Source organism: Schistocerca piceifrons, chromosome 4 (genome assembly GCF_021461385.2).
Source record: "Schistocerca piceifrons isolate TAMUIC-IGC-003096 chromosome 4, iqSchPice1.1, whole genome shotgun sequence".
Lineage (NCBI taxonomy): Eukaryota > Metazoa > Arthropoda > Insecta > Orthoptera > Acrididae > Schistocerca > Schistocerca piceifrons.
The window spans coordinates 690,863,333-691,151,690 of record NC_060141.1 but is presented as its reverse complement, the minus strand read 5'-3'; the positions used below and the strand labels follow the sequence as shown (position 1 = coordinate 691,151,690).

The window sequence follows — 288,358 nt, the reverse complement described above, 5'->3', positions numbered from 1 at the left end:
GCACGGCCAACAGATTTCTGCGGAATCGTTGTGAAACTACGGCGGATGCGTTCGACGTCTTGTGTCAGACACAACCTGTTTCTCGGTATTGTTCATGCCATCGTCTCTCTGTGCTGTAGGAGGATCCCCACCAAACCTAGTACGAAAGTCACGCTCAGCAGTAATTATGACCCTCACTGCACAAAACGTAGAACACAAAACGGTTCTGTTGTCCCGACACCATTTTTACTAGAACTGAAGAGGGCGCACACTGCTGCTATCTAGCGGGAACCATGTAAAACTCTTGAGTTTGCTCTTTCCAACAGTACATTGTTCTTGCACATATCTCAATAAACATAAAAGTCGCGATTTTCTTTTAAATCGGATGATTCTTTTTGATACAACCTGTATATTGTAACTTACTCATCATAAAATTCTGTACCTGAAGAATTAACAATATATTTCAAATCTCTGGAATGTATCAAACACCATTTAAATGTGTGGCACTCTAATTATTTACAAACGCTGCACAAAACACAACCACATTTTTAGCAACATCAAAAACTGTGCAAAATGATAGAAACTGCTTAAGACGGTCTCTAGTGCGCATTCCTTCATGTGATTCTAAAATCAATTACTCGACTGAAGTGCACACCAAAAAAATAAAAAAATAAGAAAAGCGTTGCTTTCCGAGGTACCCCGTCCTCTAGGTACAACACTCTCGCCTATAAAGTAGCCAATGAGAATCGCTCAATCTTTTTCAGGTTTTTTCCGAATATGTCACTATTTCCGTATTGGTGCTTAGGCTGGGACGTAACAGGCTTTTATAATCTCGATTATCACAAATATTTGGGTGTTTTCCGTAGTATATTGCGATTTCCGAGGTTGCGATTAGGTTGGGATTTAATAACACAGGTTAAATTGCTGTGAGTAAAACAAAATACCAGCTTACTTGGCTTAACTTTAGTGTGGGACGTCCACGAGCTGGTCTTGTCGGCGGTATAGCGTAAATGCTAATACTTGTATCATGGTGGCAGCCAGTTGGAGACAAACGTTTGTAGAGCTAATGATGAATTAGCCAGAAAACGAGAAAAGACAAATGACTCGCGTTATTTTTACACAAATATGTTTACGAAGTAAATAAAGATCAGAATATTGTTATTTCTTAGGTGACTCTTTCCGAGATTTTTTTTGTTGAGTGCATTGACGTTTCTGTTATTGATTTATCTAACAATTTGTGTGGCTAAATATTACTAACGATTTTTTCTTAAATGTGGAATGTTGAGTTGGTGACAGCTATGGATTATTTGCGTTTTATGGACGGCCCTTTATTAATTTTCTACTTATGCTGCATTTTGGCGTTTCTATAATCGACATATGTAGGCAGTTTGGCCTTTTTTATGTTGAAGCAGTTATTACAGGATCTGTCTAAATTATGAAAACTTGTTTTATGACTGTCCGATTGCAAGTAATTTGTATACAGTGGCGAATTTCTGTTCCGATAAGAGACGAATTACATACGTTGTGCAGACAGCCCATTCTTCAGTTTCTGCAATTACATTATATTGTAATTTCTATTATTCATGCATATCGCACTTTCCATGGTGAAATGTTATTAATAATTCGTTGTGGAACGTGGAATGTTGTGTTGGTGAGGGACTGCTATAAATAATTCACGTTTTAAGGATGGCCCTTTATTAATTTTCTAGTTCAGCTGCATTTTAGTGTATCTGTTGTCGATGTATTAGGCAGGTTGGCGTTTTTATGCTAAAGTTACAACTAGATATGTATAAATTATGAATATTTTTGTTTTGTGATATTCTGATCGGAAGTAAATACAGGGAGTCCCACTCAAACCTCCCTGATTTCAAAGACCCAGGAAAAAAAAACACAGTAGATACGACAATGAAAAATGCACCACATTGTAGAGCATCTCAAAGAATTTATTTATTTATCATCAATACACCTCTACATGTGAACCATTTGTAGCACAAAGAATATCTACATCTACATCTACATCTATACTCCGCGAGCCACCTTACGGTGTGTGGCGGAGGGTACTTATTGTACCACTATCTGATCCCCCCTTCCCTGTTCCATTCACGAATTGTGCGTGGGAAGAACGACTGCTTGTAAGTCTCCGTATTTGCTCTAATTTCTCGGATCTTTTCGTTGTGATCATTACGCGAGATATATGTGGGCGGTAGTAATATGTTGCCCATCTCTTCCCGGAATGTGCTCTCTCGTAATTTCGATAATAAACCTCTCCGTATTGCGTAACGCCTTTCTTGAAGTGTCCGCCACTGGAGCTTGTTCAGCATCTCCGTAACGCTCTCGCGCTGACTAAATGTCCCCATGACGAATCGCGCTGCTTTTCGCTGGATCATGTCTATCTCTTCTATTAATCCAACCTGGTAAGGGTCCCATACTGATGAGCAATACTCAAGAATCGGACGAACAAGCGTTTTGTAAGCTACTTCTTTCGTCGATGAGTCACATTTTCTTAGAATTCTTCCTATGAATCTCAACCTGGCGCCTGCTTTTCCCACTATTTGTTTTATGTGATCATTCCACTTCAGATCGCTCCGGATAGTAACTCCTAAGTATTTTACGGTCGTTACCGCTTCCAATGATTTACCACCTATGGCATAATCGTACTGGAATGGATTTCTGCCCCTATGTATGCGCATTATATTACATTTATCTACGTTTAGGGAAAGCTGCCAGCTGTCGCACCATGCATTAATCCTCTTCAGGTCCTCCTGGAGTACGTACGAGTCTTCTGATGTTGCTACTTTCTTGTAGACAACCGTGTCATCTGCAAATAGCCTCACGGAGCTACTGATGTTGTCAACTAAGTCATTTATGTATATTGTAAACAATAAAGGTCCTATCACGCTTCCCTGCGGTACTCCCGAAATTACCTCTACATCTGCAGATTTTGAACCGTTAAGAATGACATGTTGTGTTCTTTCTTCTAGGAAATCCTGAATCCAATCACAAACCTGGTCCGATATTCCGTAAGCTCGTATTTTTTTCACTAAACGTAAGTGCGGAACCGTATCAAATGCCTTCCTGAAGTCCAGGAATACGGCATCAATCTGCTCGCCAGTGTCTACGGCACTGTGAATTTCTTGGGCAAATAGGGCGAGCTGAGTTTCACATGATCTCTGTTTGCGGAATCCATGTTGGTTATGATGAAGGAGATTTGTATTATCTAAGAACGTCATAATACGAGAACACAAAACATGTTCCATTATTCTACAACAGATTGACGTAAGCGAAATAGGCCTATAATTATTCGCATCTGATTTATGACCCTTCTTGAAAATGGGAACGACCTGCGCTTTCTTCCAGTCGCTAGGTACTTTACGTTCTTCCAGCGATCTACGATAAATTGCTGATAGAAAGGGGGCAAGTTCTTTAGCATAATCACTGTAGAATCTTAAGGGTATCTCGTCTGGTCCGGATGCTTTTCCGCTACTAAGTGATAGCAGTTGTTTTTCAATTCCGATATCGTTTATTTCAATATTTTCCATATTGGCGTCCGTGCGACGGCTGAAGTCAGGGACCGTGTTACGATTTTCCGCAGTGAAACAGTTTCGGAACACTGAATTCAGTATTTCTGCCTTTCTTCGGTCGTCCTCTGTTTCGGTGCCATCGTGGTCAACGAGTGACTGAATAGGGGATTTAGATCCGCTTACCGATTTTACATATGACCAAAACTTTTTAGGGTTCTTGTATAGATTGCTTGCCAATATCGAGTCTATATTCAATTTCTTGCCAAGTTCTTTGCAACATTTCATCCGTTATTGTTGCAATCTCATTAGTGATACGATGTCGCAATGTATGAATATCGTCCGCTTTGGTCGCATACACGTGGTCCTTCACGAATCCGCACATGAAGAAATCAAGCGGTGTAATGTCGGGTGTACGTGGTGGCCAGGCAATGGGTCATACGCGTCCGATCCAACGATTGGGCAATTTCCTATCCAGGAACTTGCGAACAGCCGTTGACCAATGCGGCGGAGCTTTATCTTGTTGAAAAATGATGTTGAGTTGCAAGTCTTGTATCTGCTCCAGATACACTGACCCAGCCACTGTTTGATCCACAAAGAAGAATGGTCCATCAATCCTGTCGTGGATTAGCCAGCACCAGACGTTTAGTTTAGGGCTATCATGAACATGTTCAATTACAACGTGCGGATTTTGAGAACCCCAACTCCGAACATTATGCCTATTATCCCTTCCTGACAGATGAAAATAAACATCTTTCCGGGAAGCTGGCATCTATATCAATACGCTGCAGCATATCTGCAGCAAATTGTTGACGGCGTGGTTTGTCATTCGATGTCAGATGTTGCAGAATTTGCACTTTTTAAGCGCACATACGAAGACGCTGGTGAACTACACGATGCAAAGTTGATAGAGGTACATCAAGTTGTCCTCCGCTATGTCTTCTGAATGTTTCAAAACACTTCCTGTTGCCAGAAACTTCCTATACCATTCCTTAATTGTTTTCACATCAGGTGGATCGCATTCATACACACGACGATAATTTCTTCGCACAATAATCGGCGTTTTTGTTTCTGCAAACCACACACCTGTTTGCGCGCGCTGCTGTGCGAGTCGCCATTTTCACTTCATGCGACCATCCTGCTCTCTGTCGACGATACTTGGCACTTCTGATGCGGGAATATAAATTCATTGATATGCTCTACAATGTGGTCATTTTTCACTGTCGTATCTACTGTGGTTTTTCTCTCCTGGGTCGAAATCAGGGAGGTTTCAGTGGTACACTTTACACTTTACAATAGTGAATTTTGGTTGCCATGAGAGATGACTTACATGCGCTGTGTAGATGACCCTTTCTTCAGTTTTTGCTGTTACAGCATATTGGTGTTTTTGTTATGATCTGTAGTTTAGCGATGTCTAGATTAGGTGTGAATGCCCCAGTCTGACTGCGAGTTGCCGAAGCCAACAAATGCACAACCAAAAAACCTGGCTATGGTGACAGACTGGCCTGTAGTGTAGCCTGAGGCATAGGTTTGGTTGAAGGGCAACGGTTTGGTTGTGAGTTGGCGAAGCCAACTAATGTGAAGCCAGAAAAGCTGGTTGTGTTTACAGACTGACCTGTAAAGTAGCCCGAGGCCATGTTTAGATTGGAAGGCAACAGTCTGGTTGTGAGTTGGCGAAGTCAATGAATGTGAAAGCAGGAAAACCGGTTGTGATGACAGACTGACCTGTATCGTAACCTGAGACCTAGGTTAGCTCGAAAGGCCACAGACTGGTTGTCATTTGGCAAAGTCAACGAATGTGAAACCAGAAAAACTGGATGTGGTGAGAGACTGGCCTGCAGCGTAGCCCGATACCTAGGCAAAGCCAACGAATGTGAAAACTGGAACACTGGTTATGTTGTCAAACTGACATTTAGCGTAGCCCAAGGTCTATGTAAGACTGTTGTCTCTCAACTTGTAACAGTACTGGCAGCGATAAACAGATACTAAAGTAAGTTCCATTAATATTGGTTTGTGTTTTGTGCAGAAATTTCGCATCGGACAACATCGAATGGGGGTGGGTTTACTTTAGGGGGGTTATTTCGGCCTAACCCAAAGAAAAATTTTTTGAAGCATATTTGTTTTCTGAGATATTACCTTTCAGTTTTCTGACCTGAGTTTGTTTGTCTCTAATCACCTTATAAGACAACCATACATATTAATGCTGCATTTAGTGTTGTAAGTAGCCAATGAGAAATACCAAAACAGATGATCTGGGCTTGTTTTGAGCGGAAAATTCGATTAGACTCCATTGTGTTTTCAGCTATGGCCTGCGGAATAAGTTCGCTACAGTTCCCTTGTCCTTATGTAACACGAAGGTGTAATTAACTGTTGTATGCTCACGGTTTTATAGCCAGTTGTAGAAAGTGTCCGAAGTGTGGTGGGGATATTAGCTTTATTTCTCGTACAAAAGGTAAAGATGAGGTGCAGTGGAGCTGCAGAAAGATTGATCGCAGAGTTACAGCATTTAAAAAAATTAAGTTGTCTCTGGGTCAAAAGGTGTGGAATTTTTTTTATTACCGATGGCCTGCAGTTATCCGAGAAGACAGTAGTAGACTGAAAAAGCTTCTGCAGAAAAGTATGTATTGAAATGTGCTTCACGAAAGTGAGAAACTTGGTGACGACGGAATCATTGTCGAGAACGACGAAGCTGTGTCCGGAAGAAGAAAATATGGTAGAGGAAACAAAAAAACAGGAAGGTGGGTTTTCGCAGGAATACAATGTGGACACCACAAGTGTTTTTTCAGAGTTGTTCCCAGACGTACAAAGAAGGTGCTGCTCAGTATCACCAAGGAGTACATCATTCCAAGAACAACTGACATTTCCTATTGTTTTAGGTCTTGCAAATGCTTGGACGACGAAGGGAAAGTGACATTTAAGGACCCCGAAACTGCAGTATGCACAACTAGTACGAAGGCACCTGGTCGGCCATAAGGAGATCTCTTTAAGATACCAGACAGTGCAAAAAACTATTTAACAGTTACTTTTGGGAATACGTGTGACGCAGAGGGACTCTTAAAGCAGGATTTATTTACGCATTTCATGAAGAGTGTAACAACAGTGTAAAAGCCCTAGTGTGATGTGCTGGTTCGAATAAAATCCTGGCGTTATTATTTTATGTTCTTTAGAATTCCTTCGTTGTTTCTATATTTTTATTTTCTTGGACATATGGTCCGTCTGCGCAACTAGATAAAAGTCCGTTTGTTTTTGTCGTATATGTTTCCCTTCCGTTTATTTACGAAGTGTCACTAGTGGCTTGTGCTTTCTTAAATACAGAGACGCGAGAGCTGTGTACCATAAAATAAAATCTTATTTCGTTGCATAGACAGATCACATCTCCAAGAATGTAACGATAGCAGTTGTGTTAAATCATTTATTATGTGTTTTTGTGTATCCGTGTTTCTCCACGAATCTTTGGTTCGATCGCACTAACTGCACGCACTATGATAAAGGATGTTCTGAAAAATGCAATATTTGTGTCGCCCGCGTTTCAAACCAAAACGTCGTTCATATTGGCTACGCAAATTAACGGCAGCCGTTAACAATACATGCTTTAAGATAAGAGCGCTGAGGCCCTTTGTAAAGTTTTACCGCTGACTTCATCTACAAAGCACAGAAAAATACAAACCAGCAATGTGATTGGCTACCCACATCTGATTAATTATTTGTTGTGCTTACTTCCCATGATTCATCACGGGAAACGTTACCAACAGCTGCACGAAACCGAAAGTCCGTGGAGACCGTAAGTGCATTTTTCAAATTTCCTGTTCTTTATCAGTTTGTACTCTTTATGTAGATGTCGAGCGGATAACGAACGTTTCGTTAGCCAGTCGAAAGATCGAGAATATCTTAATCCATTTTATGTTTCACAGCATATACATTTCTTGACGCGAGACACCAAACAAAACGTCACATCAGCGTGTCGTAACTTAAGGAACAGCGGTGAAAATTAGTTTACAAATGGAGTACCCCGGTAAAATGGTTCTTCATTCACTTTTTATATCACATTTCCGTGACTGTCCCTCAGTTTTATGAAAAGACTGCTAGTTTCATTGTCGTATTCCATCCACGAATCATACGTTTACTGCTTTCGGAAATTAGAACCTGGAATTTCAAGCGATTTTAACGACAAGGAATAAGCAAAATCGAAACACGAATTCATTGTATCTCATTAGCATAGAGCATTGTCGTTCCTGCGGATTCCATTTACACGGAAAACTGTGGAAGTATCGAGGCTTTTAAGCTGAGCGTGGCTTCGACGCATCCGTTTCTCGCGCGAATATTGCGTCGCGGAGTAATTACCGTCCGTGCCGCTAGGAGGCAGCAGCGTCGTTTGGCGAGAGCATAGGACGCGGCGGCAATATGAGGAAGCGCGTCTAGTTGCTTAGTTCTGCTTGATTCGCACGCAGCTCCTCGTGTTGGCCTTCGTTTCTTCAACCGTCAGAAATGAGCGACGTGCACGAAATTTTACCCGAGGTAAGGCGACGCCATTATACGAGTAGCTGATATCACCGGCAACATAACTATGTTTTTTGGTCGCGTGTTTGGAGATATTTCATTTATTGCTGGTCTATTTGGGCAGCAGATGTGTTATGAACCGTGTGTCAGAGGTTTTTATTAAATTATGTATTCATATAAGCATATACCTAATTCATAATGCACATAAAACTAAATGTCGGAAATCTACGCTTACTTCGTCGTCTGCTGCAACAATTGTTGTAGTAAGTTAGAATTCGTAGCGACTTTCATTTGGTTGAAAGGAAGTAAATATGCCTCGACATTTTCCTCAGTAATAGTAAATTGATTAAGCAATAGGTCAATATTTTGAAATGTTAATGTATTTTTCCTTCCTGTTTCATATAGAAGTTTCATGTGGTTTCAATATTTTACCAGAACAAGGTTTTTGATACTGTTTCTTAGGAACAGTTTCTCATTAACATAACAACGTGACTCTTGACAGGTATTTGAAAACTATAATTCAGTAGTACATTCTGCTGTGTAGAAAACATTGCGAACTGTAGTTCACGACATGCGAGAAATTTTGTTTACTGACGAAAGATTCAAAAAATCTTGGGAAATTTCTAGGCACGCATTTCTCTTGGGCAAAATCCATAGAAGTAAGTCAGCTGTCTAGCAATAACTTACTAAATTCAGATTATCAAAGTGGAAAGAGCAGTTGCATGGAATAAGCTTCCTCGATTGAATTTTTGTTCAAAAGCAAGACAGATGTCCGTAAGTAAACAATGCATGTGTGAAACTTCTTGGAGTTGTTTGCAAATTTAGAGAGATTGTTGGTACTGTGAATCGAAATATTAAAAAGTTTCTTTTAGAATTGTGTAGCTAAGTTGATGTACCGTCTGTCGTTGTGCTGTAGGTATGTTCAAATTTTTCCATTCATTGTTTTCATAAACTTACAGGTACTGGCAATACGATATTCCCTCCACTGGACCATACATTTATATAAATTTGTTTGAGATAAACTGAAATTTCATAGAGAATAATCTACATAATTTGGAGTGAAGGACTCTTACCCACTGTATTGACCACACGAAGGCCATACCTGCCATCGTTGTAACTGACGATGAAATACTGGTCGGCACATCCATTGTCTTAGTTGAATGATGGCATTGCAGCCGCAAATGGTCATTCCTTTTTTAATTGAAAATAAAAATTGTTTCAAAGTCTTCAGTGAGCATAGCTGTTTAACGAAATGAACTTCGGATACGTTCTTTATGTGCGCAATTGTCTTCTCTTGTCATCTGACACAGCAATAGCTTGATATTAGACACACAGTCCTAACCAGAATTGTTTGCGTTGGTTGAGGTTTGACTACAATGGCCCAAGAACACGACTGGCACAATGTTTTGAAACGGTTGGTCTGTCTTGGTCTGTCATTGTCTGTTTCAGTATCTACTAAGCACTGGAACCTGTGTTCTTCTATCCAACAGGCGCTGGTTGTTTAAAGGTACTAGTTACGTGAGAGTTGTAACAGGCGTACAAACCCGGCGCGTGCTCAATGGTTAGCTGGCAGTCGGCCAATCAGCTGACGCGTCGTTCACTTGTCGCATCCCCACCACACGGACAAGCATTTTCGGAATTCGGGCAGTGGCACATTTGGCGCTACGCTGCTTTCAGCAACATTTCTCAGACTTAATTCTGAGCACAATTTCTTTCCTTGTGGACCATATCGATGCCAGCGATGGTCATACTGTTTAGTTTATCATCTTTCACGTACCATTCACATGATTCTAATTCACAACGCCGTTTTTTGTAACTCAATATGTTTATAACGGAGCTATTGAACACAAAGCTCATGCTATAAAGTGACACTGAACCCCTCGTAGTCTTAATCAAAAATTGTTAAATGTAAGCGAAAACGCACGCGTGCACAAGGGTTACTTATTTAACATGTTTGTGTATTTTTGTTAGTTTAATATACCATTTATTATTTTAAGAACTTTTCGCATTGATCTTGGACAACATTTAGAACGTTTAAAAATTCATTGTAGTATGTGAACAATGATGCCGTCCCATGTATAAGTAAAGGCGATAACAAGAACTTTGTGGAGGAATAGTTGATTCTTGAAACTTACAAACTACGAATTTATAGTGCAGAACGAAACACTGCGCTAGATCATGGAATTTCAGGAATGACCATCTATGTATGGCTGATTGAATAAATTACGCACATACACTGAATTTATGATCCGCTTTACTTTTTTACGGTATTCTTATAATCCCATTCCATCAAATTTCTGTGAAAATTCTCTCATAAATAAAAAGCTGCTGCGCAAAAATTTCGGATTGTTGGGAATTGGAAGAAAAGAGGTATATAGTTAAGGGCATTTCATTGAGCAGTAGAATTAATCCCCTCACGATCTACACTCAACATTAGTACTTTTTGTCTAGTATCGTAATTTCACACAATGATCAGCCAACGTAATAGCATTTTGGGCCAGTTTTGGTTATATATGAACGAAGGAAGAGTTTCAGAAACTAGGAATACAGGCAAAGTATATTAAACCTTTACGGAACTTTTTCTTTCGTTCCAAAAAGTGTTAGGGAAATGGGGAAGTCTCTACTCGTAGAAGTTATCTGCGAGTTTGCTAGTTCTACTTTATATTCGGATCCAGGCTTTTTTCTTGTCCTTCCTGAGCGAGTGATTTGAATCTGAGAGCCTACTTTGTGTGGTTCCGTAAGTCTTCCTGAGGCCAAAAATGTAAATAACCTAGTAAATATTCCGTGACATGTAAATTTTTCCAGGCCCGTACTAGAATCTGCTTATTGCAACTCCTCAACCTTCGGCCCATATGGACGTATCCATACCTGACTCAAATTTGTCACTCAAGTTTCCACCTGTTACTTCAAAACACTAAACCCAGAGGGGCTCCTATAGCATATGTGGGAATAAGTTAGCTTTTAATTTCAGGGAATTTGATGAAATTCGTATTTAGAGAAGTGCTGTGATGTACTTCTGCTGCGCCAGTGTTACACCTAAACTATATGGAAAAAGAGACTGTGTGGGATGTGAGAACGAACCACAGATTCTGTAGCAGAGATGTAGAGGGAATGATGCAATGTGGTGACGCAAAGTGTTTACCCGCAATCTCGTGTCGCGTGGTGAAAATACACTGCGCTCTGTATACGAGATCTTCCCACCCCTGACCGCTGCGGTATGCTTATTCGTATGACACCTTCCCCCCCACCCACCCCCCCCTCCATAATGAAATTTATAGACGCGTTCATATCTTTACACGTATCTATTTCAAAAGCTCACAGCTAGCTTTTAGAGGACAAAGTACCACGAGAAATTGTCTAGAAAATGGTAAGGAATCGTAGAACAAAGGTAACACAGGAGACTTCTTCCTTGCTTGCGTGATAACCTGCTCACGTGGATTGTCTACCGGCCTGACAGCCTAAGACAGTGGTTCCCATCCTGTGGCAATTGCCCCCTGAGGGGTATAAACAAAATAAATCAGTTATGTTTCAGTGATGAAACTAAATTATTTTTGAAAGATCATTACTATTACCACCATTTTGTAAGACTGTAACACTGCTTACGTAAGTTATCAAAAATACTTTGTACACAATCTAGCATTAATGCGTGACGCCAGTGTAATGAACATTTTCCTCATTACACATAAACGTATTCTATGACAGCAAAATTGACATTTATATCAAACATTCTTAAGGGCCTATGTAAATGCCTTCTCATAATTGTTGGTAGTTTCCGCAGTAGACCAGAAATTGCTTATTCACTACGCAACAAAGGAACAAATTGACAGCACAACGCAATAGTAGCTACACTGCTGTATGGCATACACATTAGCAGCAGCAGCAGCTTTCGCCCGCGTGTGCGGTATGGTCTGCAAAGATTTCTTTTGTTTTTCTTTAAGAGTTTTTACGTTCACAAATTGGAGTACCTTCTAAACTTTCCACGCTAATTAAGGCCATAGAAATATTCCGAATGGTCCCTGACCATAAACCAATGCTGGTAGTTGCAGTCAAAGGTTTTTGCTAATTATGCCTTTCGCGTTCTTGTGGTATTTCCATAAAAACTTTCATCTCTAACACATGTTGCTTTATATCTAACCGAGAAGTAATATACCGGTTGTCATAGATTTAGCTTCAAAAGCTTTTTGATATATCGAAACATTTTCTTATATTTTCATCCTCTGTTTCATCTCCTTAGAGTCCGCTGCCGGTAGCTGAGTGGTCAGCGCGACAGAATGTCAATTCTAAGGGCCCGGGTTCGATTCCCGGCTGGGTCGGAGATTTTCTCCGCTCAGGGACTGGGTGTTGTGTCGTCCTCATCATTTCATCCCCATCGACGCTCAAGTTGCCGAAGTGGCGTCAAATCGAAAGACTTGCACCCGGCGAACGGTCTATCCGACGGGAGGCCCTAGTCACACGACATTTATCATCTCCTTAGAGATTGTTTCCAAAATCGCTGAAATATGTATTCTTTCATTTCCAAGCGAGAAAGCAAATACCAATTTTTATAGCTGTAGCTTCAAAAATATTTTGCTAGTTCTTTGATTATTTATTTTCAAAAAAATTTGACCTATTTTACCCCTTTGTGGGTAAATTTCCAAAAATGCTGAAACACGTATTTTTTATTTCTGGTTGAGAAACCAAATACCAATTCTCGTAGTTCTATCTTCAAAATTGTCTTAATAGCGTCATGTTTTTAAAAAGCATTTCATTCCCTAATTAACCCCCTTGGGAGTAGAAGTTCGAACAATCCCTTGTTAAAGGATGCCTACAGAAAAAGATCAATACCCTCTGCAAATTTCAAGCTCTATCCTTGTAGGGCTTGGCTGGACTATGTCAGCAGAGGTAATGCAGAGGAAGCAAGTTTCGTACCAAGTGTCTGCCCACTAATGTACCTAGCTGTTCCAGATGTTCATTAGAAAATACAAGGCTTTGTATGGGACAGGTAATGCCTGTGCAGTTTGATAAACTGGAGTGCAACCTATCTTCCCTATTGAAATTAGGAAAATAATACATTCACTGAAAAGTAAAAGCCTGTATAAAATTGATGGCATTTCCAACAGAGTATTAAAAGCCTTTTCCCAACAGATAAGTAGGATTGTCAACCACATACGTTGTACTTCACAGAAATAGTGCATTTTGCCAGATGGAGTGAAATACCCTATTGTTAAACTATTGCATAAAAAAGGGATAGGTCTGGTGCTAACAACTACTGCTCAATCTCACTTCCCATTGAATTGGAAAAAACACATCGGTGATCTGTTGAAAGTTTAGGTTCAGCTACTTATGCTATTAGGGTTATAGCAAATTTTGGTGATGAACATATCAGTAAATTAGCCTACTATGCCTATTTTCATTCACTGCTTTGATATGGCATCATATTTTGTGCTCGTTAATCATTAAGAGAAAGTGTGTGATCAGGATAAGCCCACCCAAGATCTTGCAGATGTTTACGAGGGCTGTTCAATAGAGAGATTTTTTGACAACATACCTTTACTCATCCTCATAATTTTGATGATCCTTCCCAAAGTAGTCTCCCATGAATGCAATGTATTTGTCCCAGCGTTTCTTCCAGTCTTCAAATACATGCTGGAAACCATTCTTCGAGAGACCCTTCAAAATCGTCTCCGCAGCCTTCACCACTGCTTCTGATGATTGATAATGCCCCCCACGAAGGTGATTCTTAATGTTAAGGAATAGACAAGTCACATAGGGCTAAATCAGGTCTATATGGAGGGTAAGGGATGCACTTCACGTTGGTTTTTGCAAGATATTCAGCAACAACATTGGCAATATGCGGCTGCGCATTATCGTGGTGCAACGTCCAGCATGCTTTACGGAAATTTTGTCTTTTGCGCCTGATATGGACTTGCAATGTTTTCAGGACATCCCTGCAGTATTGTCCAGTTACTGATGTTTGTGCAGGTAAAACATGCTGGGGAACCATTCCATGAATATGAAAGAATGTGATGACCATAACTTTCCCAGCAGATGCAACCACTTTTGCTTTTTGGGGGTTGGTGATAGAGATTTCCACACTGCGCTTTGCTGTTTGCTCTCAGGAACAAAATGATGTATCCAGGTTTCATCAGCAGTGATTACATTTGAAACAAACTCCGGATCTCCCTGTGACATTAATTTTAACTGCATGCACACCTGCACACGAATGTCCTTTTGTTCGGGAATCAACGGTCTTCGAATTCACGTGTCATGTGTAATTTTTGTCACTAACGCGTGGGTGGCACCCAATGAAATGATCAGTATTTCAGGAAGTGATTTAAGGTGACTCGTCGATTCTCTCTCACTATGACGGCACCAGTGTTTTCTTCTGCAAGAGCAGTAACTGGAGCACCGGGTCCACCTTCCTTTGAAATTGTCTCCCCTCTTTAAACATTTTAAACGATCTTCGAGCTGTAGGGAAGAACTCTCTCCATAGGCCTCCTGTAACACTGTATGGGCCCCAGCTGAAGATTTGTTGAGACGAAAGCAGACTTTCAAAGCCGCATATTGTTCCTCGCGTGTTATCTCCATTGCAGCGGTAGGCGATACCGAACATGACGACCTTGCCTGCATCTCACAGGCGGGAACAGAGACTCCCAACAAGGAAACTACCACGGCGTGTTTGTTGCACATTAAGCTGTCCGCCTGCTTAGCTGGGTGGTACCGTGCTCGCCTCCCATGCAAGCAGGCCCGGCCGGATTGGAGATTTTCTCCGCTGGTGAACAGTGTTGTTGTCCTCGTCATTTCATCCTCATCACCGGCGCGCAAGTCGAATGACATAAGACTTGCACTTGGCGGCCAAACTTCCCCGAATAGGGGCCTTCCGGCCAGCGATGCCATACGCTCATTTCCATTTTTTGGCACATTAAAGTTAAATTCGCCTCGATAGCTGAATGGTCAGCACGACAGAATGCCATGCGTAGGGGCCTGGGTTCGAGTCCCGACTGGGTCGGAGATTTTCTACACTCAGGGAATGGTTGTTGTCTTATCTTCATCTCATCCCCATCGACGCTACTGTCGTCGAAGTGGTGTCAAGTAAAAAGACTTGCACCAGGTTACCGTTCTACCCGACGGGAGGCCCTAGTTACACGACATTTCATTAAGCTAACAGAATATCATACGATAGAATATTAGCGCGAAAATTATGATCATAAAAAATTAACATTCTTTATTGAACAGTCCTCGTATTTAGTTTCCACCCGAGGTCCTTTCCTCGAAACGACAGTTTCTCGCACAATAAAGTTTCCTCAGAATTCAAACGAAACTGTAGGGCGAAACTCGCTAGACATACGGATGAAATGTGTACAAACAGGTGTGAATTGTGTTCGGTGTACATAAATAATACATTATTTATTTTGTGAATGAAATATGTGATATGGGTACTCGGACGAAGCCGCAACTGTGTGGGTTAACTTTGAAAAATCCATACTTGCGACACGATAAATTAAATGTTGCATGCTCAAGAGTGCGAGAGCCGAAAAATTCGTGTTTGCAGAATACTGAAACACCAAAGATAATGTATACAGTATATACTAAAGCTCTTGAATAAACTTTCCAAATTAGTTTAATGCAAAAACCAATGTCTTTTATTCTGTATATGGGTCATTGTCTGCTTTCTGTATGTGTACCTACTTAGAAACAGAGGCTTTCGAATGCATGCCGGGCAGAGATTATAGTAATTTTTAGACATATTAAAATTGGGGAAAGACCTTAAATTACATTAAAGGTACGGGAGGGTAGGGGACAGACAGAAACAGTGACCCTCCAGAACCGAACATTGGGTCTACACCGGAGTAGTTTTAACCCGCAACTGTTTTCACGAATACGTTTGTATTGATGGTAATTAAAATAACTTAATCACTGCTGCTTCAGAACACTGATCTGCAGGATGCCCCGAAATATTTGGGTGAAACTTTTTCGGAAGGTAATTGATTCTGAACAGGGTACAGTATTTAGCGATAAGAAAAAAGGGTCAGAAACGAGCATTTCAGGCGCTGCAGTCTCTCGAATGAGCTAAACGAGTTAGGTACGTTTTTGTTTTCTGCCTACGTTTCGTAACAATGAAAAGCCTGCGTATTGTTATTGGCTTTATGCGCTTTCGCAGCGGCGTTTACGACCGTTTTGTAGGTGCCGCAGGTACATTGGCAGTTCCAACCAAACAGTTATGCACGTGGTATTTCCGACCATAGTCGCCACCACTGTCGCGACTTCCCTTGATGCGCAACAGAGGTGTACCGTCATTGCTGCCCGTTTCACCCGCACCAGTGTTAGTCGTGGTTTTAGGTTCCATCCTAAGCATAACCTCGGATATCTCAACATAATTAGAAATAAACAGCAAATATTTTGTGACCAGCAAGAATGTCATCAGTTCTCATTTCAGAGCAACAATTTAACCTCCCGTTTTTAACCAGACTAAAAATAACAAAAACAAAATTAAACAAGCCTCTGTACTGTGTGCATAGCCAATACTAAGCGTGGATAAAATGTAAAGGGATATTCTTATTACAAAACAGTCAGGAAAGCCACGGCCAATACCATCCAGTTTTGCAACGTAGGTTTCTCCGCCCAGGGCCTCCCCACTACTGCGACCTCCTTTGACAGTCGGAAAAACAATGGATAGAACATCTAGAAAGCAGGTGTTGACAGATGTGAAAATTACCGAACTATCAGTTTAATAAGTCACAGCTGCAAAATACTAACGCGAATTTTTTACAGACGAATGGAAAAACTGGTAGAAGCGGACCTCGGGGAAGATCAGTTTGGATTCCGTAGAAATGTTGGAACACGTGAGGCAATACTGACCTTACGACTTATCTTAGAAGAAAGATTAAGAAAAGGCAAACCTACGTTTCTAGCATTTGTAGACTTAGAGAAAGCTTTTGACAATGTTAACTGGAATACTCTTTCAAATTATGAAGGTGGCAGGGGTAAAATACAGGGAGCGAAAGGCTATTTACAATTTGTACAGAAACCAGATGGCAGTTATGAGTCGAGGGGCATGAAAGGGAAGCAGTGGTAGGGAAAGGAGTGAGACAGGGTTGTAACCTCTCCCCGATGTTATTCAATCTGTATATTGAGCAAGCAGTAAAGGAAACAAAAGAAAAAATTCGGAGTAGGTATTAAAATTCATGGAGAAGAAGTAAAAACTTTGAGGTTCGCCGATGACATAGTAATTCTGTCAGAGACAGCAAAGGACTTGCAAGAGCAGTTAAACGGAATGGACAGTGTCTTGAAAGGAGGATATAAGATGAACATCAACAAAAGCAAAACGAGGATAATGGAATGTAGTCAAATGAAGTCGGGTGATGCTGAGGGAATTAGATTAGGAAATGACACTTAAAGTAGTAAAGGAGTTTTGCTATTTAGGGAGTAAAATAACTGATGATGGTCGAAGTAGAGAGGATATAAAATGTAGACTGGCAATGGCAAGGAAAGTGTTTCTGAAGAAGAGAAATTTGTTAACATCGAGTATAGATTTAAGTGTCAGGAAGTCGTTTCTGAAAGTATTTGTATGGAGTGTAGCCATGTATGGAAGTGAAACATGGACGATAACTAGTTTGGACAAGACGAGAATAGAAGCTTTCGAAATGTGGTGCTACAGAAGAATGCTGAAGATAAGGTGGGTAGATCACGTAACTAATGAGGTATTGAGTAGGATTGGGGAGAAGAGCAGTTTGTGGCACAACTTGACTAGAAGAAGGGATCGGTTGGTAGGACATGTTTTGAGGCATCAAGGGATCACAAATTTAGCATTGGAGGGCAGCGTGGAGGGTAAAAATCGTAGAGGGAGACCAAGAGATGAATACACTAAGCAGATTCAGAAGGATGTAGGTTGCAGTAGGTACTGGGAGATGAAGAAACTTGCACAGGATAGAGTAGCATGGAGAGCTGCATCAAACCAGTCTCAGGACTGAAGACCACAACAACAACAGAACATCTGTTGTCGGAAACATCTCGTTGACGTCACACAGGTTGGAAATTCCACTCCGCCTTGATTTTGGTGGCGCTGCCTTGATAAACAATAAAAAATAGTCTGCATCGATAGTAAGGGCCCTAAAACACTCCCTTTGGTACCCCCTGAAGTTAATTTTAATCTTACTTCATATCAATTGTGTTGATGGATGGGGGCTCTTAATGGCGTCTTTGACTTCTGAAATACGTATTGCTGATGTGATGAAAATCCATACAACACGTAAGAATAAGACAATAACGTAATGAATGCACTGAGACTGGTTGTCGTCACTTTGAACAGTTGGCGCCAAGTTTCGTAAATTAGAAAAAAAATTATTTACAAATCACTAATTGCGTATCTCAGGTTAGGATATACACATGTATAACTCCGACCGTAAAGGTTCTGCATACTTTGTATCGCTCAAATATGCAGCCTTGATCGTTGGAAATGAAGAACCTGGCGTAACTGACTAGCCTGACAGCAGCGCTTCGACCAACGTACTTTCTCCTCTTCCTTCTTCTCCTCCTCCTCCTCCTCCTCCTCCTCCTCCTCCTCTTCCACGAATGGCTCGCTTAGGACCACACGAGATTAACTCGTGTTGGTCTTCCTTATAGTTCGTTCATGCGCAAAGAGCGTGTTTCTGTTGCTCCGTGCGTGCGTGCGTGCGTATTCGCTGACAGAAACACCTACAAAATCAGGACCTGACGCCAGGTACCACTTCAGCGGATACAATGCCACAACACATCACGCATGGAATAAAAGAACTCATTGTTGTTGTTGTTGTTGTGGTCTTCAGTCCTGAGACTGGTTTGATGCAGCTCTCCATGCTACTCTATCCTGTGCAAGCTTCATCTCCCAGTACCTACTGCAACCTACATCCTTCTGAATCTGCTTAGTGTATTCATCTCTTGGTCTCCCCCTATGATTTTTACCCTCCACGCTGCCCTCCAATACTAAATTGGTGATCCCTTGATGCCTCAGAACATGTCCTACCAACCGATCCCTTCTTCTGGTCAAGTTGTGCCACAAACTTCTCTTCTCCCCAATCCTATTCAATACTTCCTCATTAGTTATGTGATCTACCCATCTAATCTTCAGCATTCTTCTGTAGCACCACATTTCAAAAGCTTCTATCCTCTTCTTGTCCAAACTATTTACCGTCCATGTTTCACTTCCATACATGGCTACTCATTATAAAGCACTAAACATCTGATTCAAAGCTGGACTAGTGAGGGAGGAAAAGGAAGAACGAGCTGGTGAAAAAACACAATGTAACGAGAGCAAGCAGACGTAACACGGCGAACATGTCTATGGCTCACAGGCTTTTCATAACGTTGACGTTCTTGCATCCACTGCTACGAACAGTGCAACGAAAACAGTTTGCCTTGGCGCCTATTGAATATTCATTTTCAAGTATTAGAGAAATTAATGTATTCGTTGCTATTGCACAGCTTTTTCCATAAAAAGCATTCGCCGAAATATCGATCATTAACAGAAAACCAGCATTGGAGTATCTTCCAACTCGCCTGCAAAGAAACGTTCGAGTGAATAAGACGCAGTGTTAAACAGAAAACACCACCAACAGCAGCATCACTGGGAAGTGTCATGAGCGTAAAACAAACCTATTTTTAATGTACAGCTGCCCCTTATGAATTATGAAATTCTGTTTGCGTAAAAATCAGCGAGAAATGAAATTCCGTACACGCAAGAGACGATGGTGTGTGTGTGTGTGTGTGTGTGTGTGTGTGTGTGTGTGTGTGTGTGTGTGTGTGTGTGTGTGTGTGCGAGAGAGAGAGAGAGAGAGAGAGAGAGAGAGAGAGCGCTAAGGCAGCTGTGTCGGGTGCCAGCTATGCCCTAGATCCAACAATAAGCACCGGCCTCTTTGGCTGCAGGCGAACCTACGGTAAGTGGCGCTGTGACTGTTTTGCTTGTTTTTTTATTGTAGTTTCGTTTCGTGTGGGCACCATATTACATAAGTGGCAAATACGATGGTTGGATAATTTGGCGTAACGGCATAGAGCCCAACGGTGGCCTTCAAAAACACAGAATTGGGTCATTTCTGAAAGAAGGCTAGGAAGGCCGAAGACAACATTGTGATAGCGAGAGCAGACTGCCACTGAGCAAAGACAACGTGTAGAGGACCTTTGGCCAAATGGATGCTTGCTGTTAAACGCTGCAAGAAAAGGAAAACCTCATATATTTCGATTTAATATGATTTCGGCAGACTAAATGGCGTGCTCCTGGGTAATGTGGAACACACAAAAGTGGAACAAAATTTCATTTGCAAACTAACAAATTCTTAAAACGCTTAGTGCTGAATTGCATAAAGTAATTCCTAGGCTGCTGGAGCCAGTGACAGTTTTTACGTGTATCCATCCCATCGCTGCCCTTAAATTATTCAAAAATTAAACATCGCCTGCAGCTCGTATTAATAACTATATATTAGTCACCTCTGCTAAGAAATTCATCAAGCTAATTGTAAGTTGTCCCCCTGCCTTTTGAACTTGCACTTTACATATACCCACAAATTTAGAGTAATTATTTATGCCCTGGAGTACATCCTCAAATGTAAGAATCAATTTTAAAGGATAACGTGATCCATTCGAATAGTGATACGGGGAGCATCCTTGCGGAATAGTGCAACAGACGAAGTGAAAAATCATAAAACAGTGATGACTGACTTAACGTTAAACATGTTTTGTGAATTGTGATTTGTTTCATTATTTCAGATCGCAAATACCCAAAATGATTCTGTGACTTCAGAGGAGATTTTAATAGTTGTTCATTACGATTTGATAACCTACAGATCAGCGTTAGTGAATGCAAGTTGTTCGTCTCCTCCACTGGAAGACCTCGGAGAAAACCGCATCCGCGTCAGGCTCACCTTACGACCTGAAAATCCACTTAGGAAAGATAACTTGAAAGGGAGCACACTAGTGTGCAGTGCATCCCTGAAGAAAAAAATTACTGGTCATATGATCTCATAGAGCTGTTTCATTCAAAATTCTAACGTGTATGTCATACCACATGGCAAGTGTGTTGCTCCAGACAAAGAAGTCAAATTGCCTGAAGCTATAACTGAAAAAATAACAAGTATACACCTCATGTCCGGCGGCTGTACTCTCACGTAGGAATTAACTAACTTTACAACATGTAATCCGAGCAATATCGTAAAAAATCAAAGAAGAAAAAAAATGCAACATGAGATAAATACATCGTTTAAAAGTGAGAAGTTTCATGAAAGTCTCTTGCGGTATAGGGTGCCTTGCACTGAAGTAGATTGATTTAAGAAAATGAAACACCTACAGTCTTCCTTATGATCTTATTTGTGTAGCTACTAGTTTCAGCGCTTCAATGCGCCATCTTCAGGCCTTAGTTGCTGCCGAAGGGGTTGCAGATAGTCTGCCTAAACCAGTTATGTTGGCCACTGACGCATCATATATATGGATCGTGATCCCTTCAACATCAACTAAGACCTGAAGATGGCCCATTGAAGCGGTGGAATTGGTAGTTACACAATAAATAAAATCATAAGGACGGCTGTAGGCGTTTCATTTTTTAAAATGGTGAACGGCCATAGTCCACAACACTTCCAGTGAAAAGGATGGACATGTAAAAACTTGAAATAGACTGAGGATCACACGTACTAGAGATGTGCGGAGTCGAACAGACCCACACTTAGCACATGAAATTACGACCTGATAATCGGATAAAGCAAGAGCTAATTTGAAATGAAACTATGAATGCGCGTGCCCATATGCATGCCCACCTTATTATATCAGAGTAGGCTACTTAAAAACTTTCCTCTTGCACACTAGACGAAAAATCTGAATAACTGCTTAAATATGGCGTGGCTGCCCCACCAAATGAACGTTCGCCAGCAACAGAACAGCAGCGTCGAATCATTGTGTTGGGAATCGCGGGACGGGAAAACAACCCAAAACTTCCGCCTCGCGTTCACATTAGCTGATTAAGGTAGAACAGAAATAATTTTGCGTCTCGGACGACATGATCGCATATTCACACTAACAAAGATCCATAGCATCTGCACTTTGCAGTCGACATACTGATACAGCCTGGCCAAACAAGTCACACACAATGCTAATTACACTCAGGAGAAATGAAAAGGTGCGCGTCTTAAGTAACGACGTTTGTGTGAGAATCATTCAGTCTGCTCTTGGAGTGTACTTAAATAGTATCTGGTTTTGCTTGTTGACAAGTAATTCAAATGGTTCTGAGCACTATGGGACTTAACTGCTGAGTTCATCAGTCCCCTAGAACTTAGAACTACTTAAACCTAACTAACCTAAGGACAGCACACACATCCATGCCCGAGGCAGGATTCGAACCTGCGACCGTATCGGTCGCGCGGTTCCAGACTGTAGCGCCTAGAACCGCTCGGCCACTACGGCCGGCTGACAAGTAATTGCTACTGTGTATCTGAATTATGGAATCTTCCTTGGGACGTCAGAAGTGGCTCTGGTAAATCTGTTGATTTTTCGTATTGCCAGTATTGATTCCATGAACTGAACGGTTGGGTTTAGAGTAAGACAAGGGATAAGTTTCCGGAACATCGCGAATCCTATGATAATACAATGAGGAAGCCTTATGTTCAGGCACTAAGAATAGGATTTTCATGCACTTTACGTGTTAATTAGTTTGGTTTTATACTTAGCAAAATTTTCTCTATCAAAGCACACCGGAGCTCAATAGAGCCGAGCATGGGAGCATTCCCCCAAATTTGTGATCCCAACTGAAGCTGTCAGCATGATGGAGCAGCACTAACGAGTGAGTCAAAGTTTGACAGACTTTCTTTCGCAAGTGTCGGGCATTGTACCTCAAGAGAACAGTTGTAAATTATCCATTACTCCTGTGGCAAAGAAGCGTATCAAAGTTAAGTAAACGTTTTACTCATTTGTTATTAAGTGAACTAATATTTTAAGGGTTTGATGAGCCTCCTCCCATAGCAGTCAACGAACCTCCTTTTTGCCGGACGAAAGTAGTTTCGTTTGGTCGCAAGAGGCTCTAAGTGTCTGTCAGCAACAGTGCAGATAGTTCCTTCATTATGGAAAAGTTTTGCGTGAATACTACGTCAGGAGTTCGTGAATCCGTTTTTGTGCTCTTCATTCTGAAGACTGGTTTGATGGCGTTCTCCGCTAGTCTGGTCTGTGCGGACCACTTTATCTCAGCATAACGTTTGAAACGGCTCACAGTACGCAAGCTTTGGTAACGAGAAACAGTTCTTGACAACGTGCTGAAGATGTTTCCGTTCGATATGTACTATATGGGATGAATCAAAGGCAGAGACCGTGCGCTAATCCTTCCCAGTAAGCTTCCGTCATTCTCTTTATTCCACATCACCTTACTAACGCCCTGACTTCACCTCCAGCGCGTTCGTAAAACTGTTTCAGTATTTCCCCAAACGCAGCATAAAGCTCCTGTTCCCAGAAAAGCTTTTACACTCTCCTCACTTCATTGCAAACGACCCTTACTTTCTTGTTTCGAAGTGTTTATCAGTACGTTTGCCGCTCCTGTTTGTTGCGTAATGTATTGTCAAAGTTTATAACGGTCATTGTGGCTGTGAATAATCTGTATAAACTTAGTTTAGTGCCACGTTAAGCGCAAGTCTTACGTACTTTACCCGCAGAGCACCCAGCCTTGCTACTAGAGCTGCTGTTTAAACATTTCAAGCAGACTCTTATCAGTGTCAGAGGCCGTAGAACGATTTCCCGGGAACAGAGGTACTGTCATATCTCGCTGTTAATGTACACGTACGACGATGGCGTGACCTTACTACTTTGTCTTAGTACTAACGTAACATAGATTTTCTTGGGGTAGTAATAATGACCTAGTCCCTATAAAAGCACTAATATCAATCCTCTGGACTAAGAAACCCCCGATCGAGTCACAAATTTCTTTTTGATAGCACTAATGTTTTCGTGAATAAGCAATGGTGTAGTACTGATTCTAATGCTTCTCAGAAATGACGTCCTATCTTCACCTAATTATTCTGATCCACGACACTGAGAATGTCACGCAAGAAAAGCTCAAGTTGGGTTTGGCATGAGCGATGTTTTCGGAATACATGGTCTGCATCGGGGTGGTCATTTTTTACCAAGTAAACTTAAGTTCTGCATATGTTTTAAGGTAAATGTGAGATTGCAATTACCGAACGTCCTCCAAGTGGCCCATATTTTAATCATGGGCGACCACTTCTTAAATGAAGCGTCCATTTTTTAATTTTTGAAAGTGGATAAACACCCCTATTTAACTTCAAGAAACTTCAGCTGCACTTTCATGGACAATAACTCATAAAAAATACCCTTGTATTTGGTTATCTGAACGAGATACACACAAGCAATACCAATAAATCACATTCTGAAGATGTGACTACGTAACTTTCGCATCCTATTACTTCGTTATATTCTTCTTGGGTCTACAGCTGGACACACAGTACATGAAAGGATTCAGTTCTGGCGAGAACTAGCAGGCAGCATAGTTTCCTGAAGATGGCGGCCAAATGGGCTGCTGAAATGTCGAGATGGCTGTGATTTGGCTGCAGAACCGACAAGAAGAAATTAATTCCGAAGACAGTTAGCACTTAACTAACACAGTGGTGCAGTACATTTCTGGACATAATGGAATCAGAATTTAATGACCAGTACCTTCTCCGTACCAGAACGAGGACTTTCACTCTCACCTTGAAATTTACGGCAGATCCCTCGAGCGCAGAACTTGCTTGGAAAGGAATCTTAGTTGCGTTCATAACCTTTAGTGTCAAAATTACAGATTGAAGAGAATCCTTAAACGAATGTTTGGATGCTTTGTAGACAGGAACCAACAGTCGAACATAATTTTTTTTCACGTGTTTGGTCTGACTGACAGTCTCAGTGCATGCTTTAAGTGCTAAACAACTACATATAACTGCACAGGGGAAAATTCGCTATGTTCACATCAGATGAGTCAGTTACTGCTGTGCAGTGCCTCCAATGTATACACAGAAATAGTTTACTAACACCTCCCTCACACTTATTCATTCAAGGCCTCTCATCACATGAAGTATTAATTTATGGTCGTTTCTTTGCCTTAAAGTATTGTTTGATCTTCCAGCAGTTGAGTGATTTTTGACTTGAAGGATTTAGTACAGGGACAGCCAAGAACTCTGCATGTGAGAAGAGCTCTGGCTTACATGTCATAGCTCTCTCGCCTGGCTGCACACTTACCTCTTCACGCTGTCTGAATGTGAAGATGGGAAAGGAGGGAAACTGCGAGCACGACGCATTTAAATGGCAATGCAGTCGAACTACTTATGACTTCGTTTCATATTTCATACGTCTCAACACAGATCACAAATTAAACTTTTCAGTATTATTTAATTTCGATGCACTGAAGACAATTTTTATCTAGTACAAACTCAGTATATGGACACATACAGTTTCAGGTTTTCGATCTCATGTTGCCATGTAATCGTGGCTTTAGTTTCGTAACCTCAATAAACCATTCAAGTTCATATGGTGACTGAAATAGTTTACCACGTTCGCAGCCTCATTAGGGAAACGTGGAACTTTTCCCAGGGAAAACAACGTAGACCTCTTGGCCAGCTTTAACGCAAAATAATTTCTTTTAAACAAGAATTACATTGTGGACCAGTTAATTGCATCTGCACATGCAAAGGGACACATTCAAGTGAAGTGGTAAACTGTCGTCAAAACAGGTGTTAAGATTAGCAGTGTCCTCAAAACTTTTGGAAAACTGTTCTTGAAATTCTTTAAAGACCACAATTATTTCTTCAAACCTTGCATTTCCTTTAACACCTATGAGTTTAGGGACATGTTAGGTGTTTTTATCAGAATTTGTCCCTTCCACAATGCGATTTGATTTTTAACAGCATCCCCATCAAATCAGAAAGTTGTTGCTCACCTTGCAATGTCTTGCTGCAGGCAGTGTGCAGACAAGTCCACTTAAAATGCTGGGTCTGCAGTCCCTTCCAGATGTCATAACTTTCGTTCTGCTTTTTTCCTTCATAGATTCAACAGTATGAGACTTTAAATCAAAAAATCTTTCCAGGCATGCCGCTGAACTTGAACAACATACTTAGCAGACATATATAAAAATCTCCATACTTTCCGTTCAGTTCCGTCGCAAACGGTTGTACCTGGCAATGGAATAATTTACTATTCGTACAATCAATTTCATCACAAGCTCGACATCTCCAAATTTTGGACAAATTGCTTCTTAACGCGCAGAACAGTGAAATCCATCTGTTAAATGTTGCAACATTTTGCTCTTTTGTCAACTAAATTTTCTGGATGATGTAATTTCATTGCACGGATAATAGACATCGAGAATTCTTACCCTTCTGTCATTAAAAAAAAATGGTTCAAATGGCTCTGGGCACTATGGGACTTAACGTCTGAGGTCATCAGCCCCCTAGAACTTAGAACTACTTAAACCTAACTAACCTAAGGACATCACACACATCCATGCCCGACGCAGGATTCGAACCTGCGACCGTAGCGGTCGCGCGGTTTCAGACTGTAGCGGCTAGAACCGCTCGGCCACCCCGGCCGGCCCATTTTTAAAAGCTTGGTGCGATAGATCGCTAGACTGCCTCTTGCAAAACAGCTACTGGACCTGTGAACTTCCTTTACCGCGCATAAATAGTGAAGGGTAAACAGTGCTGACGCCTTGTTTCTGCCGAACGGAAGAAAGTCGTTCTGACTGATAAATGTTGCACCGCAATGCTAAATGAAATGTTGCGCCGCACCGAATGCTTCCGAGAATTACCGAGCAAAGCATAGACAGGCCAAGCCTCGGCCCATACACGTCCTGCCCATGGTGCTCGCGTACAGTTTGGCACACCGTGGCCGACCCTGATTTAGGACGCATTGTAAGAAGGAAGGCAGCAGAGATGATGAGCTAGAAATACGGGCGTATCTACGTACAGTATTGCGTGTCCGCTATAGAAGCCTTAACCGAACGTCAGGTACAGTCTATGTCCTTCCTGGAATAAAATCACCTTGTCAGTGGAATTCAACATTGATTCCTGAAACGTCTGTCAGACGAAATTACACGCATCCTGAAAATTACGGTTCGACCTACAGTTTACTTTAGAAGTTTCTTGATTTTTACAAGTTTCTGTGACCGAGCTGCATTTTCGTCTGGTAATAACACTTCCATGTGGCGCAGATAACCTGATCGGCGACTAGGTTGATTCCTTAGGAATTGGCGCGCATATATATATATATATATATATATATATATATATATATATATATATAAAATTGTGTGTGTGTGTCTGCCAACAACTTTGTTGAATTTAAATCATGGTATGACGCAACGTTTTTCAGATAATGCAAGGAACAGAGTTCCAAACATTCGTAAATAGTTGCTGTCCCGCATTATAGCACGTGAGTGACTTTGGGGCAAAAAATCGTTCAAGAAAAGTAATTCACTGTGGATGAGAGCAGCAACAGGCTTTGGATATTAGTTCCTAATGAAACGGTATAAACACTGAGTCGGTTTCTATTTTACGTGTTTTAACATTCCTGCTAGAGATCGAGAGCTGCAACATAGTTGTAGCAACCAAAGAAGTCATCTCAGCCATAGATGGTTCTAGTACGATAACTATTCTCTGGCGCAAAGTTGCAGAGAATGCCAAGAAAAGAGAAAAAATTTTATAAATTAAAGAATGTGGGAGAAATGTTACACACGGCAGTAGTTGGCCCTTTGAGCTGAAAAGATGTGGATGTCTCAGATTGGGGCGAAGAAACTAGGAGTGATACTTCAGTAAAGCAAGTGGAGAGTGCCGGCCAGAGTGGCCGAGCGGTTCTAGGCGCTACAGTCTGGGACCGAGCGACCGCTACGGTCGCAGGTTCGAATCCTGCCTTGGGCATGGATGTGTGTGATGTCCTTAGGTTAGTTAGGTTTAATCAGTTCCAAGTTCTAGGCGACTGATGTCCTTAGAAGTTAAGTCGCCTAGTGCTCAGAGCCATTTGAACCAAGTGGAGAGTAATTTTAAGAGAATCACTCTATAGTAGTAGCTATGGTAAGACTGGGAGCGCATTAAGTACTTCCTTCTGTTGGCCTCGGGGTAAACCAATACAGCCAGTCCAGACATAAAGGACTGTGTATTCTTTAAAGACATCTGTTTTCTGTACAGTTTCTTAGAAACTGAAAACATAAAATTTCACTGGCACGTTTGATAACACAACTAAGACGTAGGCCTCTGCGGTTGACAGATTTCTAAGTGAAATGTACACAAACCTCAAACTCAGTGTTTACAGTTTCATTACAGATCTTCACGAATTCAGCAAGCAACTTTTAAATGTCTGTTGTTGGCAAGAGCGTTAGCAAAATTCGAGGGAACTTCTTGATTCGTGTGCTCCAGCTCCGTAAGTTAACCAGTCTTCTGCATGTAGGGCAGCCAAAGTTTGTGGTTGACGTTCTCGATACCCGATATGTGCCTGAAGGAGCAAGGAAGTCACGATGATTGGTTGCTGGCAGCGAAAAGCTACACGATTTAATATCTAAAGAAATTGCTGCTGATTAGCTTCGTAATCGGGTATTTTTTGTGTCAAAGAGCAATGTTTGTCATGAGATCACACTGGTGGAATTAGTGCCCCCTTATTTTCATGTAAGTTGGAGGGTGGCTGTGATAGGTTCTGACTTCTACTTTACTTTGTAACCCTTTTACTACTCAATTCAGAGCCACAAAAAGTTACTCAGATTTTGCTCATGCGCGCCATGCCAATCGGATAGATTACTTTCCAAGGACGTAATTGGCTCAAGAAGTCAATGATGGTTAATGTTTGAGTCGCGGATAATAAGGATCAATACTTTGTGACAACTCGATCGGCACACGAAGAGGAAAGCTGACGTCATGACCAATGCAACATTGTCTGACGCTTCATTTACCCACATAGGGGCACCTTTCCTTTAACTTTTGGTACATTAAAAACTTAGTGTTTCTGGGGTTTCAGGGTGAACATATTTGACAGGAGAAGTCACGAATTTCTGGGTTATGATCAGTTATCACGGAATGTACTGTACCGAAATTAGTTACATGACTTTTAAACTTCACATAAACATGGAGATAATCACGGGGCACAATCCCACATAAGAATTTATTGAAGCATTGTAAAACACACTATTCTTTAATGATCCCTTTAGGAACAGTCACTCTTGAAATATTAAGAACGCAACAGGCAAAATAATCGCACAGCCTGACGTTAAAGGATCTGGGAACCACAACAGGAGGGGGGGGGGGTGGGGGGGGAGGTTTGTCAGTGTAGATTAATTTATTCACTGACGCATGCGAGGTACCATTCACATCAGTCGTAGTGGGTATCAGTTTGACTGATGGCGAACTGAAGTGCCAAGTGGGCGCACTTAGATGGGAGAGCAGTCTTCACGACAATCGCGTAAAATGGAACAATAATGTAAAAATCAGTGACTAATGTAAAAACAAAAGAAATTTCCTACATCTACGTATAACCTCACGTTCACTCTTGAGCAAATCCAAACGCTACTAGTCTCGTGCGTTGGTAGTGGCAGGTTCGACATGTGGTCAGGTGATGGCTAGAGTTTAGACTATCTGACGGAAAAACTAGTAAAATCCAACAGCCAGATCACAGCAAAAACATAGAATTGCATTGCAAGTAGAATAGCCCAGATTAAATTACCATTACAGTAAAAGCACAAGATCTCATGTTTAACGGTTATCCCAACGGCACAGACCAATGTCTCCAAAATAACACTTAACACGTAAATTTTTTCCATGAAAAATTTAGAATAAGCGAAGATAACGAGACGTTTGAAGAGAATTGCAAACTCAAACTATTCTAAGTGAATGCTTCGACCGTGATGCTATAATAGCGCTCGCCGGAAAACTTCCACATCTCATCGGGGTCCACGGAACAATTTCTTTTGTTCGGAGGCCCGTTCACCCCGCGGCTGGTGAAGAGGGAGTGTTCAGTTACCAGCTTGCCACCTGTATCTCGCAATAGCAGACGTACGCCCACTGACAGACGTCTCTGGTTTCAGCACCAGCTATCAAGAAGTTAAGCTGATACTACGACACCAGTGATCTACGAAAGGCTCTGGAAAAACTGGGTCGTATTTCAAACTAATCGCATTCTCACATATACTCCCCAATACAGGTAAAGGTGGGAAACCAATCGGACAGCGCGAGGGAAAATGTAAACGCTCTCACCTCCAAAGACTACGTGTTGCTGTGACAGTGAAAGATGGAAGGAAAACTAGACGGTCCAAGGTGCTAAGACATGAGTTGCATTTAAACTTTATGAAATTGGTCCTATTTGCCCCTTTCAATTCGAAGCAGCGTCACGTTGTGTATGTTCAATTAATTCGGTGGAATTTATGAAAATTAACATTAGACAGCGTTAAGAAGGGAATCGAGCGAAGATCCTCTGAGGAAAAAAAGTTTGACGTCCGCCCCAAAACAAATTTCCTGGCGAAAAGACGTTTACTAGTATGAACCGTAGGTTAATTGGTGGAATATATTACTAATAATATACTTTTGTGTCATAGATCGTATGGTAGTGCAAAAAGGACCGTGGTAAAACCGGAACAGAAGAGATTCGAAGCATTTGAGATGGGGTGTTAGAGAGGAACGTTGAAAATTAGGTGGACTGATGAGAAATGAGCTGGTTCTCCGCAGAATCGTCGAGGAAAGAAACATGGAAAACAGTCAAGAAGGGACAGGATGATGCGTCATTTGTTAAGACGTCATGGAATTACTTCCTTGGTACTAGAGGGAGTTGTAGACTCTAAAAACTGTAGAGAAAGACTGAGATCGGAATACATCCAGCAAATAATTGAGGTTGTAGGTTGCAAGTGTTAAGAGATGTAGAGGTTGGCACAAGAGAGGAATTCGTGGCGGGCCCCACCGTTTGTCAGAAAACTGAGGACGCAAACAAAAAACCTCAGCAACTGAGGTGGGTAAACAAAAAATCGTAAACGCGGAAAATGTGGGGTGGCACTCATCACACACCTTTCAGAACTGTTGGGAATATTTTATCTCCAGACGAGGAACTTGGTAGCTGATACAATCACCATCGTGTTGTGGTCGGTTAGTTACAGCGGCGAGGTAGACGCAGAGTTCTGTCGGTGCAGGTGGTGTCTGGCTGGGCGGTTATCGCGTTGCTAGATTTGTTTACGAGCCGTCGAAGGCATGCGTGTCAGGTGGCGGAATGCCTTCCGGCCGTGGCTCTACAGAGGAATACCACGGCACGCGTGCCTTACTGTTGCTTTGACGGCATTTCCGGGAAATCACTCCGCGGTGGTATCGTAAACACACAGTTTAGTTATACGTACCGTGACCGACGTTTCAGCGAATCAAATGGTAGGGGTCAACCGAATGGTTCTATAGGGCTCCATGTGACCTGGATTGCTAGCAACGACGCTGCCTTCCACTGCCCCTCTTCGCCCCCCCCCCGCCCCCGCGGCCAAAATTTCCTTTTTTATTCTATAGGGGTATTTTCCTAGTGCCGCAAAACTTGTCGAAACCAGTGTAGTTCATTCTTTTTCTCTATATTAGCCTATATCTGCATTCATACTCCACAAGCCATCTTTTTCATGTGTGACAGAAGGTAGTAATACATAACTGTCAGTCCGCAGCTCGTGGTCGTGCGGTAGCGTTCTCGCTTCCCGCGCCCGGGTTCCCGGGTTCGATTCCCGGCGGGGTCAGGGATTTTCTCTGCCTCGTGATGACTGGGTGTCCTTATCATTTCATCATCATTCATGAATGTGGCTAGTTTGGACTGAGCAAAGGTTGGGAATTTGTACGGGCGCTGATAACCGCGTAGTTGAGATCCCCTCGAACCAATCATCATCATGCACTCCAGAAATTTAAATGTTTCACCTTTACGTACAATGCATCTCTTGTAGCGTCTGGCACTGGAATTGGAGCAGCAGCATCTCTGTGATGCTTTTTGGGTTACTAAACGAACCTACGACGAAACTATCTACTCTTCTTAGGGTCTTCCCGATTTCATTTGTTAGTTCTATTTTGTTGAGGATCCCAGGCTGACGAACGAACTCAAGAATCCGTCAAACGAGGGTTTTATGAACAACCTTCTACGAGGGTGAACTAAACTTGCTAAGCATTCTGCTAACGAATCTTAATTTGTCGTCAGTCTTTCCTTACTTTTTGTGATCGTTCCACTTTAACACGCTCCGTATGTGTACTCCCTGGTATTTAATGTACGTGATTGCTTCCAGCGATTATTCGGCGATCATGCAGCCACACACACGTATTTCCCCTAATACGCACAATTCGCAGTAAACCTCGAATTTGTTGGAAGTGTGGCGATGTCAATCCGCTCGTCTAGTGTTCAGGTTATACTGAGACATTGTGAAGAATAATATATTTTTACTTATAACGCCGTGTAGATCGCCCAGTGAGTCCTTTTTATATTACTTTATTTAACATGTTCACGCTTACTATCAAAATCAATAAAAATGGTAATTGTTAAGTATACGTTACCAGCTGACAATATTTAAACCTCTAAGCAGACCCAGGAGGTACCAATGTATGGTACAAGAGGTTCTGCGCCTGTCGATTGGTAAGGTAGACATAATACCGGGTGATCAAAAAGTCGGTATAAATTTGAAAACTTAATAAACCACGGAAGATCTGTTGAATGCCGTCAAGCGGGTAACTAACAGCGATGGAGAGCCTAAGGCAGCAGACGATTATAATAGTGGGGAAATTGATGATCTAACTTGGAATGAAGTGGAAGAAGCCATAAAGAGGATGAAAGGGGGCAAGGCACCAGGTTGGGACGAAGTAACAGTGGATATGATACGAGCAGCAGGAGAAGTAGGAACGCAGTGGCTATACAGAGTGCTGAGGGTGGTGTGGAAGGAGAACAGAATTCCTGAGGATTGGAAGAAAGGAATTATAGTCCAGATTTTCAAGAAAGGGATAAAAGGAAATGTGAGAACTACAGAGGAATCACCCTGCTTTGCCACTGTGGAAAAATTTATCAAAAGATCCTGGAGAAGAGAATAAGAAGCAGTATTGAAAGTAGACTGCAAGAGGAGCAGTATGGTTTCAGACCGGGAAGATCAACAACGGACCTCATATTTGCGGTAAGGCAACTGCAGGAAAGGCACTATGAGTACGGGAAGGACTTAATCATGGCCTTTTTAGATATTGAGAAGGCGTATGACAGTATCTATAGGGACAAGATTTGGGATGTGCTGAACGCAAAAGGGATAGATGAAGAGATAACACGAAAAGTCAGAAAAATGTATGAGGGAAGTGAGAGTTGTGTGAAAGTGGGGAGGGAACGTACTGCATGGTTCAAGCTGGAAAATGGGCTGCGACAGGGAAGTGCACTTTCGCCTTTGTTTATTATTGTTATGGATGAAATCCTACAGCAAGTATCAGATGCAATTGAAGATCATAAAATGAAAGCAGTGCTTTTTGCCGATGACCTGATGTTATGGGGAAATTGCGAGAAGGAGGTGCAAGAGCAGTTAGATGTATGGGAGGCAACGGCAGCACAATATGGAATGCATTTCTCTGCAAAGCAAAGTGAAATAATTGTCACAACAAGGAAGAAGAATAGGCCAAATGTGGATATAACTTGTGGAGGGGAAAAACTAAAAGTGGTAGAGAACTTCAAGTACCTGGGAAGCATGATTGAAAGTAAGGGGGGAAACGCAATGGAAATAAATGAAAGGTGCAGAAAAGCAGGGCAGTTCTTCAAATGCATTAGGGGCTTATTTGGAGCAAGGTGGTGCCACAGAAATCCAAGGGAATTATATACCGAACCTACTTTGTCCCCATATTGGCATACGGGAGTGAGACATGGGTAATGCACAAAAGCAACAAAAGTAGAATACAGGCTAGTGAAATGAAGTTCCAGAGGAGCAGGTTGAGTGTAACAAGACGAGACAGATTGCGAAACGTGTATGTGAGGGAAAGACTAAAGGAGGAACCAGTACAGGACAGGATAGAAAAATGAAGACTGCAGTGGTATGGACACATGAAGAGAATGGATGAGGGAAGAATTCCAAAGAGGATGTTTGATCTGCAACTGGAGGGGAAGAGGCCCAGGGGAAGACCAAGAGATAGATGGGTGAAGGGAGTGAAGGAATGTGTGACAAGAAGAGGAGAGAACTGGACGAAGGTGGAAGAGGGGGAATGGTGGAAAGACAGAACTCGATGGAGAGGCTTGTGTTCCCGACAGATCCAGCCAGTGGCTGGAAACTGTCAAAGATGATGATGATGATGATGATGATGATGATGAATAAACCACGGGATAATGTAGAGAGGTAAAAATTGACACACATGCTTGGAATGACATGGGGTTTTATTAGAACCAAAAAAGTTCACAAAATGTCCGACAGATGGCGCTGGACAGCAAAACGCCAGTGACTCCGCATGACAATCGTGTATAAAAGGAGCTGTAATGAGAGAGAATCAGATGCGCCAGTAGTCGCAGCACGTTGGCGTTACCCGAAAAGGCGCTTTTAGTGAAGCTGTAGAATGGGGAATGTGCTAGTTCAGCGTTACGATCTTATCGCCAAAGGGGATTCGAACGGGTAAAGGTCCGTTGACAAATGCAGCTGTGGCGAGAATGATTTCGAAGTTCGAAGCCACGGGTTGTTTAGACGATAGACCCCGTAGTGACCGACCGAGCACAAGGCGTAATGCTGCTGAGACAGTTCAGGAATATATGGAGACTAGCGGGTTCGTCTATGCACGAGGAAGTCAGCGCTCGTACAGTCGCACGTCGCACCGGCATTCCATACGCTACTGTTTGGTTGGCACTGAGGCGTACCCTTGGATGCTATCCGTACAAAATCCATCGGCATCATGAACTGTTGATTTAGTGAAGCGGAGGGCATTTACGGTGTGGACGATTCAAAAGATGGCGGAAGACGACGATTGGTTGAGTAACGTGTTGTGGACCGACGAAGCTCATTTCACGCTCAGAGGGTCTGTCAACGCCCACAATTGCAGAATTTGGGTTACCGAAAATTCTAGAACTGTCGTGGAAACTCCATTGCACGACGAGAAAATACATTATTCCTCGACTACAGCTTTTGATGAGGAATGATGGTGGATATATTGAGCATTTCCTATAAAGAACATCATCTTTGCTTTGTCTTGCTTTATGCTAATTATTGCTATTCTGATCAGATGAAGCGCCATGTGTCGGACATTTTTTGAACTTATATGTTTTTTGGTTCTAATAACACCCCATGTCATTCCAAGCATGTGTCAATTTGTATCTCTATCTACATTATTCCGTGATTTATTCAGTTTTCAAATTTATACTGACTTTCTGATCACCCGGTACTTCTGATTTCTGTAATGAATTTGTTCTTAATTGAACGGCCTGTGAAGAATGGTGCCGAAACATGTTGCATGAAACAAAACAATAAACGAAAACCGCATGATCCTTCTAATGACCTTTTCGTGAAGTTCATTATGATCGTGGACTGACGTTTGCCAAGACTTTCTTTAAACTGGAAAGTGAATTATTGTGCATGGCGTAGGTATCCATTACTTAAAGCTGTAGTGTTCTTTGGAACCCACAATGGACCATGCAATTCCGATTAGATTTTACAGAAGGTATTTTGGTGCATTGGAAGCTTCGCGCACCGCGTTCAAAACCAAGCAGGTTTATCCCTTATATAGGGTGGGGAAAATAAGTATCCAGGGGAACAGAGTTCCAGGGTACAAGGAAACACAGCAGAGGAAAGAAAATAAACTACTAATCTGACTTCAGTAGATGCTGAAAGTGACAACCAATCATCCTTAGATACTTTCGGGCCCTGGTCAGCAAGTTGCTGAAGGTGGAGCGAAGTTGGACTGCTGGAATTGGTGCAGTCTTATCCGAAATGTTTTGTCACAGTTCTTGAAGACTGAGGGTTGTTGCGATATACCTTATACTTGAAGGCTCTCCATACTAAATAGTCGCACACTGACAGATAGCCAGCTGTGACAGTGACCAAACTGACCTCTAACAACTGTCTGGCGTGAAGACTGTGTACATGTGGTCGTAGGTTCGGCTGGCTGTATGGGCAGCTCCTCCATTCTGTTGGTAGTAACTGTAGGTGATGTGATGAGATGTGGTGTGGTTACATGCAAACATTTACGTCTATTCTCATCCACTATTCCGGGCCACTTTCATTTGCCACACCCTGCAAAATAAAGTTGGAAAAAGTTATAGGGAAAATTATAGCCCAGTATCCTGAACATCGGTCTTGCGGAGGGTACTTGAAGATACCCTATCTGCGATCATAACGGAATAGGTTCTCAAATGACAGTCGACTGTTTGTCATGCAACCCCTTACTCTGCCCTGCTCTTCGAAGAAATGGTTAACGTTAGAAGTAGCTCATAGAAATGAAGAGGGCTGCGCTGGTTACGCAAAAGAAATATCGCTTAGGGTGAGCATAAATTAGGCTAATTACTTATGATACTATTTGTACGAGAAAGTGTTGTCTTGGAGTAATTTTGTGTGTTTCAAAATTACCTTGTGAAGATTTCTGACTGGTAAGGTGAATGTCAGGTCGTTTAAATGTCGGTATACCTTAGGTAAAGCAAATGGGTGAGAGAAACATTTATGCAATGTTCGAATACAGTATCAGTGACTAGATGACTCAGTTAAGTCTGTTAAAAAATTGGCGTAACATTTCAAAATAAGAAATTGAAATAACGCACTAAGTCAGCTAAGGGAAAGACAAATGGTAGACATATTTCCTTGTAGAGTAGCACACTTCAGAACAACACCGCCAACAGAACGCTTGTGCGACGCATGTTGGAGTACTTTGCAGTGTTGGGATCTCCACCAGTCAGATGAAAGGAAGGCATCGAAGAAAATCAGAGGCGTGCCGCTAGAGTTATTACTGGTCCGTTCAATCAGTAAGTGTGTGTTCTGGAAAATCTCGATGAACCCTAACGGGATTCCTTGGAGGGAAGAACAAATGCCATTGAGAAAGTTTGGAGAGCCAGCATTTCTGACAAGACTGCAAAGCGTCCATACTGTGCCTCCATTGTTAATATCGCGTGAGATCGATAAGGACAAAAAAAAGGAGTAAGGTTAAGAGATACATACAGGCCCCCTCTATTCCCTCGGTCCGTCTGCGAATTTTCTTCCGAAAATGACTAACAGTGGTATATAGTGCCGTCAGCCATTCGCTGTATAACAGCGCAAGGAATATACAGGGTGTTTCAAAAAGAACTTTACAATTTTGTGAAAACTCGTATAAATTAATTCATAGTACCTACAGAAGTGATTGTAGTGTCAATTTGTAGGGAAATAAATCAAATTTTGTCTACAGTAGTTCGCTAGTGCCGAATCGCACCGTAAGGAGTGCTAGCGGCAGTTGCGTCATACTGCCGTTATGTTCTCATATACATGCCATTTATATGCCACGCCTGGCCACCTCCTTTTTAGATGACTCTCTTGACCACCACTACGGGGCACCTCCCTCTTCTGTTACCTCCCAGAGTTCGCTTTCAGAAGTTGCCCCGGAAAACCTTTTCAGCGTAGTTCGAGCAAATAATCCAGTTTTAAGACAACTCTTAAATTATTGCTGTGTCGCAGTACTTCCGTCCCAGATGCCATGCACTGCAGTTTCCACGTTCGTTATTTCCGGAGCATAAAACTGTGGGTCGTTTGTGAAGAACGAAGAGCCCTAAACGCAAACTTTCGGGTGGTTTCCACCGCCAGCCTTCAGAATTCCTTCCATTGTTGTAAATGCGTTTTCCGTCACTAAATAACTATATGCAGACAGAGTACGGAAAACCACTGGAAAGTTCGGCGCACATTCCTGTAAAACGTTTAGCTTCGTCGTTCTCCTAGTCCGTGACGTCACCAGAGCTTCAGCCAATAACATAGCGTTTTCGATCAGTTGACAGTCTTGAAATTTAATGATTTTTAAAACTTTAATTGCATACAAATTAGACATTTTATGAGAATATTGACCGAAAATCTTATTTGAATATTATAATCTTTCATAATAACAATCCGAACCATATTTTTGACGTCGGAAAATAGGCTATTACACAAAACAGGTACTATTCCCCAGTAAATGATACAAGCTTTGTTATAATCTAGTGAATCCTAGTGTCCTTTTTTATGCAATAGGTCACTAGGTACAATTGCAGAGCATTGATCCGTGATATTGCTGCTAATATTTCAATATTTGATCCACTAATTTTATTATCAAATATGTTTACTCTCGAGAATTCTCCTTGGTAACACATCAACGTTTCGAAGTTGCGTCGTCTTAGTACTACGCAGTCTTCCAGACGCGGAAGGATGATGTCGCTGATAGCATTAAGAAAACACTCCCAATTATATTCCCACCGCGTCCTGATCCGCAACTGATAAACTACTATATTACCTATTATCAGTAAGCATCCGGCATACTTCTATCAAAGTATTTTACTTCCTAGCCTGCGTTGGTCGTATGCGACGTTATTTATCAACTGAGTCCAACAAAGATTCTACACGACTAGTGTCTGATACGATCGCTCATAACATCGTTGACTTACCACATTAAACTATTTTATGCTTATGATTTTTTTTCTTTCTGTTAAAAACTTTTCAATGTCTTTTATTTATCAAACATGTGACTTAAACATCAGCTAAATAGTCACAGCTATCTTGCCTTGAAGCTCTCAATATCAAATTCGTTATGTACTGTTACCACTCTTAATAAGCCACTAATCTGTGAATACTAACTTCTCTGCGTAGTAGTTAAGTGTAAACTGATCGCGAATAAAACTTTACTGTTTCTTAAATACAGATAATTTTTATTTTTAATTTTTCTTGAAAGTAAATCTTTTTTTCTGTCTCTTTGCTTAAATTAAGTGGGTGAAAAATCAGAAGTCGAGTCTTTTGTTTAAAACAATTTGAACGTTTATTCATGAACGCACACTACTACATGCGTCGAGGTGTGCGGGAGTCAGTGTTCCCTACTAAGTACTCTTAACAAACTGCTTATTCGAAAATATATTACCACCGCCACTTTTTCATCTGAAAATGTTTGAACAAAACTTCACAGTTGAATTCCACTCAGATTGCAGGCAAGTCTGGCCTTTCAGAGCAGATTCTTCTAGAAGAAAATAATGACGCTATCATTTTTCAGTTACTGTTTCCAATCTCGAGCTCAGTATTATGTCCCTTTCCTACAGGGTGTGGTATCTTGTTCACTATATGGTGTCCAATTCTCTGACCACTATCAGATCCCGTAACCGTAGGCCGGTAACTAACAAACGAGTCTGTTACGTCGACTCTGCATCGTAAGTTTCCTAAGGGAAAGCGGATATTATACTGTCCAGTCTCATTAATGTGACCACCTGTAAAAAGCCTGAATAACGATCTTTCGCAGCGCGAGACACGTTGGAAGTCAGTGAGATTCTGCGAAGTAGTGACCGGCGCATGGAGCCACGCCAACTCCAGTGCTGTGTCCAACTGCACTAGATGTCTCGGTTGAAGATCCATGGCACGAACTCCCCGATAGAGGTGGCCCTACAGATTCTCGATTGGGCTTAAATCCAGTACGTTTGGTGACCAGGGAATGCGGCAAATCCATCCTGGTGCTCTTCGAAGCAAGCACGCACACTGCGAGCTGTGTGAGACGTTGGATTGTCCCATTGGTAGATGCCATTGTGCTGGGTGTACAAGGTCCCCAAGAATGCGTAGTTATATTGACTCTTCGTGACTCGCGGAATGACGAGACCACCCAGGGAATGCAAAGAAAGTATTTCCCTGGCCATAACCCTCCTCGGGCATAGACGGTTCAGCCTATTGTTGCAGGGTGTTTTCTTTCAGACGTTTCACGCTGTATACGCCGATAGCCATCCGTCCGATGGAGAATAAAACGTGACTGATCTGAAAACGCCACGTATCGTCGGTGTGTGTCCAGTTGCGGTACTGGAGTGCAAATTCCAGCTTTCGTCGCCGACGAATAGCAGCCATCATGAGTTGATGAACCATGCGCTTTCTGCGAAGAGCCATACGTACAACGTTCGCTGAACAGTCTTTGAGGGGACAATGTTGGTAACTCCTTTGTTCTTCTGGGCAGTAAGCTTGCGAGGTGCTGGGGCTAGCAGTGTATTTAACACTAAACTCTTCTAGAATCTTCATATCTAAACGATGCTCTAAGCCCCCCCCCCCCCCTATTCTAACTCCGACTTTTGCTGTTGCACATGGATTAAAAAGAAACTCGAACTGACTGTAGTCGACCCTGCAAGTGGAGTAGAAAAGAGTTTGGCACCTGCAATAATTTCATTTGATAAATAAGTTAAATAAAGGAAAGTTTCACTAACGTAGTGAGAGATGAAAGGGTTGCTCTACCGATTAACAGAATAAAAGGTCTATCCAAAAAACATCATTTATTATGACTAAAATCAAAATAATAAACAAAACACATGAAACATTTACAATACATCAAATTGGTTCAAATTGGATACTCAAATAAATGCTGTGAAGGTGAAGTTGTCCCTAAACTAGATTGTGACATTTATGACGAAATGCTATGTGAACCCAATTCCTTGCAACTCAAATCTTAAGAGAAACACACAGCCAACCCAACATTAGTGAGAACTCAGATAATGAACACCCAAGACAGAACAAAGTTAGAAAAAGACGAACAGGCGCGCTCTGCTGAGCTCTGATTATCACCTACGAAAATCCCTATCTGCCGGTACTGTGGACATACATTACCAAACTGTCTTCTTAACTGCAAGAACACGAACTGGCGTACCGGAGGCGATGGCTGGTTGCTTCGACGTCCAGTCGTGCTGATGATGATGTCGCGAGTATAGCCCGAAACAAATTATCCTGGTCTGGTTGTTCCAGACTAAAGATGTCCTAGCAATACAAATGCGCCTCTGAGGGAGACGAAGGAGGCTCGCCACACAATCACTGACTGTACAGTAATTGATTTTAACAAGCGAAATCACACAGAACTCCGATACAGTCAACTGTAGCCAAAACTGCTCAAGACAGACAACATAGGCCGCTTGTACGCAGAACGCTCAATTCCCAACTGTACTCGGAAAGTTACGTTGAAGTCGAAACTTCAGCAACTTCGTCAAACAGTTACAATTAAATGAAAGTATATTAGACAGCCAACGGAAGGCAGGCTGTCCAGAGTAGCGAGAGCTCAGTCTTGTAACCTACTCCTACCGAAAGGCGAGAGCCGACTCTCTCAAGAGCACCCGTACAAGCCGAACACAGAACATTCCCGCCCCCACGACAGTGGCCGTGGTTAAACGTTGCAATCAGCAACTCGAAAACCGGCGAAAAGTCCACTCTATTGCCGAAGCACTACCATTCCACCAATGGAGATTCTTGGCGCCAATTTCTGCGCCGATTTTGCTACGTCATTGAGCTCTGCCCTGAGCAAGCCAATCACAGTTACGATTTTGCAGAAAACACGGGAATTTGCCCGCCAAGACTACTTAGGAACACAAATCATTCCCACGCCTCGCTGGTAGCCCGCCAGAAACGGTTTTCACTAAGTTTCTGCGAAGTAACGGAATCTCTAGCCCAGTCGCCCCTTCCGGCGCATCTGGGCGTGTCGCTCCCGCTCTTATGACAATGTCGGCTTCTGGAAAGCATCCACTCGACTCCCTCACACCTGTCTGCTTAACCCTTTCAAGATCAGCGGAACTCGCCTGTCACCGGACCACCCGGGTGACGAGAGACGCTGCGTGGGAAGTCCGCGTGTGAAGGAATAGCAACTTCTCACCTGGTGCAATTAGAGAGGAAAATCGAATTAATCAAAGTAAGATAGAAATATGAGAGGGGGCTTCTGCCACCTCTCAAGCTGGTGAACAGTTGTACATATACTCGCCCGTAAACATCTCTGCAGCCGTCGTTCACACTTGTAATCTATGGCCGTGGAGCACTAAGATTGCCTCGATGGATGTTGGATAGCTCTATTTTGCTAAGCAAAGAAGACTTTAACCACGGCGGTACGCTAACAGTTAGCAAACTTGGCCGTTTTGGAAGTACTTCCATCCTTGGCCCGAAGCCAATGATCTCGTCCTTTTGGAAGTCAGATAAATATCTCCATTTCCGCATTACGTAGACAACTGCACTGTTTTCCATGTCCCCCCCTCCTCCCCCCCTGGCTGGAACTTGTATATCAGAATGTAAAGCACCTCAGAGTTCCATGTTGGGGGCGGATATGGAGGGAGAACCTCTCGCTGTGGTGCGTATCCGTAATAGCCCGCCGCTGCTTTCTCTGTGCACTGTCTTGCATTTTTTAGTTCTTATACATGAATATTTCTCTAATTGTTTAAGCTAATAAGTTATTTAGTCCGTGTGGTGTGCGTACTGTAAGACCTTCGGTACCCCCACCATCAGATTATTTGACTTGTCGCTCTAACGAAGTAGGCGAGTGTCAGCAATACGTCTCGTGGTCTTATCGTGGCGTGTTTATCTTCTGCCGCTAGGTCAGACGATAGAAATGCCACTTTCACGCTTAGAGTAGCAGAGGACCAACGTTAAACAGAACTTGATTAATTTTCACACACATTTATTAAAATAATAAGCATAAAAATTACTTAACTTGGTACTGGATGCTATTTACAATTGACAATCTGACGATCCTTTGGTATTGGTATGTTAATCTTATTCTCACATATATCTCTGATACTTGACAAAAGTGTCTATACATTTATCTTCATGGCTATGTACAGGAATATGATAATCTTATTAGGCGCAGACTGAAACTTGACTATAGACTTGTACGGACAAATGTAGAACTCGTACAGACTGGTGCAGACAAATGCAGACTGACTAATCGGAGGTCTGTACACTCGTTATAGTACCTCGCGCGTTCATGTATCACTGCGCGAGTGTGATCCGCGAGGAGAAAAGGTTGTACGTAAGCAGCAATCTCATTGGCTGCGTTACATATTAATACGCGGATCGACGGAAGCAGAATTTGGTTCGTCTCTATGGCAGCACCATCTCGTAGTGCGGAGACGGACGAGCGCTGCGCCTGCGCTGTTGTGCTTAGCGGGGCGCGCTCTAGTGGGAAAGTTGTGTACGCGCTGACTACACGGAACTATGTACACAACAGTCCGCAACAAGTCTTCACTCCTTTCAGCCCATTTTATTCAAACTGATGTGATCTGATGATCCTTCTTGGTGTTCAGTGCTGTTGGTAAGGTGGGGGGGTGCGGGGGGGGGGGGGGGGGGGGATGGTGTTCGCTTTCGACCACAGATGTCTGCCAGTGGGGAGACTCCAGCTACTTTCTCTTCTGCTTCCGCACCGGCTTTCGTTTGTCTTGACCAGCTAAAGTTTCCAGTTGCGTGGGATTTCTCATTTTTTAACCGTTTAAGTTACTATCACCCAAATGTACAACCACGACGACGAGATCAGACTCTGGAGCTGACCATTCTCATCTTTGTCATCTTAAATTTAGTCTGATCGCCTTCTGGCTGCAAAGGGATAGCAATATCGGGCATAAAAATCCGACAACAACCAGTTGCTCTTGAATTTCGAAAACGTGTCGCTGTGCTGGAGCAATTTTATTTTCAGTCAGTAGTGAGCCAGGCTGTGAATCGGATACCGGAGCCTCAAAGAAACTAAAACCTTGCTTGGAGATGAAACTTCCTGGCAGATTAAAACTGTGTACCGGACCGAGACTCGAACTCGGGACCTTTGCCTTTCGCGGGAAAGTCCTCTAGGTAGGAGACGAGGTACTGGCAGAAGTAAGGCTGTGAGGACGGGGCGTGAGTCGTGCTTGGGTAGCTCAGCTCAGATGATAGAGCACTTGCCCGCGAAAGGCAAAGGTCCCGAGTTCGAGTCTCGGTCCGGCACACAGTTTTAATCTGACAGGAAGTTTCATATCAGCGCACACTCCGCTGCAGAGTGAAAATCTCATTCTTGCTCGGAGATGTTCTCCGCAAATGGGGACGAAATGTTGGTTTTCTCCAAGAAATTAATTTATCCACGGGTTAACAGTGGAGAGTATTTCAATACGTGGGACTAGCTTATGCAGACGTTGCCGTAGGCGGGCGGAGCGGTTTCTGCTCGAGTAAGTATATTAGCTCGCTGACCCGCGCGCAGGGGCCGTGCCTGCTTGGAAGTCGGCCAGGACTATTGATAGCGGCGCGTGCGACGGGCCGGCCTCACGTGCCGACAAAAGACGACTTACGCGCTGCGCTGCCAACTGACCGTTCACCTTTCTGCTGGCGGCTCAACTCCGACCACTTGTTACCCGTCAACCCGTGTCCACAAGCTTTGCGCCTTACAGCGGTTTAAGGGGGGTAGGACGTCAAACGGGCCGACTTATAGCAGGAGAGGCACCACAGGACATATTAATTTCCACTGTCTATACTTTTACAAATACATTCATAGAAATTTGTCAGGATTCACACTGATAGCAGTGGATGTTGAAAAACATAACAAAAGCAGTTTGTTTTATATGTGAAATTCGACCATTTTTTCCGTTACCATTGGCTGCATTAATTGCTTTAGGTACACTTTCCTACGTAAGAGAGATTCTTCAATGAATTTTTCACAGCATACAAATCATACTTCAAGGAGTATTAAACTCTAGAATTTTATTTAATTTGTGAAAAAATGACTGAGTTATTACATTTTAAACTTCATGTTTAGAAAAAACTCAAATTTTATAGTTAATTATCCGAATTTTTACCACAATTTGTAATAGATTTGGAAAATTCTAGAGTTTTGCATTAAGGAGTTTGTGTTTAATAAGCATACCGAGTTTGATAGTAATATGATATTTATTTTGGATGCTACATGTACCTAAGTACAGAAAATTGGGTTTTGCGGAAAATGACCGTTAAAGTTTCTGCTTGTATTTGGCTTAGTTTTAGAACTGTCCAGCACCATAAGCAAGTTCTTTCTCGTTTTCAATATCAGTTTCCTTCCTCTTCACATTCCTACGATGCGCTCTTCTTGATTTTATGACCTCCAAAAATGATTTATCTGCTTTCACTACACGCTCTCTGTCTTTTGCGTACAAAGCTCTGATACAGTTCACTCCGGGCTTAATTCCCATTTTCTCTAATACATATTTCCTGCTTTGCACACAGTCATTAAAACATGAAACTGCATCATAAACACCCATAGCAAGTTCATTTCTTCCCACAACTGTTTTTGGTAATCTTTCCCATACACATTGGTCAAAACTTTCATTTGGGTTTTGGGTACCACCATGAAGGCATTTCTTCAGTAAGTTTTAATTTGCAAGGTCCCTGAATATAGGTTTGATGGCTTCCATTACAGCAGTTGGTAGAAAACTCCTATAATGATATTCTTCACCACCAGCAATTGACCTTTGGTAGCCACACCATGATTCACTTCCTTTTGGGCATAAGTTGTGGATAGGGTTATTGTCTGTGGACATTTTGTGGAAGTATAAGGCCCAAACTGCTTGTTTCATGTTTTTCAAGTCCCCTGTGTTCCTTCTTGTTGCCAAACCGTAATATGTCTGTAGTTTGTAAATTTCTGCATCCGTCAGCCGCCCTTTCCCTTTTACTCCCTTCCCATCAGATAATTTTTGTCCTGACAAATCTTGTCTCAGCCTTCTAAGTCTAGTGCCAAGTCTTTTCTCTACATGTCCCACACATTCTAACTTCTGCACAATAGTATGACTATCTTTGGCACAAATATTACATTCGAATTCTACAGAGCGAAATACACTTACGTATGACAGGAGAATGCTGTGCAGAGGGGCGTGGCGCTGCACCTTCATACACTTAAGACCAAATTACGTACCTTATAACTCCTCAAATATATATGTGTTATACATCAAATTATTCAGGAAGATGTGCGCTACAAAATAAGCATTTTTGAAAAATAGATTTGTTTTTAATTTTTGACGTCCTACCCCCTTAAGACAAATGAAAGTCAAACGTAGTTCCTGACTTAGCATTTCACTACTTCGTACCTAAACTCTGCGAGTTTAACAAAGCTTGAGATTCCCTTGGGTCTTCAATTATTTAACAATACAGGCCAACGAAAGAAGTTATCTTTTTTAAACAGTTTATTAATTGCTTTTGGATATCAGCTACACAACCAGCCTCTGAATGATCTTCAAGATTTAAATCAGTAACAGCCTGAAACCGTCAAAAAGAATCTTCAGTTCAATTTTTAAGCCGGCCACGGTGGCCGTGCGGTTCTAGGCGCTTCAGTCCGGAACCGCGCGACTGCTACGGTCGCAGGTTCGAATCCTCCCTCGGGCATGGATGTGTGTAACGTCCTTAAGTTAGTTAGGTTTAAGTAGTTCTTAGTTCTAGGGGACGGATGACCTCAGATGTTAAGTTCCATAGTGCTCAGAGCCATTTGAAACATACATTTTTAACTTGCAATAAAGGAGTCACTGAAGAGAGAAAATTAAAATACGTTCATTGATATATTTTACTATACCATAATACAAAATTTTAAATAATCGCTATTCCAGTGTTCTTATTCTTCTGCTGTAAAATCGTAAGAGTTCGTACATTTCAGTAAAATAGAAGATACTGAAATGTACGAACTCTTACGATTTTACAGCAGAAGTTAGTGGGTAAAGCGTTACCAGAAATCAGACGTATCGTAGTTTCTTGGTACCTTCTGCCTTGGCTGAAGAAAATTGGATTACTTATTTCTTTCTAAATGCAGCATTCTCTAGAAGATGAGGCAATGTTGAGGCGGTAGAATCTCCTGGGATTGAATCGAAGTTGTATCAGGTAATAGTTCAATCCCACAGGTTTTGGAGCACTGAATCAGTCTTCGTTCTCTCACGTACAGTGTTTCCCACTTCGTTGTAAACTACAAAATAGCAATACCAATGTAATTCTAATGAAAGATATAATTTTTGCAATGTGAAGTTTTATTGGAGTATATACAGGCAACACGTCTTTAATACATTGTAATTAGGTAGCCATTGAATGATACTGTATTTCTCTCTCGTCGTTGAAGCGTCGAATTGTTTCGAATTGCTCCCACCTGCCATAAACTGGCAATCGTTAGTCCGAAACTAGAGCAGCTGTCAGAATATGTTGTACGTTCGATACCACACAGAAAATCAGCACTTAATTTTCCTCTGGAATTTGAGTACCTTAGTTAGGCATTGGTTATGGAGGTCTTGGCCTTGCCGCCACATCGGCCAGGGCCTCCACGCCGTTTCCCTACATTTTGCCTGGTCTGTTCTGATGCTGTTTTGCCCCTTTTCTTCTGTCTTCTTCCCCTTTCGTTGTCCCTTCTGGCTTCTTCCCCTTTCGTTGTCCCCGTTGTATATTAATAATGGCGTGGCGTGGTGTGAGGACGACGGTTTGGTGGAGGTGCTGGTGTCCACCGCGCGTAGCTTTTCTGTGGCACCGCGGCTCTCCCCGTTTCACCCACCCACTCCCTGTTTTTCCTCTTCCAGATGTCCTTTTCCCCTCTTTGTTTGCACGTTATTCCTTCCCCTTGACTGGACTGTGCTCTTTGTTGTTCCTCCCTCGATTTCTGCCATCCTAGATCGTGGGACCGATGACCTCGCTGTTTGGTCTCCTCCCTCCAACCAACCAACATCACTACTCGAGCTGCGTATTTGTCGGGTCGTCTCGCACTTACGACCGGTAAGTTTGGTTTATCTCCTTCAGTGACGAAAATAGTCTTTCAGTCTTTACCCTCCGTTAGAACCACTGGTAACGTAATTCGCAAACCAATTCCTCTTGATGTCACGGACACTTCTAATACTAATGCCCTCCCCCCCCCTTCCCTAAACCCCAACAGAGGAGTATTCAGAGTTAAAAACTTCCCTGGGAGTTTCACTAGGCTCGCATTTGCCGTAACTTCAATCCATTAGTCCGAGGCTGCAGGCGAAAGTAGTATAAATCCTTGAAGTCAGTACCACCATTAGACTTGTTTATTTACAGTGTTACATTTACACTTACACATTCATGATTGCGGCTTCAAAGTGCCATTATCAAGTGTTTTCTGAAAGAATATTAGACAATAACAGTGAAATACATAATAAGTAATATAAGCATATAAGACTCCATATATATAATGCTTACTTAAAAGTGTTATACAGTGCCTAAGATGCCATACTGTTGTATTTAAAATACTACACATTGTCAGACCCGATCTGAGATGTACCCAACATCTCAGATCGGGTCTGACACACCTCAGATGACGACCACAACCGTTGAGGACGGCCAACGCGGGCGCGGATGGCAGTCGGAACATCCGCGACTGGAGGGGTCCATTGAAGCCGAGTCTGTTGGGCGCGGACCACAGGCATAAATATTGGACTCGACTGACCGAAGGACCAATCTCAGGTAGCACCTGGAGAAGACGGCGAGGCACGCTGTTAAAATGTCGTGCGAGAACGACGCGAACATCCGGCTGGATTCCCGAATATCCAAGATGTCAACAGATCGACATGGTAGCATGAAGAATTGCAATATTTACCATCGACTAGATGCCAGTCCGTGTCTACATTGCCGTTCGTGGAGGCTACACCCGTACTAACAGAAGTGTTTCGGCATGCAGCATTGAGATCCCAGACGCAGTGACTGTTGTTGTTGTTGTGGTCTTCAGTCCTGAGACTGGTTTGATGCAGCTCTCCATGCTACTCTATCCTGTGCAAGCTTCTTCATCTCCCAGTACCTACTGCAACCTACATCCTTCTGAATCTGCTTAGTGTATTCATCTCTTGGTCTCCCCCTATGATTTTTACCCTCCACGCTGCCCTCCAATACTAAATTGGTGATCCCTTGATGCCTCAGAACATGTCCTACCAACCGATCCCTTCTTCTGGTCAAGTTGTGCCACAAACTTCTCTTCTCCCCAATCCTATTCAATACTTCATTAGTTATGTGATCTACCCATCTAATCTTCAGCATTCTTCTGTAGCACCACATTTCGAAAGCTTCTATTCTCTTCTTGTCCAAACTATTTACCGTCCAGGTTTCACTTCCATACATGGCTACACTCCATACAAATACTTTCAGAAATGACTTCCTGACACGCAAATCTATACTCGATGTTAACAAATTTCTCTTCTTCAGAAACGCTTTCCTTGCCATTGCCAGTCTACATTTTATATCCTCTCTACTTCGACCATCATCAGTTATTTTGCTTCCCAAATAGCAAAACTCCTTTACTACTTTAAGTGTCTCATTTCCTAATCTAATACCCTCAACATCACCCGACTTAATTCGACTACATTCCATTATCCTCGTTTTGCTTTTGTTGATGTTCATACTTCCTAAGTATATTACGTTTTTTTATACTTCTTCAGCAGTGACTGAAGTATAAAAAAACCTAATATACTTAGGAAGTATGTAGCTTCCAAAACCTTCGTTCGTCTGATGATTAATGCTTTCCTTGACATCAGCTGTTTTAGTTATAGATCTGTTAAGCAGTAGTGACATGAATATTTGTGACGGGCCGTACGGGTAGCCAAAGTGCTTTAGGCGACCGCAAGTGATAAGTTGGAAATACAGGTTCGAGTCCCGGTCCGGCACAAGTTTTCATGTGTCGATGTTGGATGGTACTTCTATATCTAATACAGCCGATGTGCAGGAATTGCCATCAGCGGATTAATTGCGAATACAGCTGCGGAATGTCAAGTGTCTTTTCTCACATGTCTTTCCTCGTCTGTTTGGAGGCCTTGTCAAGAATGATCGAGAGGTAGAGAAAATTTAGAGAACAGCAACAAGTCTCGTCAAGAATTTGTTTGGTAAACGCGGAAGCGTCACAGGGATGATAATGGAACTCTAGTGGCAGACGCGACAAAAGAGGAGTTGGGCATTACGGAGAAGTTTATTGCCAAATCCCCGAGGGACCGTTCATTGCGTATTCCTGTGCACACCTTGTAGAATGCCTGTTTGGAACTCACTGGGAGCTTTCGGCGGTCTATTCCAGAATGATACAGAAGGAGAAAGGGGAGGGAGGGTCTGTGAGGTGTCATGAGGTATAGATTTAGCTGTGACTATTCACTTAATTCTGCTCCGCTGCTGTCTGCTGTCTGCTGCCGTGTGACGCTAGTGACTTCCAAAAGTACGAGGGCGGTTTGATAAGTCTGGTAAATTTCCACGAAAAGATGTAACATTTTTATTGCGTCTTCATGTATGGTAAGCTTGGTTTTCGAAGGATCGTTTAAAGAAGTCCAATGATGTACAGGTTAATTAATAGTCGACAGCCGTCTGAACTGATCAATGTGTCGACTGTGACTGAAAATGGAGAAGACAATGTATCGTGCTGTTAAACATTTTCATTTGAAGATTTGGACCGCCGCTCAAATAAGTGTTAAAGTTCACGCTGACTCTACACCATCATGGAAGAACATTTACTTCTGGATTAATGAATTGCTTGCTGGGACGTAATTTTCATTTGATGAAGTGGTAGTTGCAGAGTCTGACAGAACCTATTTTTCGGGCGGGATGCAAAAGCTGGAGGATCGCTGGACGAAGTGTGTATCCCTCAAAGGAGACTGTCGAGAAGTAAGGTGAATTGTTGACGAAACACACTTTTTTCTTTTTATCAGACACATCAAACGACATTCGTAGTCGTCTTATTGTGCATGATCGTAAGGAGTGTCAGGTACGGACTAAATGTGTTGACTTGAACTGCCATCGGGAAGAGGCATTAGAGGGCCGGAGCGCAGATAAGGATTTGCTGCGGCGACCATTACCAGCACAACGGCGGACGTGTCCCGCGGCTGCTATCTGGATGACGTTACCGCTTTATGCCCTCTGGCTTCACAGAAGGAAGTTACGAGCTGAACAGTGTAGTCGTGACTCAAGAGAGCCGTTTCCTCATGGCTGTACGTTATGCCGCGAATTGTTGTTGCCGTCTCGTGGTCGGCATTACCTATTGTTATCACCGATAATGATGCAGCTTTCAGTGAAAAGTGAAATGACGACTCAGATACCGTTTCAGATTTCGCTTTATTTAAATACGTTCAACAAGGCCAAGGCCGGTTTCCTGTTGTCCTGTCTCTAAGGTGAACGTGTTCTGTCACTAGTTAACCGTCGTCGACCAGACCCTTACTACCCTAACTGCTAGCAGTTTGCGATAGCTGTAACTAGCAAACATGTCTAGCAAGACGCAACACTTAAGAAACAAGAGTACTCGCATACTTCTTACATTACCATGTCGAATACGGTGGTTGGAAAGCCGTTGGTATTCAAAACAGCTCCTAGTCGTCTCGGAATGGATAAATAAAGGTTCTGTATAGTTTTCAAGAGTGTTGATACCTTCCCGTCTCTTCTATATCTCTTTTGTTACGCAACCTTCCCTTCTACAATAACCTATGAAACCTTCCCTCAGGATTTCTAACTATTGCTTAATAATAACAAATGAAATCTTCCCTTTGAAATTAATTCTCTTTCTCAATCTTAGCATACAAATTTAAATGCTGCTGATTAAAAGTGATTTTCTGATTATTTCGGCGAAACATGGAGTGTGTCGTCGTCGTGGCCCTCAATCGTTACCTGCAATAATCCAAAACTGTTCCCTTTTTTTTACTGTTTCTGGATCGCCATCTCACTGCTACATCGAACTACGACATGAATATACTTACTCTGTTTTACTATACTCTTTGCTGGTGGGCTGTCATAAGTGGCTGTATTTATTACCAAAGCTGACGTTATTCTTTAATAGCAAAGCTGACATTCTTTAATTAATTTGACTGAAGTTACGTAATTTATTGTTAAACTTTTTCTTGACATCAATAAAATTTTGCAAAGTTTTACGTTGGTTTTTGGGATGGATTATAATCAGTAATGCAATATTTCTGGAAAAAAATAATTATATTCTGAATGAAATGAATTTTACAAACGTTCAAATGGGACTTACTTTTTACAATAATCTTACAACTAGCAATGCGCAAACATACCTTCAGTAGTCTTGAGTTTCTAAAAACAAAAAAATTTAATAATATTAGTTCCTCTTATGATAATAGTTAGCTGATGTCTCTGTACATCCGTTTATAATCCCATGTAAATCATAGCTGGCAGGCACACCGCTCCTCTCAACCTCTCGCTTCAGACCTGCTACCGACTCACTTCACTTCTCGCTTACTACTGACTTCCTACGAACGCTGAAGTGCGGTCTCTCGCGCCAACAATGCTTTCTCGTGCAGACAATCCCTCCTACCATTACAAAATGTATCAATGCCCGGTCTTTCTCGCTCTTTTCTTAAAATGTATCCATACGCGGTCTCTCCCGCTCGTTTTAAAATTATATCAATGTGCGGTCTCTCCTGCCAACAATACTTTGGTGCAGACATTCCCTGCTACAATTATTTCCAACATGACAAATATTAATTATTCCTATTTAATCCTATTAATACAATATAAACATCTTTCATAAATTGTGGTTTAACAGACAAGAGAAGTATACGTCTTACAGTATCTTATACCATTCTTCTTGCAAAATAGTGGCAAATCTGGGCAGCGGTGACGGAACTGATAGCCGTCAAGCACTCTTCTCTCCAAAGTAGATCACAAAGGCTAGGTTTTGAGATGTGGTGACTGTGGTTGTCAGAGGAGTTGAGTTATTCTTGCTCACAAAACCGTGTGAACGGGAACAATGTCATCTTGGAACATAGTATCACCATAGGGAACAAACATTCTGCCATCCAGTTTGTCAACAAGTGGCCACGAAAGTCTTAACAATTTTGTATTCTGCCATCCGATGGGTCCGATGAACCAAAATTGTCGCTGTCCTTGGCAGTAATGCGGCCTTGAAGAGTAGCCATGGGGACCCATGGAATGCCATGATATGCTGCCCAAATCCTCTCTGAACTCCTACAATGTTTTAAGACGTAAATTGGACCAAAAGTTTGAAACTGTTTGAAACGAGACTCAACCAACCAAATAACTTCTGTTCTGCACTGACTTTGGCAGCTGTCGTGCCCTTATTTTGCGTCACTCACATTCAATGATCGTCCATGATCCATTGACTTTTTTTAGGCGGCATAACTCTGACACGGTGCCTCTTGAAACACTCCCTTGGTTGCGGAAGCTCTAACCATACGAGCGCCAACAAACTGCCCACATTCCAATTCACTTTGCTCCGAGGTAATGCACTCAACCACACAGAACACTGTTCCGGGCACGATTGACAGTTTCAACATATTTATGAAATCGCACTGGTTGCGTTCGTGGTCGAATGCATCAGCGCAACCTGCATCTACATTTATGCTCAAGAATGCATTTCTCGCGGGGTTTCCATATTTTTCTCCTACCCTTGTATGTTCAGTATCCTTTCTTAGTCCTGTGTTATATGGGGTCTCTGACACTTCAGCAAGATTTCAACGTGGAATGCACAAGTGATATGTAAGCAGTCTCCTTCATAGACTGGCTGCATCTTCCCAGCATACTGCCGATGAATCGAGGTCTGCTACTTGCCTTGCCTTACCTACGATTGAGCCAGAGTGACAACTTAGTTCAATATCGCCACAAGTTGTTATACCCATGTATTAGTAAATCAGCTGATTCCAGTTGTCTCATTCTAGTCACAGGATACTTTTTCGTTTTGTAAAATGAACAGTTTTACATCCATACATTTAAAGCAAGTTGTTGCTTTTTGCTCTACTTCGAAATCTTCTCAAGATCAGAATGAATATTTGTGCAGCTTTTTCCAGATAGTAGGCTACTTTATTATAAAACAGTGTTTTTTGGTTATGTTCCACAGCTATGATTAATCGTAAAAATGACATTGTAACACGTATCGTTGCAATATAATTTATTTTAGCTAACATTTTTCTTAATCCTGTACAGAACGAGCTGTTCAAGGAGCAACTATTGTTAGTTGACAAGATAATGCATTATTGACGTTATGTAGATCACACGGCTCTTTTGTTAGTGGAACAAGAGGCAGCCACACTTCATCAGAAATACAGTGAGCTTCACAAAAACATTAGATTCACTTTTGAATATGAAAGAGATAAGGCCGCAGACTTATTGGTGTCACTATTCGTACGAATACAGGGATTAGCGACCACAAGGCAGTTCCTGCTAGGCTGAGTACCATAACACCTACAACCATCAAAAAGAAATGCAAAGTATAACTATTTAAAAAAGCTGATAAAAATGCTCTTAACGCCTTTTTAAGCGACAGTCTTAACTCCTTCCGATCTGATCATGTAAGCGTAAAAAAGTTGTGGAATGATTTCAAAGAAGTATCGACAGCAATTGGTACATATGATGTATACCACATAAATTAATAAGTGATGGTACGGATACCCCATGGTACACAAAACGGGTCAGATCGCTGTTGCAGAAGCAGCGAAAAAATCATGCCAAATTTAAAAGACCGCAAAATCCCCAAGACTGGAAAAGTTTCGCAGAAGTTCGAAATATAGCGCATACTTCAGTGCAAGATGGTTTTAATAATTACCACAACGAAATTGTCTCGAAATCTGGCAGAAAAGTTAAAGAAATGCTGGTCATACATAAAGCACACCAGTGGCAATACGCAGTCAATATCTTTACTGTGCGATAACAACGGTGAAGTCGCTGATGACAGTGCCACTAAAGCAGTCATTAAACACGGTTTTCCGAAATTCCTTCGCCAAAGAAGACGAGGTAAATATTCCTGAATTCCAATCAAAAACAAATGACAAGATGAGAAACATAATAGATATCCTCGGTGTAACAAAGCAGCTTGAATCACTTAATAAAGGCAAGGCCTCCGGTTCAGATTGTATACCAGGCCAACCAGGTTCCTCTGAGTATGTTGATAGAACAGTTCCATATTGAGCAGTTATATACAACCGCTCGCTCACAGAAAGATTCGTACCTAAAGACTGGAAAATTGCTCAAGTCACACCAATACCCAAAAAGGGAAGTAGGAGTAATCCGGTGAATTACAGACCCATTTCACTAACGTCGATTTGCAGTAGGGTTTTGGAACATATACTGTATTCAGACGTTGTGAAGTACCTTGAAGAAAGATTTGACACAGTCAGCACAGATTCAGAACATACCGTTCTTGCGAAACACAACTAGCTCTTCATACTCATGAAGTAATGAGTGCTGTCAAATTCATTCCATATTTTTAGATTTCCAGAAAGCTTTAGATACCGTTCCTCGCAAGCGTCTTCTAACCAAACTGCGTCCCTGTGGAATATCGCTTCAGTCGTGCGACTGGATTCGTGATTTCCTGTCAGAAAGGTCACAGTTCGCAGTAATAGACGGAAAGTCATAGAGAAAAACACAAGTAATATCCAGCGTTCCCCAAGGAAGTGATATAGGCCTTCTGTTGTTCCTGATCTATATTAACGACACAGAAGACAATCAGTAGCCCTAGTAGATTATTTGCAGATGATGCTGTCGTTTACCGTCTTGTAGTCATCATACGACCAAAATGAATTGCAAAATGACTTAGACATCTGTATGGCGCGAAAAGTGGCAATTGACCCCGAATAAAGAAAAGTGTGAATTTATTCACGTGAATACTAAAAGAAATCAGCTAAATTTCGATTACGCAGTAAGTCACACAAATCTAAAGAATGTAAATGCAACTAAATACTTGGGGAATACAATTACAGATAACCTAAATTGGAACGATCACGTAGATAATGTTGTGGATAGAGAAAACCAAAATCTGCGATTCATTGGCAGAACACTTCAAAGGTACAACAGTTCTACTAAAGACTGCTTACACCCACGCTTGTCCGCCCTATTCTGGAGTATTGATGTGCGGTGTGGAACCCTCATCAGGCAGGCCTGACGGATGACATGGAAAAGTACAAAGAAGAGCCTCTCGTTTTGTATTATCGCGAAATAGGGCAGATAGTGCCACAGACGTGATATGTGAATTGGAGTGGCAATCATTAATACAAAGGCGTTTTTCGTTGCGACGGGATCTTCTCATGAAATTTGTCACCAGTTTTCTCCTTCGCTTGCGAAAACATTCTATTGGCACCCACCTAAAAAGATAGAAATCATCATCACAATAAAATAAGAGAAATCAGGGCTCGATAGAAAAATTTAAGTGCTCGTTTTTCCCGCGCTCCATTAGAGAGTGGAACGGTAGAGAGACAGCTTGAAGGTGGTTCATTGAATCCTCTGCCAGGCACTTTATTGTGAATAGCAGAGTAAAATCACGTAGATGTAGATCAATTTATGATCTCACATTGCGTCCCCCACGACACATACGTGTTTTTACATGCCGTGGTAGACAGAGTAATTCGCTTATCACTAAGCGATAACACTGAGATAGAGATGAATAAACTGAAATACATAGCTGTAGAAAACGGATACTACCCTTATTTATCTAATTTATAGAGATAAGAAAAATAACATCCGGTAAGTAAGAGAAAGGAACTTCAATAGAAGAAAGCAAACAAAAATATGTAGTTTTACTATATACATGACAAGTATCTGACTAAATTATGTTCATGAAAAAGAACGGGTTTTAGGATTAGTAATACAGTGGAAACCAATATAGGACAAATCTGATATGCTCCACTACCACCAATCAAGGACATATAAGAAAAGTGAAATGACTGCAGTAAACTTACACAGGACAAACACGTAAAACAATATGTACGCGCTATAAAGGATCATTCTGGTAGATACCTCATTATTTTTGAGCTCGGCAAGCTCTCTAGGATTCTGTGGACTCATTGTGGACACTGCTTCAAAGGTGACCAACCGAAATGAACAAAATTTCGTAAGATCATAAATTTTCTCTAATAAACAAGTCGGTCATTGCCATCCTGTCGTAAATATATAAACAATACTGATACTATAATTAGCTTGCTTTCATTGACTTAGTGGCGCCAGTGTGAATAAGATTCTTAGTTGTCAGCTGTTTTCTGACTTCATTCTTCTCACTACTTTCATACTGTCTTCCACGAATTTCTCTATCATCATCATCTTTGTAAATTTTTGTGTTTATGGTACCGATGTTCAGAACTCAAATATTAGCCTCAGCATATCGATGCAACTCTAAAAAATTGTGGAGAAAATCGACTAAGTTTTCTTAGCATTTTTGTCAGTAAAGCAAGGACGAATTTACGACAGGCCACATGGCTCTTAAATGGAATGCTCACCCCTTAAGCAAATTTTTAAGCGGAGGTGCATATTCTGTATGTCCATGAAGCGTAAAACACCTGAAGATTGAAAAAAAAACCACCGTAGCGTTCTACTCCGGTAACCGTTAGTTAATGATTTTGGTCTTTATTTTGTTTCGTTCTTTCCAGTTTCGTTCGAATATGTACATAATTTAAAGATAAAATTTTTGCTGATGAACACGTAACCATCATTCTTTCACGAATAGTGCACGTCTTACTATTCCTAATAACCGATCAGTTATACAACACTAGCTAAGTGCTCTCGTAGACAGTACGGTCTGCAGTGTCTTTTGTAGCGGAATTCTTATGTCGTTCACAAATTTCAACACCATCTAAACTGCCCACGCTAATAAAGATCATAGAAGCATGGTCTTTCCCGAATATACTACTAACCACAAAGCGATTCTGCTAGTTGGAGTAAGAGGTTTTTGTTAATTCTGCCTTTTGATTTCTTGTGGTGACATTTCCGTAACAGCTTCCATCCCCTAAGAAATGTCTTTATTTCCAACCAAGAAATGAAATACCAATTTTCATAGATGAAGCTTTAAAAATGTTTTAGTATTTCTTTGATAAGGATTTATTAGGGAAAAACTTTCTCTCCCTATTATAACCCCTATTGGTTGAATTTCGAAAAATATTGAAACACGTGACGTTTTTCTCATTCCTAATCATGTTTTCGTAGCTCTAGCTTTAAAATTGTCTTAATAGCGACATATTTTCAAAAAACTTTTTATCCCCTTCTTCACTCCCTCAAGCATTGAATTTGAACAGTCCCTTACTAAACAATGTCTACAATATAAGATCAGCACCCTCTCCAAATTCAAAGTTTCTATCCTTAGCGGTTTGGGCTGGACAAAGAGGAGTCACAGGACATCGGCACAGTTACTTTTATATTTGGATTATTAATAAATATTGTTTAAATTAAAAACGTTACTAATTTTCATATTTGTGTTTCACGCTTCATGAAAATGCTCATAGAACACCCACATTCGTTTAAAAGTTTGTCGGCCAGGAATCAAACCCGTGTCTTCCACGTAACAGGTGATCATTCTACCACAGAGCTACACGGAAAAATCATAAGGGTTAGCTCTTTATTCGCACGAAGTAATGGCCGCTATCGACAGTGGATCTCAAGTTGATTCCGTATTTCTGGATTTCCGGAAAGCTTTTGACACCGTTCCTTACAAGCGACTTCTAATCAAGCTGCGGGCCAGTGGGGTATCGTCTCAGTTGTGCGACTGGATTCGTGATTTCCTGTCAGGAAGGTCGCAGTTCGTAGTAATAGACGGCAAATCATCGAGTAAAACTGAAGTGATATCAGGTGTTCCCCAGGGAAGCGTCCTGGGACCTCTGTTCTTCCTGATCTATATAAATAACCTGGGTGACAATCTGAGCAGTTGTCTTAGGTTGTTAGCAGATTATGCTGTAATTTACCGTCTAGTAAGGTCATCCGAAGACCAGTATCCCCCTGCGGGTCCGGGGATTAGAATAGGCCCGAGTTATTCCTGCCTGTCGTCAGAGGCGACTACAAGGAGTCCCACCCCCTCAAGGGGGTCGTTAGCGCCTGCGTCCGGAGACGGACGGTTCCACGACCTCTATTTGTGGTCATTTCGCTTTTTCACTTCTCGTTTCTTCCTTCCTTTGGTTGGTTCCTTTCTTTGCTCTTCTCCACCTCACTCTCTTCCTTACTCTTTTCCTTATCTTCTTCTCCTTGCCTTCTTCTCCTTGCCTTCTTCTCCTCCTTGCCTTCTTCTCCTCCTTGCCTTCTTCTCCTCCTTGCCTTCTTCTCCTCCTTGCCTTCTTCTCCTCCTTGCCTTCTTCTCCTCCTTGCCTTCTTCTCCTCCTTGCCTTCTTCTCCTCCTTGCCTTCTTCTCCTCCTTGCCTTCTTCTCCTCCTTGCCTTCTTCTCCTCCTTGCCTTCTTCTCCTCCTTGCCTTCTTCTCCTCCTTGCCTTCTTCTCCTCCTTGCCTTCTTCTCCTCCTTGCCTTCTTCTCCTCCTTGCCTTCTTCTCCTCCTTGCCTTCTTCTCCTCCTTGCCTTCTTCTCCTCCTTGCCTTCTTCTCCTCCTCCTTGCCTTCTTCTCCTCCTCCTTGCCTTCTTCTCCTCCTCCTTGCCTTCTTCTCCTCCTCCTTGCCTTCTTCTCCTCCTCCTTGCCTTCTTCTCCTCCTCCTTGCCTTCTTCTCCTCCTCCTTGCCTACTTCTCCTCCTCCTTGCCTACTTCTCCTCCTCCTTGCCTTCTTCTCCTCCTCCTTGCCTTCTTCTCCTCCTCCTTGCCTACTTCTCCTCCTCCTTGCCTACTTCTCCTCCTCCTTGCCTACTTCTCCTCCTCCTTGCCTACTTCTCCTCCTCCTTGCCTACTTCTCCTCCTCCTTGCCTACGTCTCCTCCTCCTTGCCTACGTCTCCTCCTCCTTGCCTACGTCTCCTCCTCCTTGCCTACGTCTCCTCCTCCTTGCCTACGTCTCCTCCTCCTTGCCTACGTCTCCTCCTCCTTGCCTACGTCTCCTCCTCCTTGCCTACGTCTCCTCCTCCTTGCCTACGTCTCCTCCTCCTTGCCTACGTCTCCTCCTCCTTGCCTACGTCTCCTCCTCCTTGCCTACGTCTCCTCCTCCTTGCCTACGTCTCCTCCTCCTTGCCTACGTCTCCTCCTCCTTGCCTACGTCTCCTCCTCCTTGCCTACGTCTCCTCCTCCTTGCCTACGTCTCCTCCTCCTTGCCTACGTCTCCTCCTCCTTGCCTACGTCTCCTCCTCCTTGCCTACGTCTCCTCCTCCTTGCCTACGTCTCCTCCTCCTTGCCTACGTCTCCTCCTCCTTGCCTACGTCTCCTCCTCCTTGCCTACGTCTCCTCCTCCTTGCCTACGTCTCCTCCTCCTTGCCTACGTCTCCTCCTCCTTGCCTACGTCTCCTCCTCCTTGCCTACGTCTCCTCCTCCTTGCCTACGTCTCCTCCTCCTTGCCTACGTCTCCTCCTCCTTGCCTACGTCTCCTCCTCCTTGCCTACGTCTCCTCCTCCTTGCCTACGTCTCCTCCTCCTTGCCTACGTCTCCTCCTCCTTGCCTACGTCTCCTCCTCCTTGCCTACGTCTCCTCCTCCTTGCCTACGTCTCCTCCTCCTTGCCTACGTCTCCTCCTCCTTGCCTACGTCTCCTCCTCCTTGCCTACGTCTCCTCCTCCTTGCCTACGTCTCCTCCTCCTTGCCTACGTCTCCTCCTCCTTGCCTACGTCTCCTCCTCCTTGCCTACGTCTCCTCCTCCTTGCCTACGTCTCCTCCTCCTTGCCTACGTCTCCTCCTCCTTGCCTACGTCTCCTCCTCCTTGCCTACGTCTCCTCCTCCTTGCCTACGTCTCCTCCTCCTTGCCTACGTCTCCTCCTCCTTGCCTACGTCTCCTCCTCCTTGCCTACTTCTCCTCCTCCTTGCCTACTTCTCCTCCTCCTTGCCTACTTCTCCTCCTCCTTGCCTACTTCTCCTCCTCCTTGCCTACTTCTCCTCCTCCTTGCCTACTTCTCCTCCTCCTTGCCTACTTCTCCTCCTCCTTGCCTACTTCTCCTCCTCCTTGCCTACTTCTCCTCCTCCTTGCCTACTTCTCCTCCTCCTTGCCTACTTCTCCTCCTCCTTGCCTACTTCTCCTCCTCCTTGCCTACTTCTCCTCCTCCTTGCCTACTTCTCCTCCTCCTTGCCTACTTCTCCTCCTCCTTGCCTACTTCTCCTCCTCCTTGCCTACTTCTCCTCCTCCTTGCCTACTTCTCCTCCTCCTTGCCTACTTCTCCTCCTCCTTGCCTACTTCTCCTCCTCCTTGCCTACTTCTCCTCCTCCTTGCCTACTTCTCCTCCTCCTTGCCTACTTCTCCTCCTCCTTGCCTACTTCTCCTCCTCCTTGCCTACTTCTCCTCCTCCTTGCCTACTTCTCCTCCTCCTTGCCTACTTCTCCTCCTCCTTGCCTACTTCTCCTCCTCCTTGCCTACTTCTCCTCCTCCTTGCCTACTTCTCCTCCTCCTTGCCTACTTCTCCTCCTCCTTGCCTACTTCTCCTCCTCCTTGCCTACTTCTCCTCCTCCTTGCCTACTTCTCCTCCTCCTTGCCTACTTCTCCTCCTCCTTGCCTACTTCTCCTCCTCCTTGCCTACTTCTCCTCCTCCTTGCCTACTTCTCCTCCTCCTTGCCTACTTCTCCTCCTCCTTGCCTACTTCTCCTCCTCCTTGCCTACTTCTCCTCCTCCTTGCCTACTTCTCCTCCTCCTTGCCTACTTCTCCTCCTCCTTGCCTACTTCTCCTCCTCCTTGCCTACTTCTCCTCCTCCTTGCCTACTTCTCCTCCTCCTTGCCTACTTCTCCTCCTCCTTGCCTACTTCTCCTCCTCCTTGCCTACTTCTCCTCCTCCTTGCCTACTTCTCCTCCTCCTTGCCTACTTCTCCTCCTCCTTGCCTACTTCTCCTCCTCCTTGCCTACTTCTCCTCCTCCTTGCCTACTTCTCCTCCTCCTTGCCTACTTCTCCTCCTCCTTGCCTACTTCTCCTCCTCCTTGCCTACTTCTCCTCCTCCTTGCCTACTTCTCCTCCTCCTTGCCTACTTCTCCTCCTCCTTGCCTACTTCTCCTCCTCCTTGCCTACTTCTCCTCCTCCTTGCCTACTTCTCCTCCTCCTTGCCTACTTCTCCTCCTCCTTGCCTACTTCTCCTCCTCCTTGCCTACTTCTCCTCCTCCTTGCCTACTTCTCCTCCTCCTTGCCTACTTCTCCTCCTCCTTGCCTACTTCTCCTCCTCCTTGCCTACTTCTCCTCCTCCTTGCCTACTTCTCCTCCTCCTTGCCTACTTCTCCTCCTCCTTGCCTACTTCTCCTCCTCCTTGCCTACTTCTCCTCCTCCTTGCCTACTTCTCCTCCTCCTTGCCTACTTCTCCTCCTCCTCCTTGCCTACTTCTCCTCCTCCTCCTTGCCTACTTCTCCTCCTCCTCCTTGCCTACTTCTCCTCCTCCTCCTTGCCTACTTCTCCTCCTCCTCCTTGCCTACTTCTCCTCCTCCTCCTTGCCTACTTCTCCTCCTCCTCCTTGCCTACTTCTCCTCCTCCTTGCCTACTTCTCCTCCTCCTCCTCCTCCTCCTTGCCTACTTCTCCTCCTCCTCCTCCTCCTCCTTGCCTACTTCTCCTCCTCCTCCTCCTCCTCCTTGCCTACTTCTCCTCCTCCTCCTCCACCTCCTTGCCTACTTCTCCTCCTCCTCCTCCACCTCCTTGCCTACTTCTCCTCCTCCTCCTCCACCTCCTTGCCTACTTCTCCTCCTCCTCCTCCTCCTTGCCTACTTCTCCTCCTCCTCCTCCTCCTTGCCTACTTCTCCTCCTCCTCCTCCTCCTTGCCTACTTCTCCTCCTCCTCCTCCTCCTTGCCTACTTCTCCTCCTCCTCCTCCTCCTTGCCTACTTCTCCTCCTCCTCCACCTCCTTGCCTACTTCTCCTCCTCCTCCACCTCCTTGCCTACTTCTCCTCCTCCTCCTCCTCCTCCTCCTCCTTGCCTACTTCTCCTCCTCCTCCTCCTCCTCCTCCTCCTTGCCTACTTCTCCTCCTCCTCCTCCTCCTCGACTGAGCTGATACCTTCTGACCATGCCGATTGGTCCCTCCATCTGTTTCTCGGGAGGTGTGACCTGAGGTGTAAACATTCACCTAAGGCGGGAGTGCCCTCTGAGAGGGTCCCCACAAGGAAGGAGCGCGCCATCGGAGACGCTGGCAATCATGGGGGATTGCTCCGCAATGGATTTCACTCCATCTCTCTCGACTTCTGCCCAAAAACGGAAACATGACCAGCCACCAGTGACAGAAGTACTACCGCCTGCCCCACAGTTCCTCGTCGTTTCTCGATCTGAGGACGGAAAGGATTTTTCCTCTGTCAACCCTTTCATTATCCAGAAGGGCGTAGATGCCATAGCCGGATCTGTCAATTCTTGTACCAGGTTGCGTAACGGTACCTTATTACTAGAAATTGAGAGCGCCTTTCAGGCACAAAAACTGCTTCGGGCCACACTCCTGTACACGTTCCCTGTCCGGGTGGAGGCTCACCGAACTTTGAATTCGTCTCGTGGTGTAGTCTATACTAGCTCCCTCGATGGATTGACTGACGAGGAGATTCAATCTTTCCTCGCTGAGCAGGGCGTGACAGCTGTCCATAGGGTCATGAAAAAGGTCAACAATGACCTTGTACCGACCCGGACACTTTTCTTGACCTTCGATAGTGTTAAGCTGCCATCGCGCATCAAGGCGGGCTACGAGGTTATTTCTGTTCGCCCCTATGTCTCGACACCTACGAGCTGCTACCAGTGTCAGCGTTTCAATCACACTCGACAGTCTTGTTCCAATGCGGCTAAATGTGTCACTTGTGGCAGGGATGCCCATGAGGGTGACTGTCCACCTCCGTCTCCTCATTGTGTGAACTGTCAGGGTGACCATGCCGCATCCTCCCGCGACTGTCCTGTCTATAAGGAAGAACGCTGTATCCTAGAAATTTGGGTCAAAGAGAAAGTGTCCACCTCGGCTGCTCGCAAGCTATTGGCTAGTAGGAAGCCCACGCTGCTCCCAGCGGGGAAATACAGCACTGTCCTCGCCTCTCCTCGGACTACCAGGGAGGTGGCAACCCAGACATGCGATCTGACCTTCAGCACCAAGGTCGTCCGTTCGGCCAGTGCTAAGATCGCGCGGTCGACTTCTCCTCTTCGTCCCATCACCCCACAGACACCAGCTCCTTCATCAGCTTCTGCTAAGACGAAGACCCAGAAGTCTGATGCACGGGCCTTCAAGAAGGAACCGTCCCGTGCAGACTTCCTACGTACCTCGACCTCCCAGCCTTCGACCGGTACTTCCACCAAACGCCTTCCAAGAAGGCTCATAGGAAGCACAGTTCTCCGCCACGGCGCATTTCTTCTCCTGCGCCACCCAGCGGTTGCCGCCCCAGGCCGTCATCCGTTTCGCCTGGCCGCACCGCTGGTAGCCGAACATCTGGCCGTTCACCGGCGGAGGAAGCTCCCCCTCCCGGCCATCTTCCCAAGATGCATCCTGCCCGAGGGGCTCCCTGTTAGCAGACCTTTTCAACCAGCTCAACCTTGTCTGCCTCAATACTGGCGCCCCTACTTTCCTTTCGGACACATCTCACACCTATTCCCATTTAGACCTCTCTATATGTACTCCCCAACTTGCACGCCGGTTTGAGTGGTATGCACTTTCTGATACATATTCGAGCGACCACTTCCCGTGTGTTACCCATCTCCTGCAGCATACCCCCTCTCCGTGCTCATCGAGTTGGACCATCTCCAAAGCAGACTGGGGGCTCTTCTCCTCCAGGGCGACCTTTCAGGATCAAACCTTCACAAGCTGCGATCGTCAGGTCGCACACCTCACGGAAGTCATTCTCGCTGCTGCTGAATATTCCATCCCTCACCCTACTTCTTCTCCACGTCGCGTACCGGTCCCCTGGTGGGCCGCAGCATGTAGAGACGCTTTACGTGCTCGTCGACGTGCTTTACGCACCCTTAAACGCCACCCTACAGTGGCGAATTGTATCAATTATAAACGATTACGTGCACAGTGCCGTCGTATTATTAAAGAAAGCAAGAAAGCCAGCTGGGCTGCTTTCACAAGCACCTTCAACAGTTTTACTCCTTCTGTTGTCTGGGGTAGCCTGCGCCGGCTATCTAGCACTAAGGTCCACTCACCAGTTTCTGGCTTGACGGTCGCGAATGACGTCCTTGTGGCCCCTGAGGATGTCTCCAATGCCTTCGGCCGGTTTTTCGCCGAGGTTTCGAGCTCCGCTCATTACCACCCTGCCTTCCTCCCCCGCAAACAGACAGAGGAGGCTAGGCCACCTAACTTCCGCTCCTCGAATCGTGAAAGTTATAATGCCCCATTCACCATGCGGGAACTCGAAAACGCACTTGGCCGATCACGGTCCTCCGCTCCAGGGCCTGATTCTATTCATATTCAGATGCTGAAGAACCTTTCTCCTGCGGGTAAAGGTTTTCTTCTTCGTACTTACAATCGCATCTGGATTGAGGGACATGTTCCCGCATGCTGGCGCGAGTCTATTGTTGTCCCGATTCCTAAGCCGGGGAAGGACGAGCACTTGCCTTCCAGTTACCGACCCATCTCGCTTACCAGCTGTGTCTGTAAAGTGATGGAGCGAATGGTTAACTTTCGATTGGTTTGGCTGCTCGAGTCTCGACGCCTACTTACCAATGTACAATGTGGATTTCGTAGGCGCCGCTCTGCTGTTGACCATCTGGTTACCTTGTCGACCTTCATTATGAATAACTTCTTGCGGAAGCGCCCGTCCGCGGCTGTGTTCTTTGATTTGGAGAAGGCTTACGACACCTGTTGGAGGGCGGGCATTCTCCGCACCATGCATACATGGGGTCTTCGCGGTCGCCTCCCTCTTTTTATCCGTTCCTTTTTAATGGATCGACAGTTCAGGGTACGTGTGGGTTCTGTCCTGTCAGACACCTTTCACCAGGAGAATGGGGTGCCACAGGGCTCAGTTTTGAGCGTCGCTCTCTTCGCCATCGCGATCAATCCAATAATGGATTGCCTCCCAGCTGATGTATCAGGCTCCCTTTTCGTGGACGATTTTACCATCTATTGCAGCGCGCAGTGTGCACGTGTCCTGGAGCGCTGTCTTCAGCGTTCTCTTGACCGTCTTTACTCCTGGAGTGTCGCCAATGGCTTCCGTTTTTCTGCCGAGAAGACGGTCTGTATTAACTTCTGGCGCTACAAAGAGTTTCTCCCACCGTCCTTACGACTCGGTCCCGTTGCTCTCCCATTCGTGGAGACAACAAAATTTTTAGGTCTTACATTTGACAGGAAACTTAGTTGGTCTCCACATGTGTCATATTTGGCTGCCCATTGTACCCGTTCTCTAAATGTCCTCCGTGTTCTCAGTGGTATGTCGTGGGGAGCGGATCGAACCGTCCTACTTCGTCTATATCGGTCGATCGTCCGCTCCAAGCTGGATTATGGGAGCTTCGTATACTCCTCTGCACGGCCATCCATCTTACGCCGCCTCAACTCCATACAACATCGGGGTTTACGACTTGCGATCGGAGCGTTTTATACTAGTCCCGTAGAGAGTCTTCATGCTGACGCTGGCGAATTGCCACTCACCTACCGGCGCGATATACTGCTTTGTCGGTATGCCTGTCGGCTACTGTCAATGCCCGACCACCCGTCTTATCGTTCCTTTTTTGACGACTCTCTCGACCGTCAATACGGGTTGTATGTCTCTGCCCTGCTACCCCCTGGAGTTCGCTTTCGTCGCCTCCTTCAACACCTTAATTTTTCACTCCCTGCAACCTTTCGAGTGGGCAAGAGCCACACGCCACCTTGGCTCCAGGCTCAGGTCCGCGTTCACCTTGACCTCAGCTCGGTTCGGTCTACCACTCCCGTTTTGTTGAACTTCGTTCGAAGTTCATCAATATGACCTTCATTTATACAGATGGCTCAAAGACCAATGACGGGGTCGGGTGTTCTTTTATTGTTGGGGCACAAAGTTTCAAATACCGGCTCCATGGCCATTGTTCGGTCTTCACAGCTGAGCTCTTTGCCCTCTACCAGGCTGTTCATTACATCTGCCGCCACCGACATTCTGCTTATGTCATCTGCTCCGATTCCTCTGAGCGCCATCCAGAGCCTCAGTGATCCGTATCCGGTTCACCCTTTCGTGCACCGGATCCAACGCTCTCTTCAGCAGCTGGTGGACGTCGGTTCTCCGGTTAGCTTTATGTGGGTCCCTGGCCATGTCGGTATCCCTGGGAACGAAGCTGCAGATGCCGCGGCCAAGGCTGCGGTCCTCCAGCCTCGGACAGCTTCTTGTTGTGTCCCTTCGTCGGATTGTAGCAGGGTAATTTGTCGGCGCATTTTATCGGTGTGGCATGCCGATTGGGCTGCACTTACAGACAACAAGCTTCGGGCCTTGAAACCTCTTCCCGCGGCTTGGACGTCCTCCTCCCGCCCTTCTCGGCGGGAGGAGGTCGTTTTGGCCCGGTTACGCATTGGACACTGCCGGTTCAGCCATCGCCATCTGCTGACGGCTGCGCCGGCGCCGTTCTGCCCATGTGGGCAATTGCTGACGGTCCGCCACATTTTAATGTCCTGTCCGGATTTTAACACACTGCGTCTAGATCTTAACCTGCCATGTACTCTAGATGCCATTTTAGCGGATGACCCACGAGCAGCTGCTCGCGTTCTTCGTTTTATCAATTTGACAAACCTCTCTAAGGACATTTGATAATGCTGTTTTTTTATCCTATGCCTGTCAGTCTGTCTTTTATCGTGTTTTCCCTTTTAGTTGTTGTTTTAAACTTGTGCCTCGCGGTGCATTCTTAACGTAGTCAGGGCGCTAATGACCATTGAAGTTGTGCGCCCTAAAACCACAAAAAAAGACCAGTATCAGTTGCAAAGCGATTTAGAAAAGGTTGCTGTATGGTGTGGCAGGTGGCAGTTGACGCTAAATAACGGAAAGTGTGAGGTGATCCACATGAGTTCCAAAAGAAATCCGTTGGAATTCGATTACTCGATAAATAGTACAATTCTCAACGCTGTCAATTCAACTAAGTACCTGGGTGTAAAAATTACGAACAACTTCAGCTGGAAAGACCACATAGATAATATTGTCGGGAAGGAGAGCTAAAGGTTGCGTTTCATTGGCAGGACACTTAGAAGATGCAACAAGTCCACTAAAGAGACAGCTTACACTACACTCGTTCGTCCTCTGTTAGAATATTGCCGCGCGGTGTGGGATCCTTAACAGGTGGGGTTGACAGAGGACATCGAAAGGGTGCAAAAAAGGGCAGCTCGTTTCGTATTATCACGTAATAGGGGAGAGTGTGTGGCAGATATGATACGCGAGTTGGGATGGAAGTCATTAAAGCAAAGACGTTTTTCGTCGCGGCGAGATCTATTTACGAAATTTCAGTCACCAATTTTCTCTTCCGAATGCGAAAATATTTTGTTGAGCCCAACCTACATAGGTAGGAATGATCATCAAAATAAAATAAGAGAAATCAGAGCTCCAACAGAAAGGTTTAGGTGTTCGTTTTTCCCGCGCGCCGTTCGGGAGTGGAATGGTAGAGAGATAGTATGATTGTGGTTCGATGAACCCTTTGCCAAGCACTTAAATGTGAATTGCAGAGTAATCATGTAGATGTAGGGAATGATGCTCAGAAAAAATCATAGTCGATTTTCTGCTTTGCTGGATTGATAGTTCTAAACATAAAATACCATAAATATAACAACTTGCAAAACTCGGATTGTTGTGTTGGCACCTTGTTAGAACAGCACTTGCAGCCGACATCCTCAGTTATTTCTTGTATTCCAATACCTGTCTTTCCCTATAGTTTGTATTTCCTACAGCTCCCTCAAGTAGCATGAAGGTTATTCCCTTTCGTCCTCACCCATCCTATCGCCCTGTTGCTTCTTATTGTCAGTGTTTTCGGTATGTTTCGCTCCTCGCAGATTCTGCGGAGAATCGCATTATTTCTTATCCGTACACCTAATTTTCAGCTTCCTTTTATAGCAAGACATCTCAAACCCTGAGAAGTCTGTTGGTAGTTTTCACTACTATACAACGCTTGTTTCCCAAACGTGCACTCTCAGAAATCGAATCTTCAAATTAAGTCCTATGTTTGATAGTAGTAGACTTCTTTTGGCCAGGAATGCCCTGTTTACCTGCGCTAGTCTTTTTCAAATCCTCCTTGTCATTACTTTCCTCTTTGTTCGATTTACTCTGTCAATATTCTGTACTCATTATACTGTTCGTTCCATTCAGCAGATCATGTAATTCTTCTTCACTTTCACTCAGGATTGCAATTTCATCACCGAATCGCATCACGTTGAATTTTAATTCCACTCCTGAATCTTTTATTTCAATTATTGCTTCTTCGATGTACGGTTTAAACAGTAGGAGCGAAAGACTACATCCCTGTATTATGCCCTTTTTAATCCGAGCACTTCGCTCTTGGTCTTAATTCTTACTGTTACCTCTTTGTTACTGTACATATTGTGTATTATCTGTCTTTCCCTATAGCTACACCTATTTTTCTGAGAATTTCGAACATCTTGCAGCATTTTACACGTCAGAGATATGATCGATAGCCTGGTCAAGAATTTTGTCTAAATGATTTCTGGTGAGGATCGGTAGGTTTTGGGTGTGCTGCTAATTACGGTTCTGTTTTTTGTATGATATTTGCATACACATACTGCACTTTAGAGTTACATGATTTTGTTACTTTCCAACTAGATAAGAAGAATTAAATCAGACAATACCAAATTACGGGAAAATCATATTGTGTGAAACATGACATCCGTTTATATGTCCAAATCCGCTTGCAGTTAGGTATAGCTTCTTTAGACCTGCACGCAGCATTCGCCAAAATGTAACTCACGTCTTCACCCACTCACAACGCTCGCATTTCAAGAACCGTGTGGAATGCACTGTGAAAGAAACGATGACAGATATTTTAGGAGCTTACAGAGATGATTGAGCTGTTAATGAAAAGAACCATAAGCTGCTACTAAGGCATTTCAGTGACATTCACAATATGGCACACCTATTTCATACTCCAAAACCATCCAGTTTCTAGCTAGCGATCGATAAAAAGCATACGTCTTCCATATTTATGAATAGGTATTCAGGAAGTAAAGATAATTTTTGTGTATCTTCGAATGTGATTATGATGCCCGAGAAACATGACGCAAAACGTGCGGTGTGCAATGAAGTGTTGCAGCAATATATCTCCGTCATTTTGTTTTCGTATTTGAATTCAACCGCAGAAGCTCTGACTTGACGGCAGTAAATGCCAACACTGGTGATGAACGTTACTTTGGAAGCTGTCCTCAGTGCGGTACGTTAGCGTTGCACTACCAGACACTAAACATTGTCCTTCGTGAGAGGACGCACTCTTGTGGATCGTAGAGTTATCGGTATGGCTATGTTCCTTTGTGATCCATTGCATATGGACAATCGGAGGGCCCAAAATGACCTCGGGTTAAATGAATTACTCGCTACGTTCTGTACGTAGCACATACGCTTCGAGCTATTTTCGTTACAAATGTTAGTCGAATAACAAACGGATCTCTTTAGCACGTATATTCTCCAGTTTATTCTGTAGGTAGTATAGTTAACGGTAATGTTCATCTTCAGGAAAATTTCAGAACGAATTAAATCACAAAGTCTGAAAACAGCATATCGGCAGCCTCAATATTTTCAACGCTACTATTGTTGTAGGCGCTTCAGTCTGGAACCACGCGACCGCTACGGGCGCAGGTTCGAATCCTGCCGCAGGCGTGGATATGTGTGATGTACTTAGGTTGGTTAGGATTAAGTAGTTCTAAGTTCTAGGGTACTGATGGTCTCAGATGTTAAGTCCCATAGTGCTCAGAGCCATTTGAACCATTTGAGCTACTGTTATTACTAAAATTGAATATGGTCTTCATTGATTAGCATATGGCTCGTCGTATTTTTCTCAATGATGCCACCTCTAGCAAAATATAGATACACGTATTGAGAATTTGACATGGAACTGATTAATTGATAAGACATTAAACCTATTTAAAGTATATCGGAATTAGTGACGGTATGAACTTGCAGTGCAGACGGTTTCAGATCCATTCCCCCCATTGAAATAAAAGAACTGCAATAAAGGGAGGGTGATATGGACGTAAGAATCTGATACGTTAGAGGGGTCCGACTTTAATGTACATTGGCGAGTTGCAACACGGGCTAGAAACAGTGTGATGTCACATCTTCCGCGAAGGTTTGCTGTAGACTTTCCTTGTTCCTGTACCCCATTACTGTGGTGGCAGACTGCAGTGTCACACCTGCTGTTGCTCAAGAGCAGGCCGCAGCAGAGCCGTGTAGTTATGCAACTAGCCGACAGTTACAAATAGCAGTTCTGCGAAGCGAGCGGTGGCTAGTACAGGAAAACTGGGGATTCCTGTGTTTGTGAAGATCCGTGACACACATTGTGATAAAGCAAGCAACACACTACTTTCAGACGAGCTCCAAAATACAGTTTCCCGTGAACTGATATTCTAATGCGGCTTTTGGTCGGTCAACTACGTAATCACTTGTGTACGTTCCCATATCGCTTCTGGGAATTGCGGTTTGCCTGCCACATTTATGCTTCCAGTCCTGTAGGATTGTCAGGTTGCTACGTGATTTTTAAAATGTTGGTTAATGTGAACGAAACTGAAGCTTACTGGCAGATTCAAACTGTGTGCAGGACTGGAATTCGAACCCGAAACCTCTGCCTTTCGCGGGAAAGTGCTACACTGATTGGGCATCCAAGCACGTCTAAAAGACCCACCCACTCAATATCCTTGCACCAGTACCTCGTCTCCTATAAGCGCCGCTTTCCTCCAGCTGCTAGCGTCTTCCGTGTACGCGTATTGCCCGATCTTGGCCTGATAAACATCGACGTCTCCACGCGATTATAAGCAGTCGCATACTGCAGTAGTAACAGCTGCAACTACCGCCAGCTGAAGACGTCCAACCAACAGTTGTGTCGACGAAGTGTTGTGGGATCTGCAAAGTGTGATCGGACGGCAAACACGAGGAGTGTATTTGCAACAGATCCGTCGGGAAAGCCAGAAAAGTCGCTTCAGGTCTTCTCCTACATACCTTGGGGGACTAGCACTACTGCAAGAGAGGGAGTCATGGTTCGTCGTAAATTTTTAATCTGCCAGCAATTTTCGAATCGGTGCACGATCCACCGTACAGTGGATTCATTCTGTGAAGGAAACTGATGTGGAATGAAGTTTTCAGCAGAGCAGGAAGTTATTGGTTTCCTTTGTTTAATTGAACAGAAGCTCATTTGATCTGTATTAGATGCAAACAGCTACAGTTTATATTTTTGAATGAAGTTGATCACACCTCCAAAACTACGCTTGATTCCCCGTTGTGCACTATAGTGGTTCTACAATGACAGCTTTTGTAGTTGTGGGAGACAGTAGTTTTATAAGATCGCCATCACATCGTGGTGGTCACCGTGATATCGTCAGTCGCCTCCACATCGTGTTTTTCGAGGAGGGGAGGGGGAGTAGTAGCTTTATAATTTTAACTTTTACAACTCTCCTACAGTGTTAACGATCTAGAATATTATCGAATGTTCTAAAATAAAACCTGGAAACGGCACACATCGCACTGAGCCGCACTCCGGTAAAATCGACTTAAAGGCGATGTTCTGTGCAACGTAACACGTACAAAGGAACGACTCGTGAACAATGTGCATTCGCTTATAGAGAGAAACTACGCAAACAGAAAATCACTTGCCTGACCGAACAGTTTTAGCGACAAAATGACAGCCACGCGAATAAAGAAGCGAGTACAGTATAAGAAACGAGCGGAAGGAAAAAACACTTCAAATCCATTGATACAGTGTTGAGCAGTCGATAGCGTATAGTGATAGACCTCCCAACAAGTTCCTAAATTCGCTCAATGTTCCAGGTATGCCTTGTATAAAAGCTTTTAATCTCCATAGTCATCGATGCGAAAATATTAATCTAAAAATAAAGAGAAGTCAGGATTGAATCTACGAATTTCACTCATTTCAACTAATTTTGCATTCAGCTTTGAAAATCTCCAGTTTCCGGTAAGATTAGCGTAGAGTATGTTTATCAATAAAGCTCGAGGACAATACGCATCCACCGTTACATTTGCTCTGCAACTAGTACATGCGATTATCACTATTTTGATATAAGTTGTCCACACGTTTAATGCTTGTTTGTAGTCGTAAGAAACACTTGTTCACAAAATGGCGACATTTTAGCAACGGGAAACCGTCGCAGATTTATAATTTTCACCAACATGAGCTATGGTAACAGCACATACACATTTACGAACAAAATTTAGCCAGCCGCTGTGGCCGAGCGGTTCTAGGTACTTCAGTCTGGAACCGCGCTGCTGCTACGGGCGCAGATTCGAATCCTGACACGGACAAGGATGTGTGTGATGTCCTTAGGTTAGTTAGGTTTATGTAGTTCTAAGTCTATGGGACTGATGACCTCAGATGTTAAGTCCCATAGTGCTTAGAGTCATTTGAACCATTGTCTCCAAACGTCCACCAGTTCAGGTCCTTCAGCATTTACATACTCTCCTCCGTACTTCATTCAAACCTATGACCATTTGTTGTGTCCTTTGTGAATGTCAGATACCTCCTGTTAGTACTACTTGGCATGGGTTCCACAAATTTGAGCAGTATTGTAGGAGGGATCATACCAATATTTTACAAGCAATCTCTTCGTAAACCGGTTGTGTTTTCGCAGTATCCTACCAATGAATCGATTTGCCATCTGCTTCACCTCAGACTGACCTTACATGTTTGTTTTATTTCGTAACCCCTCAAACTGTTGCACCTAAGCATTTGTGGGAATTCACTGATGAGATAGTGACAGAAATACTTGCATCGCTTGGGAAGTCCTGTTAAGATCTGACAGGATATTTGTAAAAGTGATTATAAGTAGTATTTATTATAGACAACTGCATCAACTGCAAAAAGTCGGGGGCTACTATTAATTTTGTCTGCCAGGTTATCAGTGCACCAGATGGATAGCAAGGATCCCAGTACACATCCGTAGGGCACACCTGAAGTTGCTTCCTATGCCAGTGACTCTTCAACACTGTGTGTCCTCCGTGCCCGAAATTCTCAGTCCAGTCATAGATTTAGCATGACTGCATTTTCGTTAATTAGAGCTGGTGTCTTACTGACTCAAATGCTCATATTTCATTTTTCTTGCAGCTCCAATCTACTGCATGTTCATGCCCCAGGGGAAGTCGGCCACTTACAGGGGGCTAGAAAGAAAGTGGATAACATCCAGGCAGCGTGAATAATAGTGCCGAAAGAAATGGGCAGTCACAGGAATGTTCACCTGTCATACTCTGCATAAGGTGCAGAAGTTCTGTTTAACGTCTTGTGTACCACCGTAAACATAAGCGTAGCATTCCATGATGCAGTGACACTGTTACGTTCGTAACATAAATTCAGGGTAAATATACTCACCCTGAGTTATCCACCGCAGCCGGTATGCTTCGGACAAACTTTTGCAGTTAACCTCGCTGAGGAGTTATGAAAATTACCAAAAGTTCTCCACGTGAGACTGGATTTTAAATATTTCTACAAAAAAAACACGGCTCGAGTTTTTTACACTTCTTCATAAAGCTTGCAACACTTTGTTTAGCAGAGTTTGAATGACAAGCTTTTCCGTAGTACTCTCTACACTGTAACGCAAGGCATATTCAGTTCAGAGCTGGCACGTCTCGTTGATTTACCTGGACTACGAATGTAAAGATTGCCGAACTTGTTCAGTCGCTGCGTCAGAGACTGCTTCCGACCCTGACACGGCGTCCTGCGTGATACACACAGTTTCGTTGAAACGATTGTACCAACTAAGGTGAGTTGGAACGCCCTATCACGACAACGTTCAATTTAGTGATTTGGCTTCCCCGTATTTCACGAACCACTGTAGCCATTGACATGAAACTTTTACACGACTTTAAACTGTATGTTCGAAATCTACGGAACTACAATAATTGCATTTCAGCCACTGCTTTAGAAAATACAAGTTTTTAATTACACGGTTAAAATTTTGTATACCTTTGTACGTTATCGTAAATAATTTTAATTATACATAACGTTATGTTCTTCTTTTAGCTCAGTAGACTCCGGATATGTGTGTAATTACTATCTGAAAATTTGAATACTCTACTCGAAGTGGTTTCGGAGAATTTGGAAAAATGCAACAGAAAATGTAAATTTTCAGGAACGGTTTTTAAAGTTTCAAGATTGGAACTCAATATATGCTAAATTTCTAACTTTTAATCACTCAGAAGCACCCTGCACCATACAGTATATCGGCCTCTTGATATTTTTCCAAGTTTTTTCTTCTTTCTGGACTCCTTAGTGGCCAACTGTGCTGCATACTCTGCTTTATTAATGCGAACCTTGTCCATCCGTTAAAGTTCTGTGATGCAGTTTGCTCCACGATAAATTCCCATATGCTGTAGCACTTTCACCCTACCAATGTTGCCATCATTAAAAGCAATAACAGAATCACTGACCCCCCACTTTGTCTTCATTACAACAAAAACACATTTTGGTAAGCGAGCCGATATAAGATTATTGAATGACTCATTGGGATTTTTGGTCTGACCATACAGACACTTCAGTAATTCAGGATTTGCCAGGTCTCTATAAACAGGTTTTATGATATCCATGACTGTTACTGGGGTGTAATGTTTATGGCTGTACGAACTGTTTGAGTACTGGGCATTGCGGTAATTGCACCATGAATCAGGTCCAGGACGGCAAAGGTGGTGTACTGGTTTTTCATCAGTTGACAGTCTGTGGAAGAAGGTAGCCCAGACTGCCTGCTTCAGTTTCAACAAATCCTCGGTATTATTTCTAATGGCCATCCTATAATACTGCTGTTGTTCATCAGTCATTTCGTATGTCAACCTGCCTCTTACGGTTTTACCATCTGAAAGTTTCTTGCCTCTCAAACTTTGTTTCAACTTTCTCAACCTGGTGCAATCCTCTTATGGACATGACCAAAATATTCCAGTTTTGTGATCGGCTTCTCACCATAAGGCTGAGCGGCTACTACACTGTTATATGCTTTTGAGTCTCCATCACCTAAGAACTTAGTGTAACACACTCCCCTTTCGTTCACATATCGACTAAAAGTTTAAATAGCTGCAGGGGCCTCCATACCACCACTTGATCCTTCATAAGTTCTGTCACAGATATGCTCTTCCTCATTCCCTGATTTATACTCATAACAATGTTTGGCTAAAATCTGGAGATCTGGAATCTTTCCAGTATCCGCACTAGTTACCATAGCAACAGAATTCTTAGAACTGTAGCCATGTTTCTGCTAAGTGCCATCAAAAGCTACTGGTATGTCAGTCATACCATCTTTTTATTTCAACAGCTTCGTTTGCACCACCCTTAATTGACTCACATGCAACAGATTCCACAGAAGCTCCAATAAATCCTCCATATTTGTCGATTTTACAAGGTGGTCGTGGCACGTTCATCACGGCACATATTGTTTCTGGTGCAGTGTGTCCTTCGCCAATAGCTCTCAATTCATAAAACCACCTAACATTTACTTCAAAATAATTATCTTTACACTTATCAGAATTCCAAAATGAAAGAGTATATTTACAACTGGCCCAATTAATAAGTTTCCAGGCTAGTCCATTTGATACCTCACTGTCTTCATGTAAACTAACTGGCCCCCCACATATTTTACAATACACGCATTCACCTAACACCCTTGTGAAGATGTGTAAATCTATTCAGAATATAACCTAATCTACCATTCTAATTACTTTCGTTTTTAGAAAACTTTGTATCACAACGTTTTATTTTAATCTTCGAAGCACTAATGGGTGTTTGTCTTAGGTACTGACGAGTTTGCCTGTATTTCATTGTTTGTAACTTTACACGCCACATGTTGAACACAATGTTTCCCTTTATTTGAAAATCATTACCATGAAACCCACGTTTCTTAAAAACACTTTGTTTTGGCGTCACACATTACTTTTTGAGAGGTTTACCAACTTATTCGTCACTTTTCCTCGGAAAAACGTTAGTACTAACACACAAAATGCGTGTTTGTACTATGAAACGATATGATACTGTTTTTGACAGTGCTACCAACACACACGTAATTTAACCTTAACACAGTAATCCACAGCCTTCTACATAAAAAAGACCGATTTTACTAGTTCTTGAAGTGATGCACGTAAAAATTTTAACGTTTTCTACCGGTGTGTATTACATTTAAAAAAATAAAATACTTCGCATGTGAGTTTATAAGTGATATATACATCATTTTATTCGGAAAATTGCAAATTTTGTAATGAGATCAAAATTCAAAAATGTGACCTTTTTTTCTGTTCTAACTCCCCTTAAGTTTGTATTTGAAGTGGTGGTAAGTCAGTCTTGAATTGTCTCTGAACTGAAGTAGCGGATTTGAATTCATAAAACCATAAACAATGCGCATGCACTGCTTTGTCATACAACTCCATGATTGTTGGAGTAACTCATTTGCGCATGCCACCTAGAGGGAACGTCGGGAACTAAGTGTTAGGCGGGAGTAAAACTTGAGGATATACTGGATTCAGTGCTGTATCAAACATTACTGTGAGTTAACAAGTCTGTTTGTGCGGCCATCCTCCGCAGCAAGCGTATAAATACTTGTTTTGCAAATCAAACTGCCTTTTCCCGCTGCTAGTTATTTTATTTATACCATATGCGTTTCGCCTTCTGCTGTTCTAAGATCATAGTGGGATCTATAATGATACAGTTTTTGTTAGTTATAGATTATCAAACAGTTCGCTTCGCGATTTTTTGTAAAAATGTAATTACTTACTATTTGCTGATCTGCGTTTCCTCACATCTGGTGTGGAGGTCGCACCACCACTTTTATCATTGTTCTATATCCACATCTTTGTGTTTTCGCCATCCACACACTGTTCACCATGTTTGTCACTCTTTTTTGTGGTGGACTACCGTTCTTCTGTCACTCGATACAACTATTTCGTCGTGCACTTCTTTTCACAGCGTAAATATTGCGACTCCATTACGTGTTTCATCGTTTTTGGTATGTTTACCTGGTTGCTACCCACCTAACGAAGTATGTTTCCAGAATGAGATTTTCACTCTGCAGCGGAGTGTGCGCTGATATGAAACTTCCTGGCAGATTAAAACTGTGTGCCTTTCGCGGGCAAGTGCTCTATCATCTGAGGTACACAAGCACGACTCACGCCCCGTCCTCACAGCCTTACTTCTGCCAGTACCTCGTCTCCTACCTAGAGGACTTTCCCGCGAAAGGCAAAGGTCCCGAGTTCGAGTCTCGGTCCGGCACACAGTTTTAATCTGCCAGGAAGTTTCGAAGTATATGTTCGTTACTAACTTCTATTTATGATGTTTATACGGTGTGTGTGTGTGTGTGTGTGTGTGTGTGTGTGTGTGTGTGTGTGTGTGTGTGTGTGTGTGTGTGCGCGCGCGCGTATGAGTGAGAGGGAGGGGAGATAAAGCCGAACTTTTCTTTTTCCTCGCCCCCCCCCCCCAAAAAATAGAAAGAAAAAAAGTTCGGCTCTACCCCCTCACACACACACACACACACACACACACACACACACACACACACACACACACACGGTATAAACATCATAAACAGAAGTTAGTAACGAACATATGCTTCGTTAGATGGGTAACGACCAGGTAAACATACCAAAAACCATGAAACACGTAATGGAGTCGCAATATTTACGCTGTGAAAAGAAGTGTACGACGAAATAGTTGTATTGAGTGACAGAAGAACGATAGTCCACCACAAAAAAGAGTGAGAAACATGGTGAACAGAGTGTGGATGGCGAAAACACAAAGATATGAATATAGAACAGTGATAAAAGTGGTTGTGCGGCCTCCAGACCAGATGTGAGGAAACGTAGATCAGAAAATCGTAAGTAACTGCATTTTTACAAAAAATCGCGAAGTGAACTGTTTGATAATCTATAACTAACAAAACTGTATCATTATAGATCCCACTATGATCTTAGAACAGGAGAAGGCGAAACGCGTATGGGATTAATAAAATAAATAGCAGCAGGAAAAGGCAGCTCGATTTGCAAAACAAGTATTTATTACTGTGAGTTGTTTACGCTTTCCATAATCAAAGTTAACTTTTGTATAATTTATAAAAATTAGTATGTTTTAAAAATCTTATTGCATTGCCGCACAACGTAATCTAGTAACTTAAGTCATCATCAGAACAATAAGCAATTTTTGTAACTATTTGAAAGAAACTGGCCAGACTTCGGAGCCGCTCTCGTCTCTCGCGAGTAGTTGACTGCCGGATGTACACCTGTTGCTCTGCGCCGGCGAGTCGCTTCGGCCGTGTATTTGTAGGGATTAGCGGCCAGCGGGTCTAGAGCGTATGACGCGCACGTGCTGTGGTGGTGTGGGCACGGTCGCGGAACGTGCCGATAAGCTGTGTCCCTCGAGTCTGCTGCTCCAAGGGCGCTGAGGGAGTTAACGCCCAGCGTGTAATTGTCCGGCTCCGCCAGCATCACACAGCGCGCTCGTGCTGTCAACAGACGCCTCGTAAAACTCTGCGCGTGTCGCCATAAAACTGCATTTGACGCTGCAAGTGGAGATACTAGAGTGCCACCTGAATTACTGGCGATAAGAAACGCTCTACTCAAAGCGGGAAAAGCTCTTTGTTTACGGTGTCAGTGTTGCGTTGTTAGTACCGCCATTCTCTGCTACCGGAAAACGACGTAACAGCCTGCGAGAGAGGATAATACGACAGAGATTTACTTCTTGGTTCTTCTCAGAAACTAGTCGTTATTCAGCAGACTCAAGCTATGTTGGTAAGAATATTCTACTGCTTGGGACCATGCTACCGACAATGCTTAAGGATCGTCTCTCTCTCTCTCTCTCTCTCTCTCTCTCTCTCTCTCTCTCGAGGAAAGCAGGTCCTCATCCCTGCCTAACCATCTCCAAAGTCTTCCGTAGATTCCCTAAATTGGAACAGCTTATGTCGGAAGGTTCCATTCCACTTGGTAACTGGAAATTGCCCCACTTTCAATAAAACTACGTTTAAGAAGAAGAAGAAGAGGAGGAGGAGCAGGAGGAGGAGGAGGAGGAGGAGGAGGAGGAGGCGAAAAATGCTCTCTGGAGAATTGATTTGAAGAAAATACTTAAAGGCAAATCCACTGCGCCCCATTGCTATCAGCGCATAACACTAACGCAGTCCTGTACCGGTACCTAGATCGAAGCTTCGTCTTACTAGACTAGAGATAGTGACGAGCTGAGGAGAGAGAACCTCGTTGAAAATTGTAGATCCATCTGACTCCGAATGGCAGTGCCTAATATGGGCCCCTGCGTAGGGTGACAGGAAAAAATGGCCAGCGGTCTCGAATGTGGAAGAGGATTATCCCAACAGCGAACAGAGTGGAAGAGCCTAGAAGAGTAAACCCAGAATGGAAATCGTACAACCTCGGAGGAACAAGGTTTCAACCTCTCCTCTGAGCTGTCCCTGCGCTGCGGTCGTAACACAGAATATACAGGGTGCGTCAAAAAAAATGTATACACACTTTGAAGCGGCATAGAAAATTTATTTCCCGTTCTACGATGTTAAATTTCTGTAAATGGAAAGCTTAAAGTCCAATTGGAAAAATAAATGTACTTTGAAAATGTGATTAATGTTCAAACTGGTGGCCTTCAGCATCAATACATTTCCGAGTACGAGTCACCACTGATTCCGTGCATCGTACCAAAGTGTCCAATGAGATTTCTGCGCACACCTCCTGAATCTCATTCCAAAGTGGGTCCAGGTTACGTGGTTTACGTTTGTACACTTCATCTTTTACTGTGCCCCCATAAGAAGAAATCCAGCGGCGTGAGGTCTAGAGAGCGTGCAGGAAACTCGATTGGTCCCCTGCGTCCTATCCACTGGCCTGGCACATTGTGATCCAGGTATGCTATGATAGTGCGGCGGGGCGCCATCTTGTTGGAAATAAAACTCATCATTACCGTATAATGCACGAATGGCAGGGAATATGGAGTCAGCAAGCATTGTTAGGTACGTTTCTCCAGTAACAGTGCCTTCAAAGCCGAAAGACCCAATGAGACCCCTTGCAGACAAACCACACCACACATTTACACCAGGCAAATTCACAGCCTTTTCAACTGTAATGTGAGGATTTTCAGACCAGTACATACAATTGTGCCTATTGACAGTTCCATTGAGTTTGAATTGGGCTTCATCCGACCTAATTATGCTACCCATAAATCCCGGTTCACGTCTCACCGTCTCCTGAACCCATTCACAAAATTCTAACCTTCGATCTGGATTGTCGTCACTTAGTTGTTGCACCAGCCTTGGAATGTACACACGAAACTATCCTTGCTTCAGAATGCGTAGCACACTACTAGACTTACATTACTCTCACGTGCCGCTTGCCTTGAAGATTTTTGAGGCGAACGCTGAAACAGTTCAAAGACTGCAGTTGTGGAATAATCACTTGTAGCTGTACGAGGTCGCCCTGATTGACCTTTATGCACATCACACACTGTTCCATGAGTTTCGAATTTGTGTCGTAGACGTGTAATTAACCTTGAAGGTGGTTCTGTACCATACTCAGTTCTCCAGTGTCTTCGAACCGCAGCTACATTCTCAAACTTCCAGTACCACTTAATTATCTGCTTCCGCGCTTCAAAGCTCAAACGCACGTCCGCCATGTTGCAGTTACTTCCTTGCCACTGCTGCCACTGCTGCCACCTGTTGAAGAAACATAACATTTCTTTCTCACAGATATTTAATCTTGTAGAACGGGAAATAAATTGTATACGATAGTTCAAAGTGTGTGTACATTTTTTTGACGCACCCCGTATATAATCCCTCGGAAAGCAGGTTCTCATCCCTGCCTAACCATCTCCATAGTCTTCCGTAGATTCCCCAAACTCACCATCTGCGTATTGGCTTAAAAACCGATCAGGACAAGTATAAAATGGTTGTGTTAAGATAACTAAAAACCAAATCTCCGCCACTAGAGCTACACCTTCATGTGTACTCCGCAATCCTCCTTACGGCGCGTGGCGGAGGGTATCCACTGGTCACGTCCTTTACTGTGCCACTCGCAAATACGAGGTAAAACCGGCAGTCTATATGCCTCCGTACGAGCCCTAATTTCTCGTATCTTATCTTCGTGGCCCTAGGCGCAATATATGTTGGCGGCAGTAGAATCGTTTGGCAGTCAGCCTCAAATGCCGGTTCTCTAAATTTTCACAATAGTGTTTCGTGGAAAAAACGTCGCCTTCCCTCCAGGGATTCCCATTTGAGTTCCCAAAGCATCTCAGTAACACTTACATGTTGTTCGAACCCACCGGTAAAGAATCTCGCAGCGCTTCTCTGAATTGCTCCGATGTCTTCGTTTCATCAAACCGTGTCTGGATCCCAAACGCTAGAGCAGTACTCCAGAATAGGTCGCACCAACGTCCTATATGCGGTCTCCTTTACAGGTGAACCACTCTTTCCTAGAATTCTCCCAATACAGCGAAGTCAGCCATTTGCCTTTCCTTCTAAAGCCCTCACGTGCCCCACAGGGGGTCCACAACTCCTTTGTGAATACGTGTGTAGCGAGCACGGGACCCTGAGCTAATGTGGCCCTCCTTCCTTTCCGGGCTGCATACCTTCCTTTTCCGCATCCTTCTCTACCCCCATCTTCGCCCCCCCTCCCCTCCCCTCACCTCTGGCTCTTTCCTTCCCTTTCTCCCCCTCTGGGAGTATGGTTTGTGCCTACGTCCGGAGACGGACGCTCATAAATTTAACGCATTCTTCGCCTTCTCTGCTTGTATGTCTTCATTCTTCCTTTGTCCTTCTCTTTTCCTTACCTCTTCTCTTTACCCTTTTCTCCACTGCGGTGTTTGAGACCTCTCTTTTTTCCTTTCCCTTTCTTTGTTTTTCCCTTTCTCTTCCTTTCCCTTTCTTCCTCCCTGTGCGTGTCTGAAGGCCGACCGACGCATTTTCGTGCGTAGCCGGTGACGGGGTAACGCGTAATTCCCCACCCCGGGTAGACAGGTACGACACATACGTACCCCCTGGTAACGGCCAGGCCCAGGTAGGGGTGATTACCCGAGCTGATACCTTCCGAAAGTGCCGATTGGTCCCTCCGTCTGTTTGTCGGGAGGTGTGACCTGAGGTGTGAACAATTACCTAAGGCGGAAGTGCCCTCAGAGAGGGCCCCCACAAGGGAGGAGCGCGCCATCGGAGACGCCGGTAATCGTGGGGGATTCTTCCACAATGGTTTCCTCACCTTCCACTATGTCTGCTCACAAGTGTAAGTTCACTGAGTCTCAGCCACAGACAGTTCTTCCATCGTTGCCACAGTTCCTTGTTTCTCGGTCTGATGAAGGTCACGGCTTCTCCACGGTCAACCCTTTCATTATTTAGAAAGGTGTCGACGCAATTGCAGGTCCTGTAAAGTCTTGTTCCAGATTACGGAATGGCACCTTATTGTTAGAAACAGTCAGTGCCCTCCAGGCGCAAAAATTGCAGCGTACTTCACTTCTCCACACCTTCCCTGTCTGGGTGGAACTGCACCGTACTTTAAATTCCTCGCGTGGAGTCGTTTATACACGCTCCCTCGATGGATTGTCTGACGACGAAATTCAGCACTACCTGTCTGACCAGGACGTAACGGCTGTTCATAGTTATGAAAAGGGTTGACACGAACATCATTCCAACCAGCACTGTCTTCTTGACATTTGACAAAGTTCAACTCCCATCGAAAATCAAAGCAGGCTATGAGATAACTTCCGTTCGCCCTTATGTCCCAAACCCTACGCGTTGCTATCGGTGTCAGCGGTTCAATCACACCAGCCAGTCCTGTTCCAATCCGGCCAAATGTGTTGTGTGGCAAGGATGCCCATGAGGGTGCTTGTCCACCTCCATCCCCTCACTGCATCAACTGTATGGGCGACCACGCTGCTTCTTCTCGAGATTGCTCCATTTTTAAAGACAAAAAGCTCATCCAGGAAATCAGAGTGAAGAAAAAGGTGTCGACCTTCGCTGCTCGAAAATTATTCGCCAGTCAACAGCCCACCATGCCTCAGACAGGAAAATACAGCACTGTCCTTGCTTCTCCTCGGCCAACAAAGGAGGCGGCCACACAGACTTGCGACCTCACCTTTAGTGCCACGGTCGTCAGATCGTCCAGCGCAAAGATCGTCCGTTCAACCTCACCACTTTCGCATGCCCACTCTACGGCTCACCCTTCATCGGGTTCTGCTAAATCTCGAGCCCAAAAGCCAGACACCAAGACCTCGAAAAAAGAGCATACTCATGAAGATTTTTACGTATCCCAATTTCACAACCATCGGTTTCTCCTTCATCTAAACTTCATATTTCCAAGAAGGCTAATAAGAAACCCAGTTCATCTCCTTCTCCGCTAAGGCGTGTCTCATCTACAGCACCACCTGGCGGAAATCGCCCTCGGCCGTCTTCTTTGTCGCCGAGGCGCACTGCTGGCGGCCGACCAACCGGCCGATCGCTGGTGGCAGGAGCTGCTCCTGAACAACCTATGGATCAGGAGCTTCTGCTTTCGGCTGAATACCATTCCATGCTGTCGGTCGCAAGCTCTGAGCAGTCGTTGAGTTGACGGCAACGTTGGTCACATTCCTCCATTTTCTGTTCACCCTATGTCCATTATCCACTGGAATATTAGAGCCAATCTGGATGAATTGTCGATCCTCTTACGATCCTACTCGCCGGTCATCTTCTGTCTTCAGGAAACAAAGCTGCGTCCCCATGACCGCTTTGTTCTCCCCCATTTTCAGTCCATCCGATTTGATCTCCCCTCTGTTGAAGGCACTCCAGCCCATGGAGGACTCATGATTCTTCTCCATGATACTCTCCATTATCACCCAATCCACTTAAACACTTCCTTCCAAGCTGTTGCTGTTCGTCTTTCCCTTTCTGGATATACCTTTTCTCTTTGTACTGTATACATCCATCGTCCACACCAATAGCACGAGCTGATCTCCTTCATCTTCTTGGTCAGCTTCCACCCCCCTATTTGCTGGTTGGGAACTTCAATGCCCACCACCCGCTTTGGGGATCTCCACATCCTTGTCCACGTGGCTCACTATTGCTTGACGTCTTCCACCAAGCGGATCTAGTTTGCCTCAACACTGGGGTCCCTACATTTTTGTCTGCCTCCGCGACAAATTTCTCTCATTTGGACCTTTCGGTCGGTACTGTTCCGCTAGCTCGGCGCTTCGAAAGGTTCGCCCTTGATGATACACACTCGAGTGATCACTTTCCATTTGTCCTTAGACTGCAGCCTCAACTGCCCTATATGCGCCCGCGACGCTGGAAGTTTGCCCAAGCCGATTGGACACTTCTTTCGTTTCTAGCGACATTCGGTGACCGTCACTTTCCTAGCGTCGACGATGAGGTCACACGTATTACCGACGTTATTCTTACAGCTGCGAAACGTTCAATACCACGCACCTCCGAATTGCCCCGGCGCCCCCCCCCCCCCCCCCCAAGTTCCTTGGTGGAACGAGGCATGCCGTGACGCAATACGTGAGCGGCGACGTGCTCTTCGCGTTTTCCGCCACCATCCTACTTTGGCCAACTGTATCCGCTATAGGCAGTCCTGTGCGCGATGCCGTCGCGTCATCCGCGATAGCAAGAAGGCAAGCTGGAAATTTTTTATTAGCTCATTTAACACCTTCACTCCCTCCTCGGAAGTTTGGAGTCAGATTCGACGGTTATCAGGCGCGCCTAGTTTCTCCCCGGTCTCTGGGCTCACTGTCGCGCGTGATACGTTAGTGGACCCCGTCGCAATTTCTAACTCCTTGGGTAAACACTTTGCTGAGATTTCGAGCTCTTCAAATTACCCGCCAGCGTTTCTCCCGAAGAAACGTGCAGCGGAAGTGCAACCTCTTGCATTCTTCTCTCAAAATCGCGAAAGCTATAATACTGTTTTCTACATGCGGGAACTCCAACATGCACTCTATTCTTCTCGCTCCTCCGCCCCAGGACCGGATGGTATCCACATCCAAATGTTGCTGTATTTATCAACCCATAGTCTGCGTTACCTCCTTCGCATTTATAATCGAATTTGGACCGATAGTGCTTTTCCCAGACGATGGCGGGAAGCTATCGTCGTTCCTGTTCCGAAACCTGGAAAGGACAAACATCTCCCCTCTACCTATCGCTCCATTTCTCTCACGAGTAGTGTATGTAAGGTTTTGGAGCGTATGGTGAATTACCGTTTAGCTTGGTGGCTGGAGTCCCGCAGTCTTTTAACACCAGCCCAATGCGGTTTCCGAAAGCATCGTTCTGCAGTTGACCATCTTGTTTCTCTCTCCACTTATATGATGAACAATTTTCTCCGGAAACGCCAAACAGTAGCAATATTTTTTGATCTGGAGAGAGCATACGATACCTGTTGGAGGGCAGGCATCCTCCGCACACTGTTCTCTTGGGGCTTTCGAGGTCGGCTGCCCCTTTTTCTTAGCGAATTTATGGCAGAGCGCACATTTAGAGTGTGGATGAACACTACTCTCTCCCGTACTTTCTCCCAAGAAAACGGGATACCCCAGGGCTCCGTGCTAAGTGTTGTACTGTTTGCTATTGCAATAAATCCAATTATGGATTGTCTCCTTCCTGATGTCTCGGGCTCCCTCTTTGTGGATGATTTTGCGATCTACTACAGCTCTCAACGAACCAGCCTTCTTGAACGACGTCTTCAAGGATGTCTCGATCGCCTCTACTCTTGGAGCACCGAAACCGGCTTCCGCTTTTCACCCAGTAAGACCGTTTGTGTTAATTTTTGGCGACGTAAGGAGTTTCTTCCACCCTCCTTACATCTAGGACCTGTCAACCTTCCGTTTTCGGACGTCGCTAAATTCTTGGGTATTATGTTTGACAGAAAACTGTGCTGGTCCTCCCACGTTTCCTATCTTTCGGCTCGCTGTCTGCGATCGCTCAACACTCTCCGTGTCCTGAATGGTACCTCCTAGGGAGCGGACCGAGTGGTCCTTCTCCGCCTCTGTCGCGCCTTAGTGCGCTCGAAATTGGACTATGGCAGCATAGTTTACTCCTCTGCTCGGCCGTCTATTCTTCGGCGTCTCGACTTTATCCACCACCGTGGATTACGTTTAGTGTTTGGAGCTTTTTACACAAGCCCTGTGGAAAGCCTTTATGCTGAGACTGCTGAACCTCCGCTGTCCAATCGGCGAGCAGTCCTTCTGAGTCGTTATGCTAGCCATCTGTCTTCCATGCCTGCTAATCCGGCCCATGACATTTCTTTCGACGCCTCCTTTGATGTAGGGTATGCAGGCCGCCCCTCCTCCCTACTACCACCGGGAGTCCGCTTCCGTCAACTGCTCCATTCTCTTTCCTTCCGCTTTCCTAAAACCTTCTTGACAACTTGGGGTACAGCACCGCCTTGGCTCCGTCCCCGGATCTGCCTGCTCCGTGACCTTTGTCAATTTCCCAAGGATGGTACCCCTTCACTTGTTTATCGTCGGGCAATTGCTGCTCTATGTGCACAAATGAAGAAAGCCACATTTATTTACACTGATGGCTCGAAAACATCGTTAGATGTAGGGAGTGCCTATATTGTTGGCGATACCCCAAATAGATTTCGGCTTCCCGACCAGTGTTCGGTTTGTACTGCGGAGCTTTACGCTGTTCTCCAGGCTGTCCACTACATACGCCGCCATCAGCAGATACAGTATGTTATCTGCTCAGATTCTCTCAGCTCTCTCCTCAGTCTCCAAGCTCTTTACCCTGTGCACCCTCTGGTCCCCCGGATTCAGGACTGTCTGCGCTTGCTCCGCCTGGGGGGCGTCTCGGTGGCGTTCCTCTGGCTCCCGGGACACGTTGGTATCTGTGGAAATGAGGCGACCGATATTGCGGCCAAGGCTGCAGTCTCTCTTCTTCGGCCAGCTATTCAGTCGATTCCCTTCGCCGATCTACAGAGCGTTTTATGTCGTCGTGTTGTTCTTTTATGGCACGCACATTAGTCGACACTTCCCCATAATAAATTGCGGGACGTGAAAGCTCTTCCTTGTGCTTGGACCTCTTCCTCCCGAACGCGTCGTCGGGAGGAGGTAATTTTAACTAGACTCCGGATAGGGTACTGTCTTTTTAGCCATCGACATCTTTTAAGCGGCGATTATCCCCCACTCTGTCCCCACTGCTCTCAGCTGTGGACGGTTCGACACCTTTTGAGTGCCCCTATTTTGCTCCGTTACGCGCCCGTCTACAGCTGTCGCCTGATATATCGTCAATTTTAGCAGATGACACGCGCTCGGCCGATCGCGTTCTCGAGTTTTAATGCCAGTGAAATGACGTCAGTCATTTGAAGCTTTTTTTTTGGGGGGGGGGGGGGAGGACAACCAACCCCTTTCTGTAGTGGATTTTTAAGCCTTCGTTCTGCCTTCAGTTTCTCCAATTTTTTGAGTTTCGTTGCCATTGCTGCTGGTTTCCATTTTCGGTTTTTACTGTTTTCTAAGTCACGGACCGGGCGCTAATGACCATAGCAGTTTTGCGCCCTAAAACCAAAACAGTCCTCACGTGCTCGTTCCATTTCATGTCGCTTTGCAGCGTTACGCCCAAATATTTCAACGACTGTGTAAAGCAAGACACTACTCACGCTGTTTGTTTTTCCTACTCGTCGGCATTAACTTCAATTTTCCCGCATTTACAGCCAGCTGCCATTCATCACACCAACTAGAAATTTTGTGGAAGTCATCTTGTCTTCCTACAGCCATTTAAAGATGACTCCTTACAGTACACCACAGCATCATCAGCAAACAGCAGCAAATTGCTTCCCAATCTGTCTGCCAAATCATTTATGTATACAAAGAACAATAGCGGCCCTATCACACTTCCCTGGGGCACTCCTGAGGACATCATTGTCTCTTATGAACATTCGCCGTCGAGGACAGTATACTAGTTTCTATTAGTGAAGTCTTAGCCACTCACATATCTGTGAACCTACTCATATGCTCATACCATCTTTAATGGGGCACCGTGTCAAACGCTTTTCGGAAATCTAGAAACATGGAATCCTGCTAGACCGACCGATCACTATGTGCAATATAGTGAGCAGTCGTTTAGACCGTCCTTGAACTGACTTAGTGAACCGCCACGTATAATTTTTTCTTACATATTACGTGGAGATGGTCTCGTAGTTTTCTCCCCGTTACAGAGCCGTAGCAGCGCTGTCGGATTCTGAAAGTGCAATACCACTGTGTGTTTTACGTAATAAAGCGGGAAGAAGTCTTTGTGCAAATAATTTTTACATGGGTGCCATTATGGTTTAAGAGACATTCTAAAATTGACGTGTTTACACTGATTATAAGTTAACTGTTAATGGTATGAGGGGATGGTCTACCGCATGACTACATCAAAAGGCATCCTATCGACAACTGCCGACTATGGTGTAAAGTCTGTAACGTGAGCATAGGGTCAGTATAGTTCCTATAAGATTGTACATCTTCGGTTATGCCAAAGTTACTCATTTATTTTGTAATATCAACTTTTCCTGGAGTTGTAAAATTACCAAAAGATAGTATTTATGCCCCTAATGTCGAAACAAGGCCCCGGGAGTAGACAACATTCCATTAGAACTACTGATGGCCTTGGGAGAGCCAGTCATGACAAAACTCTACCATCTGGTGAGCAAGATGTATGAGACAGGCGAAATACCCACAGACTTCAAGAAGAATATAATAATTCCAATCCCAAAGAAAGCAGGTGTTGACAGATGTGAAAATTACCGAACTATCAGCTTAATAAGTCACAGCTGCAAAATACTATCGCGAATTCTTTACAGACGAATGGAAAAACTGGTAGAAGCGGACCTCGGGGAAGATCAGTTTGGATTCCGTAGAAATGTTGGAAGACGTGAGGCAATACTAACCTTACGACTTATCTTACAAGAAAGATTAAGAAAAGGCAAACCTACGTTTCTAGCATTTGTAGACTTAGAGAAAGCTTTTGACAACGTTAACTGGAATACTCTCTTTCAAATTCTGAAGGTGGCAGGGGTAAAATACAGGGAGCGAAAGGCTATTTACAATTTGTACAGAAACCAGATGGCAGTTATAAGTGTCGAGGGGTATGAAAGGGAAGCAGTGGTTGGAAAGGGAGTGAGACAGGGTTGTAGCCTCTCCCCGATGTTATTCAATCTGTATATTGAGCAAGCAGTAAAGGAAACAAAAGAAAAATTCGGAGTAGGTATTAAAATTCATGGGGAAGAAGTAAAAACTTTGAGGTTCGCCGATGACATTGTAATTCTGTCAGAGACAGCAAAGGACTTGGAAGAGCAGTTGAACGGAATGGACAGTGTCTTGAAAGGAGGATATAAGATGAACATCAACAAAAGCAAAACGAGGATAATGGAATGTAGTCAAATTAAATCGGGTGATGCTGAGGGGATTAGATTAGGAAATGAGACACTTAAAGTAGTAAAGGAGTTTTGCTATTTAGGGAGTAAAATAACTGATAATGGTCGAAGTAGAGAGGATATAAAATGTAGACTGGCAATGGCAAGGAAAGCGTTTCTGAAGAAGAGAAATTTGTTAACATCGAGTATAGATTTAAGTGTCAGGAAGACGTTTCTGAAAGTATTTGTATGGAGTGTAGCCATGTATGGAAGTGAAACATGGACGATAACCAGTTTGGACAAGAAGAGAATAGAAGCTTTCGAAATGTGGTGCTACAGAAGAATGCTGAAGATAAGGTGGGTAGATCACGTAACTAATGAGGAGGTATTGAATAGGATTGGGGAGAAGAGAAGTTTGTGGCACAACTTGACTAGAAGAAGGGATCGGTTGGTAGGACATGTTTTGAGGCATCAAGGGATCACAAATTTAGCATTGGAGGGCAGCGTGGAGGGTAAAAATCGTAGAGGGAGACCAAGAGATGAATACACTAAACAGATTCAGAAGGATGTAGGTTGCAGTAGGTACTGGGAGATGAAGAAGCTTGCACAGGATAGAGTAGCATGGAGAGCTGCATCAAACCAGTCTCAGGACTGAAGACAACAACAACAACAACAACAACAATGTCTGGGGGGCAAAAAGTAACTTTTGTTAGCAAATATTTATTAATAAAAATGACTTGATTCGCGTCAGAATAAATGTACTACCCCTACGTATCTTTGCTGACGTCACGAGCGATATCCGCATCGGCACCTAATCCCACTGGTTATGAAAGCGCCACACGGCCAACCGCCTCTGATAGCCAGTATGGGAATCTACCACTCCCTCATTACTCCGTACGTACCGAAAAATTGATACATTCACTTCACGTATGTGAAGTAGCAGAACTGGAAATATGTAATATGCGCTCTTATCTGCAAATCAGGGGTACCTTACAAGCTACGTAAGTAGCTCCTCCATTGCCAGCGTAAGAGCGTCACAACAATGCGATGCTACCACAAGCTCCGGAGAGGCTTGAGTGGTGTGGAGAGGCGAGGGGACACGCCATTTGAAAAATGTAAATCCTGGACATCGGCTAGTCTTTAAAAACTACGAGAATCTACTCTTAAATACGAATCAAATAACGTTTCAAATATGTCTCTCAGATAATGACCCCTGTCGCGAATGGAACAAATAGGGTAACTGCGGAGTACAAAATGTAGTTAATATTTTTTAAGCGTCAGCTTTTTTATTCGTTAGTTTTTCGTTTGATATTTTTCCCCTAAACTGCGGTTAATACTACTTTTCTTTAATCTTGTGATACAGGCGATATTCATAGTCACAAGGATTTCTGACACGCGCTGCCCATAACTGACGTTAGTTGCGGTATATTCCATGAGGCAGTCGCTGTTTTTTGCGGTCTCAGTAACCGCGACAAGCGACGTGCGGTTTTACGGGGTCATTTGTTGTCAGAAGTCCCCTAGTAAGAATGGCTAGTGTGGTTTTCCTTGGTGTCAGAATTCATAGAATTGATGATACTCTCGACTATAGGTTGCGGTAAAATTTATTTCCGTGTGATATCGTAAGATCATTTTGAAATCACACGTTTTTAGCTTTCTTCTAGTCAGCATAAATAAGGTTGGTCTAATACTAAACAGATTAGATGTCGTTCAACCAGTAGGCATGCGAAAGTGAACGTAGTTTCTCATGATCTCCCATGTTATTTAGTGAAGAGTTGACCTGATTCTTATTCGTTTTTCAGAATAACATCGGGAGAAAAATCTAATTCTTCTGTTGCCCACAGCAGGAATTGTTTTCGGGGAAAGCAAGGACGGTAAAATTTTTCTACACTAATTTTCAAAGCAGATAAGCAACTTCTCAAGCTCTCGAGGCTAACCTCCAACGGCTCCTCATTGAACGCTCTGACCAATTATTTAGGGAAACCCTTCGAATGCTCGACCTTATCATCCCGGTTACGCTCACGGGTAATGAAATGCACCTGAAAGATGGAGTGCCTTGAGGATGGGAATTACTATTTCAGACAACCATTGTTTTATGATAAATAATGTAAGGAAATAGTAACGCGAATAATTTCAGAACTTAGCGACATAACTGAATGCCAGCATGCCTACGGTATGGAATAATCTGGATATTAAAGTTACTGTCTTTTGTTGCGCTGCGTTTAATAGCCGACTTTGGACTCTGCAGTAACACAGCTTTCACGTACAAAAGGACTGAAGTGATTAAAGGCTTTCCAAATACTGATAGTGTTCATACCGATTCGACTAACGTGTAAATCTGCAATTTGTGCTCTATGAAAGGAACCACATCCGGTAGTAACAAACAGCTAACTACTGAAAATTTAACACGTTTTTGTGAATATTTTCGCGCGAAGTAGACATTACAATCCACTCCTGAAACATTTACCATTGCACATGTCATACATAGGGGCTTCTGAAAGTAAGTTACACGTGTAGTCCTATGCAAAGTCCATTGTGCACAAGAGTGGCTCATTGTTAATGTATGTGTTCCAGTTTTCCTGCAAACGCGGCTCTGCTGCGGTAGAAATAACAGGTGCATCATAGTGTGCATTTTATATGGCGCGGCAACTGTAACTGTATTCCACTGCTGAAGTACACGGGACATAAAGATTCTTGAGGGCGAAATGACTAAATTGGATACAGATTCACCGTGAAATTCTTGGCGGTATGTGTACCAAACACGATGTCGCGTCCAGTCATAGCGAAATGATGCCAGCACTTTGGCCAAGTCTGGACAGACTAGTGATGCTGATCGGGAAGACTGACCTTCGACGTAGACGTGGACGACAGACGACAAAGTCCAGGCAATCGAGGAACCATTTCGCAGCGATCTCAGATTTTCCGTTGATGAAGACATTAAGTGGTTCTGGATTTCTATCGTCCAGTGACTGAACCACTGATAAAGCGTTCCAACCATTGTTTACAGAGACTTCATGATTATGTCGAAAAATAGTGACATGTAGCTGTAACTTTCAAGTATAGTGCAGCAGTGAATATAAGTTACTTGGCCTGCCTCAAGAATGTGTTGTTTTTTATAGCAAAATTTGAGTTGCGACAGTCCTGTATGATGTACCGGGTGATCAAAAAGTCAGTATAAATTTGAAAATTTAATAAACCACGGAATAATGTAGGTAGAGGGGTAAAAATACACACATTCTTGGAATGACATGGAGTTTCATTAGAACAAAGAAAAGTATTACTAGACGCGTGAAACATCTCTTGCGCGCCGTTTGGTGGTGATCGTGTGCTCAGCCGCCACTTTCGTCATGCTTGGCCTCCCAGGTGCCCAGACCTCAGTCCGTGCGACTATGGGCTTTGGGGTTACCTCAAGTCGCAAGTGTATCGTGATCGACCGACATCTCTAGGGATGCTGAAAGACAATATCCGACGCCAATGCCTCACCATAACTCCGGACGACATGCTTTACAGTGCTGTTCACAGCATTATTCCTCGACTACGGCTATTGTTGAGGAATGATTGACATATTTAGCATTTCCTGTAAAGAACATCTTTCCTTTGTCGTACTTTGTTACGCTAATTATTGCTATTCTGATCAGATGAAGCGCCATCTGTCGGACATTTTTTGAACGTTTGTAATTTTTTGGTTCTAATAAAACACTATGTCATTCCAAGCATGTGTGTCAATTTGTACCTCTCTATCTACATTATTCCGTGATTTATTCAGTTTTCAGATATATACTGACTTTTTGATCATCCGGTACATAGCAAATTCAAGTCTTACAATCAGATCTAAAATTCAAATGAGGACTACGGAAGCAATAAGTGACCAGTAAGCTCTGTTGACTTGTTAATCTTTGCAATTGGCGGTTGCTTCACTATGACAAGTGTCTGACTTGCATGTTAAGTGGTAACACTTCGTAAATAAATTATTTGCCTAGGTTTGACGTCATGTAGAAACTTCACTGACGATACACGACAAAAATATTGATGTGGACAAGTGATTAGACGTTCGCAAAGTGGTGTAGTGCAGTCCTTTCCTAAAATAAAATTGAAACGGTTACGACAGCACGTGGCTATAAACAAGTTATGCAAGCGGTTTACTGGTGCAACCCAGTTCTTGAAGTTGGTGCTATGAAAAGCTTCATTAGCGTACCACAGATTGTTGTTCGCGTTCAGTACATGTTGGAGACGGGCACTGTTTCGCACCTTCTGGGATTCAGGTCAGCTAATAAATGTGTATCATCAACTAAACTGGAACTCAATGTCATGAATAAGTCAGCGAGAGCTACAGATTGCGGGAGCTTCATATAACGAACGAGGAATGACCATACTGACTGTAGCATCGCATCTGGCTTAATTTTCTAACGGGTTTAAGTAAATATCCAAAAATTAGAATCTTATGTTAACCCTGCAGTAATGTACCCATGCACACTAAATGGGAACACTGTACGGGCGATCCGTAGACCCAATTATTAAAATAATTAAAATAACTATTCCAATCGTGGAAATTGTTTTATTCCCATTAAATTATTGTTAACAGTCCAGTAAACAGTGAAATTAGGCTTCACCTGATAATTTACAACCAGGGCATGAAGACACTGCGTGTGTTGCAAATAAACCTGTTATGTTTTCCGTGCTTAACCGTTAACTTCGTCTTTCTTTCTCGGACACGCGTAACAGCGTCCTGCTCTAGTAGTATTAATTTTTTAGGATGGTTCGTAAGAGTTAAACGTGAAGTCCCTTTCCAAGTATATCACATCTATCATCACATGCACTTAAACATGATCACATTGCTCTTTTTTGCGTTTATATTTGTCTCCTCCTACAGCATCACTTTCATTTTCACGGTTAAATATCCTCAGGATCTCGTACGAAAATTTTTAATCGCAATTTTCGGCAAATCGGGTCGATAAAATAAACTAAAAATCTGTTGCTCACGTCCCCAAATTGAACAGTTTAAAATTGTTAATCCTATTATCGCGAGTCGAGGATAATGGACTGTAATAGAACTAAATCAGGCGATGCTGAGGGAATTACATTAGGGAACGAGACAAAGTAGTAGAAGACTAATGCTACTTGTAAAATAACTGATGATGGTCGCAGTAGGGAGAATACAAAATGTAGACTGGCAATGTGATGAAAAGCGTTTCGGAAGAAGAGAAATTTGTTAACTTCGAGTATAGATTTTAGTGTCAGGAAGTCTTCTCCGAAAGTATTTGCATAGAATGTAGCCATATACAAAAGTGAAAAGTGAACGATAAACAGTTCACACACGAAAATAGAAGCCTTTGAAATGTGGTGCTGCAGAAGAATGCTTGAAGATTAGATGCTAGATCACGTGACTGATGAAATACGGAATAGAATTGAGGACAAAAGAAGCGCTGTTCAGAGGAAGGGATCAGTTGGTAGGACACATTCTGAGACATCAAGGAATCATCAGTTTAGGGAAGCGTGGACTCCAAAAATCCTAGAGGGAGGTAGAGATGAATGCAGTAAGCAGATTCAGGATGTATGTTGCAGTAGATAATCGGAGACGAAGCGGCTTGCACAGGATATAGTAGCACGGAGAGCTAGTCTTCGAACTGAAGACGACGACAGTAACAATCATGGTATCGATACTGTTATTATTATTATTATTATTATTATTGGAGCGCTCGCAGTGTCATACCTTACAAAATACTTCATAAAAATGGAAACTTGAAAAGAAATTCTTACAGCAACTCTAAGCTGGAGTATGTGGTGTCCCAACAACTACTTTACTACTGGTACCGAAAAACACAACCACGTGAAACAATGGATCGACTGGAATCTCAAATAACAAAATGCTGGCGTCTCTTAGAAATAAGATTCATTCACAAATAGCCAAAACAGATTCAGAAAACACCATTCTTGTGAAACACATCTAGCTCTTTACTATCACGAGGTAATGAATGCTATCGACATGGGACGTCAAATTGATTCCATATTTTTAGATTTTCAGAAGGCTTTGACACTTTCCTCACAAGCGTCTTCTAATCAAATTGTTTGTCTGCACAGTATCGTACCAGTTGTGCTACTGGATTCGTGATTCCCTGTTATAAAGGTCACAATGCGTAGTAACTGACGGAAAAAAATCTTGTACTTCACGCCTATGGTCACAAATTCGTCAGCAGACTACCGGTTTCGGTCTGTAATGACCATCATCACATCCACAGCAAAATATGGGAAAAACACACATACATTAGCAGATAGTCTACAGGTTAAAACAATAAAATAGGTCACAATGAAAAGCGTTTCTGACATACATGTGCATTTGTGCGCTTTAGATATGAAGAGGCATACCTGTTGTTGCTCAACATAGTTCGATCGAAAATTCTCAAGATTTCGTTTCACACATCTCCGCCCTCTTTCCGTTTTACGGCCTCCAGCCCTTTCCATATTTTTCTCATGTTGTTCATTCCATTCCTAGTTGGCCTTCCTCTTCCTTGTTTATAGCTACGGCACATTAGTTAGACCGCTTACCTTACTTGTATTATTCTAACAACGTGCAGTTTGTTTGAATTTACGTTACTTTTACATGTCATTTCATTGTTTGGAGTTAAATTGTCAGAATTAGTGGTTATTTACATAACTTCCGAACAAGGTTGGCTGCGAGATTCCTTAAAGAGAAATGGCATGCAAAAAGTATGCTAAATGGCCAGCATTCTTTTGAAACTCGCTGTTTCATTTACCCCTAGGAACATTTTTTAATCTGTTTCCTTCCGTAAAAGGCAACTAGTAGGGAATAAAAATACAGAAGCGCAAAGCATCAGAGGTAAAAGGCGCATTGGAGTTTTCAACTTTTCCCTTTCTGAGTTAAAATTAGAATGAGAAAAATCACGGGGTTAGTTTCGTTGTCCGTTTTTGTTCTGGAGTGGCTAATAAATATGAAGACTATTTATAAGTTCACCAGCGCCTTAAGGGGCATAAAAAACTTGCTAATGAACTGAAGAACGAAAAAGCATTAGAAATTAATCAAATGAAACGAATTTAGTGGACCGATGAGGATGAAATGAATGAAGATACATATCTGAATTATTTGCACTGACATGTTGTTAGATACGAATTAAAGTGGGTATCATACATCCCATGTGGCACGCTGAGTCACGGTCTTCCCCCGGCTCACTTCCCCAGTTGTGCCCCTTCCATATACCGCTTGGAACATCATCTGGTAGTAATGGTGTTCGGAAATCAGTTGCATACGCCAGTGATAATGATGTTCGAGTTATGGTTAACCTATTGCTCGAAAAAGCGGGAAGGCCTGCTTTGTCAGGTCCGGCACACGTTTTAAACTGTCATATATATTCGATAATCTTCAGTCCGGTACTAAACTATCATATTTTCTTTGACCAAGTACTGTCATCAGATGGTCCAACTTTCTTTGGCAAAGATATTTGACGTGGTGCGAATTGGGGTATTACACTGTCATCAAATATTAGACAAAAATCCTTCGCTAAAAGCTTCCAACAATCTGTTACGGAAGCTGAAAGCCGAGGACGTAATGTCGTATGAAAATTACTTACGAATGGACGAAAGTACATTTAAATATGTGCTTAAGATTATGGCTCCTTCGTTTTATGAAACGGAACTCCGGTATCAGAAATGCTATATCCTCAGGATAGACTTCCGTAACACTGCGATTTCGTGCAATAGGAAAAAGCTACTCTAGTTTACGGTATAGCAGTCGAATGCCGCAGTGTACATAGATAAAAATCATACCAGAAACACGTGAAGCTATTTATAAAGCACTGAAGGAGGCATATCTTAAGGCTAGTAACTGTTTTTTTTCTACAAAAGTTGTAGTTTTTTTCCCTTTATATCCTCGAGGGGCATATTCTGGCGTTACTTCTTGGATAATGGTCTCTGCAATTTTTTTGTATGTCTCGCTTCTGTTCTGTTTTTGTATTCGGGATGCCGCAAGTTATACAGTGCTTCATCTTTCTCGTGCATTTCTATGAATTTCGTTGTCACACACAGCTACAGCGATGCTAGCGCTCCAAGCGGTTATATTTCTCCATGCAGTTAAAAAAGAACGAATACTTTCTTTGAACACATCTAAAGTAAGGCGAGGCGCTAGATTTGATCAAAAAAAATTTGCCTATGGCCTAGCATTGACGAAATTCTTTATTACACTATCAAATTCTGACATAGTACCTGCTTATATATAGTGACGAATGTCAGCCGCCGTGATGTGGATAAGAACGTCCTATTGCTCCTAAGAGCCAGAGAGCCCTTCCTTCCAGCCGATCTTCAGCCCTAAGAGACAAAGTCCACATGTGGTAACTTCATTGCCGCCTGTCGCCGTCTTGTACAAAAACCCAGTTTAAAAAAAGTTTTCCGTAGAGTAAATAGTTGCGGTGGTTGGAAGTGTTGTCATTGTGATGAAACGCAAAATACGGATGAACGTTAAGATTTCTCTCTTCATGAACTCGTCCTCTGGGGAGAGAAAAATGTAAAAGATCTTGCTGTACGTAGCACAAAAAAACTATATAAACTATCTGTGTTGGCTGCAGATGAAACATTCGCTTCGTTTACGAATGCATCCTTTTGCTTGGAGTGTTTAAATCCAGACAGTCTAGAACACAACGTCTTATTGATCGTATGCTTGCTATATTTGAATTTAAGGGGGTGGGGCAAGAGGCTTTTTTACAGACCTTTCAATATCTCCCTCGAGTTTATGGTAAGCGTTATGTTTTGTTTCAGAACTTCGAACACAAGACCGATTAGAAATAGGGATGCATTATAGAACGATTGCCTTGGAGATACAGATTCTGACTCGGTTACAAGCTGCAGATAGAGTGCAGACTACTTCGTCAATAGTACATCTAGATACACTCCGCAAGTCACCGTATGGTGCGTGGCGGAGGGTACCTTGCGACCATTCCTGTTCCGCTTGTAAATAGAGCGAAGAAGACTGGGAAATTGCCATCAATTCCGCAGTAAACACCCCCAATTTCTATCTTCGTGGTCCTTACCCGGAATGTATTCTGAAGGCAGAAGAATCGTTCTGCAGTCAGCTTCAAACGCCGGTTCTCAGAATTTTCTTAATAGTGTTCCTCGAAGAAGAAAGGAAAAAAAAGTTACCGACGTCCAGGGAGTACCATTTGAGTTCCCGATACATCTCAGTAATACTTGCGTAATGAACCTACCGGTAAGAAATCTAGCATCCCTCCTCTGAATTGCTTAGATAGCTTCCTTTAATCCGACCTGGGGAGGGATCCGAAACACTGGAGCAGTGCTCAAGAATGGGCCACACAATTGCTCTGCATCTCCTTTACAGATGAGCCACACTCTCCTAATTGTACTGTAGAAAGCAAGTATCAGTATTCTCTACTTTAAGCCTGGCAAAATATTTCTTTTCGACAACAAGCTCACTTGGCTGCCCCATATCAGACTCCTGAAGGTAGGATGTTTCCGTAAACTCAATGTCCATCGCTTCCTTGCCCACTCCTCTTGGGGTGCGGATCGTTCCCTCCTCCTCCATCTTTATCGTGCTCTAGTTCTGTCTCGCTTGGACTATGGTTGTCAAGTTTATGGTTCAGCTGCTCCTTCCACACTGCACGTGCTGGATCCAGTCCACCATCGTGGTATTCGTTTGGCCACCGGTACCTTCCCTACTAGCCCTGTTGATAGTCTCCTGATTGAAGCTGGGATCCCGCCCCCCTTTCTGTTCGGCAGTCCCAGCTTCTGGTGTCTTATGCCCTCACTATCCGTTCTTCTCCCACTCATCCTTCCTATTCTATCCTGTTCCCAGACCATGGACGTCGCCCACCCGACTCCCGCCCTCGGGCGGGTTTACCGGTTGGGCTGCGCCTTGCGTCTCTTTGCCGTGATTTTCAGCTTCCTTCTTTGTCCTGTCTTCCGCGCTCCCTCCCCTCCCTCCCCTCCACCCCTCCTTGGTTAGTTCCTCGGCCTCGAATTCGGATGGATCTCCGCCGAGGTCCGAAAGATTCCATCCCCCCCGGTGGTGTTCCGTTTCTTTTTCCGCCAAATTTTATGGGAGATTCGGGATGCTGTTGTTTTTTTACACTGATGGCTCTAAATCTGCTGATCATGTTGGGTATGCCTTCACGTCCTCTGTTGGAATGGAAAGTCATCTGCTGCCACCTACATGTGGGGTGTTTACTGCGGAATTGATGGCAATTTCCCAGGCCCTTACCTTTATTAAACAATCCCAACACAACCGCGTTTTGTTATGTACGGACTCGATGAGTGGCCTTCTTGCTATTGACCGGTGTTTTTCGCGCCATCCCTTGATTTCTGCCATCCATTACCATCTCGCTGATATTCACCGTGGTGCTTGTTCCATTGACTTCCTTTGGGTCCCTGGCCATGTGGGTATCCCGAGTAATGAGCTCGCTGATCGTTTGGCTGGGGGAGCAGTTACTTACCCCCCGTCTTCTGTAACCCCTCCTGCAGCGGATTTACGGCTTCACATCAAATCCCACTTCGCACAGTCATGGGCCAGTTCTTGGGAGGCTACTCCCCGGTCTAATAAACTTCGTGCAATTAAGGTGACACCGGGCCCGTGGCGTTCTTCTTTTCGCCTCTCCCGAAAGGACTCGACCACACTGTGTCGTCTCCGCATTGGCCATACCAGGCTGACTCATGGTTTTCTTTTGCATGATGAGCCATCCCAACTATGTGGTTGTGGAGCCTTCCAGTCAGTAGCCCACATTTTGGTTGAATGCCCCCTTCTTTTGGCTCTGCGTGCTAAGTACAGACTCCACCCCACTTTACCTTTGATGTTGGCTGACAATTCCCGGATGGTCTCTCTGGTTCTCGGTTTCCCCCGGGAGAGTGGTTTTTATTCTCAGTTTTAAGGTTTTTAATCTCTCTCTGGTGTTGGGCCAGGGCGGTGAGTGTTTCGGTGTCTCCCACTGTAGGCAGTGTTCGGAGATTCCCGAGTCACCTCCCTGACCGGAATCCTCTTTTCTTCCCCTTTGACTCTGTTTTTATCCTTTTTTTTAAGGCTTGGTTAGTCTTTCTATTCCCATACGTACTTTCTACATTATAGCAGTTGTACCTTTTAAGTCACAGGTGGTCTTGCCTATGCTGCTTCAGCATAGTGTTGGGTTCGTTCTCTTCCCGACTTCCCTCATTTTTTTTATTTTTTTTTACCAATGACAACGTGACTGCCCTCTTACGTTTTTCCCTTTTTCCGTTTTATTGTTCTGACTTTACTGAGATGTCCCATTAGCGGAATGGAGCCTATTTGAAACAAGGGACTGATGACCTTGCTGTTTGGTCCCTTAAACCTCAACCAACCAACCAACCAACCAACCTGGCAAAATTTCTTTTTTCCGTCACTAACCACGGAAGGAAATGGTGAATAACTTGCTAAAGGTTCATAAACGTTATTACCAGAACAATTTTCGTCTCCTGTCATGGTGATGTGCCATCCCTTTTGTGTAGTATACATCTTTCATTCCGAGCTCTAACATGGCCCGTTGGTCTAGTGGTGAAGTGCGTCCTAGAAATCGACAGGTGGCGCGGTCGCATCCTGTTCGGACTACGAAAATTTTCAATGTACCTTTAATGTACCTTTCATCTCTCTAAGACTTGAGAAGTCGCCAGGAACGACTCGTGGTTCAGATTCGACGTTAAACTGGGTAACTAGGGTAGATTACACACCCAAGTCATCGAAGAAGCGTCCAATAGAAAACTTGCACATGGCCAATAGGCCACACGAAACTCAAAGCTTGAGCCTTTTTTCATTTGTTTTCGCACTATTGGCCAACTTAGCATTTCCGCAGTGACTCTCCACTTCGAATTTAGTCAGTTTTCTCTATTGGCAGACAACAGGAAGTAAGAGCGTTTACTATTCTCGATACGAATCGTAAAGACTGAACAGTGGACAAAAAACTCCCGAGATGTTGGCCTGAAAATGGCTGCTGTACCGAAACTGCGAGGGAATGACTCACTGCCTACCGTGTAAAGGCTCCCATTTTTATTCGTGTAAAGCGAGCAGCTGCAATTTCAAGCCGCACATTTACGGTGAGCCGAAGACTAAGTTCTGCGACTCTCGGGTGAAAGGAGGCATAAATTTCAATGTAAAGCCAATAGTTTCAGCTCCTCTGCATCTACATACACTGTGCACAAAGTGCCGTGCGAAAGGTTCGGAAGCCGGTCGACTGTGTCATAACACGTCTTGCAAATCAACAGTTGTATGTGTACTGGTTGCTGTTAAGTTTTAGCGATGTAATAGCAGCCGAAGGTCGAGGGTGAAACCCCGTGGCGGAACACAGATAAAAAAACTGTTACAGAATAGAAGCCCGGCTTAGTGCTGCTCGACTACGGGGGCTACCTGAAGTGGTGCATATCGGGCTGCTAACACAAAAAGATAAACTGAGATACTAAACGATATGCAGTTCCCCTTTCAAAAATTACGAGGCTCATTCGGTAATTAACTTCTAAAAGAACCACTTATCTACATCGAAGTTTGTACTCCGCAAGCCACCCAACGGTGTGTGGTGGAGGGCACTTTACGTGCCACTGTCATTACGTCCCTTTCCTGTTCCAGTCGCGTATGCTTCGCAGGAAGAACGACTGCCGGAAAGCCTCCGTGCGCGCTCGAATCTCTGTGATTTTACTTTCGTGATCTCCTCGGGAGGTATAAGTAGGGGGAAGCAATATATTCGATACCTCATCCAGAAACGCACCCTCTCGAAACCCGGACAGCAAGCTACATCGCGATGCAAAGCGCCTGTCTTGCAGAGTCTGCCACTTGAGTTTGTTAAACATCTCCGTAACGCTATCACGGTTACCAAATAACCCTGTGACGAAACGCGCCGCTCTTCTTTGGATCTTGTCTACCTCCTCCGTCAACCCGATCTGGTACGGATCCCACACTGATAAGCAGTTCTCAAGTAAAGGTCGACCGAGTGTTTTGTAAGCCACCTCCTTTGTTGATGGACTACATTTTCTAAGGACTCTCTCAATGAATCTCAACCTGACACCCACCTTGCCAACAATTAATTTTATATGATCATTCCACTTTAAACCGTTCCATACGCATACTCCCAGATATTTTACAGAAGTAACTGCTACCAGTGTTTGTTCCGCTATCATATAATCATACAATAAAGGGTCCTTCTTTCTATGTATTCGCAATACATTAGACCTACATTTGTCTATGTTAAGGGTCAGTTGCCACTCCCTGCACCAAGTATCTCTGGAAACGTCCCCCAGGCTGTGGCTAAGCCGTGTCTCCGCTATATCCTTTCTTTCAGGAGTGCTAGTTCTGCTAGGTCCACAGGAGAGTTTCTGTAAAGTTTGGAAGGTAGGAGACGAGATACTGGCAGAAGTAAAGCTGTGAGTACCGGGCGTGAGTCGTGCTTCGGTAGCTCAGTTGGTAGAGCACTTGCCCGCGAAAGGCAAAGGTCCCGAGTTCGAGTCTCGGTCGGGCACACAGTTTTAATCTGCCAGGAAGTTTCATTTATCATAGTGTTCTGCAAGCTTTCGTATCATTAAGTCTTAGACTTCGTTAACCTCACGGATGGCGGACGTCTAAGTGCTTCTTTCACCTCATCTGTTTCAACGCGCTTGCCGCCGTGAAACTCATTTAGGTAGCGGAACTAGTGAAAATCATTCGACGACAAGCTTCGGCTGTACTGTGGGTCTGAATGGCAAAATGGGGTCTGGCATTGTCATGCAGCAACAAAATTCCAGTCGTCAGTAGGCCACGTCGCTTATTCTGTATTGCACGTCGAAGTTTAGCCAGGGTTTGTTGTCCCTTGAGGCATAAACTCTACTAACAAGACTCCAGGTCTGTCCCAAAACACTGTTTCCATAACTTGGCGTGTTGACTGTCTGCTTGGCCTTCGTTTCGTTGTTGATGTCGTGCGGTGCCATTCCATTGACTGACATTTAGACTTGGGATTGTGTGACAAACCCACGTCTCGTCAACTGTGACAGTGTTCTCAACAAACTGGTCACCTTTGATACCGGTTCAAAAAACTAGAGCACACCCCTTTTTCCCATTTTTGGTTTCTCAGTAAGCAACCTGGGAAACTAACGTGGGCGGAATGTGCGAAATTGCAACTTTCCAGAGATAATTTTGCACGAAGTTGTTGTACGTACATTCGGAAATTGCAATGCTAAAATTGAAAATGTGAATCGTCGGTCATCAAGAGTCTTTCCGTTCACGGCTTTGACCAAATGTTCTGAGATCAGTGATCGGCCTGATCGCGGTTCGTCATGGAAATTGTCCCGTCCGTTCTTGAAAGCTCTCACATGACTTCACTGTCGCTCATCACAGTGGAGCCATAAACTTAACGTATTCGTCTTTATCAATACTCCACTGCAACTTTCCTTGCTGTCAAAAACCGAATCTCTCGGCGTATTTCAGTCGGTATGCTGATTAGTTGTTTCAAACATTCTGAAGTGACTTTGTAAACAGCACACTGCTACAATGAAGTCGTTTTGACGAGTAAGCCAAGCCGGCAGTAGATGCGTATGCGCGTTTCCATGTTCGTGCAACCTTATTAGCTGCAGCGATTCGGACGTTAGTTTCCGAATAACCCTCGTATAAAGGCACCAGAAATGACATTTTGATAAGCTTTAACAATAGAATGAAAAACTAAGAAAGAACTGATACTTTCCTTTGGATCCTCGGCTTTACCTCGTTCTCATCAGCCGTAAGTATACTAGTTGCTCTTGGGCAATCTACAGCATACAGTTGTTAGCTTTCATTTCTGGTCATTCATTGGCAACTAGCTTGGAACATTCAGTTTCCCGCTCAATTGGTCCACTGGTAGTTTATTAAAGCACTTGTTCCCAAGCGCTGGCTGTTGGCTGTATTCCTTTTGAGGTTCTATTAGAGCTCCATCATAAGAACGGCACTTCTACTGGTATGTGCTGTGGCCCGGGAGTAAAAAAGAAACTGCCTTCATAACATATTGGCAAGTTTGCGAGTTTAAAATTCTGTAAATGATGGCAGTTTGCTGGCTGTACCATACCGATTCACTGCATTTTCAAAGAAGCTGATATGAAAAATTTTGAGTGTATCTCGACGTAAAGAAAATGCTTAAAAGTCTAATCCGAAATTTAAATGAATTTTTCTTCATAAACTGTGTTACTAGCACTTTCTCACAGTCCGCTTTCGATCACAGATAAAATTATTACACAATGCTGTCTTTTGGTTCTTAATATCTACGATCCGTTAGTGATAAAGTATGTAAACCTCAAAAGGAAAGGTTTAGAACGCTTGCTTTGAGTTAATTTCGGCAGAAGGTAAACTATTTCGCTTCTAGAGCAATTTGGAGCGAACATAGTATTTGCTACTCTGGACTAGACTGTAGAAATCTTTCTCTGTAGGCGCAGCTCCCCCTTCCCCATCTTGCTAACAAACCCTCCTCCCCATATTAAGGGTTTTTAGTATATTTTTGTTCTTGTAGTTAGCGGTTCGTTGTAAGAATAGTCCTGCGTCACTGCCAGCGGCTGTGGAATATGAACTTCATTGATCCGTTTAGGGGGAGAACTGTAATTTGCATCCTGAAAACGAAGCAGAACATATTGAGCAGTGTCGTCTATGGCTATCGCATGTTGTCAAAGGTCCGAGACGGAAGCCGTGACCCTGTAATCAGTAATGGACGGTCGAGAATATGCAGGGTCTCGGACACCAGTGCCGCAGTGATAAGATACCGAACGAGACGGCGAGGTCGGTAGTGGTTACGCGAATTAGAGCCCTCTGCTGCGCACACATTGTTTCAGATTTTATGCACGAAAAATCTATAGCTGGTCTTACGAAAGAGTAAACGGTACAGATAAGTAAGCCGCCATATCCACAGAATGGAGCTGTGTAAAACGCAACGTACAGCTTTCATGAAAATTGGAAATATTTACATGTGATCCAAGCTCCAAAGTTGCCATCCTTTCGGAAAATTTTTAGCTCATTGGCTCTGTGGGAATATTTTGTCACTAACAGCTTCTTTTGACACCAGTAATGATACACACACACATGTAAAATTAGGATCCTCATTAACCTATAAGCTGCTTATTGTTGGCTGGGCCAATCATTTTCACAAAGACAGTGGAATCGGACTATACCTAGTAAAGAGGTACGTTCAGACAGACATCCCGCTGAGCATAGCTATACTTTAGGGGAAATAAAACAAATGAAATAGCTTATGAAAATAGTTTTTAGACAATTTTTATTTCTCTTGTACGATGCGTTTCGGGAGATGATTCCCATTTTCATGTGAATTTTCCGTGTATTATGCACTTTATTCCTGATGTTTTCGATATGTGAAGTGGTGCATTATTTTATTGCCTCTACTGTAACACACAAACAGGTACAACTTTGTAATTAATAATCGAGCGTCTGTAGAGTTAATAATGAAATTTGTAAAATAAACTTTTACTCACGATTTTCTTATAGCCCACTTAAGCGGAAACTCACTTGTTAAACATCACTCACGCAATAATTTATAACGAACAGTAAACATTGAAAACAGCAAATGTTCAAAAACAGTGACAAAGATATTTTCACATAGTCAAGAGATAAGGCTATACACATCGTCCAGAGTATGACAAACTGTTCTTTCGTGCAGAGGCTATTTTTATGTAATAGTAATCCTTACTTGCTTATGTATATTAGCAAACGTATGTGCCGCAGTGTCGTTAGCGTAACAATATTAGCGATACACCTGAAAAAATTCACATAGTCACTTTCCAGTTTTTCATTTAATGTTTCGTCTTCGTATCATCAGTGATGTAAATATATCTCCAATAGCGGCTGCTTCAGACCGGTGAATCTCTCCTGCCTCACTGCAATTCCTTACTTTCTTCCTCCTCTGTGCTTACCTGATTGTCTCAGGAGATCAGGAGATGTCGCAAAGACCAAATTGCCAGTCCACTCTCCTCTTGGTAACCTTTAGGCTTCGAACGTTAAGGGAAAAAGACTGGTGACGTTGGTATTTAGTCCGTTTCAGCATCAAGAAAAATTCACTTATTCACTCAGATTGTGGCTGTCCGGCAGTAGATACGTGAGTATGCACGCATGTACGCGCACCCGATTGTTCGGCAGTTGACAAATGAATAGTTAGATTCCGCAGCACGATAGACACGACGTACGTATTTAAGTACACCCACAGTTGCAAATTAAGGTTAGAGTTGTCGAGTAGGGCTGGGGTTACGACCTTTTATACTGCATTTAAGTTTTAAATCCTTATAGATAAAACGTTTGGAATTAAAAAGAAGCCCGAGAACAGGGAAATTGGTCAGTACAACCGCATGTCTTTGTCCGTAACGAAGGTCGAATGATGTTTTCAGCTATTGCGACACATTTAGAACATCTTAGTCGAAAATCCTAGCGCCGATCACTATTCCGCAATAGAGACGACGTAGCATTCCTGCTGATGGCCTCGTCACGTGTCACCAGTCTTTGCAAATTTAGTGGCCCTGTGATAATCTGCGGCATAACGGTGACCCCGCGCTGATATCAACAGTCTGGTCCATTGCCACCAGAAGACAGGAAAACAACTTCCATGCAGAGACGTACGATATTGGTTTCTGATCGTCATGTAGACAGCATTTATAGGCAGTGGCTCTTTATCTATTCTGCATATGGAATCAAGTTTTCTGCTTTATAGGAGGAGAGCTTTATCTTTGTTCATGCTTTTAATCAGAACATAATTTATTTACATATGACGCTTTTTTTAATATTTTCCATCACTGCGTGTGTTCACTGAGAGATCAGTAACTGTGTGTTCAAGTAAATGAAAGTTTTACTGATTCAGTCACTGTCGTATATTTACTTCTTCGATTGACTAAAAACTTTTCGGGGCACGCCCATGATCAAGAATCTCAACAGTAAATTATGCTCAGATGGTCGCTTCTCGTACAGCTAAATGGAACTAAGGATCGCACTGTGTGCTGACGACGAAATTGCTCGGAGATAGGAACTGAGTGGGAACCGCGCCACTGTACTAGTGACTTATTCACCATCTAGAAGGCTGTAAATACCAGTATCTAGATTGATGTCATGTTTCTTAGCTTCTGGAAAGCCTCCAAAACAGTCCCGCACAGTTGCCTAGTGGTTCAGAATGAATTTTCACTATTCAGGGGAATTTGCGCTGACTTGAAACTTTCTGGTAGATTAAATAGATTACGGAAAATACCGGGGTGCTTCCTTTGGAAAGAACACGACCGATTTCCTTCTCCATCCTTTCTCAATCTAAATTTGTGATTCGTCTCTAATGACGTCGTCGGCTTGACGTTAAACCCTCATTTCAGTCGTTCCTTCCTACCCTTCTATAAACTGTTTTAAGTGAGTGTTGATTATGTTTTAGAGAACATACACTCCTGGAAATTGAAATAAGAACACCGTGAATTCATTGTCCCAGGAAGGGGAAACTTTGACACATTCCTGGGTTCAGATACATCACATGATCACACTGACAGAACCACAGGCACATAGACACAGGCAACAGAGCATGCACAATGTCTGCACTAGTACAGTGTATATCCACCTTTCGCAGCAATGCAGGCTGCTATTCTCCCATGGAGACGATCGTAGAGATGCTGGATGTAGTCCTGTGGAACGGCTTGCCATGCCATTTCCACCTGGCGCCTCAGTTGGACCAGCGATCGTGCTGGACGTGCAGACCGCGTGAGACGACGCTTCATCCAGTTTAAAAGGTCGTTCCCTTGCCGGTCTAGGAATGGTAGAACGATGGGTTCGATGACGGTTTGGATGTACCGTGCACTATTCAGTGTCCCCTCGACGATCACCAGTGGTGTACGGCCAGTGTAAGAGATCGCTCCCCACACCATGATGCCGGGTGTTGGCCCTGTGTGCCTCGGTCGTATGCAGTCCTGATTGTGGCGCTCACTTGCACGGCGCCAAACACGCATACGACCATCATTGGCACCAAGGCAGAAGCGACTCTCATCGCTGAAGACGACACGTCTCGATTCGTCCCTCCATTCACGCCTGTCGCGATACCACTGGAGGCGGGCTGCACGATGTTGGGGCGTGAGCGGAAAACGGCCTAACGGTGTGCGGGACCGTACCCCAGCTTCATGGAGACGGTTGCGAATGGTCCTCGCCGATACCCCAGGAGCAACAGTGTCCCTAATTTGCTGGGAAGTGGCGGTGCGGTCCCATACGGCACTGCGTAGGATCCTACGGTCTTGGCGTGCATCCGTGCGTCGCTGCGGTCCGGTCCCAGGTCGACGGGCACGTGCACCTTCCGCCGACCACTGGCGACAACATCGATGTACTGTGGAGACCTCACGCCCCACGTGTTGAGCAATTCGGCGGTACGTCCACCCGGCCTCCCGCATGCCCACTATACGCCCTCGCTCAAAGTCCGTCAGCTGCACATACGGTTCACGTCCACGCTGTCGCGGCATGCTACCAGTGTTAAAGACTGCGATGGAGCTCCGTATGCCACGGCAAACTGGCTGACACTGACGGCGGCGGTGCACAAATGCTGCGCAGCTAGCGCCATTCGACGGCCAACACCGCGGTTCCTGGTGTGTCCGCTGTGCCGTGCGTGTGATCATTGCTTGTACAGCCCTCTCGCAGTGTCGGGAGCAAGTATGGTGGGTCTGACACACCGGTGTCAATGTGTTCTTTTTTCCATTTCCAGGAGTGTAGTTGTGTGGAGATAACAGCGTTTAATTTACTTATCAATTATTTTGCCGCCTGTGTTACCAACCGTGCACAGGCAGGGTGACGACTCCAGCGAGTGACCAAATGGTGTAAATTGCCCTGAAGATGACCCCATGGCGGGCTGAAACCGGTTGGCGGCAAAGTAAATAGTGCGATTTTGACTGTCATTTTGAATAATTGAGTGTTGACTATGTTTGGGGCTCTGTTGACTCTTTTTAGGACGCAGCAACTTCACCTCTTCGTCACGGAAATCGTCGACACTGTACCATTCTTTGTTCTGAGGACATCTGTGTACACCCTCTGGCACTTGGGTCTCGCGTGATTACCGAACAGATCGCTGTGGACGTCCACGAGATGGCGATGTGACCAGTGTTTATCAACTCAGCTTGGCGCGCCAGGTGTTTATGCGCTTATGTCTTCTCACGTTTCATTTGCTAACTAGTGATTAACGCGCATCATCTAAATTCCGTTGTATAACTCAGCTACGTCAGCAAGGCAGTGGCTATATGAAGCTTACCTGGCCGCAGGGGGACAATCTGTTTCGGTTGTCCCTGGAGCGAGGCGGATACCGAATACATTAGTTGCGCCGTTCCATCCAGTGGAAACACCTTCAGAGACAAGTCAGCTCCGTTTTCAAGCTTCAGATTTGTCCGCTTTTCCCTCACCGACGCTACAAAAATGCATGAGGTAGGTGACTTGCGTTAAAACTGATCTGTAGCATACATTTTGTTTCTGCTTCGAAGAATAGCACTTCTTGACGTAGTTGGAAATTTCTTTGGTAGCGAACAAAACTGTTTTCCATGTAAAGCAGAAATAGAATTGTTTGAGAAAAAAATAAAATGATGATTGTTGCAGCGTTTAGGATGTAGTTGTTCAGAGCGATTAAAGGTACAGATGAAGTGAAATTTGAGATTATGCGACGGCTGTACCTGAAGTCTAAATTGTTCCTTGTACTCTCCATATATGCTGTACTCCTAAAGTAATGTAATTGATGGATCCTGTTGCTTTCTAGTGCTCAGTTTTACTTGTTGTCGTCTTCAGTCCGAAGACTGTTTCGATGCAGCTCTCCATGGTGCTCTCTACGCTGCTCTATCCTGTACGAGCACTTAATCTCCGCATAACTACTGCTCTCTACATCCTTTTGAATCTGCTTAGTGTATTCATCTCTTGGTTTCCCTCTACGATTTCTACCTCCAACCCCTTCCCTCCAATTTTTTTTGTCAAGCTGTACCACAAATTTCTTGCCTCCCTAATTCTGTTCATTACTTCCTCATAAATGACGGATCGAGCCATCTAATCTTCTGCATTTTCTTAGCACAACATTTCGAAAGCTTCTACTCTCCTTTCGTCTAACCTGTTTGTCGTCAAAGTTTCACTCCTATACATGGCTACACTCCAAATACCTTCAGAAAAAGGCCTTCCTGAGTCTTAGATCTTTATTAGATGCTAGCAAATTTCTCTTCTTCAGAAATGTTTTTCTTGCCATTCCCAGTCTACATTTTATGTCCCCGCATCAGTTATTTTGCTGACCAAATAGCAAAACTCATCCACTACTGTGTTTAATTTCCTAATCCGCTTCCCGCCGCATCACCTCATTTGACTACATTCCATTATCCATGCTTGCTTTTGTTAATCATTTTATGTGCTCCTATCAAGACACTGTCCTTTCGCTTCAATTGCTCTACGGAGTCATTTGCTGTCTCTGGCAGAATTACAATGTCATTGGCAAACCTCAAAGTTTTTATTTCTTCTCCTTGGACTTTAATTCCTATTCCAATTCTTCCTTGTTTTCCTTTACTGCTTGTTTAGTCTACAGATTGAATAACATCGGGTATAGTTGACAACGTTGTCGCACTCCCTTTTCAACCACTGCCACCCTTCCTATCCCTCTACTCTTGACACTGCCATCTGGCTTCTGACAAATTGTAAATAGCTTTCCGCTCTCTGTATTTTACCTCTACTGCCTTCAAAACAGGTTTATAAGTATGCATAGAATGACACTGAATAGTCATATTTCATAATCGTTCATGAACCATAGTTTTTTAATGCTGCGTACTAACTTCAACATGTATAGGGGTGAAAAAAGTTAAGGTGGGTCTCCCAGGTTGAGAATCAACAAAAGCAAATATTAATTTGCCTGAGTATGGTTGCTATTTAGTCTGACTACAGTAAACCTTCAGCAGCCGCCATGCCATTATTCCGATAAATTACAGAAACAACCAACCTAAGGTCTCAAACAATGAACCTGTATAGCAAGCCGTAAACACCGAAACGGTGAGCATTATCGGCTTTGGAGCAGCACACAAGGAAACTAACATCGCATAGTGCACACTTTTCGTAGGTATGATTTTATAAATAGTCTGAATTAACACCTGGAAGTTGTGACACATCGTCAGAGCTCTGAAATGACTCTTCAGCCTTCACACAACTCAAACTACACCCCGCACATACTTCAGACGCTATCTAATCTTAACAGCGGTTCACTCACGCATGATGTCATCCAAAATGTTCGCTGTGCCGTCCTGCTTCCCTATGACTCGGTTTGTGTGTGGTAAAAGCCCACAACTCGCACGCACTCGTAACTACTGTACGTAATGGTGAATCATTCATCCTGGAAACCTCTACAGTGTGGCCCTTGTTAGAGGCCCACACGATGTGTGGAGGGGGAGACTCAATTCACTATTATACATTGCTATACGTAATATGATTTAAGACACACTATAGTCCTTGTCGTCAAGTGGAGCCTCAGAACAACCTAAAGTTTTTTGGATGACAGTTCTCAAAGTAAAAGAAGTGCTGAAGGTTCCGTAAATTTTGCAGAACATGCATGAGAGATAAAGGAAAACGCAATGGACTTGATTCTGGCTCTAGAACAAGTTGGCCTAAAGATAGAAACTTCCACTTACTGTTAGTTCACTCATTTCAGAACTTACAAAGTTCAAAATGCATCAAGCTGTTTCATAGTCAAAATCTCCAGCTGGGGCCTTTCACATTGTGATTATTACTATTAACTTCCCATCAGTTTCTGCTTTCGCGCCAAAAACTTCAAAGGGGTGGTGCAGAAGAGCCTCGATTTTTCGAGTCTCGAAATTACGATTTTCCCATAAATCTGAGCCTCTCGAAAAATAAAAAAAAATGTACTGTACAGTGTGCTTCTATCTTAGATCCGTTTCCCTCACCCGCTCATAGCACAATCCATGTCGAAACATTCACTCCTCTTAATGGTGTACGTGCCAGTGGCCCCACGCAAACGCTTCTCCCGATTTTTTATATGTTAACACAGCATTTTCATCAAAATGATTTACTTGTGTAAAGTTCCTCATTGTCTTTACAGCGCAGTGTTGTTTAGTTTTCTTCGTTGACTATTCTTGTTCGTACATCCAAAAGTGAGTGCTGTTACAAAGGAAAGGAAATTTGTGATAAATGTTACGTTAAAAGCACTGAAACGGCTAGATAAAGGACAAGCAATAATCTGCTCTCGAATACGGTTTCGGTGAGCGAAGTTACTATTGGTGACTGGCGAAAAAATTGACTTAAATTGAACAATTTTCTTGAAAGGTATCTCCTTGGAGGATCTCTTTACCGAAAAGCTACGAAGTCACGAGTTTGCAAAAACAAGTTAGTTGTTGTTGATGTCGTTTATTCCTTTCAGTATAGTTTTCTTTTTCCCCACATGAATTCAGATAGTTTCAAATAGTTCGAGGTGGTCCCGGTCCCTTTCACCTTGAACTATACTAACTCTGCTATAGTTCAGAATTTGAGTATGCCTTTCTGATTTGCATTTCTTCTTAATTGCTCCTTCGGTTTCTCTTTTAAGGGTGGTTAGTGATCACAGAATAGCTACTCTAATGCAGAATCCGTACTCCTTGTTGCCATACCGAATCGAAACAAAACTAAACGACCATATTCAATACCACACAAAAGGGTTCCAGTCAGCCAATCATACTGTCATAAAAAAGGCAGTTTCGTGTCAGATACTCAACGGTCTGCTTAGGAATTACGATCAACGGTCAATCGCTGGGACCTACAATTTCTCGGTAATTGAGCACCAGAAGTCGCAAGAGAGAAGCGGGGAGTATTGCGTGTTCAGAATGGATCGGTCAGGACAGTTCAGTGGCTTAGAACGTGGACTAGTCATTAGATATTACCTGAGCAACAATCCCATCAGCGAGGTTTCAACCGTTCTAAAATTTCCCAAGAGGACTGTTAGTGTTGTGATTGTGAAGTGGAAACGCGAAGGAACAACCACACCTGAGCCGACACCCGGAAGATATATACTGACGGACAGGGACGGTCGAGCATTCGGAGGTGGTCGTAAAAAGCGCATGAAATAAACAGAAGGAATTACTTGTGAATTCCAATGTGCTACCAGCAGTCGGGCTACCACAGTTTCTGTTCTTAGGGAGTTAAAAAAGAATGGGGCACACTGACCGATCAGCTCCTCATAAGCGAGGTATATTCGTAGTCAGTCCCAAGCAACGCTCGAGGTTATGTCAAAAGCGACACCAGTGAACGGTGGATGGCTGGAAACTAGTGAGAGTTTCGGAGTGACGAATCACGCCATGCCCTGTAGCAGTTTGATTGAAGGGTTTGGCTAGCGCCTAGACGGCGTCACCTACCTTTGTGTGTAGTACTAAGACTGAAGTACGGAGGATATGATGTTACGGTATCAGTGTATTTTTCGTGTTTGGGATTTGGTTCCCCTACTGCGCTTAAGAAAACGCTAAATGCGGCAGAATATGAACACATGTGCAGTGTGCAGTAGAGCAGCAGTTAATTTGTCAGCACGACAACGCACCCTGTCATACAGTAGCATCCGTGAGACAACATTCCTGAAATGGTGACCTGCCCAGTGTCCCGACATACGAACCCAGTTTAAATCTTTGGGATGAGTTAGAACTTCGACCTTGTCTTGATTTGGCTCTTGAGGAAAAGTAGACTGCCATTCCCGTGCTCGCATTCGGGCACCTCATCGAGAGTGTCCACAGCGAAGTTCAAGCAATCATAATGGCGAAGAGTGGACACACCCATATTAATGTGGGCTAACAGGTGTCTGGACATTTTTGATCAGGCAGAGTATGAAAATAGTCACTGGCGGTTCACTCGCATCTGCGGAAGAACTCAACATATCGGGATCAGGTGGCAGTGAAAAGTTTTATATGTAGTATATCGACCACTGCCTCTCCTCATCCCGGAATTCTCAACTGAATTGAGCATCAGTCCTGCCCTTATATGAATACATATAATAATTCATGTTAAGCTTCATTTCAGCAATATTCCAAGATCAGTCACAGAAGTGTCTTCTCTAGAACCTTTTTTTGTAAAGTGACTATTTTGCCAGTATCCTACCTGCCGAAGTATCCCACCTGCTTTTCGGCAAATAAACATCAGTCGCCTGATACGTAAGGGACATAATTTTTGTAGCTACTATGGAACGTAATGAAGCAACCTTACATGTAGGACAGTACACCCAATTCTTTAGAGCAGGAATCTGCAAGTAATTTTAGACTCAGTCCGGATACATTTGAAAAGTTTTATCGAGGTCTAGAAGAAAAATCATTCTTCTCTATTTTTCACTAAAAAAATATGAAATGCAATAGACATATTTGTATTGAAAAATTTAGAAAAAATATTAAATACTATTTTTTATCTTAATTTTCACTCATAAGATACGAAATACAGTACGTAGGCATATTTGTATAAAACAACCAATGGGAAGCATTACATTTGCGGCTTTGAGCCAGTTTCTTAAAGTTGGGTTCACTCAAACAGTAGCTTATGCGAATAATGTCTTAAAGGTGGGCGGCTGATAACATTGAGTCATACTTGTTCTTCAAAAAAATTCATTTCTATTTTCGCATTCTTCTCGCACTTGTTTACTCCAAAAATGTTCAGTGATGCAGTATCACATTTTTGCAAGGAAATGTGTCCCTGCAAGTATATTATCTCCATTTGGAGTAAAGCCTTTGAAAGTCATGACAATTTCACAGCCACTTCTGTCCGTTATGCCGCTGGAGAAACGACAAAAGACGATTTTAAGAATCACGACAGCTTCTCCGCCTCTGAAAAGTCTTGGAATCTTGTTGAAAATTTCTTAAGATCGGACATAAAATTTGAGAATACTGAAATGTCTGAGAATTATTTTTTATTCCAGAATTGTTGTAAAGTGAACAAATTCTTGACTTGCAATCTCTTTCAAAATTCTCTAGCTTGCGTCGGAAAGAAGACACACTTTGTATCAGGTCAAATATTAATTTCCCATTCCCTTATAGCTCTGTATTGGGCACAATTAAAAGTTTCAGAATGTGTTTCAAGAAATCTACAGCCAGCGTGCTGCATTCGTTTGATGGGAACACCACATGGTTTCTGTTTGCTTGTGAATCCAAGTTTTCTAAGAAGGATGTTACTTTTATTTGCCAAAACGTTCAATCACCTTACGTTCACGTAGCCAACGAACATTGTTCTACTGCAGTAAGTCGAATAGCGCCGAATCCCACTCAGAAACAAACTGTTTGAATTGTTTGTGCTGAAAAGCAGAACGAGGCCTCTTAAAGTTAATAAACTTGGTCAACCTGCCCGTTACTTCTTTGAGTCACACTGTTTTCCACAACGGCTGCCTGGTGAATTGTTCACTGATAAGATAGTTGCCCGGTATTCTTATCTTTGATTCTCTTTAGTAGTGCTCTTTCTTTGCCGATCATCGCAGGGGCCCCGTCAGTTCAAAGAGACACCATAATATCGTAGCTAACGTTTGATTTTATCATGAAGTCATCAAAAGTGTAGTCTAGAGTTCTCGTTATGTTGCATCTCCAAGCCTATCAGGCAGCCTAAAGCTCAGTCAAATAATTCCACTTCCACTAACAACTTTACTCTCTTTAGGATCCATATCCATGCAAAAGAAATTTTATAAGCTGTGATAATAAGGAAACTCTCCGTACGAGATCGCAACAGCTATTGACGGAAGTGGCGACGAAATTGTGTACTTTAGAACCCTTCTTTGTAAAAAAAAAAAAAAAAAAATTGTGCCGTTACCTGACATGCATCACGTGCCAACGCACCGCGAAGGAGCTACATCCGTGACAGTGTACGCTGTCGCACACCAAAGCAGCCGCACTCGGAGGTGCTTCGTTGTCTAAGGTCGCCGCCAACGAGTGAACTCGCCCGAAGTTTAATAAAGTAGCTTTAAGCTATCGTTAGAGTTACGAGTACAAAAAAGGTGTTTGAATGAATTAGCCTTCTCCGATTTAATAGACGTTTCAGAGGTTGCAAGGGCGTGAAATAGATTTACAAAATCTCCTTGTTCATTAAATAAAATTCTTGTTGCATTTGTGTATACAAAGCTTTTACGTGAGCGACATTACATCCTGCACAGGTCGGCCAGCTAGCTTCCCTTCCGCCACATATTTAATCTAGCTATACCTAACCTTCAAGAATTCTGAATATTCAGCAGTTAATTGTACACTAATAGAAAAAATAAGGGTGATGCTCAAACGAATTTTCGTCTACAGAAAAAGATTTTTTAAATAATTTTACATAATTAATACTTTCTAAATAATTTTGGCGGGTCAATTTTTTTTCTTACTGTCCGCGGCTCGGACCTGGACGCGGTCCGCCAGTTGCCGACCGCTGCTCTATTGTGTGATGCTGCTCCACCTCTGATTGCACAGATCTGCTGACCGCGCGCCTAGCACACTACACACGGCACACCGGTGCGTCATGTGGGTTGCGTCAGCCGAACGTAAGGCGTTAGCTGCAACGCGCAGCGTACTATTCGCAAGGTTTTGTTCGCCGTTTGAAGCATGCAGGGCACGATCACCAAGAGTGACGCACATCGCCTGCTGTTTCTGTAAAATCTGCGGAGCTCTCGTAAGCTGTTGACGTTTCTCGGACCACCTACACTCGTTTCTCGTCGCAGACCCGAGCATAGCTACTGCGCATGTTCTCAACATCAAACGTGACGAGTCATGTGATATTGGGAAGTCACTGCTTGTTTACAATTTGCAGTAATACAGTAACATTAAAATTACACGTATTCGCCTTGTTCTACATACGTGTCTGCACGTCAGAGTTTTAGTAACAGCTATGGTGCAGTATTGTTGGTACTGGTGTAAAGAGAAGTATGTGAACGGAGCACCACTTTTTCTTTCGGTGTGTACAACAAATGTGTAATTTTAAATGTCGTATTGAGGTGAGACACTTTATAACACCGTGCCTCTATATTTTTCACCATATAAAGTCTTCCATTCGAGAGATAGTTTTTGCGATTTTGTGGTATGTGTTTGAGACAAGTGCTAGATAAATTTACAAATGTGTTTGAGTAAACTGCCAGTCGGTGTGTATATACTGGTACTATGTTCATATGCAGATAAAATTTATTTACGACAGTCTAATTTACTCCGATTTATGCAGATTCTCAAACCCTTGAGTTCATCTAAGCATTTCTGCATGAGACGGTTTCCTGCGCAGTGTCATTGTAACGCAGTTACTTAGAACAGATTCGAAATTATAATCAGTGCAATAGAAAACGTAAAAAAGTAGTGTTGGCGGTCAGTTCTTAACGTCAATGCTGACAACTAATACGCAAATAAAGTGGAATCTGAGGTCAGACATTATTAGAATACTATTACCCTACACATCTTTAAGCTAACTTCATTTCCTGATATCAAATTAAGAGGTATGTGAAACGCGTATAAAGTTTCACGGTGATTCTGAAGGTGGTCAATCTGTAGCAGCGAATTAACAACACTCATAAACTAAGCGCTATACGGGCTAAAATGCCCCGTCCCAAAATGAGCGTGATTTGAGCTCCATCAGATGTTTCCGACAGAACTCCCGTTCTGCGCATCCGAATGCTCTCCATAGGTATTTATGCTCTACGGTCAAGAGAAGATAGAACGTATTACTTGTCAGTATTGACTCGTGCCTGTGAATATTAATAATAAAAAGGAGCGGAAAACGTCACAGAGGATAAAATATGCTTTTTAGGAATAAGTAATTTCTCGTTACACGAGAATGCAAGACGTTTATGCAGTAACAATTGGGAAAAGGGTGTAAACAGCGTTCCAATCGAGAACTTGTAAGCTATTACAGTTAGGTACAAATACTGGGTTTTCCACTGCAGTACATCTAATTTGTCATTTTTCAGAAGTGTTTAAACAACATATTAGACAACTTTGTATAATTTACACACACACACACACACACACACACACACACACACACACGCCATGACTTCACTTTCCGTGAGGAGGGCAGGGAAAATTTAAAATATATACAGGGTTATTACAAATGATTGAAGCGATTTCACAGCTCTACAATAACTTTAATATTTCAGATATTTTCACAATGCTTTGCACACACATACAAAAACTCAATTTTTTTAGGCATTCACAAATGTTCGATATGTGCCCCTTTAGTGATCCGGCAGACATCAAGCCGATAATAAAGTTCCTCCCACACTCGGCGCAGCATGTCCCCATCAATGAGTTCGAAAGCATCGTTGATGCGAGCTCGCAGTTCTGGCACGTTTCTTGGTAGAGGAGGTTTAAACACTGGATCTTTCACATAACCCGACAGAAAGAAATCGCATGGGGTTAAGTCGGGAGAGCGTGGAGGTCATGACATGAATTGCTGATCATGATCTCCACCACGACCGATCCATCGGTTTTCCAATCGCCTGTTTAAGAAATGCCGAACATCATGATGGAAGTGCGGTGGATCACCATCCTGTTGAAAGATGAAGTCGGCGCTGTCGGTCTCCAGTTCTGGCATGAGCCAATTTTCCAGCATGTCTAGGTACACGTGTCCTGTAACGTTTTTTTCGCAAAAGAAAAAGGGCTGTAAACTTTAAACGGTGAGATTGCACAAAACACGTTAACTATTGGTGAATTGCGAATTTGCTGCACGAATGCGTGAGGATTCTCTACCGCCCAGATTCCCACATTGTGTCTGTTCACTTCACCATTAAGAAAAAATGTTGCTTCTTCACTGAAAACAAGTTTCGCACTGAACGCATCCTCTTCCATGAGCTGTTGCAACCGCGCCGAAAATTCAAAGCATTTGACTTTGTCATCGGGTGTCAGGGCTTGTAGCAATTGTAAACGGTAAGGCTTCTGCTTTAGCCTTTTCCGTAAGATTTTCCAAACCGTCGGCTGTGGTACGTTTATCTCCCTGCTTGCTTTATTCGTCGACTTCCACGGGCTACGCGTGAAACTTGCCCGCACGCGTTCAACCGTTTCTTCGCTCACTGCAGGCCGACCCGTTGATTTCCCCTTACAGAGGCATCTAGAAGCTTTAAACTGCGCATACCATCGCCGAATGGAGTTAGCAGTTGGTGGATCTTTGTTGAACTTCGTCCTGAAGTGTCGTTGCACTGTTACGACTGACTGATGTGAGTGCATTTCAAGCACGACATACACTTTCTCGGCTCCTGTCGCCATTTTGTCTCACTGCGCTCTCGAGCGCTCTGGCAGCAGAAACCTGAAGTGCGGCTTCAGCCGAACAAAACTTTGAGTTTTTCTACGTATCTGTAGTGTGTCGTGACCATATGTCAATGAATGGAGCTACAGTGAATTTATGAAATCGCTTCAATCATTTGTAATAGCCCTGTATATATCTGGGAAGTAAAGTCATGGCTTTTTATAGATCTTAATTTTTACACAAATTTTAGGTAAGCAACGTCTAGCTTTTCTAGATGGTAGTACTAGTTGCTTTTTACATTGTCTGCTGGTCAAAGGCGATCCATGGAGCACTCACTATTTTTCGAATACTCTCCAAAGCATTGACACAAGTTTTATTCTCTGGAAAAAAATTTAACGAGCCTTAGGAGGTGGCCACACACCACGAAGCACCGTGGCGCTACTGTGCTGCTAAGCAGGACAGAGATAATAGTTCTCAATACATGCAACAGATGGCAGGAGCAGCTAGCACCACTAACTGCTTGCCTGAATTTAGAAAAGGGCTTTTGACATTCTAGTTCGACGTGCACCAGAAACAGTCAGGTCAAGAACGTCGTTAGTTTGAGAATATAACCACACTTAAAATCTTTTAAGTCAGCTTTTGCATGTACAGCGGTCTCAAAGTTCTTTGTTTCAACTTGAATGTGACTGCTTCATATAGAACAGCTGCTGATACATGTTATTCGAATAGGTAGCAGTAGTTTCAAATATTGAAACAAATATCTGAGTTAATCAAATTGTTATAAATTGTAAGAATGAAAATATAACAGATGGCAGACCGTCATAAACTGTTAGATATATGTAAGGAAATAATGGACGTAAACGAATATTTACTTCATTTACATAAACAATTCACGCCTTAAAGCAGAAATGTAAGCTTATAACCAATGTCGATGTTCACGATCGCCAGTTTCAAAAAATGCATTGCAATAGGATAAAATGAAAACTGAACTCTGGATTCAAAATCACTTCGTCCCGTTACTTACACACACAGTTTGATCGGGCTGAGTTACCATACATTCTTCGAAGTGTGCATCTCACGAGTGAGTTAGTTCTTACTCCTTCCCGAAAACCATCAGACACGGTATCATGAAGCTATAGAGTGCGAGCATTTCTTGCTCAGAAATTTGGCTAGCTGTCAGTGGCTTGGGTTTGACACAACCTTGTGAATTTTTGACTATGGTGATTATAATGTCGTTCAAGAAGGGTGACACTAGTTGAGAAACTTTCTCTGTAGATTAGCACGGCTTTACGGACACTATCCTTCGCCACATATCAAACGGAAGCCTCTAAGTTCCTTTATCGGGTAGTGATCCATCTTAGAGAACCAGTCATGAACTGTAACTGAGCTCTTAACAGAAAATTATGTACTATCAACACTGATGCCACAGGCAGTTTTTTATGAAACACAAGCTGCTCGTGAAAATGTACCTCACATTGGAAGCACATACATCGGTGTTCGTATTGGCTGAAATAGTTATTTCATTATCTCAAAAAGCCGACAGGGATTCGCTAATGTGTGTAAAGTTTTAACCCCGTGAAGATGACTACTACCTGATCAAAATTATCCGGAAATCCTATGTAATGCAAAATTCGCCACTAGATATCAAGAAATACGGACCCACCGGTTTAAAAGGAAGTGCTCAGTGTCGTATTGTCACAAGAGAAGCCGTAGCAGCAGAGTGGGCCAGTCAGAAGAGCTCAGATTTCAAACGTGGACTGGTCTGTGGTTGTTACCGGAGTAACAGGTCCATGGTGACATTTCAACCCTTCTAAAGCTGCCCAAGTCGGCGGCTGCTGATGTACTCCTGAAGTGGAAACGCGAGGGAACAACAGCTGCTAAACAGCGACCAGGCCATAGCGTACCGGTGGAAAAGAGCTTGAGGGTGATTGTGAGAATCGCGTGAATCAGTGGAAGGAATCATTCGTGAGCACCAAAGAGGTACCAGCGATCCAGCTAACACAAAGACTATGTATAGGGAGTTCAGAAGAATGTACAACGGTCTATCAATGCATAGTAAGCGACTCATTTCTGTATACAATGCAAAGCGACATTTGAGGAGCTATAAACTCCACTGGACAGAGGATAATGGGAAATGAGTGCTTTAGAGTGAGGAATCACACTGTGACGATCCGATGGAAGGGTTTGCGTTTGGCGAATTTCAGGAGAATATCTACCATAATGTGTACTACCAAAAGAAGTACGGAGGAGGTGGTGGTACAGTGTGGCATTGTTTCTCTTGGTTAAGGTATAGTTTTCTTATTGCGCTTAAGAAAATGCAAAATGCGTGCAGCATACAGCAGGGAGACGACGACTGATTATGAGCATGATAATGCACATGGCTATAAAGCAGCATCTGTGAGGCAATGATTTGTCGACAGTAGCATTCCTGAAATGGACTGGCCTGCCCAGAGTATCGATCTGAACGCGATGGAACACCTTTGGAATAGTTTAGAACGTATTTAGAACGTAGATTTCGCTGCAGACCATGAAGTTAAACATCAGCCTGTTTTTGGCTCTTGAGGAACAATAGGATGCCATTCCTCCAGACATTGGAGAGCTCATTGAAAGTGTCACCAGCAGGGTTCAGGCCATCTTGAAGGTGCAGTGTGAACACACCACCTATTGATATCCATTAATAAGTGTCTGGATATTTCTGATTAGATAGTGCCTCTCCCGTGGCGGAGGCTAAAGAGGACAGAATGACTCAGTAAAGGCAGCCTATTCGATACCAGCATGTACACCGCGTAGCAGTCCAATATGTGCCTATGAGAAGAAAAGTCGTTGGAAGTGTGAGACAAGTAACAGGCAGGTAAGCCAAACACCCAGCTGCGTAGGGTTTTGCTGTCGCAGTGGGTAAACAAAGTCCTGGCGCATCAACATTTGGGCAATGTCTAACATGGTTTCCTTCTCCAGTGCGTCGACTTCAGGGTGTGTGTGATGCTTCTGGCGTACTGATTTCTGAATGCCATATTTCAACAGATTATCAGGAAAATATAAAAAATATAATATAAAAATATAAAAAAGCTGATTTGCTCGCTCTGATAACACCAAGTAAGGTAGCTCTCTGTGCAAGAAGTGGACTCACATTTTGAAGAAGTTGAAATACGCATTTTGCCATCTAGAGAAAAAGTTTCCTGTGGTTTCCCCCATATTGTTTCAGGCAAATGCCAGAGTGATTCCTTCAAAGTCGTCGTCCTGTTCATGTCCTGACATCAGTACAATGTTTTCAATACGTTGCAAGAGTCAGTCATGCTCAGGACAGTGCTTTGTGTAGATCTGAGTGCATTATGTCGGACTTGAGTTAATTCGAATGGCGGAAAATTGTTGGTGCTCTTACTGTGGGTGATCCTGTAACCAAAGTAGCCGAAGTGTTTGTTTTAAGAGGCACCATACCAAATAGTTACGCAGAACACAGGGAAATGAAGAAACGTCATCCTCTAAGCAACAACATGAATGAAAGTGTTCGTTGAGAGATCGTGACAGACGGTCATTGAAGAGGATTGTGTCGAAGACGTGATGAAAGCTGGAAAAGTCGTTGCAGAACTGAATGTCGCACTCACGAACCCTGTCAGCACAAAAAAAAGCAGAGAACTCTATAAGCAGGGAATCGCATTGCGAGCTAAATTCCATAAGTTCAGTGGTGTAAACGCTCGTGACAGGAAGACGTGGTACAGAAACCATAAAACCAAGACTAAGGAGCAATGGAAGCAAGTCATGTGATCGGGTGACTGGTTTACACTTTCAAGACTTGGGGCAGAGTTTATATTACAAGACTGAAACATGACGGAGGTTCGATCTTGATTTGGACACCCGTAACATTCTATTTCATTGGCCCCATAGTTACTCTGCGAGATCACATTATGGCCAAGGATTGTGTGACAATTTCAGCAGTACCGAATAATTTAAAACTGTCATGAACCAGTAAAGCACCACTTGATGCACTAAGTAACAAACTGTTCTCTTGAGGTACAGTGTTAACATTGACGATGTCCTTTGGAAACTATGTCGCCTTCCTGCTCGACGATGTTGACTGCTGTAGCTGAGGTCTAGATCTGGAGCAGAGCTGTTGCTAGTTCGATCTATATTGACCTCAGCGTGAGTGCGCTGCTGTACTGAGAGGGCAGGCGCGGTCTTCAGGAGTGCCTCCTATATGACGTTGCGGATTGCAGCGATGCGTCGCTAATGTCTGTGGTACCGATTAGTGTTGCCAACTTTGTGTGGCAGTGCGATCTTTCTATGATACAGCGACCACATGGCAACCAATACTGGTCGATATTTTAATCGATTATCTGTCGTCGCCAGCCACCTCGGCCACAGACTGCTAGGAGTGTATGTATCATACCTCCCCGATAATTCCAGCACGGGCGCCTTTGTGAGCACAAAAATTAAAAAATGCAGTCATAGACGGAGACTCAGCCGCTGAACTGCGCAGCAAAAGCTATGCTGCGGTGATGGGGTTGTGGACGAAAGGCACTAGTGTACGGTCTGATGCTAGGCGATGAGCAAACTGCATCGGGGAAGTCCACAGTAATTTTAGGCGGAACCCCCACGAGGAAGCTGCAGCGGATTGCGTGTAGACTGCAGGAAGTCCTCAGGTTTCTCCGGACCTACTATCATGTGATACGTCGTGACACAGGCAGGCGATGGAACATAATTGTTCCTCTTAGCAGCTCTGTCATCGCTCTATACGGCTGCCCCATCAGGAAAAGGGACGCTCTACAGAAAGGACTGGGCTGACGTAACGTACTGTCCCTCTTCCTGGTGGCGCAGTTGGCTGGAACAACGATACAGCTACCAAGAGGAACAGCATACAGTGAAAAGTGAACTTCCGTGAAGCACGTAAGAAGTTCTATTCACAGGTTACGTAGCGCTAGCAAGTTCCTCGGCATAACTCGGTTACTTATCTAGCCAAATCTTCGATAGGAAGAGACGTGGTATCTCCATCACTATTGTAGAAATGTATTTGTCAACAGACCACCTAGCTTCCTCAAAAACTTTAGGTTCGACAAGAACATTAATCAGTAAGGGCTATTTTTACATTTCTCTTTCCACCCCTACCCTGCTAATAGGGATGAAACGACAGTATCACAAATACCCACCACCCTGAAGGCTACATTAAGAAGTCAATTTCGATGGCACCACCTTCTTACATGCACGACCAGGATGTGAGGCATGGCTTATCTCGATTATTTTTAGAGATCATAAATGGAATCCTTTCGACATTTGGTTGAATGTGATCCAGGTATTTAAGTTCTCCTTGCCCTCTCCTCCTCACCCGAAACCCACCTCCACACCCACTCCTACATATTGCAGATGCATTAGAACTGTAATAGACCACGCTACCAACCTCTGATACTGTGGATTCGGCAATACACATTCATAGTTTCGGATTATTTTTACACGTAGCTCCATTAAATTTCTGGCACGCTCACTAAGTGTGTCAGGTGTATCTTACTCCAAGAATATTCTTTCAGGTAGTAAGTTGGTACATACGTTAAGTCGCGTCAGTATTGCTCCAGGCGACTCGGAGCTGTAATTTATCATACGAGTAGATACATGTGTCGAATCATCACATGTGGAGCAGTGTTATGTTCACTTACGTATGCCACTTCCGCAGTAATATTGTTTCTAAATCGTTGCCGAGAGTGGACTGTAGTTAGTCTATTAAGATAGCGGTTGAACATTTAAATGACAGACGCACATTTGTGTACATCCACAAATGGTGACGGCGTAAAATTATGATGAAAAAAGCCGTTCTTGAAAACTTTACAGCGAAAATCATGTGATATAATATTGAATCACCGTCACTTACAACAACCAATATTAAAATTGGAATTGTATTTCTCAAATTAGATGTTCTGTTAGGTTGCGTGCATGATGTGTGTAATAAAAAACCTTATTTTCGAATGTTTTAACTAGTCTGCCTGGTCATGGACGGATCCTGTCTCCCAACCTTTGATTCCCGCCGCCGCCCCCTCCCCCCCCCAGATGTAAGCATGTAAGCACTGTGACATACGCAGTTGTCAACGGGACGTTTAACAGCCAACCTTGCATTATTTCTTTCGTTTTGAATGCAGAAAAACTTAAATGGTCTGAACGTAAGTTTTCTGAAATTACACCGTTTATCAACTCAGAAGTTGAACAACAGTGGACGTAAGCCCTGTTACCGTTTCAGTCTGTTCTTAACTCGAAATGTTTTCAATACTTTCTGTAAAAGATGTTGGCGGCTGGTGGGTGCAGAAAGTTAAAAGCAAAAATTTTATAGTGAAAGTTAATGACGTAAGACTTTTTGCGTTAAAATGAGCTAATGGCACAAATTGAATTGTTTTGTAAAAGTCTTCAAATATCCCGTATTAGGTTTTCTTAGACGTCCACGTTTCCAAATTAAGGAAGTTTGACTATGTGGATACCATTTTCTCATGCGATATTGTCTTACAGTTTTCCGTAAATTGTAAGCCCAGATTTTGAAGGCCCTGATGTGTAGTCTTTCTTCAATTTATTGGCTTTCGGGACAAGTTATACTGCCGTTTGTTTTGACAATGCAGGGTACACATTAAAGTCGTATCCTGGTGCGAGGTTAAATAGGTTTAACGAAAAAGGCAGATTCTGACATAAAACAAATATTACATCCACAGTACAATGAAGCGTGTAAAAGGGACGAAATATCACAGAATACACAGAGGAAATAGGCTATAAAAATCCTACTGCTAACACAATAAGAAATGATAGATCACTAATGGTAAACTTTTGTCGTATTCCCATTTCAATCCATATTAGTCACTACGTATCTAAATAAGTAATAAAACGTTCTTCTGTGTATCCTGCAAGAAATGTTTCAAAATCTGCTGATAAGGAATTGAATGTTTGTACAGGTCTAAGAGCACCATCTAGACGGACACAGATCAGTTCGTATACTGCTCTCATGTTCTATCATCAAAGTTTGTCCTTAATAGGTGCCGGTATAAAGCCGTCGCTGCCCGCCGATCAGTCCCCCGTCATACTCCATTCGAGCTCTCATAAGACAGCGCGCTTTTTCACATCTAGTAAAGATACGTCGGATGTGACGAGTCGATTTTGGTTTATAATCGATAATCGTCCCAGGATACTGTTGTTCGCGCAACTGGAAAATTATGTTGTCAGAGTTGTATTGTTGGGAGAAGTGCAATCGTGTGGCGAGTAAAGATAATAAGGACAGACTTGATATCAGAAATTTCGAAGCCACTTCCTGTACACCGTTTGAGAAGCGGACGTATGACCGCTGTGTGCATTTTCAGATGACAGGACTGAGGACTACTGTCTTCGGAATATGTGCATATGTCGTCTGCGTATTGTAATATCTGCATATCACTATTAAAGAGGTCATGAAGGCAAGCAGCGTAGAAATTGAAGAATAAGGGAGCCAAGACTGATTCCTGCTGGGGTCCTCTGCTAGTTTCTATGGGGGCCCATTGTTGTTCCGTGTTGCAGAATGATTATTCCTTTTGCTCAGAAAGCTTAGTGTTAGTTTTGGAATCTGGAGTTCAGTTTATTCCTTAAGACGGACAAGACGACTTTGTCCTATGCTTTGGTAAAGTCCACGAACGCAGCTACCATATAATTATTCAGAGCTAGTTTTGCTGTGTGTCAATAACTAACCCTTTTCCTTTTCGAAACCCAATTTTTTTTCCAGTAATATTGTCTTGTTTTTTTTTCCAGTAATATTGTCTTGTTTTTTTTCCAGTAATATTGTCTTGTTTTTTTTCCAGTAATGTTGTCTTGTTTTTTTTTCCAGTAATGTTGTCTTGTTTTTTTTTTCCAGTAATGTTGTCTTGTGTTTTTTTTCCAGTAATGTTGTCTTGTTTTTTTTCCCAGTAATGTTGTCTTGTTTTCACAAACGCTTTCTAAGCGCCGCTTAATAATCCTTTCTATTACCTTCACCAACACGATATTGCGCCGATACAACTCGGGTTTCACATTTTTTTTCTCCCGATTTGTGGATGGGGACTACACGACATGTTTACAGTGAGTCGCTTTTGATGTTTTGTGTCCATGCGATACTCTAAATTTTGAGCAGCATCAGTTTCCCTTTGTGTGGGACGTGTCATGGCATTGGGAAGTCAGTATAATCAGGACAAGGTGCACTACCCTTCCACTGAGAGAGCGCACCGAGCGAGGTGGCGCAGTGGTTAGCACACTGGACTCGCATTCGGGAGGACGACGGTTCTATCCCGTCTCCGGCCATCCTGATTTAGGTTTTCCGTGATTTCCCTAAATCGTTTCAGGCAAATGCCGGGATGGTTCCTTTGAAAGGGCACGGCCGATTTCCTTCCCAATCCTTCCTTAACCCGAGCTTGCGCTCCGTCTCTAATGACCTCGTTGTCGACGGGACGTTAAACACTAACCACCACCACCACCACCACCACTGAGAGCGCAGTGCGTTCGTCCTTCGAAAACGATTATGTAATTACACTGCTGTCTTCTTGATATTCCTCCTCGTCTTCCTGTCCATTAAGTCACGAAGGGCAACCGTACACAAGAACGATTCTGGAAGTTCGTCGGATGCTAGAGGTGTGTGCACCTCCATTGTCAGACATTTCTATTATGTTCCTTATTAAATCGAAATCATTGTTAGTTGTTTCTGTGCAGACTCCAAAGCAGAAATTTTGCCATGACTTTCTTTTTCTGTACTTCAAATATTTTCTTGGCTATAGCTTGTGCTTTAAGAGCAATGAAGTTAGTATCATTAGAGATAATGCTTCCTTTTTTCCTCGAGGACTGCGCCACATTCTCAATCCCAACAGGGTGATGGTCAGTGACTAGTCCGCTTATGTCGTTTGTTTTTTAAACTATTGGCTTCCGCTGCTTCATTGATAAACGATCCAAGGTTCTCATCGTTCCTTTCGGGATCCTCAGTTTCGATGATAGATTGCAGTTTTCCTTCCAGTAGTGTTTTGTTGGGTTCCAATTGGCCTTGTTTGTTCCATTTCCGGCTGATGGTGTATTTGTCTCCCTAGGTTGTGCGTTTATAATAATTTGAACTGGCAAGTGATCCGAGCCTAAAGTATCCAGTATCAACTCTCATGTTCCGACAGACAGTGCAGCCATGATAAAGCTAAGGTAAAGTTTGCTGCCATCAGAACTTCATTTGGCCGGAGTATTCTTGTTGTTGAGCCATCATTTCGTACTATATTTTCCGAGTCTGCTACATCCACTAGTATTTTTCCCATTAAGTTAGCATTTCTGGAGCCCCACAGTATACGGTGACCGTTAGTCACCTAGCAGCAGAAGTGGTTTCCCATCGGAGTCAGTTGTTGTTAATTGTTTGAAAACTCACTCTTCACGTGCTATGTACACTGAGATCAAATTCAGATGGAGGTCCCTGAACCGCAGGTGGATACCCACCATTCACAATGTATCACACTGAGGGCAAGTATTGAGAAAGGAAAAGTATCTTGTTTCACTGACAACGTGTCACTGCCGTTGCCATCATCTAGATATTGTCTAACGACAGAAAATGTCGAAGGCTGTCTTCGTTGGTCTTGAGCGATCTAGCTTTCCATTGGATGATTTTATAGGCTACCTTGGGGCGCAAGGAGTGGTATCAACATGTTTTGTATTGACACCCGGATCGAATGTGTTTGTAGTACTGGAAGAGGTCCATTAGTGCCTGCTGGTACAATGTATTATTCACCACTGCCATAATTATACTTTACCCTTTCGGTCACGAATCATTTTTTCCTGAAAAAAAAATCATGGCTTTGCTATCCAGTTCTTCGAATTAAATTGATTTTTCAGATGTATAAAATATTCAGAGGTGGCCCGCAAGGGGGGATACAACGCGTCCCCAAAAGAGGGCATTGTGTTGAAGTGGGTGCAGTATAAGTCGAAAAGTCAAAGTATTTTGTTTTATTTCACCAAAATACATAAATTACACAAAGCTTACTTAATGATTATATACGTAAACTATGGTTTTAAATTTGTGAAGAATAATAATCAAAGAAACAATTTTTTATCTATCCAGACATAAGTCAATGTTTCATTTTACACAATGAAATGTGGTTTTGGCTTTGCAATCCGGTTACTTGCACCTGTCAAATGATCTTTTGTCACTGACCACTGGATGATGTCCAACGTTGTCCAAACGAACATCAGCTTATGGACGAACTTCCGCATTGGCTCGTTTTGAAGTTCTTGGAGATGGTATTCGACTCACAACTGGGATGCTCCCTTTTCCTGGCAGCTGGCTTACCTACTTTTGTCGGTACTTTGGCCACACATGCCCTAAAGTGAAGCAAATCTAGGGTCTTATTTTTAGGAACATGTAATTCCATTTTTCTTGTACTCAATCCATGCATTTTAGACATGCAATAACAATTGCATGAGCAAACGTGCGAAGCGTCCACTTTAGAGTTCTGATGAATGTGCGATAAATTGGGATCAGAAAATCCACCTTGTCGACCCCTCCCATATGTTGATTGTAAACTTGAATAACTTATGGCCAGTCTATTTTAACATTTCTCCAGACCCTATAGTAAAAAAAATGCTATTACGAAAAGAAAAACTCATAAAAAACGTACATCCTAGTAATCCAGATGAAAAAGCCGCTAATTTCATTTTATGTCGATTTTGAGGTGGGCACACGGCCGTATAGATTTTTTCAGCGCCTAAGTGATGGAATATGTTTCAGGTTGCAAAACCGGCCATAAACCGTCGAAAATGGCTGTCGAAAATCGTGTTCGCTTTCAAAAGCAGCTAACTGCTGTCTTCGGGTGCAAAGCCCGCTAAATGCCCAATAGGCGTGGCTGTCGCCCTGCCAGGTCCGGATGCAAAGCACGCGGACAGACGTCAGACTTACCAATCTGGACATTCGAAGCTACCTTCCAGTCTGTTACGATTAGAATGGATATTTTTCTTATTCAGCTTTAGGTTACCTGCGCTGTAACAAATTCATACGCAACAACATTCTCGCTGCCAATGCATTGTCGTTTGGATGGGACGAGTGTTTCGTGATTATCTCAGTGTCCATTATCATGGAGTTAGCAGGCTTTGCGTGTAAGCTACTCAACTTACAATATACCGTATGATATAAAACATCTAATATTACCTCCATCATTGTCTTCTTGTTCAAAATTACCGACAGGATCATCGTATAGATCAATTTCAGACGAATTTATAGGCTCTATAACTTCTGCTGTAAGTGGCCTTAGTCTATCTTTGAATCGGGGCATTGTTAAATCACCATAAGATGACTAAAAAGACAGCGAAATAATGTCATAAATTTCTACGCTATTACAACCTTTCAATGACAATGTCTCTCATTTGGAGACAGGTATAAAGTTATAAATATATCAATTACCTTTAGTTCTGAAAGACACCTTTGCTTTTCACGTTCAAGAATGCACATTTCTACACACAAATAATTTTTTTGTCTAAATAAGAAAATATTAACCGTCTTCTAATAATTTCCGGGTATGCAGCCGGATCCCGTCGACATTCTGCCACGATATTTCGGCCCAGAGACGTCCGGCCATCATCAGGTGGGATTCGGCATAAATACCGCGACTGCACCTCGGCTCTTCAGTAGTTGTGTACTCACCTGATGATGGCCGGACGTCTCTGGGCCGAAATATCGTGGCAGAATGTCGACGGGATCCGGCTGCATACCCGGAAATTATTAGAAGAAGAAATACGCCGGGAAAATTTCAGAAGTCGCATCAAATATTAACCGGTTGATGGGAGGTACAAAGGTTACAGGGAAGCGCCCATGTGACTGCCATTTAGTTTTGTGGTACCACAGATTGACAAGAGATGTCGACACTGTTCTCAAGAAAACACTCTGCGTGTGACATTAGGACAACAGTCACAAATGATAAAATTTAAAGAATTTTAATATACTAAGCATTTATTTAGTATGTCCTTATATGAAGACGCCATGACCGAAAGGGTTAAAACGGTATTAACAACGTAGTTTCCAACATCACCATGTTGGTGAGCCTGTGAAATTATGTAGGTGGGCGTTGGGACCTATTGGAGGAAGAAGAAGGCAGAGTTCCCGTTGGTACAACAGGTCCCACATTGGTGGCGTTCACTGTGTTCCATAAAATTTAAGCGTTGCTTGTGGTGTAGTTGGCTATTCTGTGTTAGAGGTGGTGGCTGTGGTATCGGCGGTAAATGCACTGGAGCCACCATTCCTGACGTCTGTGGCATTGTCTTCATGGCAAGGGCTAGTTGCTGCTGATCGTAGGTGGTGGTGCTTATATTTGCAGTGAGCCGCTGTTAAGTTGGAAGGGGGCGGGAAATCTGTACCGTGTCTCGGAATGTTTGGGGACAAAGTAACTGCATTCGCATAAGGCCTGTTGCTGCTTTTAGAAAGGTAGAATTAGTGATAGACGTAATTTTGTTAATTTCCTTTCGTTTGAGAAAACATTGAGAATGTTAGAGATACGGTACGTAACCATCGGACAAGGAATACACTTTAGTGGATTGGCCCTCCCACAGGTACCACTTGTGTGTAGGCCTCTGCAGCATGCACTTCTTGTTACTTCTGCACTGTTTGTTGTCATTTGCAAATAGCAAACAGTCGTACTGTAGGACGGCGGGTACATGCACGTCCACTGGACATCGAACTCCATGAATACAAACAAAGTGTGGGATCCACGGTGATCTAAATGTTACAACACAATAGCAGTCTGGCCGATAAGAGACGAAAGTGAAAGAAAACAATGGTGACTGGGTGGAGAAAGGTGGTTACTTATCTTAAGCTTTGCTCTGTGTATGTACATTTGTAGTATTTTAGTATCTGTTGTATTTTATTTTCAGGTAAACAAACCACTATATCAATGCAACGGCCATCGTCATGTTTCCTGGATTAGTATCGCTAAGGACCTGGATTTACTCCGCCAGTTCCATAAATCAGGTTATTGCGGCAAAAGCGTATTGCCACACCCATGTTTTCCAGTGACATAAATAAAGCTGACAAGTTTTTTATCCCTGGAAAAACTGACGCAAACCATACCGTAACAACAGCACCGCAACTCTTGGCTTATCAGATTTGACAGGGTGCAAACTCTTACATTCAATCTCATGTCGAAACACACACGCAACAGCTTTAGGAGTAGAATGTAATCAGATAGGTTCGTAGGAGTGTGAGTGTCTCTTGCAGTTTTCATCGGTGTACACATTCCCGCAGAATGAAACATATCGTTGGCTGCTCTGACGTCAAGACGTCAAAGCGCTCCGTGTACGCAGTAGTAACTACTTGCCATTAAAATTGCTACACCAAGAAGAAATGCAATTGATAAACGAGTATTCATTGGACAAATATATTATACTAGAACTGACATGTGATTACATTTTCACGCAATTTGGGTGCATAGATCCTGAGAAATCTGTACCCAGAACAACCACCTCTGGCCGTAATAACGGCCTTTGATACGTCTGGGCATTGAGTCAAATAGAGCTTGGATGGCGTGTACAAGTACAGCTGCCCATGCAGCTTCAACACGATACCACAGTTCATCAAGAGTAGTGACTGGGGTATTGTGACGAGCCAGTTGCTCGGCCTCCATTGACCAGACGTTTTCAATTGGTGAGAGATCTGGAGAATGTGGTGGCCAGGGCAGGAGTCGAACATTTTCTGTATCCAGAAAGGCCCGTACAGGACCTGCAACATGAGGTCGTGCAGTATCCTGCTGAAATGTAGGGTTTCGCAGGGATCGAATGAAGGGTAGAGCCACGGGTCGTAACACATCTGAAATGAAATGTAACGTCCACTGTTCAAAATGCCGTCAATGCGAACAAGAGGTGACTGAGACGTGTAACCAGTGGCACCCCATATCATCGCACCGGGTGATACGCCAGTATGGCGATGACGAATACACGCTTCCAATGTGCGTTCACCGCGATGTCGCCAAACACGGATCGACCATCGTGATGCTGTAAACAGAACCTCGATTCATCCGAAAAAATGACGTTTTGCCATTCGTGCACCCAGGTTCGTCGTTGAGTACACCATCGCAGGCGCTCCTGTCTGTGATGCAGCGTCAAGGGTAACCGCAGCCATGGTCTCCGAGCTGATAGTCCATGCTGCTGCAAACGTCGTCGAACTGTTCGTGCAGATGGTTGTTGTCTTGCAAACGTCCCCATCTGTTGACTCAGGGATCGAGACGTGGCTGCACGATTCGTTACAGCCATACGGATGAGATGCCTGTCATCTCGACTGCTAGTGATACGAGGCCGTTGGGATCCAGCACGGTGTTCCGTATTACCCTCCTGAACACACCGATTCCATATTTTGCTAACAGTCATTGGATATCGCCCAACGCGAGCAGCAATGGTGCGATACGATAAACCGCAATCGCGTTAGGCTACAATCCGATCTTTATCAAAGTCGGAAACGTGATGGTACGCATTTCTCCTCCTTACACAAGGCATCACAACAACGTTTCACTAGGCAACGCCGGTCAACTGCTGTTTGTGTATGAAAAATCGGTTGGAAACTTTCTTCATGTCAGCAAGTTGTAGGTGTAGACACCGGCGCCAACCTTGTGTGAATGCTCTGAAAAGCTAATCATTTGCATATCACAGCATCTTCTTCCTGTCGGTTAAATTTCGCGTCTGTAGCACGTCATCTTCGTGGTGTAGAAATTTTAATGGCCGGTAGTGTATCAATGGCAACGATAGCCTCGAGAATAAAACAATTTCTGTTTGGCTCCGTATTAATTTTCTGCCTCAACCCCGTTCCCTTGTATCGCCCATATTCTCTTTCGCATTTATGTAGTTAACTTTACCATGGCGTCATCCGTGGTCACGGAGTTCGCTTTGCAGATAAACTTTCGGCACTTGTTCGGATCCAAGCCGTCTTCTGCACATGTCTGTAATGCAAATATCTTGATCAAATGAATGCACCTATCCACCATTTACTGGTCTTTCGCATGGTGTCCATCCTTCTAAAACGAGCTGGTATGCAGATATTACCACTGTGCCGTTACTGCTCTCCGTGTATGCCTGTATCTTCGAATGTGGCCTCCTCCACTTTTTTACACCTATATCCGTACTCTGCGAACGCCTGTAAAGGGTACTTCTCATTTTACCAGTTATTAGGGTTTCTTCCCTTTCCATTCACGTATGGAGCGCGGGAATAACAATTGCTTAAACGCCTCTGTGTTCGTTGTAATTAATCTTGTCTTCATTACTCGTGGGGGAACGATAGGTAGGGATTTTAGTATATCCCCATGTTTATCACTTAAAGCTCCTCTTGAATCTTCGTAAGTAGGCATTCTCGTGATAGTCTGCGTCTTTCAGGCGTCTAGTCAGTTCATTTTCTTCTTTATCAGACTCGTTGTGACCCTGTCCAGTGTCAAAGAAACATGAACCATGCCGTAATATTAAATATCCCGCGTTAGTCCCATTTGGTACGGGTCCCATATACTCGAGTAGCATTCTACGATTGGTCACACGGGTGTCATAAAAGCAGTCACCTCAGTAAACTGATGGTAGCATTATCCTAGCACCGGAGTCTACCACTTCCACTTCCTTTATCTGCGACTGGGGCGGTGTGATACTTCAATTTCATCTCTGCAAATTGTTGTATACAGATATTTGTTTGAGTTGACATTCCAGTTGTCATTCGCTGATGCTGCAGTCACAGGATAATACACGTTTCAGCTTTCTGAAGTGAAGAGTATTGCGTTTATGGACACTTAGAGCAAGCTGTCAATCTTTGTACCTCTTTGAAACTCTATCAAGATTTGATTAAATATTTGTGCTAGATTTTTTCAGACAGTACTAAGTTGTTATAAATAACCGCGTCTGTTAAAGGTTGAATTTTGCTATTAATATTGTCTAAAAGGTCGACAGTACACAAGAGCATGAAGGAACTCTCCCAACACTTTTCTCTAGGGGTCACCTGAAGCCGGCCGTGTTGGCCGAGCGGTTCTAGGCGCTTCAGTCTGGTACCGCGCGATCGCTACGGTCACAGGTTCGAATCCTGCCTCGGGAATGGATGTGTGTGACGTCCTTAGGTTAGTTCGGTTTAAGTAGTTCTAAGTTCTAGAGGACTAATGACCACATATGTAAAGTCCCATAGTGCTCAGAGCCATTTGAACCATTTTTTACACCTCAGGTTACTTCTCGTCTGTCGAAGATTCTCCATCCAAAAAAACAGGCTGCCTCCTCCTTATCAAGGAAACCTCAATCCTGTAAAGTCTCGCTTGATACTCCTTACGATGGTACTTCTATAATAAGTGTGGTGTGGTACTGAGTCACAAACGTTTCAGAAGTTCAAAAATACTGTATCTACCTGAGCACCTTTATCTATGGATTTCAAGATGTCATGTAGGAAAAGCGAGAGTTGGATGTCACATTATTTTCGCAACCGATTCCAGTTAACGTGGATGTTGTCTTCTTGTCAAAGATACCTCATTACGTTTCAGCTCAAAATGTGTTCTAAGAACTTACGACGGAATTTCGTGAATCACATCTCCTACCCTTCTTGTAGTTTCGTATTTTTTATTTTTTAGAGATATCCGAGATATGCTACAGTTAAGAGGGTGCTACCTCAGGTCAAAATTTGATACAGAATTTGACAAGGATTTCATCAGACACTGGAACTACTTCGGTTTCAGTGGTTTCTCAGTATGAATGGTAATACACTTGTCTTGATAACAAGGATGTGGCCCAGATCAAAAAAGCTCAGTGTACGTTAATTTCAGCCAAAAACATTAAAAGCAGTGTTATGTGGAACACCAAAATTACAAATAATTAAATACAAACCTTAAAAACTTGAAAGGAAGGAAGATGTGAGAGATTCCAATTATAAGAAATACTGGCAATCACGGCCTAGTAGCAGGTAATGCTTCTAACACGGTCATTACAAATACACTACAAAAACAATCAGTTGTTGCTACAAATTCCTACCAACAAGGCCGTAGCTGCAGCATTTCACGCTACTGGGGTTAGACCTAGAGGTACAGCGCACGTGGAACTGTTGAAAATGCCAAATTCAATCAATAATTTAAACAGCATGTAAGTCAAATTATCAAGAAACATATTGAAAACAATTCATGATAATCAAAATAATAACTTTTTTAAAAGTATGGAAAGGGGGCAAGGGAATACATTGCTATTAAAACGAACCATGAAACTTCATTGCTTTGTAGCAAGTTACACTTGTAACATCGTGGGCATTAGTCATTGCATTACACACTGAAGTGACTGTCACTGAAGTGACTGTCACTGCACTGAAGTGACTGTCACTGCACTGAAGTGACTGTCACTGCACTGAAGTGACTGTCACTGCACTGAAGTGACTGTCACTGCACTGCACTGAAGTGACTGTCACTGCACTGCACTGAAGTGACTGTCACTGCACTGCACTGAAGTGACTGTCACTGCACTGCACTGAAGTGACTGTCACTGCACTGCACTGAAGTGACTGTCACTGCACTGCACTGAAGTGACTGTCACTGCACTGCACTGAAGTGACTGTCACTGCACTGCACTGAAGTGACTGTCACTGCACTGCACTGAAGTGACTGTCACTGCACTGCACTGAAGTGACTGTCACTGCACTGCACTGAAGTGACTGTCACTGCACTGCACTGAAGTGACTGTCACTGCACTGCACTGAAGTGACTGTCACTGCACTGCACTGAAGTGACTGTCACTGCACTGCACTGAAGTGACTGTCACTGCACTGCACTGAAGTGACTGTCACTGCACTGCACTGAAGTGACTGTCACTGCACTGCACTGAAGTGACTGTCACTGCACTGCACTGAAGTGACTGTCACTGCACTGCACTGAAGTGACTGTCACTGCACTGCACTGAAGTGACTGTCACTGCACTGCACTGAAGTGACTGTCACTGCACTGCACTGAAGTGACTGTCACTGCACTGCACTGAAGTGACTGTCACTGCACTGCACTGAAGTGACTGTCACTGCACTGCACTGAAGTGACTGTCACTGCACTGCACTGAAGTGACTGTCACTGCACTGCACTGAAGTGACTGTCACTGCACTGCACTGAAGTGACTGTCACTGCACTGCACTGAAGTGACTGTCACTGCACTGCACTGAAGTGACTGTCACTGCACTGCACTGAAGTGACTGTCACTGCACTGCACTGAAGTGACTGTCACTGCACTGCACTGAAGTGACTGTCACTGCACTGCACTGAAGTGACTGTCACTGCACTGCACTGAAGTGACTGTCACTGCACTGCACTGAAGTGACTGTCACTGCACTGCACTGAAGTGACTGTCACTGCACTGCACTGAAGTGACTGTCACTGCACTGCACTGAAGTGACTGTCACTGCACTGCACTGAAGTGACTGTCACTGCACTGCACTGAAGTGACTGTCACTGCACTGCACTGAAGTGACTGTCACTGCACTGCACTGAAGTGACTGTCACTGGATAGCGATGTGCACATATACAGATGGCGATGGTATCACGTACGCAAGGTATAAAGTGTAGTGCATTGGAGGAGCTGTCATTTGTGCTCAGGTGATTCATGTGAAAAGGTTTCCGGCGTGATCCGCAGGATCAAGAGTGTTGAATACCAAATTTCAGGCATTACCTCTCACCACGGCCAACGCAGTGGCTGACGGCTGCCACTTAACGAAAGTGAGCAATGGCGTTTGCGTAGAGCTGTCAGTGCTAACACGCAAACAGCACTGCATGAAATAACCGCAGATAACAATGTGGGACGTACGACGAATGTATCCATTAGGATAGTGCGGCGAAATTTGGCGTTAATGGCCCATGGTAGCAGACTACCGACGCGAGTTCCTTTGTGGTAAAAGCACACCTGTAGTACCTCTCCTGTGCTCGTAAGTATATCTGTTGGGCCCTAGACGACTGGAAAACCCCCCTGCTCCAGTCAGATGAGTCCCGATTTCAGCTGGTAAGAGCTGATGGCAACGTTAGTGTTGCGCAGACACGTACGGAGCCGTGGACTCTGGTGATTAACAAGGCACTGTGCGAGCTGGTGGTGGCTTCGGAGTTATGTGGGCTGTGATTAATGGAATGGACTGGGTCTTGTGGTCCAACTAAACCGACCATTGACTGGAAATGTTTGTTCGGCTACTTGGAGACCATTTGTAACCGCTCATGGGCTTCATGTTCTCAGTGATGTCATGTCACCCTGCCACAATTGCTACCGAATGGTTTGAAGAACATTTTGGACAATTCGAGCGAATGATTTCGCCACTCAGATCGCCCGACGTGTATCCCATCGAACATTAATGGGACATTATCCAGATGTCAGTTCGTGCACAAAATACTGCATCGGCAACACGTCTGCAGGTACGGAAGGCTATAGAGGCAGGCAGCATGGCTTCCAATGGCTCGGGGTCCATGCCAGGTGAAGTTGCGGTACGACACCGGGCAAAAGGTCCGATACGATATTAGGAGGTATCCCGTACTTATTTTACCTCGGTACTACGAAAACGTTAACCATTAGTCATTGCAATTTCGTCAAGAATGTTAGGAATAAACAAATATCAATGAATCCACACTTTTGGACTAAGCTCGTGTCGGTGAAGTTGGTCTAAACTTAAATTTTTTTTAGTGATGATGTAACTATTCTACCTGTGACCATTTTTGCCAAATATCCATTGTTTCTGTATTTTTCATTATTCGGATTAAATACTTCTAATTTTTCTTAGATATTTTCGTCTGTGTGCCTGTGCCGTATTAACCGTCACAAACAAGGAAAAAAAATACCTCGAGTCGCACTGGTGTTTTTGTTAGTCGCCAATATGAATGTGTCATCCGTAAATTGTATCACCGAAATTGGCTGGATAATCGCCTCAGAGCGTTCTGCGAAGTGGTTATTGTATAACATACGATCTGTATGTTTAACGAACATTTTGTAAGTTCCTCATGGTACATTAGGATCGTATCGTAGGAACTGATCTTACTTACGAGGGTAATCCCAAAAGTAAATTGAGGCCTCCTATTTTTTTATAAGTACAGAGCTCTGTTTATGTGGCAGTTGGTCACACTGTTATGAAGAGTGCTTCACGCATTGTGTGTAAACATGCGCACGCCGCGTTGAAGCGCTCAGTCTTGGCTTGGCAGCCGTTGAGAATGGAGCTCCCGTTGGATGTTACCACCACCAAGTGCGAACTGCGCGCAGTTATTCGGTTTTTGAACGCAAAGGGCACTGCGCCGATTGAAATCCATCACCAGTTGACGGAAGGGTATGGTGAGTCGCGCATGGAGGTGAAAAATGTTCGTAAGTGGTGTAGAGTGTTCGCAGCTGGTCAGACCGAAATTCGCGACGAACAAAGGAGCGGGAGACCGTCAATTTCTGAGACAGTGTTGAAGGTTGAGCAAAGCATCGGCCGATCACCGTGGATGATATCTGCACGTTGGTTTCGGAGGTTTCCAAGCATCGCTCACAGAATTTTAACGGAAACATTGAACTACCGGAGGGTGTGCGCAAGATGGGTGCCAAGCATGCTGACTGAGGACCACATAATTTTCACTGATGACGAAACCTGGGCATTCCACTTTACACCTGAGACCAAGCAACAATCACGCCAGTGGCGGCATCCTTGTTCGCAAATCCGCGGAAATTCAAACACACACAGTCGTTTTTTGGGATCGGAAAGGGGTTTATTGGTCGACTTCATGCCCACTGGGACCACAGTTAACGCTGACAGGTACTGTGAGACTCCGAAAAAACTCAAACGGGCAATTCAGAACCGGAGAAGAGGAATGTGGAGCAAGGGTGTACACATTCTCCATGACAACGCTCGCCCACACATCGCACGGCAAACCGTTGCTCTCCTGCGACAGTTTCAGTGGAACATAAATCACCCACCCTATAGTCCTGACTTGGCGCCCAGTGAGTATCACCTGTTGCCTAGGTTAAAAGAGCATTTGGCCGGAAAGCGATTCAGCTCCGACGACGAGGTGAAAGAAAACGTTCATAACTTTCTGAACAACATGGCGGCGAGCTGGTATGACATGGTCATACAAAAACTGCCTCAGCGACTACAAAAATGCATCGACAGAAATGGTGATTATGTCGAAAAATAGCTAATCGTTCAAGCTGTAAACTGATGAAAACCACTGTGGAAATAAACGGGTCTATGTACTTATAAAAAAATAGGCCTTACTTTTGGGATTACCCTCGAAGTTGCGTGCTCATGGAGTTCCAGTCACTTTAGCACGATCTGATTCAATCGTCATCCACCCATCTCCAGTCAGAGAAATGAAAATTGCACCTACTCACAAAAATTCGACACTAGCCGGTCAGGTACTAATGAGAAAAGCTGGACACCGTTATTTGCTCCATACACCAATCAAGAGACAATTCAGATGTCAGTGATCTTAAAGAACTGTTAAACAAACCGTACAATTAGTGCAACTAAGATACGTGCGCAGTAGTAAAAAGATGATGGCGGTCACGGCGTACTGCTTCTGAACAGAGCTGTTAAAAGAAAGAAAGAAAGATAGGGGTTAACCACCCGCCCCCTCCCCCCACTCCCCTGCCGTCGTAAGTGTACAGTACGAACCCGGGGTGCTCCAGCAGAAAATATCCGTAAACAACTTCAGAATTTTAGTATTTGGGTACATAGGATACACGGTCTCTGACGGCTCGTTAGATTAATAATGTAATTATTAGTTACTCGGTTCGTTACCTCAGTTACCTTTGTTTTTGATAAATACCTTCACAACAGTTAAGAAGCCTCCGTAATACGCACGGCCAGTGTCTTTCTTACTTCCACGGAAGTGTCCAGTTTTTCTCACGCGCCTGTGTACAGATGTAAATGTTCTGTGATACCAGAAACAGTTTCTCTTGCTGCGAAACAGCTCAGCGAATAGTCGTCGTACCCTACGTCTTTTTCATTCATTGAATCCATACATGAGGTGCATATCGGCTAACGCCTCACCGGTAAACCTATCCCTACAGTGAGCTGTTAACGAATCAAATACTCGCCAAATATCCGACGCACTACATATTCTTTCCCCCCTTGGTGGCGTTACGCTTCGTACTTCACAAACGTGTGCAGATTGGCTGATTACGTTACAAACTGAAATACTACGGAGAACCTGAAAAGAAGAGTTACGAAATGTAAACACCATCAGTAAAAAGAAACTCAAATATTTCTGTCTTATGTTGTGCTACTCAAAATAACTGCAATCTTCCACAGCTATCTCAGAAAGGTCCGCCCGGGGACTGAGTGTTAGTGGACTGGGTATTTGTGTTGTCCTCGTCATTTCATCATCATTCATAAAAGTGGCGAGACTGGACTGGGTGAAGATTGGGGTTTTGTACGGGCGCTGATAACCGCGTAGTTGAGCGCCCCACAAACCAATCGTCTTATCTGAAAGGTAAATGTTCAGTGGGAATAAAGCAATGTTTTTTCAGCTACTGGCCGTTGTCCAGCAAGAAAACAGATGAAACTATCTTGGATGTCGCCAACATCTGGTAACGACAACAACTTCAAAGGAAATAAATTTTCTGTAATGAAACTCCTCCTTTCGGAAAAATATACATTGTCTGTTCAAGCAGCTACTCCAGCGAGGTAGAAAAAACATTCCTTCCATCTTACAAGTTGAGTGTTAAATTTTATATTATAGATTTTACCAGCTTGGAATAACAATTACTGAATCACTTCAAATTTACAGAAGACTCTCACATGCACTGGTAGTACTCCCAACTTGTAGAGTGCTGAGGTCGTTCTAGCGATCATTACTATCCGCTGCCACCTCAAATGGTTTGAAATAGCGTGAAACAAATACTATAAAACGATAGTCTTGATGGAAAAGGAACAGTTTTTTCTGCAGTAACAAAATGGTACATTTATATCAATTTACAAGAACAATTCGCCGAAACACGTGAAATAGTCACATTCCCTGTTCGTAGTACAAGGTGGTGATAGATTAATTACAGTTTTTTCTACAGTGATAATCTGCAGCCATTAGACATAAATTGGTGGACAGTGTTTCCCCCTTTCCCCTCCTGGAATCTTTAAATAGGCACATCAGTGTCATGCCACACGTTTTCTACTGCGGTCTGCCCACCATTGCGTTGTCGTTTTGGTCTTCTATTATTTCTTGGAATCCAGCAAAGAACTACCTTAATCCACCTACGATCCACTCCCCAGGATACACGTCCCACCAACGTAAATTTCAATTTCCTTACACTCATGTTTACGTCTTCCCGGAACTATTTTCTATGCCAAAGTACTCTCTGGGGTTTACCTCTCCATCATTCGTTGAGAAACCCTCAATTTTTCAGTTGTTTTTGCGTTTAAAGTGCATGTGAAGGTTGTAATATATACTGGTAGTAAAAAAGCCTTTTAAAGCTCTCTGGAACCGTAGTTTCCAAAACCCTATTTAGTTTACCAGATGCACTCAGAGGCAATTTTGTCGCATGCTTCATTTTTCTCATCTTTCAGACAATGTTATCAACTGCTTTAAATACAAAAATTCTTAAACTCACTCTTAGGCTTCAATTATACATAAATTTGGTCTTAATTTAGTTTGAGGCCCGCTTTAAAACTTGATTTAATAAATTCCTCCATTCGTTGTTTGTTTGCATCATAGGCAAACAGTAAAGTGCCATCAACACAACGAATAAGTATAAAATGCATGCATCAGATGCTTTTATTTTAAACCTAAATATGGACCGGCTTGTCATGGACCATCTTCACGGATAAAGTCTAAAATGTTTTAAGCCACAACATTACATTTGTCATTACTTAAATAACGTGTAGAGCATGCCATATCAATATACGACACAGGACTTTTAGAAACAAACATACTAATACCAGTTGGTATTAGTATGTTTGCTTCTAAAAGTCCTGTGTCGTATATTGATATTCATGACACGCTCTATAGGTTATGTAAATAATGACAAATGTAATGTTGTGGCTTAAACGATTTAAACCCTTAACCGTGATTGAAATCGGTCGATATTTGGGTTATAATAAAAGCAGCTGATAGTCAAACATGCATTTCATTCGTTACTTGACGGTTGGTGATAGTTACCTCCCAAAGACGTTTAAAACAAGGTTGTTTTTTTCTGTTAATCCGTATTCCTACCACTGTTTTCACAATTAGACGATCAGAAAACATCCTCTGGGTCTAATGAGAATAGTTGGTATTACGGAATATTTTTGTCTGACTGATTGTCCACTAATTGCCGGCCGGTGTGGCCGTGCGGCTCTAGGCGCTTCAGTCTGGAACCGCGTGACCGCTACGGTCGCAGATTCGAATCCTGCCTCGGGCATGGATGTGTGTGATGTCCTTAGATTAGTTAGGTTTAAGTAGTCCTAAGTTCTAGGGGACTGATGACCACAGATGTTAAGTCCCATAGTGCTCAGAGCCATTTGAACCATTTTTTTGTCCACTAATTAACCTTGTGGAAGTTGAAGTATTCTTCTGCATTCTAACAGACTGAATCAGTGCTACCAAGGGATTTCAGACTGTTGAAACTGATTCAAAAGTTTTCTCGAAGTCAGTGAATCACAAAGCGGTAATTCATACTTATTACTGCGTCTGTAGTTACTGAATTTTCTACAATAGGACATGACTTTTCTTGTACATAGATAACTTCGCATACTTTATCTTTCGAAATAAAAGCGTTGCACGTGATATAACACACCAGATTATTTTCTGGATCCAAGGATTGGAACATCAACCTACCACAGAATCGTAAAGACCGACCGAGAGAGGTGGCGCAGTGGTTAGCACACTGGACTCGCATTCGGGAGGACGACGGTTCAATCCCGCGTCCGGCCATCCTGATTTAGGTTTTCCGTGATTTCCCTAAATCGCTCCAGGCAAATGCAGAGATGGCTCCTTTGAAAGGGTACGGCCGACTTCCTTCCCCGTCCTTCCCTAAACCGATGAGACCGATGACCTCGCAGTTTGGTCTCTTCCCTCAAAACAGCCCAGCCCTCGTAAAGACCGAACAGTGTCTTTGAGGCATTATAGATGAAGTAGCAAAATGATTTTGAAGCGAATCATACGTGGATTCAAAGAAGAGTCTTTCTTTATATTAACAGAGAACGTAAAACTCACATTTTTGCCGCCACAGGCATTTGAAGAGGACGAAACGACTCAGAATAGAGCTGTTTATCTTTCTAGGAAAAGCATGTCAATATTGTGACAGTTTTATTGCGTCGAGAAAGAGACCAGTGCGTGACACGTGTCTACGTGGAGATGCTAAGATCATTATCAACGTGTCGGTCTACAGGTAAGACTTAAACCGAGGAAACGGCCTCGGGCAACGAAATAATCTAACCAGGAAAATCTCGGCTTCTTTGCTGTAATACTTTCCTGAGTTCCTGGAAGCACATTCCTTTGTGACGCCGAAAAAAAATTATAATCCACTGTTATTCTTCAGTGGCAGTTGTGCAGGAAAAAAGAAAGCTGCGAAATTTGAGCCTGGCTTAGCAATGTTGTTTACAGCTTACTGTATGACGTATGTATTTATTTTGACCGTAAAATATATCTCCTTCACGAGAAGGACAAGATAAATGACAGTCCGTAGTCCAGGAAGTTATCGTGACCGTAGTAGGTTGTATTACGCAGTTAAGCTCACCATTAATAAATTTTCCTGGATAGTCTAGCTGATACTCAGTCTAAAAAACGCCCAATATGTCCCTCATTGTTTCACACGCTCAACGTTGTACGGATAGAACCTCTCACACTCAAGAGTAGCGTAGGCAGAATTGAATACCCATGGCATTTCGTAGCCATTTTATATTTTTTGGAGTCAAACTCAGACGGTCTTTCCATGGGCGCTGCCATTCCTATTGAACGTATATGGTGTGTGCCCTTAAATTACTTGGGCTCAGGTGGTCAGTAGAAGTGGCAACACCCATAGGCCAATTTCGTTTCGACTCCTGAAATATAACATGGCTGTAAAAGGCCAGGGTAACAATATCTGCCAGTGCTACGTTTAAGTGTGAGACATTTTACTGTGTGATGTACTATTTGACTGCACGCGGTTGCTGCTGCTGTATACAAGAAATTAATAGCTCCAGAAATATGCGCAGAAATTGTGAAAGATGTGAAAAGTATCGTCGCTTGCTGAGGGAAGTGCTGCTTGTACATAAATTATAATACAGGGTGATTAAAAAAGAATACCACAACTTTAAAAATGTGTATTTAATGAAAGAAACATAATATAACCTTCTATTATACATCATTACAAAGAGTATTTAAAAAGGTTTTTTTTCACTCAAAAACAAGTTCAGAGATGTTCAATATGGCCCCCTCCAGACACTCGAGCAATATCGACCCGATACTCCAACTCGTTCCACACTCTCTGTAGCATATCAGGTGTAACAGTTTGGATAGCTGCTGTTATTTCTCGTTTCAAATCATCAATGGTGGCTGGGAGAGGTGGCTGAAACACCATATCCTTAACATACCCCCATAAGAAAAAATCGCAGGGGGTAAGATCAGGGCTTCTTGGAGGCCAGTGATGAAGTGCTCTGTCACGGGCTGCCTGGCGGCCGATCCATCGCCTCGGGTAGTTGACGTTCAGGTAGTTACAGGCAGATAAGTGCCAATGTGGTGGCGCTCCATCCTGCTGAAATATGAATTGTTGTGCTTCTTGTTCGAGCTGAGGGAACAGCCAATTCTCTAACGTCTCCAGATACCGTCCAGAACTTTTCCCTTTGCACAAACACCCATCCTCTGTAAACTGTTTATACCAACGTTTAATACACCACCTGTCAGGAGGTTTAACACCATACTTCGTTCGAAAGGCACGCTGAACAACTGTCGTCGATTCACTTCTGCCGTACTCAATAACACAAAAGGCTTTCTGTTGAGCGGTCGCCATCTTAGCATCAACTGACGCTGACGCCTAGTCAACAGCGCCTCAAGCGAACAAATGTACAACTAAATGAAACGTTATAGCTCCCTTAATTCGCCGACAGATAGTGCTTAGCTCTGCCTTTTGTCGTTGCAGAGTTTTAAATTCCTAAAGTTGTAGTATTCTTTTTGAATCACCCTGTATATAGCATGTAAATACTGAAAAGACCCATTTCTGTTTATTGCACTGTTGGCGATGAACCACTGGTAACGGTTACTACCGTAAAATGTCTAGGAGTGACTGTCGGGAGTGACCGAATGTGGAACGGCCACACAGGACCAGTTGTAGGAAAAGTAGGTACTAGACTGAGTCATCGGAAGGACCCTTGTTTGTTCCTGTGGTATTTAACCCACAGACTGATTCGAGTAGATCTTCACTCTAGTCTATCCTGTCCAAGCCTTTCCATCTCTGCATGACCACTGCGAGCTTCATACACTTCATCTTGCATACTATATTCATGTATATTCCGCCTTTGCAACTTGTACCCTCCACACTTCCCTCCATTACTAACGTGATGATTCCTTAGCGCCTCAGGACGTGTCGTATCAACCGATCCTTCTTTCAATCAAATTGTCCCATTACTTTTTTTCTCTCTCCAGTTGTGTTCAGTTCCGCCTCACTTGTTACTCGATCTACTTACGCATTCTTCTATAGCATCACACTTCAAAAATTTCTGGTCTCTTCTTGTCTAAACTGTTTACCGTCCACGTTTCACTTCCATACAAGGCTACACTCCAGTCAAATAACTTCAGGAAACAGTACCTAACAACCTAGCGTATGTTCGATGGTAACGAATCCCTCTTTTGTTACAAAAAAATCTTGCTGCTGCCAGCAATCATTTAAATCCTTCTTAATTAGGTTACAATCAGTTACTTTGCTGCTCAAATAACAAAATTCTTCTACTGTTAGTTTCCTATATACTAACTGCTTCAGAATTTCCTGACTTACACTACATTCCACTATCACTGTTTTACTTCCGTTGAGGCTGATCTTCTATTTAATGCCACCAATTTATCTGTTTAATTCAATTAGTCTTCAAAGTTCTTTGCCGTCTCTGAAAATCAGTGTCATGGACGAACCATAAAATAATTTTCTTCCCCATGAATTTTAATTCCCTGTCAAGACTTTAGCTTGTACAGTTTGAATAATATTGAGTATAAACTACAACCATGTCTCACTCCCTTCTCAACTACTGCTTTCTTTTCACGTCCTTCGACTTATGTAACTGCAGTCTGGTTTCTGTATAAGTTGTAAATAACTTCTTGTTCCCTGTATTTTACCAACGCTAATTTCAAAGTTTCAAAGTGTGTATTCGTGTCAACATTGCTAAAATCTTTCTCTGAATCCACAAATGCTGTTGATTAAGTTTCTTCAACCTATCTCCTAACAATAAGATAAGTAGGCCTCATTTTTGCCTCTTGTTTTCCTACCTTTCTCGTCCACAACTGGTGGTCTAGAGGAGCCGGCACGGTAGCTCAGCGTGTTCGGTCAGAGGGCTGCTCGCCCTCTGTAATAAAAAAAAACCGAGTAAAGGAATCAACGATCAGCTTGAACGGATGTCTTGTGACGTCTGCCCAGTCCTCCATATCAACACACATTTTAAACAGCAACACGCTGGCAATCTAATAGTGGCACAAAAGCGGTACACCTGCTCATTCGCATGTACTAAGGAAGAAAACAGTAACAATCGAGCAGATTTAAAGCGTGTTATTGGTTGGTCTCTTTTCTTAAGCAATAATTTTTTCCTCTCCTTCTTTCTGTTTTTTCTCTCCTTCTTTCTGTCTTTTCTCCCCCCCCCCCCCCGCTTTTTCTCTCTTTTCTCCCGCCCTGCTTCTTTCTCTCTTTTCTCCCGCCCTGCTGCTTTCTCTCTTTTCTCCCCCCCCCCACTTCTTTCTCTCTTTTCTCCCCCCCACTTCTTTCTCTCTTTTCTCCCCCCTGCCCTTCTTCTTTCTGTCTGTCCCCTTCTTTCTGTCTGTCCCCTTCTTCTTTCTGTCTGTCCCCTTCTTCTTTCTGTCTGTCCCCTTCTTCTTTCTGTCTGTCCCCTTCTTCTTTCTGTCTGTCCCCTTCTTCTTTCTGTCTGTCCCCTTCTTCTTTCTGTCTGTCCCCTTCTTCTTTCTGTCTGTCCCCTTCTTCTTTCTGTCTGTCCCCTTCTTCTTTCTGTCTGTCCCCTTCTTCTTTCTGTCTGTCCCCTTCTTCTTTCTGTCTGTCCCCTTCTTCTTTCTGTCTGTCCCCTTCTTCTTTCTGTCTGTCCCCTTCTTCTTTCTGTCTGTCCCCTTCTTCTTTCTGTCTGTCCCCTTCTTCTTTCTGTCTGTCCCCTTCTTCTTTCTGTCTGTCCCCTTCTTCTTTCTGTCTGTCCCCTTCTTCTTTCTGTCTGTCCCCTTCTTCTTTCTGTCTGTCCCCTTCTTCTTTCTGTCTGTCCCCTTCTTCTTTCTGTCTGTCCCCTTCTTCTTTCTGTCTGTCCCCTTCTTCTTTCTGTCTGTCCCCTTCTTCTTTCTGTCTGTCCCCTTCTTCTTTCTGTCTGTCCCCTTCTTCTTTCTGTCTGTCCCCTTCTTCTTTCTGTCTGTCCCCTTCTTCTTTCTGTCTGTCCCCTTCTTCTTTCTGTCTGTCCCCTTCTTCTTTCTGTCTGTCCCCTTCTTCTTTCTGTCTGTCCCCTTCTTCTTTCTGTCTGTCCCCTTCTTCTTTCTGTCTGTCCCCTTCTTCTTTCTGTCTGTCCCCTTCTTCTTTCTGTCTGTCCCCTTCTTCTTTCTGTCTGTCCCCTTCTTCTTTCTGTCTGTCCCCTTCTTCTTTCTGTCTGTCCCCTTCTTCTTTCTGTCTGTCCCCTTCTTCTTTCTGTCTGTCCCCTTCTTCTTTCTGTCTGTCCCCTTCTTCTTTCTGTCTGTCCCCTTCTTCTTTCTGTCTGTCCCCTTCTTCTTTCTGTCTGTCCCCTTCTTCTTTCTGTCTGTCCCCTTCTTCTTTCTGTCTGTCCCCTTCTTCTTTCTGTCTGTCCCCTTCTTCTTTCTGTCTGTCCCCTTCTTCTTTCTGTCTGTCCCCTTCTTCTTTCTGTCTGTCCCCTTCTTCTTTCTGTCTGTCCCCTTCTTCTTTCTGTCTGTCCCCTTCTTCTTTCTGTCTGTCCCCTTCTTCTTTCTGTCTGTCCCCTTCTTCTTTCTGTCTGTCCCCTTCTTCTTTCTGTCTGTCCCCTTCTTCTTTCTGTCTGTCCCCTTCTTCTTTCTGTCTGTCCCCTTCTTCTTTCTGTCTGTCCCCTTCTTCTTTCTGTCTGTCCCCTTCTTCTTTCTGTCTGTCCCCTTCTTCTTTCTGTCTGTCCCCTTCTTCTTTCTGTCTGTCCCCTTCTTCTTTCTGTCTGTCCCCTTCTTCTTTCTGTCTGTCCCCTTCTTCTTTCTGTCTGTCCCCTTCTTCTTTCTGTCTGTCCCCTTCTTCTTTCTGTCTGTCCCCTTCTTCTTTCTGTCTGTCCCCTTCTTCTTTCTGTCTGTCCCCTTCTTCTTTCTGTCTGTCCCCTTCTTCTTTCTGTCTGTCCCCTTCTTCTTTCTGTCTGTCCCCTTCTTCTTTCTGTCTGTCCCCTTATTCTTTCTGTCTGTCCCCTTATTCTTTCTTTCTTTCTTTCTTTCTTTCTTTCTTTCTTTCTTTCTTTCTGTCTGTCTGTCTGTCTGTCTGTCTGTCTGTCTGTCTGTCTGTCTGTCTGTCTGTCTGTCTGTCTGTCTGTCTGTCTGTCTGTCTGTCTGTCTGTCTGTCTGTCTGTCTGTCTGTCTGTCTGTCTGTCTGTCTGTCTGTCTGTCTGTCTGTCTGTCTGTCTGTCCTCTTCTTTCTTTCTTATATTCTAAGGAATTACACTGTCTGCAGAGACCTGTATTCAGAGAGAAAGGCCACGCCCTATTTCTGATATTCAGTTTCCGAGCAGTGTGGAGGCCGTTAGTCGATGCTACCCTCACTACCTAAGTGTCAACTGTCAATGTTCTTTTATGTTATATCAGCCACAATGGTCGCTCAGTCTTCTTCCTCTGGACCCTGAGCCATATGGGGATCCTCAGGAATAAGATAGTTGATCACTATCCAGAGAAGCGACCTTACGAATGTCTGTGGTAATGAGATACCGATCCCTTACCTAGGAAGACAACTGAGACAGGCGGTCTGTTGTGGACACAAGAGGGAATTGCAGACTACTGCTGCCTTTAACGAACTACACCTCACCGAGGAGACCACTGCTGTGTGGCCTTCCTCCCGTTCATTTCAGTGTATCCACGATTTTTTATGTCGGCTCCGTGTTATACACACATGAGTCATCCTCCCCATGTAGTTGTTGTGACATACTGATCGTGGCTCAAAATAAAGTGGAGTGCTCTCTTGTAACACTCTGGCGAATGAAGGGCGTTAGGGGTTTCTTAGTCGCGAGAGTGACTGAAGATGAGTCAGCAGGCTTCATGCTTTCTTGAAGAGTGTGTATTTTATTCCAGACTTAGATGTGTTGACCATACTGTACAGTGCGTGTGGGCTGCCTTTCACCGCTTTCTGAGTTCTATTGGACCCTGAGCTATGCCTTCCTGTCCACATTGTCAGTTTATTCTTTTATCTTGCTTCATCATCATCATCATCATCATCTGCGTCTGCCTTTAGTTCCTTCTCCTTTCACTCTATTCCTAATGGTTTACCCTCCACCAGTCTAGAGGAGTGTTCCTATATTATGTGTGTTTCATCCCTGCATGAGGTTTGGTGGGCGTTGAGCGAGGGGGAGGGGGGTGGTGAGTTGAGGGTGTTCAATCTCGACCGAGGTTCCCCCATATGCTTTCTGGCGTAAAAGGCGAACCGGCCCTAAATTCGACGAACTATCCTAACGCCGAGCATCGTTGTCACTCAGATACCTTGATTATACTGTTACAACACGCCACACCAGTAAAACCAGATCACCTTCACCAATGTCTGGCGACATATAGTGTTTGTTCTGAGCTAGGGGCTGATGACCTAGGTGTTCGGTGCCTTTGCCTCCGAAGACCAACGCGCTCTCTCTCTCTCTCTCTCTCTCTCTCTCTCTCTCTGCCACACCTGCTCCGGTGTGCGCGTGTCTGCTCTGTAGTCTGGAGGCCGCAGACCGCTCTTCTGGATCTGTGCCGAGGTCATCCTCGAGAGGCGGAACAATACCCAGTCCAGCCGCGCTGAAGGACAATCTCGCACAATGCGGGAAATGCAGTTCGTTTTCCAAGGTCGCAAGGCCGGCGCTCTGCTTGGCAGTTGCCTATTAGCGTGGCTCCAGGTTTCGGCATTAGCAGCCAGTGGAGTTATCAAACTTAAGCAGTAACTTCGCTCCTAGTGAGCAAGGTACGAATGAAGTGTTATTTTTAGTTCTGCGTAGTATAATGCTACAAGGACGTGCTGAAAAGTAATACCTCCGAACTTTTTGTATGTAAACTGTAGGACTTTTTAATAAAACAACCGTTATTGACATTCTACATCTGTTTTCATGCATACATATTTGTACTCCTCTGCAGTTAGAGAACCACACATTACCAGTGAAGGTATCAACAAATTGGTCTCTCTTCGGGAGAATGTGTTCGACGTAAGAGTGACTATGTTGAGAAATAAGTAAGTAGACATGGATAAAGATGAATAATGTTAACAAAGTTTGTTTTATTTTAAAAGCTTTAAGAGTTTTCATTTAAAAAATTCCGAGGCATTACTTTATAGTACGCCCTCGCAGACTACTAGCAGAAGCCACGAGCATAACCAGGATTCAAACCCAGGGTCCTTCTTTCACTGTCAACATCTTACGAATCACTCCACTACAGCACAGATCTAAGATAGTTTACATCTTAAACATGCCAGTGGCACTATCGTTAAAGTGTAGTCCAAAAAATGAATTTCGAAGTTTTGCGTACAAGAAACCCGTCCAAAAAGTTACTGTGAGAACAAAAACAGACGAATTGTAGTATCTACCAAAAATTATTATGACATTTATGGCTATTATTTTGAGGTTTCGATAATTTTGGTGTGAAACCAGAGCATTGCTGTAACTCCGATACTTCCACTTCGTAGACGATTGCTAGTCTCTCCTTGCTGTTTTTTCTTTATTTCTTTATTTGCAGATAAATTATCAGCGTCAAGAAAACTCAATTCTAAAACTAACTGGCCACACGTGTGCGGTTCGATGAAGGGCAAATAATTTAAGCCTTAAATCCAGTACCTCTATCGGAATTCCTGATAAAGCTAGGATATATGATCTGTCGTTATCTGTGAGATTAAATGTTGCAGCGGAAAAAAATCTGTGCGTAGCTGCTTTCAAGCACATTTAACGCCCCCTTTTCTGTCTTGTAACTTCAGTGCGTAGAGTTACTGAAGCTAGCCCAGTAGGATCTCAAGGAAACCATGGTATGTACATACATTCCCCCATTTTTCTTTTTTTATTCAGTGTGTTGCTTGTAAGCTTGGCCAGTGGTCATAATTAGCAAAGGGGAAAAGTTCGGAGAAATAGTGTCTACTGAATGACTTAATACCTACAGGACATGAACATAAAGATATTCACAAGAAGTGGAATCTCCCTTCTACTCATCAGTTACCGCCAATCGTATTCCGAACAAAAATACCGTTAATATTGAAGGGTAATCATTCCTGTTTTAGCCTCCCAACTGAGGCTAGTTGCATAGATTACTACAGTGATATAGCAAGGGAAGAGACTACCGCATTCTTCTGTAACGTAGATATCTATGCAGTGCAGGATGTCACTAACATGGCTGCGATGTAGGATGGGCGATTTGTTACCTATTAGATCGCACAAAAAGTATGTCATTCGATATAAATTTTGACTTACATACCCAGATATGTACTAATATAATTTATAAGAGCCATGGATGCCTTTTCTTTCCAGGATTTGTTAAATACTTCCAAAGCTAATGACGTTAGCATACCTTCCCGACTACCAAAGCACAAAAAAAATGGTTCAAATGGCTCTGAGCACTATGGGACTTAACTTCTGAGGTCATCAGCCCCTAGAAGTTAGAACTACTTAAACCTAACTAATTTAAGGACATCACACACATCCATGCCTGAGGCAGCATTCGAACCTGCGACTGTAGCGGTCGCGCGGTTCCACACTGTAGCGCCTAGAACAGCTCTGCTACCCCGACCGGCTACCAAGGCTCAGAATGAAGTACATTGTAGATGAGAAACATGAAATAAGTATTAATTGTTACTATGAACTATACATGCAGACTGAAGTGACGAATGAAAAATTGTACCACGGCCGGAATTAGAACCAAAGTCTCGTCCTCAGTAGGCAGATGCGCCAACAACTAACCACCATGGCACAGCAGCTTTGTTCGACTGCACGAACTACCCTAGGACACCTCCCTTTTCAATCCAAATTCTCATTCACCCCTCCGCCCACTCGGTATCCTCCTAAACTCGAACGGCGTAGGTGCTTTAATCAAATGAAACACATTGGTACAAATTTTCACTCGTCACTTCAGTCCGCGTATATGAGAGTACATCATATATGTTGAGACTCGAAAAGGTCTCTGGAACTATACACAGGGTTATTACAAATGATTGAAGCGATTTCACAGCTCTACAATAACTTTATTATTTGAGATATTTTCACAATGCTTTGCACACACATACAAAATCTCAGTTTTTTTAGGCATTCACAAATGTTCGATATGTGCCCCTTTAGTGATTCGGGAGACATCAAGCCGATAATCAAGTTCCTCCCACACTCGGCGCAGCATGTCCCCATCAATGAGTTCGAAAGCATCGTTGATGCGAGCTCGCAGTTCTGGCACGTTTCTTGGTAGAGGAGGTTTAAACACTGGATCTTTCACATAACCCCACAGAAAGAAATCGCATGGGGTTAAGTCGGGAGAGTGTGGAGGCCATGACATGAATTGCTGATTATGATCTCCACCACGACCGATCCATCGGTTTTCCAATCTCCTGTTTAAGAAATGCCGAACATCATGATGGAAGTGCGGTGGAGCACCATCCTGTTGAAAGATGAAGTCGGCGCTGTCGGTCTCCAGTTGTGGCATGAGCCAATTTTCCAGCATGTCCAGATACACGTGTCTTGCAATGTTTTTTTTTTTTCGCAGAAGAAAAAGGGGCTGTAAACTTTAAACCGTGAGGTTGCACAAAACACATTAACTTTTGGTGAATTGCGAATTTGCTGCACGAATGCGTGAGGATTCTCTACCGCCCAGATTCGCACATTGCCTGTTCACATCACCATTAAGAAAAATGTTGCTTCATCACTGAAAACAAGTTTCGCATTGAACGCATCCCCTTCCATGAGCTGTTGCAACCGCGCCGAAAATTCAAAGCGTTTGACTTTGTCATCGGGTGTCAGGGCTTGTAGCAATTGTAAACGGTAAGGCTTCTGCTTTAGCCTTTTCCGTAAGATTTTCCAAACCGTTGGCTGTGGTACGTTTAGCTCCCTGCTTCCTTTATTCGTCGACTTCCGCGGGCTATTCGTGAAACTTGCCCGCACGCGTTCAACCGTTTCTTCTCTCACTTCAGGCCGACCCGTTGATTTCGCCTTACAGAGGCATCCAGAAGCTTTAAACTGCGCATACCGTCGCCGAATGGAGTTAGCAGTTGGTGGATCTTTGTTGAACTTCGTCCTGAAGTGTCGTTGCACTGTTATGACTGACTGATGTGAGTGCATTTCAATCACGACATACGCTTTCTCGGCTCCTGTCGCCATTTTGTCTCACTGCGCTCTCGAGCGCTCTGTCGGCAGAAACCTGAAGTGCGGCTTCAGCCGAACAAAACTTTGAGTTTTTCTACGTATCTGTAGTGTGTCGTGACCATATATCAATGAATGGAGCTACAGTGAATTTATGAAATCGCTTCAATCATTTGTAATAGACCTGTAGTTCCATGTCAGAAAACTGTTCATTTAAAAAGTAATCAGCATAACTGTTAATACATTTATCCCGCTGAGACAACACTGATACTAAAATGTAGACTTTCACGGCCTGAAATAGCATGTCCATTATAATTATCCGGGCTGTTATGCTGTGGTCGGTTGATGAATTCTGCGTCGATTCCCAACGTTTCGTCTCCGACTGCGGGAGACATCTTCAAGGGAGTCCGTAGCTCGATGGAAGGTCACACACCCACTGGCTCGCTACTGAGCGAGCCAGTGGGTGTGTTGGACCTTCCATCGACCTACGGACTCCCTTGAAGATGTCTCCCGCAGTCGGAGACGAAACGTTGGGAATCGACGCAGAATTCATCAACCGACCACAGCATAACAGCCCGGATAATTATAATGGACATGAGGCAACACTGTCAATATCTTCATGGAAAAACGTTAGTGTTTGTGTACGGAACCATGGTTGTATCCAGGCGCGTACCGGATCTCTTTGTCCTAAACCGAAGGCAACGGATGCCTTCTTCAGGTCTAAAAAGATAGGAAGGCGTATGTGGAGGGGTCGGGATGATGCTTGAAGGTTTCCCAGCGAAACATCTGCAGCGTTATCGAAACAAGGGTGACAACGTGTTTGCCCGCCGGCGATGAATAATGTTAAGCTTGAAACGGCCCTTCAGCGCACTCGAGCCGCATTGTCTCGTTTACGTTTGGGAGCACACTGCGCTCTACTGAATTTCACCGAGAAAGCACGTTTTTTACCTCCATTGCACAGTGGGCTAAATGAAGCGAAGTCGAAAATATTAAGAACGAGGTTTTCGTAGGACTGTGCAAGTATCGAGGGTGGTGAACAACGTTATTGGCGCTGTGCATTACACACCGTAATATGGTTGTAGACTTAATTTTGTGCAGTATAAAAAGGAGCGACCCGCATTAGCATCGCGCGGGTTTCTACGACCGGACGACTTCTTTGTTATTAGTAGCAGCTTGAATAAACAAATATTCCTCGTGAATCAGTCAATTATTGAAAACCGTATCAAATTTCCGCCAATAAAATAAATACGGGTTTCGGAAACAAAGGTCTTGCGAAACTCAGCTCGCTCATTTCGTCCATGAGATACATAGCGCTCTAGGCAACGCCGCTCAGTTTGAGGCCGTGGTCCTCGACTTCAGGAAGGCATTTGACATCGTCCCACACTGTCTAAACATTCTGCGTGGTGTCTGTCTGTTCTATATCGTGTCTCCCTACCACTTTCGCGCAACGACGCTCTGAGCGTGTTTTTTAGGGAATTGACTAGTTTGAACCTGGGACCTGTTGCTGGTAAGGAGACGACAGACCACACATGACATGTAGAATTCAGAAGAGTTCAGTGAGACTAGCGATGATATAACCAAATATTTAATGATTTCAGCGTCAGCTCCACTGCACTCCCTGTAAAAGAACCTCAATACTAACTAAATTTGGTGGAAGGGGTTCAAGGCTTTCCTATTTTTAGTTAGCTGGTAAAATAACGTCGAAAAAGCAGTTAAGTTTACCATTGGAAATTTTATTCTACTCACAAAACATCGTTTATAAATTGCACTAATGATAAAAGGAAATGTTTTAATACAGGATGGTGAAAACCGACTGCGTTCAACAAAAAATGTGAACGAATATTCCCTAAATGGGTTTCAAAGTTCTACAATGGATCGAAGGATGACCTATCCCATATCACATCTATAATCTAGGTTTAAATTAAGTTTCACAAAAGAGAAAACTATCAAAATGGTCTACAGTGACCCTCAATTATCCTTAATTACTTATCTAACTTGTAAAGTACAGTGGCTGATGTGGCTTCTCAATAACTATATAACAGAAAAATCATCGCGTTTCAGATTTTTACTTCAAGTGGCAAATGTGAACACCATGAGCATTAATTGACGATCGACACTAGTATTACGCAAAAAGGGGATTTAACAGATGAGACTTCTGCAGTTCTGAGTGAAGCCTTATGCGCTCAAAAATGCGGCATCACGTGCGTTCATTACCTTGTCGGTGTTCGTCAGGGGGCGGCGGGCAGCACAGTTCCGCTCACCTCGTCGTCTCCGAAGCAACTCTCTCGTAACTTCTCCTTACTACAATTTACCGAAGTTGGTTAAAAAACAAAAAAAAAAAAAAAAAATCTGGCTGTGTTTTCATCTGACCAATCAGGGTCTCAATGTTAACCTTAAGCTCTGCCTACAAAAATTCTGTCTATACAATGAGAAACGTTATACTTTTCGTGGTGGGGCAATGTTTTTAAAGTTTGCAACGTAACAGAGACGCGAAAAAGTCTCACGCTAAAACTTGCGGGTGGTGTGGTCCTAGCGGTTAGCTGGCGACGTGGGTGTCCGTCCGCCCCTTATCGTAGGGCCTTCCAGCTTAACACGGTTCTGCTCTCGGCTTCTGTTCTGGTTTCTCCCCTCGGAACTGCGTCTGTCTCATGGTGGGAAGGTATGACATGCATTTAGGCATTATTGTGTTAGTCTGTGGTATTCCATTTGCTCACTCGTTACTCGTATTACTTTGGTTAATTTAATGTCACGATTTATTTGGAGCTATGTGACATACTACTGGATTTGTGTGTGGCAGTGTGTGTAGGAACAGGTTTGCGATTGGATTGAAGACTTTCTTGCAGAGAGAAGTCAACATGCCGCTCTTACTGGAACAAAATCGATAGATGTAATATCCGGAGTGCTGCAAGGAATGCGATAGGACTGTTATTAGAATGAGATTGTCACCCTGCAGCGGAGTGTGCGCTGATATGAAACTTCCTGGCAGATTAAAACCGTTCTAATCTGCCATGAAGTTTCATGTCAGCGCACACTCCGCTGCAGAGTGAAAATCTCATTCTGGGAACATCCCCCAGGCTGTGGCTAAGCCGTGTCTCTGCAATATTCTTTCTGTCAGGAGTGCTAGTTCTGCAAGGTTCGCAGGAAAGCTTCTGTAAAGTTTGGAAGGTAGGAGACAAGGTACTGGCAGAAGTAAGGCTATGAGGACGGGGCGTGAGTCGTGCTTGGATAGCTCAGATGGTACAGCACATGCCCGCGAAAGGCAAAGGTCCCGAGTTTGAGTCTCGGTCCGGCACACAGTTTTAATCAGCCAGGAAGTCTCAGGACTGTTACTGTTTAGCGTATATAAATGATCTAGTAGAAAGCGTCATAGCTCCTTAAGACTGTTCGCAGTTGATACGGTTGTCTGAGTGTAGCAATGCCAGAAGACAATATAGATTTGCTGAATCACCTGCAGAGGTTTGCTAAATGGTGCAGGTTCTGGCAGTTGAACCTAAACGTAAATAAATGTAACTTAGTGTGCATACATAAGAAAAGAAATCCACTACTGTACAACTACACTAGTGATGATAAATTGCGGGAAACAGTACCTACTGTAAAATTTCCAGGAGTAACTATCCTGATAGACCTAAAGTGGAATAATCACTTAAAACAAACAGTGGTAAAAACAGATGCATGAGATTCATAGGAAGAATATTAAGGAAATGTAACTCATCCACGAAGTAAGTGGCTTAAAAGACGCTTGTTTGACAGATTCTAGAGTATTTTTTATGTATCTGGGACGTTTACGAGGTAGTGCTGACGGAAGGTATAGATATCTAACGAAGAGCGGAATGTTTCGCCACGACGTCGTTTAGTCAGCGCTATAGCGTTACCAAGGTGATCAACGAATTCAAGTGACAGATGTTACAAGAGAATCATTGTGCATTGTGCATTGCGGAGAGGTTTACCACTGAAATTTCGAGAGCACTTTACGGAGTCATATTACGTACCACTTGCTCCCACATACTTCTCGTGAAATGACAAAAAACTGTGAGACTATCGTTCATGTGCAGAAAGAAAAATGCGGCGGGGAACTTCAATTTAGTAAAATCTATAAATATAGAAAGGTACATTAGTTCTGGTATGCTTTCCCAACATCATTATCTATGTGATCCATTTTAAGTTATTCGTAATTGTATTTAGCTGAATCGACAACCTTTACATTTGTGATTTACCGGATTCCTTTCAGTGCTCATTTGCATGACCTCACACTTTTCATTATTTAGAGCCAACTGACAAATGCCGCACCATGCAGACATCTTGCCTAAATCATTTTGCAATTGGTTTTGATTATTTGATGACATTAAAAGGCGGTAAATGACAGCATCGTTTAGAAACAATCCAAGAAGGCTGCTCAGATTGCCTCCTAAGTATTTTATGTAAGTCAGAAACAGCAGAAGGCTTACAACACTTTCTTGGAACACCAGATATGACTTCTTCTGTTTTACGCCTAGTCTTTCTGACAGTACTACGGACTGTGATCTTTGACAGGAAGTCACAGACCTAGTCGCACAACTGAGACGATACTTCATAGACACGTAATTGATTAGAAGTCGCTTCTGAGGAACGGTGTCAAAAGCCTTCTGGAAATCTGAAAGTATAGAATCAGTTTTACATTCCCTGCCGATAGCACTCATTGCTTCGTGAGAATAAACAGCTAGTTATGTTTCTCAAGAACGGTATTTTCTGAATCCGTGTTGGCTATTTGTCAATAAATCGTTTTCTTCGAGGTAATTCATGACGTTTGAACATACATCTTTCAAAATCCTATTACAAATCGACGACAGTCAAATGGGTCTACGATTCATCGGATTACTCCCACGTCTTTTCTTGAGTATTAGTGTGACCTGTGCAACTTTCCAATCTGTAGATACGGATCTTACGTCCAAAGAACGGTTGTATATAAGGGTTAATTACGGAGCTATTATACCAGCATACTCTCAAAGGCATTCAACTGGTACACAATCTGAACAGGACGGCTTGACTTCATTAAATGATTTAGGCTGGTTCACTACACTGAGGGTATCTACTCCTAAGTTACTCATTTTGACAGTTGCTCTAGATTCGAATTATGGAATACGTGCGTTGTCTGCTTTGGTGAAGATATTTAGGAGAACCACATTTAATAACTCGCTTTAGCCGCACTTCCACCAGTAACATCGCCATTGTTCTCGTGCGCAGTGAATGTAATGACTGCGTCTTGCCGATGGTGTAATATCCATACGACCAGAATCTCTTTGGGTTTTCTGCCAAGAGACTGAATTTTGTTGTGAAAACTATTAATAGCGTCTCGCATCGAATTTCGTGCTAGAGCTTCTGTAAGACTTCGCTAATATTGAGGGGTTTTTGCGTCCTTTTAAATTTGACATACTCTTGTAGTTGCTTCTGCAACATGTAGATTGTGATAATAGAGTATGTATGAAGGTAGGTAAGTTATTGTTATGGAACTCTGACAGTCATCGAGAAGAAAAGTTTGCGAACAACTCTACTGAAGTTTTGTAAAGTAATGACGTTACCAATTTACTACATGAGAAATGAGTTTCAAGGAAAAATTTGAAAAATAATGATAGCCAGTAAAACGATATTTTTGAGATTTAGCTACAAATTGTTTAAGATATTCTTACACAACCATCTTTCGGCTTATTACTCAACGAGAATATATTTGAAGGAATAAAAAAATTCACATGCGATGCAAAGGAGGTGTAGAATGGCACATTCGAGAAGTGAAATTTTTAAATCAGCATGTACTAAATGAAAAACGCGCTTTAGGGCAGCATAAAGAGAGATGACGAGATCAACTTCGAAGAGATGAAAAGCGTAAAACGGTTCAATCTGTGATGTTGGAAAATATAGGTGAACTGGTTCCCAACGTAACTATGTTGTTAAAGCCGAAATCACGATGGCTATATGTGATGCCTCTTGAATCTTATTCTTCTTCTGCAGGACAGCTCGCATGAATACTAGGTTTGTGGGTCCATTGTTATTCAACACACACACACACACACACACACACACACACACACACATATATATATATATATATATATATATATATATATATATATATATATATATATATATGCCCGAGGCAGGCTTCGAACCTGCGACCAAAGCAGCAGCAGCGCGTTTCCGGACTAAAGCGCCTAAAACCACTCGGCCACAGCGGCCGGCATTGGGATTAGTTATCAAAGCGAAAAGCAAATTACAAAAAGTGCTCTCAAAACTATACAATTCGTTACATCTATATAGAGATAACATACAAGGCATGTTGAGTAACTTGGATACCGACGTTTGTGAAACGATACTGCCATAGCTCACAGCATTTCTACCTACCTTGGCTCACAGCGTCTAAATCCGACCACGACATCTCTCATGACAGAACTGATAAGTGGAAAACGAAAACAAATACAAGGCGAGAAGGCGGGCTCAGAACTAGCCACTTGACGGATGGTCCTGTTAGCAGCGCGGGCTTTGATAGCTTGTGCACACACCACTTTTCGCATAACAGCTGCTAAACGTGGCGGGGCGTTGGTGACATAAGTTCTACGCAGAACGCACACCCACTGCAAATCGACGTTAACTGCTTTCATTGGACCTCTGCTAATGACGGATACATGCTGTGGTTTCTCCCCGTGCTGCCCATCAAAGCTAAGGTGCACACAATTAAAACAGTCGTCAACCCTATGGTTGCCCTGAATGCAACCGTATTTTACTGAGTACTGTCCACTCTTCATCACGTGGCCCTGTTGGACCTTCAGCTTGGTTACAGGATTTTCTCCCCTTGGGACTGGCTGTGTGTATTGTCGTCGTCAACAGCAACATCAAAATCGATCAAACTGCGATAAATAATAAGACTTGGACCAAGCGGTCGAATGCCCTGAAAGAGGTCTCTTGGCTAAGTATCACACCCACTCTTTTCGACAAAAACAACTTACACCTCCAATAAGTTAATCTCACAGCAACTGGTCAGTCAGCAGGTAGTGGGCCAGTGGCTAGCGTTGCTGTCTCTGGATCACGGGGTCCCAGGTTCGATTCCCGGCCAGGTCGGGTATTTTCTCCGACCGGGGACTGGGTGTTTGTGTTGTCCTCATCATCATTTTGGAAGTGGAGGGATTGGAAATGGAAAGATTTGGAACTTGTACGGGCGCTGACGACCACGATGTTCAGCGACACACCATCATCTTCAACTGATCGCACGTGGCAGACCCAGATTTAGTTGTGGAGGCTCCTAGGCACTCTAAATCATGGGGTCCCCATCCACAATTATCTCCTGGTAACTCTCTCAATTATCACAACAAATAATTTCAATAAACAGTCTCATGAAAACAGACACCTGAAATTAATAATTTCCTCACAAAAATAAATTAATAGCTCTCTTAAAATGTCGTGTGATATTATTAAATAAATGAATTTTTCTTAATGAAATACTGAAACTAAACATCTCCTTAACTTCTTTCCTCAAAAAAATATTCCAGCATAACTTGGAAGGCTCAGGCAATACACGGCCTTCAGTGAACTTAGTAATCGCTGAAGAGAGCTGACAAATATTTTAGAGGATTTAGCTTCGAAATAGCTTCGCTCGTCACTAGCTTTCGTGATCATCTAATATTTCTTAATACTGTTTATTCTATTATTTCAAAAGTGAGATAGTAAGATTACTAAACTGGACATTTTTTCGTGACCTTTAACATCCTTCTGCAAAGTGAACCATTTAGAACGAGCCATTTCACTCGAATGCACTCAGTATAATTTTATATGAAATATCGGGTGTTCCTTACACACACACACACACACACACACACACACACACACACACACACACATTTAGTCAAATACGGAGTTTTGATCGGTTAAGTTTCGATCTTGAACTACTATTTCCGACGGCTGCGTTACTGTCGTAGTAATCTTTCTGTTCTCATGCGCAAAAGCCTACCGAGCGAGGTGGCGCAGTGGTTAGCACACTGGACTCGCATTCGGGAGGACGACGGTTCAATCCCGCGTCCGGCCATCCTGATTTAGGTTTTCCGTGATTTCCCTTAATCGCTTCAGGCAAATGCCGGGATGGTTCCTTAGAAAGGGCACGGTCGATTTCCTTCTCCATCCTTCCCTAATACGAGCTTGTGCTCCGTCTCTAATGACCTCGTTGTCGACGAGACGTTAAACAGTAATCTCCACCTCCACCTCCACCTCCTCCTCCTCCTCCCCAAAAGCCTGATTTCATCGCTTTACTGTGACTCGATTTTTCATTTGCCGCCTTTCCATAAACATAAATCCTTCTCTTGCGAAGTCCATAAGTGATTTCAAAAGCTCCACGGCCCTATGAAATTATCCTGTTCCGTTACCTAAGGATTTGTTGATATAACTTGATGCGTAACTAAATAATTGTGTTGCTGAACAAGTGGGCGGGATGATGACCCGTTTACTTACTGTAGTATTACAGGGAGAAGGAAGATAAGCCTTAAATGTCCCGCAACGACAAGATAACCACAGGAACAGCACAAGTTCGAACAGAACAATTACAGGTATTCTTTTGAAAGAAACTATTCACTTTAAGCGACGAAGAGAAAACACTGAAAACGTACATAAGTTTGTCCGGAAGGTGATTTAAAGTTGCATCTCCTCGGATTACAATCCAGAAGCTTACCGTAAATGATTTTTACCCCAATGCAATTTTCTTCAACTCACATTCCTACCACCAATATACGAGGGTTGACTGAAAAGTAATGCCTCCACCATCGTAACTAAACAATTGGCAGCATTGGTATGCGGCAGGTACTGGCTTGTTCCGTAGCCTCTTCTCTACATCTCCACTCGGCATTAGCATTGAACGCATATGATGTTACAGTGTAAAGTATGGGACCCTACGCAGACGGTCGGTCAATGAGATTTAAGCAACGTGCAGTCATTGAATCCGTGACTGCAGAAGGTGCCACCCCAAACGAGATTAATCAGATATGAAAGCAGTTTATGGTGACTGTTAATGTGAGTACTGTGCGTCTTCATTCTCGTAACACGAGAGGAGTTCCTGACAAATTTCAAGTCTGCGCGCTTTCATTTCAGGAGTCAGCATCCGGGGAACCCATCGTGAACAGATCTTCCGATAGCCAAGCAAAGCAATAATGTGACCCACACGTTCTTGTGAATTTCTGAGTGATACGACGATCGTCCTGAATCAATCTCTCAACATTTTGCTTGTGAAACTCGGTGGTTGCTGTCACAGGACGTCCAACTGTTTGTCACGCAGGTCACACGTTCCCGCCTCAACATCTTTAAACGTACTCGCCCAACGACGCACAGTACCCACATAAACACAATCACCATAAAGTGCTTTCATTCTCTGATGAACCTCCTTTGGGGTACATCTTCCGCAGTCAAGCATTCAATGACTGCACGTTGCTTAAATCGCATTTACCGACCGTCTGCGCAGGGTTCCATGCTTTACCCTGTAACAACACAACCTCTCAATGCCAAGGCTTCTCGCCAACTGGAGCTGTAGAGAAGACGCTACGGAACAAGCCAGTACCTGCCGCATACCAATGCTGCCAACTGTTGAAGAGTTACGAAGGTGGAGTCATTACTGGGTACAGTATGTCAAACTTGCTTAAGTTGGTCTAAAAGTTCTTCTACAGTTACTAGTTGGTAGCACGAATGCGAGTAGTGGTATTCACCATCTGACATTCCAAAATATTTAATGAATAAATTCACTAGGCCAGTTCAACATACATGTGGTATATGTCAACGAACAGACGAAATTACTGAACTTCCCGTATTCCTTTGACAGTTATTTGTAGAGCTGTATCCAATTTTTTTTATCACTTACTCGCAAATTTTGTAATACATCGGACATTGAAAAACTAGAAATTAATTATATGAACATTTCCCAGTATATTTCCCCATATATGCATGACAGCGAATTTTTCGTATCTCAGCAGCAGATCACACTCATAAAGTGTCACATTACAGTGTACATAATGCAGCAACAAAAAACACTCGAATATTGAAATGAACTCGCAAACGCACTGTGAAACAAACAAAAATAGTGGCTGGCAGAATTGTGTGTTTGGCTGTTAAAAAATAAGAAAATAAAGTGTGAAAGGGTGCTGTTGATATTTCGTACAACAGCGACAAAACTTAGGTAAAGAAATATCAGCAACACAAATCATTTTTTCTACAAACTTGCAAATGGATGCAAGTTAACTCTTTGTAATTACGAAGTCACCGCGCAGGTGTTTGTGTACCTGACGAGCTAGTGTTAATGTGTGTAAATCGAAAGTGAAGGTCTGCCTTAGCTCGTACATCGAAGTAACCCTGGTTAAATGACAGCTGTTTTTCTTACCAATGTTTTGGGGCGCTTACGCGGGTAAAAAATCGCTCGCAATTTACCGATATTCATACTACGTGTTAGATGTCATTGTTAGTTACGAGAAAAAACTGTGAACGCTGTCGATCTGACAACATCACCTGTTTTTTTCTTTTTTTTTCTTTTGGGCTGTTGCTGTTATAACCTCTTTCAGGAGATGGACTAGAGAGTAATAGTTAAAATTTTGATTAACGTCTTTACTGCCTGGAAGCCGTCTTAAACCACAGAGAGATTTCTTTGTGTCGTAATAGTGATCGTTTGCTACAATGGTGGTTATAATCGGGTATGGGTCATCAGTCAAAAGGCTCGTAAAAAAGCTACCATTATTGTGATACAAGAAGCCAGAGTTGCCACTAAAATGTATGTTATGTGACTGTTTTCGGGCTACGCCCATTCTCAAACCAGCCAATGTTTGCGAAGTAAAGCGTCCGTCCATATTAGCAGGAAATAACCAACATAGTTGGGACTATACACACATGTACCCATTTTATTTACTGCAATTTTGGACAGACATTTTACTTAGTAACCATTGGTTGGTTTGAGAATACCCGAAACCAGTCACAAACTAAATAAACATACATTTTAGTTGAAATTCAAGCTCTCTCTCTCTCTGTCTCTCTCTCTCTCTGTCTCTCTCTCTCTCTGTCTCTCTCTCTCTCTGTCTCTCTCTCTCTCTCTTTTCGCATCACAATTTAAAACGAGTTACCCCACTGTACCCAGAGCGCTGAAGTTGCACAAAAATCATTATTACTCAATGACGATCAGATCATAAGCAAGGAACTTACAATGCGTAAAGTTGCTAATACTTAAGAATTAGAAACTGTGCGTGATGTGCCTTGAGAACAGAAATGACTGTTTATGTAAACAAGTCATTAGCGGAATATAGATAACAGTAATGAAGTAACTTGATATGCTCCCATCTGAACTGAACAGTGACTGAACAGTAGTTACTTCAAAGTAATATTTCCACATTAGACATAAGAAGTGAACTCAAAACAATTGAGATTGTTCCTTTGATCCCAACAGCTATGGGAATATAGAAAGTTTCTTACCAGCAGATGGATCTTCTCATTTGAGCGTACAAATGCACATGAACGTCTTATTTTTCACATTCACTTCAGCCTAATCTAAAAGGTTCGCTTTCGTTGTTATTCAGCTGTATGTAAATATCTGGTTCGGTTTTGTGGCGCACCTTTATCATATTTACCTGTAATGTAAAGCAAAATAACCCTGAAAAATAAAAGTAATAATAATAATGCATTAGGTACAAATTCTACAGCTGGCCCACCTCGCCTTGCACATTCAATTAAAACTGCTGTACATAACAGTACATGTTTTAAGCTAAGTACTGTTTTTAATGAAAGTCGACCTCTATTTAGTTCCCCATTATGTCGTTGGCTTGATTTAACAAATCGTGCATTGTACAGAGCCGCCAAAACCTGAAGCAGTAATCAGGTGAAATGTAGACATCATCTTGAAATTTTTATTGTGCATTTGAATGAAATCAATCGGCGGACAGGAACGTGCCAAGCTATCAGACCATATCTCCATTAGGACGTGGAAAGTCACATGAAAATTGTCCTAACCCAGGATTTTCCTGCCATTTACGTAAGTTTTTAATTTTTAAAAAAACATTGGTAGTTGATGAATTAGTTACGCTGAGCAGATAATTCCAATTCTTTACCTGCATCACAAAAATCTCTCAAAGCGAAACAAGAGATCATATTGACAGTTTATAACATATAGCCGAGGACGAGATTACTAGAAATACAAAAGTATAGTGCTGTTGGCGGGAAGAATTCGACCTTGGCTTTGATGAACGAACCATCGATGTATATCAGAAACTTCCTGGCAGATTAAAACTGTGTGCCCGACCGAGACTCGAGACCCGAGTTAGTCTCGGTCGGGCACACAGTTTTAATCTGCCAGGAAGTTTCATATCAGCGCACACTCCGCTGCAGGGTGAAAATCTCATTCCGGATGTATATCAGCTTGACCAGACGTTCATTTGAGGTAGAGTGAGGCGCATGAATCATTTTGTCAGCATGCTTGTAACGCACGGACTTAGTTCAAAATACATTTAAACGGAGCTATGAGCCCTTGATTGCAAATGTTGTCATTACGTTTCTGTAGCGTAAAGATAATTGTTATACACTAAAGAGCCAAAGAAACTGGTACGCCTACTTGATATCGTATAGGGGCCCCTGCCAGTACGCAGACGTGCCGCAACATGTGGCATGGACTCGACTAATATCTGAAGTGGTGCTGGAGGCAATTGGCACGATGAATTCTGCAGGGCTGTCCATAAATCCGTAAGAGTACGCGGGGGTGGAGATCTCTTCTGAACAGCAAGTTGCAAGGCATTCCAGATATGCTGAATAATTTTCGGGGAGTTTGGTGGCCAGCGGAAGTGTTTAAACTCAGAAGTGTGTTCCTGGAGTCACTCTGTAGCAATTCTGAATATGTGGGGTGGCGCACTGTCCTGATGGAATTGCCCACGTCCGTCGGAACGCACAATGGACATGAAGGGATGCAGATGATCAGACACGATGCTTACGTACGTGTCACTTGTCAGAGTCGTATCTAGACGTATCAGGGTTCGGGTCCCATATCACTCTAACTGCACACACCCCACACAATTACAATAGACTCCACCAGCTTGAACAGTCCCCTGCTGAGACACAGGATCCATGGATTCATGAGGTTGTTCCCTCCATATCCGTACACGTCCATCTTCTCAACAGAATTTGAAATGAGACTCGTCCGAACAGCCAACATGTTTCTAGTCATCGATAGTCCAGTGTCGGTGTTGACGGGTCCAGGCGAGGCGTAACGCTCGGTGTTGTGCAGTCATCAAGCGTACACGAATAGGCTTTCGGCTCCGAAAGCCCATATCGATGTTTCGTCGAATGGTTCGCGCACTGACACTCGATGACCCAGCCCTGACGTCTGCAACAATTTTCGGAAGGGTTGCACTTCAATCACATTGAACGATTCTCTGCAATCATCAATGGTCCCCTTTTTGTTCATTCTCCGGCCGCAGCGATGTCGGAGATTTTGTGTTTTACCGGACTCTTGTATTCACGGTACACTCGTGAAATGGTCGTACGGGAAATTCCCCACTTCATCGCTACCTCGGAGGTGCTGTGTCCGATCGCTCGTGCGCCGACTATAACACCGCGTTCAAACTTACTTCAATCTTGATAACCTGCCATTGTAGCAGCAGTAACCGATCTGACAACTGTGCCAGTCACTTGTTGTCTTGAATAGGCGTTGCCGACCGCAGTGCCGTATTCTGCCTGTTTAAATCTCTCTGTATTTGAATACGCATGCTTATACCAGTTTCTTTGGTGCCTCCGTGTATGTGTGTATGTGTAAATGTTAACGCTGTACAGGTGTAGTGTCTATCTCTCTTAGAAACTTCGAGTGGGCATTCAACCTTAAGTTCACATCTACAGATTATCAGTCAGTACTGTTTGCCAATCATAAAATTCGAACCAGGAACTTTGCGTTCCGCAGACGAAGTTTTTACGTACTGAGCTATCCAGGCAGGAGTCACCCGTCGCCCTCACAGCTTCTGTTATGCTAGTAAGCATCTCAAGTTTCCGGCCATCACATAAACTTCGCTGCGTGCTCTTTGGAAGTAGCACTACCGGAAAAAAACGACAAAATGAATTTCTCCTGGTTCAAATGGCTCTGAGCACTATGGGACTTAACATCTGTGGTCATCAGTCCCCTAGAACTTAGAACTACTTAAACCTAACCAACCTAAGGACATCACACACATCCATGCCCAAGGCAGGATTCGAACCTGCGACCGTAGCAGTCGTGCGGTTCCGGATTGAGCACCTAGAACCGCTAGACCACCGCGGCCGGCGAATTTCTCCTGCCCCATTTCAGAGTCTGGAAGTTACTTCTACAGTGGAACCTCGTCTATCAAGCCCTCATTAATAAGAATCCTGGTCGCTTTTTTTCTGAGATTCTGTACCTTAATCGGTAAAAACTGAACTCTTATACGACTAGTTTGTCCCTCGGTCCGTCTGTGAAAACCCCTTTTCTCACGAACGGCTAGAGGCAACAGGATCCTGGAACAGTACAGCTATCAAGTTAATATTTAATTTTACAATACTGTTTTACCGCCGTTGGTTGCCAGTGTAAAGTGGCAAAAGAGAGAGAGAAAGTGGTAGTGTCCCTGGACAAAAGTTAGATGCACTGCATAGGAGAGATAAAAAATAATCCCTGAAAAGCTGTTTGGCTGAAGCATTTGTAAAACATTCTAAAATGATCAGACAGTGATGTTACAGACGTAATTAACTGAATGTGAAACTACAGACGTTATGATTTCTGGTGGGAAATTACCGCCATTTATTAGTCTGCGTTCAATCAAGATAGTGACGATCGATTAGCTGACGAATATTGACGCATACAAAGGCAAAAACGCAGCTGGACAAAATAATGATGCCAGGAACAAAAAAAAAAAATTGGCCGAACTAATGCCGATGAAATGGATGCGTGATCTTGTTACACGTAACACATACGAAGTTACAGATTATTTCACTGTATAAAACACATCCATTTTTCAATGTTTTCTCATAATTTATGTTAAAATAATGTAGAATTTGTATCTTTACAGGAAAATTATAATATGAAGTGTGGTTTCTATGGCATTTAACCCATGTAATTTCACTTTTTTCTCAATTTTGGGAATATTCAGATTTCTGATAATATTTGGAATCTATCGTTTCATCTAGTCAAGATAAGAGGTTCTCAATTGTTACATATTAGTGAAACAAAGAGATGATTTTGTAAGCCTATTTGCCTTTTGTTTAAATTTCAGTTATTGTAAAATCTTGTCAGTTGCGCAACGTAGATCTGAAAATTGTCATAGCTCACAGCCACTAGATAAGTCCACAACGCATGACAAGTACATGACACGCGAACTGAAATCTGGAAATCCAAAATGGAGTGAAGAAACAATGAGCAGTGAGTGACACACTGCATAAGATTTGCTGTTGCCAGGACTGTTGTCTGTAATATGGCAATCAGGAACTTAATGTCACTAATTTTGACTCTTGCCCGACAAATATTCGTGATGAGTCTTTCATCGCCAGCTTAGGTTACCTCTGCGTCGATCGTCACCTACGAGGTTGCGTTAACTTTTTGTTCTAGCACCCAAGTTTCCAGACTGAATATATCTACGCATTTGCTACAATGAACACATTGTAATTGTTTGTCTTGGCGGTGATTATAGGCTTTCTCACTTCATTCGAAGTTGGTCGGGTGTAACACTACTCTTTACGAGAATAACGTGAAATAGAAACGATCAACCAGCTTTTTTTATACGTAATAGACTATAGCTACCTAAAGCAGAAGTTTTGTTGCTGTTGCTTACGTTATTATAACTTAAGTCTTGAGAAAATGGTCCTTCAGGAGCGTTGAAGTCTTACTTAAAAACTCACAGCTGTCACTACCATTTGTCAAAATACCTGGAAGAGACTTGCGTAATAAAGGGTGAGCGATTGTAACTATAGAAATCTTTTAAGTTCCTGGAAGTGTGTGTGTGTGTGTGTGTGTGTGTGTGTGTGTGTGTGTGTGTGTGTGTGTGTGCACAAATTAGTGCCTCTTATATCGCATCACAGACTACGCGCAAACTCGAATATTCACCTCAGTAGATTTAGGAAAGCAATAGAAAGCTCAAATCGTCATGTATTCTGGAGTACAGCGGTTAGAATATCAATGCGTAAGAATCTGCTGCATTGACCACGGTATTGTAAGTAGTGTTGTTAGTAGTACTTAGATACACCAATGTATGTTGCAAATAATGCGTTTTTGATTTTGTAGTTTTTAGCTCTTGCAAAACGACACTGCCGTTAAATAGCAATCCCTCGAAATGCTGTCAGAAAGCCACGTAATCGAAGGTTAGCCTCCGTCGTTGGAATTCAGAGGCGAAGTAAGTCCGTCGGAACTCAGGAATTTCTGATACCTGTCAATTACGACTGTATCGCAGTGCACCGTTGAGCTCAGTAGTTAGATGGGGCGATAAGGTAGATCAGTACAATCTGACCGTTGGTGGGGGGGTTGAATGCAGTGACGAGCCGTGACGCGGTGGGCGTGGCGGGGGCGCGCCAGCCTGTTAAGTAGTGAAGAGAGGGGGTAGGGTGGGGTGGGGGAGGGGTAATAGATGTGGCGCTAGGCAGGTGTCCAGCGAGTCAGTCTGCAGCACAGCCTCAGGCGAAGCAAGGCGAACACTTTCTCTCGCGTCGTCAACATGCGCCCCAAAGCCTCCGTCCTCAGCCGGCTGTGCCCCTGCTACGCCGACGAGGCCGCCGAACACGTCGAAGCCATCACCGTCGTAGACGGCAACAGCGAGAAGGTTAGTCGTCTTACCAGCTGGCTCGCAGACGACGCCCATTTAGATAAGTGTTATGGGATTCGTGTAGCGCGACGTTACCAGTTAACATTAATCGCAGTGATACAGTCTAATTATATATTGCGGACTCCCTTGCAGCTGTTAACATGATGGGTTTTAGTCGCATCTACTTACAAGGGGAGGCCACGACGTTTGGAACGCGGATTTACTGCAAACTTCGTACAATCGTAGTACTCCATGACGTCAGAGCGTTAGCTACCCTTTATAATAAAAAAACTGAGCGAACGGATCATCGACAAACTGGATGGGTGTAATTGGACGTCCGCCCTGAACAAATTCAACGAACAATATAGAACAAAATGGTTTTTTTTAAAGTGTTTGGCGTTCAAGCCGCTGGATCGCTGGATCTAATTGCGTTAGTCAGTTTTTTATTTATTTTCAGCACAATCATTTTCTTGATTATTTATATTACAACTGATATAATGAGGAAAGTACGTGTAATCTGATAAAATTTTATTAAATCTACAATGTTATTTGGCAGTCTACTAATTTTTATTATCATAAATAATGTAATATTCATAACCATCGACTAGTAAACGACCCAATGCATAAAGTCATACTGAAAATGTATGTTTGTCCGTGATTTGAGAAATCCCTTGTACCTGGAAGGAGCCCGAAACGACTTGTTACCTCCAAGTTTTGACCGGCACAGATGGCTTTTGAAAGATGTACAATTTATCGTCGCTTTCGACATTACAAGTTGCAGGATGGTATTTTTCGTAAAAACATGGAAAACATAAAGTTAAACGGCACCAGCTCCATTGAATAAATGCTATGTTTCCGCATACGCAAGGTCTTTTGACGTTTTCTGTGGAAAAACAAACCTTGTTAACATTTTCAAAAACCTCTTTCAGACGGTAGTTTGGAAGAAAACCATGCATAAAGCAGTATTTCCTTAAAAATCGGCGCTGATAATTGGTTATGCAGTATCGAGTGTATTTTAATAGCGTCTTTAAAAAAAACATTTTGTTCTATATTGTTTGCTGAAAATGTTCAGGGCGGACGTCAAATGACACCCGTTCAATCTGTTCGCTCAGTTGTTTTATTAGAAATGGAAGCTAACGCTCTGACCGAACACGCTGAGCTACCGTGCCGTCACCACTCGGCTGCAGTCGCTTCATGGTTAAAATGGCCACGCACAGATATAAATATTCGACGACCGAAATTCTCTTACGATTTTCTCGGTAACGCTTGAGAAGTAGGTGCTACTGCTTAAACATTTTGTCATCATGGAGTACCAAGATTGTACGAAGTTTACAGTAAATCCGCGTTCCAAACGTCGTGGCCCTTGTTAGTCACCGCACATACTGCTAGCTGTAATAGCAGATGCCTCGAGTCAGCCGTTAAGTGCTGATATGACTTCTCAGCTAAGCAGGCAGTCTAAACAGCGTTTCTTTTCCGCTCGTGTATTGTAGGCTCAGCGATTCAGAAAGTGAATTTTAAATGTAAACGAAACAGATTCCTTCGTTAGCTATTTTAGCGGTCGTTCAGTAATTACGGGAGGTATTTTTTTTTAATCTCGCCCTCCTCCCGTCCCTTGGTGAGAGCTGGTGAGATGTGGGAGGCCATGCCCCCCCCTCCCACCCTCTCTCTCACACGGGAGACTTAACCCGTTGTCGAGTAAAAGTACGTAAAAATGCGATTTTTGTTTCAAACATCGATTAAAACATTTGAATAAAAACGTTTTAGTGACAAAGTGTGTTATTAAAACTGTTTCCAACACTTGATTAAAAGCACTATTTTAAACGTACCAAACCCGAGAGATATTTAAGCGGAGAGACGGACTGACTTGGACGGACAAAAAGGCTTCACAATAATAATATTAACCATTTCGACAGATCGCTAAAAGACTGATCTTTGATAAAATATACACCTTAAATTTCTTTGAACCTATAATTACTTTGCAGATGAAAGACGTTGTTTGTACTTTCCTTTGAATCGTATGATTACTTAGATTTTTCACTCTCTTGATTACACGACCTCTGAAAGAATTGTCGGCAAGCTTTAGCTTAGCTTCCTTCCTCAAACGATTAGCTTCTTACTTATACGTGTGTCTCCACTTCTCACTTAACATATGCACTGTAATAGCTCAGATACAAGGTCATGTTGAACACACTAAATCGACTTTACATGCGTTGCAGAATATCACGACTGACTCACTAATGATTTCCATCTACGGGCAGGGAGCTCCCCGAATGAAATTGGCGATTGTGCGGCACTTGTTTCAAATCGGGGATTCCCAGGCATGCACACGTATAAAGCGCTCAGTTCAGTGTGTCCATAAGGATTGGTAGGCACTTCAATGCTGTGTATGCTTGGGATTAATTTTATGAAACAAAACGTTACCCTTTATAATAACTTACATTTCCTGACTTAAAAAGATGATGTGAGATTATTGGCCCCCGGCCTTCAAAAGAGATTTCGTGAGATTTTCCAGACCCTCTTTTTGAGCTCCAAGGCATACTAATTCTTTCACCTTTCATAGGAATAAGTACCAAATTATCTTGCACAGATATGGCTGAGCGCTGTGACGTCACTCATCGTGAGCCAATATAAAGGGTCTGTATGATGACATGACTACAGTGTCAGTAATAGCTGCCTAGAGCTTTCTATTGTGTTATGTCATGTAATATTGTAGTGTTTTGCTGTTGCGTTTGTTTACGGTGAACTCTTACTATGAATTCGGATATGTCCCATAAATTTCGTGTAGGGATGTTTAGTGACAGATGTTCTTGTCAAAACAAAAATTACTGTATTTTATTTATTTTATGTGTGATTACATCACAATATGGGTTTCAGATAGTGTTTCTTCCCTGTACGTCGTCATATGCACATGTCTCTATAGGTCTTCCGGTATTGTAGGAAAGAAACTTCGAAAATTTCAAACTGTAATGCTCTCACAGGAATTTGATTGCTTTTGACACAGTAAGAACAGTTCACTCCCCGAATTCTGATTTTTTTTTTTTTTTTTTCCTTTGGTCACTTGAAGTGAAATATCAGTTACAAAGTCAAAAAGCTTCAGAATCAATTAAGCTAAACTTCTCACTGTGCATCATACATCATCACTGGTTGGCCTGCATGCTGCATATGTAATGATACCAGTGTGAAAACACTAAATGATTAGAAGGGGGTAAAGTATGATCGTATTTTGCCCCTCTGAGGAGCTTTACCAAACAGTCAAACAAGCAAAGATAAATGACTTGGTATCCCTCTTTCCACAGTCGTTTAGGGATTGAACCAAATCTCTTTCAATGAATGGTTGTTGTAGGATAATGATGTACGAATTGTTAATGAGCACGAAGACAACAACATAGGTCATTACGATGACCTATGTTTTGAACCAAATATCGGCAATACCAGGAAATATTAGTTTCTCTATGTATAATCATTGTTAATGTACAGTAGTATCTCTTTAACAATTCAACCAAAATAACCATGCATGAACTGAACTAAATCCCATTATAGACGGTCCAGTAGAGAATTAATACGCAAGTTATACTCTAAGTAGACAGAGATAGCTCGAACGTGGTCCCTTAACTCCAGTCTAGAGTCATAGATTAATTTCGCAACTCGAAGAGTTATTTCCCTAGTCGGTAATTTCTTGTGAAGACTGTGGAGCAACAAACGAAGTGATGCAGCAACCGCTACTTCCCTTACATAAATTACGATTATTCTTCATGGTAAATCAGAGGATACAAATGCAATAGATACGTTTGTATAGTCCTCTTTCATATTTTTTTTAGCTACATTTACTAACAGTTCTTAGGACTACATAATATGAAAATACTATCTCCATTGTCACGAATAACAAATTACTATAAGAGCATAATAGACAAACATTTTGGCTCTCGAGATTTTTATTACTATCAGTTGCATTTTAGTGCTACTGTCCTGAAGTCTGCTGTGTTTACATAGAATGAACTGGGTCCTGTAGTCCAGGTGAACTGGTCACAGAAATGGTTATGCTCGGCAAAATGTAAATCGTTTGCAGCAATTCATGTACGTTGTTCCCAAACAATGATGGAATCCTTATGGATGAAAATGCACCATGTCACTGGGCAACAACTGTTTTAAGAGCATCGTTGACATCTCTAGCGAATTATTTGGCCACTCAGATTGCCCGACATGAACCTCATCGACCATTTATGGGACATAATCGAGGGATCAGTTCGTGCACAAAATCCAGTACAGATAACTTTTCGTAATTACAGTCGGCTGTAGCTGCCGCATGGCTCAGTATTTCTCCAGGGGCTTCCAGCGACTTGTTGAGTCCATGCAATGTCGAGTTGCTGCACGAGCGGGGCAAAAGAAGGCCCGAACGATATGTGGAGGTATCACATGACTTCTGTCACCTTACAAGGGAACCTCCCCATCGCTCCCCCCTCAGATTTAGTTATAAGTTGGCACAGTGGATAGGCCTTGACAAACTGAACACAGATCAATTGAGAAAACAGGAAGAAGTTGTGTGGAACTGTGAAAAAATAAGCAAAATATACAAACCGAGTAGTCCATGGGCCACATAGGCAACATCAAGGAGACCGGCTGCCCAGGAGCGCCGTGGTAGCGTGAGCAGCTGCAATAGGAGAGGTCCTTGGTTCAAGTCTTCCCTAGAGTGTAAATTTTACTTTATTTATTTTTGCATAGTTATTATTTGTCCGTTCGTTCATTGACGTCTCTGTTCACTGTAATAAGTTTAGTGTCTGTGTTTTGCGATTGCATCGCAAAACCGTGCGATTAGTAGACGAAAGGACGTGCCTCTCCAATGGGAACCGAAAACATTTGATCGCAAGGTCATAGGTCAACCGATTCCTCCACAGGAAAACACATCTGATATATTCTATACGACACTGGTGACGGCATGTGCGTCACATGACAGGAATATGTTGTCGACCCACCTAACTTGTACACTTGGTGAATGGGTAAAATGCCCGATTTACGTTTTCTTGTGAATGTGATAATCACTCCCAAAAAAAGTGATGGAAACATAAGAGTTTGTCACATATACTGAAAATAAAAAATTAAACTTTTCACTCGATGGAAGATTTGAACCAAGGTTCTTTCGTTCCGCAGCTACTCATGTTACCACGAGACCACGACGCTCCTGCACTTCCAGTCTCCTTGATGTTGCCTATGTTCCATGAACTACTCAGTTTGTATATTTTGCTTATTTTTTCACAGTTCCACACAACTTCTTCCTGTTTTCTCAATTGATCTGTGTTCAGTTTTTCAAGACCTATCCACTGTGCCAACTTATAACTAAATCTGAGGGGGGTGCGATGGGGAGGTTCCCTTGTTAGTGTGTATCCAACACGATGTCAAGATTTCCGCAAATTTACTCCGCCTGTTTAGTGACAGGAAGTGCAGAATTGCTAAGCAGTAATAGCTAGGGGATAAATGTAAGGATTTAGAAACGTATTTCACTAAGGGAAAGATACCCCCTACTAGAAAATTAGAGGCCTTTCGATAGAAGAGAATCAGATGTATGACTGTCAAGAGCTGAGATGGAAAACTAAACAAGCAAATAAGGGAAAGATGGAAGGAATATTAAGAGGGTCTGTACAAGGGAGATGAACTTGGAGGCAATGTTACAGAAATGGAAGAGGACATAGATGATATGGGATTTATCGTACTGCGAGAGTAATTCGACAGAGCAATTAGACCTAAGTGTAAACAAGGCGCCAGGAGTAGGCAGACTTTACGTCTGACCTACTGACAGCGTTGTGAGAGCAAGGCATGACAAAACTCATCCACCTAGTGTGCAAGACGTATGAGACAGGCGAAGTGCACTCAGACTTCAAGAAGAATGTAATAATTCCTATTCCGAAGAAAGCAGGTGGTTGGATGTGTGAATATTATTGAACTATCACTTCAATAAATCATGGTGGCAAAATACTAACACGAGTTGTTTATAGAGTAATAGAAAAACTGGTGGAAATTGACCTCGGGGGAGATTAGTTTGGATTCCGGAGGAATTTTGGAACATGCGAGGCAATACTGACAATACGACGTACCTAAGATTTCTTTCCTTAACCCATCTTCTAAGTCTGTAGCATTTTTACACTTAGAGAAAGCTTTCGACAATGTTGACTAGAATACTCTGATGGTAGCAGGGATAAAATTCGGGTAGCGAAAGGCTATTTACAACATTTGCAGATCCTAGACAACAGTAGTAAGAGTCGTTGATTATGAATGGTCGATAAAGGAGTGAGACGAGGATGTAGCCTGTCGCCAGTGTTGTTCGAGCTGCGCATTGAGCAGGCAGTAACGGAAACAAAGAAAAATTTTGAGTGGGAATTATAGTTCAGGAAAAAGAAATAGAAACTTTGAGGTTTACCGGTGACATTGTTATTGTCATACATCAGAGTACTTGGAAGAGCAGTTGAACAGAATGGAGAGTCTCTTCAAACTTGGGTAGAAAATGAACATCAACAAAAGCAAAACAGGTGATGCTGAGGGAATTAGATGAGCGAAAGACACACTTTAAGTCGTAGATGAGTTCCGTTATTAGGGCAGCAAAGTAACTGATGATGGCCGAAGTAGAGAGGGTATAAAACGTCGACTGGCGACGGTTAGAAAAGCGTGTTTGAAGTCAAGAAATTTGTTAACATCGAATATAAATTTGTGTTAGGAAGTCTCTTCTGGAAATAGCTATTTTGTATAGCTATGTACGGAAGTTAAACATGGACGATAAACAGTTTATATAAGAAGAGAATATAAGTTTCGAAATGGGATGCTACAGAAGAAAGCGGAAGATTAGGTGAGTGGATCACGTACCTAATGAGGTGGTACTTAATAGAACTGAGAGAACATGTGTGGTACAGCCTTATAAGAAACATTCTGAGACATAAAGGATCACCATTTCAGTACTAGAGGGAAGTAAGGGGGTAAAAATTGTGGAGGGAAATAGATGAATACAGTAAGCAGATTCAGAAGTTACTTGTAGGTGAAGATACTCGTACACAGGGCAGGGCAGCATGGAGAGCTGCGTCAAACCACCCTTCGATCTGAAGACATCATTTACTGAAAAAGAAGTTTTTGCAAAAACGACGTAAATTCTTTGTTGACATTCTCTTTATATCTTTTAACAAACTAATTCATCATACTATGTTTAAAGAAAACTTTTCTCACGTTTGTACGCCTAGATTTAAAACTTTTTGTGTAGGTTGCGTAGGGCCCAACGTAAGTGGAGTATTCCTACCAAGCCTCCGATATCGACAAGAATACCATTTGAACTAGTGGTCCATGCAAGCAGCATTAACTTACAGTACAGCTTCTTTGTTTACTAATTTTCGAATTGTGATGTAGAGCTGTGTGTTTCAAGGTTTTGTACTGTACACGCATCAGAAGTAACAGCAGCTTGTAAGCATTCCAGCCAGCCTGAACCGTCTACATCGGCTCAGTTCACGACGCAATGAGACAGATGATGTTCGTCGCTACGACTAAGGTACTCGTACTGCGCATGCGCGCAGGGATCTATCGCTCTCGTTCTCCTCTTACCCCACAGCGGACAGCGCATGACGTCGCCGTAGTATTCTTCCCATATGACATCCCAGCGACCGTTACAAAATTTCCCAGCACTCGGCAAGCCAGTAGGGTAACTTACTAATGACTGTTGGGACTATCCCGTCGGAAGGATGCTGACCCAAGCGACCTCATGCCTTTTTAACGACCTCGCTGATGACAGGAGGTGATTGCACTGTAAAGGTTGCTTTCGTAACACACGCCGTTACTCACATACCTATTGATGGAAAGCTGATGGCTTCGTCAGGTAATTATTTCTATACAAACAGAGAGAAGAGAGAATTGCAGTAGGGGACAAAATTAGCTGTTTATGCAAATGATAGAAATTTATCACGTTTAGTTTACTATATCCAACTGACGACGATGAATTCGTTGTTTCATGAAAAACACGTAGGATGTAATTTTCAACAAATTTTAAGAGGAAAATCGGATATATCTCCATTTCTCTGTCAAATAATGGAACATAAACTTCGTCTCCTAGTCAGGCTTCTTTTTCTTGTATCCTTCATTTTCTTCCCCGTCCCTTCTGCCTCGTTCGTCATTTTTCTTGCCTCTCACATCAATTTCTGCTTCGGCACGCGATTTAAATCTGCCTGCCTGTCCTGTGTTCGTGTTCTTTCACTCGGTTATCACTCAGTGTGTTACGAGCCCCATATGGAGTAGCCATATTAAAGGTGCGATAAGATGGCCGTGGGCAGAAATCGGAACACTTCGTGTCGACAATTCTCTGATTGCCGCTACCCCCACCGACCTCTAATTTCTGACGCTGTAATTGCCTGACGAAGCGTTGGTGTGAGCGGACAGTTAATTACAAACAATAACTGTAGTTATCTTAAAATGCACTATGCAATATAAGGGAGTTCCATAAACGTTTTTCAGATGTTCTGAATGTCTTTCCTTCTACCCACTGCAATGTATAATAACAGCCTAGATTTAATTTCATATTCCTTGGTACAGATACGTACTCACCAGAAAATGATCGTCTCTATAATGTACATTCACGAATCCGTTACTCCCATGTCAAAATGTGTACATTGCAGCTGATCGGCAGCATTTGCGCGCCTGAGAGTTGTCCATATTGGAAGACAAACAATAAAACTCTCTGACATTCTGTAACTCCCAGTGGCTGCGGTACTTCCCTCTGTCCCGGAGGTAAGTGGCCAATTAAGCTCACGGCCGGATCCACCAACGTCATAAAATAGTACTGTTTCCATAAATATTTGTTAGTCACTGAATAGGCAAACTACAGCAGCAAGAGGCTCTTAACCTTAGGCGACGTTTCTGGATTCGCTGTTGGTTGCCCAGCTGCGTATTATTATTATTATCATCATACAAATACGGCTGGGCCGCACAAACTCTTATCCGCGCCCGAAATACGCGACCACTTTTCTGCAGTATCTGGAGCTTTTTAAGCAGAAAAGAACACGTTAATCTAGCCTCTAGAATCGTAAGAATGTAAATCAAAAGGTCGCTTACAAAACACTCGTTCGCCCTACTCCTTAGTATTTTTCGCAAGTCTACGAGCAAAGGAAAAAAAAGTACTTATTTAAACGAGAGTCGCACAATTCGTCAAGTGTTTGTTTAATCAGTGTAGGAATATCACGGAAGATCTTAACAGAGCGCATTGGCAGACCTTCTACAGATTTCTTCCGTGACTCTCAGAAGCGTAGAGTTGATGTCAAAACTGACGGTGTCAGTGACTAAGTAAACCTCGCCTATCAAGGGTACCTGCTTGCTTTGGGACATGAGTGATACATGGTGCTGAATTCTATCGTCCCACTCCTTCTTCTGGAAACGGCGGTAACAGTAAGTTAGCACTGGTGGACTTCAAACTTTAGCCAAGTTTGCTGCAGCTTTACACGCTATATCATATGCGAGGCTTTTCATCTCCATATACACTGAAGCGCCAAAGAAACTGGTATAGGCATGCGTATTCAAATGTGGAGATACGTAAACAGGCAGAATACGGCGCTGCGCTCGGCAACGTCTATGTATAAGACAAATGTTTGGCACAGTTGTTTCATCGGTTTGAACGTGGCGTTACAGTCGGCGCACGAGCGATGGAACACAGCATCTCCCAGGTAGCAGTGAAGTGGGGATTTTCTGGTACGGCGATTTCACGAGTGTACCGTGAATATCAGGAATCCGGTAAAACATCAAATCTCAGACATAGCTGCGACTGGAAAAGATCCTGGAAGAATGGGACCAACGATGACTGAAGGGAATCGTTCGACGTGACAGAAGTGCGACACTTCGGCAGATTGTTGCAGATGTCAATGCTAGTCATCGATAAGTGTCAGCGTGCGAACCATTCGACGAAACATAATCCATATGGGCTTCAGGAGTCGAATGTCCAGTCGTGTACCATTCATGACTGCACGGCACAAAGCTTTATGCGTCGCTTGGACCCGTCAACACAGACCGTGGACTGTTGTTGACTGGAAACATGTTGCCTGGTTGGGCGAGTCTCATTTGAAATTGTATTTAGAGGATGGACGTATACGGATATGGAGGAGATAACCTCATCAATCCATGGACCCTGTGTGTCAGCAGGGGATTGTTCAAGCTGGTAGAGGCTCTTGTAATGGTGTGGGGCATGTGCAGTTAGTGATATGGGACCCCTCACACTTGTAGATACGACCGACAAGTGACAGGTACGTAAGCATCCTGTCGGATCACCTTCATCCCTTCGTGTCCATTTTGCATTCCGACGGACGTGGGCAATTCCAGCAGGACAATGCGACACCCCACATATCCAGAATTGCTACAGAGTGGCTCCAGGAACACTCTTCCAAGTTTACACACTTCCGTTGGCCACCAAACTCCCCAGACATCAACGTTATTGAGCATATCTGGGATGCCTTGCAACATGCTGTTCAGAAGAGGTCTCCATTCCCTCGTACTCTTACGGATTTATGGACAGCCCTGCAGGATTCATGGTGTCAGTTCCCTCCAGAACTACTTCAGACATTAGTCGAGTCCATGCCACGTCGTGTTGCGGCACTTCTGCGTGGTCGCGGGGGCACTAAATGATGTTAGTTTACCAGTTTCTTTGGCTCTTCAGTGTAAATGCTGCGACATGCAACCATCTGAACCAGATTACTGTAAAGTCTTCATCTCCCTCGCCAATTTTTACCTCCCAAGCTTACCTCCATTACCAAATTAACGAAATACCCTAGTGTCTCTTCTGTTAACAAAGTTGTGCCACAAATCATTTTTTTCTCTTTACAGTTACTCAATGTGGAGGTTCTGAATTGAGTACGTGATTTACCCTCTCACCTTCAGCATTCTTCCGTAGCACCAAGTATCAGGAGTTGCTTCTGTCTTCTCGGAGCTGCTCATCGTCCATGTCACTCCTGAGCAAGGCTACATTCCAGACAAATACTTCAGTAAAGACTCCCTACACTTCAAATTTAAATTCGATATTAACTAATCCGTGTTCCTCAGAATTGTTTTGCGTAGTATATCATCTCAGCTTTGGCCATAATCCGTTGTTACGCTGCCCAAATAGCAAAACTCCTCTCTTACTTTGTGTCTCGCTGCCTGATATAATTCCTTCAGCATCAGCGAATTTAATTAGACTTGTTTTACTTTATAAAATGAGAAACACCTTTGAAGACAGTACTCATTCCATTAAACTACTCTTCAAAGTCCTTCGCACACTAACAGAATTACAATGTCATCAGAAAATCTCATTTTTCCGTTTCTTCCCCATGAATTTTAATTTCTTTCCAAAATTTCCCCCTGGTTTCGTTTACTGCTTGCTCAATATAGATTGAATAAATCGGGGGTACGCTACAGCCCTGTCCCACTCCTTCCTCAACCACTGCTTCCCTTTCATGCCTCTCGACTCCTATAACTGCCGTCTGGTTTCTGTAAAAGCTGTGAATAGCCTTCCCTGCCAGTATTTTACCCCTGCTACCTTCAGAATTTCAAAGAAAATAATCATTCAACATTGTCAAAAGCTTTCTCTAAGTCTACAATTGCTATAAATGTCGTACGCCTTTCTTCAACGTGTCTTTTAAGCTTCGTTGTTGGGTCAGTATTGCCACGCTTGTTCCTACATTCCTCCATAATCCGAACTGTACTTCCCCAAGCTCGACCGCGACCATTTTTTTCCACTCTTTTGTAATGAATGCGTGTCAATCTTTCGCAACCACGACTTAATAAACTAATGCTTCGATAGTATCCACACCTGTCCGTTTATGCTTTCCGTGGAATTGGAGCCACTACATGCTGCCTGAAATCAGTGGGTATTTCGCCAGTCTAATGTATCTTGCACACCAGATGGGGATAGGATCAGTCATGCCTCGCTCCTTTTTCAACTACTGCCTCGGTTTCACGGCCTTAAACTCCTCCACAGAAATCAGATAAGAAGTCTATAGTAGGTCAGTGCCTGATTAACGCTTGTAGAAGGGCGTGCTGAAAGTAATCCCCCCTAATTTTGTGTGAAAACTCTGAATGTTTATTAAATGAAACAAACTTCGCTAACATTCTACATCTCTCTTCATATGTACATATTTGCAGACCTCTGCTGCTAAAGGACTCCGAAATGGAGCGTGTAACTTGGTGTGTAACGCAGCTATGTCAGTGCGTGAGAAATAGCGCACTGTAGTGGAGTTTCGAATTTGAAAAGTTGGTCCAAACATGGAGCACCCTCTCCTTCAGCATGCGGCGACATCTGCAAACATCCGACGCTTGGGTTCACTGTCATGGACTATCCTCCATACAGTCCCGACGTGATCCGATCCGATTTTTAAGTTCACAAAACAAAAAGAACACATTCGAGGACTTCACTCTGATAGTGATTAAACGGTGCGAGCAGAGGTGAGGTGGCTTCGTCAACAAACTCACAGTTACGGTATCAACTGATCTCTCGTAGAAAGAAATGTTTGTAGCCAGGGGATAATGTTGAGAAATAAATGCACACATCAAAAAAAGTTTTGCATCACCTCGGTTCCAAGAGTTCCGGAACCTGTACAGAAAATTGGAATTGAGATCAGCATAAACATCGTTTCCGCCCTTCTTATTGCTCATGAAAACCACACATTGCGTGTTGTAACAGCATACAGTGACCCCTTCAGAGGTGCTGGTCCAGATTGCTGTACACACCAGTACCTCTAATACCCATTAGCAAGTCCTCTTGCATTGATGCATGCCTGTATTCGTCGTGGCATACTATCCACAAGTTCATCAAGGCACTGTTGGTCCAGATTGTCCCACTCGTCAATGGTGATTCGGCGTAGATCCCTCAGAGTGGTTGGTGGATCACGTCGACCACAAACAGCCCTTTTCAATCTATCCCAGGCATGTTCGATAGCCGGCCGGAGTGGCCGAGCGGTTATAGGCGCTACAGTCCGGAACCGCGCGACTGCTACGGGCATGGATGTGTGTGATGTCCTTCGGTTAGTTAGGTTTAAGTAGTTCTAAGTTCTAGGGGACTTACCCCTAATACCCATTAGCAAGTCCTCTTGCATTGACGCATGCCTGTATTCGTCGTGGCATACTATCCACAAGTTCATCAAGGCACTGTTGGTCCAGATTGTCCCACTCGTCAATGGTGATTCGGCGTAGATCCCTCAGAGTGGTTGGTGGATCACGTCGACCACAAACAGCCCTTTTCAATCTATCCCAGGCATGTTCGATAGCCGGCCGGAGTGGCCGAGCGGTTATAGGCGCTACAGTCCGGAACCGCGCGACCGCTACGGGCATGGATGTGTGTGATGTCCTTCGGTTAGTTAGGTTTAAGTAGTTCTAAGTTCTAGGGGACTGATGACCTCAGCAGTTAAGTCCCATAGTGCTCAGAGCTATTTGAACCATGTTCGATAAAGTTCATGTCTGCAGAACATGCTGGCCACTCTAGTCGAGCGATGTTATCCTGAAGGAAGTCATTCACGAGATGTGCAAGATGGGGGCGCGAATTGGTATCCATGAAGATGAATGCCTAGCCAATATGCTGCCGATATGGTTGTACTATCGGTCGGAGGATGGCATTCACGTATCGTACAGTCGTTATGGCGCCTTCCATGACCACTAGTGGCGTACGTCGGCCCCACATACTGCCACAGTGAACCTCCACCTTGCTGCACTCGCTGGACAGTGTGTCTAAGGCATTCAGCCTGACAGGGTTGCCTCCAAACACGTCTCCGACGATTGTCTGGCAGAAGGCATATGTGACACTCATCGGTGAAGAGAACGTGATGCCAATCCTGAGTGGGCCATTCGGAATGTTGTTGGGCCCATCTGCAACACGCTGCATGGTGTCATGGTTTCAAAGATGGACCTCGCCATGGACGTCAGGGGTGAATGTGCGCATCATGCAGCTTATAGCGCACAATATGAGTCATAACACGACATCATGTGGCTCCACGAAAAGCATTATTCAACACAGTGGCGTTGCTGTCAGGTTTCCTCCGAGCCATAAGCCGTAGGTAGCGATCATCCACTGCATTAGTAGCCCTTGGGCAGCATGAACGAGGCATGTTATCGACAGTTCCCGTCTCTCTGTATCTCCTCCATTTTGAACAACAACGCTTTGGTTCACTCAGAGACGCCTGGACATTTCCCTTGTTGAGAGCCCTTCCTGGCACAAAGTAACATTGCGGGCGCTACCGAACCGCGGTATTGACAGTCTGGGCATGGTTGAACTACAGACAACACGAGCCGTGTCCCTCCTTCCTGGTAGAATGACTGGAACTGATCGGCTGTCGGACCCCCTCCGTCTAACAGGCGCTGCTCATGCATGGTTGTTTACATCTTGGGGCGAGATTTGTGACATATCTGAACAGTCAAAGGGACTGCGTCTGTGATACAATATCCACAGTCAACGTCTGTCTTCCCGAGTTCTGGGAACCGGGATGATAGAAAACTTCTTTCGATGATACATGAAGAGTAAAGATGTAAAATGTTAATAACGTTTGTTTCGTTCGAAAAGATTTGAGTTTCCTCATAAATATTCCGAGACACTACTTTCTTTCGTTCACGCCCTCGTAAATAGCCTGTCGGCTATGATGTTCCTAAGCAGCATATTCAGCTTCCAGTTTCCTAGAAATTGGCGGCGGCATATGGATGGCACCCGTTCTGGATCTATAACTGAAGTTTCTCGTCATTTCGTATTCTCTCTCTCTCTCTCTCTCTCTCTCTCTCTCTCTCTCTCTCTCTCTCTCTCGTGTGGAAAAAACAGTGGTGTTCTTAATACAAATCGAGATTGCAAAGTCATAGTGTATATTGTAGTACATATTTCATCTCTTGTTGTTCTAGAGTTTGATGACGTCACGATGTAGTTACAAACTACAAAAAGGGTGTAATACGTTCTGTAAAACAGCCTTCAGTCTAGATGAAGTCATTTCAAAACATGTGTAATAAAATTAAATTGCTTTTTCCAAGTACTAACCGACATTTGGAGATCAACGTACACAATTAGAGTAACATTTGACCAATAAGGGTATGGTCGTACCGTTCACCAGTTTTGATCCACCTACTTGCATTATTTTGTGTTAAAAGTAAGTGTTTTATTACCGCTGTGATTACTAGTTAGTATTTCAGTTGCGTTTTCGCCTTCCTACAAATTCTTAGACTTGTGATTATCCTTTGAGTTGGCTGTGAAGAGGGCTTCTAGCGACAATGATTGAATTTGAACAAGTACAAGTATCTTGATATGTCAAAGTAAAGCTGCAGTACTGAATTAGCACTTTTTTTACTTCTTAAAACCTGATTTTATTCTGACACGACCCAAATTTACCCAGAGCGTTAAATACAAGAAAAGTCTTTTAAAAGACTGGTCCGAAGTTATCCTGAATAACAGTGTAACTTTACACCAACATTAAAACTGAAATTTTACTCTAATAAGGCATAGTTAGTATACATTCTCACTCTACCATGTACTCAGTAACAATAGAAGTAAAACTTTACAGTGTCTGTTACAATGTGTACTTAATTATGTGTCTAGTATTTTCAAAAAGCGGCACAAACGTACCCCGATCGACTGTAAATCATTTTCCATAACAGAATTTCCCTCTTACACTAGCATCCGAAGTATTGTATTGGTTGATACTTTCCTGTGTTTCTGAATCGAGGACAGCGATAGATTGCGGGCTATATTGCTACCGAAATGACCAGCGTTATGTCGCGTTTTTGTTGGGCTCTTTGGGATTCCTTCCACGGACGCGGAAATATTGGAACAGTTCCAGATGTTGCCTTCCACTTCTGTTCCTCTCACTCAATTCCGTGAGCGTCCTTGGACGAAATAGTTGAGGCGCGCCGCGATACTGTTTACGTCGGCGAGCTGCAAGGACGCGGCGCGGGCCCCCAGGCGCTGTCCAATGGGAGGCCGCCACGTCACGCCGCAACGGGAGAGAGTAGACAGTCGCGGTCAAGGGGCGTGACCGGCTGCCTGCCTCGCCTTACTGGTGTAGCCTTACTCATTCTGAGCCAGCGGGCTGTGAAAGGAGGGTATCGTCTCAAGCTGCATTCCAGGGCTGCATCCAGACACGTGTCCTTACAGCTCGGGGTTCTGAGTCACTTCTCCTGGTTAGTGTCGTAGAAGCAACTTCAGGTGTGTTCTGTGGAAAGGTGGTTAGAACAATTGCCGCTCATACATGACGTGACGAATAATATTAATCATCTCAAGGGACCTTTACAAGCTCAGATATTTGAACTGACGTGTCTGCGACAGTGTTTTCGAAGACGATTCGTTGCGTGTGAATGAATTGCCGACTGAAAAAAATTTATCTATGTTATTGCTGGTGTTCGGCCTATGCGAAGTTCGGCGGCGCTCGGACTGACGCAAACTAGATAAGGTGCTTCAGTACTTCGTAATATATGGCGCGACGTGTTTTCGGAATGGCGTTGCTCAACAATGAAGCAGATATCACAGCAGAAAATTTCATATAAAGATAACTTACGCCAGTTGTCAAGTACCTCAATGTTCGTCTTTCATAGGAACTTTACTGATCTTTTCTTTACAGCGTCATTACGCTTTATATACGGACTAAAATACTGTAACAACACAAAGGATCTCTCTTCACACGAGGTAGTTAAACCAGTCCACTTTCTCAATCCTTAGCTCCTTCAAAAGATAAACATGCGAAAATTTTACACTTTTAAAAGCCAGCCTTTTGTCCATCTTCTCCGTACTGACCTTTTTCTTCCACAGTAGTAGCACTAAACAGAGTAGATTATATTGTAGACCAATTAACTTAATTTGGTCGTGGCCGGAAAATAGATCAGGGTTGAACGAACCGTCGATGTTGAGGTCGTTAGAGACCGAGCAGATGCTCGAATTGAGGCCAGACTGGGGAAGCAAATCGGCCGTGCGCTTTCAAAGGAACAATCGCTTGGAGCGATTTAGAAAAATCTAGGAAAACCTAAATCAGGATGGCCGGAGGCGTGTTTGAACCGTCGGCATCCTGAGTGCGACTCTATTGTGCTAACCACTGCGCCACCTCGCTCGGTTCCAGAAAATACACTGCACTGTTGGGCTACTGATTCAGGACTGTGGGAAAACTGCATTGTGGTTGGAAAGTGTAAATGCGAAATGAATACTGCGGACCAGACATGGAGATCGTCACCGAAAACATGGTCTGCTCATAAAAACGCGAGCGAGCGTTTAAAGGGCCCTTCACACCTTCAGCCAGTGATAGCCATTGGCAATGAAGTAGTAGTGTCTGAAAATGCTACACGAATCTACAGTTTACTCCACTTTGCAATCTTGTCACGACCTAAGATTGACAATTTGGTTTAAATACTCAGTAACGTAAAGTTTGTATTTCACAAAAACGAAAAACGTGATATCATGTAATTAAAACCTGAATGAGCCACAATAATATGCAAAAAACTGGTAATTTCTCAAAGTGGGAAACAATCAAGAATGAGGTGCCGCAAGGTTCGGTCTTGGGTCATCTGCTGTTATATGACTTGCCATTCTATATTTACGAAGATGCAAAGCTGGTACTTTTTGCCGATGATACAAGCATAGCTATTATACCCAACAGACAAGAATCAACTGGTGAAATTGTAAACGATGTTTTTCAGAAAATCATTAAGTGGTTCTCTGCAAATGGGCTCTCATTAAACTTTGACAAAACACAGTATATACAGTTTCACACAGTAAATGACATGACACCATTAACAAATGTTGACTTCGATCAGAAATCGGTAGCTAAGGTAGAATATTCAAAATTTCTGGGTGTATGCATTGATGAGGGGTGGAACTGGAAAAACATACTGGAGATCTGCTGAAACGTTGGAGTTCAGCTACTTAATGCTATTAGGGTCATTGCAAATTTTGGCGATATACATCTCAGTAAATTAGCTTACCATGCCTATTTTCATTCTCTGCTTTTCGTATGGCATCATATTCTGGGGTAACTCATCATTGAGTAAAAGAATGTTCATTGCACAAAAGCGTGTAATCAGAATAATTTCTGGAGCTCATCCAAGATCATCCTGCAGACACTTATTTAAAGAGCTAGAGATCTTCACTGTATCCTCACAATATATATATATATATATTCACTTATGAAATTTGTTATTAACAATCCGAACGAATTCAAAAGTAATAGCAGTGTACATAACTACAACACAAGGCGAAAGGATGATCTTCACTACTCAAGGTTAAATCTAACTTTGGCTCAGCATGGGTTAAATTATGCTGCCACGAAAGTCTTTGGTCACTTACCTAGTAGCATCAAAAGTCTGACAGATAGCCATATAACATTTAAAAGGAAATTAAAAGAATTTCTTAATGGCAAATCCTTCTACTCATTAGGTGAATTTTTGGATATAGTAAGTGGGTAATTTCCCCAACCCCCACAAAAAATTAAAAATATTCAGTGTCATGTAATATTTTGTGTAATGTACTATCTTGTATAGACACCTTTTATTAACCTGACACGTTCCACATCATTAGGAACCATCGTATTCATGATCTATGAAACAAGTACTAATCTAATCTCTAGTTGGAACCAGTTTATACCAATACTTCGGCGTAATAATTTGTGGAGGTAAGAAATAGAATGATGGCGTAGGCTTATCTGTAGGTAAATTAGGTGACAAACTCCAGTTCGTTGATACAATGTTACGAAAACGTAGTCAACCAAACAAATAAGGTTACTTGCAAAACATTCGAATGACTTAACCTAGTATACCCCTGAATTGTGCGGAACCCATTCCAGGTAGGACCCGCAGGGAATATTGAAGTACACAGCGATGAACAGCACAAATTGTACCGAGAATGTTTGAGGCATTGAAGATCGTCGCGGAAATCCTGAAAAACTGAACTGGATGACGCTTGAAGACGCACAAATTATCCCGCGGAAGCGTACTTAACAAAGTTTCGATGTTAAGGGAGGAGACTAGGACTACAGTACTGCTCCCTGCGTATTGCTTCCGTAAAGACGGCGTGAAAAAATTACAGCGCTCACAGAGGCGTTTATGCAACGTACAGCTACATGATTACTATGAAATACACAGTTAAGTGCCTGGCAGAGGGTTCATCGAACCACATTAAAGCTATTTCTCTACCGTTCCACTCATGAACAGCGCGCGGGGAAAAGTAAACACTTCTGATTTCGTATTTTATTATAATGATCATTTCTCCCTTTATAGGCGGGCCGCAACAAAATATTTTCACAGTCTGAGAGGAGCGTTGGTGAAATTATTCTTTCGCCGCTCAGATCGCGAGTGGGATAGGAAGATGTCCTAACAAGTGACACAGTGGGAAGTACTCCCCGCCATACACTTTAGTGGTTCGCAGAACATACAGGGGATGTAGTGAAGCGTTACCTGTAACCGCAATGAAAGGGACGGAAAACTGAAAAAAAGACAAAAGTTTTTGGCGGACTAGGAATCGAAATCGTAAAGTTTCTTTTCGCTGGCAACATCCTTGCTGGCTGTGCTATGCAGACACAACTAGCGACCCCCCGCCCACCCCTACCAGCACCCACCTCCTCGAAGCTGCATATCTCTCAGCACTTCGCCTCTTCATTCCAAAATTTACAGCAGCTCTCCCGTATATCTTGCATGTGGAGAAATGGCTTAGTAACAGTCGAGAGCCGCGCGGAGTGGCCGCGTGGTTTCAGACGTCATGTCACGGACTGCGCGGCCCCTCCCGCCGGAGGTTAGATTCTTCCCTTGGGCATGGGTATGTGTGTTGTTCTTAGCATAAGTTAGTTCAAGTAGTGTGTAAGTCTAGGGACCGATGACCTCTGCAGTTTCGTCCCTCAGGATTTCACACACATTTTAAACAGTCTAGAGAGGATTGTTTCCGGACTGAATCTCTCTGTCCACCGGAGTGTGCGCTCTTTGAACTTGAAAACGCTGGGTTCCGTAGTTCCCGTACAACACAACACATTCCGCAGCAAAGCTCTTCATTTTAGCCACAGTAAACAATCGTCCTTCCCACTCACAGCAGTTGTTGCTGAGAACAGTTCCCGAGACGTGTTAAAACTGTGTGATGGAGCAGGTGACCATCCGATGTTTTTTTGAACGGTTCGAGATATCGAAACACAATTTTTGAGTAGTGACAGTGTGCAAAGGGCCAAATAGTTTTTAGCTACAGAAATACCGGTACCGAACGAAGTGGAGGAAATGAACTAGTACTCCTCAAATGCTTAGCAGATACTTACTAAAAGAATAACAAATTCTGATAGCCATTATATCCTCGTAGCTGAGCTGTGTGTTTAGACCCGAGGTAGCAGTTTCGGATCTTGGCAGTAGGAAATAATTCTCATAGACACTGTGGTCGGCAAGGCTAGGAGACTAGAGGAATTTTCATGCTCACATGCTAGCGTACATTCTCTGAATTCAGTCCCAGAGGTCTCTGCAGTCTCTCTCCATTAAGCGCATGGGAAACTAAAAGGCGAAGCGATCGTCGGTTGGAGATGTTAACCCTTTATTTCGCAATGCTTTAAAATTTGGAGAGAAATTTTAGTGTTCTCTTTCGAGTAAATTGGACTTACTGAATGCAGTGTGAAGTATTTTTTTGTGGTTTTAAAGATGTTGAACGTTGCTCGGTCGTTTATGTATTGAGAAACAACGTAAATGTGAGAGTACATGTTTTATGAATGTGAGCTCTCGAAGTACGTGTGAAAAAGTCGCATTACTCGTAATCCAACAAAGTGCCCCCTGACTACAAAATACCACCCTTAAGACGTAGGCGCTACTAGCTGTTTGGCAGCCTATGGCTGCCGGAGTCCATCAGGTAGAGCAAATGACACATCTTGAATTTAGTTCGAACAGTGTGTGTTGGAAATCACTTTTGCTTGAAAATAAAATAGTATTTGTTCGCTGGCTCCTTTGGCATTACTGGAGAGGATTACGTTGTGTATTTCAGGATTTCAGCCTCTCCCTTCCATTTAACGGCACTAACTGTCCACTGTGAAAGACAAGCAGAATCTACACGATACAAGTACATCCGTTGCACTTAATAATAGAATTACAGCAGGAGCTTCACCGGTGCAGTTGTGCTGGACTCCTGTATTGTTTTTAACACTCATTACCGGTATATGAGGCTGTCTTGGAATAGAGTAGTTCATTAGTGCGCCACATTTTATTGGACTGCGTTTTACTTTTCCGACCATCGGACCGCGGCGGATTTGCTGACAGATCTGCAATCTATTTTAGGTAACGTTCAAACGAATGTGGTTAGAACTTTAAGGTTTTGTGAATTTGCCAACGTTTTTTCCAAGACTTTAGGCACATGTTTTTAACGTGTTAACAGGGTGACTGGATCTTCCATATTTTACCTAAGTGGTCAGGCAGTGATATTTCCCTGTGCCTTCTTTTTAGCTGCTTCGTCGTTTTACTTGTGTTCTAGTCTCCTGTATAGCATCTTTTATTCTTTCCCGTTGTGTAGACTCACGTTCTCACGTTTTAACACTCCATTAGTGCTCCGTGTAATGTGTGGAAAGTATATATGTTCAATTATTGCAACAGAGCAGCTATTTTTGAACTAATATAACTACTACTCTCGGGTGTCAATAGTCTCTATATGTAACTCGTGATTGCAGTTTCGACGCTTTGTCATTTCCAAACCTTCATAAACATATTGATATCCATAGGCACTATTTATCATATTAAAAATGTTATAAAAGCTGGACTCTTGTTTCATCAAACTGTTGAAAGTACCTACTTTTGATCAGTCGTCTCAGATCCGAACATACAACCTGTACGTTTCATCGGTAACATTACATTATCAATTGATTCTGCATTATATGCAATTTTTCCTTAAGTCCGTTAAAGTAAAGACCGTTATGTGATTGTTGCTTTAGTCACATAACAAAATATGTACAAGCGTGCTTTCGCATTTGTGATTTTGTTCGAGTCTTATTTTCTCCAATTTCCTGAAATTAGTTCACTATTGTTGTCTTCCCCTTCTTACCTTGGAATTATTCTAGTTGTCATATTCCAGTCCGAAAATATTCGTTCCCTATTTTCTTTTTAGATTATGTTGTGATTTAACTTTTTTAAATCAAGCTCTGATGGTTTATATTCCAAGCATTACTTAGACTTTTCTGTTGCTTATAAATGTTCATAAAATATGAAACGTGTTCTTTTTCTATTTCTGAAAGCCTCCTTAATATTCAGTTTTTCCTTGATATGTTAAATTTGTAATTCAGTTTGGGCATTTACTTGGACAGACGTGCTGACCATGGAGGGGAAGTTTTTTTTTTTTTCATCAAGTGTTTTGAACGTGCTGACACGAATGTGTTGTTGGATGTGATGTGCCCTTGCTTATTACGATCTCTGTACTGATTGCCTAGTTAGTAACTTAGACCTACAGTATAACGTGGACGCCTAGTAAAGGTGAAAATGATTTTTCAACCGTTGTCACAGCTGGAAGAAGCGAGAAATGATGGGGAAAAATACTGTGGGTGATCGAAGATCGGAGCCTCCAACATTTTGTCTCGTATTTCGCCTTTTCCGTCCTCACAGACGGGGCGGCGGCAAATGCATCTTACTCCCGCGGTGGAAACAGTAAACAAGACTTCAGTTGTTCCTTGCATCTCTCCAGTGAGAACAGAGCGCTACCAGTCTGTTGTGTTCTGTAACACGTTAATTGGTTCCAGGAAGTCGGCGCTGCCCTTTCTTGTAGTTACGAGCTGCGTATTGCACCGGTAAAAGGAATGTGAAAATTACGTGAACGTGTCTGTTAGTATGAAATAGCTTTCCCTGCTGCGAATAGTTTGCACCCTGTAACGGTGTTTTGATTAGCTATGACGCCCACTACACGGAACCAGGTTACTTTTGCTAGAAGAGCGCGTATCGACTAAGTGGTCTAACTGAACCTAAACTGTGTCATTAGCGTAGTGCACTTTTGAGCACAGTACGTGGGTTAGCGATGGACGAATTTCGATCGTCCTCAACTTTTTTTGCTTTCTAAGAATCCGCAGTGCTTAAACAACTGTGACCACTGAAGAATTACAGAAATTTCATGCTACATGAGTAGCTGAATTTCTTTCACAGCATGGAAAACAGGTGAGCAAAGTAACTGCAGTGGTTTTGGCCGTATACGGAAAGAAGTTGAAGCCCATTGTAGAAAAAGTGACTGTAAATATAATTGCCGCCGCGGCCGTCATCTTATATTTCAAGGATGAGGCATCTGCCGGTTTCTTTCTCTCTGTTTCCAACCACTGTTTTTGTCTACCTATGTCTTTCCTTCAGGTTTATGACTGAGTTTCTTTGGGCAGTGTTCGTTCTCATTGTATGCACGCACTGTCTCGTCTCTGTACTATGTTGATTCCCCATTAACTTACACATTCAACTCGTTACGTAAATATCCATTTCTAATTTGATTGCCCCCTAACGCAGGGGATTATCGTCTCCGCCGCCTATATTGTCATTCCTTCTCTCCCTTACTCAGCTCTCGTTTCCATACATCTCTAGTGGTCCCGCCGTAGTCTTAATGAAATTTGTAATTTTATGTTGTCGACACATCAGGCTTCAAGAATTGCTAACAGGCAGAGCGCGTAAGTCATGTTCATTGGTGGAAAGTCGAAAGCTATACTACTGCTGCCTTCAGGGAATGTGCTAAATCATCATCATTATTAATGATTCTTCGTAACATGATCATCTTTGGTGATCCAAAGCGTTCCATTTTTTATTATGAGAAAGTATGTCTATTTGTGCAGCCGAGAACTCTTTAAATGCGAAATATATCGCTCGGATAAAGTTTGTAGTGAAAAGTTTTGAAAAAATAATGCGGAAGTGTTCTAGGTGCCATTTTTGTCACCATCATACAATGTTTTCCGGGCAGTGGAGTTCAAAGGGTAATTCAGGACAGCACCAAACAATTTTTGCGTGCAATGTCATTGCAACGGCAGCAGATACGGTTCGGTGGCACACTGACTTTCTCAGAACTATCGACTGCAATAAAAGCACAAGAAATGATTTCTTCAGTATCTCAGTTGATAAACTGAAGTGCAAAATGTGTTGCAAAGTAGCCTTTCTCCTTCAGATTACTCAAGGAGATAATATTGTTTGGGTTATCTTCATATAAGAGTGACTACGTTAACGTACGTGTAAACGATTTACGCTCTGAAGCAGATAACTTCGAGGGTGTTCGCAGGGAACCCTGTAACACAGAGATCCTGGAATAAAAAAGTAGTGAGATCGCATAGAGCATACCGATGACCAGCGATAAGAGAGAAGACTATCAGACGAACCGCAGCACAGGCAAATGTAATGTATTGCCCATAAACAAGAGAAGGTGTAGACCTTTGCACAACCATTTATAGCGAGAAAGTAGTTAGCAAGTGTGTTCCAGCGAAGTGTGTTCTGCTGTGGGGATTTTCTATCAGGCTGAAACAATTCCCTAAGTCTTTAGTTCTCTGCAGCGAATATAGGGGTTGACGTTCCGCGCAATCCGTAAATGCATTAGTGTGTAGTGCAGAACGTACGTTGGCTTCGAATTTAACACGCTGTCTACAAAGTACATCATAATGTGCCCTACTGGACGCATTGATCTTTAACTACAGCTTATGATCCCTGGCGAAGTTCATATCCAAATGCAAAAATGAAGAGAGATTTCCATCCGCTCTGGTACTTCAAGCAACTTTATTTAAAAAGTTGTTGTAATATCACACAATGTTTGGTTTCATTGAGGGAATTCTCGACGAGATAAAAGAAATTGCCAAAATGTCTCGATACAAAAGATTCGAAAAAATTTAGATAGTGGATAGGTACCTCCCCCCCCCCTCCCCCTTTCTCCCATGAGCGAGAATATCAGAAATGCTCAACACATCAGTGGATATGCTGAAACACGTTGTATACCATGCGAAGAATTTAAAGCAATCCGCGATTCGCGTCCCTAGACATGGCCAAGTTTTGTTTCGTAGTGCGACACTATGCTCAAGTCAAATGTGAACAGATTAATGGCTCTGAGCACTATGGGACTTAACTTCTGAGGTCATCAGTCCCCTAGAACTTAGAACTACTTAAACCTAACTAACCTAAGGACATCACACACATCCATGCCCGAGGCAGGTTTCGAACCTGCGACCGTAGCAGTCGCGCGGTTCCAGGCTGTAGCGCCTAGAACCGCTCGGCCACTCCGGCCGGCTGTGAACAGATTAGTTACTTTTAATAGTCTACAGCACACAGTACGTTGACTCTCCAACTACAAAAGCAGATAATAGCATTTTGTGACTTACATACCTGAGGTACAAATTACCATACTCTAGATACACGTCTTTAATGTAACATCTTATAAAATACAGTATAAGAGCACTGTATCTAGAGAAAAGAGACTTACTGGCCACGTAGAAAAGTGGTTGACGGGTGTTGAACACAGTCCATGGAAGAAGCGCTTTTAGCAGGAGCCTACCCTAGGTCGGACATTGTAATTTTGTAAGAGACAACAAAAGCCGGCCGCGGTGGCTGTGCGGTTCTAGGCACTCCAGTCCGGAGCCGCGCTGCTGCTACGGTCGCAGGTTCGAATCCTGCCTCGGGCATGGGTGTGTGTGATGTCCTTAGGTTAGTCAGGTTTAAGTACTTCTAAGTTCTAGGGGACTGATGACCACAGCAGTGGAGTCCCATAGTGCTCAGAGCCATTTGAACCATTTTAGCCAGCAAAGGACCTGGAAGAGCAGCTGAACGGAATGGAACCGTGTCTTGAAAGGAGGGTATAAGATGAACATCAACAAAAGAAAAACGAGGATAATGGAATGTAGTCGAATTAAGTCGGGTGATGCTGAGGGAATTAGATAAGGAAATGAGACACTTAAAGTAGTAAAGGAGTTTTGCTATTTGGGGAGCAAAATAACTGATAATGGTCGAAGTAGAGAGGATATAAAATATAGACTGGCAATGGCAGGGAAGGCGTTTCTGAAGAAGAGAAATTTGTTAACATCGAGTATAGATTTACGTGTCAGGAAGTCTTTTCTGAAGGTATTTGTATGAAGTGTAGCCATGTATGGAAGTGAAACGTGGACGATAAATAGTTTAGACAAAAAGAGAATAGAAGCTTTCGAAATGTGGTGCTACAGTAGGATGCTGAAGATCAGATGGGTAGATCACATAACTAAAGAGGAGGTATTGAATAGAATTGGGGAGAAGAGAAATTTGTGGCGCAACTTGACTAGAAGAAGGGATCGGTTGGTAGGACATGTTCTGAGGCATCAAGGGATCACCAATTTAGTACTGGAGGACAGTGTGGAGGGTAAAAATCGTAGAGGGAGACCAAGAGATGAATACACTAAGCAGATTCAGAAGGACGTAGGCTGCAGTACGTACTGGGAGATGAAGCAGCTTGCACAGGTAGCATGGAGAGCTGCATCAAACAAGTCTCTGGACTGAAGACCACAACCACCACCACCCTAGGTCGCTGGAGGGGTGTAGCGTTGCTAGTGATTGCCAGAATCCGCAGGTTGTTGACTTTGTAAGAAAAGTCTTAGAGCAGACGATCACTTATAAACCCATGTCAGTGAAGTAACTCTGATGTAGAACGTCAGAACACGTTTCATATTTGTATATTGTGATCTTCATGGAGAAGCTTCTTCATGGAGTCTCCTCCATAGGACTCAACATGCTCAGCCCCCTCTTTTAGACCATGAGACCCTAAAATAAGGAATACCGTCTCCCAGTTCGATGTAGTGTTCTTTGGCTTTCGGAACGCGTTCTAGATGATTCTGCACTGTTACCTAATGACTACAATGCGAGCATTAGGAATATCGGACTAACTTTGCAATTAGATTGAGAAGTTCCTCGTAAATAGAACTCATCGTTTCATCATTAACGGAGAGCAGTACTCAGATGCCGAAGAAACTTCGGGCGTACCTCAAGGGCGTTTTACAGGACAGTTGTTCACAACAGGGACGTTATAATGCTAGACTAGCATAGCAAAGTGAAGCACGACCTGCGCGGAATCTGCGTTTGGTGCAGTGATTGGCAGTTGACCCTCTAAATAAAAAATAAACGTGAGCTATTGCGCATTAGTAGGCGCAGTGACTCGTTATTGTATGACTACACGATTGTCTGGCTGTTGCTGGAAGCAATCACATACATTAAATATCTGTGGGTACGCATACGGAGCGATTTGAAGTGAAACGACCACATAAAATTAATCGCAAGTGAGGGTGATGAAAAACGGAGATCCATTGGAAGAATCGTCAAGAAATGTGGTCCATCCACGGAGGAGGTAGGTTGCAAAACCCTCGTTCGGTCAACACTTGAATGAGGCTAGTCGGTCTAGAAACTGTACTAGATGCAATTGATACCTAAAATAAGATCCAGAAAAAAATAAGGCGCTTCGTCGCAGGTACCTTCCGTAAGCGCGAAAATGTCACGGAAATGCTATCTAAATCCAGTGACAATAGGCAGTTTGCATCACAGTGTGGTTTTATGTTAAAATTCGAAGAGCGTGCGTTCCTAAAAGCATACCCAATACATTGCTTCCTCTTACGTACATATACGTTTCCAGAAGACTAAGTACACCTCGCGAATAGACGGTAAGGGTAAAATTAGAGAGGTTAAACAGTGTACAGGAAGGCTTGGCAACAAATCTTTGAGTACCATAGACTGTAACAACAATTTCTGGGAGGGAGGGGAGGGGGCGCACCAAATACCCTCTCGCACACACAATAAAGTGACTCGCGTAGTATAGATCTAGACGTATAAATATGTTGAATACACGAAATGTACCAAAAATTGAATAAGTGATCTGCATTCATTTCCTATTTCATTGTGTAAATGGAATGGCAGCGTCGTCGTCACCACCGTATCTCGTCTGACAAATTCGTCGCGGAACAACCAACCAACGAAGTTTAGGTTGTGACTGTCTTCCGTGTTAAGAAATCTCTCTACACTCTGTTGCGACACTTCATCAAATGTTGGTGAATCTAAGATGCGATATCAGAACAGAATTACATGAAATTGCCCTTGTCAATATCACAACGTGAGAGACACTCGTAAAAAGCGGAAAACCTCTAAAAAATATGTCTACATTCTTCTTGTCAAAAATTGTTGTCGATTATCAGTGCTGGCCAGCTGTACATGGAAGCTTCGTACTCAGTACTTTAATTTTCATTTTTTCTGGAGGACGAGGTGAAAGACGGCAATTATCTGGAAATCTACCTACCATTTCATTTTCATGGAAACACATCACCCATCACCATAGACGCTCTTCTTACATCTGACAATTTTCTCCGGAAATATTTATCTAGTATCGGACAGAAAATGGCTTTAACTATTAAATCACTTAAAATGCTATATAATGTGTAATAAATATACGACCCGCTTGGGATCACTGTCGTGGTTTGTAAGATTTTGACGGTTTCGTTAACTTCCCGAGATGACGGAGTCACTGCACAAGCCGCCAGGTGGCAGCGCCGTTACTCTTTTCTTCCCTTAGGTTGCAAACGGCGTCGCTAGATGGCTGGCGGTAGACGCTTTCCTCTCGGGCCGCATTCACCAATATTTTCAAAGGTTGTTGCAACAGCGTTTGCGTTACGTAAACATTTTTCATACGTCACCTTCACTCCAGGCTGTCGTTTCGACTTTATTCCTCAACGGAAAGTTCTCCGGTCATGTACATACCTACGTCCCAAACGTGAGCTTAGCCATCTGCCGTCAGACATCCTTATTTATGAGTACGAGATAATCGCAATACATAGACACCCCTGATCACCTGTGCTGGTGGTTGTGGCCTGTTCATTTAAATTTAGGGCACTTTTTGATTGCTCCATTTGTTCGATCTTCTAAACTTGCTAGTCTCCATTTGTCCTCGACGTCATAACGCACTGAACTCAAGAATATGAGGTGCTTCATATCTGAATCCTACATGAAAGTATTATCGTTCGGTATTTTTCCACGCGATATTACGATAAGCTTGGTGACTGAAGCAAAGAGGACGGACGCCCATACGATAATATGTATGTGTGTGTGTGTGTGTGTGTGGGGGGGGGGGGGGGGGGGACAGCTACACATGAGGTATATGCGGTAATTTTTAATATTATGGAAGACGAATGGCTACTCTAAGCAGCCACAAAAAAAAGCGTTTTCGACTCTGTTAAAACCATACGTAATACAGACTTCTAAAGCACTTTCTTGAAAGAAACACACTTGATTACAATATTTTTTCCTGATTCTAAGAGCTGGATGGGAGGACACGGCACTCGTTGTCCGTGGGTATGGACGCCGTTGTACGGAAGGTGTCTGTGAGCGCACTTCCTTCCACAGCATAATTCAGCCGAGTCTGACCGTTTAACGCCTGGGAAAAATTTCCAATCTGATCGCAAAGTAGGTCGAAATTAATCATTTATGGCTGTTCTCAGGATAATTTCTTTTCTCGTCCAGTTCCAAATGCTAATCTTCTCTTGCATACACGTGTGTTCGATGATTGCGCCAACACTACACAATTCGCATAAGACTGAGAGGGTAAGTTTGATGTTAAATTTCTTGGCGAATGCTGGGTTCGGTGACATCCAGTTAAATAGCTCTAATACAAGGGTTCCCAAACTTTTCTTTGTCGCGTCCCTCTACTGCAAACATTGAAATTTCGCCCTCTCTCCTTCTCGATAGTAATACTGTATTACTTAAAAGCACCTGAAGATGCAACCGATCAGCTCATTGTCGTGGGCAAGGGGGGGGGGGGGCGTAAAGAGGAAAGTAGTAAGGACTTAGTGAGGAGAAAAGGGTCGTGAAAGGTGAAATGCGTATGTATAAATTTCTCTGTTGGCGCTGTCAACATAAAGGTAGCGCGTGAGCCTTTTACCAGTCAGCCACCGCAAGGAAGTAACATAGATTCGTGAACGTGAATATTCATGATAAGAGCCCAAATTTCCATGCACTATCATACCTTAAACATGCGTGCATTCGTGAACTGCCAAAGACCAAATTTGCACAATGAAGCAAAAATCAATAAAAATAGTATCAAAATTCAGTTTCAGTTTTGTATTTATATGCACTTCTCTTTGGCGCATGCATTTATCCAAAACGTTGGCCGATATTATACAAATATTTTATTGTAGACACATACGATTTGCTCACTCATTTGATAATAAAAACTAATCAATGTGATGGATGCGCTTGAATATTTTTGCGAGGATTTTCAATTTTTCGTTGAATAGAAAAAATGCACAACGTAAATCACCAGCAACATTGAATTCGCTCCTGTATTTCGTTCTTATTGCTACACCCGCTGCAAACGCACTTTCGCACAAGTTAGTGCTTGAAAATTGCAAGTATAGTTGCAGTGCTTGCTTTGCTATGCACTGATGAACTTTCATTACTGTACGCAAAATAATGACTTGTTCATCTTCTCAAAATCATATTTGGATGCAGAATCTCTTTCCAAAGTTTGTTCTTGCAGTGTTTCCGACAGTACATATATGACAACGCGAAGTGGATCTTTTGCCGAGCTGCATATCTTATGACATAAGGTAGGGAAGTAACGTTTGAATTCGTCAGAGGCTGCAAACGATTTAATGTTTTATTCGTAGTATCTCCTTAAAGAGTGCATCTTCTAAGATTCCAAATAATTTGGGAAAACAGAAATCACTGCAGGCTACAATTTTACGTTTCCAGATGTCAAATTACCGGTATACATCGTGATTGCATCCCGATGATCAACTATATTGGAATCTTCATCTTGCAATTTAAAGTTCATTGAATCGAAAATATCCGGCAGATAAGCCAACACATCGTGAACACTTGGCTTTCGGAGTTCCACACACATTTCTGTTAGGTTTTAATTTCCAAAAACTGAATATCATCTCTAAATTCAAATAATCTAGCTAGCACATTTCCTTTGGAGAGCCAGCATACATCCGTTGAAATAGCAATTTATGTTCTGTTCCCAAAACTTTGCTAAGGGCCGTAAAAAGAAGAGTATTTAGCGCACCATTTTCAACACGATTCACAATTTCGATGCATAATTTTAAGACGACGTTGTGTTCATTTGGAAACATCTTAGCAGCCAAGGCTTGACGGTGTGTAACGGTGAATTTAAATAATATTGAGATACTTTTCTCTGACCATCCGCACGAATCTTGAGCGAGATCCAAGCATTGACGAGACGGCCCCTGTGCATACCCCGATTAGTTTTTGCCACGACAGTTCATATATATATATATATAAAAGAATTCTGACATAGCTGTCATTCTATACATAGCTTTTGAAGTAGTCGTTAACTCTGTAGAAAACAGCACCTCGTTTTAAATTGTTCCGTTTTGTATATATCGGACGAAAATTAACAGTCCGTAACAATTTGCAACATCTGTACACTGCTCTAACTGTATTGCGTAAAGTTCTGATTCTTTCACGGCTTGCACTACCTGATCTGTTATGTCTTCGGCCACATCATCAATCCGAAGTTTTCACAGTGGTGTCAGAAAGCGGATTTTGTGAAAGTTTTTGTTTACTTTCTGATCCAAGATCATCATCAGCTGGTTTCAAGAAATAGGATTTGACAAGTGTTTTTCCAACAATGACTTTTGTTATTCTTCGGGATGAGTAGCGATAACTCAGAGGAACCTTCTCAGAAGGCCGAAACGTATGAAGTTGAATAATACTCAAAAGGGAACCTCCCCATCGCACCCCCCTCGGATTTAGTTATAAGTTGGCACAGTGGATAGGCCTTAAACTGAACACAGATTAATTGAGAAAACAGGAAGAAGTTGTGTGGAACTATGAAAAAAATAAGTAAAATATACAAACTGAGTAGTCCATCTGTAAGATAGGCAACATCAAGGAGGCTGGAGGCGCAGGAGCGCCGTGTGTCGTGGTTAGAGTGAGCAGCTGGGAAGTCAGAGGACCTTGGTTCAAGTCTTCCCTCGAGTGAAAATTTTTACGTACTTTATTGTCGCAAAGTTATGATCTGTCCGGTTCCTTCATTGACGCCTCTGTTCACTGTAATAAGTTTAGTGTCTGTGTTTTGCGACCGCACCGCAAAACCGTGCGATTAGTAGACGAAAGGACGTGCGTCTCCAATGGGAACGGAAAACATTTGATCGCAAGGCCATAGGTCAATCGATTCCTCCACAGGAAAACACGTCTGATATATTCTATACGACACTGGTGACGGCATGTGCGTCACATGACAGGAATATGTTATCGACCCACCTAACTTGTACACTTGGCGAATGGGTAAAAAGATTCTTCTACCTTCCCCGATTTAGGTTTTCTTGTGGATATGATAATCACTCCCAAAAAAGTGGTGAAAACATAAGAGTTTGTCACATAAACTGCAACAAATGAATGCAACAGTTTCACAGTCGCGCAGTTTTCCCTGTGCTCTGTCAAAGCATATGTTTTTAACGTTTTCAAATTTTTCCGTGTGTAGACCGTCAAATCCTGTTTATGTCCAAGCAAATCTGAACATGTCCTGGAATTTTGGAGAGCGAAGTTGATTATGTGTGAGTGCCTGAACTTTGATAATTGTCCGAAAATAAAAAATTAAATTGTTCACTGGAGAGAAGACTTGAACCAAGGACCTCTCGCTCCGCAGCTGCTAGCGCTACCCACGGGACCACGGCGCTCCTGAGCTCAGGTCATCCTAGATGTTGCTTATCTTGCTCATGGACTACTCAGTTTGTATATTGTATTTTTTTCATAGTTCCACACAACTTCTTCCTGTTTTCTCGATTGATCTGTGTTCAGTTTTTCAAGGCCTATCCACTGTGCCAATTTATAACTAAATCTGAGGGGGGTGCGATGGGGAGGTTCCCTTGTCAGTCACACGTTTTCTAGCAAAATAACTCCGTCGGTTTACGTTTAAAGTGCTGTTTAGTCCACAAATGCCGTTCAAGACTAGCTCTTACGACATCGTTGCTCAGTACTTAATAACAAGTAACACATTGCGGCTGGTCGACACCATTGTTTCGTACAGCAGCAAAACCGTATTTAATGTAATCGTCACTGTATTTGGTCACGATGAAGTCAAGAAAAAATTGCTCTACAAGTCGACTCTTCACTTTCACATAAAAAGTACGCAAGACTAAACTGCTTGTTTGATCGATACTGACTGAACAACACAGTCCAAGACTGGAGCGCCGACACTGCTTCGAAACAAAGGTACTACCGGTATAAGTTCCTACATCGTTGAAGCTGTGAGATATCCTATACAGATGACAGTTGGCACGAAGAGCTCCGAATCGGGCAGACGGGCGAAGATCAGCAAGTTTTCGCACGCCTACTGTACTCGTACGCTACGAATTCCAGTGGCCAGATTGGCAACGGTCGGTTACTGCGCTTTCATTCACCCTGACGATCTTCTACGAAAATGGGTGTCAGAGTACACAGGAAATACTTAGTACTAACGACGAACTGTCTTCTGGTTACCACCATATTTGTCTTTAATTAACAGCTGCTTTTTCAATAACGTAATGCGTTGGTACCGCTCGTCACGGGCGCTCCACATTTACTCCATCTTTAAGTAACAATGCTATGTTGTAAAACGAAACTGGCTCTGCACAGGCAGTGTTCTGCTTTACATGAGTCTTTCGGGCTAGAGATTAAACCGGAGTTTACGGGATTTGGAGTCTGATATTTTTTTAATACAGTATGATTCCGATCAGCTTTGCAGCCGTTACGGATTCCCCAGCCAGCTGTTAGAGATCCCAGTTCTCTCTCTCTCTCTCTCTCTCTGAAATTAGTACTGTCCACGTGTAATACGTACTGTTGGACATTATTTCTTGCTACACTATCAAATAAACGTGCATAGATAATATTGGAGTGGACGATGCTAGTGAGTGGATCAATACCCTACCAGTTAGTCACGAAATTAGATGAGGTTCAGTCACTGATCTCGGCGAAAGAACTTTCTTTTCTGTCTTAAAACTACCGGAGTTAGTTGTTTAAATTTCATACCTGTTAGCGATTCGGATACTTGGGCAAAAGAAAGACCGTCTATAATAGAATATGTAGAACTGTAAGAGACTTGACCGTAATTTACTCTGCAAATTGAAGGGCTCTGAAGAAACAGATGAAAAACTATGCGTAGAGTTACTGCTCTGGAACTTTGTAGTTTGTGGCCCTACAGCTAGGAGGGAAGGTCTCTGCTGTTCATTTCTTCGATGTCAAACTCTGTGTAGGGAGTAAAATGAAAACCTCACAGAAAAGCAATATTGACACTGAAGAACTTTCCAGTAATGCATTAAATCTAGGACCATCAACGTGCAAAAATTTGTGGTAATAATTTGCCTCGTTCTTCCTTAGTACTGCTATATTACCACGTAAATGTTTTTGTAGCTCGTTACACCAATTTCTCTTATACCTTTCTGTCGTCTTTATACCAAAAGTAGATTTGACTGACTTCGAGCATCTTTCAGCAAACATGTAACCACACTATTCTCCGATTGCTTTGTGTTAGGGGGCTGAAGACGAAGTTGTTGGATACCCATAAACAAGAAACAACCAAGCTATCCGAAACGCATTTTTTCAGTTGCTGTTTCTGGATATCGTAAGACAGAATGTTTACTCTCCATTGCAGACACTAAGAAATCATCCACATTGCAACAAACTCGGTTTTTTCATTCAGTCTGTTCGACTATTTTCATGGTTAGCAAAAAAGATGACCAGCGCATGTAAGAAAAATGCTGGCACAGCTGCACAAAGAAGATAATGTAAATGAAACGCCAATTTCCAACAAACATCACCACGATCTCACATACAAACCAGAAAAAACTAACATAACCAAGAACTTCAAAAAATGGCAACCTGTAATGTTATTGAATATTACCTTACCATACACTGTGTGTCAGATGATGCGCCACATCTATGTATTACTTAATCTTTAGCTTCCAGAATCCACCAGGTGAACAGAAGAGAATGTCCCAATATTACTTCAGAATAAATTGGTGTTTGTAGTGTTATTTAAGTTTCCCTTCAGTCTGAAATAATTTTATTTTACGTCTGTTGTCATAAAGTGTTATGATCCGTTGTCAAGTACCGTTTAATCTGTATGTACGCATATAAATTTTAATCATGAGACATGTAAACCAAGTGCCAGTAAACAAAAAAGTTGAATTGCAACTGGAAGTATACATATTTCACTATACTTAGACTTAATTTTTGTTTCTTGTTGTTTCAGGTAAGCCACTGTCGTCAATCAACTTCACACCCTGGTGCACCAAAGTGCAGTGATCCTGTACCTTTACAAACTTGGGGTTACTCGATGTCATAGATTCGCAGAAAGTTTCCCCCTTTTCAGTGGGGAACTCAGCATACGAGTGAAACGAGGTAATGTATTCAAATACATTCAGAAGTTTCGACAAGGTTACTGCAGCATTTAGGATCTGCCGCGATCAGACAATCAACGCCACTGCCATTGATGAACTCGTCTAAAATCACAGGATGTGTCAACACGAGACATAATGGACAAGCTGCACCGAGTCTTACGCGAAACAGAGGCCACAGTTCCACAGGAACACAATACTGTATATTCATAGAGGGCCACCTGTGCAACGTACGGTATTTGTATGTTATCCCCTGAACATGTTTCTGTGCAGATACTTCACTGGTTGCTGATTTCTTTACTAACTCGAAAAACCATCATTTGTACAACTGATGTAGAATGTTCCTGGCTCCGTGGTATCCGTAAAAAAATTACAGGAAGCTACACTACCTGCCATTTCTGTAGTTAAATGTAATAATAATCGTGGATGCTTTGTGCCACTGCTGTCGTTACCAAATCTGAGATAAGTGTTAGTGTAGAGGTAGTAATTTTTCACGAGTCCTCGTTAGGTTTTAATTGCGGAGTTGTACCTCCCTCCGCAAGCTAAATGCAGGTCTGAAGAAGATGGGTGGTGCCAAGGCTAAGAAAATAGCTGTAATTTGAAGTAGCACTTCAAACAAACAACATTATTTCCTTAGAGTTGCAGGCAAAAATTTTTAGTTGGTCGGAAAACAGTGACAGAAGTTTTCTGACGCGTACTTGCGTCAAAATCTTCCATGTACGGTTCCCCTGCCTCGCAGTTAACTCTACTAACCTTTTACTTTCAGGAAAAAAAAATTTCCCACATGTGTGTGGGTGCTATTTCGTGGAGTAAAACTTGAATAAAAGGAAACGCTGCTGCATGATATCGTTTTTTAATAATGTTAGCGTATCTGCTACTTTTTATCGTTACATAACAAACGTAACAAACGCAAGAAATGCAGTGAAAGCGAGATCCATCGCCACGTTCCGCATACCGCCAACAATTGGCCGTAGCGAGAAAGCGAAGCGGAATTCCGCCACCTCAGAGAACCCCATTGCGTACTTCATTTATTCCATACGTATTAGCACCGTGTCATATAGCTAAAGGACGAGATATTCTGAATGGTTCCCTGTTGTGTTAAGAAATTTGTGACAACCACGACCAAAATCCTCATTGTTGCAACCTGATGAATCAAAAAAGTTAAAAAATTGTGAAAAAAGTTTCAAAAGTTTCCTGCCAGACACGCAACAGAGTTGCGTTCTCAGACTCGAAAAGGCGGTGGACATTAAGTCCATGAATATTAGGTTTCCATTCGCTACGGCTGCAGTTTCTTTTTGTCCCGTATCAGTTATCCAAAAAATACATCATTTTTTCCATTTTCAATACGGCGTTCATAGAAAAATTGTTCTAACAATACTATCTGCAGTATGAAAAGTGTCAGTTGTATCGACTTCGGTACTGAATACGGCGGGGCGTCCCCTTGACGGAGGCCGTGCAAAGTTAGAAAATTATGAGACACTAGTGACTCTCCCCGGCTTGTTCAGCATTGCCGTAATTTTATTTACGGATCATTGCGTAGACCCAGAATTAAACTTAAAAGAATGTTAGGCAACTGGATAAAATCAGCTTCGTAGTAACTTAAAGTACGGAAGCAGCGCACTCCAGGAAAGTTGTCAGTAGGCACGAATATTAAGTGTTCCATATCTCGTGGCAATAATAGTAGTTGCCAACTACGCAGCCGCCCGACCCACCCCTAACAAAGTGAAAACAGTAGTGAAAACCGTATTAAAATTATCTCAGGAAGTATCCTGAGATAGCCTTCGCGTGTAGATAGAGGAACGCGGTGGGGAAATTTGAGTTATAAAATATATAGAATACCAAGATACGTATTACATGCACTGGTTCGGGTGAGAATAGTTTTATGTGGCTCAGTGGCATAGTGAAGTTTGTCAATTAGACGGCACTTCATGTCAGTACTGGACGACATCGAGTTGATCCACGAAGATGTACGGGCACCATAAAATGTACAACTCCCAGGGAGGTAAAGGACAATGAGTCACAACTGCACATGGTGTCTCGAAGCTAGCCGAGAACCTTCGTCGTTGCAGATGGCGGTGAGAATCAAACGGACGCTCTGGATCGCGCAACAGTAGCCCAGCCCGCGCTGCATCTTCTAGCATTAACCGCTAGACGGCAGTGGCATCGTTAGCAACCGCAGTGGACTTGAATTCATCATAGTTCTGCCAGTTTGCACAAATTATTTGTAAGTTATAAACACACTCTTCCTCATTAAGTCCCTCCACCTATTAGTGAAAATATTAGCAAAATCCCTACAGTATTCCCTCATATTAGCCCGAAAATTCAGACAGAAGCGACCAGAGGACTTAATTTTATGCACGTAAAGATGACGACGAAGAGGAGTAGTACTTAGAAACATTAAAAATGGCTGTAACTGCTCAGCCCTATTGCACCCCCGTTCACACTTCGTAATATCAAAAGATCGGTTATACATTTAGAGTTCCCCGTGGTTTCCTCTTGTAAAAGTAGGCTAATACTCGGATAATATCTTGAACTGAGCAAGGTCTTGTTTCGTAACAAATATATGATACACTTATCGAATATACGTTGACAGCTTTTTAAAGCATTGTTCAACTAAATACCTTGGAATTAAAATAACGAACAACTTAAATTGGGAAGAACAAACAGAAAATGTTGTGGGGAAGGCAAACAAAAGACTGCGGTTTTTTTGGACGAACACTTAGAAAATGTAACTGATCTACTAAAGAGACTGCCTACGCTACGCTTGTCCGTCCTCTCTTGGAGTACTGCTGCGACGTCTGGAATCCTTACCTCATGGGATTAACGGAGTAAATCCAGAAAGTTCAAAGAAGTGTAGCACGTTTTGTATTAGCGCGAAATAGGGTAGTGTGTGTCACTGACATGATACAGCATTCGGGCTGCACATAATTAAAGCAAAGGCGTTTTTCGTTGCAGCGGAGTCTTCTGCGATTTGCAGAGTATCCATGTTGATGTAGATGACCAGATTCTCAATTAGCAGCTTTGATAGTTTGTGTAAGTCTGTGTTCCATCGCCGCTTAAATTTATTGTTGCTTTGATTCTTTCTCCTTTGGCCTTGCTTCGATTATCTTTGTTATATTCTCATTATAATTCCTACTATTTTTCGTGCTCTTTCTCATTTTTCTTTTTTCTTTTTCCTTTCTCATACCACTATCGCATCTCAAGCGACAATTGTCCTGTGTCCATCGTGCTGAATGACGCCATGCGATATGAAAACTTAACGGCCAGTGTAAAATTAGAGAACAAACTGAAAGATTGCTCGCAGTGTAGTAATCAGCCGCGGTCACGTATTGCTTTGTGAGGGAAGACTGTTTGGTGGGTGCGGGCGAGTCCTTGTTAAGGTCGAGGGCGCAAGCATTGCATCCTGCTTGGCGAGGAGGTGGCAATCAAGTCGGGACCCCTCTGTTGTTACTAAAAACAGGTAGGCTGCGCTCAAATATGATACTGATTGGCGACCCTCGGGGTCACAGGCACATCACCTGTGCCTGTTACGCCAGTCCCTGCCCAAGCTGGACTGCATTCACGCTGTTTTCTGCGTTTCAATGCCTGCCTTTTGTCTGTTGGAGTCCTCAGGTGTACAGTTCTACGAGTTACTGGAATATCTGCACGTGCGTCTGAACGCGAATAGAACCGTGGCGAACACGTATCGGTACGTGGAGGGATGTTGAATTGCCATCTTATCCCTGTGCACAGCGGCGTTCAGGATCGCCGCACGCAAGAGGGTACATGTCAGTGGTGAATATTTTGCAAGTAGCATGGACTGCGTAGCGTGGTGAGTTCCATAACTTTCAAAGTTTTGCGCGTCATGTTTTGTCCTTTACATGGCTGCCAGTCGTCGCGTAAGTGTTCAAACTTCTCTCTCGGTTTTTTTCTTAACTCGCTGTGAGTGGTTCTATAATTACTAGCGCCAGTATTAGTCCGATACTGAATTCTATTCTCTCAAACGGATATTCCTGTACATGGAATAGCATTTAAACGTGGTATCCATTTGTGCTGCTTTGGAAAAAACTGGTAGAAGCCGACCTCGGGGAAGATCAGTTTGGATTCCGTAGAAATGTTGGGACACGTGAGGCAATACTGACCCTACGGCTTATCTTAGAAGAAAGATTAAGGAAAGGCAAACCTACGTTTCTAGCATTTGTAGACTTAGAGAAAGCTCTTGACAATGTTGACTGGAATACTCTTTCAAATTCTGAAATTGGCAGGGGTAAAATACAGGGAGCGAAAGGCTATTTACAATTTGTACAGAAAACAGATGACAGTTATAAGAGTCGAGGGACATGAAAGGGAAGCAGTGGTTGGGAAAGCAGTGAGACAGGGTTGTAGCCTCTCCCCGATGCTATTCAATCTGTATATTGAGCAAGCAGTAAAGGAAACAAAAGAAAAATACGGAGTAGGTATTAAAATCCATGGAGAAGAAATAAAAACTTTGAGGTTCGCTGATGACATTGTAATTCTGTCAGGGACAGCAGAGGACTTGGAACAGCAGTTGAACGGAATGGACAGTGTCTTGAAAGGAGGGTATAAGATGAACATCAACAAAAGCAAAACGGCGATAATGGAATGTAGTCGAATTAAATCGGATGATGCTGAGAGAATTAGATTAGGAATTGAGACACTTAAAGTAGTAAAGGAGTTTTGCTATTTGGGGAGCAAAATGACTGATGGTGGTCGAAGTAGAGAGGATATAAAATGTAGACTGGCAATGGCAAGGAGAGCGTTTCTGAAGAAGATTAATTTATCATCGAGTATTGAGTTAAGTGTCAGGAAGTCGTTTCTGAAAGTATTTGTATGGAGTGTAGCCATATATGGAAGTGAAACATGGACGATAAATAATTTGGACAAGAAGAGAATAGAAGCTTTCGAAATGTGGTGCTACAGAGGAATGCTGAAGATTCGATGGGTAGATCACACAACTAATGAGGAGGTATTGAATAGAATTGGGGAGAAGAGGAGTTTGTGGCACAACTTGACTAGAAGAAGGGATCGGTTGGCAGGACATGTTCTGAGGCATCAAGGGATCACCAATTTGTTACTGGGGGGCAGCGTGGAGGGTAAAAATCGTAGAGGGAGACAAAGAGATGAATACATTAAGCAGATTCAGAAGGATGTAGGCTCTAGTAGGTACTGGGAGATGAAGCAGCTTGCACGGGATAGAGTAGCATGGATAGCTGCATCAAACCAGACTCAGGACTGAAGACGACGACGACGACGACGACGACGACGACGACGACAACAACATCCATTTCGTCATTAGTTTTGACTAGTTTTCGTAGTAATAATGAAAAAATTAATTTTATAAATATATTAGGCCTTCTAAAAATTAGTATATTAAAGATTCGTTTCTTTTTCTATGCAATTCTGACAAAGCCGAATTATTATCGTGGCTGTTAATAGCTTTCTTTGACTCAGTTTACAAATTGCAACACCTTCTATACTTCCACGCTAATTAAGGCCATAGGACAAGAGTCTCAAGCAGTTCTGCTTTAATAACGAAATATTTTCATAAATTTTTTCAAAACCCTATTTCGCCATCTTAATGGTTGAACTTCCAAAAATGCTGAAACACGTATTTTCATTTCGGACTGAGAAATAAAAAAAACAATTTTTGTAGTTCGAGCTTCAAAATTGCCTGAATTGCCACATACTTTCAAAAAGTTTCCATACCTTATTTCACCCCCATAGGGATGGAATTTCGAAAAATCCTCTCTTAACGGATGCTTAAAGTATAAGAACACCACCCTCTCCAAATTTCAAGTTTTTATCTATTTGGGCCGGAAGGCGATAACTTGCGATTTGCTTTCGTATAGAGAAATTAAGAGGCATCTCCTGTTAGGCTGAAATGCATGAACAATGTATCGTCTCCCCAGTATACGACGTGGGTCAGTATACGATATACTCTTCAGTAAAATGGACTCAGTGATAGAAATATACATTTCAGAAAGCCTTCTCACCCATTACCTCTGCCAGTAGCTGAGTTTTTTCAAACGGCCTCTTGAAAAATAAATTTTGGGAGCTTTTCGAGAAGGGAACTTTACTCACAAGTGATAATTTTCGTGTGCGTCATTTATCACATGTTCTGGGAATATGTCATAAACGTAAAGATATGGTTGTCTTCGTAATACAGACTGGTTAACACACATGAGCATGTTGGCGTGCAACAGCTTGCGAACTGCCTGGTCATTGTGTTCCCCTGACCCGCGAGTCTCACATTGCTGCCAACTGCTTCGCACGTTGGACGTAGGGCTCGCAGCCGGACTCCACAATGTACTCCCTCTTCTCTAGGTCATAGGCAATTAATCCCAAGCCCTTAACACGTCACGAAGCTCTTAATACTTTGGAAAGCCCTTAACGGACAGACGCTCCACACTGCATCAGCCGACCGCTTTTGGCAGCTACGATGTTAACGAGAAGCAACGAAGAGAAGCTGCTTCGTCAAAGCGGAAAGCGATAGCACAACCTTCTGCTTAACGTGTTTGCTTTAAGATAATGCGCTGTGTAGTCGTCTGCAGTACTTCAAAGCAGCAAGAACGAGATTTGGCTGCGAACGGAATGCACTTGCATTTAGAGGTACACTAACACCTATGTTAACAAAACGTAACAATAATTTCAATTCAACGTGGTTGTCATTAGTTTCATGATGTAAACATTTATTCAAAGTAGTGGTACCTATCCTAGCGTACATTCGCACTCGCAGCTGTTTTAAGACAAGACGACCCAATCCACCAGTTAGGGCACCCAACCGACAGGGCCTCTCAAGTGTGGAATTTATTATCGCGTGTACCACATTTAGAAGCGAAAACTGACGAGGGTGAAAGTGTGCGAGCAAGGTGGTTTTCGAACCGCACCCCCCTTACCATTCCTGTTCGTGGTTTTGGCTCTATTTTTTGCTGTTGCCTACTTTTTCACTGACATGCAGAAACACGGAAAGTACTATCAAAACTCAATGACGATGGCTGAGAAACTCGGTATTCTTACGCAGTTATAGAAGAGAGACAATAATAATGCCAAACTGTGCCTCGCTTGCTTCAAAGTCATCAGCAGTAATAATTTCTTTCTCTACTATAGCATTCGACATAAAGAAAAAACCAATTATTGAACAAAATAATTAAAACGAAATGCTGAATGCTTTATGTAAGAAAAATAACCACGTACGCTCACTATTGTAGTATTGACTATTGAGTCATTTCACTATTACTTGCCGGCCGTAGTGGCCGTGCGGTTCTAGGCGCTACAGTCTGGAACCGAGCGACCGCTACGTTCGCAGGTTCGAATCCTGCCTCGGGCATGGATGTGTGTGATGCCCTTAGGGTAGTTAGATTTAATTAGTTCTAAGTTCCAGGCGACTGATGACCTCAGAAGTTAAGTCGCATAGTGCTCAGAGCCATTTGAACCATTTGAACCACTATTACTTGTCCTTGACGCTGCGAATGTAACACTGTTTACCTCGAGCCACTTCGATCAAAGGTTGTTTGGGGTTTGAAAAGAATGATTGCGACCACGGTTTGCCATTTTATAACTGCTTAAAGGCAGTAGATGATACTTGTAAATCCCAAAGAGAGAGTGAATGGCTGTGGCCATCTGTGAATCATATGAATTTTATCGAATCAGCGAAGTGTCATCAACATAGCACTAAACCAGAGTCGACGAAAGATCAGAGTGCTTTCATATGTTTCACCTGAACTTCTATTGGAAATGTCATTAACTCTCAAGCACCACAGTATCTTCAGTGAGTATATTAGGCATTCTATTATTACCGTGCCGTAGGTACCCACCCTCAGATACATGTTTGAGAAATGCTGTGTACTTCCAACTTTGATGTACAATCCGCACAAGTTTATTTGAAGAAAAAAAAAGTTGGCGTGATGGATACATAAGTGTGTGTAATTGACTAGTTTCATCCATTCGAGAAACTGTCGAGACACCTCTGTTTATATTTAAACATATTACTGCTACTGTAGGACTTTGTACTACATTTCAGTTAATGATTGCTCATCATAGCGTAGTAACAACTGAAGTTCCGGTTACTTTCAGTGTGTATAATTGTGTGAAGTGTGGAACTGAGACTCACCGATTTTTCCGTGTGTACGTGCAGAATTATTTTACGGACCAAGATGAGAGTTTATAATTAAATCTGCCGTCAACATCGAAGTTAGCTCATTAGGACAGCTGCGGGCTTGTAAAAGCTGCTGTCTCAGTATTCGCGTGACATGTTTCTGCGAAACCAAACGGATTTGTGTACTGTAATTGATATGTCGTAACAAATGTATATTTATTCTGGACCTGGATTTTCGCGAGCAGTCGCAGTATTCCTGACTCTATCTGAACACTCCTCCAGGAAGAGAGATTCCCACAAATTGTATCTAATTTGGCTGACCTGGATGCAGAAAGTATGTATGGACCGATATTACTGTCACCAGTTCAGTAAAACTCTATTCATTCATCCCTAAAAAATGTCTGGATATTTATTCAAATGGCAACGTAACACGTCGAATTTTCTGTCCGATAATCGATTACTGACGTTATCTATGCAGCGTCTGATTTTTATTTTTTTTTTTTCTATTACAAAAAATGCACCCGTGTGTTCTTCGCTTTATAATCATTTGATAAGGCTTAGCGTGAATAGGAAGTACGCACACAAAATCCTGCTAGGAAATCTCGACGGAACTGTTCCAGCTGAGCAGCTGAGACGAGTTGAAATCGAGCAGCTCATAAATTTTCACTAAATAGGTTACCTGCCGCAACGTCCCGCTCGTATAGGTCAATGCACAGCGTGTTTGCTTGCAGTACTGCGAAATGAACCAGGTTCGGTTCGACTCCGCTTGGCAACTTAGCGACTGTCTGTCTGTTTCACCGGTCAGTCTGTGTTATTCTTAAGTGATTCCGCGCTAGTTTTGGGCTGGTCCCCAATCTCAAGCAGTTAAAATAAAATAATAAAAACAATAAAGTTCACACGTTTCGCTACACGACTTCCCTCTTAGGTTAACCCTTTCGTGGGCAAAATTATTGAACAGTTTTTTTTAATGAACGGAGAGCAGATAGTAGTTAACAGATAGGTATATTTATCATACAGAATATCACATTTGCTCCAACTGTGAAAGTCAGGTCACACAACAAGGTGGGAAGTATTCTTCCCACTGCCCTTCCTTGGAGTTAAATGACAAAAACTACTTTTTCAATATATGTCATATATATTTGATAAATTTACTTCTCTTGTTGCAATGATTGTTCACAATTACTTGCCATGAACTTTCCTGAAACATGGGTCTAGGCAAAGTGGTATTTGACAATATGTACAAACACAGCGAGTGCTCTTTTCCGTAGCTTTGGTACTCCAATGACGGTACGTCCAGTAGGTTTCTTCTAAAATGGGTTGATGCTCCCCTACAGCCACATGACGAAGATCTTCAGGTATTTTACCCCTTTTAGCCAGTAAGACAGGTTTTTGTCCACTCCTTTTTTGGGATGAGATGCCAGAGATCAATTGTCTGGCTAGATGGATCCTGTATGTGAGCTGATCATTCTGTCCACTTTCTCTTTTACTTATTTTCCACAGGATAAAACTGTTCACTGCAGCAACGTCCACCAGGAAATAAAATATTATGTGCCACCATTTTACAGAACGTTTGCCAATAGCATACCTTTCTCGTAATTGATCAAACTTATGGACACCACCCATTATTTTGTTGTATTCTGCCACAACTTCAGGACAAGAAATCTCTGTACTAGTACCATCCTTGTTTTTCCTTTTCACTGTGGCTGTTTATCATGGGTCATGAATTGAGGACAGGAAAATGACTGGACGGTTATCCATCCATTTTACTGCAGAAATGGCTCCTTTTGTCTCAAACTGGAATTCTCCTCGTTCCAATTTTACGTTTTCCTTCATAAATTTGGATAAATACTATAGCTTTGAGGAAAAAATCACAAAATGTCACGCTAACAGCACTGACAGGCTCCTCCACAGAGCAACACTCAGCTATATAATGCCTCTGCGCGAAGGTACAGCAAAAACGGCGGGAACTTCCGATTGGAAGTAATACCCTATACTCTTCACGAGGTGGTAGCACCTTACAGAGGTGGAACTGTGAATCCCACGGGAATAGGAGCGAGTTCATTGTAGTGGGAAGCATGTTTCCCACGGTTCACAAAAGGGTTAAGTTGCGGCTGTAGCGATAGGAAGGGCATCTGACTGCAAAGTCAAAATATTGAAAACCTCACATCTCGTACAGTAGGATAAACGGTAGGCAAGATTGAGTTCAGTCGACGGAAAAATGGTTGTGTGTGTGTGTGTGTGTGTGTGTGTGTGTGTGTGTGTGTGTGTGTGTGTGTGTGTACTACATCCAAACAGTGCCGAGATTCTTCCACTTAGCGAACGGAGTTGTGGAGGACAGTGTTGCCTGCTACTAGGTGAACGTAATAGTTGAATTAAATTCGCTGTAATGAAGCTAAATGAAGGAAGTTAAATAATATCACCGAAAACAGTTGAGCAATACAGAACCACGATCTTTTCCAAATACCCCGTGACAGAACCTCTTTTCCGAAATAAAGGGTCTCGTGCTCATACACACTAGTGGTTAGTGCGAGTAATCGTAAAAGATATAACCAGAGAGAAACCCAGTTTAACAGAAATGAAGTTGTGATGACGCATTTATTGCATAACTTTTTCATTTATATCTTTTCCTCATTGCCACTAAATCCATTTTATCTTAATTCATTTCATTTGAGTGAATTAAATTGTTGTTAAATTACGGCAATGGAAGCCATTTGGATCACGCATCTTCCAGATAATAAAACGACGTATCACCGCCCCCCTTCTCACCCTTTCTCGTGGGCCAGTAGCTGTCAGTATACTGGACGAATAGCTGTAAATCTTCTTCTAGCAGCCACACCCAAATGTAAAAAAAGCTGTAAAAATTACAATGTACCAACGGTGAAAACTTGTGCAGAAGCTCGTATGTTGACTGCAATAACGTATTGGAGTAACGTGGATAATCTGTGACAGATTCAGATGTATACTTCGTGAAAGAGCTGCACATAGAAATCTGACTGCAACCTGATGAACTGTGCGTTATGAACTGCAGCGATCCGTAAGTTGGACATCGGAGTAGGGCAACGTCCCAGGGCGGGTGGCGTGATCACGTGACCGGAGTAACGGCTCCTACCACCTGGCGGCCTTCGAACCAAATGTCGAGGTCGTCGCCAGAGGCCGTGCTCCGCCAAATGCAAAGTGCAGCGTCTGCTCCGTGATAGGGTCCATCAGCTCTTTCATCTTCTTCTGACACTACTTCTTACAAAACACACAAGTAGACGATGAGCGTGTCTACCGTGCCAGTCAAAACGAGAGATCTGCGGTATGCACTTGTCTCCATCTGCTGGGATTCAAAGGCATACGCTAGACATTTCCAAGCCTGGCGCTCTCCTGCGTGTTTTGTAGTCATCCATGCACCTTCGAAATATCTGCCTTCTGTCTTTTTTTTACGTCTTGTCTGCCAACAAGAAACTTCGTTGGTCCGCTGACCATTTCATGCCGTGCCCACAACCTCCCTTTCAGTTTCATTGTGTTCACGCTTACCTCTTTCACTCCTGTCTGGTCCAACATCCCTTCGTTTCTTTTCTGCCTGTCTTTGTCAGTAATTCCCAAGAGGCACACCTCTATGACTTGCAGAGCAACCCTCAGTTTTCGGATGGTTTCCGCAGAAAGTACATGACTCACACTGTCGTATGTCTGAAGCAGGAATACACGCTGATAGTAAAATTTCATATTCTGATACATCGGAAACTTGTTTCGAAACACTTATTTAGTTGGAAAAAACTTTTCAGGTCGTTTTTACTCTTCTCTTAAATTTCTAACTCTAGAGATTGTAACTGTCTTAGACTGTCCTAAATATTAAAAATTCACCCAGCGGTCTTGTACTTCGTTGTTAATTTACATTGTGTCAAATTCATTGATTGGTCGTTGAAATTTATCTGTATGGAGGGACATACAACAGTCATCCACAAAACAGATATGGTTAGGGTTTGTTTCGCCAACGCGTATTCCTTCATTTTGTCCGTTTAAATGTCTGAATTTTCTCTAGGGCTACTGGGCGTAGTTCAGGCTATATGGAATCTCCTCCTCTGACTCCTTTCAGTTCCAAATCTCTTACTATTCTGGCGCCACTCAATGGAAGCTGTAGCATCATAAACGTTTTCTTCACTATAACAACTTAGTGTCTGATGTACTTACATCTTTGCAACATTATTCGTGGCTGTTGCAATTTTTTGACAAGGTTCTCATTATTTGAAGCATTAGAGGTCTGTATTCCAGAGTCTACAGTTCCGAATCTCTTTGCGACGGACGGTGTGTGTGTGTGTGTGTGTGTGTGTGTGTGTGTGTGTGTGTGTGTATTTCCTGTTCTATTCTATGTACCTGGGGTTTCCTGTATACACTGTCACTCAACCACAGTCCGGTTGAGATCTAGGCAGCGAGTGCTCAAAACAGAAAAACTACTCTTAGCACCTGAAGAAGACAATTTGTGCAATAATTCAAACACCAAGTCGGCTCTATACACGGAAATACACCATTAAACATACAGAGTGATCCCAAACCACATTTCATATAACATTCTCATTTGTGTTTCGCTGTGTTTTGTTTCGAAACAGACTTTTCCATTCCTTCAGGGTATGTAGTAGTGTGAATAAGCTTACTAACAAAGAGTTCGCCAATATGAAACTCCTGTGTGGGTTCACTGAATGCAATGGAAGACCGGCACGATGACGGTACGCTGTTCCCTCAGCGGCGGGAATATAGTATCATATACAGTACTTTCACCTCGGTCTGAGGTTATGTTACTCCGCTTTTGTTATTCGTTTTACTGACTGCACATTACAGGCCTCTTCACCAATGTGAAGGCATTTTGAACCAAACAGAGGTAATAAACCGAATAAATTGTAATTGTACGACGCTGAGTCAAACGAAAATCTTAAATATTTTTTAAATATTATTTATTGTGCAGAAGTGTTACAAAGCTGTATCCCTTTTCAACATAATCTCCCCCACGCTCAATGCAAGTCCTCCAGCGCTTACAAAGTGCATAAATTCCTTGAGAAAAAAATTCTTTTGGTTGTGCGCGCAACCACTCACGCACTGCGTGGCGTATCTCTTCATCAGAACGGAACTCCTTTCCTCCCATTGCGTCTTTGAGTGGTACAAACATATGAAAATCACTTGGTGATGAGTAATGGCGCCATTCCTTGCTCGCTCTCTTAGTTTCCGGTTGGTGGAACTGAACCCAGGTTTCGTCCCCAGTAACGATTCTTGCAAGGAAGCCATCACCTTCTTGTTCAAAGCGCCGAAGTAGTTCTTCACAAGCATCAGCACGTCGTTCTCTCATTTCAGGAGTCAGCTGCCATAGCACCCATCTTGCAGAGACTTAGTGAAACTGGAGCACATCATGCACAATGTGGTGTGCTGACCCATGACTAATCTGTCAACATGCTGCAGTGTCATTTAATGTCACTTGGCAGTTTTCCTTCACTATGGCTTCAACTGCTGCAATGTTCTGTGGAATCACAACTCGTTGTCTGCCCTGGACGAGGAGCATCTTCCACTGAAGTCACACCATTTGCCAATTTCCTACTCCATTCGTAGACTTGCTGCTGCGACCAAACATGCATCACCGTACTGAACCTTCATTTGTCAATGAATTCCAATAGATTTCACGCCTTCACTACGCAAAAACCGAATAACAGAACGCTGTTCTTCCCTGGTGCAAGTCGCAAGTGAGACGGCCATCTTTGTACTGATACTGCGACGGTATGTGTGCATCTGCACTATGCTGCCACCTAGAGCCCATTCTGCACGCTGTTTGTAGCACGCTTACCAACTTACAGGATAACGGCGCGAAATTTCGGTTTGTTATTACAAATTTAAGGTTTTAATTTCACTCACCTCGTATTATTACTCTGTAATGTGCCTTCTGGTACAAAGTGCCCCTTATTCCAAAATACTCAGAAAATATCAGCGAACAATCGTCTGAAATTCACTCAGCATATTGTATCAATACGTTGTATCTCAAGGCTATTAAGAGATGTTGTCTAAATTGGGTCATAACTTCCGAAAAATTTATTAATCTTCAGCTGAGTCTTGATAATATAAGGAGTGATCAAAAAGTTTCCGTAAGTCTAGAATCGGTGTGTCAATCAGGTAAAATCGCTTTGAGCATTGAGGCTATCATTCCAACGACGCACTGGGTTGAATATAACCGTTTGGTGAAACAGCGGGTACTACTGCACGAAGTAGTCGGTAACTGCCTGCTACAAATCCGCGTCCGACAGGATTCGTCGACTCTTCAAGGCCTCTAACGGGCCGAAGGTGTGATGATCGCGTGGGGAGAGAGCAGGACTACAGGTCGGGTTCCAGAATGTCCCCCACTTGAGTTGACGTAACTCCTGCGTTATTATATTTGCGATATGGGGACGTGCGTTACCACGAAGCAGCAACATCCCTTGTCGCAATATTTCACAACGGTGCTTTTGAACAGACTTCCTGCCCCCATACACATTCTTCTTTACCAGATGGATGTCAATCGGTGTTCGTCCTCCGGTAGCCGAGGATAACAGCCCGTTGGTCCTGTTTGGACACGTTTGATAATAACTTTGCCATAGTTCACGTATCCACGTTTATTGTACACACGCGGAAAAACAGAAAAAGCCACACTAATCCGTTGCCTACATGTCGGTGCTTATATACCCTATCAGAGTTAAGCTACGCTGCAGCAGCACCCTGAGACTGAAACTTTTTGATTTCTCCTGATACGAAACCACCATGAACATTTTATTATATCAGAATCGGTTTCATCGGAAAGAACATAAACTGGTTATACTGCCAATGTTGTTGTTGTTGTTGTTGTTGTTGTTGTTGTTGTTGTTATTGTGAGGGGGGGAGGAAGAGAACCCCTTCCTTTAGTCAAGTTTCGTCTCTCCCCAATTTAATTAAGTACGTACCTCCTCATTAGTTATTTAACTTACCTACATAATTTTAAACATTTGCTTGTAGCACCTCTTTTCGAAGGTTTCTATTCTCTCCTTGTGTGAGTTGCTTATTGTCCACCTTTCACTTCGATACAAGGCTACACTCCAGACAAATACCTGTAGGAAAAATTCTTCGTAACACTCAAAATTTACACTTGATGTTAAGGAAATTCCTCTTGTACAGAAATGCTTCTCTCGCTATTGCCAATCTGTATTTTATATCGTTTGTACTTAGGCCGTTATGTTATTTTCCTGTCCAAATAGCAAACTCATCTACTACTTTCATTGCCTCATCGCCTCATTTGCCGATCTAATTCCTTCAGCAGCACCTGATTAAATTCCGCTACATTCCTTTACACTTGCTTTCCTTTTGTTGTTAATAATCTCATCTCTTTTCAAGACTTCACCCATTCCGTTCAACTGCTCTTATGCTCCTTCCTCTACAGGTTTTTTAAATTCCCTTTTCAGATTTTTCTTTGGTTTCCATTGCAGTTAGCTTAGTGTACAAATTGAATAACATCGGGGGTAGGCTGCATCCCCCGTTTAATCAGCTTAAAAAAGGAAGGAAGAAAACCCGAAAAGTTACTATTACTGAGTCAGCATAGTTGCGTCTCAGAATTGGGTAGTTAAAATGTGGAAAGAGAGGCTAAAACAAAAGAAAAAAATCGCACTGCATGATTGTTTCCTAATAACGTCTCGAGGATGATAAACTCTCCGAACACACAGATTCTGTTCTGACAATTGCTGCGAAAGAATACACGCGAGGTGTGTCAGATCGACTATACAGTTGAGTCTTCGTACTTTGAGGAGAGAAAATGGCTTCCACTACAAGCTTCCCACTCTTACAGAGTATATGAAACATTTTAAATTTGTCGTCACTTAAACAAAAAGGTCGATTTGTACCTTATGATTCTACGTAACCTTTTCAAAATTCGTTGCTTGTCGTCCCAGTGTATCCCCACACGCAGGGGAGTCGCAACTCTTAAATGTCAATGCTTTAGGTGACTTGTGGACTTGTGCCGTCAGATGTAACTGATAACTTCGCAGATACTCCAGAATCCGTGGCGCAGTATTGTTTTATCTTAGGTTATGTCACTCTTTTGTTAAGTACGCACTTATCGTGCTACCCAGGCCGATGTTTTAAAGTACATCGCTGTCTGCTAGATCGGGAAGGTTTGTGACACTTAAATGACGCAATTACGATTTCGAGAATTAACCTTTGTAATTTGACAGGCTGAGAGAAAGTAATTGTTTTGCACTTCGTCTACAGGAGCAAGAAATGTTATTAGAACGGAGACAAATGATTTTGGTGACGCGCGCGACGAGTGTTAACCATTTCTGCTCGTCACTTACGATCTCTGTTCCCGTAAATGGCGACATGACTGTCCGTTCACGGGCAACGCTATCCAATATCAGTCCCGGCTTGTTTTTGGTAGGTGCTGCACTTGCCGGTTTGTTGCGTCGACGAGACAGTACATTGGCAACAAACAGAACCAAAGTATGCTATCATCATTTCGGCGTCAAACATGCGCGTATTTAATGCAATGAGTGAAAAGCAGTTCTTGCAGCTGAAATAGTTTGTAGTTTTGAGCATGCAATAAAAGACGTTACATGATTATTCATCATTCTCGTTCTTCGACTGAAAGTAAGAGTAGCTTTTATTTTTTAGTGACGCTACTTCCGTTCTGTTTTTCGGTGCTCGTGTTGCAGCACCGCGTCTGAAGCTCGTAAACCATTGTTTCCTGTACAAGGCACCATTAGTTTGATTGTTTTACGTTCTCGTTGTTTATGGGTGAAAACTTTAGGGTGAACACACTGCGACTGAAAATACGAACAGTATTTTTTTACTTCCCGTCGTAGTTTGTTGTCGCTCTAAAATTTCTTGATTAGTTTCCAACACAGTCGTCAATTTGAAACCATTAGCTATAATTAGTCAAAATATAAATTGAAAATCGTTAAAAATCTTACTGCGGTGCAGTTCACTGTGGTAATTACGGATGTATCCTTATCTTAATCATAATGAATCATTGTGAAGTAATGTAGTAGAACAATTCATATTTCCATCTTTCATATATTTGGGTTCATGAGTTGCTCCACACACTGCCAATGGCAACAGACTGTAGGTTGATGTATATGTCAAATATATAGAAGTTCTCGCTGTGTACTCATGCGCTATCGTAATAGTATTGCGCCAGTGTTTCATGTAGTACTTCTGTACACATCTGCCCCATATTATAACTTATATTCTAGGAGCTAATGTTGTTAACTGAAACAATAAATATCATCCGCCCTTATTGATCTTGAATAATTGTAATGAACACTTGACATCGTACTTAACGTAACTATATACACAGATTCCAGATTATGGGCAGTTTTTTTATTTTTATTTAGAAACTTGCAGCTTACTAAATGCAAATGTACTTAACGTTTACACACGTCACCAGACTAAAAATTACTTTCTTGTATGTGAATTCATCTACACTCCTGGAAATTGAAATAAGAACACCGTGAATTCATTGTCCCAGGAAGGGGAAACTTTGACACATTCCTGGGGTCAGATACATCACATGATCACACTGACAGAACCACAGGCACATAGACACAGGCAACAGAGCATGCACAATGTCGGCACTAGTACAGTGTATATCCACCTTTCGCAGCAATGCAGGCTGCTATTCTCCCATGGAAACGATCGTAGAGATGCTGGATGTAGTCCTGTGGAACGGCTTGCCATGCCATTTCCACCTGGCGCCTCAGTTGGACCAGCGTTCGTGCTGGTCGTGCAGACCGCGTGAGACGACGCTTCATTCAGTCCCAAACATGCTCAATGGGGAACAGATCCGGAGATCTTGCTGGCCAGGGTAGTTGACTTACACCTTCTAGAGCACGTTGGGTGGCACGGGATACATGCGGACGTGCATTGTCCTGTTGGAACAGCAAGTTCCCTTGCCGGTCTAGGAATGGTAGAACGATGGGTTCGATGACGGTTTGGATGTACCGTGCACTATTCAGTGTCCCCTCGGCGATCACCAGTGGTGTACGGCCAGTGTAGGAGATCGCTCCCCACACCATGATGCCGGGTGTTGGCCCTGTGTGCCTCGGTCGTATGCAGTCCTGATTGTGGCGCTCACCTGCACGGCGCCAAACACGCATACGACCATCATTGGCACCAAGGCAGAAGCGAGTCTCATCGCTGAAGACGACACGTCTCCATTCGTCCCTCCATTCACGCCTGTCGCGACACCACTGGAGGCGGGCTGCACGGTGTTGGGGTGTGAGCGGAAGACGGCCTAACGGTGTGCGGGACCGTAGCCCAGCTTCATGGAGACGGTTGCGAATGGTCCTCGCCGATACCCCAGGAGCAACAGTGTCCCTAATTTGCTGGGAAGTGGCGGTGCGGTCCGCTACGGCACTGCGTAGGATCCTACGGTCTTGGCGTGCATCCGTGCGTCGCCGCGGCCGGTCCCAGGTCGACGGGCACGTGCACCTTCCGCCGACCACTGGCGACAACATCGATGTACTGTGGAGACCTCACGCCCCACGTGTTGAGCAATTCGGCGGTACGTCCACCCGGCCTCCCGCATGCCCACTATACGCCCTCGCTCGAAGTCCGTCAGCTGCACATACGGTTCACGTCCACGCTGTCGCGGCATGCTACCAGTGTTAAAGACTGCGATGGAGCTCCGGATGCCACGGCAAACTGGCTGACACTGACGGCGGCGGTGCACAAATGCTGCGCAGCTAGCGCCATTCGACGGCCAACACCGCGGTTCCTGGTGTGTCCGCTGTGCCGTGCGTGTGATCATTGCTTGTACAGCCCTCTCGCAGTGTCCGGAGCAAGTATGGTGGGTCTGACACACCGGTGTCAACGTGTTCTTTTTTCCATTTCCAGGAGTGTATAAACGTTCCGTGTGAGCTAAATTGGTAATGCGAAATTATTCCAAATAGCTGATACGTTGTGGAGATGACTCCTGGAACGTATGGCTGACAATCCAACCAGTTAGATGGAAGGGAAATAAACAAAAAAGGTTTTTTTCGATGGTACGAGATTAGGGTATAGCAGTGCTTAAGACGTTGTTGTTGTTGTTGTTGTTGTTGTCAGTCCAGAGACTGATTGCTGCAGCTCTCCATGCTCCTCTATCCTGTGCAAGCTTCTTCCACACAAAGTACAGGGTTGTTACAAATGATTGAAGCGATTTCACAGCTCTACAATAACTTTATTATTTGAGATATTTTCACAATGCTTTGCACACACATACAAAAACTGAAAAAGTTGTTTTAGGCATTCACAAATGTTCGATATGTGCCCCTTTAGTGATTCGGCAGACATCAAGCCGATAATCAAGTTCTTCCCACACTCGGCGCTGCATGTCCCCATCAATGAGTTCGAAAGCATCGTTGATGCGAGTTCGCAGTTCTGGCACGTTTCTTGGTAGAGGAGGTTTAAACACTGAATCTTTCACATAACCCCACAGAAAGAAATCGCATGGGGTTAAGTCGGGAGAGCGTGGAGGCCATGACATGAATTGCTGATCATGATCTCCACCACGACCGATCCATCGGTTTTCCAATCTCCTGTTTAAGAAATGCCGAACATCATGATGGAAGTGCGGTGGAGCACCATCCTGCTGAGAGATGAAGTCGGCGCTGTCGGTCTCCAGTTGTGGCATGAGCCAATTTTCCAGCATGTCCAGATACACGTGTCCTGTAACCTTTTTTTTCACAGAAGAAAAAGGGGCCGTAAACTTTAAACCGTGAGATTGCACAAAACACGTTAACTTTTGGTGAATTGCGAATTTGCTGCACGAATGCGTGAGGATTCTCTACCACCCAGATTCGCACATTGTCTGTTCACTTCACCATTAAGAAAAAATGTTGCTTCATCACTGAAAACAAGTTTCACACTGAACGCATCCTCTTCCATGAGCTGTTGCAACCGCGCCGAAAATTCAAAGCGTTTGACTTTGTCATCGGGTGTCAGGGCTTGTAGCAATTGTAAACGGTAAGGCTTCTGCTTTAGCCTTTTCCGTAAGACTTTCCAAACCATCGGCTGTGGTACGTTAGCTCCCTGCTTGCTTTATTCGTCGACTTCTGCGGGCTACGCGTGAAACTTGCCCGCACGCGTTCAACCGTTTCTTCGCTCACTGCAGGCCGACCCGTTGATTTCCCCTTACAGAGGCATCCAGAAGCTTTAAACTGCGCATACCATCGCCGAATGGAGTTAGCAGTTGGTGGATCTTTGTTGAACTTCGTCCTGAAGTGTCGTTGCACTGTTATGACTGACTGATGTGAGTGCATTTCAAGCACGACATACGCTTTCTCGGCTCCTGTCGCCATTTTGTCTCACTGCGCTCTCGAGCGTTCTGGCGGCAGAAACCTGAAGTGCGGCTTCAGCCGAACAAAACTGAGTTTTTCTACGTATCTGTAGTGTGTCGTGACCATATGTCAATGAATGGAGCTACAGTGAATTTATGAAATCGCTTCAATCATTTGTAATAGCACTGTAACTACTGCAGCCTACATCCTTCTCAATCTCCTTAGTGTTTTTATCTCCTGGTCTCCCTCTACGATTTTTAACTTCCATGCTGCTCTCCGGTACTAAATTGGTGATCTCTCGATGTCCTACGAACCGATCCCTCCTTCTAGTCAAGTTGTGCCACAAATTTCTATTCTCCCCAGTTCTATTCAGTACCTCCTCATTAGTTACGTGATCAATCCATCTAATCTTCAACATTATTCTGTAGCACCATATTTCGAAAGCTTCTAAAGTATTTATCGTCCGTGTTTCACTTCCATACATGGCTACACCCTATACAGATACTTTCAGAAATAGACTTCCTGACACTTTAATATATACTTGATGCGAACAAATTTCTCTTCTTACGAAACGCTTTCCTTGCCACTGCCAGTCTACATTTTATATCCTCTCTACTTCGACCATCATCAGTTATTTTGCTCCCCAAATAGCAAATCTCCTTTACTACTTTGTGTCTCATTTCCTAATCTAATTCCCTTAGCATCACCCGATTTAATTCGACTACATTCCTTTATCCTCGTTTTGCTTTTGTTGATCATCATCTTATACCCTCCTTTAAAGACACTGTCTTAACCGTTCAACTGCTCTTCCAGGTCCTTTGCTGTCTCTGACAGAATTACAATGTAATCGGCAAACCTCAGAGTTTTCATTTATTCTCCATGGGTTTTAATTCCTACTCTGGATTTTTCTTTTGTTTCTTTTACTGCTTGCTCAATATACTGATCGAGTAACACGGGGGATAAGCTACAGCCCTGTCTCACTCCCTTCCCAACCACTGCTTCCGTTTCATGCCCCTCGACTCTTACAACTGCCATCTGGTTTCTGTGCAAATTGTAAATAGCCTTTCGCTCCCTGTATTTGACCCCTGCCACCTTCAGAATTTGAAAGAGATTATTCCAGTCAACATTGTCAAAAGCTTTCTCTAAGTCTAAAAGTGCTAGGCACGTAGATGTGCCTTTCCTTAATCTATCTTCTAAGATTAGTCGTAGGATCAGTTTTGCCTCAAGTGTTCAAACATTTCTACGGAATCCAAACCGATCTTCGACGTGGTCGGCTGTTACCTGTTTTTCCATTCATCTGTAAAGAATTCGTGTTGGTATTTTGCAGCCGTGGTTTAGTATTAAACTGATAGTTCGGTAGTTTTCACATCAGTCAACACCAAGACACTTAGCTGGCGCAAAGATTCAATCCTCGTTGGTGACTCAGATATTCTTACAGTGGAGGAGGAAAACATAGTAACAGAAACCTCCAAAAGTATGTGACTTAACACAACGAACTCTTCAGGTACGAAGTCAAGAATTGTACTTAAAATGCCGACAGTTAAACAAGTAATGTGTACTCCGATCAAATGTGGCGGGAGAAGTGTGGCAGATATCTGATTGGGGACAAAATCCAGTGGGTTCTGTAAGCTGAGTATGCCGCTTTTCCGCTTGTTACGAATAACTGGTGAGGAAGCACTGAATAGAACAGACGAAGAAAGAAATCTGTGGCACGGCTTAACTATAAGAGGGGCCTCAAGTAATCATTTTGGTACTGGAAGTAAATGCGGGAGTTAAAAATGATAGAGGCAGGCCAAGGATTGAATACAGATTGGAATGGGCATAGGTTGTAGTAGTTACGCGGAAATGAAGACCTTTGCACGGAATATTCCAGCATGAAGAGGTATAGGAAAACTAGTCTTCGGACTAAACCACAACAAAGACATTTATACACTTTCGGTTATGAAAACAAAATATAACGAATATTACGTGTAAGTGAAGTGGGTTTTGACAATAACAAAAATAATTTCCAAATTAAATATTAACCAGATGGTTTGTACTTAGTAGGTGACTGAATCAGAACTAAATTTAAGTCTGCATTAAATACCTTCAAAATATACAGCGATCCTTTTCACGATAACTGAAGAACGTCATTACGTTCCCCTATTTACAGTAGATGATTTGCTGTTGCTCTTCCTCCTCCTCCTCCTCCTCCTCCTCATCATCATCATCATCATCATCATCATCATCTTCCATTCAACATCACCATCATCGTCGTCCATTCATCATCGACTTAAAGCTAGAGGCCTCTTCCAAATTCCTCGATGGGTTACGACCTTCAGCTATTCGAATCAGTTTCCAAGCAGTTTATGTCGTCACTCCGTCTTCCATTAAGTCGTCCGCTAGATCTCTTCTCGCCACTAGGAATCAACCCAAAACCTCCTTCGTCCACCTCCCAACATTTCATCTTGCTATATTCCCAACCCATCTTCGTTTGTTCCTGTCTTCTCTTGTCCATTTGTTTTTCTGACCTTTCGCGTGTTCAGCGCACACATTTTATTGCTAGTTCGTCATCCATCAACGTTTGAACCGAACATTTTGCACATTTAACGTCCATTTTTATCTTCCATCAATTGGTGCTGACAGTGTACGGTGCATATAGACTTTCCGTTGGTGGCACATTGCAGCGTTCAATTTCCCAAATTAACATCATATACACGTAGGAATAACAAACGAGTAAAAAGCAATTTTTTTTACCTTCAGATTGAGCTGCACAGGGCTTGTGAAGTACTGGAAGTTGGAAAAATTTCTGAATAGATACGGTGCTTCGGGACACACACACACACACACACACACACACACTCTGCTGCGGGACACACAAACCCTTATTGTGGTTTTTGTTTATGGCGTCGATCGCGTTTGAGTCATGGAGCTGAAAGGATGTAAAATGCGAGGAGGAAAATGTGCAGTGTAGGGGAAACAAGCATCAAGGAAAATTTTCCTGCGCCTGATGTTACTTCCTGCTATAAAGTCACTGAGTGGGGAAAATTGCAGTAAAGCGACTCACTTCTGCGAAGTGCCGCGGCTCTGGCGGCGTTTCCTACGTGCTTGCGGGCTGCCTTGCGCAAGTTTGACGGGCGTTGCAGCAGTTACCTTGAGACATGTGCCTGGCGTCACAGGGTCGAATCCAGAGTCCCGCGTATCTCGGCAGCCAGCTACAACTATGGGGATCATCCTGCCTAAAAAGTGTTGTCGAACATATAACTTTAGAGTCTACTTTAGAGTCTACACCTCTGCATTTACCAGGTGTACCGGTATGAAATTAGCGTTTTTTTTGTGAAAATGAAACACTAATTTTGAATTGAAAAGTAAAAACATTTTATTCAAAGTACTGGCCATTGCTTTCTATACATTTTGACCACCTTTCTGGCAATTTGCGGACACCACGCCAATAGGAATGTTCGTCTTTTGAAGCAAACCAATCAGACACCCAATTTTCGACTTCTTCGTAGGAATCGAAGTGTTCCTCAGCCAATGCGTGTCCCATTGAAGAAGACAAGTGGTAGTCTGAAGGGGCCAAGTCCGGTGAATACGGCGGATGGGGTAGCAGCTCCCAGCCAAGTGTTTAGATTGTATCCTGAACCAGTTTTGCTTTGTGTGCAGGTGCATTTTCGTGTAAAACAATTACTTTGCCATGTCTTCTGGCCCACTCTGGTCTTTTTTCGATCAATGAATAGTTCAAATTAATCATTTTTTGTCTGTAGCACTTAGTATTCACAGTTTCACCGGGTTTTAGAAGCTCATGATACACCACGCTTTTCTGATCCCACCAAACACAGAGCATTGTCTTCTTGCCGAATCTATCTGGTTTCGCAGTCGATGTTTATGGTTGCCCCGGATTAACCCATGATTTTTCCCGTTAAGTATTCTTAAAATAAATCCATTTTCATCGCCAGTAACAATTCGATGCTAAATTGATTTTCTTTCATTTCTTCGAAGCAAAATTTGACAAACGGATTTTCGGTTTTCCATCTGTCTTTCATTCAATTCATGTGGCACCCATTTTCCACACTTTTGAATCTTTCCCATAGCTTTGAAACGGTCAGAAATTGTTTGTTGTGCAACATTTAGTATTGCTGCCAATTGCTTCTGACTCAAAGTATTATCTTCATCCAATATTGAATGCAATTCGGCGTCTTCGAACCTTTTTGGTGATCTTCCACGTTCTTCATTTCTTACATCAAAATCATTTCTGAACCATTGAAACCAACTTTTGCATGTTGTTTCTGATAGAGCACGATCACCATGTGCCTCGACAAGCATTCGATACGACTCTGCAGCACTTTTTTTCAAATGAAAGCAAAAAAATTAATCCTTTCCGCAAATCATCACTTTCTGGTACAAAATTCGACATTGTTAACACGATGAAAACATATGATGTTGTTTGTGCCTTAACTTGATGTATACTAAATATCTTTGACAGATGTCATACCAACCAAACAAAAAAAATTAAGGCTCGTTCACAACAAAAGTTCCCTATCGACACATTTGTATCTTGACGCTCATTTCATACCGTACACCTGGTATAGTTAAGTTTTTGGCAGAGGGTGCATAGAACCACTTTCAGACCTTCTCGAAGGTTCCAATCTCGAGTACCGTATTTTACGAACTATGACGCACTTTTTTCTTCGAAAAATTGCCACAAAAATTCAGGTGCGTCTTGCCCTCGAAATGAATATAAGAAGTCCGAAACTGATATAAAAAGTCAGTGTTTCATTTAAAATTCCCACCTGTCTTAAAAATGACCATATATTTGATGAGGGGGGAAATCTATCTCTAATTGGCAATATTGGATTCAACTGGTAGCAGCAGTGCACCGATGCGACGAAAGGGATTGACAAGCTTGCTAACATTGTCTCCCTCCCACCTCACCAACACAAACCTAGAACACTGTCTAACCTATGACGTGTCATCGTAATCTATGGTGCCAGTGGACGTGAATTGAATGTGATCTGTATTATGGGTAATAGTAAAATTATTTGTTAGTACATAGTTCCGTAACAGAAAAAAACAGGCATTCACATGGTGCGGGCTATAAATTGAAAGTAATAGCATTTGCAGAACAAAGTGGAAACAGAGCAGCTGAGTGGAATTTCGGTCCTCCACCAACACAAAAATCATCCGCGATTAGCGGGCTGGTAAAGAAAAACTGGAAAAAATGAGGGAGACTGAATGTGCAAATAGAAGACTGAATCCAAAATGTCCATAACTAGAAGATGTATTGAATTGGATTCAAGGACACTGTCAAAATGGCATCGGAATTAATACAAAAAAGATTCAAATACACACCTGTAAGTTAGCGTTACAGTGGAACTTAAGACTTGAAGGGTGGAGTTGCTTGGTGCTACTTGTTTATGAAGCGTGATGAACTTTGCGGGCGAACCAAAATATTTCGGAAAATAAGAGTATGAAGAGAGAATATCTTTCCATCGCTTTATCATTCAACATCGAAAGAAAATCAGTTTGGAACTAAGTCAAACAGCGAATATGGACAGAACTCCTCTGTTTGAAGAGCCAAGTAACAGAACTGTTGCAATGAAAGGTGCTACAACTGTAGCTATTAAAACAAAGGGACATGAAGAAACGCTCTACAGTATTGTCCTATCATATTCTGCTGACGATTCTAAACTTAATCCAGTGATAATTTTCAAGCTCAAAACAATGCCAGAATCTTCTGGAATACCGCCAGCTGGCGGTGTTCACGTACATGACATAGGTTGGATAGAGGAGGCTGGTATGAAATTATGGATTAATGGAGTATGAGCGAGAAGGAAGGGAGTTTTATTGAAGAAGAGTTTTCTTCTTGTTCTAGATCGCTTTATTAGTCATTTGAAAAACTCTGTGAAAGAGAAATTGAGACAGGGAAATACAGAGCTTGCTGTTATACCGGTAGTACTTAGTTCACAATTGCAATCTCTTCATGTCTCGATAAATAGATCATTTAAAGTGTATATGAGAGAGGAATGGAACGAATGGACGATGGATGAAAACATGAATTCACTCCGAAGGGAACTTTAAAACTACCTACAAACAAGTGTGTCAATAGATAATACTCGTGGTGTAGTTAGAGAAGACATCGTTGTTAACGCTCGCGATGGCAGTGAAGACCATCTTATATACGACGACGACGACGACGAAGAAGAAGAAAACGATTTTCATGAATTTTAAAGGTCAGTTCGGTTTTATTTTATAGACTAAGTACATTTTTAAGTCTGGCTTTACAATCTAATGACAGAAGTGGTAAAAATGTTATTTTTGAAACATTGCTTAAAACTATGGTACGTCTTATAGTCCGTAATATATGGAAGCACGAACGAAAAATGAGCTCTAAATCTTAGCGTACAAGCTCTAATTTCCCCTATTTTTGTCACTTTTCTCTATTTGGGTGGGAGTTCTCAAAATATTTCCACGTTCGGACCAGAAAGTTGGAGGTTAAAAATTTCGTGAAAAGATCGTCACAACGAAAAAGCCTTTTTTTTAATGGCTGCCACTCGTACTACCTAATCACATGCATTAAACACTCTCACCTACTCCGCGACATCACAGAGCGAGCTGTTTCAATGTCTTCTATCAGTCCTGTCTGTTAAGGCTCCCATACCGCGCAGCGATACTCTAGAAAAGGACAGGTAATCTAGTATAGGCTGCCAGGATTCCGCTTGTACTGAAAAGTTTGTCCCCATGTCTCGGCGTTAACAGGAGACTAACGACTGCTGTAAGACGTAAAAAGCTCATGGCGATAAATGCAAAGTTTACCGAGTTCTACTCAATCTCTTGCCGTTATTTATCGGGAAGAACACTGAAAATAAAACACAGAAAACTGTTATAAAATCAAATAAACATTAGATACACTGTCGGACAGCTATCTAACATTACGCTGATTAAGATTTTAAATGACTAGACGCTAACGGTTTTGAACAAGCTACTAAAAAGATTGGAAATTAACTTAATAGCTCTCTATGTTAATAACAGGATAAATGTGCGCCCCACGTACTTAACAGTGAATTGTGTTGCTTCCGCATATTTATAAAGTCTTCTTTACTCTGTAGGAGAATCTCAAAGTATTTTAATCTGAAATGTGTAATGGGAAACGTTCATTGTGGTTTCTGTAACCATTACTTAATCTTTTTATAGCCACGACAGCACAGAATTGAAATAGATAAGCTTGTAGGCGGTAAAACAAATATACAGTTTAATATCCGCATTTTTTTCCACGCCTTGACACCGTAGAAACTGCTACCCATACCTGGAAATATAAATAAAGTGATCTCGTAATTTAAGCCAAGAGTAACTATCCGCTTTATGTCTGTGAAGTAATTTGAGGGGCCTGTTGTAGTCACGTAGTTTTCCATTGATGCAAATAATTACACATCCAAACGACGAACATCATTGTTGGGCGTAGTCGTGAAATGTGGCTGTTCCCTTGCCGCCCCCCCCCCCCCCATCCCCCCTCCACGTAAACACCCTCGCACTTGGTCGCCTGATCTAGCGTCTCCTGACTCTTTTCTTTGGGAGTACATTAAGGACCGTTATACATACCCCTACTGCGGCGAAAAATGCTGAAACAGCTCTCTGAGAACGCATTGAAAGTTGTTGCTGTATGAAGTATAGAAACGAACTTTACTACCGCTTCGATGTGTGTTGTGTGACCAGAGGGGACTCTAAGAACATTTGTAGGATGCAGAATGCAATCTTGGTGAGTTTACAGCTCTATTCATGCTTCCATCATGTTTGTACAAGTATTACTTCGGGAAATACAGCGCTTCAACAACTAATTGATTATATATAATTCTTTACTTCACTACTTCATCGTATAACGTACTGTGATATACTTACGTTTGCAGCTCTCTTAATACACTCACCATTTTTCCAAGCTAGATGCCACTACAGCTGAGTCTTCATTTGGCTTTGTTGCGAGGGATAGCCATCTCTGTTCTGTGGTCTAGTTGGCAAACTAAACCAAAAGCCTACTGAATAAAAGTGCTTGTTCGTGTGACAACCACCACTGAAATACGTCAAGCGTATCTCGTTCTTAAGGACACACATCTTTTCTTACTTCTGAGTCTCTGGATTGTGTAACAGGAAGAGCGCAAAGAGGGTTCTGTTCTGTTCATACTGTTTAGCAGAAATGCTGGTTTAGTCCTTGGACGTACGTAGCTAACGCACAGATTCTTTGAAACTACTGTAGAGATTACGAGATAATGTCACACACTCAGCCTATATTGCACTGTCCCTAAGGTTTTCTCCCAAAAATCAGTGCGCTTGTTTCATTTCATAATTCAAGCGATTTAGCACAATCTCCTTCCACAGCAACAGGGATTTTTTTCAGTTTCGTTGAAAGATGATCATTGCTGTTGACATTATTACCGTCAACAAAGTGAGTAGGATATTAATGTTAGAGAAAAGTTGATGAATTAGAAGGACTTGTAATTACACATCTGCAATCCGATTGTGTATTTCGGAATGATTTTAGCCATGGAACATTGCAATCAGAAGTTAGGTGCAACTTAAATATAGATACTTTCTGGGAGATTAAAGCTATGTGCCGGGTTGGGACTTGAACCCTGGACTGGACTTTTGCCTTTCGCGGACAAATGCTCTACCGACTATTTTTGATCTCATTTTGTTCGTTATTGTTCATTGCATATGTGTGGGGGCGGACGTCTCATGACACCCGTTCATCGTCGATCCGTTCTGTGTTTTTTGTTTTTATTATTATTGTTACAGAGGGCAGCTAACCCTCCGACCGAACACGCTGAGCCACCGTGCCGGCACCGACTGAACGTCCAAGCACGACTCACGACCCCTCGCACAGCTTAACTTGTGCCAGTAACTCATCTCTTGCCTTCCAAACTTCACAGAGGTTCTCCCGCATGCCTTGCGGGACCAGCACTCCTGGAAGAAAGAATATTTTCGAGACATGCCTTAGCCATTTTTCACTCTTCAGTGCGAATTAATGCACACGGGGTTCCGCTGCAGACTACCCTTACGAATTCCCGTGTTAATCACGGACGAGCTGTACACATTAAATGCTTGATGTCTTCCCCGACGGTGATGGTAGGGTAACTGTTTCTGTCACAGGGCCAAAATACTGCTATAGTAGTTCAAAGAGCTTGGTAGTGGACTGACGTTGGTGTCTTGTCCATCGAATACGCCTGATGTGCACCCGATGAACACAATGTGGGATGGTGTTGGGCATCAACTCTGCGTTCACAAACTACCCACATGTAATTGATGAGAATTTTGTGATCTGTGTGTAGAAATCTGGAGCAACACACCTACGGAAACCTACAGAGGACTTGGCGAATCCTCGCCACGCGGATAGCTGCTGAGTTGCATTCCGAAGGTGGACCAACACGCTATTAAGTTCTTGGTCATAATGTTCGACCATTACTGCATGTTCGTCACCTATGTACCGGATACCTGGCCTTCCGTTTACCAGTTTACCTATCGTTTCCAGTCAATATTTTCAAGTTTAGTTATTACCAAGATATCTAGCAAGTATGCAGAGATTGAAATAGCTTTTTGGTAAGCTAAGCGTGGAGCAAAAATCTTGTCGAGTACGCGAGAAAATTCTGGTCCTACATAAAATGGATAAGCAGGTTTCAGGCATCTATCCAGTCACTCGTTGACCAGTATAATATTGCTGTAGAAGGTAGCAAAAGAAAAGCCGAAGTTTTAAATTTCGCTTTTAAGAAATTGTTCACGCAAGAGAATCGTGCAAACATACCGTCGTTTGACCAGCTCATAGACACCACCAGTAGAAGGACATGATACTAGGAATCCCTGGTGTAGAGAACGAATTGAATGTGGTGCGGACGCAGAGAACAGTTTAATCGTTATAATGCTGAAACTGTACTTATCTGACGTCCGAAAGGGCATGGCAGTTGGCTTTCGTGCCAAGGGTTGAAGCATTACCGAAAAGGGTAAGGTGGAAACTGTTCGCGTGCTCCTGTGGTTAGAGTATACCGTGCATGGCAAAAGCGTGCCAACCAAAACCAGGACCAAGGCAATTGTAATGTGCCACGGTCCATACACTGAGGTGACAAGTCATAGTACAGCGGTAAGCACATATATAGATTGGCTAGCGTTGCTGCCTCTGGATCACTGGGTCCCAGGTTCGATTCGCAGCTGTATTGGGGATTTTTAGATTGGACTGTGTGAAAGGATTGGACTGTGTGAAAGGATTGGACTGTGTGAAAGGATTGGACTGTGTGAAAGGATTGGACTGTGTGAAAGGATTGGACTGTGTGAAAGGATTGGACTGTGTGAAAGGATTGGACTGTGTGAAAGGATTGGACTGTGTGAAAGGATTGGACTGTGTGAAAGGATTGGGAATTAGTATGGGCGCTGATGACCATGCAGTTCAGCGCACAACAAACCAAACATCAATGTATACAGATGACGGTAGTATTGCGTGCATGAGGTAAAAATGGGCAGTGCACTGGTGGAGTTGTCATTTGTACTCGGGTGATTCATGCGAAAAGGTTCCAGATGTGATCATGGGCACGCAACGGGAATTAAGATTTTGAACGCTTAATGTTAGTTGGAGCTAGGCGCACCCACATCACCTGACACGAGTCCCATCAAACATTAATGGAACATAATCGAGAGGTCACTTCATGCACAAAATTCTGCGCTGGTAAGACTTGTGCAATTATGGACGGCCATAGAGGCAGCATGGGTCAATATTTCGCGGTGGACTTCCAACAAGTTGCTGCATTACGCTGAGCAAAGCGAGGTCCGACACGATATTAGGAGGTATCCCATGACTTTAGCCACTTCATTGTAGGTGACAGGTTTGAACAACGGCTGCGGATATGTGTACAGGCTAATAGATAGTCAACTGTTGAACAATTGACTGCCCAGGTGAGCAAAGGGGCTACCAAAAGTGACTCGTCGACAACCTTGCATCGAACGTTGCTGCATATGGCCATACGCAGCAGGCGTCTGGTTAATGCACCAGCGCTGACTGCTGTTCATCGGCGACGAAGACTGGAATATGCGCGCCAATATCGCAGATCGATCTCCTCTGAGTGGCGACTGGTAAATGGATATGAGCGTTTGGCGTCATTGTACGGGGCAGGTCTGGCCGCCTCGGTGCAGGTCTTATTACATTCGACGCCATATTGGGTGACCTGCGCGCCGGATGAGGATTAAATGATAACACAACACTCAGTCCCTGAGGGGAGAAAATCCCCGACCCAGCCGGGAATCGAACCCGGGCCCGTAGGACGGCAATCCGTCACGCCGACCACCCAACTATCGGGGCAGACAGTGGCTACTGGTGGCCTTCACAGATGAATCAAGGTTTATGGTGCGTCGGACAGACGGTCATTTGCGTGTAAGACGTGAACGTTTGAAAGCAAACACCCTGCAGCAGTCGTAAGAATGGTCCAGGCCGTAGGAGAGAGCGGTATGGTCTGGGGAGTGTTTTCGCGACATTCCGTGGGTGGTCTGTGATTCTGGAAGGCGCAGTGAATCAGCAAAAATGTCCAACTATCCTTGGGGACCTCTTCCATGCCTACATGCCGTTTGTTTTTCTTAAGAACGATGGCATTTACCAGCAGAACAATACAAAGTGTCACCCAGCTCGCAGTGCGTGCGTGGTTCGAAGATCACGAGGAGTCGTTTACCGTACTCCCCTGGCCATCAACCCCCTCCCCCTACCCTTCCCAGATTTCAATCCAGTCGAGAATATTTTGGACCATCTCGATGGGTCCTCAACCGAGGAACCTTGCGCAGCTAGCCACGGCATTGGAAAACGGCATGGCTGCACATCCCTGTCGGTAACTCACTGACTCTTTTCCTGCACGTCTTACAGCAGTCCGTGCTCCAAAAGATCGTGATTCAGGCTTTTGACAGGTTGTCACAATGTGACTAAACAGTACATAATATGTGAGGAGATGCCGTGTAGGGTGGTCTCGACCTTCAATGGCAAGCTTGTACAGAAGCCTGCTATTCATCAGCCGACACGAGAGGGTCTGCAGATCTGCTTAGCCGTGGCGTGCGTGTTCCAAAATAACCGCCGAGGTGCGTGCGTGCGGCCTCTCACGTGCGACAGGACGGCGGGCGGCACAGCCGTGAGCTGCCGCTTTCCAGCAATAGCATCCAGGTCACGTGACGCCGTCTTTCCGCACGTACACGACGCACGAACGCGCCGCTGTCGTATCAAAGAGCGAGGGCGATCGTGACGACAGCACACTGTGCGACCGGATCCGCGACTGCATGTCACAGTGATCAGTCTGCAGTAACTGACAGGAACTCTTGCAGTGGAAACTAAGTTCTACCTGGAGTGCCCCAAGCAAGTGCTATAGGCCCCTCAGCTGATGTTAATTCAGGAGACATGAGCAGCCGTCTCCAATTGTTTGCAGATTATGCTGTCGTTTATCGTCTAATTAAGGCAACTGATTATCAGAACCAGTACAAAATGATTTAGACAAGATGTGTGTACGGTACGAAAAAATGGTGGTAGTCTATAAACAATAAAGGTCCTTCACATGAGCAAACTTCAGTTAAATTTAGGTAGCTTTTCTTCTTCATCTTTCCCACAGTTAGGCCTAGGACCTGTTCGGGTCTCACTATCTCTTCCTCGGTCTTCCCACGCTCATTCTTCCTGGTTTGCAATCCATTGCTAGTTTAGGACGTCTTTGTAGTGACATACAAAGTGCGATTTCTCTACATTTTTCTTTGTCTTGGCATTGCCTTTTGGGTTATTGGTTGGATTCTTAATTCTTCCCTTTTCACTTAGTTTCTAATTTTGTCTTCCCTAGTGCAGCCCTACCTGCCATAAATCTTTCTCAGCGTCCAACTTTCCGCCCCGTGTAGTGAAGTGGGAACTTCCATGACTTTATCAAATTTCAGTTGTCTCTTCCCTTGTTTTAACCTTAAGTGTTCTCCATACTATATCACATATAAGCTTATGGTATATGCAGATCTTGATCATTTGATATGCCACATCCTAAATAATTGAAATGAGCGACCTGTTCTATCAGTTCATTCTTGAGGACTGTTTTTGTTCATACCAGTTGAATACCTAAAAAGGGCATGACTATAGTTTTGATACATACACTCAAATTGTAGCACGCGCTTAGCACATTTGGTGTATTGATGCTATCTGTAATTTATCTTCGCTGTCAACAACTTAAATTGGAACTATCAAGTAGAAAATGTTGTGGAGAAGGCGAAACAAAGGCTGCCTTTTATTGAGAAAACATTTGGAAATCGACTAAATGCACCGCCTCAGCTTGTCCATCTTCTTGAGTATGGTTGCGCGGCATGGGAATTTTACCAGATAAGATCGAAAGAAGACGTCGAATTAGCTCATAGAAGCGTAGTTCGTTTTGTAACATCGCGAAATAGGGAGACAGCGCCACGAATACGATGAAACAGATGTGTTGCAATCATAAAAAACTGGTTCGCGCTGTGCCTAGATCTTTTTCACTGTCACATATATTCTGCTCCGAATGTGAAAACGTTTGACTCCTGCCTACAATAACGTGAGAGTTCTATTGTGAACGTTCTGCCAAGCACTTAAGTGTGAATTAGGGAGTAAAAAATCATGTAGCTGTAGAGCAGACACGCACTTTGAGTGATCGTACATTAGACGAAACATCCCACAGATATTCAGTATTGTCTTTTTCATTATTTTCCGGAGATTAGTACTCTACTTCTAGTCGCGACCTCCCCTACAAAAGGTATGGTCTACGTGTTTGACGCTGATGTGGCCACTGATAATTTCCTTTTTATATCGGACTCTCCCTCCGGACGAGGTGTTGCATTTATTGTTGGAAGTGACATAATCGTCAATCCATTAGACCCACTTACATTAGATGAAAACAGTGATTACGTAGAGTAAGCTATCTTCACATGTCACAATCTTTTGGCTTATCAGTGCATATCATAATATTTAACCATTGCACAAAGAGAGCATTTCGCCTTTGTAACAGCTTCAACCTCTATAATCCATGAAGTGTCTCTTCTCGCTCTCTGGTCAGGATTGCCCGTTTCGCGCTACACATTGGACCTGGATTACCTGATGAAGTACGAAATTATCTGGTCATGGTGCCGTTGGAATGATGCTGATCCTTCACTCTGTGGTCTCTGAAGTAGTTAACAGTGAAAAAGCCTGTAACATGCAATCCCCAAAACGTATAACATACAATACAGGGTAACGCAGTAACCCTCAGAAACAAAAGTACCTTGGCGTAGGTGCCGTAACGACAGGAATGGCTTGCAAGCAGCCACCAACCTCGAGCTCTTGACGTAACACCTTGATTAGTCCCGATCCCTGTCACTCTGGATTCCGTGAAGCAGCCTCCCCCCCGCTTCCCCCCCCCCCCCCCCCTACACCCACCCAAGAACGTAGCAGAGAGCAGTCACAGACTTTTCACGCACGTGAAAACGCTGCGAAGTGAGTGATGCGCAAAATAATTATAAATTCATAATGACCGTAACCAAGAGGTTATTGGGGGTAGTAACGGAGCAACAATAATATAGGTGTATTCAAAAGAAAAGCCACTATCCAGTTTATTATTAATCTACTCAGTCAGATGGTACAAAATTTGGGTCGCCCCAAGCTCGAATGAAAAATTGTCTCAAGGGTCTTAAGACAAGGAACCATACGAACTTCCTAATCAAGAGACAGCTGTAAATAGACATTGACTCATAACTAATGGAGGAAAAATCGTGGCTGAGTTAAAGGAACCAGGGCAGTTTAGTAGCTGTTAACATCACGACATACTGTCTCTCACGTTTAATTCGTCAAATGAGTGATCACTTAGGTCTGACAGAATAAGGAAAAGAAAGTCAGAAAGATTAACACCACTTAGCTGGACTAGGTTCCCACTTTTCCCGTACTACAGTTAACTTCGGCCACGTTATCTAATCTGAAACGCATCTGTTTTCCTTTCGATGTGCAGCCAGTCCGCCGCATTGCGCAGTTCTTACTACGGCATTCTCGCTGGTCACAGCAGCAGACGACTGGATGCAGTTGCAACTCTCGTCCTCACCTCACCCGCCGGTAGAGGATGCAGTCTGCCTCCGTCGTCCACCAAAGACTCCAGAAAAAGTCGACCCAGGCCCGAGCGCACAGTGTGCGTCCTCTACCGAATCCAAACACGAAAAGCTCTTACTCGGAATGACGAAGTAGTATGAAAATTGCCGGTTTCTGAGACTATCATATTGACAAGTGGAAATGAAAAAAAACTGGCCATGTGAATATCTACACTTTATATATAGCGGGAATCGAGAAACTCGACGATTATTGCGTGTTATCCACATTGAATTCCCGGGACCAGTATCTTGTCTGTATCAAAGGATTAAGAGAATGTTTTAATTCTTCTGCTTCGTTAGGACTCTTCAGGATCACGTGTGGATAGTTTTGCACGTCGTCTTTCTTCCCAATATCTCTTCATTCTCTCGCTTCTTCTTTCTTCTTCTGTTAAGAAAACTTTTATTTTGGTGTCCGGCCACCTGTGACTATTCGCCAACCCTTTATACTTCTCTCTGTACTGTATTACTGCCTGCAGATTACTTTCTTTTATTGTTACAGACTTCCAGTCATCTTTGACTTCCTTCCCCCAGTTGTTTCCCGTATGACATGTTGCATTTCATACTTTCTTAGTCAACCTCCCCTCGTCCATTCTCATGATGTGCCCAACAAATCGTAACCTCCTCTTCCGTATCTCGCTCGATATGGGTTCAATATTTTCATACAGTTCCTGTCGTGTTCTGTGTATCCAGATATCCTTGTGTTTTTTGGTGCCCCATATATTTCTCAAACCTTTCCGCTCCTCCTCCTCCAACTGCATACAAGCTCTCTTGCCGAGTGTGATCGTTCCTGTTGCATACAGAGCAGCATTTTTTACAGTTGCTGTGTAATGTCGCAATATGGCATTCCGTGAGAGATTTTTCTTGCCATATGTTTTCACCGCATACCGAAGCTTCTGCAAAAGCTGTGCCTTGTCTACTGCGCTACTGTTGCTCTGTATGCCACTAGTTATCTTCTCCCCCCAAATAACGAAAACTGTTGACTTTCTCAATCACTTGGCCCTCTAACTTCGTCAGACTCATTGTTCAATGTCTTGGTCTTCTTACATGCAATCTTCAGTCCGACCTTTTTGCTGTTTCGGCTAGATTTTTAGTGCTGTCTTTGCCTCTTCTGCTGTCTTATTTAAGAGTGCCATGTTATCTGCGAGTGCCAGGCAGTTTACTGTCGCATTACGTTTGACCTAGTACGCTATTTGCACACCTTTGATTTTCATGGTACTATTTAGTTGTCTCCACTGTCTGACGACTTCGTCCAAAACCAGGTTAAATAAAATTGGTGAAAGTCCGTCCCCTTGCTGGACAGCTGTTTTTATTTCGAAGCTGACAGACAGCGTACTGCGATGCCTGATCCTGGCAGTAGTGTCGCTTAGCTTTTCCTTTATTATTGCGTTTGCTGTAGCATCCAGTCCTCTATCTTCTAACACATCAAGCAGAGTACTTCTGTCAACTGAATCTTAGGCCTTTTGGAACTCCAATAATGTCGCTATTGTCTTTTTTTTACTTTCCTGTGTCTGTGTTCTATTATCATTTGTATTCCAAATATTTGTTCTGTACAGTTCCTCCCTTTTCTAAAACCACACAGGTACTCTCCTATTGTCGGTCCCAGTTGTTTAACTCTGTTCAGCAAGGTTTTCGACAAAACCTTGTACCGTATGTTTAATAGAGGGGCGATCATACATTTCCGTTTGGGGGCGTCGCTGCAGCGTATATGTAACGTGGCAAGACTCCGATGCGGGTATATAGGCACTCACATGCAGGCAAGAGATTACTGTAGCATACGTATCTTTCCGTCGTGCGTGGGGTAAAAGCGGAATCGTGAACTATGTCGATATTACCAAATGCGTGCAGACAGGACCAATGTGCTGTTACTCTTTTCTTGTCTGCCGAAGGATAAACGCCGGTGGTCATCCATTGGAGAACGCGCAGTTAAGGCGAAACGTCCGGGAAAACTGCAACAAGGGGTGCTGCTGCTGCATGGTAACACACGTCCCCATATCGCAAATGTGGTAACGCAGAAATTATGCGAAGTCAGTGGGAGACACCCGAGCACACGCTTGATCTCTCCCCATGCGGTTATCACGCCTTCAGTACTTTAGAAAAAGGCCTCGAAGGGTCGACTATTCCTGTCTGATGAGGATGTAAAGCAGAGACGGTGTTTTACCAATCGGGTCTCTTCAACCTGGTGCGTCGGTAGGATGGTTCTCTCGCTGCTCACGGCAATTTTTCTTGATTGACGTATGGATCCTGGATTGTACGACCTTCGAAGGGAAACTTTTTGATCACCCTTATAGCTTTGAAGTTGGATGACTAAAACAAATTTTTGTTTGATATATTTGTAAATTAAGAACTTTATATTTTTCTCTTTAGTTCTACTGTGAAAACTCGCTTCTTGCCAAATTTCGTGATTCCAGACCGAAGCGAAGTACCCTATAGGTTGCCCGGCCGGTTGGTCGTGCGGTATTACGCACGGGTCCACCGGGGGCCGAACCGCACAATAACCCTGGATTCGGTGTCGGGCGGCGGAGGGGTGAAGTGGACTGCCGTAGTCGTCGTGGGGTTGTCGACCACTGCGGCTGCGGCGGGGACGGAGCCTCTCCGTTGTTTCTAGGTACCCGGTTAACATAAAATAAAATACAATACCATATAGGTTTCGATGAGTCAGTTGCAAGTATCTAAATAAGTGACGGCCTTATCTTTTGATTGAGTTGACTTAGAATCTTCAATTTTTTACACCCCCAGGGGACTGTGGACCTGATTATGTGGCATAAATTTATACTCTGTGCTTCTGTCCGTTCCTGAGAATAGAGGTTTTCTACAGGCACACACATAAGGGTTCCGTTTCCACCGATTAATGCACGTAACTTTAAAACTGCTGAGTGCGGAGTCTAACAACGAGTGGCCCAGTTCTGCTCTGTGTGGTTCGCCACTTAAGCTCAGAGCAGTGCGCACGTGCCTCCCCCGTGCACAGTCGCTGTGAAGACACAAGACGCAGTTTCCAGTCAAAATAATTTATAGTAACGCTTAAGCTCCCACCACTGTGTCTAGAACGGAAAAACCAGTCACTCACTACTGTCTCAGGCATTTCGCTACTTCCGAAAACCACCCCTCCAGCGACAGCCGGCACCCTACTTTTTTTCCCACAAGAGCTGAGCCAGATGTCAAGCATGTTATTCTGTTGCTTATCTGGTCTTCAGAATCCGCCGAAGATAGTGTGGAATGAAAGCCTTCGCCTGCATTGTTCAGACTCGAGCTAGACTAAAAAGCGGCATTAACTAGCGCCTGCTTGTCCGACCTCAGCAACAGGAAGCTAAAGATACTGTCCTAGCTCTGCCCCTGTGCACGGTCCTTGCTTGGGACTAAGAGAAGAGCTGCACTACCGGTGTGACAAAGCATAAACAAGAGTCACTTCCTGCTGCCTGCGGGACGCCCCCGTCAACCGCCCACACAGTTTCTGAAGCTGACTTCGCGGCACCCAGCGGCGTACCTACTTGCCGTCGCTTTGCCAGTTAAACCACAGTGTTCTTTGTAACTTACAGCACGTGTATGTGTGGTTGCCTAATGTTGTCTCTGCAATGAATTCCTACCTCTACAAATGGATAAAACGACCTTGTCATTGATAACCTACACCTAGGGATTTCCATAAAAACGAAGTATCGTGTTTTGGTTTTACTTCAGTTTAGCGAATCAATCCATTTATTCCTATCGGGATGCTGTTACAATGAATCACAACTTGGATTCTGTAAATGATTTATTCTCAAAAAACATAATGCAAAGATTGCATAAATATGAAATACACAATGTCAGATTCTATCCTGAGTATAATTTCGAGATTGACAGAACATGTATTTAACTTTAGACCGCGCCAACCTTTATTAGGACACGAAGTTGGTTAATGTTTTTTAGCGGTGAGAAACAAGACGACCTACATTCTGACTGGCATTTTCAGAAACAGCTCAGTGGACAAGAAAATGGAACTCGACACATTTACTATGATGTTTCCCCATTCGCCAACCCGAAGTGCACATATCAGCTACTGAATTACAGGCAGCATTTGCACTGCACCGATGATGCGCTCGTTGGGCGTTGGCTGCTGTGCACATAATATATGGGGCTTACCTGTAATTCTGTGTACACAGTGGACGCACTAATAGCTCTGAGCACTATGGGACTTAACATCTTAGGTCATAACTACTTAAACCTAACTAACCTAAGGACATCAGACACATCCATGCCCGAAGCAGGATTCGAACCTGCGACCGTAGCAGTCCCGCGGTTCCGGACTGCAGAGCCTAGAACTGCACGGCCACCGCGGCCGGCTGGACGCACTAAGCTGTCCGCACACTCCTAGGCCTGAAATTGCCTCACTAAAAGACAGAACACGTCAAGATTTCTGTTCGCTCTCTGGCAAGGAACTGAAAGTTGACTAAAGTATTTTTCCGTAAAGAGCCACTTCGGTGTGCGACAGACTCCACATACTGGTAAACAATCGTCACTTGCGCAAACAGAATAACAACTCTGCTCAGGGAAACGACTTCACACGCTTCTTGTGGCGAAATCAACATTTCTCAAAATTTAACCCACCAGATTCACAGCTTTGGGTCTTGGCAGCAAAGTCTCTAGGTCCATCGCCATAGGTAAGCGTCTTTAATCGATCCCTGCGGGGAAGCGTGTCTCCACACCATATGCTCACTCCTTCCTGGAACCGTGGCGATACTTTTGCGCTCAGTCGATGAATTCCAGCAGCCGTTACAAAATCACCACCCCCCGCTACATGGGTCACGAATCTGCTAGCCAATTGCCTTAAGCTCGTACCCCTTTCAGAAGATTCTGGACGTTTCCACTTCCCCTCCTACATCTCCAGCACTCCGCTAATCAAATACGCATATCTTCTTTCCGTTGGGAAGTGTACCCCAGTGCTTCCCGTTAGAAGATTCCCCAGAGGTCAGCTTGCAACCATCGTTTGTGACTCCACACACATCCTTCGCACTTATAAGGATGTCTTCTCGCCTTGTTCTGTGAATCTTCTGCTTTGTACGCTATTCTACTCCAAAGTGGGACCCACACTCACTGTCTGTGCTACGGGGATTCTGCGGCCTCCAGCATTGAAAATCGCCGCCTCCACACTCTGTCTCATGGCAGTAAATGTCCGCCCCCGCAGAACATGACAACTCTCTTCCCATCCCCTCTTTAGCCGATAGTGGCTTCTGAGGAACGTCTTGCCCAGATCGCTCTTTTTGCCAGTACTCAGCTCTAATTAACTCTCAGACATGGAGAACAACGTAAGTTGTTAGTATGTGGTGGTAGTCTATATCAGCTAATGAAATGATTACTAACCAAATTGTGAATTGTAAACAGTGATCTAACACATTCGAAAAGAATTTACCGAATTTGTGTCATGGCAAGCAATTCTTGCTGCCTTACAGCCGACTATCTGACAGAAGGAGAATTGCTGATCATTTTGTCCCGCACAACAGAGCAAAATGTCCCAAACTATGGCTGGAAAATTACTGTCCAGAAAAACACATCCACGGTTGGAAACTTTACTGAAAGATAAAATTATGAAAAAAAAAATACTGAAGAACCATTACACCTGAACCTCGTAGCCACTATTTATTAATAGAAAAACAAAACTGAAACTAAAAAGGATACAGTCAAGTAAACTCTAGTTTATGTCAATATGGAATAAAAATGGGAGCAGGAGGCCCAGACCAGGTCAGTGGCGCCGGCCGGGGTGACCGAGTGGTTCTAGGCGCTACAGTCTGGAACCGCGCGACCGCTACAGTCGCAGGTTCGGATCCTGCCTCAGGCATGGATGTGTGAGATGTCTTTAGGTTAGCTAGGTTTAAGTAGTTCTAAGTTGTAGGGGACTGATGACCTCAAGTCACATGGTGCTCGGAGCCATTTTTGAACCAGGTCAGTGCCTCACAAGCGCCGCATTATCTTCGTGCCGCTCGTCTATCGGTTTCACATAAATTATGATGTGCGCATCGACCAGCTCACAATCAGTAAACCTATCCATACTGCTGTGCATGACTTTTAACGTGTAGTTAAGACTGGCGAAAGAACAAACGCGAGACAGAACTGAATATAAGCGTGAGGTTGAGGAGTGGAGTGTACAAAAGTAAATATGGGTAATAAATGAAACAAAAATAAATTATTGCGCAAGGAGCCATGGGATACCACTCCTCTATTCTGCTAAAATACTCGAAAATATTTCCTGAACGGCCTCCTAAATTTTGTAAGAGATTGTGTGTGCCCTGTACACAAGCTGAGTAGTTTAGGGAAGCAAACTAGAACCATTGGTACCGATTTACATTGTGTCCATTATTGGGATTCGAAGTGGGACCGTTGAAGCCAATGCAAGGACTTGGAATGTTGCCCATCTGGTACATTTTGTGTTAGGAAGGTTCGTTAGAAGACCATCAGGGTAGCCTGTGCTGTTATGAGCTTATTCCATTTCCATACCATTTAATACAGTATTTGCTTAGTATTCGCAAGCAGCAGGTCGTATTGAATGTGGAACAGTACTGATATTTATGTTTGCAGCATAAGAGAACTGGTATGGTTTTATAACCCATTGTACACACACAATAACTTTCATCCTGCAACTGAATGTAGAGAGCTGCTTGCGTTCATAGTCTAAGGGTGTTGAACCATTATAAGATTTCATGGATGCTTGGCAGTCTAAGTGCTTTATGTTGTTGACAAACATTGATAACAAGTATGTGAGTAAACAAGCAATATTACATAGCCGGAAACACCGACGTAATATGACAGAGAAGCACACTTTCATAAGGAAACGTATAGTGTCTAATTTCATGTTTGGGAGTGTGTATGGACGAAACTACTGGCAGGCACGAGTGAACATTAACGTGTCCGAACGTTATGTAACGTGGCCAGTCTCATAACGTTGCGTTTGTACACCAGCCCTCCCCCCCTTCCATTGATTCAGACGCTTGCGGGATGACTGAAGGAATCGCGAAGTAAAGCCAGGCTTGACACGTTTTCCAACTTCACGTAATGTGACAGTTTGCATAGGCTGGATGACTTTTATGTTTCTTATCGCTACGCCTCTCTCACTTAGACATATCTTCATTTATCCACCTGTGATACTTCTGAGCCAAGGCGCAAGTCATTTGTTCAATGAAAGAGGCAAGTGGCACAGGTACCGTAGCAAAAGAAAACTACCTGTTCAATATTATGCTAGACGAATCTGTTCTGCTCTACAAACGATAGCTTAAATTACGTAAACGGCTAAAATTCATTCGCGCATATGGAGCGTGTTTGAAGAAACTTCTTAGAAGCACTTCCCCTGATCACCATCGTTGTCTTCCCAGCCGCATTGCGGACGCTCAGTGAAGTGATAAATGTATTGCGTGACATGAACTGCTCTCCCTGTAAGACAACATAAAAATTGTCATCTGGTATTACAGGTATGCAGTCTGTATGAATGGTTCCCATTTACGGCTGTTGAAATTTTTATCCAGTTGTTGCAATTTCGACGTTACACCATTTTCAGACATTTACAAAACTTCAGTACCGTCTCATGGCACAGATTTAAGTATAAAACTAACAGCACCCTTGTAGCGCCGTGTCAGACTACATAACGATGGAGGCAACAGCTGAGGTCATTGCTGCAGACACTGACACAACACTAAAAGGGTACCGTGAATTTGAACTTAAGTCTGTGCTGTGTCACGGCATCGAAAATTTATAAATGCTTCACAATGACGTAGCGCAGAAATCTGAGTTGCAAAATAAAAGCTTCTGTAGTCGGAATCGGCGAATGACATGAATTAGAAAATTATTCCACTGAGACAACCGTTAGTTTTCTGGGATTGCAAAAATATTGTTGAAATTGACGTTCTTCGTAGTTTTTGTGATCTACAAAGTAATATCCATGTAGGTTTTAAATTCCCATGCTTTTACCCCATGTAACCAATATTAGATCCCCACCACCCCCTCTCCCCTCGTTCCATCTCCTCCTCTTCCTTCCTCTGACCACTTTCCCCTCTCCCTCTCTCTGTTAACCACCTCCTACCACATGTGTGTCCATAACCTCCTTCCCCCTCAAGGTCTGCCCATCGCCTCCTCCTCTGGCCACATTATCTTTCCCACCCTCCACAGGAGGTTGCTGGTTCTTACCCCAAAGTATTTCTTTCGATGCAGTAAAAAGCATGTACACAAAGTTTGAAATAGATGCAGGTCCATAGGAGAGATTTTTACCCCGTACACATCACATTCATTTCACATACATTTATTTCACACCACACACACACACACACACACACACACACACACACACACACACACACACACACATATATATATATAAGTTGTTACAAAAAGGTACGGCCAAACTTTCAGGAAACATTCCTCACACACAAATAAAGAAAAGATTTTATGTGGACATGTGTCCGGAAATGCTTAATTTCCATGTTAGAGCTCATTTTAGTTTCGTTCTTCCACCTACGCTCAATCGAGCACGTTATCATGATTTCATACGGGATACTCTAGCTGTGCTGCTAGAACATGTGCCTTTACAAGTACGACACAACATGTGGTTCATGCGCGATGGAGCTCCTGCACATTTCAGTCGAAGTGTTCGTACGCTTCTCAACAACAGATTCGGTGACCGATGGATTGGTATAGGCGGACCAATTCAATGGCCTCCACGCTCTCCTGACCTCAACCCCCTTGACTTTCATTTATGGGGGCATTTGAAAGCTCTTGTCTACGCAACCCCGGTACCAAATGTAGAGACTCTTTGTGCTCGTATTGTGGACGGCTGTGATACAATACGCCATTCTCCAGGGCTGCATGAGCGCATCAGGGATTCCATGCGACGGAGGGTGGATGCATGTATCCTCGCTAACGGAGGACATTTTGAACATTTCCTGTAACAAAGTGTTTGAAGTCACGCTGGTACGTTCTGTTGCTGTGTGTTTCCATTCCATAATTAATGTGATTTGAAGAGAAGTAATAAAATGAGCTCAAACATGGAAAGTAAGCGTTTCCGGACATATGTCCACATAACATATTTTCTTTCTTTGTGTGTGAGGAATGTTTCCTGAAAGTTTGGCCGTACCTTTTTGTAAAACCCTATTTCATCTGTTTGTGTAACGAATTTTGCTCTGCAGTTTGGTGTTCACGCAGCCCCATGTTTGTGACGTCATATATCCTGAACTGTGTCTCGTACAATTATGTAATTTTTCTGGTACATTCAGTAGCATATGTGAATACCATCTGTAAAATTTGTTGCGAATAGTTAGTAGGAAAGAAATAACAAATGTAAGTGTAATGCTTCATGTGACTGTTTTACATAAACACATAAACAGCGAAAATGTAATAAGCAATAAACTTCTTTCGTCCTTTTATGGGATAGTTAGCAGGGAAAAGATTCGTAAAGGTTTGAAATGGTGTGAAGTTGGATGAAAGTGAAGTAGTGCTCTCATTCTTAAATACTGCATGACTAAATTATAGATACTAGCACGTCGTGCGCTATACTGCTTCTTCACCACGGGCCCATCCATTCATATGTAGGTGGTTGCTACCTGAAACAGCGATTCTTTCCAGGCAGTAAGTGGTATGTGTACCAATTTTGGTTGACATCGACCCAGAGGTTTTCGAGGTGATATGAAACTTAAGTACTTAAATTTTTGTGGTGTATATGGATTCTTTAATAGTTTTTCTTACTCGTCACATTATTGCAGGCCTGCTTTAGTTTGACAGATTACCTAATTCACTAGTGGGGTCATATGATCCAGTTTTCGGAGAGTGCAGAACTTGTCGACAAAAGAAATGTCTAAACTTTGGCCATTCTCTCAGTATTACTCCACTATGAAGAACCCAGAGACTTTCCACAACAAACCCCGCATTCTCATAAGCTAGCGTGTGTCAACCCAAGTCCTTCCCCGTTCCGTGGCCCGAATGACAGCTGAGACTGACTCAAGGAGGTTGCGCAGTAAAGCTTGTGAGGGCCTGTGCGGTCACAGTCACTTTGTCGCTCTGACACATCCTGCACAGCTATCTCTGCGTCCAGAGATTAGTTAGCGCTCGCCGGTTTGGCAATTCGCTGTCGACTACACCTCCTAAGTGAACGTACTGCGACGTTTCCCGAACAGTGACGGTACGAGCAACGACTACCAATTGTTTTCAAAAGGGAATAGGACCCTTCCCAGGAAGAGGAGTATGTTTGCTACCTAATAAGCTCGAAGTTGCACAACTTCGTAGTACACCACTGTGCTGCAACGTTAACACACACGGAAGTTCGTTCCTGAGATGTCGGCAAAAATCATCTACAACTTGTAACCCTTTCACTGGACTCAATTTCCCAGGCACAAGTTTCTCCTGATGCAAAAGTTGAAGTCAGCAGATGCCGAATTTGGTGAATAGGATGGATATTGCAACAATTAGTACTACAAACTACTCAGAGTTTGCATTAACGAAGAACGTTTGTGTCCTTATTAGATACGTTTCCGGTTTTCAGCCGAAGCCTTTTTTTAAGTATTACCAGTTTTGACTTGAACAGCGTAGTGTTCGCTACTTATGAATTTAGGTTTGGTGAGGACGACACGAATTTCACATGCAGCTTCCGTGTGGATGCCTCGTAATTGTCGTGGAGAAGCAGTGTACTGCTTGTTACGATGTGTCTATCATGTTAGATATTTCATAGGTATACAGAATTTAAAATGCTATCATAATGTACTCATCTCAGTGAGTCTTAGTTAAAGTTTCAACATAATAAGTGAAGTCTTATTGTAGTTAGAAACTATGTCTCAGGAAGCGTAACTCGCGACGTGCACATTACCCAGACCATATCCACCCAGTATTTGAAATGTGAGCACTTAGCGACTTCCAACGAACTTTAAACACATTTTCAACCCATTTTGAAACGAGAGGAAAAAGTTTCACTTATAGAATTTCGCTGGTTGTGCAATAAAACTGCAGCATCAGGCATGACGTTTCAGTTAATTTCTTCTTTACTACTAACTCAATTCACAACGGGATTTGTAGACAGTATCCACATATATGATTTAATGTACCTACAAAAGTGTTTCATTGTAAGACACACAATTCAGGAGATAAGATGACGTAAACATGGAGATGGGTGAAAAACTAGCTGTTTTGTGTATGGTAGTTAGATTCCTTAAGGAAACCGCAGGGCTTCCTTTGGTATCCCCCTTCCTCTGTATTCTAGCACTCTGCTCTTCATTGCTTCTGCATGCAATTCCCGTCTTAAATTTTCGTTACTAAACTTTTCTTCTTGTGGACTTCCCGTAGTTTTCGTTAAGAATGTCATTCCACAGCTTTGAACTAGTCACTTTCTTCTTCTTCTTCTTCTTCTTCCCTACCTAACACATCTATGTTGCAAGTGGCATTGTTGTAAAACAAAAAATTCTTTGTTCCCGATTAGTTTCATTTTTATTCTCTCTCTCTCTCTCTCTCTCTCTCTCTCTCTCTCTCTGCCTGATACTTATGTAAGATGTAAGCCTATTAGACTGTTTACGTTGTGAATCGCATCATCCGCCTTACAAACCATCGCGCTAGAAAAGTGTTCTTGTATTACAAAAGTCCAGCTGCTTGTTCATCATAACTTTCAAAGGCATAAGAGCATGGATATGACATTCACATCTTCCTCCCCGTCCCCCTCCTCTCCCTCTCCGCTTCACTTTCCACTCCATCTATTGCCCATATTTGAGCTGACGAAGAATATGAAATGTCTCTGGAACAAACTGATAAATTTCAGTAGAGGTTGTTATGACATAGATTTGTATTTGCAGCGAGGGGTAGTTAAATCCAAATTGCCTTGCATACAAACTAATACTTCGTTTAATAAAGTATGAACATAAAGGATGAAAGAGATAATGATTATGCGATTGTTTTATTTTTATAATGTGATTTGTCTCTTGTTTCAAAGTTTAAATCAGTTGTTTCAAAGACTTCCTACACAGTCCATGCTGTTCTCTTCTGGATTATTGCTACGCGATACGAGATCCTTACCAGACAGGATTGGCAGAGAAAATCTAAAAAGTTCAAAGAATGGCAGCGCGTTTTTTATTCACGCAAAATATGGCGGGAGTGTGACAGATATTATAAGCTGATTGGGGTTGCATCAGTAAAACAAAGGCGTTTTTCGTTGCGGAGACATCTTCTCACATTTCAGTGACTTTCTCCTCCGAATGCCAAAATATTTTGTTCATTTTCATAGGGGGCTCAAAAATGGTTGAAACGGCTCTAAGCACTACGGGACTTAACATCTGAGGTCATCAGTCCCCTAGACTTGAACTACTTAAACCGAACTAACCTAACGACATCACAGACATCACACACATCCATGCCCGAGGCATGATTCGAACCTAAGACCGTAGCAGCCGCGTGGTTCCGGACTGAAGCGCCTCGATCCGCTCGGCCACAGAGGCCGGCTGTTCATAGGAGGGGGAATGACCCCCTTCGTAAAATAAGAGAAATGAGGTCGTACAGTGGAACGGTGGAATTCCATGTTACCTAAATGGAGGAAGGGGACTGCGGCTGATTAATGACTTGCAGAAATCAGATATCCAACAGCTGTAACTTGTTAATGCACGGCTTTAATTTCTGGTTTTCCTTTCTTTTTAGCGCTCTTGCATTCCTTCACAGCTCAATGACATCTTTATAGTCGGTTCGTCTTCTTCTTTAGTTTTCATTATTTTTTCTTGCTTTTCCGCACTAATGTTTTGAGACAATTTCTTTCTTTATGGTGTAACGTTAGAGTATGATCACTGTTAATAAGACTATTGTTTGTATGACGTGATTCAGCGTAAAGGCTCTCTAATTACTACAATGTACCAATTTTTACTATCTTTTGTAATGTTGGCCATACAGTTAATAAGTACATGTGACAGCTCGGTGGCCAGTCTTGGTATGTCTTCCGTTCTACTCTACCGTCCTTTTATGTATGTCTCTCTTTGTACACTTTTTATTAATGCGTATGTATTACAAATTGTTTTATATAATGATAGTTGCTGCATAACAGCTTTATATTCTGTCGTAAGCTCGATGATTTTGTCGATGTGTACAGGAGCTAGAAGATGGCCCCATGATGTACCGAAACTGGTGGCATCATAAAATTATTCCATAATTTACGGTTGTTGGAAATGTTTTCTGCTAGTCTGAAAGAAGTTCTATGCACATTCTGACAAAACGTTTACGTGTGAGTTGCAGTTTTTCTTTGTAACTTCTCACGATTTTACCAACTGCTTTGGTCCAATTAGGTGATTGTGCTACTGACTTGAATGTGTACCTTTCATTGTCAATTTCCATTCTTAACCTTTATCGGAGATTACACATGCGTGCGGAACGATTTGAAGTGGAATGATCATATAAAATTAATTGTTGGTAAGGCGGGTACCAGGTTGAGATTCATTGGGAGAGTCCTTAGAAAATGTAGTCCATCAACAAAGGAGGTGGCTTACAAAACACTCGTTCGACCTATACTTGAGTATTGCTCATCAGTGTGGGATCCGTACCAGATCGGGTTGACGGAGGAGATAGAAAAGATTCAAAGAAGAGCGGCGCGTTTCGTCACATGGTTATTTGGTAACCGTGATAGCGTTACGGGGATGTTTAGCAAACTCAAGTGGCAGACTCTGCAAGAGAGGCGCTCTGCATCGCGGTGTAGCTTGCTGTCCAAGTTTCGAGAGGGTGCGTTTCTGGATGAGGTATCGAATATATTGCTTCCCCCTACTTATACCTCACGAGGAGATCACGAAAGTAAAATCACAGAGATTCGAGCGCGCACGGAGGCTTTCCGGCAGTCGTTCTTCCCGCGAAGCATACGCGACTGGAACAGGAAAGGGACGTAATGACAGTGGCACGTAAAGTGCCCTCCACCACACACCGTTGGGTGTCTTGCGGAGTATAAATGTAGATGTAGTGTGCATTGTCGGTTCATATCTGGCTCCTAGACTGTATTCAAGACTGCTACGAGATGTAATCTGTGACTCACTTAGAGCGGTCATTTGTGACCTAACTCTACTGGAGCTGATGCAGTACGCACCGCTGTTTGCACCAGAGGAACGTTCATTGACTCAGCGCAGCGCCGCGTCGCGGCGCGGCGTGACGTGAGTCACGGAGAAATCCAGCGGGGGCGAGCTGGAGGCTCGATGCAGGGGGTGTGGCCGGGGCGTGTCGTGACGTAGGCAGCGGCGGACCTGCCCGCCGGCACGTCGCCACCTGCTGCAAGCCGGCGCCCCGTGTCGTCATGCTGCCGCCTCCTTACCTCGCACACGTACGCCACTCTCCTCTCTACTGCCCGTTCGGTTCAGGTCTTACCCCTTATGTTCCAGCTTGTCGTGTCTTCAAATGCCATAGCCAGGCACAACACCGTTATAGTTAACTTTGAAATTTTGACAGAAAATTTTGGTGAGATCGCTAAACTAGAAAGAGCAAGTTCTACAGTCCCCGGTTAGCAGCCGCTGAGTTACATTGTGGGAGTAGCGCGGAAAACGCGTCGTACGAACGTGTAATAACGTCTAACCGGAGAATAATCGCTGGATAACTAAACGGTTGATTCTGGCAGGGCCTGCTGTTGCTCCGGTTCGAAATATCGTAGGTCCGGGGCTGATGCGCAGAGGAGTCTTGAGTGAGTTGTTGTTGGGGGGGGGGGGGGGGGGAGAGGCTAGTTCCCACGTGATCCTTGTTTACATTTAGTGATTTTGCTGTTTGCTCTTCGTTTACTGCTCTCACGTCAAATGAAAACAAAGTGATTTCTGTGGCTGGGAGCTATCAAATGAATTAAAATACATTCATGCAATTACGGAAGGCTGAAATGTGTTATTAGTTTCAGATATTATTTCCACCTTCCTGAAAGTCATGCATTAATCGCCTGGCAGAATAATGAAGTTACTTTTGTCGCTTTGCTACAGAAATCCGGCTTTTATCTATCTTTTCCACTGAGACAGCCAATTTATTTGAAACGAAGTGTTTACTATAGTATTGGCTAGTTTCAACTGTTCGCTGCATTTCAAATGCACGTTTTCATCTTCTAGTACATATGGCATTATGCCATAATAAAGAACTCGACATGAGAGACTACAGTACTGCTACTCCAAGGAAACTGACATCCCGAACACCACACTAAAAAGCTTAATATCAGGTCGAGGCCTACTTCGTTGACAATCTGGACATACGAATGTGCACTTTAAGGCGAATTATTCATTGCAGTATGATTCACGAAATTCCGACGCTCTTGGAGTATCCTCTGATGCCTTGTTTCTTTTAGGACATAATGTAAGATCTTCTAATGTTTCACACATACGGGCTTCCTACGTCGTCGCAGCTGCACAAGCGCGTTGACGCCTCTTATCTGCCGCTCTCTAGCAACTGCTGGAACAAATCTGTTTCTAACAGATCGCGGGAAAATATTGCGAATTGTGATTTGAAAAGCGTTATTTTCAGAGTAAGTTTCCTTTTACGCAAGATGAACTATGTGCGAGAATGTACGATGAATTTCGTAAATCACAGAGCCTTTGACTCATTTAAACATCAACTCTTTGATGACAATCCATTTGGAAGAATTTCCAGCTCAGAAGATCAGAGATTAATGACGGTATTAACCATTTTGCTGGCACACTTCTATGATGTATCTTAAAGTGTAAAACGCGCAAGAAGATCAATATTATATGTGAAAGATTAGTTTCTCTTGCAGCTTACAAATCATAGAGACTAATACTATATCTGAAAGCTTTTCTTTTCTTGTAGTAGCACTATGTATAGTAACTTTTCCTATTTGTGTGTTCGCGCTACTTAATGATTTTGCTATTGGCTGACTAAATCACGTGTCTTAAGCTCTGAATATCCGCTTTCATCGGCTGGCGAGATCACGTGACATGAGCTATGACTGGCTTATAAAAGCGCAGCGCAATCTCTATTTCAATGCCTCGGAGAGTAACATGAGCTGGTTAGTGGAATGCAAATTTATACTTTCGTAATATGACAATTTGCGGCGCACATGTTGCTGCACATCAACGAACTTCCCAAAACTTTTTTTTTTTCTCTTATGAGTGCTGGGAAATCTGCCTGGACTAACTTAACTGTGCTTGTTCCTTCGCATTTCCATTTCACAATCACATCACCAACAGTCGACTCGGACAATTAGAGAGGGGTTGTAATGTCCCTGGTGGATTGTTTGTTACTCGTGTGACATGAGTTGTCATCGTTCCAAGTAACTCAGCTCTCCCGACCGAATCATGCTGCTGTTATTGGTTCTCTACTTACAGCACTGTATTCCTCGCCTCCTCCTATATTGGCTTTTGTAACACCTAGTGGTCAATTCTGCATTTTGTAGGTGTTTCCGGGTACTTTTGATGAGACAGTGTGTATCGGCACCTTATTCTGTACGGCTTCAGCTCTATGCAGACTTCATCTAACGTAGCAGCGAGTAATGGCGTGTACGGTGGCTGGGTTCGTAAGCCGTCCCCACTTTTTCTGTTGACTTTATGCCTGTGTGCCCACACCAGTGACTGAAATCGTATCACATACGGTCACCCGTTTACAAATTGTTACTCTTCTATATATATCAGTACATACACACACTTCTACTAACTTCGGAACCGTTTCGGTTGGAAAAGCTCTTAGGTTTTGTGTTATGACTAGCAGTTACCACCTTTGTACAGAACGAACCATCAATCGTGTAACAGCGAAAAACTTACAAATTACAGAAAAAACGTAAAATTTTCTTTCTGGTATATTTCCAATTAACTCTAGTGTTTCCGTGAATAATTCCTTTGTTTCCATAGTTTTATCTTTTCCAAAGCATTACCTGTACAAATATGACTGATGCACGAATACAACCGTAAACTCAGTATTTGCACCGTGCGTAACAGTTGGTGTTAAGAGTGCAGTGCCTCGACAAAATTGCGACAAAGCAAGAATATTGCATTGGAATATGCGAAATGTTTATCTGTTACAACAGTGCAGCATGCGTTCAGTAGGAATTACGTGAAAGAACCCCCATGTAAACAGAGCCTGGTACGTTGGTATAGACAGTTTAGGAACACTGGTTATGCCTGTAAAGAGAAAAGTAACGGTCGACAAAGTATGTCAGATGTAGCTGCGGAGAGGGTGAGGAAAAGTATCGCACGCAGTTCAAAAAAGGTCCGTGCAAGCCAAGAGCTTGGAATCCCACAGCGAACTTTGAGGAAGATTTCGCGGAAGACGCTTACATTCCAAACCGTGCCATTTGCAGCTCGTGCAACGATTAAGACCGGAAGATTATGGCCCGCACGCTCAGTTTTGTGCCACACTTCAGGAAGAACCACAAACTGATATTCAGCGACGAAGCAACGTTCCAATCGTCTTGAAAGGTTAGTCGCCACAATGTGGGTGTGGGTTACTGGAAATCCTCATGAAATTTTGGCGGATGAAAGGCATTCGCCGAAGGTTGTTTCCTGTGCAGTACCACAGACGGAGATGTGTAGAACGTTTTTTTTTTTCCCTCTCTGTGAAGCGACATACCTTGAAATGTTGCAGCTGAGATTGTTGTCACAATTGATGGCTGATAGCAAGAATTTCATCTTACAATAATATGGGGCATCGATGTTAGTCACTAACTGAACGACGAACTGCCGCATCGCTAGATTGTTTTTTATGGTGAAGATAAGGTAGCTTTGTTCCCGTGGCCTCAGGTCACCATGGCCTAGCGCCTTGTTCTCCTTCGGGCGTACAATGAGAACCCGTATTTACGTACTCCTACAGTAGAGAACACTGGGACAGGACATAGAACGCATGCAGTATAATTTATAGATCTGGCTTAGTAGAAAGCACAGGGCTATTACAAATGAATGAAGCGATTTCATAAATTCACTGTAGCTCCATTCATTGACATATGGTCACGACACACTACAAATACGTAGAAAAACTCAGTTTTGTTCGGCTGAAGCCGCACTTCAGGTTTCTGCCGCCAGAGCGCTAGGGAGCGCAGTGAGACAAAATGGCGACAGGAGCCGAGAAAGCGTATGTCGTGCTTGAAATGCACTCACATCAGTCAGTCATAACAGTGCAACGACACTTCAGGACGAAGTTAAACAAAGATCCACCAACTGCTAACTCCATTCGGCGATGGTATGCGCAGTTTAAAGCTTCTGGATGCCTCTGTAAGGGGAAATAAAAGGGTCGGCTGCAATGAGCGAAGAAACGGTTGAACGCGTGCGGGCAAGTTTCACGCGTAGCCCGCGGAATCCGACGAATAAAGCAGGCAGGGAGCTAAACGTACCACAGCCGACGGTTTGGAAAATCTTACGGAAAAGGCTTAAGCAGAAGCCTTACCGTTTACAATTGCTACAAGCCCTGACACCCGATGACAGTCAAACGCTTTGAATTTTCGGCGCGGTTGCAACAGCTCATGGAAGAGGATGCGTTCAGTGCGAAACTTGTTTTCAGTGATGAAGCAACATTTTTTCTTAATGGTGAAGTGAACAGACACAATGTGCGGATCTGGGCGGTAGACAATCCTCACGCATTCGTGCAGCAAATTCGCAATTCACCAAAAGTTAACTGTTTTGTGCAATCTCACGGTTTAAAGTTTACGGCCCCTTTTTCTTCTGCGAAAAAAACGTTACAGGACACGTGTATCTGGACATGCTGGAAAATTGGCTCATGCCACAACTGGAGACCGACAGCGCCGACTTCATCTTTCAACAGGATGGTGCTCCACCGCACTTCCATCATGATGTTCGGCATTTCTTAAACAAGAGATTGGAAAACCGATGGATCGGTCGTGGTGGAGATTATGATCAGCAATTCATGTCATGGCCTCCTCGCTCTCCCGGCTTAACCCCATGCAGATTTCTTTCTGCGGGGTTATGTGAAAGATTCAGTGTTGAAACCTCCTCTACCAAGAAACGTGCCAGAACTGCGAGCTCGCATCAACGATGCTTTCGAACTCATTGATGGGGACATGCTGCGCCGAGTGTGGGAGGAACTTGATTATCGGCTTGATGTCTGCCGAATCACTAAAGGGGCACATAACGAACATTTGTGAATGCCTAAAACAACTTTTTCAGTTTTTGTATGTGTGTGCAAAGCATTGTGAAAATATCTCAAATAATAAAGTTATTGTAGAGCTGTGAAATCGCTTCAATCATTTGTAATAACCCTGTATAAAAGCTGTTATCACCATTGACAGAATGTTGGCCGCCCGGTGTGGCCGTGCGGTTCTAGGCGCTTTAGTCTGGAACCGCGTGACCGCTACGGTCGCAGGTTCGAATCCTGCCTCGGGCATGGATGTGTGTGATGTCCTTAGGTTAGTTAGGTTTAGGTAGTTCTAAGTTCTAGGGGACTGATGACCACTGATGTTAAGTCCCATAGTGCTCAGAGCCATTTGAACCATTTTTTGACAGAATGTTGGCACATGAAGTATGTAACGAACTTCACTACCGCCTGTACGTGACCGGAAGGGCACTTACAAAACATTTGTGGAGTGCATACTGCAAACCTGATGAGTTTACGGTCCTAGATCTGACTTCACCTTAATTTTTCTTGTTTTATTCTTATTTGTTTCGTATCATACAAACTAAATACTTAACCTGCGCGGTCTCAAGGCCTGACTGGTCAGCACTGATTCCCAACAATGTAATCACTTATTAGCACGTTGTTTTTCTCTTAAGACCCACTTTTTCCCACCCTAAAAGGAAACGATTGATAAAGTTTCTCTTCGTAAAGTATTCCGGATTGATGCATGCTGATCTCTCTCCCTGTCCTGTTGCGTCGCAAAATGTTAAGAGGTCCTTTCGGTCACACATCTGGCAGCCCATCGCACATTAACACTGCCGACATGCCAGACAAATAAGCGAAGCTCCACCCCGCGTGTTTCGTTTGCAAATATGACTAGGGCATCATTCGGCGGGCGAAATACAGGTATCCCACATGAAACCGGTACGCCTGACTCCCGAGATTCAATTGACAGTGAACTAACTAAAATGTGATGACGTTACAAGCGGGAATCATGTTATTAATTTCTTTAGTAATGTTCCGCTTAAGATAGTCTATTCTGCGAGGATTGTCAGCACATACTTTGGTTTCTAGTGTGCCGCATAAATAAGAATCATACGATCGAGTCCGGAGAGCTTGGAGGCCAGAGGCTTCTACTGACAAGTCTGTCTTCAGGGAACATGTTGGTGGTGTGGGCATACTTTGGTCGGATGTGTGAGCGGTTGCTCCATCTTGCTGGAATACTACCTATAGCTTCTCTGCATAAAAAGAATAAAAGATTTCTAGATATCTGGCACAGTTTAAGGTGTAATTGAAAACTGTTCTAAATAATGCACATGCTGGACAACACACACCTACCCTCTCTGAGCAGAGAGGTTCTTCGTGCAGAATGAGAGTTGTTCAGCTACCAGTATCAACAATTATGAGCTTATATAACCTCATAAATGAAACCTGGTCTCACCTGACATGAAGTAAAGCAAGGGGCCCTCAAAACGACGATAAGACACAGAAATTGCTTCGCGATTGTACACTACAGGCTCCCTGCTGACGTATCTCAGACTAATACCACCCTCATGTGTCTAGTAGCTTTTAATTGATGCACCTCTGCCACTTTACTGTAGTCCCTGCACCCACAATCTGACGATGCGACACATAAATAGCTTCACGGTTGCATACCACAACCTTAATGCCGACGTATCTCGAAGAGACTAATACTGATGTTAACAGCCAGTTAAAATAATGAACTTTTTTTCCTGATCCTCAACACTTGCACCACACTTACACGATCGACTTTTAATTTCCTATCTCTGATGGTACGATGTACGAGATATACCAACCTTCTGTGATAACATCCTCACCGACTTCCGGAGACTTCTCATAATGCCCATGCAAATTCTGTGTTAATTTCAGAGGTCCTCACTGTTGGTCGCCTGTTCCTCTGCACATTCTGAATGGATTTCATTTCTTGTACAGACCTAGAATAGTGCTGGTCGTGGGGTGTTTCCTACTAGAATACTTCGCTTGAAACATTACTTGACGTTCCTGATGGAGCCTGTCTTTGTCACACTCCACAATATCAATTTGCCGTTCTAATGGAAATGCACCATTTCTATAACAACTCTAAAATACGTGTTTCTCACAGTAACTGACGCTCGGACACACAACTGCATTCAACTTCCCGATAAAATGCAGTGGAGCCAGCTTTCGAGCCAATGTCTCTTCACAAGCAATTCGGCTAGAGATGGTTAACCGGTACGCGTGGGACGTACCGGTTTTATGTGTGGTCACCCAGTACTATTCCCAGTCTGCACGTCCACCCATGTACCGACACACTAATGCCCCCATTCACATTTTTTTTTTCGTATTCATATGACGCACAGAAACCATATGGTGTTTGACGCCACTGAAAGGAATGTAAATGTATTGTGGCTGGGCGAAACATGACGTTGTAAACTTCTAAAACGTCACCGAAACTGTTGCAATTTTTAATTGCCCTCGGCCGAGAGGACAAAGTTTAGATACTGGGGAAGTAAGCTGCGTCCGCAGCTCGTGGTCTTGCGGTAGCGTTCTCACTTCCCGCGCCCGGGTTCCCGGGTTCGATTCCCGGCGGGGTCGGGGATTTTCTCTGCCTCGTGATGACTGGGTGTCGTGTGATGTCCTTAGGTTAGTTAGGTTTAACTAGTTCTAAGTTCTAGGGGACTGAAGACCATAGATGTTAAGTCCCATAGTGCTCAGAGGCATTTGAACCAAGTAAGCTGCTGGAATCTCACCGGAAGAGGGGTGAAAACAGGTTGAAATCTCCATCCAGTCCGCCAGATTTAATTTCTCAAAAAGTAACTCCCTCAAACAACTCGAAAAGGTTTCTGAAAGCATGTCTTCGTAGTGTGGCATTGTATTGTTTGAACAACCCGGGCTGTAGGGATTGGGAAGTCGAAAGACTTAATTCTTTTCAGATATGGTGTTAACAGGTTCACGTGAAAATTAAATGGACTAATATGATCTCAAATGACGAATACCTAAAAAAAAGAGAGAGAGAGAGAGAGAGAGAGAGAGAGAGAGAGAGAGAGAGAGAAAGAAGCATTTTTCGAACACGATTATAAGAACTCTAGTCATCTATTGAGATGAAGGGGACTCTGGAAAGCATTAAGAGGGGAGATGTCAATTGAAGAAGAACTAGAAGAGCTGCAGGCCATACATCAAATTATAAAAGATGTTGACTGTAGCCGTACTCATAAATGAAGAGAGAAAGACGTGAAGAATGGAGTTTTGTTGCTATCAATGCACAGCCAAGCACTTCCGCTATTGAGCACTAAAGGAAACAAGTTGTATCCTTGAAGCCTTCGCGCAAATGCCAGGATGGTTTCACTGAATGAACCACCGTCTATTTTTTTCTTCGACATCCTTGTCCAGTTGTGCAAGTACTGTGTCCCTAATGGCCTTCAACATCTTTCTTTTCCTTTTGACAAAGCAAGCAAACAAGCAGGTAAGCAAATAACCCTTCCCATAGACTATTCATTCACTTTGGAATTCCTACTTCGTTGGGTACATTATCAAAGGTAACTTCTTCGAAAGGCATTTGATGTAAGTCCAAAGAAACCTTGAAAGTTCTTAAGATAAGCTTTACTGGTGCCTTATTCTACTTGAAGGCTGAGGTAATAAACTCACTTCTTCCTTATTTTGTTGTCTCTCCGTATGTACTGTGGAGGGGAATGGACGAAAGGGTAATGGTGTGAGCAACAAATTTAACCTGAAGTTGTGTTGACAGCACAGGCTAGCGTCGGTCAGGTGTTGGTTGTGTCATATCATTATTTACCGGACAAGGTTAATCACAGATGCATCTATTCATAAACGTAATGTTTTTCATGCTGTTACACAATAGTGCTAGCGAGTCACGTTCACCAGCACATGTCATGCGTAGTCGAGAGGGACTCGGGCGCAGCGTTCAGTGAGACGTCTCCCACTAATCTACAGATAAAGCCAGTCTTGTCTCTTATCTACCAGTGCTGTGTCACAGCCAATCTGCCAGAAAGATCTCATTATCGCATATCGGTGCACATGCGGTTATAAGGGCTAACTCGGAGACGCGCCGACGCTGAGATCAAAGACAAAATATGTTTTCAATGCTCTTTTCTTTTTTTTTCTATGAAAATTGACTTAAGATAGTGTATGAAACGTGTAAAGCACGTTCATTTGTTTATCTGTAACTATGAACTATGCGAGGGACAAAAGTTGTTCAACTTGGCTGTTTGAATAGTTCAATAACAAGTTTCGGTTCAAATTTCCGTTAAAATGTACAACAAAAAATTTGAAACATTCTGCCCTGTTCACTGACTTCGGTTCATATTCTACACTACTGGCCATTAAAATTGCTACACCACGAAGACGACGTGCTACAGACGCGAAATTTGACAGAAAGAAGATGCTGTGATATGCAGATGATTAGCTTTTCAGTGCATTCATACAAGGTTGGCGCCGGTGGCGACACCTACAACATGCTGACATGAGGAAAGTTTCCAATCGATTTCTCATACACAAACAGCACTTGACCGGCGTTGCCTGGTGAAACGTTGTTGTGATGCCTCGTGTAAGGAGAAATGCATACCATCACGTTTCCGACTTCGATAAAGGTCGGATTGTAACCTATCGCGATTGCTGTTTATCGTACCGCGACAATGCTGCTCGCGTTGGTCGAGATCCAATGACTGTTAGCAGAATATGGAATCGGTGGGTTCAGGAGGGTAATACGGAACGCCGTGCTGGATCCCAACGGCCTCGTATCACTAGCAGTCGAGATGACAGGCACCTTATCCGCACGGCTGTAACGGATCGTGGTGCCACGTCTCGATCCCTGAGTCAACAGATGTGGACGCTTGCAAGACAACCATCTGCACGAACAGTTCGACGACGGTTGCAGCAGCATCGACTATCAGCTCTGAGACCATGGCTGCGGTTACCCTTGACGCTGCATCAGACAGGAGCGCCTGCGATGGTGTACTAAACGACGAACCTGGGTGCACGAATGGCAAAACGTCCTTTTTTCCGGATGAATCGAGGTTCTGTTTACAGCATCATGATCGTCGCACTCGTGTTTGGCGACATCGCGGTGAACGCACATTGGAAGCGTGTATTCGTCATCGCCATACTGGCGTATCACCCGGCGTGATGGTATGGGGTGCCATTAGTTACACGTCTCGGTCACATCGTGTTCGCATTGACGGCACTTCGGATAGTGGACGTTACATTTCAGATGTGTTACGACCCGTGGCTCTACACTTCATTCGATCCCTGCGAAACCCTTTATTTCAACAGGATTATGCACGACCGCATGTTGCAGGTCCTGTACCAGCCTTTCTGGATACAGAAAATGTTCGACTGCTGCCCTGGCCAGCATATTTTCCAGATGTCTCACCAATTGAAAACGTGTGGTCAATGGTGGCCGAGCAACTGGCTCGTCACTATACGCCAGTCACTTCTTGATGAACTGTGGTATCGTGTTGAAACCGCATAGACAGCTGTACCTGTACACGCCATCCAAGCTCTGTTTGACTCAATGTGCAGACATATCAAGGCCGTTATTACGGCCAGAGGTGGTTGTTCTGGGTACTGATTTCTCAGGATCTACGCACCAAAATTGCGTGAAAATGTAATCACATGTGAGTTCTAGTATAATATATTTGTCCAATGAATACCCGTTTATCATCTGCATTTCTTCTTGATGTAGCAATTTTAATGGCTAATAGTTTACTTCCGTTCATGGTCAGCTACCGCTTCCCGCCACCACTCGTGGACCCTCGTTGATTTTTCTGGAATTCGCTAGTCTTATGGCGTTGTGGCACTTGTACAGACACCAGCATCTTCTGTTAACTGCCTAGTGGAACTAGCCATTTATATGTACTGTAAGTAGTAACGACCCTGTAACACTTTCTTGGGCTTCTCCAGGAAGTAAAATTTGAAGTCGGTAGTGATATGGTTTGGTCGTGTTTTTCATGGAGGGGGCTTGCCCTCCTCGTTGTTTTGAGTGGCAGTATCACAGTGCAGGCCTACATTGACGTTTTAAGCACCTTCTTGCTTCCCGCTGTTGAAGAGCAATTCCGGGACGGCGACTACATGTTCCAACTCGATCGAGCACCTGTTCATAATGCACGGCCTGTGGCGGAGTGGTTACACGACAATAACATGCCGGTAATGGACTGGCCTGCAGAGTCCTGACCCTGACTCCCAGAGAACATCTTTGGGATGTTTTGGAACGCACACTTCGTGTCAGGCCTCACCGACCGATATCGATACCTCTCCTCAGTGCAGCACTCTGTGAAGAGTGCGCTGCAATTCCCCAAGAAACCTTCCAGCACCTGACTGAATGTATGCCTGCGAGAGTAGAAGCGGTCATCAAGGCTAGGGGTTGGCCAACACCATATTTAATTCCAGCATTACCGATGGTGGGCGCCACGAAATTGAATGTCATTTTCAGCCAGGCGTCCGGATACTTTTGATCTCTTAGTGTTGTCAGGGGATTCAATATGAGATACACAGTGCTAATTCTGTGCCGGGAGTACCAAATTCAGGCATTACATTTCACCACGAACAGTGGCCCACGGCTGTCGCTTAATGACAGAGAGCAGCTGCGAATGCGTTGAATTGTCAGTGCTGATAGACAAGCTAAACTGGGTGACAGGAATAGAATCTGCTCACTGTATTCAACAATGGCCGTAAGCTAAGACCAATTTTCTCGGATCGATGAACTCTGACGTAGGGCAGCGTCTGTTTACCACAGACGCGTTACTGCGCTTCCTAAGAAAACAACTTGCACGTCATTTCATACAAACAGATAATTTGTGTGCTAGCAAATACGTTTAATTAGCGACCGTCGACATTAAAGTAGAACCCAGATGGGTCCGTACGGGTCTGCTTTCATTTATTCATTCATTTCACTACTCCAAAACATATCTGTACGTGACGCTCCTGAGGCTGTATACTGAAATTGCTGCAGTGTGAGAAAACTGTTGTATACTACTTGTCCACTGCCACTGAGGTGAAAGAGTTAAATGAAACTTGTCACAACGTAAGGCCATTATTGAAAGTCGAAAAATTACAGAGCATTATTAGGCCACGACAAACAGATTTTTGTTTAATAACTTAAGCAATGTTATTCCTTTTTGTCACCGTATTTATCCAGCACATAAGTTAATAGTCTGCGCACATATTCGATAGTTCACATTGTGAGAATACTTGTCCTGTAAGAGATAGTCTCTCGCTCATGTTTCGAATAAAACACTGGCGTAATATGTGTCTTTCGAACGTGAAAAATGGATTCATATCACTGACCGGACTCCTTGATAAGTTTTAGGTCCCTCTGTGACTTGGTAGATGAAGCAGTCAATAATGTTGAAGACGGCGCTAGAAAAGTACTATGATGATAGTCAGCCTTTCAGATGATGACTGATCGATCTAGTTAACAGAAAGATTACCAGCCAATGTCAGCTTTGCATGAATTTAATTAAGTTATTGGTAACTGTTGCCGACAACATTGTTGTTTAGCCATTTCGTTCAGTGAATTATGGTACAATGTTGAGCTTTCAATAAAGTCTGCATTTTAAATAAATTAAGTGTAGAAAAAATACATACTCAGCTACCGCTATATCATGTTTTGCAAAAAAAAAAAATGATTCAAATGGGTCTGAGCACTATGGGACTTAACAGCTATGGTCATCAGTCCCCTAGAACTTAGAACTACTTAAACCTAACTAACCTAAGGACATCACACAACACCCAGTCATCACGAGGCAGAGAAAATCCCTGACCCCGCCGGGAATCGAACCCGGGCATGTTTTGCAGTTCAGTGTTTGTGTACACGTGCAAACGTAATATGTTCAAGCAATATTGAGGATATTCAGCCCAGTTGTCAGTCGTATAATTATTGCCAGAACATATGTAATTCTGCACGCTTTCGTTGCCTTTGTCACTGTAGTTAAAATATTTTGGGTTACTAAAATGATCGACGTTTCGACCCCTCTGATGGGATCTTCCTCAGGATCTTCTGCTGTCCACTACTGCTAATAACCCAAAAGATTTTAACTACATTGCCAGAATATGTTTAGCGTTAACGTTGTCCCATTTTAAAGTGTTAAAAGCAAAGTCGTAACATATTGTTTGATTCGGGAATCGGGACTTACATTTCTAATTCTAAAAGATCAACCACTTAAGTTCAGTAGTTGCACAATATCTTTCGCCTGTTACATTACAAGATGATTTCAGTTTATCCCACTTTCATCAGAATTTTTTATCACCAGACGGATCGCTAAAGAGATTATTGACATATGTGCTTGTTTCACCTTGTGAAAGGAAAGCGAGGTGTCATGGTAGAGATAATCTTTGAAGATGACGCCCGGCGAACTGTCCTCGTTTCGCAGTTTGTAATCGGCTCTATTCCTGTAGCTGATAACAGGCGAGGCCCCACCACCCACATAGGGACTGGGTGGATCAAACTTACTCACTACCAGACTGACCTGACAGTAAAGCAGAAACATCTAGTTATAAGTTACTTCAATAACTGACAGTGTGTTCTAGTACACCGTGTGTAGACCATTATGTCCGGTAATATAGGGTGTTTGGAAATTCCCGTTACAAATTACTAGGACATGTAGAAGGGAGTGAGTACGTAATATTTTGAACAGGAATCCGTGTCCAGAAACGTGCACTTTCAGTTCTAAAGGAGATTCCAGTTCAGATGTTAAACTTGTCCACTTCTACTTGAGGGTGTCGCAGTACAGTTATTAGGCAAGAATTGAAAATGAAACATACCGAAACATCCACTTATCACTTAAGCACTTTTTTTTGTAATAACACGTAAGCATTACGTGTTTACATTATTCCAAAACGAAATAAACCCAGCACACTGTACGGACACTACTGATGAATTGCGAAAGCGGCTCGATACTACCGGCCACTAACGTAGTTACGGACTTCGTACCTAAGGAGCATGTTCTGGTACTCGCTCTCCATCGCACGTGGTCGCTCTTCAGTTTCTAGTGCAGCGGCCACAACTCGTGACAACACCTCTCTCTCTGTCTTCTACAAGAGTCACGTAAATTATACTTTGCATACGACCCCACAAGAAGTAATCCATAGGAGTTACTTCCAGCAATAACGCCGGCCACACGGTTGGACCACCAATTTCATATCGTCTGCTGAGATGCTTTCGAGCCGCACTAGAGAAGTGAGACGGTGCACCATAATGCTGAAACTACATTTCCTGACGGACATTCAGTGGAACAGCGTCCAAGAACAGGTCAAATATGTTTTGTAGAAAGATCATGTATGCAGGAGTGGAAGGAGGTATAGTCCAATCACACAACCACCCAGAGTACGTGCCCACACGTTAATACCAAATGGTGCTGAAATCCGTGAACATAAGTGGCACAACGGTTTGCGTCTGTCCGGACACGGCTGTTTCGCGAATTCAGAACACAGTCCATAGCGGACGTAACATTAATCTGTGAACAGAACTCGACTTGGAAACAGGGGTGTGTCGATGCAGCGGTACAGGAACCACGTGCAGTAGGCAACGCGTTGTGGAAAATTGGCTGTACACATAGCTTGTACCCTTTTTAAGTGGTACGGATTTAATTATTTCTCACGCAGAACGTCCCAGACTACGCATTGCACACACCGTTGTTAGAGTACTCATTGACGATTTCTCATCAACGCGATGCAGCACGTCATCAAATTGGGGCGTGCGGCATTTCCGTGAAGCACCACGGTCCTGCCACCACACGGTAAATGTATTAGTTTCTCGGTCCCGCCGTGTAACTTAGGGGAAAAAAGTTGATACGATGGCATGCTACGTTGCGGGAAAAGTTTGCGATACAGTCTACTAGCAGCTCTTCCGTTGCCTCGAGCTTCGCCATGCACAAAGAGCTTGTCTTGTATCCGAAGACGTGTACCTAACCATGTTTACTGTAGGGGAGACAGACAGACAGACATTGGACAGGTCCCTCAGCAAGGCAGACATTGAGAGACGTCAGGTGACAGTCTGACGTAGTACACGTCATCCTGTCCATCCAATTGCGTACCAGGACAAGCAACTCTGAGACCTCTCTTTCGCTCCGCAGACGTGAAGACCTTACACATCTGAATCGAAACCGTCGTAGAACAGGAATGGTAAGTTTCCGTACATAGGTTCCTATCCAAAATATTCTGTACTCACTCCCCTCTACAAATCTTAAAAGTTCGTAATGAGAATTTCTGATCATCCTGTATAGAAAGTGGTTTAAATAATAAAGCATACGTAACTGATGAAAAATTCTACTTTTTAATCATTAATGTGACAGTTGAAGGCTTTCGATAAACATGAATTAAGTGGATCAAACCAAGTTTTCAGCAGGTTTCGGCCAAATGACTCCTGAAGTAAAGTCCCTGCTTGAGTTGTCTGTCACGTGACGATAAATATTACGTAGACTTCCATGTCAGATACTTCGATCGTTGCAGGATCGAATGTTTCAAAGCTCTTGCTAAAGACGAAACTTCGTTAATAGTTCTGATACCGTTTGACGAAGATCCCCCCCCCCCCCAAGATTCGAGGCCTGGTCTGGTACAGTTCTAATCATCCACGATATTTAGTAATAGTTCCCAGTTGGTTGAAAAGTTAGACTCGGAGTGTGTTAGCTATTCTGAGTAGCCCATATCGTCTTGTATTCCTGACAGACCTTTCATTTTTGAATGGAACAGTTTTGTCCCTGTGACAGATTAGAGGAAGCATGTAGGAATAAAAATTTTTTGCAATGGAGAAAGGGACATAAAAAATGCAGAAATTTTGGTGGGTGGTGGTGGTGGTGGTGGTGGTGGTGGTGGTGGTGGTGGTGGTGGTGGATCAACTAGAGAGATATTAGAAAAGGTTTGGAACTGTATGTGTAGTTTGTTGGAAATTAAGTGCTCTTTCTCAAATACTGGGATACTAGGTGAATACAGCCAGGGCAATTCCCCTGTAGATAATATGCACAGTTTCTGACGTTAAATACGCATTGTATTATATCTCGAACGTAATACTATATTTCTTAATGATACATTTTGACAGCATTTTTAAATTCGGTCAATGATTATATGAAATACTGTAAATGAAATTTGTTTCCTCTTGGGAGCAGTTAGACAGGCAACCTACAACTACATCCGGGTGACCATTTTAGCCACGTATTTTTACAGATAATCCTTTTAAGCCACATCACTGGAAACAGGCCCCGTTTTTACAATGCACCTGACATTGCAGCAACGAGCCATGCAGAAAAGTCAGAGCTCCGATTAAGTGAATTCGTTTGTTCACGTCTAGGGAGACGTATATCTCAGAAGACAATACACAACTAGTATGACACGTCCTGCTCACTTTTATTTGATTGTTTGTCATAATTACTCCTTAATTCCTTCAGTCCAGTCGATTTCGCAGTCCATTTTCTGTTCCCCCTGCACTCCCGCCCCTCTCGGTTTTTTAAAATTAAGATTTAAGGTATATCCATAGCAAAAAATTGTCATGCGTCTTGAGTGTAAACTTCTGTTTAGAAGCCACATTAGAAACTGGGTATTAATAATCAAAACGGCTCCACGACATTTTTAGATTTGTTTTTTTTTTGTCCTGTCAACTAACGTCTTGCCGGCCGCGGTGGTCTAGCGGTTCTAGGCGCGCAGTGGGGAACCGCGCGACCGCTACGGTCGCAGGTTCGAATCCTGCCTCGGGCATGGATGTGTGTGATGTCCTTAGGTTAGTTAGGTTTAAGTAGTTCTAAGTTCTATGGGAGTGATGACCTCAGCAGTTGAGTCCCATAGTGCTCAGAGCCATTTTGAACTAACGTCTTTGGTTATACTAAATGTAACAACTCGGTTGACACCGCAGCTACATTGTTAATTAGTACAATTTTCTTTCCGATGTGTTCATCGGCGATTTACTGTTACTGTACTGATTATGGAATACTAAGCAATATTTCTTAGTATACAGCCAAGGTCATATTTCTTCTACCACCGGTGTTCAACCAAGCTAGGAGAGGACTGGGTTAGATGCCGAATGTCGATAGAACTTTATCTTCCTTCTCTTTTTCCTGACTGTCTGGGCAATGTGGCGCTGTGGTTAAGATCCTGGTCTAGCGTGCGGGAGGAACAGGGTTCAGATCCCTCTCTAGCAATCCAAAAACAATCACTTCAGGACGGTGCCAGTATGGTTCCTTACCTTTCTGCAGTTAGAGATTGAGGCCCGTCTCTAATAACGCATTTATCGGCGGTACATTAAGTCGTCAACGGGCTTTTTGGTTCCTTTCTCTCATTGCCGTTTATCTCCTCCACGTGTACGATATTGCAGTGCCGGTGTTGTTCAAAAGTACGACGCAATGTTTCTTCGCACATGCATTATCGTACACTACTGGCCATTAAAATTGCTACACCAAGAAGAATTGCAGATGATAAACGGGTATTCATTGGACAAATATATTATACTAGAACTGACATGTGATTACATTTTCACGCAATTTGGGTGCATAGATCATGAGAAATCAGTACCCAGAACAACCACCTCTGGCCGTAATAACGGCCTTGATACGCCTGCACATTGAGTCAAACAGAGCTTGGATGGCGTGAACAGGTACAACTGCCCATGCAGCTTCAACACGATACCACAGTTCATCAAGAGTAGTGACTGGCGTATTGTGATGAGCCAGTTGCTCGGCCACCATTGACCACGCGTTTTCAATTGGTGAGAGATCTGGAGAATGTGCTGGCCAGGGCAGCAGTCGAACATTTTCTGTATCCAGAAAGGCCCGTACAGGTTCTGCAACATGCGGTCGTGCATTATTCTGCTGAAATGTAGGGTTTCGCAGGGATCGAATGAAGTGTAGAGCCACGGGTCGTAACACATCTGAAATGTAATGTCTGTTGTTCAAAGTGCCGTCAATGCGAACAAGAGGTGACAGACGTGTAACCAAGGGCACCCCATACCATCACGCCGGATGATACGCCAGTATGGCAATGACGAATACACGCTTCCAATGTGCGTTCACCGCGATGTCGCCAAACACGGATGCGACCATTATGATGCTGTAAACAGAACCTGGATTCATCCGGAAAAAGGACGTTTTGCCGTTCGTGCACCCAGGTTCGTCGTTGAGTACACCATCGCAGGCACTCCTGTCTGTGATGCAGCGTCAAGAGTAACCGCAGCCATGGTCTCAGAGCTGATAGTCGATGCTGCTGCAAACGTCGTCGAACTGTTCGTGCAGATGGTTGTAGTCTTGCAAACGTCCCCATCTGTTGACTCAGTGATCGAGACGTGGCTGCACGATACATCACAGCCATTGCGGATAAGGTGCCTGTCATCTCGACTGCTAGTGATACGAGGCCGAAGGGATCCAGCACGGCGTTCCGTATTACCTTCCTGAACCCATCGACTCCATATTCTGCTAACAGTCATTGGATCTCGACCAACGCGAGCAGCAGTGTCGCGATACGATAATTCGCAGTCGCGATAGGCTGCAATCCGACCTTTATCAAAGTCGGAAACGTAATGGTATGCATTTCTCCTCTTTACACGAGGCATCACAACAACGTTTCACCAGGCAACGCCGGTCAAGTGCTGTTTGTGTATGAGAAATTGGTTGGAAACTTTCCTCATGTCACCACGTTGTAGATGTCACCACCGGCGCCAAACTTATGTGAATGCATCTTCTTCCTGTCGGTTAAATTTCGCATCTGTAGCACGTCATCTTCGTGGTGTAGTAATTTTAATGACGAGTAGTGTATTTATCCAGCGACACAGGGCAAGCAACTTTCAATGAAAATATTTCCACTGTACCTGAATATTCATAATGGATGTAAAAGTGCAGCTTGTAGACACATGGTTGACGATATGGAAGTTAGTCTGGCCGTGAAGCCCTTCCGGATTTCTTAGTGATAAGGCGATCGCTCGCGATAAGCGGGAAATCTGGGTCGCCTTAGAATCCTGATCCGGTACAAATTTTCATTGTCATTGCATTATACAGTTGATGCTCATCTACTTTCGCAACTGCGGATACATTTATGCCCTTCACGTAAGTCTCACTGGTTAAGAACGAGTAATACTCGCAATTGGACAGCGTCCGACTGCAGCTAATTTCTCCCGCGGCTAGACTCATTTGGGACGCGGAACGTTGCTTGCAGTTGCGTGCCCGCCCAATTGGGGAGCGCACAGCTGGTGCGAGCGTGACCTCAGGCGTCTGACGCAAGGCCTCGCTTGCGTAACGCAGCGCTCGCGTGGGCGGCACACGATGCCACGCACTCTTGGCGCCGGTCGGCGAGGCGGCGCGGGGGCGTCCAGATAACACGCGATGACCAGGGTCAATGCTGCGGAGGAGAGAAGTCCGTCTCCAGAAAGCCTTTCTGTTGTCCGATGACAGGCTAGTCTGCAAGTGGATTAAAGGCAGAGTCGGTCTCAAATTACAACTACTGTATCATCCAGTGCGTCAAATTTTTCCCGTGTGGAGCTCAAGAGCATGTAACGTGCTAAGTTGGGCGTAGGAAATGAGTACCCATGCTCACCCCTCTCTGTAGGCCGATACCTGTAGCTCTGCACAGCGTCCTTTAATACTGGCCATTTTCGCTTAATTTAGACCAGAGCATATAAAGTCTGCGCTAGTCTACGAGAAGAACACATTGGGAAAATGAAATTGTGCTTGTTAACGAATTAGAAAACCATTTAAAGATCTCTCAATGCGCCAACTAACTGCTCTCTAACATTCCTTCGTTGTTGAATGTGTTAGTTTTTCTTTTACTCTAACCGTCTTCTACCAAACTGCACCTACGGCATCGCGCGAGGTATCGTAGTACTTAAGATAGTTGACCCCGACATGTGAACCAGATTTACGTAGGTTTCCAGTGATTTCATAAATCGATTAAGACACCCTCTCAAGGGATAATGGCCGATTTCATTTCATCTGTCTTGCCTATTGAAAGCATTTGTTAATCTCTGACATTGTAGTCGATGGGACGTTGCAGTGTAAGCTTTAATCCTCCTGTCCATCTAATAAACAGCAGAGCTTGAGATGAATAAATTTTCCTTCTTGTCCTTCGCAAGTGACAGTCGGAGCGAATAATCAACGCTAAAGTCCTCGCCAGAGATATGCATTTTTTGTTTGAGATCAGCGTTTTCAGGGTTCCGTTCCTCAATCGGTAAAACCGGAATACGTGATGGATCACATTGTTTATCTATCTATCTATATATCTATCCCTATCTGACTGTTAAGACGCCTTTTTCTCGGGAACGAATAAGGCTGTCAAGTAAAAATTCCTGACAAGTACTAAGGTCTGAAGTCCTTCGCCGGTGTAAATGACATCATTATTAGAACAGATACACCAAACAGCTGTTTATCATCAGTAATCTGTATTCATGACCGACTGTTTCGGCCTTTATCGCCATTGTCAAGTACGCCTAGATTGATGTGACGTCTATTACGTCGTTAGTGAACTGTCGCTCTGTTTTAATAAGATGATAAATGATGAAAATATGCTGAAAATAAAATGTCAGTTATGGCTTGACATTAGTTTGACAGTTCCACTCCTAAATTTTGTTTTGAACATATTTACGTCATTTACTATCTCATTAAAACAGCGACAGTTATAAGACAGCTTACTAATGACGTAATATGAACGTCACATCAGTCTAGACGTACTTGATAATGGCGATCAGGTCCGAAACAGTCTGTCATGAATAAAGATTACTTATTATAAGCAGCTATTTGGTGCCTCTATTCTAATAATCATCTCGTTATCAGACACATACTGAATTATGGTGCTAGCCCTAAAGAAGGAAAATTGTTGACGTTGTAAATCATTGCCGGCCGGAGTGGCCGTGCGGTTCTAGGCGCTACAGTCTGGAACCGGGCCACCGCTACGGTCGCAGGTTCGAATCCTGCGTCGGGCATGGATGTGTGTGATGTCCTTAGGTTAGTTAGGTTTAATTAGTTCTTGGTTCTAGGCGACTGATGACCTCAGAAGTTAAGTCGCATAGTGCTCAGAGCCATTTGAACCAGCCATTTGTAAATAGTTTAAGCTTCTAAGTCAATGCAGTCAAAAGATACGTCCGTGTAAGTAACATATTTTCATACTCGCAGACTCACTGATCAAAACCTATGGCCGAACGACTAAAAAAATAGTGCAGCAATACAGTGCGAGATCGCGGAACGGAATCTCGGTCGGACCATGTTCTTTTCAGTCCTCGTCTCAACAATGTGAGAAGTCACCAGGAACATGTGGTTCGGACTCCACATTAAACTGTAGGTCCCCTTGCCTTCACTGGATAACTGAGGTAGGTTACGGCCCCGCAAATCGTCGAAGTGGCGTCAAATAGAAACACTTCCACCAGTCCATAAAGCCATCTTCTATATCCGTAACTGAGTTTCTACGAAACGCTTAGAGAGAGTTTAATCTCCTGTCGGTTTTTTTTATCAGGAACTAAGAGCGGCGTTTAATCAGAAAAGCAACTTTTTTCTTCTCTCGGCCAGTTTCGGTTGAAAAAAAATGCAGAATGTGTTGAGATATCTGTAACATTCACGCTTCAATCGCTATAGTTCAGTGAACTAACGATTGGTGACGGCGCTATACGTAGCCTTTAAAATGGCGTCCGTAATAAAGGTGCGTTCCAAGCAGAGAGCTGTCATCGAGTTTCTTCTCGCGGAAAACAGAGCATCGCATATATTAATAAGCGCTTCTAGAATGTCTACGGAGAACTGACAGTGAACAAAAGCGCGGTGAGTCGTTGGGCGAGCCTCTGCTGTCATCGCAACGAGGTCGCACAAGCCTGTCCATCTCCTGCGTGCCAGCCGGCCGCATACAGCTGTCACTCTTGGAATGTTGGAACGTGCGGATACTCATTCGAGCTGATCGACGGGTCACAGGCAAACACCTCGCTGCTCAACTGGGCGGCTCTCTTGGTAGTGCTTACACACTCGTCCACCTGTTGTGGTACTTAACCCGCTGGGTTCTTCGCCGCCCAAGAGATGATGATACACAACTTCCATCTATTTGACCAATAAAGGATGCACTCCGTGGGAAGTAGTACGCGAATGATGGGGTGGTTACTGATGTAGCAAGACATTGGCTCCGATGTCGACCAGTGGAGTGACGAGGCATCATGTGGGCTTACACACCCTCCCCCTCTGGAACCGCGCGACTGCTACGGTCGCAGGTTCGAATCCTGCCTCGGGCGTGTATGTGTGTGACGTCCTTAGATTGGTTAGGTTAAAGTAGTTCTAAGTTCTAGGGGACTGATGACCTCAAATGTTAAGTCCCATAGTGCCCAGAGCTATTTGAACCATTTTTGAAACCCTCCCCGTAAGGTTGCGTAAGGCCGTCCCATTGAACGGATATTATGTTGAAAAACAGGGTTTTGTAGCAAAAAGAGTGGGGAATAATATGGTGTACAGGAAAAATGTTGCAGTACCAATCCAACGCCCCTAGTATATTCGCCACCATTCTATATTCGGTAGAAAACATTGGACACAAATCTACAGTGTTCATTCGCTTCTACAGTCATTCGCTTATTTACTTTGCATCTTAAACGCTTCAGGGACTGGTCACCTACTTGTTCCGACTTCATGTTTCAGTCCATGTTGTAAGTCGTCGCCTTGGTTTCTCCTGTGTGACATAAAACTACCAGTTCATCGTTCGTCGTAGTTAGTCGATGTGATTATTGCATTTCTACCTACACTGTTCACGCTTTAAACAATAAAAGGTGACAGTCGGCTCTCATATTAGTGTCTAATGCAGGCTTTTACTTACCTACGTGTATAATAACTTTTTTCTGTTGAGAGGCTAGCCAGGATTCATGTACCAGTAGCAGTAAGCGTATGTATTACAGCGTTACAGCGATCGTTGTTTCTGATGTTGCTGTCGCAATCTAGAAAATCCAAATGACACTTGTTCTACGGATTGATTGCCAGTAGTTAAATTTGTCTGCTCTACTTCTAAAGCCATGACCGCTTTTTTTATATTCTCATATTGTTTCTTACACACACAATCTAGATGGTGAATCGCCATTTACAACAGATCTTCCTCTTCATAACAGGTAATTTATCAGTGATAATAAGATGGTGAGGCATTTTTAATGTAATGCCGTGTTATGCGTTAGAACTACCAGCCTTCGAGAAAGTTGTTAATATAAACGTCACCGAATTGCTTCCACCGTGGTTAAAACCTTTGTTACTATGTGCAACGAGCCCTCTTTCCTCCATGGTAACCAGTTATTTCGAATTACTAATGAGTTCTGAAAAACAAATTTTCAGTTGGATGTATTAAGGTTATCAGCCACAAAGTTGGTTTGGCCACCACTGTGCTCCTTAGGCATAGCTCAGTTGGTGGTGCTGATTTTTCCTTACCCTTTTCCAACGACCTGTGAACTGACTCATCCGGCCAGCTACAGAGGAAACTACAATTTAATGTGGAATCCGTACCACAGTGTTGCTTGGCATGTTCGAGTAATAAAATAAATCATTGGCAGAGGCTAGTGACTAAAATAACCTTAGACCGATTACGGCTCGAACTAAGATCTTCGGAATTGTAATCGGTTGTTTACCACCATAAAAATCAAATAGACGACTTTGCTTTCTTCGGTCAAGTTTTGTTCACTTGTTTGAACTGAAGTTTCAGTGAGTAAGATTTTGTCGCGCGATTATTCTAGGCACGTGACAAATCGCTGGGTCGCGTGCGTTCCCAGGGACAGTCCTGCACTCTCAATGACACAGGATTTCCGTCAGCTGGTCGTCTCGTGTGTGTGTGTGTGTGTGTGTGTGTGTGTGTGTGTGTGTGTGTGTGTGTGTGTGTTCTGCAGCCCATAACGAGGCAAGTCACACACAGCCGTCTTTCTCCTGTTCCGAGAACAAAACTGTTGGCGTGACTGCGCCAACGCCTTTCTGAGGTAATCACGTTACCAGGCCCTCAAAGCGAGCGTGTAGGAACGTCCAGGCTTTGTCTAGTTTTCCACTAGAGATGCGAAATTTATTTTTTTTTTTCAAATGGGCGGCATACGAAAATTAATAGGTGAAATATTCATTATATACTAGTGTGCGACTGCTCGGGTGGTTGCTTCTGACTCTGTTCAAATGTCGCAAGACTGCTATTGACCAGCAAAGCATCTTCGTAATTGAAGCAGTTAAAGAGAGAACGGGAAAGACGGAAGCTGAAATACGCAGGAGAATGTAGGATATGGAATCACCTAAAGAAACTCTTTGACAACCATTTTCGCCACGTTGGCGACGTGCGTGTGTGCATTACGGATTTACATCGGCGCCTGACGCAATCTTAAGAGTAGTTTGCAATTGCGGTCTCGTGCGTCTGACTGGAGCAGCTCATTGAAGAGAACGCACTTGACGTATGAGAAGCATTATTACAGTATTCAGTGGATGGAGAGAAAGCTTAGTGTGTTGGGGTGTTTGCCTGTTCCGGCTGAGCTCTGAGCTATTAATCATGTTACCTTCCCCCCCCCCCTCCAAATTGTGTGTCCTAGCAACACAACTGACTGTTATTGTCGCACGCGGCAACATAGTTTCCTGCTTATGATCAATCACATTTGACAGGTCACCGGTCGATTGGAGTCTGCCATCATGAACTCTAGTGCTCAGATTTACATCAAACTGCGTGGTCTTCCTAAGTGTGCAAATTCTTCAAAATACCGATCACTGCAGCAACGGAACCAGTAAAAGTTGGCATAGTTGCTCCCCATATTAAGTACTCCCCAAGCCAATGGGTGCTGCACTTAGCGGAGAGAATATCATACGCGAATGAACACGGAAAAAAAACAAATACGGTGCGAGCAAGAAATGACTAAGGGCCTCGATGCTCGGCATAATCTCGTGCCTATATTATTAAACGGCTAAAAACACCTGGGTATGTAACAGCTTCCAGTAGAACAAAAATTTTATTTTCAATATTTAATATGATTACAGACAGAATTTACAAATTTAAAATGCTGTCATAATTTACTAGCTACGAACTATAATCTTAGGTTAAAGTTTTCACACAATAACTCAAACTAGAGTTAGAAACTGTGTTTATGTCTTCAGCAGCGTAATTCACGGAGAGTCCGTCTCGGTAGCTGCGTGGTCAGCGCGGCAGATTCCTAACCGAAGGGGACCAGGGTTCGATTCCTAGCCGGGGCGGAGGGTTTCTCCACTCGGGGACTGAGTGTTATTTTCCTCACGTTCGTATCTTCGTAACTGACAAGAAAATCGTCCCCAATACGATGTCGTATTATCTTTCCGTTACTGAGCTGGCTGAATGGGTACTACCTGAAAGCTAATAAATTGAAGAAAAAAAAAAGTAAAATAATCATGGCGCGCATGTTACCCAGACTTCCTACTGAGCTTAAACAAAATTCTTGGGCGGACTAAAAGTTTTAACTTCATATACCCGAAACGTTCTTAGTGTTCAGTGCCATCCAAACGTTTCTTCAGTGAACTACATGGATGAAAACCAAGGAAACAGCCCATCTCCTTGAAAGAATAAGCAGTGGCGGTTAAATCGTGCAAGTGGAAACCCTACTTTCCGAAATAGCGGACTTCAGAAGGATAGGAACAAGATATAGAAAGACATTTTGTTTTGACTTTTCATTAGTCTAGGGATGAATAACCCGAAACAAATAAAATAAACATAATGAGGTTCTTGGGTCTTCAACCGTAAAAGTTTTATATGCTAAATGTGAAACACGCTATACAGGATGGAGAAAAATTGTCACGAAATATTAATCCTGGGTAGCTGATGCCAGTAGGAACCAAAATTACTAATGCTTTGTGGGTCGACAACGCACCATTTGTAAATTATGGAAACTTGGCGCCACGCGCTCCGATTGGCCATGGGATAGCCCTGTTGCCCTTCGCCGGTTGAAGGGCAACGCTATGGTTGTCGGTTCACACATACAAACGCCCCTCGCCCCGTCACTGCCCCAACATGATACGCACATGTGCCGAACAGGTCATGCTGTTTACCTGCACCTCACGTCAGAGGCTTTCACACGTAAGCTTCGTTTCGGAGCGTACACACGCCACCTGCGGTCTCGTCATAGATATGGTTTTTGGTTATGGACTAGCCGACGGTAATGAGCATGAAGCTCGACGGTTGTGTGAGGAACGGTACCCATCTAGACGCCACCCACACGCGCAAACATTTACAGCAATTCACCGGCGACCTGGCGAAAAATGCTCGTTAGCGGGATATCATGGTGATGCTGGAAGACCCCGAACACGACAGGATGCTGCAATTTAAGAGACTGTTCTCGAGCGCTTCGAAGAAGCACCTAAGACAAGTACTTCCACCTTGCCCAAGACCTAAATCCTATGGCGGACTATGAACACAGGCGAGGGTTTTTGCGGTGGTTTCTGCGACGTGTTGCACGAGATCCCGACTTCCCCGCCATAGCCGGCCTGTGTGGCAGAGAGGTTCTAGGCGCTTCAGTCTGGAACCGTGCGACTGCTACGGTCGCAGGTTCGAATCCTGCCTCGGGCAGGGATGTGTGTGATGTCCTTAGGTTAGTTAGGTTTAAGTAGTTCTAGGGGACTGATGACCTCAGATGTTAAGTCCCATAGTGCTCAGAGCCATTTGAACCATTTTTTCCCCGCCATTGTGTTGTTTACCGACGAGTGCACCTTCCATCGGGATGGCCTTTACAACACTCGAAACGTTCATTACTGGGCAAGGGGAAGTCCTCACGTCACGTAGGTCCGTGGACACCAGGAATGATTGTCGCTCAACATTTGGGCAGACATTGTGGATGACCATCTGATTGGGCCGGTCTGTCTACTTCCTCGACTTACCGGGGCAAATTACCTTCACTTGAAACAAGATATTCTACCCGGCCTGCTGGAAGATGTTCTTCTGGACATACGGCTACGGACGTAGTTCCAGTATGTTGAGGCGCTGTGCGTAGATATTTAAATGAAATCTTCGACGGCCGGGTAATTGGCAGAGGTGCTCGTAGGACATTGCCCCCCGCAGTCACCAGACCTCATGCCACCGGACTTTCTCCTGTGGGGATTCTTCGAGGTTCTAGTTCACCCACACGGGCGTGAACCACCTAGAAACGAAGAGAAATTAATGGATCGCATTCAACATGCCGCCAATCACATCATGACAATGCAAGGAATTTTTGAAAGAGCTCGGCAACACATGGTTCTACGTTACCAGGCTTGTGTCGCGTCAGAGGGTCGCCAGTTCGAGCACCTGCTTTAAGTAAACCATGCCTAGCTACAAAGAAAGGCCCTTTTCATGGCCGACACAATTTATAAGGCTTTCTCTACGCGAACTAACAGCTGTTGATGGGTTTGTTCCCGGTATGTCTTATCATGAAATTGCAATGGCTATGGCGGGACCCCGGCGTATTCGCGTCCAGGCCCTCTGAGTGTAAGGCTGGCGCGCTACCACCGAGCGGGCGGACCGCCTAAAAACATCAGTAATTTTAGTTCCTACTGGCATCAGCTATCCAGGGTTAAAATTTCATGAGAATTCTTCTCCACCCTGTATGTGTCTTGCTGTATTATGTTATTACTTTGAGTATCTTTTTTTTTACCGTACCGTACTTTCAATGATCATATTGCATTTTAATTATTTTCTATATGTAAGACCTGGACAGGTAAAATACATAAACTGCCAAACATTTAACATACTAACTCATTTATTAAGTACGGTTAAAGCTGTTTTATGCATGGAAGTTTGTTTCTTTAAAGGAACGCGCGCGGGGGCGAGTGTACTGGTCTTATTCTAATGTTCATTCCGCGAGAGATTGGGTGACGGAAGCACAATTGTGACACGGCATGAATATCGGTTCACTAAGATCTTTCCATTAAGGTCTCGCCAGAATACTGTCGCCTTTCTTTCAAATATTCCCGTCAAGTTTCCCTGATAATGCCTGGTAAAGGCGCTGGGTCCGCATGCTCGTCAGGAAGTCCTCATGTAAATTCTGTATGGTCTACCATAATATATACTGAGCTCCCTTGAACGAGAGCTCGATTTCCTTTCCAATTCTGGCGCTGCCTGCCTTTTGATTAGTCTCTGGTCTGGTCGTCAACAGGATGCTAAACTAACATTTTTATTTTTCTGGTTTTTTTTTATGACGCCAGCAGTTTCTTGCCGTACTTCCTCCAGTGCGGTCTCCACACAAATTCCGCAAATGCTGTGTTCTGTGTCCTCTTATTTCGTTAAATGGAAAAAGAGTGTGCCTGAAGCAGCGTGGATTTTTCTCCTCTAATCTCTAAGCGCATGTAGCATGGGCCATTCGTCACACACAGACAAATACTTGTAGGTAAAGTGTAGTCCGATATGAGGAAGAGCGACGCGACAAGCTATCGCGGCCTAATTTGCTCCATTGGATTGCGCAGGTAACGAGGCAGTGACGCAAGGAAAGCGCTGTTCCGTCGCGCGTACGTCATTTTAACGCGTGATAAGGGAGGCGTTCCGACACCGCGACATATCGTTAAACCTGACGCTAATGTGAGTTCTGAAATGTTGCGTTACGCTTTTAGAGCAGTATACCTAGTGATTCAAAAAGAATGAGTAGATTTCAATTATTTGAAACAAACTATAACAAATAGAAACACAGTATTCATGTCATTGGATAGAGGAAGGTTGAAAGTTTTGACATAGGTGCAATGTTTTTGTAGCAACATGAGTTCTACACCACAGAAGAAATCATTGTGTGTGTTGAAATTTGCCCTAAGTAAATCCGTTGTATTACAAATTACAGGCTCATATCGTTATCGTCGATATGCAGCAGGATTTTAGAACATATATTGTGTTCGAACATTATGAATTACCTCGAAGAAAACGATCTATTGACACGCAGTCAACATGGGTTTAGAAAACATCGTTCCTATGAAACACAACTAGCTCTTTATTCTCATGAAGTGCTGAGTGCTATTGACAAGGGATTTCAGATCGATTCCATATTCCTGGATTTCCGGAAGGCTTTTGACACTGCACCACACAAGCCGCTCGTAGTAAAATTGCGTGCTTATGGAATATCGTCTCAGTTATGTGACTGGATTTGCGATTCCCTGTCAGAGAGGTCACAGTTCGTAGTAATTGACGGAAAGTAATCGAGTAAAACACAAGTGATTCAGGCGTTCCCCAAGGTAGTGTTATAGGCCCTTTGCTGTTCCTTATCTATATAAACGATTTGGGAGACAATCTGAACAGCCGTCTTCGGTTGTTTGCAGATGACGCCGTCGTTTATCAACTAATAGTCATAAGAAGATCAAAACAAACTGCAAAACCATCTAGAAAAAAAATCTGAATGGTGCGAAAAGTGGCAGTTGTCCCTAAATAATGGAAAGTGTGAGGTCATCCGCATGAGTGCTAAAAGGAACTCAGACTGATTTATCGTGTAACCGAAGTTTAATCTAAAAGCCGTAAATTCAACTAATTACCTGGGTATTACAATTACGAACAACTTAAAATTGGAAGGAACACACAGAAAATGTTGTAGGGGAGGCTAACCAGACTGCGTTTTCTTGTCAAGACACTCAGGAAAGGTAACAGACCTACTAAGGAGACTGCCTACACTACTTTTGTCCGTCCTCTTTTAGAATACTGCTCCGCGGTGTGGGATCCTTACCAGATAGGACTGACGGAGTACCTCGAAAAAGTTCAAAGAAAGGCAGCACGTTTTGTATTATCCCGAAATATGGGAGAGAGTGCCGCAGAAATGATACAGGATTTGGGCTGGAAATCATTAAAAGAAAGGCGTTTTTTGTTGCGACGGAATCTTCTCACGAAATTCCAATCACCAACTTTCTCCTCTAATGCGAAAATATTTTGTTGACACCGACCAACATAGGGAAGAACGAACACCACGATAAAATAAGGGAAATCAGAGCTCGTACGGAACGATATAGGTGTTCATTCTTTCCGCGCGCTATACGAGATTGGAATAATAGAGAACTGTGAAGGTGGTTCGATGAACCCTCTGCCAGGCACTTAAATGTGATTTGCAGAGTGTCGATGTAGATGTATAAGCACAACGTGAATTCCGCCGTTGATTCAGCAAGAAGTCGCCTCTCTATAGGCTGATTTATGACTGGCATAAGAAATTCTTGGAAGGTGGTTGCTTATGCATAGGGGAGAACTTTTGTCGACCAGGCGCGTCTGATGAAAATGTCGAGCGTATCAGAGATGCTTTCGCAACGGAGCCCGTAAAGTCCACAAGACGTGCAGGACAGGAACTTAAACTTCCGCAAACAACGGTGTGGAGTGTTCTGAAACGACGCCTTCATATGAAGTTACTGCAGCCACTGCGTCCTGGCGACCGTAACATAATGTACGAATTTTGCAGCTCAGTTCTCCAGGGTATGGCAGAGGACACTTCGTCCGAACGACTCGTGTTTTCGGACGAATCGACGTTTCATCTATCGGGTAAACAGAACTGCCACAGTGAAAGAATTTGGGGATCACGAAATCCTGGCGCCGTCGTTGTCGAATATGAGGCACTCACCGGAACTGAATTTATGTGCCATTTCTGTTCGCAAAGTTTATGGACATTTCTTTCTTGCGGAGGAAACTGTGACAGGAATGTCACACCTGAACATCCTGCAAAATTGATTCTTTCCTCAACTTCACGAATATTCCAATGATTTCGGTTTTATGAATGATGGCGTCCCGCCTCTTTGTCATTTTGAGGTGAGGCGGTATCTTAAAAATACAGTCCCAAAACGTTGGATTGGAAGAGGTTGACAACAAGATCTTGTTCATTGCCTTTGGCTCCCTACATAACCGGAGCTTACACCTTAAGATTTTTTTTCCAGAGGAGTTAAATGAAAGACAGTTTATATCCCGCCTATGGCAGCTACTCTTCCAAGAGCTGAGAAATCGAACTGTTGAAGCTATCAATTCAATAAACAATACCTGTTTGAGTCGTGTGTGGACTGAAAGGGACTACCGTTCCGATGTGTTCCGAGCGACGCATGGTGCTCAAATTGAGTGTATGGTCTAGTGTCTATGCGAATGTAAAACTTCGAACCTTCCTCTATCCAGTGACATTCACAATGTGTTCGTCGTTCATAGTCTGTCTGTAACAAACAATTTAAATCCGTTCTTTCCTTTTGAATCACGCTATATTTTAGCTAAGTTCGTCGTGGTACTGCGCTGTTATCTATCAACCTGCAGATGCAAAGGTTCGTCGTTCTGTTTCATGTTGTTCTTCCTTTTTCCTTTATTTTTTAATGGGGTGAGATTGACACGTTCCCATCTGATGCACAGAAGAAAGAATAATACAGCCGTACATTTATGCAGTTTCCATATTAAACTCTTTTTAGCTGGCCGGGTGAAC

The 288,358-nt window shown here is 43.3% G+C and overlaps 1 protein-coding gene across 1 annotated transcript; it reads right to left on the bottom strand.

The window, feature by feature from the left end:
* Positions 1–58,732: 58,732 nt before the first annotated feature.
* LOC124796112 (uncharacterized protein DDB_G0290685-like) lies at positions 58,733–257,322 on the bottom strand. Its single transcript, XM_047260201.1, has 4 exons — positions 257,190–257,322; positions 231,038–231,209; positions 148,855–150,488; positions 58,733–59,199 (listed from the first exon to the last, which is right to left on the bottom strand). The coding sequence occupies exons 1-4, from the start codon at positions 257,320–257,322 to the stop codon at positions 58,733–58,735; spliced, it is 2,406 nt and encodes an 801-aa protein (XP_047116157.1).
* Between the last annotated feature and the right edge of the window lie 31,036 nt (positions 257,323–288,358).

What these genes read in the sequence shown, in the direction of transcription:
- LOC124796112 (XM_047260201.1), bottom strand. Translation starts at nt 257,322, where the DNA reads ATGACGACACGGGGCGCCGGCTTGCAGCAGGTGGCGACGTGCCGGCGG. An exon ending in AGCCGCGGCACTTCGCAGAA is followed by an intron (nt 150,489 to 231,037) that starts GTGAGTCGCTTT and finishes ATAAGGGGACAG; the next exon opens with ACAGAAAGAAGAAGGGGACA. An exon ending in GGGAGAAAAGAGAGAAAGAA is followed by an intron (nt 59,200 to 148,854) that starts GTGGGGGGGAGA and finishes GAAGGCAAGGAG; the next exon opens with GAGGAGAAGAAGGCAAGGAG.